Genomic DNA, 288,358 nt, shown 5'->3' on the forward strand with positions numbered 1-288,358 from the left:
ATGTAGTAACTATCACAAAGATGAAGGCCAACTATCATAAAATAGGTGCTAACTATCGTTAAAGCTAAATGCTAACTATCATAAAATAGGTGCTAACTATCATTAAAAGTGAATGCTAACAACAATAGAACAAGTGCTAATTAGCATACTAACATTAGGTAATAATTATCCTAGGTAACCAAATGACTTCAGTAGATGGACTGGGTGCTTGATGTAACTTTTTTTCCCCGGTCTCTTTCTACAAACATCCTTCTTGTTAGGGAAAACACATGACTCAGATTTCCAAAAATAGTAAATAAGTTCTTCAATGTCATTTGTTATTGTACCGCTATGTTGATTCTTCCAACATGCGGCTAATGAGAATAAGCGATTCCCATCATCCATTTGGGCTTCCACATGAAATCTTGCCTTGTATAAGGAATGCTTGGAAACCCTTGTGACCTTAGCAATGGGCATGTCTTCCCATCGCTCTTGGAAATACATCTCTATTCTCCGCCTATATCAAGGCGTAATGTCCTTTTTTTTTTTGCAAGGATAGTAAATATTTTCTTGCAAGGACAACAAACTCAGAGAAAGAAAAAGATAAAACCTTTTGACAACAGATAGGCTAGAGCAAAATGAACTTCAAAATATCCTAGAAAAGATTCCTATATAAGCAACAATGTATCCAGCGGAGCATGCTTTTCATCCTTCTTGCCAAATCATTAGAGGACTAGATGTATTCCCTCCTTCATTCCTAGAGGCAAGCACTTCTCAAAGACACCAAGACGACAAACAAGGCTCAAGTCCCAGGGTGGAGCTCAAGATGGGTAGCAACTGTTTGTCACATCCGTGTAAAGTCCCTGTTTCTGGAGAATCGTGTTATACAAAGAGCAGCAAACACCCCAAGTAGAGTAATTGTGTGTAAGCTCAGCCTTCTCATGAATCTGTAAATGAGCTTTCAGTAAGTGAAAGCTCTAGTATACATCCAGTCTCTCCGTAAGAAAGAAAGAAGGTGGTTGCTTTCAACGTGTTTATTGGAGATACTGGGAGGACTATACAAGAAGACGTGGGACGTGAGAGTAACTGAATATCCAAAAAGATTTGAATATACGTGATCCTGCCTTCAAGATAACTGTCGTGGGGACGTGGTAGTAAACTGACAAGATTTTTAATTGACACGAAAACATGTTAGTCACCTTTATGCTACCTAGCAATGTCCATGACATGCTATTTAGGAAACATTAACTTACACCCCACCGAAAAAGACATCAGCCAACCTTAGAACAAGCCTATATTCCCCAAGTTTTGTGGAAGGGGGGACCATTACACTCCATTTGGAAGAAGGGGTGAAGGTGGGGGTGAGAGAGAAAAGGGGAGGGGGGGGGAAGAGAGAGAGAGAGAGAGAGAGAGAGAGAAAGAAATAAATAAATAAAGTTTATCAAAGTCTTCGGAAGATCGATGGGTCTTTGAGACTGTGAGAAAACCTGATACAAGTAAGCTGAAAGGGTGGAACTACTATCGAGCATCAACACCCATGCAAAAAAACAAAAGATACATGCTATAGAGTCGTATCAGCAGACTAATATTCATCTCCATCATCACTATCATCATTAGATGGTCCATCACATGAATACAAAATGAAATATGCTCTAGTATCATAACTATGATCCCATCAAGGATGGGGAAGCGAGATAATAAAAACAGAGATGAAATGATGCCGACTGCCTGTAGGCATGGCCCTGCGCTGTCTCCTAGTCACAAGTCTACTGACAAGGGAAACCGCGACCCTTGTAGGTCGCTCTCCCACTCTAAACAAGGAGGGAATGTCACAAAGTAGAATCTGTGTGTCAACCCTCTGCCTGAGCTGTCGTGTCAAGGGTGCTGGATCTCGATCGCGTCTAGAGACTATAGAGTGGGGGTTTGTGTGATCCGACTGGAAGAACTCCGAGTAGAGTCTACTAGGGTATGCCCCTCCTGTCTCTGTAATCAAAGTAGGTGCTCACGAAGTCTGACTGCCTTATGAATAAACGCAGCCAAGCATCTTTGATTTGGGAAAGAGAAAACCGGGATAATAGTCTCGAGTTGTCTCTGAATAGATAATAGAAGCACCCCCAAACCTCATTGTATACTAGACACCTAAAAATAAAATGTTCCTCAGACTCAATCTCTTGTAGACCACATAATGTGCATATCCGTCTCTCCTTGGGTAAACCCTCTACTCTGCCACTCTCAATATGGAGTCTATGTGACGAAACTCAAAAGTGCCCAATAGAGATCCACAACGAATGGGATAAATGAATCTATGTATATCCCGGTGGGACAATAAAACCCTCATCTGAGATATGTAGGCAATGAACTCTGTAGAAGCTGAGTTTCAATGGAAGCTCACTCGGTTTCAATCAGGTTCGGAATGTGTATAGCTGCAGAAGTTCCTCACGTATGACCTAGTTGACCTCATGATATCGTATTGGGGAGAATGGCGCATCAATGTTGTACTGGAAGGGGGGAAGCATGTCCATGTAAAGTGCCAATCGCTCAAACCACCTCACGATGTGTGCAAACCAACACTATTGGTCACCTACATCTAATAGAACCATAGAGAAAGACAATGCTTTCCATGGCAACCTACTACATCCAGAGGTTATACCTTGACTCGATAAAGGTAAGTGATGACCTGAAATGTTGCATCGAGTTGCAATGGAGATGATCCAAACTCAACCTGGACGATCTGGTGAGGAACCGACGGCTTACTGCGAATCATCCAAGACAACATGAGTACATGTAGTCGCTCCACACAAGCCCACTCAATGTCAGACAAATCTGGCCCTCAACAAGGGCTACCACACATCCCCACTGGTTGGCCCAAGGAGTCAAAAAGTAAGCACTCGTCCGAGAAGCACTGCCTCTCTAGCATGGCCAACAAGGCATGCCCTTTGCTCAAGCGAGCTATGTCGCCGGTCTCATAGTGAAAATAGGTCCAGAGAAAATAATTCCTAAGTAGGTGTATGACAAGACAATCTCGACTAGAGACCCATCAAAGGTAAACTGCTCTTGATGCATAGCAACCCGAGATGCATTGAAGATCATAATCTTGGTTTTACTTAGGTTGACCTTCAAATCATGCAACTCACAAAATGATTGTAGCACCTCTAAGTGCCCCTACAGGCCCTCTACTGAGGACAATAAGAGCACCACATCATCTGCATATAGCAAAATCTGAATTAGAGTGCCATCAGAGAGCAACCCACCCCCCCTAGTTGTCTGCATAACTGCCTCAATCTCTTCGATGTAGAGGCCAAACAGGGTTGGTGAAAGAGGATACCCTTGTTTGACCCCAATAATACTCAAAATCTTATCCGTTCATCCAAAACTTTGTCAAAGACTCTCTCGTAAAGTGCCTTGACAACCCAAATGATCTCCTAATCATCACCCAAATCTTGTAAGCGCCTGATGAGACGGACTCTCAGAACTGTATCAAAGGTTTTGCAAAAGTCCACAAAGCAACAATAGACCATCGGGCCTCTGCTTCCATGCCCTAGCCTCCTTAATAATACACCGGAGTCTTGAGTGTGAGAATGTGATCCATGGTCCCATGATCATGACGGACCCCACCTGTCCATATGCTCTAAGCCCCTGTATCTCAGCAAATCAACTGACGCCAATGTTAAGCATTGATGCATAAAATCTTAGACATGACATGGCCAATCATGATGGTCCTGTAGTTTCCCGAACTCATGGGATCCCCTACCTTGTGTATGGGTGAAATAGTGTTAATAGTCCAAGTGTGTGGAAAGCCAAGGCAAACAGCTTCATTGAAGAGATTTGCTAGGATCGGGGCTAGGATATTGATTCTATAGGCAATGAATTAAGTGCATAGACCCTCATGATCTTTCGCTCGGCCATTATGAAGCTTCATCGGAAGAAGAGGTATGTATGGTCGGCTCCAAGGAGGAAGTGGTGCGATAGTAAAATCAGTAATACAAGAGACAAAGGCAAGGGATCCCATGATGCAATCAACAACACTAGAGCATCCTCCATCTGGGAAGCAAGTAAAGCCACCCAAGCAAGGCCATCTACCAAGACCATTATAGATAATGAGATCATGCACCCTGTCCAGATCTAATAACACATGCCCATAAGCTGTGATCAGGGCCCGCCTATCGAGAGGAGACTAAGACAGCACCACACGCAGCTCTCCATCAGGACATCATCGATTTCTAGGGTCGCAGGGAAGTCCTTCGAGTTGGAGACTTCAACGCGAGCACAGGGACACGTCGAGTACCACTTCTTGACTTCAGATTTGATTCTATTATGCTACCAGACATTGACCTAGATGATGCAGGTTTGCTGCGAAAGAGCTCAGGCAAAGTGTCAAGTCTCGAGGGGAAAGTAGCACACTAACAAATCCTGACTGTCCATGTGTCGAATCCTGATTCAGAGAAACCTAGAGTGTTCTCTACTGAGATGACCCCAGAAAAGAGGACCTATAGAGGACTGCTACTCCTCTAGACCCTCGTACTCCTCCAGTGTCTCTCGTCTCATCTCTGTAAGCAGCCTCCCGAGAGAGAGAGAGAGAGAGAGAGAGAGAGAGATAGAGAGAGAGAGAGAATTTGAAATAGGGTTAAAAAGCAGCTCTGCTCACCGTATCTGTTCAGATCTTGAGCATACAGTTCTGCATGTTACTGAGAAAGACATCAGCCACCTCAGAACAAGTCTGTACTCCCCAAGCTTTGTGGAAGTTTTTTTCTCCAGTAGGCTTGGTTTGGTAATAGTTGACTTGGGAAAGAATAGGCTCGGTTTTTTTCTCCAGTAGGCTCGTAGTCGACATACAGTGCAAGGCCACAGGTAATGTAAACAGAGAGCCAATATTCAAGCTCTGACCCACCAGCTTCTAGCCAGCATAGTTGTCAATTTATAGCTGATTTGCACAGCATGGGTTTTGGCTTTTGTTGAGGGTCCCATTGTAGCAATCCTCTCTCCTGATTTTGGTCTTTGTTGAGGATCCACTTGTAACAACTCTCTCTCTCTCTCTCTCTCTCTCTCTCTCTCTCACACACACACACAGAGGTTTTGATTTGCAGGAACAAAAGAGCAAATTGGAGTAATCATTCCTTTCTGTATGTAACACTGCAGAATGGCTTCTTCGAGGATTCTGCAATATGCCAGACCGTCAAGGTTTTCTTTTAAAAAACTTCGCCCTGGCCAAGAGCAAATCAACTCTTCAATTCAACAGAACCCGTTGCCTTATATAGGGATTATTACCATAGTTTTCACACCAAGACTTGTATCCAAGCACTAAGGATACAAACTTGCATTTCTGGTGTGATACTTAGATGTAATAAGTGTGGCCTTGTGAAGTTATTGCAATCCCCTGCTTGAATCACAATTAAAGGTGTCCCCTTGAGTGCATTCCTTAGGAAAACCAGCTTCTCACTGTGCCTGAACAGCTTTCATAATTCGTATGACTCAGGCACATATCCTCCGACCTCCCTTTTTATAGAAAATTTTCCACGACTCTTTGCATTCAGGATATCCTATTCCCACTTTTCCAAAGCCAGCTTTGTCCTGCTTCTCCCATGCCTGAACATTCATTCTCATGACGTGCGTCCTATCGCAGTCCTCCTGCATGTGAGCATCTGCATATATATTTGCCATCAAGACATATGCTAGATGAAAGTTTCTATCTAATCTCATCAGATTTTCAAAAGCATGCTTTCCAACCTCTACATTCTTCCATTTTCGACAGGCACCCAATATGCTCGACCATACAACAATATCAGGTTGGAATGGCATCTTCTCTGCCATTACCACTGCCTTCTCCACCTGGCCTGCCCGGCCCAAAAGATCAATCATGCAAGTGTAGTGCTCCATGGTTGGGGTAATGCCATAATGTTTGGTCATAGCCTGAAAGTACTTCTCGCCCTTGTCCACTAGACCCACATGACTGCATACAGTGAGAACACTCAGAAATGTGATGCCACTCGGCTGTACGCCTTCCCACCTCATTCTCTCAAAATAATGCAATGCAAATTCACTCTTTCCCTGGCGAGCATATCCTGCAATCAATGCATTCCATCGCACAACATCTTTTGTGGGCCATGTATCAAACAATTGTCGGGCATCAACCATGCTCCCGCATTTCGCATACATGTCAATAAGACTAGTTGCCACATGTGCCAAACTTTCAACACTGATCTTGCTAATTTGACAATGCACTAGCTTCCCAATTTCCAAAGCTGTTGTGTTGCCACATGCTTTTAGGATGGCAATAAACGTAAACCTATTTGGAGACAGACCTTGCTCTTGCATTTGAGCGTAAAGTCTGAAACCCTCCCTGCTTCCTTCTTGCTCAGCATACCCCAGGATCATGTTAGTCCACGTAACAATATCACGATGAGGCAAAACATCAAAGACACGCTGTGCATCCTCCATACTCCCACATTTTGCGTATATATCCACCAAGGTGTTTCCCACAAATACATCCGACTCAAAACCACTCTTCACAATTTGGAAGTGGATATCTCTACCTTTCTCCAAACATCCTCCTTTTGCGAATCTATTGTCATCTTCCAGTGCCGCCAGGCTAGTGCAGGCTCTCAATGCAGCAACGAAGGTTCGATCATTCGGTTGGACACCCTGCTGGTGCATGCTTGCATACCACTCCAAAGCCAAAGCACCCTCTTCGAGAATGGCATACCCAAGGATCATGGCAGTCCATGTAACCACATTACGATGAGGCAAATGTTCAAAGAGACAACATGCATCCGCCATGCTTCCACATTTCACATACATATCCACCAAGGTAGTACCCACATATACATCTGACTCAAAGCCACCCTTTACTACCTGGAAATGGATGGCTCTACCTTTCTCTAGGCACCCTATGTTCACGGATTTTGCAGCATCTTTCTCCTCCTCTTCTAGTGCTATAAGGCTACTGCAAGCCTTTAATGCGGCAACAAAGGTTCGATCACTCAGTTGGACTCCCTCCTGGTGCATCCGTGCATAAAATTCCAAAGCCTGTGCACCCTCTTCCTGCTTGGCATACCCCAGGATCATTATGTTCCATGACGCTGCATCGTGCTTTGGCATGCTGTCGAATACATGGCGAGCATCCACCATACTCCCACACTTCACATACATATGCATCAAATTGTTTGTCTTAAACACTGGAAGCTGATTTAAAAGTTCCACTGTATGAGCATGAATTCGTTTGACCGCATTTACCTTATGCAACTTCCTGTAGGCTGCATTTCCAGCTCTGATTGTACAAGAGCAATCGCTGCACAAAGGCAGCAAAAGGTGGGGGGGCATAACCTCAGACAGAGAGTCGCAAGCAAAAAGACGAAAAGGGTCATTGTTAAGACACTGACAAGATTGGAGCGTTGGTCAGCTTTTCTCCAACCTTTACTTTGCGTCGTCCTTCTGCGCTTCTCCTCATGCAATTGCCTTCCACCTAATATCTCGGGTGTCCTTTACTCATGTTGCACGTATGTTTAAGACTTTTGAAGCTCTTCTGATGATGATTTTCAGCGTGCATGCAAGCACGACAGTTGCGTGTGCGTTTGCCCCTGTGCTTATATTGACTTGTTTCTGCTGGGCGTCGCAAATGCCTGACCCTTGTACGTATGCTTTGCGGGTAATTCATTTGGAGGCAAGGCAAGATGTTGGAGCGTTTTTGGCCTACCTTATAGTAAACGTTTTCTTTGTTTTGAGATGATAAAGCTTCTAATTGGCTTGCCGCGTGGCCGCATTGGAGTGGTAGTTTGGTGAACTTTTGGTGGCGGCGGCGGAGTAGTAGTTTGGTGAATTTTTGGACGAGTGCAAACATGTGATTGGCTGTCCACCGTTGCTATTTTTGTCCTCTGTTTTTGCTATTTTTGTCCCCTTCTCTCTCTCTCTCTCTCTCTCTCTCTCTCTCTCTCTCTTCTTCTTCTTGCTTGCTATCTCTCTCTCTCTCTCTCTTCTTTTCTTCTTCTTCTCTCTCTCAGCTTCCAAGGCAAGCCTCATGAATGATTTTGATCATTCACCTTGTTAAGCAATTTTTGCAATCTCCTAAGGTTAAGGGTGGTTACACACAGCCAAAGGATGCCCAAGAGCTGCCCAACTTGTGGGCAGCCAAGAAAAGCTTTGGAGAATCTTCAATGGACAGGGGGATTACACACTGCCCAAGCAATATAAAAAGGGAGCATTTAATGGGAAATGATCATGTACTTGAATCTAATTGGTTGAAAAATGGGTGCCCAAACTTGGGCAGCCAAAGTCGCCTGCCCAAGAAATCTCTTATCATGGGCACGAGGTGGCAGCTGACTCAGCTTTTGGACTCCCCTAAATTTTTGATGTGTGTAAAGGGGGGCACCCATCCACACCAATGGAGCATCTTGATTGGCTCCCCCCATTTATGATGGGCAGGCACTCTTTGGTGTGTAAAGGGCCTAAGAATCTGAGTGTCCTCTAGTCTGTTTTCACCTCAATTTTTCTCGTATAGATAGTGGTGCCATTTCTTCTAACCCAAGTCCATCCTCCTTACTACTAGATTCCAATCTATGGCATGCCATTGCTCCCTCCATGCAAAATTTATAATATACCTGACCATTTTCTTCACGGCATTATTAGAGAAAGGAAAATCAGAAATCACATACACTGAGATAGACATCAACACTTGTTTAGCAACAACTACCTTGCTCACAAAAGACAGTTTGGAATTCTCTCATGTAGCAAACTTACTCAGCATCTTGGACATGCACCACTAAAACTTATCTTTCAAACTAACAGCAAATCCAACAGGGCATCCTAAATATCTGATAATTTCATTAGCTCAGATCCATCTAAAAGAAAACCTTGTATACCATTCGAATCCCACCCCAACCAAACTACAATGGTTTTTTCTTGATTGATTATGGAATTAGAGGCCACAGAGAACTCCTCAAAGACAAACAAGAAATTGCTTAAATTCTCCTCCCTTCCAACTAGAAGACTTGAGTTATCTAAAAGTGTGGGTCCTTCTAGCCACTTCTGAAACTTGCCTCCTTGTGCTCCTTGCTCTCCCTTTTGGGGAAACAAACACTATGATTTCTGCACTAGTGTGAGAAAAACAACACATGCATGTGCAAAAAATAGTCTAATAAAGATAATTTGAAATGTATTTTTGTTTCAAACACACTGGTTTAGGACAATTACATAAAACTCATGTTTGACCTGAGCCAACTTGGTGAATTCTTGCATGATGTTCCAACCACCGAGCTAGTATTAGGAAAGACATTTGAAACAAAGGTTGTACATCCAAAATGTTCCAAAAAATTCAAGAAAGATATTTGAAAAGAAATTCTAAAAGAAAGGCTTGGAAAAAGACTTAAGGAAGACCCAAAGAAAGGGTATGTGAAAAGAATGCTTAAAAATGGAGCATGGGATTTGAGAACTCTGTCAAGAGAAATAGAAGGAGAAGTTGTTTAGAATTGAAATTGGAAAAGACCATAGGAATAGAATTTAGGATCAAATGTCGGGATTGCTAAATTTTGGTATTCGAATCTTCTACTGGAGCCCTAGTGCTAATGAGGAGTCTGATATCCAAGAGCAATGACATATACATCAAGGTTGTAGCTCGTATGCATGATTGGATAAACTAGCATAAACATCATTCAGACACTCATATTAAGTCCCAGCCATCCCGGTTTGGAAATTGAATGGTACATGACCCGAACCACAAATTAATCTGAAATATGTTGACTACTAGGAAACACAACAATTTCAACCAACCACCGGGCTGGTCATTAGTTATTTCTATTTGTGAAATATATTTTTATTTCAACCATGATGGTTTAGGACAATCACATAAAACTCCTATTGGACTTGAGCCATCTCGGTGATATATTGCATGATGTTCCAACCATCGAGCTGGTTTAGGGCACTCAATTAAGACCGATTTAGAAATTAGCTAGTAGATGATCCAAAATAGCTCAAAATTTAAACTTAACTTTAACCACTAGGAAACACATCAATTTCAACCACCGGGTTGCTCATCAATCAAACAATAATAATATATTATTGTTTCTTTTTGTCACAAAATATATTACTGTTCAACCACATGGGTTTAAGACAATCACATAACTAGTGTTTGACTTGAACCAACACAGTGATATATTGCATAACATGATTTAAGCCAATCACATAACTGGTTTAGGACAATCACATAACTAGTGTTTGGCTTGAACTAACACGATGATATATTGCATGATGTTCCAATCAAACAATCATATTAAGTCCAACGCCTAGAAATTAAATAATTATATTATTCCAAAACTCATTCATAGACAACCACCACCAAGTTGGTGAAATACATTGTTGTTCAACCCCGCTGGTTTAGGACAATCACATAACTAGTGTTTGACCTAAACCAACACAATGATATATTGCTCCAACCATTGGGTTGGTTTAGGACAACCACATTCATTCCAAGCCAACCTAGTTTTGAGATTAAATTAAAAATTAAATTGTTTCTAAACTCATTCACAAACAACCACCAAGCTAGTTTAGGTAACCAGTAACCTGTGTTGTATCAAGCATGTGTATGATGTGCTCATCCCACATTGTCACTCAATCAATAACTTCCACACTTAGGTTGTCCCTCCTTTTCTTGCATTCTATTGAAGTCCACATACTTCTTGGATTGGGATGATCCTGCATTGCTTTCACTCTATGTCCAACCATTGGAGCCATGTTGGTCCTTCTGATTGACAACATCTTTGACATTGTGTGCTCAAGCCATTTCTCCTTTGTTTCACAGGATACCAACATAGCTAATGTCACCCTCTTTGCATCTAGCTAATCTAAGATGTATCGAGTAAAGCTTGTGAAGATGCAAGACTAGTATTCACTTGAATGGCTTGACATCACTGCATCAAGACTGTCCCATCGAATGTGAGACCATAGCTCATGCTCTTTGCTTCGATGGCAATGATCAAATGTGTGCATTTGTAACCACTTCCTACAACTACTCTGCAAGGAGTATTGTTTCTTCTCATTGTTTCTCCCTCCACAAACATTGCAAAAGTGTCTTCCAATTGCTGCTTTAATACCATGCCATTTCTTTCCTTGCCCTACAATCTATTCCTTATGCCTTCAGCAAGCTTTTTCAGCTTTCCTATCATGTAGCCTTTGCCTGGTTCTCTTGTAAGCCATGACAAGCTACATCTTGCCATTGATGCCATGGAGGCAATCAATGAATTGCCACTATCCACCGTGATTTCCACCCTCTAGTGGTAACGCTAGCAAAATTGGATATATCAGTTGCCCGAAAGCAAGTGCAATGTGACCCCAGTTTCTCTCCAGTTTCTTCAAAATACAAATAAGCCAAAGGGCATGCTATTGGGTATGATGATGTATATTATGAAATGCAATACCCTTTGACATGATTATGATCCATATAGCAAGTGAGTGCATGGAAAAAGAACCAATACAAGATTGTAACATATGTTGTAGATGTTGAAGGTTCATCAACATATTTCTATGGGCAATGTGATGCCTTTGCCAAGTACACTCCATGCAAATGGGGTGTGGACATACTTATACATTCATGGTTCTATGTTTTTATTATTCTTTATGATCATGTATGGATGACATTATACTTTATATGTTCCCAGCCCTAGCATGTTGCTATAACATGGTATCATTGTATATTCACAGTGCCATAATGATGATATAAACTATAGCTTAGTTTTTCTTTACTGCATAATAATTTCTCTCTTTTGAAAATTGATCGACAACTATGTCTGGGAGTAGTTTGAACCTTGGTGTTATACCAGGCTTTTCCCTTTATGTTCCATCATGGTCTTGATTAATGTGATGTTTACATCATGAAAAGGATCTACTAACTTCCATCTAATTGAGCCTAGAAACATTTTGGTGGGTTCAGGTCCATGAATTTATTTCAAATTCCTATCCATTAGGTGTCTCAATGATAATGCCATAAATATATGCCACAGAATTTGCATTGAAGTGTGTTCACTCATTCTAAAGTTGAGAGGGTCAATCCTAAAATCTCTTCACACACGAAATCTGAAGGGGTGTGGACTTTGGTGTTCTCAACTCCCTCACCTACCTCTTTGTCTTGTAGTTTTATTTATTATTGGATGGCATGTATGTTGAGACAAATAATAAAATGAATAGAGTGCAATACATTTCCATCGCCTATGTATATCTTGCAAAGTGAATATCTCTCTCTCCTCATATTCATTCTTTAAGGCTCTTTCTCTAGCCTTAACAACTAACATGATTTGAATGACTTGACCTATGGTCGTGTTGGAGCATTGCTCCATGAAGATAGATGCCCATGTCTCATAGATGAATGTGTTGTTTATAGGCCACTTAGATCCCCGTCATGTGTTGCAAGGGAGACCAATTTTGGTAGCCTACGATCTCTATAGGAGCCAGTGGTCTATCCAAAGGGAGACTCTGAGTGGCCCCACATTGAATGCATTCATGGCACATGCATGCATTATGGTCTGAAGAAGAGGCAATTTGATGTCTGTCCAAATACAATGAGGGAAGCCAACCCTAAAATGGAGGAGATTTGAATGTGTTAATGTTGAAGGTTCAGATAAAATAGCTAGCTACTATTGTATAAGAGAATTCAGCTGAGGGATCTTGTAGAGTACTCAGTTCAATTCATCCCAAAATATGTGCATGATAATTTCAATGCCAGCTGGCAAGATAAGAAGTTCAAAAATTGCCTTGCCAATTTTCCCCACGACAATATTGCCTTTGTCATAGATTGTGCAAAAAAGTACTCGTTTCAAGATCAAGATGGGCTACAAAGTGCTCACGAGTACCAAAGTAGATATCCATTCTAATGCATATCGCGTACATTCATTTGCTTGATTCTTGTACGACTAATGCCAATCTAATTATTGCTGACTTGGAGTCTAGGTCAATGCAATGCACATACCATTTCTACATTGTTGATGATAGGGAACATGACACCTTATTTGTGTAGCATGCTTTTCTATTGCATTGGGAATGGCTAAAAAATGATGATCCCTATATAGAAGAAAATAAAAACAACATTGGGTGTGGTCAGATGGTGCTTCCTCTCAATTTAAATCAGCCCATGGATTCTTCTTTGTCTCAAGGTTCAAATCTCTGACCGGGTCTAAATATGACATGGAATTTCTTTGGGTCTAGCCATGGCATGTGGTGCTATTATTAAGCAAGTTCTATTCAGATAGCAATTAATGGCAATTAACATGCCCTCAAGAAAATCACAATAATTCCCATGATGCTGTAACATGACTCACAGTAAACCTCTCCCATAGGGACGCAATCAACATATAACAAATAAAGCCTCAAGAATAGTGTTGTGCACAGAGTGTTCCATGAAGTTAAAGTGAATGAACTAAAAAGGAGAAATAGACACTATTGTGAGGCCATTAAAGGAACTCCTAGTTTGCACAGCTAACTCAAACAACCACCTGCTCAAAATAAGAAAAAAAAAATTTGTAGTATGTGCAACACAAGGGATCATGACAATTACATGGGATCATGACAATTGCAAGGACATTGAACTATAATGAGATGGGAGGCAGTTCATGTTTTCCCTCTATGTGAAGATGAAGTGACAAACAATGGAGAGAGAAATGATGACTCACCACAGTTTGGGGAGTGTTTTGATGACCTCACTGACTGTCTGGAAGATGAGGACAATTTTGTAGTTGTCGTTGACTCTAGAGAGAACAAGGAAGATGACCTATACTTTGTGTTGCAGCAGTGTTTCAAACCCAAGCATAAGGTTGAGGAAGAATTTATGGATCATTGGGTAACAAGCTATGAGAAGTGGGATGTAGTAGTTAGAGCTATTTGGTACAAAAAACATCCAAGAGAGACCACAATTACATTAAGTTCTAGTACTCTCACCTAGTAAGAACTATTAAGTTCTAGTTGTTGTAAGTTGTGCCTAGACAAAAGTGTCTTCAAAATGGATTTAGATGTGCATGAGCACATCATGGGGTGTCTTGGAGTAGTGGATGACTTCTTGAAAAAATGAAAAATGTATTTACAGTCGGCTTGTATTTAGTAAATCCCAAATCCACGGTGCTTGATTTATGTAAATACCAAATAGTAAATCCACATCATGCTTGTTTTTTATAGTAAGTTTTAAACCCACCACGCTTGGAGTAAATCCTAAATAGCCCCACAATAATGCGACTTATGTACGCCACTTATTTTGTGAAACCATTGGGGATGGGTGACCACAAATCCTAAATGAATTAACTATACGCCATTCATCTTCTAATAATTGAAGGAAATCATCGCACTACTGGCAATTAATCCTAGATGATGTATCGCATGTGCAACCAACCACCACCACACTAGTGATCCTAATATAGCTTCCATAAATGCAATTGTTGATAGGGATCCCCTTTAGGGGCAAGGTCCATATCGGCATATTGACATTCCTTTAAGGGAAAGGGCCACCAGACATATCAATAGTGGCCCTTTCCCCTAAAGGAATGTCAATATGCTGATATGGTCCTTGCCCCTAAAGGGGGCCCCTCAAGGGCCCATATATTGTATGCAACCAACCACCACTCTTGTGACCACTTATCCTATACTACCACCATGTTGATTGCGATCCTAAAATAGCTTGTATAAAGGAAACTTGTGAGATCACTTATTCTGTATTACCACCGTTATGGTACTTTCCTTCTTCTATAATTGCTTCCAAAAGAGTCAAATGGGAATTGTGCTCAAGCAAAAACTCTAATTCCACTTGTTAGGACACAATAATGGAGCAACAATGTGAGGATAAGAATGCATAAATACACTATACAAAAAGTTAACAGAATAGATGAGAAAGAAAGACACCAATATACGTGGTTCACCCATTGTGGGCTATGTCAAGGGAGAAATAGCCAGTCTTGCTTTTTTCTTATTAAGCAAGTGAGGAGATACAAGATATAACTAGTATATCCACTATTTTCGTCTTACACGAGCCACACCCTTATCTTACAATTTTGACCACACAACTCATGCACCAATTTTAGTGTATTTTTGGCTTTGGGGTTGCTACCCTTGAACCTTCACCAAGGGGGTCATAATGCATGTCTTCGACCCCCATTGGAGCCCCCTCATGACAGTTCTAGGGGGGGCGTTGGCCCTCCCTCCCCCCTTCATGGAATGGGTATAAAATTTCTTGGATCAAAAGCATAGCAGAAAAAAAAACTCTAGAAAAGGATCAGGCTCCACATACAACAATTGGCATACATTCGATGCATGATTATTTTGAGATGCCACTAGAATTTGGCTTGAATTGAGATTGATTGAAGGCAACTTGAATGTAGATTGATTGAAGGCAACTCATGATTATTTAGAGATGCCACCCAGTTGGCATGCATGATTAATTTGACTCAGCTTATGATTATTTGGACATATGCATAAAGTATCGATTGACGTATATTTCACCCACCACTATGGGTCACATGGAGTTACTACAGGGTGGTGTAGGAGCTTTCTTGTTTTGTCACTTTTGCTTTTTAGTGGCCCTTTTGCATGGTGGGGTAGCATTCTTTCAAAGTGGAGCTCTAAGAGTATGATGATTTGGATAATAAGAGAGCAAGATGATTTGGAAGTTAGACAAATCTGGAGCAGGATGGATCCATCAAAGTGGAGGTGCTTCTTTTGTCCAACCTCTTTGGGATGCACCTCAAGATGCTTTAACTCGACCATTTGTAACTTGACCAATTGTAAGGCCCAAGAGCTAAACATTCTCTTGCCAAATTTCTTCTTGGGATCAATATACTCTTGTCAAATCTTGTAAAATCAAATTTGTAATAATACAAAGATGTTTTCTCTTGCCAAATGATGAGTTTGCTTGGACTATTACAATAAAGTTTTGTAGCAGACTATGATTTTGTAGTGGAGTATGTGGCAATAAATATTGAAGTCAAAAGTAGATGGCTTGGACTAGGGTTGTAGTGTTGAGGGATTTCTAATATACCCTTGAATCCACATGATAGTCTAATTTTCAGCATAAAATATGAGTGTCTGTATGCGATAGTGTCTTTTTGCAACCATAAGCATGCTCTAAAAGTGTTAAAAAGTGTCCAAAAATGTTATTTTCTATGTGCAATCATATTCTTGTTTGATCATGAGCATGCTTTAAAAGTTCTAAAAAGTTCCCAATACATTCATTCCAACCATAGTCATGTGGTTGTGATGCTAAGGATTCCCAAGAATGCATACGACAATATAGTTTTCTATATAGTCAAGAAGTCTTCAAAAAAGATCTTACATCCTAAAATAATATTAGTGTTTTTGTGATCATGATCATGCACTAGAAGATCTCTAAATTTCTAAAACATGTATCTTGTTGTTGTTGTTGTTGTTGTTGTTGTTGTTGTGTGTGTGTGTGTGTGTGTGTGTGTGTGTGTGTGTGTGTGTGTGTGTGTGTGTGTGTGTGTGTGTGTGTGTGTGTGTGTGTGTGTGTAGATATAGAAAATAGTAATTAATTGCTTGCTCTATCCAAAATATCTACAAAAAAGCTAAAATAATGGCATGACCACTCCGTTGTATTTAAATAGCCTTAAAATTACTAATGTAGCTCTCATGTTGAGCAAGTATGATGGTCATGCATAAGAACCAGCACAATGGTCCCACTATTCCACAAACCACCACATGTCAAGTGTTGTATTTCTATCTACTCGTAAAGGTATGACGTGTTAGGCTTTGCATGGTGCTCAAAATAAATGTATGACAAGCTTGAGTGTCGAGCTCTTCACATTGTTTAGAATGACTATATACCCATGAAGTAAAGGCCGAGAGTGTCATGTACATGGTGTTCAAAACAATTATGCCAGCAAGATTTGATAGATTTGATCTCTCATTATCCCAATATGGCAATCAATACACTAGGAAGAAACCCAACCAAAGTGCAAGCCTACCCCAAATTTGAAATCTCCGCAACCAATGCATGCAATACAGTGCCATGCATCGATAGCAATGCACGAAAAATAGTTCCACGATTGGCTACATTGGATCATGAATTGACCCCTCCCATGGGTATGATACTTTGCACATTCCTCTATCTTACCCACTTTTAATCCCCATAGAAAGTATTATAACCATCAAATATTAGTTGCATGGTTTGGCATGCATATTTCCTTTTTTCTCATCAAGTGTCATGCATGATTGTTAAAATATATGCATTAGGGTCATTTTATCTATGTGTTTGTTTTTAGATGGGTATGATACTTTGTCGGTCCTTAAAATTACCAAATTGAAGACTCGTTCAAAGTATTATACCCATCATATATCATTTGCATGGTTGGGCATGCATATTTCCTTGTGTCTCACCACGTGTCATGCATGAGTGGTGTCAAAAATATGCATTGGCATGCTTCTATAATATGTGTTCTTTCAATGGTGGGTATAATAATTTGAAGGGGCCTTAAAATTACCCCACTTCAAAGGCTTATGCAAAGTTACACACCCATTGGATATCATTTGCTTACTTTCTCACCATAGGATATGCAAGTGTCAAAATGTATGCATCTTGGTGCTTTTATGCTATGTGCATGTCTTGGACCTATGTGACACTTTGTATAGTCTTACAATTTCTTGATTTAATGCCCATTAAAAGTATTATAGCCATCAAATATCATACGTGTCATTGGGCATGCATATTTTCTTAGATTCTTTTCATGCGTCATGCACTCTCAAAGATTATGCATAAGGGTGCTTCTATCCTATGTATATCTCTCCAATGGAAGTCATACTTTGAACCATTCTACAATATACCCACTTTTAAGCTTGTACAAAGTGTCATATACATTTGATATCATGCGCATGGTTGGGCATGCATATTTCCTTGCTTTGAATGACAAGTCATGCATGTTTGTTAAAAAATATGTATCATGGTGCTTCTAACCTATGTATTGATATTCGATATCTATGGTACTTTGTATGGTCCTTAATCATACCCATTTTAGCTCCCATGTAAACTATCATACCCATGAGATATCATTTGCATGCTTGGGCATGCATGTTTTCTTGTTCATCGCGAAGCGTCACACAAAAATGTCAAAAGCATGCATTGGGGTACTTTTATCCTCTATGTGTGTCTTTGATGTGTATGGTACTTTTCACATGCCTTGAAATTACCCAATTTAATTCTATGAAAAGCACCATACCCATTGGATGTCATTTGCATAGGTGGGCATTCATTCTTCCCTATTTCTCACCACGATTCATGCTTGATAGTTAATCAAAATTTGTGCATAAGGCTAATTCTATCTTATGTTCTTATCTCTAATGGCAATGATACTTTTCAATGGCATTAAAATTATTGAATCTAAATTTGGTATATAGTATCATACCCATTGGATATCATTTGTATGCTTGGAGAAGCATATTTCCATATTTGTCACCACGTATCATGCATGAGTGTTACAAAAATACGCATCTGGGTGCTTCTATCCTATGTGTGTATATTTGATAGGTATGTCACTTTACACAATACTAATTCAACCCACTTTAATTATCCTACAAAGTATCATACCCATCGGATATCATTCGCATGTTTAGGCATGCATATTTCCTTGTTTTTGACAATGCATTATGAATGAGTGTTAGAAATATACATTGGAATGCTTCTATAGTATGTGTTTACCTATGATGGGTATAATACTTTGTATGGGACTTATAATTACCCACTTTAAATACTCTAAAGAGTATCATGAAAATCAAATATCATTTGCATGCTTCGGCATGCATATTACCTTGTTTTACACCAAGTGTCATACATGTGTGTTAAAAAATATGAATTGGAATTCTTCTATTCTATAGGTTTGTCCCATATCGGTTATATACTTTAGAATGGGCTTAAAATTAACCACTTGAAGGAATTTTGAGTATCATATCCATCAAATATCATTTGCATGGATGGGCATGCCTTGTTTCTTACAACACGTCATGAATGAGTGTCAAAAAATACACATCGGCATACTTCTATTCTATATGTGTCTCCAATGGGCATAAAACTTTTCACATGCCTTAATCTTACCCTTGATAAGACTCATGCAAAGTATCATATCCATCAGATAACATTTGCATGGTGGGTATGCATATTTTCTTAGTTATTATTTAGGCTTTATCATTTAGGTTTAAGGGTATGGGGAGCCTTAATGTTTAGGATTTAAGGTGTAGGATCTAGGATTTAGAGTTTGAGATTCCGTAGTAATTTCCTTATCTCTAAGGCATTGCATCATCTATTTCTCTGTCAAAAATCCATTCAAAGGTTCAAACCTTTGAGTTTGGATTACAGGTCAATGCAAGGGATGACTCCCCATTTCCCATTGATTGGTTGGTATTTTGAAGTTCCAGCCAAAGAGAGATATTTGTAGATTGTCTTATTGATATTATGCAGTGACACCCATGTTTTGAGGCATCTCACGTTCTATTTTCACTAGCGATCATTGCCATGGGGCCGTGATTTTTGGATATACCTTATGGAAATCACTCTGGTTGCATTCTGAGCCATGTGTGCTCATTCGTGGTTTGCATTGGGTTGCATTATATGCTTATAGGCCATTTGGATGCATTGCAGTCCTTGTTGAATGGGCTGATAGACCTATATTGCCTTGTGGGATGCTTTATTGATGGACGTTTAGCAAACAGATGCTATTTTATGCTGAGGGACAACTTTGACATATTGCAGTGGATGCACATATTGTGCTATGATCTCTTGGATGAGATTTTGTTGATGCATATGCTCATGGACAACATTTATGCTTGAGGTGTTTTGGCACTTATTGGCATTGGGATTGCCATTGTTTTGCCATTGCCGTTGGCATTTTCTTTTGGGCCAAATTTGCTCATAGTATATGCACATGAGTCAGATGCATTCTAATGCTTTGAGCCTTTGAGGTTTGGTGATATTACCTTCCATTTTGGCATACACATTTGGGTGCACCGGGTATTTGATGTGATTCTTTCTTGCAGGCACTAGCATTTGGGATTTTGTTTCATTTGCATCATGGCATCCTCTTCCAAGTTTGAAAATGAGTTTTTCATCATTAAAAAGCTTGATGGGACAAAGTTTTCTTCATGGAAAGAATAGATAAGGGATGTGCTTACTCAAAAGAAGCAAATTAAACCCTTGTCAAGGATTGGAGCTAAGCCTGCAGATATGTCTGAGGATGATTGGAATGAGTTGGATGCATTGGCAAATTCTATTGTTAGACTTCATCTTGCAGAGTTAGTCTACTTCATAGTAGTAAATGAGCAGAGTACAAAAGATTTGTGAAAGAAATTATGTGCCACTTATGAGAAGGAAACTACCTCTAATAAAGTTTATCTCATGAAGAGGTTGTTTGAGCTACAGATGAAGGAAGGGGTCTCCACCATTGTTTCTCACTTGAATGAATTCAAGTAAATTCAATATTATTTTTAGCCAATTTTAGGCTCAAAAGATGAATTTTGATGCGGAGAATAAGGCAATATTCCTCTTGTGTTCATTGCCATCCTCATGGGATACCTTTCGTATAGCTAGCAAGCAACTCTGCACCTGGTGGAGTATTGAAGTTTGATGATTTTGTGGGTAGCTTGTTGGCCGAGGACATTAAACAAAAGTCTATGGATGGCAACAAGCCAGATGAATCCTTAAATATGCAAAGGGACAGACCACAATTCAGGGGGAAGTCCCACCAAGAAAGGGGGAAGTATTGTAGCAAATCCTAGGCATGGAACATTGAGTGTTACCATTGTCGCAAGAAGGGCCACATGAAAAAGGATTGCTACAAGCTGAAAAGAGAGAAAGGATAAGAAAAAGAATGCGAATTGGGGTGCAAATAAAAAGGAAGAGAGTCCACAGAAGGACAAAGAAAAAATGAAGATTGAGGAGATTAATGCATTCACTTATAATAGTGACAATGACAGTCTCTTCATGACTAGTCTACTTGCTACAAACTTACCACTTCAGATGATGCATATTCCCAGGATTGAATTTTGGATTCTGATGCTTCATTCCATGTTACTCCCCATAGAGAATGGTTCTCCACTTATGATAGTGAAAAGGTAGGTTATGTGCATCTTGGAAATAACTATGCATGTGACATAGTGGGAGCAGGTGACAAAGTTTTCTTTTGCAAATGGGTCTGCATTTGTTTTGAAAATGTGAGACATGTGCCTAAGATAACCAAGAGTCGCATTTCAGCAGGTCAGCTAGATGTTGTTGGTTTTCATACCACTTTTGGCTTTCAAAGTAAACTTCAAAAGGGCTCTATGGTTTTGGTTAGGGGTGCCAAGTGTGGGACATTGTATCCCTTACATGTATCAGGGGTGTCTGATCATGTTGTTGTAATAACCAAGAAGCCAAGTACTTCTTTGTGGCATTGTAGGTTGGGGCACATGATCCAAAATGCAATGAAACTCTATGTATCGCATTTGAGTTTCTCTAATTTTAAATTTTGTGAGCAATTCTCTATGGGAAGTAGACTAAATCATCCCATAAAAGAAGGAGAAAGAAAGAGCTTGAAAGGCTTAATTTGGTGCATTCATACATATGTGGTCCCATGCCTACACGGTCATTAGGCAGGGCTGAATACTATGACATTCATTGATGATGCAACTAGGAAAGCGTGGGCTTATATACCTCGGAAGAGCAATCTGTTCCAGGTATTTTAAAAAAATTGGCTTTGGCTGAAAATCAGTCAGGTAGAACACTTAAATGCTACAAACTGATAATGGTGGAGAGTATATCTCTCATGACTTTCAACATTTTTGTGATACATGTGGGATTAAGAGGGAGCTCATGTCTCCTCATACTCTAGAGCAGAATCCATTTGCAGAATAGATGAACCACACCATTCAGGTAAGGTTGCAATATATGCTTTCCAATGCAAGCCTTTTTGGTGGTTTTTGGGCTAAGGCAATGAAGATTGCAGTGCATGTGATCAATAGATCACCTAGTAAGAGTTTGGATGGTCGTATTCTTGAAGAGGCGTAGAGTGGCAAGAAAGCCCTCTTACTCTCATTTGCATATATTTGGGTGTGAGGCATATGCACATGTGCCAAAAGAGATTCGAAAGAAGCTAGACCCTAAGTCCAGGAAATGCATCTTTTTGAGTTACGGTGAAAGTGGAGAGATGGGCTATCTTCTCTAGGATCCAGAAGAAAAGAAAATCATACAAATCATGTAACGCTTACTAATTGCGGGGAACCTTCTAGCTATAAAGAGGCTATGATGCGCGAGGATCAGCGCAAGTGGGAGTATGCTATGCAATCAGAGATGAATTCACTCATGAAAAATAAGACTTGGGACTTGGTTCCTTTTCCACATGGAAAGAAAGCATTGCCATGTAAATGGGTCTACAAGATGAAGGTAACAGGTGATGATGTGCCTAAGTACAAGGCCCGTTTGGTTGCTAAAGGGTTCAAGCAAGAGAAGGGTGTGGGACTTTAATGAAATCTTCTCTCCAATTGTAAAGATGAACACACTTAGATGTGTACTTGAACTTGTGGCAGCAGCAGAGGATATGGAGCTTATGCAGATGGATGTCAAGATAGCTTTCTTGCATGAGGCTTTGCATGAGGAAATTTACATGGTACAACTAGAAGGTTTTGAAGAAAAGGGCAAAAAGCATTTGATTTGCAAGCTAAAAAAGAGTCTCCATGACCTTAAGCAAGTGCCTATGAAATGGTATCAAAAGTTTGATGCTTTCATTCGGTCCCAAGGTTTTAGAAGAAGTGAGATTGATCATGACCTATAGGTCATATTCTTGGTATGCACATCATCAGAGTAGGAAACTCCTTTGGCTTTCATAGAAGGAGTATGTTACAAAAGTGTCGCAGCATTTCGATATGGAAGGGGGGATGGCAATAAGTACTCCACTGCCTCCATATGTTAAGATGAGTCAAGTAGATAGTCCATAATCGGATGAGTAAAGAGGCATGATGGCTAGCGTTCCTTATGCATCGGCGGTTGGGAGTCTTATGTAAGCTAGACCAGACATTGCATTTATAGTGGGAGTTGTTAGCCGGTATATGGCTCATCCAAGAAAGAGGCATTGGTAGGCAATTAAGTGCATCATGAGGTACATGAAGGGTACTAAGGAGATGTGTATCTTCTTTGGCAGAAGAGAGATGCATGTACTTGAGTACTCAGATTCAGACTATGCAAGGCATGTGGATAGCAGGAGATCCATTTCTAGTTATGTGTTCACCTTTGTAGGTGGTGCAGTGTCTGGATGTCTCGCACACAGAAGTGCATTGCTTTGTCTACCACAGAGGTCGAGTATGTTGCAGCCACAGAGGGTTGCAAGGAGGCTATATGGCTTGATCAGCTAGTGGGAGATTTGGAAATTCATACAAGTGTACCGACATTGCATAGTGATTCCATGATTGCTATTCAGCTGGCATGGAATCCGGTCTTTCATGCAAAGACCAAACACATTGAGGTCAAGTACCATTTTATCAGGGAGGTACTTAACGATGATGAGCGCATAGAGCTTGTCAAGGTTCAGATAGATGATAACTGCAGATATGCTGACAAAGAGTCTACCTAGTCAGCAGTTTGAGTATTCATCTTTTGATAGGCATTAGATAGTGTGTCCATTGGTTGTTCTACCTTAAAGGCACATTGGCCTTTAAGTGGGAGGTTGTGGGGGTTAAAGGCCACTGTACCATAACCCTAGTTATGTACAATACTCAAAAACATATATACATGGATGACATAGAAGATTAGGGTATTTTGAACCCACCAAAACTTGTGTGGCTCTCTCTTCTGGCTCTCCCTCTCCCTCACCTTCTTCTATTCTGCTTTCGTTGTTGAGATGTCTCATGACCCTGTTCCGAACCTCTTTGGAATCAACTTCCACGACTGGAGGACACTGCCCTTGTGAGAAGGAGGGTGACTCAGGTTCAATCAAGTGCATAAGGAGTTCTAGTCTACAAAAGGTTGAGTTTGATTGAGTTTGTTGTGTGGCTTAGCCGCAAATATGTCGATCTCTTCAACCTCTTCAACCCCTTCTCTCCCTTCCTCCTCCCCCAGATTTCTTTCTTTCACCATCCTTAACTTTGGAGAGTATGGAAAACTGAATGCGACAAATTACCCGATCTAGAAGGTGAAGATCTGGAGTCATTTATTGGCTTGAAAGCTGTGGAAATTAACAATGGAATTGGAGGTAAAGCCAAAGGACATAGTGGACAAACATGGGAAGATACTCACACCAGTAGATGGAGAGGAGCTTGAAGCTTGGCAAGACAGAGATGCCCATGCCCTGGCATATATCATAGGGACTACGACGGACTCTGTGCTTCCTCACATCTAGATGGCCGAGACGTCAATAGAGGCATGGGTCATTCTAAAGGATCTATACGAGATAGACAACACATCATCAATCTTGCTTCTTCAGCATCAGCTCTACAACCTAGATATGGATATGAGGTAGATTCGGTACATGACTGACTACTTGATGAAGGTCAAGGTGGTGAGGGATTAACTAGCATCAACTGGTCAAAAGGCAGACTAGTGCCTTTTGGTCTTAATGGTACCGAGGAGGCTACCTCAGAGTTTCAAAAGCTTTGTTACCACTTTGATAGTAGAACAGAGGACTAAACCTCTGACTTTTGAGGAGTTGGGTCCGTTACTACTATAAGAAGAAGCTAGGGAGAAGCTCTACAACAATGACAAAGATGACAAGGCATTGTTGGTGATGTATTATGCTAGCAAAGGGAAGGGCAAGCCTAATGGTGGCAAGTCCAAGAAGAATGACTCTGATGGCAAGGACACTTCCAAGAGGAAGTAGAAGAAGAAGTGCGACATGCCGTGACATTTTGTGAAGGATTGCAGAAAGAAGAAGGCAGATCAAAAAAAAAAGAGGGAGTCCGACTAAGATTCAAAGGGTAACAGAAAACCAAAGCTAATGTGGTAATCGAAAAGCTATTCTTGGTGACATCTCCATGTGTTACTGAGGTCAGATATGCCGACCTAGAAACCACAATGATGATGTTTGACATTGAGATGTGGGTCAACGAGGAGTCAGAAACCTTTGTGAAGGTGAAGGACAGCATGGAGTGGTATGTGGTTGTTGATACTCACACAAGGGTGGATTCCATGGAATGCCTTGGGGTTTCATGTTCAGATGGATGCTGTACAAGCTTACACAGGCTATTGATATGTGCCTCTATAAGGTGCATGGTTACACAGATTACACAGGCTATTGGTATGTGCCTATTTAAGGTGCATGGTTTCCTCTCAAAGCAAGCACACAGGTTGTACGATGATCTGGTATGTACTTGATGTTCTTAATTTGAGCCTTTATAACATGTTGTGGAGAGAATCTACTCTTCATCTATCTCAAGTAATGTGAGAATGTAAGAAATTGGCCTTCTTTGAAGGCAAAACGGGAAGCATGGATGCTTCTTCTTCAAATCTCGGACACAGATTGTTGGAAGTGATGGACAAGGTGTACCAAAGCCAAAAGAGTACCTGCTTGAGAGCTCAATGAGAGTTCATGGTCCAAGTTATCTGGAGATATTCATTTGTTGCAAACCTTGCCAAAGGAAGGAGAGGTTGAAACAAACCCTCAAAGCATGGTGCCTGGAAGATTCCAGGTTGTTCACTCATTATGAGGGGGACAACTTGAAGATCATGGCAGCTAGATTGCTCACGTTCAAAGGCAGGAACGTGACTGAAGGTGGTGGTGCCAGGAGGTGCTACCAGAGATGGACCAGTACCAAGATGATGTGCAGAAGCGGAACCAGACTTGGTGGAGTAGGAGCCACTGTGAAAAGCCAAGAAAAGATTTTGACATCAAAGTGTTCTAGAGGAATGCAACCCATGAGTCCTTGGAGCATCGTCATTGGCATGTTGGCATTGGGCCAAGATGTGGCCAAGATGTGTCAATGAGAGGGGGTGTTGGAAAGGTCACTTCCCCATCTGTAAGCCCCCATATGAGGAGAGCATGGGGAGGTGAACCTAATGTCTAAGAGACAAGGCCACATGGGCAACACTATGGTTTGCCATGGGGGCACAGATCAGAGAAAGAGAAAAGAAAGAGAGGGGGCTATCAAACGGGCGGCACCTCGCATCAAAAGAAGAGAGGAGGGTACCTAGCTAATCTGCAAGAGCAAGCAGCAGAGCACAAGATAGTAGTAGGGACCCAAGAGTAGAGGCGCCTCATGGCGGGGTGTTACAGCAACAAAGGCACACACGTGCGGGGAAGGATTGGAGCCTGCACAAGGGCCTATGGATGCTGGAATAACTGTAGCAAAGGGAAGCCTAGCAACATCCCAAAAGGGCCTAGCTAGGTCCGTTTTATATGGTTGGTTAGACCAGCCAACCAGGTCGGACTGGTCAGCCAGTCTAGTCCGTCGATGCTGCTGGTTGGTCGGTTTTATTTTAGCCCTTTGGGGGCCTATAAAAGGAGGACCTCTAGGCCCTCATTCACCATCACTTGGAGCATTTCATGTAGCATAAGGAGCAGCAGACCAACCACCTATGGGCCTCTATCCAGAAGAAAACAAGTAGGTTGTAGAGCTACAAACCTAGATCAGAGTGATGCCCACCCAGGCTGGTGCAAAGATAGCAAGGTGGAAGGGATCTAGATGGAAAGTCTGCTTACACTCGAGGTGCAGCACACGGACTTGAGTCTAGAGATAGCCGGCAGATAGGAGAAGGAACTTGTGGTAAGATCAGAGGACCACACCATTGGTGGGACTCTGGATCTATCTCTTTTGTATTGTGTCCATAGCTTTGGACGAAAATATATTATTTTGGTGGTTTTTATATCTGGCTGGGTCATTGTCTATTCATGAGTCTTCACATCTATCTGATACACATTAAGTTAAGAAGGTTGTTATTCCACACCCCACACACGTTGTGTGAGCTACTTTAGACACCATTCTTGTTGGACACTTGAGAGCTACTTTAGCAATTCTACCACTATTTAAAACATGTACGGTGTGTCTTGGGAGCTTTTGTTATAGCAAAGATATAGATCCATCACTATTTTATCTTATGTTGTACCAAACTTCCCGTGAAAATCATTGCCCAAAGAAAGAATCTGTATGCCAATTGCATTTAAAAAAATTCTAAAAATAAAAACTACCCCAAGGGCCCCTCGCCTACAATTGGCTTAGCGGCGGATAACCGTGTGATTAGATCTCACTGACCACTCGGAGGGCTGGCAAATATGCCAACCTAGCAGCCTAAGTAGCACCCCAACTAGGGTGATGGTTGGAATAGACTTTTAGCACTAATTGAGTAGTTTTTGGGTACTTTTTAGTTGTTTTAGAGCATGCTCATGATTGCACAAAGACTAATGCAAAGGGAAGAAATGATTGCATAGAGACACTCATATTTTATCACATGTATTCAATTGTATATCAATAATCCCTTGGCTTCACAACAGTGGCATATTCTACTATAAAATCACAATCTACTATAGATATTTTATTACAACAATGTTGATGCTACTTTTCCCTATCACCCGAGTTGACTGACTATTTACCTGTGGGCAAGCTCAATGCAAGTAAACTCGTAAACAAGATGCTCTCTCTTGCATGCTAGGCAAGGTTTCCAAATCAATGTAGGGACAATTTGTAAATAGACATCGGTGTAACTCACACAATGTGACACACCATGTATGAAAACTCTTTAAAGATAGCTACAAAGTAATTGAGAAGAAGAGATAGGTACATCGCTATAACTCATGCAAGGTGAACACACCATGTAGGAAAACTATATGAAGATAGGTACAAAGTAATTGAGAAGAAAAGATAAGGACCATGTAAAGGAAAAAATACTGTTTGTATTATAGAAGAAAACTATTTGTTACAACAGCTTGTGGGTACAGAATCTTTTGACAATTCCACTTAGACTTGAACTCGGACTCTTATCTTCTTTTGTCTCGATTGGACTAGAAGATCTATCAGCCCACAAACCATTATGGACTTTCTATCTCTATGGAGTCTCTATGCTACCTCACAATCTACATAGAAATAGTCTCTACATAGTAGTATCTTTATAAACTTTGTTTCCTATCACTAAGTAGGAGCTTTTCTAACTCTAACACAGGTGAGCTCACTGCCTTCCAAATCTATTTCTATCTAACACGATGGGCTGCATTCCATCCTTGGTCGCCAATGCTGGTTCCCTCTAATCCTCCTTAATATATGGAGATTCATTGTTTCTTTTGTTAAAATTGATTGAATCCATCACTGCTTCCATGTTGGCTTCCACACGAGCTTACTAAGCAAAGTTTTCCTCTTGTTGAGTCAGTCAATCTCAGGCCTCCGATTTACTAGAGGTTAACACTCGCCTCAACTTATCTTAAACTATGTCCTCACAGCTCTCATCTTGAGTGACATTCTCTAGCCATTACTCAAAGGAGTGTGTACCACCAATTGTATGTCATTGTTTAGAGGTGTGTTGATGGAGTTTCCTTGGAGGAGCTCTTTTTTCTAGTGCTACTTGGGAGGACAATTTTTTCTCTTCAAAGTAGGTGCCTCGAGTCATCTTTAGTGCATCAACACCTCTGTCATAGTGAGATGTCTTATCCTTTAGCAATCTCTTCAAGTGGTTCGTTTGGTGGTATTGGCTATGGTGGAGTAGCCCATGGAGAAACACCAAGGATCTACCAATCAATCTTGCACTAATAGCTCAAAGACTTTGGAAGCCATGGATATATCCCTCTTATATCGACCTGTAAGATTGGTGGGGTTGCTTCCCAAGAATCGATCCATAATTGCAATAGTTCATCAAGATCAAGGTGCATTAAAAAAAATTTGTTGTATTGGAAGATTACCTTATGTTGACCCTATGGCAACGAGGACCAGAAGTGCAGTCTAGAGCAACACAACGATGAAATCATTGGGCGTGTCAAGAAGCGGCAAAGCTCCACTTGTAATATCTTGAGCCTGAAAGATGGTACGATGAATGTTAAAGGATGAGGATAGCCAAATTTCTCTCTAGGAAAAATCAAGATCTAGAGAAGAAAGACTAAGTTACCTATGTTTTTGAAGGTCTTGCAAATTTGCTCAAACCTCTCTACATCGAACACCAGATCTCCTTCTCCTAAGGAACTAAATGATGGGTTTGGATATGGTGACCAGTCTACTCCTTGAAGCAATGGTATCTCTCCCCACCAAGGCACGCTGCATGGCCCCCTTCCTAGTGCTTGTACGAGGCTTTTCATCGCCTTATTTGTAAGTACAGTTTGTAATGTGGGTGGAGGCACTGGTGGAGTTGGTGCAATACCATAGTTAGGTGGCGACCTACAGCTAGCATATGTAGTGGGCTTGGCCATACTAGTTGTAGTGGTGAGGGCCTAGGCATGTGCATATTCATGTTAGCCACCAACCTATAGCATGTAGTTGTAGGATAGGGAGTTCCTTGTCCTCCACATCAAAACTAATTGTGTCCTTTGAGCTTGAGGAGTCCATGTGTACGGGCCCTGTATTGAATGTGAGCTTAAGGATGAGATCCCAGATGGTATTGACACTACAGTATTTGATGGGCCAGGTACCAAACTTGTACCAAACCTCAAGTTCATGTGTTGATCACTCTCCTAGGCTGCTCCAGTCAAAATCAATCACTTTGCATTTTTGGCGTTAAAGCAGTAGTTGTTGCATTAGCCTTAAAGCAATGACTTCTGAATCGTTGAGTTGTCAGGTCACTGCAATGCGTTAGCCTTAATGCAGCATCCTTAACGCATCGACTTTGTATAGCAGTAACTTCTATCATAGCAACTTTAATAAAATGGCAATTGAGTTATAGCATTCACTTCATAATGGGGCAGGTCCTTAACGCAGGGGGCTTTAACTTCATATAGTAAAATACTTCTATCGCATTGACTTCAATAAAAGGAAATTGAGTTAAAGCAATGACTTCGTAATGCGACAATTCCTTAACACAATGCGGGTTAGATATAGCAGTGACTCTACATCAACTCGGTGGTCACTTTGTTAACCCTAACAAAGTGGGTTGACCTTGAATTTGATAGATGTGAGCTCATTTAATACCACATGGTAGAGTTATATGTTGATTAAGGCCTAAATCTTAGCAAGATCCTAGCCAAGAGCTAGATGAAAGGAAGTTATGAAAATTTGAACTAAGTTATGTGCCAAGCTTTAAATAAACCAAATCCTACCTTGCCACATGACAATCTCATAAGAATTGGGAACCACATGTGGATTCACATAGATACATGTGATATACGAATACCAAGGTGATAATATCTTTAGACACACAATATACGACATTACCCCAGGGAACATCAAATCATTGTGATAATAGATCTTTATATAATTTTCATTTTGCTACGTGGGAACCAAGTTCATCTAGTTTTATTACATGGGAAATAAGTTTGTTCAATTTGGTTTCAAGAATTTCATCTAGTTTGGTAACATGGGAGTTCATTTCATCGAATTTGGTTACATAGAAAATATAGTTACATGCGAATCTTGTTCCTCAAGAAAATTCTCCCACAAGCAATATGTAGCTACTTCCACAAGCCACATTTGGGCTTGTCTCTCAAGCAAGTTTCCCACTAGCTAGCACCAAGGCTTCTCAAGCCAACTTCATGTTTTGTAAAAGTAGAGCCAATCTTTATCACGCAAGGCAATTAAATGCTACTAGAAACATATCTTTTCTAGTTAACCCATCATCCTATTATGTTGACCCTCATTATGTCATTTCTATGATGTGTCGTAATCTTACTTTGCCCATAGCATCCACTTCTTGCATGCTACTTTTGTTTGTACATTTATTTTACTTCACGTAATAGCTATTAAGTATGGCATTTCTATTTGAATGGAAGGATATTGGAGGTTGGAGATATCCCATTCTACAAAGCTACCCATTTTTTGGCATGATTTTAGCCCTTCTGCATCATAAACAATGAGACCCATTGCCTTATATAGCATTTGGATGAGAACTCTTGAAATTTGCATCTCTTCCCCTATTTTTGCTACACATGTGAGATAGTTCATGCTAGATTTAGAATCTAAGAAATATGAATATGAATTTATTATGGGATTGTATGATTTTATGTCCTACCTCTTTGGTGTAGGAACTTTGAAAATGAAGAAGTATAAACCATTTATTTTCAAGATCTCATCAAAATCAAAGAGTCTGAATGAGGTGTACAAGACGCACCTAGATTATTCATCAAGATCCCTAATTGTTTGTATTTTTTGCTAGTAAATAAAGCTAGGGCATGCACATCTTCTCATTTTCGAGCATCCATAGTGTGTAATTTCCAAAAGATTGTGCATCGATACGCTTATAGGTGAATAATATTGATTTTCATGAGAATTTGCAAAGACCCTTTTATGGATAAAGCCCTTAATAATGAAAGCATCATTAATATGGTGGGACATGCACATCTTCTTGTTTTTGACCATGGATGTGCATTATTCTCCTAAAACTTGTGCATAGGTATGCTTATACCATACCTCTATGTATCTGATGGTAACCAAACTTTGTAAGAACTTTTCAATGATTAAGGACCTTATATTCACAAACCTAAGGGTACCCCCCCCCTCCCCATATTCGGGCCCTAGGTTTTGTGCCTCGTGCAATTTGATTATGTTCTTTTCCTAAAGTTGTTTCGCATGTGAAGGGAAGCTCTTGAACTTGGGAGGGAAGAGGAGGGGATGAAGGTGAAGCTAGAGGGGCTGCTCTAAGAAAGATGATGGTTTTCTCACAAAAGCTTTGCATAGGTAGAGCCTATTCTGCCATTGGTAGGTACAATGTTATCATGGGCTTATCCATCCATAGCACTGCTTAGATCATACTAACATGCAACACCCACTATGCCACTCAATCATATCCATCCTACTCACTAACTATCATTCTCATCCAATCCCAAAAACACACACCTCGCATAGACTCCTAACCTCTCACAAAGTGCTCCACCCATGCATTCCACCAAGTGAGATCACATATTCAAAACACTCTCTTGATCAAGCTTCTAGGTCTTTCTTTCCTATGACTTCTACATGTAGCCCCCATTTCCCATGGCTATAGAGGGGCCAAGCCAAATGCCTAGAGTCCTTCACCTCTCATCCAATGAAAAGACCAACCAAAGCAAGATGCTAGAGCAACAACTCATTTGACATTTTTATAGTTTGTGCCAAATGTTCTTCATTGTATGTTCCATGTGGCGATCAATATGGCTTTATCCTTATAAACTACAGGATCCAATCAGAGCTTAACTTTATAAACCCATTTGCAACCAATTGACTTCCTTTCATTATGCATTCCATGTGGCAGTCAATATGGCTTTATCCCTATCAACTAATGGATCTAGTCGGAGCTTAACTTTATAAACCCATTTGCAACCAATTGGCTCCTTTCTTTTAGAAGTCTTGTGAATGTAAATTTATTCATAATCCATAACATGTTGCTATTCTAGGATTTGCATCACTTTCAGAGATGAAGTAGGGAATTTGACATACAAATGCACAACTGGGAAAGAGAGTCACACATGTTTCGCCTAAACATTAAGAACACTAAGAGAGAGTAACATGCATAACTCGATGCTAAGATGTTGCGTAAAAGAAACACAAGAAATAAATTACTTTGTTTTGGAAACCTACTTTTTATAAGACCTTGAGTAGGATCTTTAGCTGTGGCTTTGCCTTATTTCACCCTTCCGTATCCTTGCTCAGTGCCTCTCCACACCAGCCTCTCCTCTCCTACTCCTCCTACTCTCATACTTGTCTTGTACTCCTCTCCTCCTACTACTAGTACTCTCCTACTCAACCTCTCCATCCTCTTCTCATTCTCTTGCTCTCCCTCCTCCTCCTTCCCATACTTCCCCTCCTACCCATACTCTCCCTACTCCCCATACTCCCCCCCCCCTTCATACTCTTCCTCTCATCCTCTCCATCCTTCTCCTTGAGTCCTCCTCCTCCTCATACCCTCCCTCCTTCTTGTCCTCCTTTTCCTATTCCCAACGCCTTTCCACAATGCCGAAAGATGCTTATTGGAGCTGTGTCTTGCACATCGATAGTTATGTGGGAGGTGGTGGCTCCAAGAAATGCAGATTGAACTATTGCAGCATATGAGCAAAACGGGGTCCGAGACCATCTAGCGGGTGTTGCCTCCAGCTGTGGAACTTGGCCTTTGAGAATGAAGTGTAACCACATGGTCATAAAAAATGAAGACACAGCCATTTAGATGATGCTAACACATGGGGTTCAAAGAGAAGTAGAGGGGCATTGACAACATCGAGCGTGGGTCCAAGTGCTATGACGACACCCTTGCCATATGGATCATGTAGTGTGAATGCTAGTGGAGGACAAAGAGGCTCATTACACATATGAAAAAGGAAGCAATTAAGAGGCCACTAGTGGAATCATGTAGTTCTTCATACAATATGATGTACCGTTTCATGTGGTGAAGACTCTGCGATGGAAGAAGGCCATGGGAGCTATTAGTCGAATTGGGTACGAATGGGAAGGGCCTACATAGACAAGAGAGATAAGAAGAGAGGACGTGTGTGGAAGCGTAAGTGGATCCCTTGAAAGAGACTTGGGTAAAGTATGGGCGCACACTCCTATCAATGGATCGTCGAATGTGTGTACCATTTCCAAAATGTGAGTGTTCCGACATTTACATTTTTGGGCGCTAAAACTCCTTTTCATGCAAGTAGCACATGAAGGCATAAAGGTTCCTCTATACATGAGAATTCAGCATGGAGCCCAAATTCTATTCACTAAGTAGCACATGAAGGCATAAAGGTTCCTTTGTACATGAGCATAAAAACTTTAGTGACAAAACAAAATGGAGCCCAAATTCTATTCGCTGACGTTTAAAAGTGAGGAGACCAGCATTCATAGACTAATGCCAAAATGCTTCCCAAAATGAATACAAGAAATTGATTGTAGTGCAAGGGGGGGAGAGGGTAACACATTAACTTTTTGCTAAAAGTTAATTTTCTTCCCTTACTATGCTTCTTTCAAAATACGAGGGCTTATTTGTATCACCACTCTTCTTCTATGTCTTGTCCTCTTCATTAGTTTCGTCCCTTCTACATGCAGCACCAGGTCCATCGATCTCGATTCATCAATATGAAAATTATAAGTGTCCATAGTCATCATGATTGTGTATAGCTCTCAAAGCATTTTAAATTTATCATGGCAAGTGCATTTTTACAAAAAGCTATCCATTGTAGTTGTAAGGGGCCAGCAAACGGCAAGTTGCCATATACATAATCTCACCTGAACTCCTCCCGTTCAATTTGATGCTACAGTAAAAGTAACACCTCAGGCCCAAAGGCTGCAGAAAGAGGTAGCTGTGCTCCCCTAAAAATAGGGTAAGACTGATTCTCTTAAAATTCTTTTTTTTTCATAGAATCTTTCTTTAAATTCTATTCCCTTTCTACTTCTGCGAGGCTTTTCAGACAAATTTCTGCATTTCATATATCTATAGTAAATCTAGATGAATCCAAGAACATGCCCAAACTCATCACACAGTGCAGTTTCAATCTCATGACAGTCATGAGGCTGAAAACCATAAACGTCATCACGCATTGCAGGGACTAGCTACTATGACATCCTCACTGGCAATATCAGCGCCCAACAGTGGGTATAGACCATAGTATAAACATATGCTCTCACATACAAATCCACACCCATGCATACTCAAGCAACCATTTATACAAAGGTCTTTGTACTGAGTTTTGTCGGCGCTCCTGAGGTGAAGGGAAAACTCAGCCGTATAAAAGGCTAGCACTAAAGGAGAAGGCTAATCAAAAGTAGTCCATATTCTCTTCGTTCAAGCTACAACTCCTTGAGAAGACTTTACATTTGACATGCCTCCAAAACACGTTAATACAAAATTCCATTTACCTCAACTTGCAGCTCTAAATTGGATATATGAAGAGCAAATTCGAAAGCCTCTTCATAAGTTCTGCTGCAATACTGCAGTACTTCCTCAATTCATTATCATCTCTAGCTGCAAGTTTGAACAATGTAACACAGACTGGCCATTATAATGGGGATGTATTCCACAAATTCTCACTTACAAATCCACACCCATGCATACTTGAGCACCCACTTATACAAAGGTCTTTGTACTGAGTTTTGTCGCCTCTCCTCTGGTGAAGTGAAAACTCAGCCGTATAAAAGGCTAGCACTAAAGGAGAAGGTTAATAAAATAGTCCATATTCTCCTCATTCAAGCTACAACTGCTTGTGAAGACTACATGCTTTACATGCCTCCCAAAATCTTTGATACAAGATTTCATTTACCTCACTCTAAATTGAATATGGTAAGTTATGCTGCAATATTGTAGTACTTCCTCAATTTATTATCCATCACTTGTTGCAAGTTCGAACAATGTAACACAGACTAGCCATTTTAATTGGGATGTATTCAGCAAATTCTGGCACCACCTAGAGGCTGAGAATAGCAAGCATGCACGCATGAGAGAGAGAGAGACCATTTACTGCAAAAGGAGATAACCCCATCTATTTCGATGCAGATGCCATATTTCAATGAAAATTTTAGCAAACTAATGGGCACCGCCTCATGATTTACCCGAACAGAAATTAGAGATAAGTCTATGCTAAAACACTCCTGTAAATAATATGTTCAATATTCAAAGAGGGTGGTGGAAGTACATGGATTTAGATGATGGTAGAAATTTATTGCAGGACACGTTTTTTCTTTTTCGTCAGTAGATGTGTGGGGGTGGGTTGGAGGGGCAAAAAACTGACCTCGACACCATGGATTATCTTCAAAAGGCTCCCTTCAGTAAAGACGAATTTTTCTGCCAGCTCTAATTCGAGCAGAGATACAAGGGCCATTTCCCCCTTACACTCATATAAAGACCTTATTGTTCCAAGTAACACCATTACATAGACAGTTTGATCTCACTTAATTAGGAGATCTCACTTAATTAGGAGCCCGCATCATTGAGTCCCACCTTCTCTTCCTAATACAGTGCCAAAATACAATACCTAAGGGCTGCCAATCCCTTTCATTAGTCATTGCAGAACATTCAGTACTTTTCAAACCTTGTTCTTCAAAGAAGATACTTCATGGACAGTTCAATCAATTAAAAAATATTCCTAAATATGCACACTGATAGCTCATGCCTTCAATTCCAATAGCTAGAAAAACGCAGTCGTTAACACCCAGCTCAGCAAATGGATTCTTTCTTGCCAGCCAACATTTGGAGCTCGACAAAAGAGGCCTGCAAACAATCTCTGACTGCCGCCATCCTAGCTGTAGCAATTGCACATTTGGTTCCTCATAAACTCGTTTCACAGCCTGGTTACCAAATCCTAAGAACTGTTTGGCAGGAGCAATTGCTCATCACTGCTACGCTGATTGGTGCTTGCAGACCCACACAATCATCACTAACAGTTAATGCCACACTGCTGAAGGTTCGGCCCTGTGACCCTGACAAGGAAAGGGTCGATTCTGACCCACAGCAACGAGAAGATGGAGGCAAGAAGGACGGACCAGACAATGACAATAGTGGGAGTTCTGTTCTGACGTCCCATCAGACCTTTGAGGAAAGGATAGAGATGGACAATCACCCAAAAAGCAAAGAAAAGCTTTCCAAACAACGGACCCCATGACGAGTATCCATTATTGATTGCATCAGAGATTCCTGCTACAACACCCACCAAATTGATAACCAACAACGTCGTCGGTGGAATCAACAAGGAAGTCCATTTGAACATGTAGAGCTCCCCAAACTGATCATTATCGTCCGCGCCTTTAGCAGTGACCGTGAAATTTGTGTCAATACCTGCCAATACCTTAAGAAATCCTTGGATCACGGCAAACAGATGTGCTGAAACTCCTCCAATGACCCAAAATTGCTCATTTCTCCACCACTCTTCAATGCCAACTCCAGACCACCGCATCTCCAAAATACCGGTTGCAAAAATAGATAGGAAGAGGGAAATGAACCAGAGACTTGCAAAGTTGCTTATCTGCAGCCGAGTTCAGAAACCGTCATTGAACTTCAGTTACAAGGCTCGTCGTTTGAAGCACAATCCCGTAGTTCTCTGAGAATTTACTATGAAAAGGAGGAAGAGCTCTTACCGTAGGGATAATGAATTTCCCAGTCAGCAAACATATGGCAGGCAAGGTACAGTAGATCAGAAGAGGCAATGAGGTGAACGGGTAGACGATGGTGTTCACATACGCAAACCTTTCCAGAAGCTTCAGACGACCACCATAGCCATACCAAAGTGGACAATGCCTGCTGAGGAAAATTTCAACTGAACCCAGAGCCCATCGCAGCACCTGATTCAAACGATCAGACAGATTGATGGGGGCTGACCCCTTGAAGGCAGGGCGGGGGGGCATGCAGTAGATTGATCGCCAGCCACGAGCATGCATCTTGAACCCAGTAAGAATATCCTCTGTGACTGACCCATATATCCACCCAATCTGAATGATGATACAGTGACATCTCAGTGCTTAGAGACCAGAAATCTTGATGATAAAGCCACAGAAAAAGAGTCTAATGTCTCATACACCACTCACCTCCTGTCCCCAATCCGTTTTGTCTTCATATCCACAGCTGATGACATGGATAGCTTCCTTCAATAATCCAGCAGGACTGGCAGATTGGGGTACTCCTCCGTCCTCCAGTAGAGTAGAGGCAAGGAACACTGGAGACTGTCCAAATCTCTTCTCAAAATTCTTCTTCGACATCAGAAGAGACTTGTCATCGTCATAACCTGAAGAAACAAGAAACCCAAAAAACTGTAAAACGAAGGCACCCCTTGCCCCTGCACCCTAACTTTTGCATAAAGAAGCATATAGCCTTCTTTCCATTGCTCACCTTCAAGACCCTCTTCTATATCCTCCAAATTGAATATAGGAACAGTGGAATCCGTTCGAACAGGGGGCTTCTTCTCTGACTTTTTCGGCTTGCCTGACTTGGGCCTTTTGGGACGAGGACCACACAAAAACCCCGGCAAGCAGTCACAAGCCATGGTCTTCTTCTTTTGTTGAATAGAAGGCTCGTACCCATAAAGTGCTTGCCTTCTAAAGACACAACCCGTACCCACATAAACTGGGCCCTGAATTCCATCCAGACCTTTCATGTTTATCTGCAAAAGAGTTACATATGCTCTGGTCAGCATGAATAAGTAAGAGAAGCAGCTAGTACAGTGCATATACGAGTAACAAAAGAGAACGGACAAAGCATCATTTGGTGGTAAGAAACTCATACTTACATCGAAAAACACAGTGTTGCGATTAGCATACCGATCGTGCATATCAATCCCATCAAATCTTTGAGGGAACTGCACATAGCAAACTTTGCGTCCCACAGTCGGATCCATCAAGAAGCACATTGCCTCCCTCAGAGCCTGGCTGTTGTTAATGTAATGATCACAATCCAAGTTAAGAAAGAAAGGAGCATTCGTAAGAACAGCAGAGACTCGCACCTGCAAGATTGAATTACACAGTGTTAATAAGGAAGACGGAATACTCGTGTCTTATGCAGCACATAATGGATGAAAAGTAGCAGATGTATGAATAAGCACCAGAGCATTCATGGCACCGGCTTTCTTGTGATGGTTGAATCCTGGTCTTTTCTCACGAGAAACATAGACCAGACGAGGGAGCTCATTGCCTTCTGTATCGAGGCCTCCACTATGACCCAGGAAAACCTGTGAGAATGCAGCAGAGTAGTATTACAAGCCATGAGCTCCACGTCCTGTAATTCATAAGACATTTGAGAGGGAGCTAGCCCAAGGTGTGGCTTACCTGAATCATACCAGGGTGATCTCTCGTGTTATTTCCAGGCCACGGAGTTCCATCTTGCATTGTCCAACCCTCATCAGGAACTTTTTGGGCCTTTGCAACCAAGGCATTAACACGCACTTTGAACTCTTCGTACTCCCTCTGAAAAAAAATTCATAAGCAATCATTGGCAATCAGACATTTCAGGAAACAATATAACTTAGCAAAAAGCTCCCACGCTCAATTTCATACCTTCATCGCCCTCCTCTCCTTTACAAAGTTAGGCTGCACTTTATCTTTTAGGTAGTCAATTTTCTGAGCAAAGTAGACCTCTGGCGCCCTTGGTTCAATGTTGAAGTTCTTACAAAAAGGGACCCATTTTCGAGCAAATTCTGATGTCTCAGACAGAGACTCAAATGTAAGCATGGACGCTCCATCGTCTGACACATAACATGAAACCTTGTCTATAGGATAATCAGCACCAAGGATAGACAGCACAGTATTGGCAGTGACGAGAGGCGGCTCCTTCATGGGGTCCACTGTACTCACAAAGACATCCACTGCACAAAGCTGAGACGGTTCTCCCTCTCTCTCATATCTGCAAACCACAAGAAAGACCACAATGAAACCATGCTTGCCGTTCCTGTTCAACCTGCTAGAAAGAAAAGTGGTTGATTGGATCTGCAAAGATATCAAAAACTATGCAGAGACTTTGTCATGGAAGAACTTACCGCAGAGAAAGCCTGTCCAAGTAAGTCTCCCGATTGATTGGAAACCACTTGGGAAATTGATCAAGAATCCAAGACAGCGCGAACCAGATCTCGCATATGATTGAGGTTAGCCATAGACCATAGGCGTTTGTCACAGGATTCAAAAGGCGATATCTGAAGAAGAACCCCAAGATTACAAGTCGCAGGACAATGACCATCCTGTACGGATTGATCTTGCTTGAGGGAATATTCACTTTCCTCGACAGCGGTTGCCTTGCCTCGTCCATCCTGCCATAGGACCAACGTCACAGCTTGAATAATTCTCTAAAGCACCCATGATCTCTCAAAACTACAAAGCCCTTAACATCAACGCGGAAGGAGGAGCTTATGTACATTGGCAACTCCGAGTCATCCGGGCCGTTATCGTCTGAGTTTCCGCCTTTACTTCCACCATTTGGAAGCCCACCTTCGGTCGTCGTCATTTGCAACTTCTCCTGTTTCGATTTCCAGCTTTCCACCCTTTCTTTCCAAGCCACGCTCCCGTAACCGTATGAGGAAATGTCTCTCGTAGGATCCATCGATCTGTTTTGGCCTGCGCAGAGAGGTAGACGATGAATGATGCGCACAACTATACCTCGCAAAGAACAGTGAAAGACAAAACCAAGAGTGCGCGTAAGGGCACCTGGAGTGCCTGGATCTGAGTACGGAAACGGATAGATCCTTTTGCTTCCGCCCATGCTCGCAGGTAGCGCATGCACATGATTATCTGGGGAGATAGGTAGAGAATCGCTAGGGGCCTGAAATTAGTTCGAAAGCAATGAAAGTTAGACAATGTCGATTCCAATCGGCTGGTTTATTCAGAATTCGAGGCGAACGCTTCCCTGGATCTGATAAAATTCCAACATTTACTCAAGGACGAACTGCAATGCTACAAGATAGACAGCACTGTGTAATACCTGCGGACCACTGGTGAACAAAGGAGTCTGCGGTTCGATTGTCTGAACCATGCGGGGCATGTCATGATCCTCGCCGCGGCCATAACTCATGTGTCCATGCAGCATAGCTTCCGCAATCTGCTGCTTCTCGTGGTTGTCCAAATCCATGTATTCATTATCCAGATCATCGAGCTCCTCATCGTCCTCGTCCCCAGCAACGCGAGGACTACCTGCCAGGACAAGGTCGTTAAAGTTGAACAGTTAACTACCGAGATCCTTCACGTTATCGTGTTAAGCTTGCAGATTACAACATTGCTCAAAGGAGGGGAAAAGCAAGATCATGTCGGTAAGCTGCAAATTGGGGCACACAGAAGGTAAGGCTCTCGAGCAAACACAGTAGCAGCACACAGGAGCAAAATGAAAATGTAGACAGTTTACGCAGAGACAGGTAAGGCTCTCAAACAGACAGAGTGGCAGCACACAAAAAGACGAAAATGAACGAGTCTATGGTTCCCTGCAGGGGCGCAACAGCGGACAAAACGCAAACTGAAGACACTAGGATCAGAAAACAGGCACGAGAAGAACAACTTACGCAAAGAAGCGACGATGACTGGACAGAAAGCAAAGGAAAACACCGAGATCCGGCTCGTCGCGAGCTGCGAAGCGGGAGGGGGGAGAGCAGGGAAAAACAGAAAGGGGGAAGGAAGGGAAGCGAGGCAAGAAGAGAGGGAAAGGCGACGAACCTTTGTGGCGGGGGTAGCGGTTCTTGCAATGGGGGCAGGCCTGGTTACCATCTTTACGTTCGTACTCGTAGCAAGGGCGACAGACGGGGAAGCTACAATGGAGGCAAGCGACGAAGGGGTCACCGGAGGGGAGGGAACCAACGTCGTCACCACAGATCTGGCAAGGGCGACGGGGGGGGGGGAGGGAATCCATGGGGAAGGGGGAAGGGAAAGGGGAGGGATCAAAGGGAAGAAGCCATGGAAGCTTGGACGGAGCTCTGCAGAACAGAACAGAGCAAAAAAGAGCAAAATGAACAAGATGAAGAAGAAGCTCTGCAACGTTACCAGAGCATTAAAGAGACCCAAGACCATGAAGAGAGAGGAGAGAGTATGACCCCCCTAGTCAGCACATGTCCCCTTCCTTAGAGAGAACATGCCCCCCCATCCTCCATTCTACTCTCTCTGGTTCAGTTAACTTTCACCTCGGTTTGGCTTGATCGCGATTGCTTAACCGTTGCCCTCTGCCCCCACCCTTCTTTCACCCCTGGTTAAGTTTTCCTTTCAATGTGACCCCTCGCCTAACCTCCCCGGGTCCCCTTGAAAGATCCCTTCCACCGACACCCCCATATACCTATTATATCTACATATCCCCCTCTCTACCTCTCTGTCTATGTATATATACTATGTTGTATCTATTATATTTATGCTAATGTTGTAATTATTATATATCCATTTTTACATGTATCTATATCATTTTTTGTATATTATATTTTTTTATATTATTATTTTATTCATATACATTATCATATATATTATATTTGTATGTATTATTGCTATATTTGTATATATTATTATATATATTGGATTTTTATGTATTATTATTATATTTGTAGATGTTGTTACTATATTTATATATATAATATATAAGAGATAGAGAGAATAGACGTTGTGAATTTTTTCCTTTTCTTTTCTTCTTTTCCAGCTGTCCCTTCACTATTGCTCCTTGTCCCCTTCCCTTCCAAGCTCATCAACCCCTCCCCTTTTTTCCATCTTTTGGTCCACCTCTTCTTCCCCTTGGAAGCTCCCCTTCCACATCGCCTACCACCACTTCTTCTTCCCCTCAAAAGCTGCCTTCCACATTGCCTACCCCCCACTTTTATGCTCACCACTCATCCCCAACCCTCGGTTCACGTGAACTCGGTCAAGTGTTTTCCCCCCCCCCCCCTCCCTATGCTACTTCGTCTCTCACTCTAAAGAGCTACCAACCAACCCAAAAGGAAGTGTTTTCCTTGTGAGGCTTCTCAACATCATAGCTTCTCAAACAATCATAAATATGACTACATAGCATACTTCCAAAATGCATTTGAAACCACCCACGATGGCAATGTTTTTCCTACAAGGTCGTTCAAAGGCCATCAAACAAGGTAATAGCTAAGGTACCTTCTTCATGAAACATCTCCACATTCTTGATGCATTCCACCACATGGCACAACACATCCACCTCAATGCATTCAATCCCTATTTTCTCTCATCCTTTATAGATAATGGACGTAGCTATGACTGTTGCATCAATACCATCTATTATAATGGTAAAGAAGGTACACCTTATGTGTATTGCCTATAGACAACTTAACCACATATGCAAACAAATTTGAGATTGATGGTATAGGGAAAGTGGGGGATGGCCACCCGCTCACCATATTCTGGGGGGGAAAGTGGCCCTTTCGCACCTTTCCCAGTCAAAAGCTTAGGGAGGAGGCCATGTATCACATTGCAGATTCAAGCAACAGATCCAAACGGGGCAAGATTACCATTCATAAAAACTAATGATCCAACGGTTTAGATCTTCATTTGGTTGGGGTGAGCAAATAACACACGCACGTGCACGCACACACGCACGTGCATGCACAGACACATCCACACACGTGTGCATGGTTACGCACACATAGACATGCATGTGCATGTACACACATGTATGCATGCATGCGCAAGGGTGTGCACATGTACAAGCATTAGCATGTACACACACGTCCAATGTTGCTTCTCCAAACTCCTCCTTTCACACACACACACAAATTTGCAATGCAAGCTAGCAATAGCAAAATAACTCATGTGTGCATGTATACATGTACATATGCACACACACAAGATGAACCATTGATCAAGTCAAGAAATTAGTTTGATCACTAAATCCATTAAGTCTTGAAGAAAGCTGCAAAAGGTCATCTCCCACGCTTGGCATGGGTAAATCCATCTTTTACCTCATTCAGGTAAATAGTAAATGGAAAGATTTGGGACTCCAAGTATGTAGCTAATCAAGGAAATGGCAACCTCCACTCTCTCCAACTCATAACTTTGGGTTGTTAGACCCTTCACAAAGGCAAAATCAACAAACAACAAAAGGGGTGTGGCCATTTCTACCTAGTGTTTATAAATGTACTAAACTTCATCTCCTCTAAAAACGATGAAAAAGTGTCCAGAATTGTTCAATTTAAACCCATGCCTCTAAATTTAAAAGATTTGGTATTTGAACATGTACAGATTTTCATAACTCTAAGGGAAAGAGAAAGAATGCAAAGACGCAAAAATGTTAATGTCTATCCTCATGCAAGTTATTCGAAAGTGGTAATATTTAAGACTAGTTCATGCAAAATATGCTTCATTTTTAACCTTACCCATGTCAATGTTTGAAGCTCCTTTTTAATCTCAACAAGTAGAATTATAGTATCCAAGGATATGACCAACGTAGTTTTCAAATGAAGATGCAACCAAGATTTAAAGGAGCACACCCAAAGCTCAATACAATAAATAGTCCATCAAGAAGTCTGACAACATGTTGGAATGCAAAACTAAGTCATGGAATGATAGTAAATTTTATACTCATTACGTATTTACCTCAATCATTACATATTCATCTCATTTCATGTTTTCTTTAGATATTATATGTAACATGCTTCCAAGGAACATACTTACTTGAATACTCCAAAAGGTAAATCCGAGCAAGGGCGAGATTACCATTCATAAAAACTAATGATCCAACGGTTTAGATCTTCATTTGGTTGGGGTGAGCAAATAACACATGCGCATGCACGCACACACGCATATGCATGCACAGACACATCCACACACGTGTGCATGGTTACGCACAAATAGACATGCATGTGCATGTACACACATGTATGCATGCATGCGCAACACGTGTACACACGTATAAGCATTAGCATGTACACAAACGTCCAATGTTGCTTCTCCAAACTCCTCCTTTCATACACACACACAAATTTGCAATGCAAGCTAGCAATAGCAAAATAACTCATGTGTGCATGTATACATGCACGTATGCACACACACAAGATGAACCATTGATCAAGTCAAGAAATTAGTTTGATCACTAGATCCATTAAGTCATGAAGAAAGCTGCAAAACGTCATCTCCCACACTTGGCATGGGTAAATCCATCTTTTACCACATTCAAGTGAATAGTAATTGGAAAGATTTGGGACTCCAAGTATGTAGCTAATCGAGGAAATGACAACCTCCACTCTCTCCAACTCATAACTTTGGGTTGTTAGACCCTTCACAAAGGCAAAATCAACAAACAACAAAAGGGGTGTGGCCATTTCTACCTAGTGTTTATAAATGTACTAAACTTCATCTCCTCTAAAAATGATGAAAAAGTGTCTAGAATTGTTCAATGTAAACCCATGCCTCTAAATTTAAAAGATTTGATATTTAAACATGTATAGATTTACTCTAAGGGAAAGAGCAAGAATGCAAAGACGCAAAAACGTTAATGTCGATCCTCATGCAAGTTATTCGAAAGTGGTAATATTTAAGACTACTTCATGCAAAATATGCTTCATTTTTAACCTTACCCATGTCAATGTTTGAAGCTCCTTTTTAATCTCAACAAGTAGAATTATAGTATTCAAGGATATGACCAACGTAGTTTTCAAATGAAGATGCAACCAAGATTTGAAGGAGCACACCCAAAGCTCTATGCTTCAAATGAAGATGCAACAAAGATTTGAAGGAGCACAATAAATAGTCCACCAAGAATTCTGACAACATATTTGAATGCAAAACTAAGCCATGGGATGATAGTAAATTTTATACTCATTACGTATTTACCTCAATCATTACATATTTATCTCACTCATTATATATTCATCTCATTTCATGTTTTCTTTATATATTTTATGTAACATGCTTCCAAGGAACATACTTGAATACTCCAAAAGGTAAAGAGAAACAAAAAGGGATCAAAAGTTCTACAAAGATGTGATAGCTTCTTTTCTAAAAAGATGCCTCTCAACGGAGCTCTCCCTTTTCAAAATAATGCCTCTCGATGGAGCTCGCCCTTCAAAATAATGCCAAGATGCTAACACATAGAGGAATCACAAAACCGAAGACCATTTTGAGATTGGAGAAGAGTAGGTGGACAGCTTCATAGAGACAAAATAATGGCAATCTAATCAAATACGAAAGTCTTTGCAAGCTTACCCTAGATGGCTTTTAGAGTAATTATCAAAGGCATTATTATTGAGACGTAGTATCAAATTTTCCATGACACAAAATGCAAGTAAGGATGCTTGTTTGAGAATAGTAGTATCAAGATTTCCATGACATAAAATGCAAGTAAGGGTGCTTGTTTTAGAATAGTGCCGCACTCGAATGGTGGACTAGCCTTTTCATGACATGATTAGGAGGTAGGGGTGCATGTTCCCTCTAGTCCCTATGGCTCATCATGCATGCTTTGGCTTCCTTCTCAAACATGTCAATCTACCTCTTAGTTCTCAGGGGAAATGATTTCGATTGGAAGAATAAAGCACTCATTATAATAGCATGATGATATTTTTGCTATTTTGTGGCAATTACACCTTCCTCTTGATGCATGTTCCATCTATCAACAATCATGTTACTCTCCTAGACAATCCGGAGTTCTTATTGCTCTTGTGATTGGAGCTTGAAATCCATACATTTGAAATCCATATATTGACTAATATATGATATCCCTCTTGAGGATGAACAATGTAGAAAAGCCCTCATGAGGATGCCCATATGGAGGCCAAGTTTTCTAAGTTTCTCGTAAATACCCTAAGTACTCCTATCTTGTTAATAAGATTTACTTAAATAAACATGTATGATGCTTTGAAAAGCAACAAAAATACCTAACTGTTTTTAATTTTTAAAAGAAATTAGCCTTCCTAAGCATGCAAGTTAGATTTGTAATCTCAAGACTCACAATGGCTCTCCTTTCAAATGTTTCGTAAATGGATTTCTCTAGATTTATGGCCAATTTCATACTTGAAAAAAAAAAAAGCCTTCCTAAGCATGCAAGTTAAAATTTTAATCTCAAGACTCACAATGGCTCTCCTCTTAAATGTTTCACAAATGGATTTGTCTAGACTTATGCCCAATCTCATACTTTATAAAATGAGGAACATTTTGTAAATCAAGCCTTTTTAAAAATAGCAAGAAGCATACAAAATTGCTACCACGTCAATCCATTACAAAGCAATTGAAATGATATTTCACATCATTGTAATCCTATGTCATATAGATGATTTATCACATACTTGAGAATGGAATAATGCCATCATTTACTCTCCACGGTTGAGAGAGACATAGTTTATAGAAGCTACTTTTTACTCTTAGTAATAATATTCAAAGTAGATGTATGATTTTACCAAGATTGAAATCTTGAGTGTGTCCAACACTTTAAATTTATAAGAAATTTAAAATGTCTATTGTGGGCACGTAGTATGCAATGCCAATCTCATCTTTTTAATCGATGAATTCATATCAAGGTCTTCCAAATCTATCAATTATTACAATGTTCTTATGATACTATAATTTTTTGCATGGAATCAAAGATGACGTGCAAATGCTCAATAATCATCCCATGGTGGGGATCTAGGATTGATGTACATGAAATATTTAGATTGAATTGCTACAAACCTTAGAGTTACTTACAAATCTCTATGATTTATTTTGCCAAGTTTTTTTTAATAAGTTTCCATGTCTTCTTCTAAATAAGATGTTTAAGGTAAGATGTAAAGCACCTTAGTAGGTGGTCCATATAATGGGATTGGAAGCCATTGGCTATAGCAAAAATGAGAAAAACTATTCTCACCTTTTAACATGGAAGTGATAGTAGAGAATTAAAAATATTTCATGAGTATAAGGCACATACCATTGTTTCAAATAATATTTTATAGATTAATCCTTTCTGTCCTTATAGGTTATAGAATAAAACTTATCTAGAAGTATGTGGAGGAACATAAAGCACATTTTTAGTGCCATATCAATTATCATTTTGCCAAATACTATTGCGTATTACAAGGGAACTATTGCATGTTACCCATTTTTAAAATCCCCTCCAAATAGTGCTAAATCTTACTTGATGTTTAAAACTAACCTAAAATTTGTACCTATTTAATTTTAGACATCCTTATATTTAAAAAACTATTGCTTTTATACTTTGGATCTTTTAAAATAAACATTTAATTTTATAATATTTCATTATTTAAAGGCCATGAATTTTGATAAGATGCAATTTATGATGCATATTTGTTAACAATAGATTAATATTTATGATTTTAATAGATGGCAATGATTCTTTGCTCGAGAAAACTTATTGTTGTGGGATTGGTGACCCATAATATAACCTAGGAAAAACACTTTAATGAATATAGAGTGCTAGAAGCTACATGAAGAGCCAATATATAGATACTTTCAAAGAGACTCTCTTGAGATAAGAACCATCAAATGTCCCTAGGTTGACCTTCATTAAATTTATAGTCCACTAGGATTGTATAGATCAAGGCGAGAGGTAGTTGAGTATATTACTTTTTGAATTAATTAGTTTCAATTGCATTGATAGTACACACTCAGGGGCCATATCAACGGTTGCATTTATGGAATCTATTTTAGGATCAACCTACGTAGATAAGTTGGGTGTGGCTCAACCACTATCCTCAGATCCATGTGGCAAAGCGTCATAACATATAGCGTGAACTTGTGGAAGGATGACATGCTACATCTTGATGGGCTTCATTGTCAAGGTATATGCAAGTTTGAGGTTTATGGATAATCATTGACTTGGTTTATGTAACGTTTTGTGTTAAGATTGAAGCATTGCGGCTAGGCATTGACAAGTACATATATGTTTTTATGTATACTGGCAAGCTTTGAATGTATATATCTCTACCTTAGAACATATATGGGAGCACACTTTGTAGACAAGTTGCAGGTTTTTCTTCTTCTATTGCATACTAGCACAATGACTACGCTGCAAAAGAAGGATTCTTTTACATTGTGGCTAGGAGAACATGCCCATTGTCAAGTATTTATTTTTTAAGGCAATCACTACTTAAGAATGAACACTTCCTAAATACAAAGCACTGGCTAAACAATAGTGAGGGCACATTGATCCCATAAGATGAGCGTGGTGGGGGCGTAAATCTTAGCATTGCATTTGTGCATAGAACTTCTTATTTTCTTTAGCGTACTCTATACCAAATTGTATGATGGATTTGGCGATTGAAATTGCAAAATTGTAATGAACCACGATGGTTCTTGATTGCTTGGTATAAAAATACTATTGCAAACTACATTCATAAGAGATGTTGGAACAAGCTAAGGATTCTGGCCAGTGTCAAAACTAAGGATTGAATCTTACATATAAAAGGTTGATAGATAAGGCCTATATATTTGAATAAGACTTGCTACCCATGGAGGTTGTTAGATGATATAGACTTTTATGAAGGGAATGGCCTTATCTCTACGAAATTTTTTAATAACCTTAAAGGCACATGGCCTTCATTATGTGTGGGATGGTCCAAAATGGTTTTGTATGATCACTTTGGTGGAACATGTGGCCAGTAACTCAAACACCGAAGAGCCCTAGGATGACTCTTGAATAACTTCAGGTTGTGAAAGATTCTTATGGAACATTTTGAGAGTGATGACTCAAACACTGAGTTACCACATAAAGTACCTCTTGCTAAGGCAACATATTTGATTTGCTTTGTATTTGCATTTGATATTGTGACATCGATAACAAGCGAAGTTCCTCATTGAAGCTTGCAATCCCACAATAAAATATTATTTGCTCTAATATATATTTTATGTGGATGGATGCAAGTGAGTGGAGCTCCTTCAATTTCATCTGCAACATGTTACAAGCTTATCAAATTGAGTTATCCTAACTTTTCTGTGTATATAATGTAGACCCCACATGCTAAGTCATGTTTATCTTGTAATATACTTTAAATGTCTTTGTTTGAATAAGTGAATGCAAGTGTGTCTGTCTTTAAAAGTCAACATACACACAAATTTTGATTAGTAAATGTATCTCACACACACAGACACTTATTTCTTTACACACACACACACACGTATACTTTCCCAACTATGAATTATTCTTTTATGTATGCCTCATGAAATCTCCCCTTTATACTCTCTTTTTAATCACCCCACACACCAAGCACACTAATCCTCCCATACCTCCACTAATCCCTTCTCAACCCATGCACTTATTCGCTTCTTACTCCACTTGTCAACTAAATATTTTTTAAATTATCTAAGAATCCACATGGTTGTCTATATTCCTAGGTAAAGCAATTACAAGCCGGGGAAAATAAGCTTTACTTGTTGACCTAAACGTAACTATGATGTTCTAACACCTAGTTTGTTTAAATAGTGGTAGGTAAGTGGACCCTGACCCCAAAACTTGGACTATCTGAGGATTCAACATCTTTTTTCAATATTGTGTTTGTCAAACTTAATATTATTAAACATTCTTTATTTGGGTGAAAATTTTGCAAACTCTAGTTGTAGTTTTCAACTTAAATGCCTCATGCATTTTTTTCTTATATGTTCTCCTTTTTTAAACTTTTTATCCAATTGATAGAATTAATTGTATGGCTCAATTATTGATGGGACTTTTTAATCTAAACACACACTTTTGATTTCCCAACTAGCCTTTGGTTAGGCTAGTGCCATACAATTAATTCACATCCATTGGATAGTTCTTTGGTATGGATAATCCCTAGTCATTTTGTGATCCACCTTATGTTTTACTAAGTTTTGTATCTATTTTGGAGAAGTGGTTCACGCATTTACTACTGGCATCATTTTTTCAATTTGGCACTTATCATACAGATCCATTTTTATTCACTTATTATCAGTAGGTGGGGAGTAAGTTCCACATGGTGGGTATGTGGTCTTACCCTTTGGGTTGGGGATGGGCCACACACACACACACACACACACACACACACACACAATAATCTTGATTAGTAAATGTATCTCACACACACACACACACACGCTCAAGCGCGCATATACTTTTCCAACTATGAATTATTCTTTTATGTACCCCCCATGAAATCTCTCCTTTATACTCTCTTTTTAGCCACCCCACACACAAAGCGCACTAATCCTCCCATATGTCCACCAATCTCTTCTCAACCGATGCACTCATTCACTCCTTACCCCACTTGTGAATTAAACTTCATTCTTACTAAATATTTTTTAAATTATATAAGAATCCATATTGTTGTCTATATTCCTAGGTAAAGTGATAACAAGCCAGTGAAAACAGGCATTACATGTTGACCCAAACGTAACTATGATGTTCTAACACCTAGTTTGTTTGGATGGTGGTAGGTAAATTGACCCTAACCTCAGAACCTGGACTGCTTGAGGATTCGAGAGCTTTTTTCAAAATTGTGTTGGTCAAACACAATATTATTAAAAATTCTTAATTTTGGTGGAAATTTTGCAAACTCTAGTTGCATTTTTCAACTTAGATGTCTCAAACATTTTTTCCTTATATGTTCTCATTTTTTTAACTTTTTATCCAATTGATGGAATTAACTGTATGCCTCAATTATTAATGGGACTTTTTAATCTAAAGACACACTTTAGGTTTCCCCACTAACCTTTAGTTGGGGGTTAGTGCCATATAGTTAATTCACATCCATTGGATAATTATTTAGCATGGATAATCCATAGTCATTTTGTGATCCGCCTTATTTTTTACTAACTTTTGTATCTATTTTGTAGAAGTGGTTTATGCATTTATGATTGGCATCATTTCTTTATATTGACACTTATAATATAGATCCACTTTTATTCACTTATTATTAGTAGGTGATAAGTTCCACTACCTAGTCTATACTCAATGAAAAAAACAAGAAAGAAAAACAATATTTGAATGCAAAATGAGAGATTTCTTGAAGAGGTGACTATCAACACTCAAAATAACTTTGATTTTCAACAAGCTTCCTCATTATTGGTTGTTTTTATTAGTTTTGACACCATACACTCCGTATCCATCTTCCAAACTATCTTCCTACCAACTCAAAACACTAAAAAACATCAACAACAAGCTCTAAATGATCCAAAATCCTTTCCAACAAAAAATTATAGCTTCTTCTTTTCCCTTCCAAAACCCACACTTCTTCACTCATTCCTCTCCTACAACTCCACTATCAATGATCCTAGTTAAGCTTGAAGCAATGGGCAATGGGTAGATGACGAGAGAAGGCAAGCACAATGCAAAAGCATACCTTGAATTCCTTGGCAGTGGTGCCAATGATGTGTGGTCTTGATGGTTACTCATGTGTCATGGGGATCTTGAAGGAATGTCAATGGAGCCTCCACTCCAAGGTACTCCTTGTGAGAGAAATGCAAAGCATGAGCCATCTACAAATGTCAATCAAGCATCTTCTAGATTGTTGCAATGTGTTTCCATGAGAGAAAGATGGAAAGGGGAGATGGGAGTAGAGAGGGAGAAGGGGAGGAGAATATGAGAATGAATGGGGATGGAGTAGCAAACACAAAGGCACTACAAAGGAAACAAGAGAACACCCAAAAACACTCTTGGAAGAGAAGAGGAGAATGAATGGGGATGGAGTGGCAAACACAAAGTCACTACAAAGGAAACAAGAGAACACCCAAAAACACTCTTGGAAGAGAAGAGGGAGCTTGTATTCCAAACTTGTGCATCCAACACTGAAGACCAAAGTCAACCACTTGGCCTTTTATAAATGTCACCTTTTGAAGGGAGGGCCAACTCTATTCCCTTTATACCACTCTCTTTCCTCATTCTTTTACAACCATCTTGGGCCTACTTGGATCCAAGGGAAAATCCTAGCTCTATGGACTTGCCACAATCCATCAAATGAACTCACTAACTAGTGTTAATCAGTTAGCATTTGATTAAAAGCTCCATTAATAATTGAGCCATACAATTAATTCCATCAATTGGATAAAAAGTAAATAAAAGTGGAATATATATAGGAAAAATGTTGAGACATTTAAAATGCAACAATTAGAGTTTGCAAAATTTCCTCCAAAATTAAGATTTTTTATTAATATTAAGTTTAACAAATGCAATATTGAAAAACGATCTAGAATCATTATGCAGTCCAGGTTCGAAGGTCAGGGTCCACTTACCTGCCACCATCTAAACAAACTAGGTGTTAGAACATCACAATTACATTTGGGTAAATAGGTAGTGTGTGTGTGTGTGTGTGTGTGTGTGTGTGAGGTCGACCCCCAACTGAGAGGGTAAGACCACATGGTGGGGAGGAAGCCCCTATCACAAAAAAACTTAAAAACTTAAAATCATCAAAAACTAGTCGGTGAAACTATGAGTTTCTATCCCCACAACCCATCACCATAGTTCAGTATTCTGTACCAATTGCCTTAGTCCCTATCCCACCTACTGACACATGTTAGCCACCTAACCCACCTACCAAATTTATGGTCTGACAGGAGGGTCAACCCAATGCTAAAGCTTGCTATCCCTCCGCCCGGTATCCCTCTGACCGGTGCCATATTTATAATCCTATGGACCTACTATCCCATCGGGTCGATGCTATAGCTCTATCTTGTTGGTCGATGCTATAGCTCTATCCCACCAGTCAGTGTTGTAGCTCTTTCTCACCGATCTATGCTTTAGCTATATCCCATCGATCGGTGCTTTAGCTCTACCTCGACGGTCGATGTTGTAGCTCTATTCCACTGGTCAGTGCTTTAACTCTATCCCTCTATGTCGGTGCCTTAGCTCTATCCTGCTTCTCGGAGGGATAGCTCTAGGAACACAAAAATCAGGAAAAGCAAGGAAGCCACAAGGGGCTGCCGTCCCTTGACACCATGTCGAGGCAGACTCAACCTCGAATTGGGGCCTCAAATGTGCCAATGAACACATGATATTGAGATAAGGAAGAGTTCTACAAGCTCACCCTGATCTTGAAGCCAGTGCCTCAAATACGATCTTATCATCCTCCATACCTAGCTTGGCATCCTTAGGGTTAGCAAGTTTAAAAGTTGGTTCTCACTCCTTGCAAAAACACTGCCAAGTGAATTATCTAGCTCGGAAGAGTCCATGATCCAGAATGAAGACATGGCTCAACCCTCTAATGTTAGAGTCTTAGTGGCTCTGAACTCCATCCCCAATGATCTCCACTCTCCTACCCCATCTACAGCAACAACTAGATTAAGGGAAAGCTTTTTAAATGTCATGGAAATGTTTGGATTGACAAACCTAGCATAATTGCTAAACCCAATTGTTGCTGCGTAGACTAGGGCAATGATAGAGTGTCAAATGCCAGCCAACCATTGACATCACAAGCAATACTCAGGGAGCCATGTCCCATGATACCTACTGGCACTCAAACCCCATTGTATCAATTATTTGATGATAGATAGTCCTATGGGGATGGATTTGGGCCCAGATTCTCAGAAGGGTCCCAATGCTAGAACAAAGGGGGTACACGAGTAACCTCAAAGGCCCATAATTAAGACACTCCACCTCGAAAGCCCCTATGATTCCTACTTGGCAACAAAACATGGGAGATGTTCCCTACCCAAAAATTGCCCCTTATAGGCCTATGCCTACAGGTAACATACCACTCTGACCTCCAGTCCACCAACCTATTAGGTCCAAGCCAACCCAAGTCACAATGCAAATACCTAGTGGGCTGGAATGTCATCATGAGGTTGCAAGCTAAAGCCCTTAATAAAGAGCTTTGCAAAGAATCCAAAAGGGATAAAGCTAGCACGTCACAACCTAGGGAGGCAACCGAATCAACACAAGTAAGCACCAAAGGTGCAACATTGGGAAGGGACACAATAAGGTCATCATCCAAGATGGGTCGGATGAAAACACAGCCTCCCTAGCAACATCATCTTTCTCTAGTGGTGCTTTCTCAAACGGTATCAGTAACAAGCACCTGGATGAGGCAAATGAGGGAATAATAAGGGCCTCAGCCCATGCCAAGCCACAACACCTAAGGGTAATGGCAAATATCCCAATCCATGGGTGGGGAAAAAATGTCTCACCAAGGTGCATAAATTGATATGCAAATGCCAAGAAGAATGTGAGCACGGGCTCAAGGCAAGTAAGAGTGCTCACACAATTCATCCAAGACATGAGATAACCACCCGAGCCTCAAAAGCCTTGCAAATACTTGAAAGGGTAGATGAAGAAAGTGTGTTATGCCCTTCAATAGAGGGATCCACCCTAATGCAGTGGATGTTTAAAGAAGACCCCGCCCTACAACACTTAAAAGAGGATGGTGATAGGTCCTTTTATGGTTTTAAAAAGCTAGAATCAATCGCATTGGAGCCAACCATGGGGCCATGAGACCAGTGGTTTAGCCTCTTTTTTATCCATAGAGGTGAATATGCCTATTGCGGCATTGCTTCAAGGCAACCCAACCCTTCGGAGAGGCCTTTGTGATTGGATGAATCGGAAAATAATGATACCCCAGTCCACTAATCTTGAGAATGTTGAATCTCCCAATCAAGCTCAAGACCTTCTAAGGGTGCCAGTCAACAAACTAGGCCATTGCTTGGGTCTTGAAGACTCTTGGTGTGCTCCTGTACTTGAGTTAGAAGACTCACTAAAGTAGATGCATACATTGGCCACAATAGATCTGCCGAGTATAAAGGGAACTCAATTTATGCACCTTGACAATGATAAACCTACTACATTACTCCTTTTTACACCATAAGAGCGGTACTACCTAATCAAGTTGAACCTACAATTGATAATGTTATTGATCCTAATGAGATAGAGATGACTCCATTTCAACTTTGGGTGAGCTGACATCCACCGGTGCAACCTGCTAAAATATAGGCCATGGCAGATTTGCGAGCAAGCAATAACCTCAATTCTTGTGAAACATTAAAACATCTTGGCTAGGTACTCCTTCAAGTTTGTGATTTGGATAATTACATTGTGCCTTGCAAGTTTTTTGTAACTCCTATAGGTACCTTAATGGAAGTGGCGATTCTTGGTAAAAGCTAGATGCAAGACACTTACAAAGGGTTATTTGGTGATGAGTCAACCCGACAAGATGTGCTAAGAACTACCAACCGGCCGAACATTCAAGCATCAACATCCACTTCCACTTCTCAACCTTGGCAAGCACCTCATCAACAAAGAAAACGAAGAAGAAGGGCAACCAAGCAAGTGTGGGTCCAAAAGGATCTACTATAAGCCCAAGGCTACTTTTTGAATGTGAATCATATATTTGAGTTCCAACAAAACCTCGACATCAAAAGCCACCCCATCATGCAAACAACAAACCCCGACATCGAAGAACAAAACGATGCCATCCAACAAGGAAGATACAATACCATTGGGTTTCCACAAGATTACTAGAGGCCCAAAGATATTACCTTGGAAACACTCATACTTGGATACCCAAAGTACTAGGTGTAACAAGAGCACCTCCATCATCTTCTAGCAGTAGCAATGACAATGTGCTCAATAAAGAGCAAAATAAAGAATGAGGCCCAAGCCTCTAAAATCTTCATCCTCAACAAATGAGAGGCAAATATCAACTTCAGTCTTATCAATTATGACAAAATAAGAGAGCAGAATCAAAGAACCTACCTTGAAAAATGTAGAACAACAAGAACTTGCTCACAAGGACAAGGGAAAAGCATCAATAAAGGATAATCACACACCACTGACATCCTCTATCTCCTATCAAGTAGTTACAAAAGAAACCATCTCAAAAAAAGAGATAGTAACACAAGAACCTACTTGACCACCTATGTACCGAAATGCCTTTGAATTCATTGCATCATCTTCAAGGCAAATGGCAGTTACACAAGAACCTGTCTCCAAAAAAGAGACAATAGCACAAGAACTTGACATGAAAAGAAGGGAATCTAGTTTGGGAGCAACACAAGAACCTTCCTTAGTACAAAATTCAGCATCAAGCTTTGTGACAGCTACACATGTTACACCAACCATGCTAGACACAATGGAAGTCACACAAGAACCTTCCAATGAGAATGTTGAATTATTTTCACTGGTAACTTTCTCAAAAGCAACTTGGGCTCAACAAAATAAGAATATCTATGAGACACTATGGTCCTACTCACATTTGCTCCAGAGGACATACATCACTTTATTAGGGTGAGACAATGGAAGTTGAATAGGCTAGAGAATGTAATTGACAAATGCACCAGAAAGATGGGATCAAGAAGGACTACTGCAAGCTCAAAGATCTTATGATGGCAATGTGGATCCCTAAGCATCATCAACATGGCAGCCCACCTTCTCGTGCTTGTATCATGGCTAGCTTCACCCCCCTAGAGCCACAAAAATAAGACGAGAGGTATGAAAGATTGGACTCTACAACACCAACAACAAAGTTTTCACTGGCAATAGCTACACAAGAACCTACTCCTAAAAGGGAATAGTAACACAAGAACCTACTACAAGGTCCACAAAGGGCAAAGCAATGCTAGTTCAAGGCCTTCATCAGTTTTCACATGAAGTAATGCAAACCCACTCTTTCAATATGACATTCAATCAACTCCATTGTAGTAGACCCACAAGAACCTACTCATAAAAAAGGAGATCAACAAGAACCTGCTGGCGAGAGACTGGAGCATCAGCAAAGGTATGGGGCTAGTCAAAGACACATTAACCCTCAGTATCTGAAGGCGCTCCTCCACATATAGCACAACAAGTGATCCTACATCAACAGCTCTATAAGATGAGTTTGATTGTAGGATGACACTGATGACAAAAAAAAGGGGTCTGGACGAGTTTCTTGTGATCCTCAAAGATTTGTTTTCATTTCCATGTACTAACCCGGCCCTTCATTAGCTAACTCTAACTCTCACTCCTCTTTTTATTTGTCCTTTTTTTTTTTTTTTTCATGCTTAACCCTAGTACCCACTTAACCATTTGAGCCTTCCAATGTCATATCAGTTTTAACTTAGAGGAAATTCCTAGAACCCAAAATGCAATAAACCTCTTCAGCCATAGCCCTCATTTTAGGAGTTTGTATAGTGTATTATCAGACTCCTTGCAATTTGATGACTCAAACAAAGCCCTCATTTTAGGAGTTTGTATAGTGTATTATCAGACTCCTTGCATAAATTGGATTTTGAAAGAACTTTAACGAAAAGAAGCAAGGAAATATGTCATGCAAAACTTCGGACTTACAAGCATGGCAAGTCAAAGACATAGTCTAATGAGAATCAAAGAAAAGTTCCACTCAAATAAAATATGGGACTGAAGGAGGAGCATGAGAATACACTATACTTATCCTGCTAACACGAACACCACTAGGATCTTACAACAACCTTACTAACACCTTCTTCCTAATAACTTACCCCTTAGATTTTTCTTTTTCTTCTCCTTCTTCCTTCTTTGAATGATCACAAGTACTCAACTCTACTCACTCAAACCTTGAGGTGCCAATTCTAGAAGAATCACTCATCCATACTTCCATCAACAATTCCATAGCAAGGATTCACTGCATCCCTTTGTTGCAATGCAGCAAAAGAAGATTCAACCCAATGCACAAGAAGACTACTTCGCATGATCTTCATTGACAACACTCCAACAACCATGAACTTTGCATGATCCAGAGGACTGGATTGAGATCAAGAAGGGGGGCATGTTAACCATTTGGTTAATAATATGCTCCCGCTGGTTAGCGATTTCATTTGATGGATAGTGACAAGTCCATAGAGCTAGGATTGTGCCTTGGATCCAAATAGGCCCAAGATGGTTGTAAAAGAATGAGGAAAGAGAGTGGTATAAAGGGAATAGGGTTGGCCCTCCCTTCGAAAGGTGACATGTATAAAAGGCCAAGTGGTTGACTTTGGTCTTCATTGTTAGATGCACAAGTTTGGAATACAAGCTTCCTCTTCTCTTCCAATTGTGTTTTTGGGTGTTCTCTTATTTCCTTTGTAGTGCCTTTGTGTTTGCCACTCCATCCCCATTCATTCTCCTCTTCTCCTCACCTTCTCCCTCTCTACTCCCATCTCCCCTTTTTGTCTTTTTCTCATGGAAACACATTGCAACAATACGAGAACCACTTGATTAACATTTGCGGACTTGCATTGCTCTCACAAGGAGTAGCTTGGAGTGGAGGCTCCATTGGCAATCCTTCAAGATCCCCATGACATGTGAGTCACTATCGAGACCACATCTAAACACACACTTTTGATTTTCCAACTAGCCTATGGTCAGGCTAATGCCATACAGTTAATTCATATCCTTTGGATAATTCTTTAGCATGGATAATCCCTACTCATTTTGTGACTCATCTTATTTTTACTAACTTTTGTATCTATTTTGTGGAAGTGGTTTACGCACTTACTATTGGCATCATTTTTTCATTTTGACACTTATCATACAGATCCACTTTTATTCACTTATTATCACTAGGTGGGGAGTAAGTTCTACATGGTGGGTTTACTCCCCACCATGTGATTTTTCCCTCTGGGTTGGGGATGGGCCACACACACACACAATAAATTTGATTATTAAATATATCTCACACACACACACACTTATTTCTACACACACACACACATGTATACTTTCCCAACTATGAATAATTCTTTTATGTACCCCCCGTGAAATCTCTCCTTTACACTCTCTTTTTAACTACCTCACACATCAAGCCCACTAATCCACCCATACCTCCTCTAATCCCTTCTCAACCCATACACTCATTCGCTCCTTACTCTTGTGACTTATACTTTTTTTAATTATGTAAGAATCCATATGGTTGTAAATATTCCTAGGTAAAGCGAAGATGAATTTTGGAGCTTCATTTGGTCAGTAAAGAGGCTTTAAACTATTGAAAGAATCCATATGGTTGTGAATATTCCTAGGTAAAGTGAATATGAATTTTGGAGCTTCATTTGGCTAGTAAAGGGGTCTCCACATCAAAATTCGTCTTCTGAGCCTGAAGTTGGCTGAAAATAATATTGAATTCATTCAAGTGAGAAGCAATGGTGGAGACCCCTTCCTTCATCTGCAGCTCAAACAACCTCTTCATGAGGTAATCTTTATTAATGGTAGTTTCCTTCTCATAAGTGGCACATAATTTCTTCCAGAAATCTTTTGTAGTCTACTCATTTACTACTATGAAGTAGACTGACTCTATAAGATGAAGTCTAACAATAGACTTTGTGAATGCATCCAACTCATTTCAATCATCCTTAGACATATTTGTAGGCTTAGCTCCAATCCTCGCCAAGGGTTTAATCTACTTCTTTTGAATAAACGCATCCCTTATCTGTTTTTTCCACGAAGAAAACTTTGTCCCATCAAACTTTTTTATGCTGAAAAACTCTTTTTCAAACTTAGAAGAGGATGCCATGATGCAAATGAAACAAAATCCCAAATGCTAGTGCTTGCAATGCTAGTGCCTGTAAGAATGAATCGCATCAAATACCAGGTGCACCCAAATGTGTATGCCAAAATGGAAGGTAATATCATCAAACCTCAAAGGCTCAAAGCATCAAAATGCATCTGACTCATGAATGCCAATAAGTGCCAAAATTCCTCAAGAATAAATGTTGTCCATGAGCATATGCATCAACAAAATCTCATCCAAAGATCATAGCAAATCTGTGCATCCACTGCAATATGTCAAAGCTTTCCCTCAGCATAAAATAGCATCTGTTTGGTAAACGTCCATCAATAAAGTATTATACAAGGCAATAAAGGTCTATCAACCCATACAACAAGGATTGCAATGCATCCAAATGGCCTGTAAAGCATCCAATGCGACCTAATGCAAAACATGAATGAGCACACACATCGCTCAAAATGCAGCCAAAGTGATTTGCATAAGGTATATCCAAAAGTCACAACTCCACAGCAATGATCGCTAGTGAAAATAGAACGTGAGATGCCTCAAAACATGGGTATCACTGTATAGTTAGAATCAACAAGACAATCTACAAATATGTCTCTTGGTTGGAACTCCAAAATGAGAGTGCTCTCAATGGAAGCAAGAACAAAAGAGGGAGAGAGAGAAACAGAGAGCCACACAAGTTTTGGTGGGTGCAGAACACCCTAATCTTCTTTTTCATTCATTTATATATGTGTTTTGAGTATTGTACATAACCGGGGTAAAGGCACAGTGACCTTTAACCCCCACAACCTCCCACTTAAAGGATAATGTGCATTTAAGGGAGAACAACCAGTGAGCATACTATCCAATGCCCATCAATACATGACAATACTCAAAGCGCTGACTAGGTAGACTCTTTATCAGCAGCTCTGCAGGGTTATCATCTGTATGAACCTTGACAAGCTCTATGTGCATGTTCTCAAGTACCTCCCTGATGAAATGGTACTTGACCTCAATGTGTTTGGTCTTTGCATGAAAGACCGGATTCCGTGCTAGCTGAATAGCACTCATGGAATCATTATGCAATGTCGATACACCTGTATGAATCCCCAAATCTCCCACTAGCCGATCAAGCCATATAGCCTCCTTGCAACCCTCTGTGGCTGCAACATACTCAGCCTCTATGGTAGACAAAGCAATGCACTTTTGTGTGCGAGACATCCACAACACTGCACCACCTGCAAAGGTGAACACATAACCAGAAGTGGATCTCCTACTATCCACATGCCCTACATAGTCTAAATCTATGTACCCAAGTACACGCATGTCTGCTCTACCAAAGCAAATGCACATCTCCTTGGTACCCTTCATGTACCTCATGATGCACTTAACTGCCTCCCAATGCCTCTTTCCTGGATTAGCCATATACCGGCTAACAACTCCCATTGCAAATGCAATATCTGGTCTAGTAGCTATCATAGCATACATAAGACTCCCAACTGCTGATGCATAAGGAACCTTGGCCATCATGGCCCTCTCCTCATCTGATTTGGGACTATCTGTATGACTTAGTTTCACATATGGAGGCAATGGAGTACTCACTGCCTTCCCCCCCTCCATATTGAAACACTGCAATACTTCTGTAATATACTCTTTTTGTGAAAGCCAAAGGATTTCCTACTCCGATCATGCAAGATCCACATACCAAGAATATGACCTGTAAGTCCCAAATCCTTCATATCAAAGGCCTCATGCAACTTGGCCTTTAATGCATCTAGCTCATAAGTATTCTTGCTAGCCAATAGCATATCATCCACATATAGTGCCAAGATTATCATGCTATTATTCTTAACCCTTTTAGTGTAGAGGCAGTCTTCAATTTCACTCCTAAAACCGTGGGACTGAATGAAAGCATCAAACTTCTGATACCATTCTCTAGGCGCTTGCTTAAGACCATAGAGACTCTTCTTCAACTTGCAAACTAAATGTTCTTTGCCCTTTTCTCCAAAGCCTTCCAGCTACACCATGTAAATTTCCTCATGCAAATCCCCATGCAACAAAGCTGTCTTGACATCCATCTGCATAAGCTCCATATCCTTTGCTGCCACTAGTCCAAGCATGCATCTAAGTGTGGTCATCTTCACAACCGGAGAGAATATCTCATCAAAGTTCACACCTTCTCTTGCTTGAACCCTTTAGCAACCAAATGGGCCTTGTACCTAGGCACATCATCACCTGTGACCTTCATTTTGTAGACCCATTTACATGGCAATGCTTTCTTTCCATGTAGCAAAGAAACCAAGTCCCAAGTCTTATTCTTCATAAGTGAACTCATCTCTGATTGCATAGCATACTCCCACTTGCATTGATCCTCGTGCATTATAGCCTCTCTATAGCAAGAAGGCTCCCCGCAATTAGTAAGCATCACATAGTCTACCCTTGGAACAACCCTATCAGGTGGTCTAGACACTCTAGATGATCTTCTCAAGGGCATTTCAGCTTGCTGTCCCACTTGCATATCAGCCACATTTGGCTCATCATTTCCACCAATAGATGATCCATCATCTACCCTTGATTGTACCCCTGTGGGAGTACTTGGTGGTACCATTTCTTGCACATTTGGTGCATGCACAGCTTGCTGTCTATCAACATATGCAGGTGGATTCACATCCTAGAAAGTGATTCTCCTCATTTCAACATCCCTCATGGGTTCCTTATGCATCTTCTTCTCATTGAAGACTACATCATGGCTGTGTATGATCTTCTTTGCTTCTGGATCCTAGAGACAATAGCCCATCTCTCCACTTTCAGCATAACCCAGAAAGATGCATTTCCTAGACTTAGGATCTAGCTTCTTTCGAAGCTCTTTTGGCACATGTGCATATGCCTCACACCCAAATATATGCAAATGAGAGTAAGAGGGTTCTTGCTACTCCATGCCTCTTCAGGAATACCACCATCCAAACTCTTACTATGTGATCTATTGATCACATGCACTGTAGTCTTTATTGCCTCAGCCCAAAAACCACCAGAAAGACTTGCATTGGAAAGCATGCATTGCAACCTTTCTTGAATGGTATGGTTCATCTTTTCTACAATTGGATTTTGCTCTAGAGTATGAGGGGATAGTACGAGGGGATGTGAGCTCCCTCTTAATCCCACGTGTATCACAGAAATGCTGAAAGTCATGAGAGAGATACTCTCCACCATTGTTAGTCCGTAGGCATTTAAACGTTCTACCTGACTGATTCTCAACCAAGGCCAGCCATTTCTGAAATACTTGGAACACATCACTCTTCCAAGCTATAGCATAAGCCCACACTTTCCTAGTTACATCATCAATGAATGTCACATAGTATTCAGCCCCGCCTAATGACCGTGTAGGCATGGGCCAAAAGTGGTGTGAAAACCAGCATCATCTAGTTGACCCACTGAAATAAGACTCTTGGTCAACTTAGGCACATGTCTCACATGTTTCAAAATAAATGCAGGCCCATTTGCAAAAGAAAACTTTATGTCACCTACTCCCACTATGTCACATGCATAGTCATTTCCAAGATGCACACAACTTGTCTTTCCACTGTCATAAGTGGAGAACCATTCCCTGTGGGGAGTAACATGGAATGAAGCACCAAAATCCAAAATCCAATCCTAGGAATATGCATCATCTGAAGTGGTAAGCAACTCTGCGGATAAATTAGACATGAAGAGAACGTCATTGTCACTATCATGTGTGACTGCATTGAAATCATCAATCTTCACTTTTCCTTTGTCCTCCCTTGGACTCTCTTCCTTTTGATTTGCACCCTAATTTGCATTCTTTTTCTTATCCTTTTGCTCTCTTTTCAGCTTGTAGCAATCCTTTTTCATAGGGCCCTTCTTGCATTAGCTATGAGACTTCCCTCTTTCTTGGGACTTCCCCCTGAACTGTGATCTACCCCTTTGCACATTTAAGGCTGTATCCTACTTGTTGCCATCCATAGACTTTCATCTAATCTCCTCGGCCAACAAGCTACCCACAACATCATCAAATTTTAGTACTCCACCAGGTGCAAAGTTATTGACAGCTGTACAGAAGGTATCCCATGAGGATGGCAATGAATATAAGAGAAATATTGCCTTAGTCTTCGCATCAAAATTCATCTTCTGAGCCTGAAGTTGGCTGAAAATAATATTGAATTCATTCAAGTGAGAAGCAATGGAGACCCCTTCCTTCATCTGTAGCTCAAACAACCTCTTCATGAGGTAAACTTTATTAGAGGCAGTTTCCTTTTCATAAGTGGCACACAGTTTCTTCCACAGATCTTCCGTAGTCTGCTCATTTACTACTGTGAAATAAACTGACTCTGCAAGATGAATTCTAATAGTAGATTTTGCTAATGCATCCAACTCATTCCAATCATCCTCAGACATATTTGTAGGCTTAGGTTCAATCCCTACCAAGGGTTTAATCTGCTTCTTTTGAATAAGCACATCCCTTATTTGTTCTTTCCACAAAGAAAAGTTTGTCCCATCAAACTTTTTAATGTTGAAAAACTCCTTTTCAAACATGGAAGAGGATGCCGTAATGCAAATAAAGCAAAATCCCAAATGCTAGTGCCTGTAAGAGAGAATCACACCAAATACTAGGTGCAGCTAAATGTGTATGCCACAAAAGACTGAAATATCACCAAAACTCAAAGCTCAAAGCATCAAAAGATGCATCTAACTCATGTGCATATACTATGCATCCATATGAGCAAATCTGGCCCAAAAGAAAATGCCAACTGCCAAATGACTCAAGCATAAGCACCGTCCACTGGCATATGCATCAATAATATCTCATCCAAGAGAGCATAGCACTATCAGTACATCGCCTACAATGTGTCAAAGCTATCCCTCAGCATAAAATAGCATCCATGTGCAAAGCGTCCATAAAAAATAGCATCCCACAAGGCAATTTAGGCCTATCAGCGCATCCAATGAGCTGATTTAGTGTACTTCCCATAGAGACAGTGCTCACAAAATTCAAAATCAGAGAAACTCAAATGTGGTACATAACCCAAACGGCATAAAAGTTTCATTCCATTCTGGCTCATGTGCCCAAACCTACAATGCCACAAAGAAGTGCTTGGCTGCTCGGTTATTGCAACAACATGACCAAATACCCTTGATACATGTAAGGGATACAAAGTCCCGCACTTGGCACCCTTGGCCAAAAGCATAGAGCCCTTCTGAATTTTCCAACCCTGAAAGCCAAAAGTGGTGTGAAAACCAGCATCATCTAGTTGACCCACTGAAATAAGACTCTTGGTCAACTTAGGCACATGTCTCACATGTTTCAAAATAAATGCAGGCCCATTTGCAAAAGAAAACTTTATGTCACCTACTCCCACTATGTCACATGCATAGTCATTTCCAAGATGCACACAACTTGTCTTTCCACTGTCATAAGTAGAGAACCATTCCCTGTGGGGAGTAACATGGAATGAAGCACCAAAATCCAAAATCCAATCCTAGGAATATGCATCATCTGAAGTGGTAAGCAACTCTGCGGATAAATTAGACATGAAGAGAACGTCATTGTCACTATCATGTGTGACTGCATTGATCTCCTCAATCTTCACTTTTCCTTTATCCTCCCTTGGACTCTCTTCCTTTTGATTTGCACCCTAATTTGCATTCTTTTTCTTATCCTTTTGCTCTCTTTTCAGCTTGTAGCAATCCTTTTTCATAGGGCCCTTCTTGCATTAGCTATGAGACTTCCCTCTTTCTTGGGACTTCCCCCTGAACTGTGATCTACCCCTTTGCACATTTAAGGCTGTATCCTACTTGTTGCCATCCATAGACTTTCATCTAATCTCCTCGGCCAACAAGCTACCCACAACATCATCAAATTTTAGTACTCCACCAGGTGCAAAGTTATTGACAGCTGTACAGAAGGTATCCCATGAGGATGGCAATGAATATAAGAGAAATATTGCCTTAGTCTTCGCATCAAAATTCATCTTCTGAGCCTGAAGTTGGCTGAAAATAATATTGAATTCATTCAAGTGAGAAGCAATGGAGACCCCTTCCTTCATCTGTAGCTCAAACAACCTCTTCATGAGGTAAACTTTATTAGAGGCAGTTTCCTTTTCATAAGTGGCACACAGTTTCTTCCACAGATCTTCCGTAGTCTGCTCATTTACTACTGTGAAATAAACTGACTCTGCAAGATGAATTCTAATAGTAGATTTTGCTAATGCATCCAACTCATTCCAATCATCCTCAGACATATTTGTAGGCTTAGGTTCAATCCCTACCAAGGGTTTAATCTGCTTCTTTTGAATAAGCACATCCCTTATTTGTTCTTTCCACAAAGAAAAGTTTGTCCCATCAACCTTTTCAATGTTGAAAAACTCCTTTTCAAACATGGAAGAGGATGCCGTAATGCAAATAAAGCAAAATCCCAAATGCTAGTGCCTGTAAGAGAGAATCACACCAAATACTAGGTGCAGCTAAATGTGTATGCCACAAAAGACTGAAATATCACCAAAACTCAAAGCTCAAAGCATCAAAAGATGCATCTAACTCATGTGCATATACTATGCATCCATATGAGCAAATCTGGCCCAAAAGAAAATGCCAACTGCCAAATGACTCAAGCATAAGCACCGTCCACTGGCATATGCATCAATAATATCTCATCCAAGAGAGCATAGCACTATCAGTACATCGCGTGCAATGTGTCAAAGCTATCCCTCAGCATAAAATAGCATCCATGTGCAAAGCGTCCATAAAAAATAGCATCCCACAAGGCAATTTAGGCCTATCAGCGCATCCAATGAGCTGATTTAGTGTACTTCCCATAGAGACAGTGCTCACAAAATTCAAAATCAGAGAAACTCAAATGTGGTACATAACCCAAACGGCATAAAAGTTTCATTCCATTCTGGCTCATGTGCCCAAACCTACAATGCCACAAAGAACTGCTTGGCTGCTCGGTTATTGCAACAACATGACCAAATACCCTTGATACATGTAAGGGATACAAAGTCCCGCACTTGGCACCCTTGGCCAAAAGCATAGAGCCCTTCTGAATTTTCCAACCCTGAAAGCCAAAAGTGGTGTGAAAACCAGCATCATCTAGTTGACCCACTGAAATAAGACTCTTGGTCAACTTAGGCACATGTCTCACATGTTTCAAAATAAATGCAGGCCCATTTGCAAAAGAAAACTTTATGTCACCTACTCCCACTATGTCACATGCATAGTCATTTCCAAGATGCACACAACTTGTCTTTCCACTGTCATAAGTGGAGAACCATTCCCTGTGGGGAGTAACATGGAATGAAGCACCAAAATCCAAAATCCAATCCTAGGAATATGCATCATCTGAAGTGGTAAGCAACTCTGCGGATAAATTAGACATGAAGAGAACGTCATTGTCACTATCATGTGTGACTGCATTGATCTCCTCAATCTTCACTTTTCCTTTGTCCTCCCTTGGACTCTCTTCCTTTTGATTTGCACCCTAATTTGCATTCTTTTTCTTATCCTTTTGCTCTCTTTTCAGCTTGTAGCAATCCTTTTTCATAGGGCCCTTCTTGCATTAGCTATGAGACTTCCCTCTTTCTTGGGACTTCCCCCTGAACTGTGATCTACCCCTTTGCACATTTAAGGCTGTATCCTACTTGTTGCCATCCATAGACTTTCATCTAATCTCCTCGGCCAACAAGCTACCCACAACATCATCAAATTTTAGTACTCCACCAGGTGCAAAGTTATTGACAGCTGTACAGAAGGTATCCCATGAGGATGGCAATGAATATAAGAGAAATATTGCCTTAGTCTTCGCATCAAAATTCATCTTCTGAGCCTAAAGTTGGCTGAAAATAATATTGAATTCATTCAAGTGAGAAGCAATGGAGACCCCTTCCTTCATCTGTAGCTCAAACAACCTCTTCATGAGGTAAACTTTATTAGAGGCAGTTTCCTTTTCATAAGTGGCACACAGTTTCTTCCACAGAGTTTCCGTAGTCTGCTCATTTACTACTGTGAAATAAACTGACTCTGCAAGATGAATTCTAATAGTAGATTTTGCTAATGCATCCAACTCATTCCAATCATCCTCAGACATATTTGTAGGCTTAGGTTCAATCCCTACCAAGGGTTTAATCTGCTTCTTTTGAATAAGCACATCCCTTATTTGTTCTTTCCACAAAGAAAAGTTTGTCCCATCAAACTTTTTAATGTTGAAAAACTCCTTTTCAAACATGGAAGAGGATGCCGTAATGCAAATAAAGCAAAATCCCAAATGCTAGTGCCTGTAAGAGAGAATCACACCAAATACTAGGTGCAGCTAAATGTGTATGCCACAAAAGACTGAAATATCACCAAAACTCAAAGCTCAAAGCATCAAAAGATGCATCTAACTCATGTGCATATACTATGCATCCATATGAGCAAATCTGGCCCAAAAGAAAATGCCAACTGCCAAATGACTCAAGCATAAGCACCGTCCACTGGCATATGCATCAATAATATCTCATCCAAGAGAGCATAGCACTATCAGTACATCGCCTGCAATGTGTCAAAGCTATCCCTCAGCATAAAATAGCATCCATGTGCAAAGCGTCCATAAAAAATAGCATCCCACAAGGCAATTTAGGCCTATCAGCGCATCCAATAAGGACCACAATGCATCCAAATGGCCTATAAATCATCCATTGCAACCCAATGCACACCAGGAATGAGCGCACACTACTCAAACTACAACTAGAGTGATCTGCATAAGGTATGCTCAAGAAATCATAGTCTCACGGTAATGACCGCTACTGAAAATAGAACCTAAGATGCCTCAAAACATGGGTGCCATTGCATAATCAGACTCAACAAGAAAATCTGCAAATATCTCTCTTTTGCCAGAACTCCAAAATCCCAACCAATGAGTGAGAAATGGGAGTCAACACTTATCCACTGCCATGTGGCATAAATCTAAGGTTTCAAAACCTTAGAATGAAAAATGCATAACAGAGAGACAAAATCGAATACACAGAGATCTATAACTCTGAAAATCCTCCACTGAATCACGTAAGAACTGACAGGTAGGGGTTTTTGGGTGTCCAGAACGCAATGGGATAGACGGTTTTGGAAACCGTGGTCTCAATCACTGGGTCCAACACACGGACTGAAAAACCTTTTTGGAAACAGAGCTATTTTTAAACTCCACCAGAGTGCAAATGATGAGCAACATAGAAGTTTTAGGACCTCCTAAGTCCACCGGAATTGACAGATCTACAAATGGTTGCTCCAAACTTGAGTTCCAACACCCAGGCAGAAAAACGTAGAAACTGACACACTGAGTCAAAAATCCAATGAAATGATCCCAAATTCAAGAATGAAGGTGTTTCCAAGCTCCTGAAGTGAAGTGGACACCAAAAGCAAGTAATAGTTACCTCTACAAGTCAATACGAAGTCTCTGTCATTGAACGAAATAGGAAAAAGCTCAAAAAACGACTTTTTCTTTGAAAACACTCAACAGGCTCTCAAAACCACTTCGCAAAACCAAAGTGACTTTTTTAAAGGTTCCTCCACGGTCTCTACACAATCGGATGCAAGTAAAGTCACCCGCAAAGTTTCGCACAGAGATTCTCCTTGCTCTCACAGAGCTGCTGAGCTTCAAGCATTCACGCACGCTCAGCTAGATTACCCAGGCTCTGATACCAGTTGAGAGTGCTCTCAACGGAAGCAAGAATGGAAGAAGGAGAGAGAGAAATAGAGATCCACTCAAGTTTTGGTGGGTGCAAAACACCCTAATCTTCTTTTTCATTCACTTATTTATGTGTTTGAGTATGGTAAAGGCACAATGACCTTTAACCCCCACACAAAATCCCAACCAATCAATGGGAAATGGGGAGTCAGCCCTTGCAATTGACCTATAATCCAAAACTCAAAGGTTTGAACCTTTGAATGGATTTTTGACAGAGAAACAAATGATGCAGTGCCTCAGAGATAAGGAAATTCTCCAAATCTCTACGGAATCATGCAAGGGCTAACAGGTAGGGGTTTTTGGGCCTCGAGAATGCAATGGAATATACGGTTTTGGAAATCGTGGTCCCAATCACTTGGTCCAACACATGGACCAAAAAACGTTTATGCAAATAGGTTTGTTTATAAACACCACTAGAGTGCAAATGATGAGCAACATAAAAGTTTTAGGAACTCTTGAGTCCATCGAAATTGACAAATCTATGACTGGTTATGTCAAACTTGAGTTCCAACACACTAGCAGAAAAACGTTGAAGTAGAGACAATGAGTTAGAAATCCAACAAAATGATGCCAAATTCAGAGGATTACTAGAATTTGAGTAGCTACATTCGAGCAAGGCAACAGTTCGAGCGAAGACTTTTATAAATTTTGACATTCTAGTGTGATGATTCCAAAAAGTATCATGCATTGCTTACTTTTATGGTTGTTGTCCTACCCATGATATTATGAGTAACCAATTGTCTTACATATAAACAACAATTTCTAACTCTGATAGTGTCATGTAGATTTCTAAGTTATCCAATAGTAAGTTTTATATTTGTAAAAATAAGTTAAAACAATCTCTAATAATGTCATATAGATTCAACCATTTTTAGTAAAAAGTTATTACTACTATAGGTTTGGACAAAGTTCCTCACAAGCATAGCTCAAACTCCGGGCTCGCTCGAACGCGGTCGCTCAATGTTTCGACTTACCCCCAAATTCATGAATAAAGGTGTTTTCAAACTCTCAAAGTGCAATGGATACAAAAGTAGGCACTGGTTGCCTCTATAGGTCATTCCGGATGCTCAGTCCGTCGAAAGGAATAGGGGAATCATCAAAAAACATCTTTTTTTTCTCCAAAACCAATTAGAGAACTTTCCAAAGGTTCTGTGAGGTCTCTCTACATCAAGATGCAGGTAAAGTCACCCAACAGGGCATCTCCTTCCTTTGACAGAGCTATAGAAGTAGACTTTGGGCTCCATGCATGCACTTGGGCTCAACTAGAACACTCGCACTTTGATACCAGTTGAGAGATTTCAACAACGAAAGCGGAACAAAAGAAGGTGAGAGAGAGGGAGAGCTAAAAGAGAGAGACGTACGAGTTTTGTGTAGAACACCCTAGCCTTCTATGTCATCCATATATATGTGTGTTTGAGTATTGTACATTAGGTCATCCTTTAGAAAGGTCCCTGCCTTTAGGCTCCCACACGTGTGAGCCTCCTACTTGGGCTCTAAAACCATGCTAGAAATCGACCAACAAAGGGTACGCAAAATGGAAGATTGATAGAATAGCCCAGGAGCTCACACAATGTGTGTGGGGTGTGGAATCACAAACTACTTAACTTAATGTGCATCAGATAGATGTGCAAACTCATCAATAGACAATGAACCAAGCAAATATAGAAACCACTAATATTATATATTTTCGTGCAAAGCTATGGACACAATACAAAAGAGATAGATCCAGAGTCCCACCAATGGTGTGGTCCTTTGATCTTACCACAAGGTCCTTCTCCTATCTGCCGGCTATCTCTAGACTCGAGCCCACATGCTCCACCTCAAGTGTAAGTAGACTTTCCATCTAGGTCCCTTCCACCTTGTTATCTTTGCACCAGCCTAGGTGGGTAGCACTCTTAGCTAGGTCTCTAGCTCTATAACCCACTTGTTTTCTCTTGGATAAAGGCCCATAGGTGGCTAGTATGCTGCTCATTCTATTGCTTGAAATGCTACTCCAAGTGATGGTGAATGAGGGCATGGAGGCCCTCCTTTTATAGGCCCCCAAGGGGCTGAAATAAAACCAACCATCTAGTAGCATCCAAGCTAGGCGACTAGTCTACTTGTTGGCCAACCAACCCTATAAAAGAGCCCCAGTTAGGCCCTTTTGGGTTGCTACTAGGCTACCCTTTGCTACTACTATTCCAACATCCACATGCCCTTGTGCATGCCCCAATCCTACCCCATAGGTGTGCACCTTTGCTGATGCTACAGCACCCTGCCATGAGACGCCTCTTCTCTTGGGTCCCTACTGTTGTCCTCTACTCTGCCTTATGCTCCTGCAAATTAGCCAGGTACCCTCCTCTCTTCTTTTTAAGTGAGGTGCTACCCATTTGATAGCCCCCTCTCTTTCTTTTTTCTTTCTTTGATCTCTGCCCCCATGGTAGCCATAGTGCTGTCCATGTGGCCTTCTCATAGACACTAGGTTCAAACCTCCCCATGCTCTCCTTATATGGGGACTTACAGATGTGGAGGTCACATTTCCAACATAAACTACATACATTAAGCCCTTTATCTTAATCCTAATCCCTAGATCTCAAAGTTTGAATCCTAGATCCTACACCTTAAATCCTAAACATTAAGGCTCCCCATACCGTTAAACCTAAATGATAAAGCCTAAATAATAACTAAGAAAATATGCATGCCCACCATGCAAATGTTATCTGATGGGTATGATACTTTGCATGGGTCTTATCAAGGGTAATATTAAGACATGTAAAAAGTTTCATGCCCATTGGAGACACATATAGGATAGAAGTATGCCGATGTGTACTTTTTGACACTCATTCATGATGTGTTGTAAGAAACAAGAAATGCCCATCCATGCAAATGATATTTGATGGGTATGATACTCCAAATTCCTCAAGTGGCTAATTTTAAGCCCATTTTAAAGTACATTACCAATATGGGACAAACCTATATAATAGAAGAACTCCAATTCATATTTTTAACACACATGCATGATGCGTGGTGAAAAACAAGGTAATATGCATGCCGAAGCATGCAAATGATATTTGATTTTCATGATACTGTTTAGAGTGTTTAAAGTGGATAATTATAAGTCCCATACAAAGTATTATACCCATCATATATAAACACATACTATAGAAGAATTCCGATGTATATTTCTAAATCATGCATAATGCATTGTCAAAAACAAGGAAATATGCGTGCCTAACCATGTGAATGATATTTGATGGGTATGATACTTTATAGGATAATTAAAGTGGGTTAAATTAGTATTGTGTAAAGTGACATACCTATCAAATATACACACATAGGATAGAAGCACCCAAATACGTATTTTTGTAACACTCATGCATGATACGTGGTGACAAATATGGAAATATGCTTCTCCAAGCATACAAATGATATCCAATGGGTATGATACTTTATACCAAACTTAGATTTAATAATTTTAATGCCATTGAAAAGTATCGTTGCCATAAAAGAGAATTAGCCTGATGCACATTTTTTGGATATCAAGCATTAATCATGGTGAGAAAAAGGGAAGAATGAATGCTCAACCATGCAAATGACATCCAATGGGTATGGTACTTTTCATAGACTTAAATTGGGTAATTTCAAGGCATGTGAAAAGTACCATACACATCAAAGACACACATAGAGGATAAAAATACCCCAATGCATGCTTTTGACATTTTTGCATGACGCTTCATGATGAACAAGAAAACATGCATGCCCAACGATGCAAATGATATAGTATGGATATGATAATTTTCATGGTTTGGAAATTGATAAGCTTAATATTTGTGAAAATTATCATACCCATGGAGACACACACATAGGATAGAAGCACCTCAATGCATATTTTTTGACACTCATGCATGTCGCATGTTGAAAATTTAGAAAATATGCATGCCCAAGCATGCAAATGATATCTCATGGGTATGATACTTTGCATGGGAGCTAAAATGGGTATGATTAAGGATCATACAAAGTACCATAGATATCGGATATCAATACATAGGATAGAAGCACCATGATACACATTTTTTGACACACATGCATGACTTGACATTCAAAGCAAGGAAATATGCATGCCCAACCATACAAATGATATCAGATGTATATGATACTTTGCCTGGGCTTAAAAGTGGGTAGCTTGTAAAATGGTTCAAAGTATGACTTCCATTAGAGAGATACACATAGAATAGAAGCACCTTTAGGCATAATCTTTGAGAGTGCATGACGCATGCAAAGAATCAAATAAAATATGCATGCCCAATGACATGTATGATATTTGATGACTATAATACTTTTCATGGGCATTAAATTAAGAAATTGTAAGCCTCTACAAAGTGTCACATAGATCCAAGACATGCACATAGCATAAAAGCACCAAGATGCATACATTTTGACACTCATGCATATCCTCTGGTGAGAAAGTAAGAAATGATATCCGATGGGTGTGTAACTTTGCATGGGCCTTTGAAGTGGGGTAATTTTAAGGCCCCTTCAAATTATTATACCCACCATTGAAAGAACACACATATTATAGAAGCATGCCAATGCATATTTTTAACACCAACTCATGCATGACACATGGTGAGACACAAGGAAATATGCATGCCCAACCATGCAAATGATATATGATGGATATAATACTTTGAACGAGTCTTCAATTTGGTAATTTAAGGACATACAAAGTATCAGACCCATCTAAAAACAAACACATAGATAAAATCACCCTAATGCATATATTTTAACAATCATGCATGACACTTGATGAGAAAAAAGGAAATATGCATGCCAAACCATGCAATTGATATTTGATGGTTATGATAATTTCCATGGGGATTAAAAGTGGGTAAGATAGAGGAATGTGCAAATCACCTCAATGCCCAAGAAGTAACACAGCTCTCCCAAATCCTTCATCTTAAACTTCTGCTTCAATGTAGCCAATCATGGAACTATTTTTCATGCATTGCTATCGATGCATGGCACTGTATTGCAATGCACTAGTTGAGGAGATTTTAAATTTGGGGTACGCTTGCACTCTAGTTGGGTTTCTTCCTAGTGTATTGATTGCCATATTGGCATAATGATGAGGTCAAATCTATCAGAACTTGCTGGCATAATTGTTTTGAACACCATGTACATGACACTCTCGGCCTTTACTTCATGGGTTTATAGTCATTCTAAATAATGTGAAGAGCTCGACACTCAAGCTTATCAGACATTCATTTTGAGCACCATGCAAAGCCTAACACGTCACACCTTTACGAGAGTAGATAAAAATACAGCACGTGAAATGTGGTGGTTTGTGGAATAGTGGGACCATTGTGCTGGTTCTTATGCATGACCATCATACTTGCTTAACAAGAGAGCAAAATTGGTAATTTTAAGGCTATTTAAAGACAATGGAGTGGTCATGCTATTATTTTAGCTTTTTTGTAGCTATTTTGGATAGAGCAATGAATTAATCACTATTTTCTATATCTACACACACATACACATACAACAACATACATTTTTTTAGAATTTTAGAGATCTTCTAGTGCATGATCATGATACAAAAACACTGATATTATTTTAGGATGTAAGATCTTTTTTGCAGACTTCTTGACTATTTAGAAAACTATACTGTCGTATGCATTCTTGGGAATCCTTAGCATCGCAACCACATGACTATGGTTGGAATGAACGTATTGGGAATGTTTTAGAACTTTTAGAGCATGCTCGTGATCAAACAAGGATATGATCGCACATAGAAAATAACATTTTTGGACACTTTTTAACACTTTTAGAGCATGCTTATGATCGCACAAAGACAAAATTACATAGAGACACTCATATTTCATGCTAAAAATCAGACTATCATGTGCATTCAAGTGTATATTAGAAATCCCTTAGCACCACAACCCTAGTCCAAACCATCTACTTTTGACTTCAATATTTATTGCCACATACTCCACTACAAAATCATAGTCTGCTACAAAACTTTATTGTAATAGTCTAAGCAAACTCATCATTTGGCAAGAGAAGACATGTTTGTATTATTACAAATTTCATTTTACAAGATTTGGCAAAAGTATATTGATCCCAAGAAGAAATTTGGCGAGAGAATGTTCAACTCTTGGGCCTTACAATTAGTCAAGTTACAATTGGTCGAGTTAAAGCATCTTGAGGTGCATCCCAAAGAGGTCGAACAAAAACAAGCACCTCCACTTTGATGGATCCCTCTTGCTCCAAATTTGTCTAACTCCCAAATCACCTTGCTCTCTTATTATCCAAATCATCATACTCAGCTCCATTTTGAAAGAATGCTACCCCACCATGCAAAAGGGCCACTAAGAAGCAAAAGTGACAAAACAAGAAAGCTCCTACACCACCCTGCAAAAGGGCTGCTAAGAAGAAAAAGGGAAAGAATGGGCAAACTATTACAGAAAAGTGTCAACTTCTAGATCGACATTTTAATGGGGTCATCCATATAAGACAACTAAATATAGGCCAACTCATGCATCTAGAACAAGTGTTTGATCTTGAGACCTACAAAAAACTATGGAGAACACGAAGTCTGTGCACAATGCATGGATAAAATATTCATGCAATGCAATGTGACCACCTTGTAGGAAGAAGCAAATAGAAGAGGGATGGTGTGGGTAAAAGGAGGCCTGTTTTAACAAAGTTCAAACAACATGCATGGAAAATAGGGGGAGTAGTGGAGAAATAGGTAATGAGTAGTGGTGAAATAGAATTTCTACATGGCAATAAAGGAAATGGAAAATAGCCAATTAGTAGTAGGGAAATAGATAGCTACACATAGATGGGGGTTCTCTTTTATGTTTGTGCCTATGTATTACCAGTTGGGGCAATTCCTACTCAAAAACGTGTCATTTGATCATAAGTGGCATTCAATTAATTAAAGTCAATATGGACCTTGAGAGGTCCCCTTAACATGGCCCTTGAGGGCTCCACTTTAGGGGAAAGGGTCATATCTAATGGCATCATTCACCTACCAAACCACCGTGGTGACAAGTAGCTCCATGTGACCCATAGTGGTGGGTGAAATATACCTCAACCAATCCTTTATGCATATGTCCAAATAATCATAAGCTGAGTTAAATTAATCATGCATGCCAACCGGGTGGCATCTCCAAATAATCATGAGTTGCCTTCAATCAATCTACATTCGAGTTGCCTTCAATCAATCTCAATTCAAGCCAAATTTCAGTGGCATCTCGCAATAATCATGCATCGAATGCATGCCAACTGTTGTATGTGGAGCCTAATCCTTTTCCAGAGGTTCTTTTAATGCCGTGCTTTGGATCCAATAAATTTATACCCATTCCATGAAGGGGGGGAGGGGGGGCCAATGCCCCCCCTAGAAACAGTCACGAAGGGGCTCCAATGGGGGTCGAAGACAAGCATTATGACCCCCTTGGTGAGGGTTTGGGGGTAGCATCCCCAAAGCCGAAAATACACTAAAATTGGTGCATGAGTTGTGTGGTCAAAATTGTAAGATAAGGGTGTGACTCGTATAGGACAAAAATAGTGGATATACTACTTGTATCTTGTATCTCCTCACTTGCTTAATAAGAAAAAAGCAAGACTGGCTATTTCTCCATGGACATAGCCCACAATGGGTGAACCAAGTATATTGGTGTCTTTCTTTCTCATCTATTCTGTGAACTTTTTGTATAGTGTATTATGCATTCTTCTCCTCACATTGTTGCTCCATTATTGTGTCCTAGCAAGTGGAATTATAGTGTTTTTTGAGCAATGCCCATTTGACTCTTTTGGAAGCAATAATAGAATAAGGCAAGTGCCATAACGGTGGTAATATAGAATAAGTGATCTCACAAGTTTCCTTTATACACGTTGTTTCAGGATCGCAATCAGCATGGTGGCAGTACATGATAAGTGGTCACAAGAGTGGCGGTTGGTTGCATACAATATATGGGCCCTTGAGGGGCCCCCTTTAAGGAAAAGGGCCATATCGGCATATTGACATCCCTTTAGGGGAAAGGGCCACTATTGATATGTCTAGTGGCATGTCGATATGGCCCTTGCCCCTAAAGGGGGCCCCTCAAGGGCCATATCAACAATTGCATTTATGGAAGCTATTTTAGGATCACTAGGGTGGTCCATGCTACTAGAATGACTCTCAATAATTCACCATGCCTAAATGGACCATTTTAAGCACATGTAGGCTACCTCTAAGATATATACTCATTGAGCACCTCCACTGAATTGGAATGTGGATATGCTACCTCTAAGATATATAGTCATTAAGCACCTCCACTAGATGGGAATGGGAGATTTGCACTTGAGATCTCAATTCATTTCCATGGATGCACTTCATATGCTTTAGTTTATGCTCTTTATTTGCTTGAATCATCCATTCATCATTTTCTCAAGAAATCACTTCATTTAGTGCTCTTTGTTTGATTTGTCCATTCATTTTTCACTCCATCTATTCTTCATTCTTTTCATGAATTAATGAATCTATTATTTTGCTTGTGGACATTGGTCATATGTGTTCAATATGTTTGGTTCATTGAGTCTTACTTCATCCCAGCTTCATTTTCAAGCAACAGAGGACATAACTTCTCAAAGATGAGAGGTTTTCATCATCATCCAATCATCAAGGCAGTCACCAACCCATTGGCGCTACATGGAAGATTATTGATGAATAGCATGGCAAGCTAGCTTCTATCAAAATTTTTCCCAACCATCATAAATCAATCCTTAAGGACCTTCACTTTGACTAGATGGTCATTGAGTGATCCCCCTCTCCAACCACATCATGTATAGATGACTCTAGAGAGTAACTATCCATGTTGAATTGTTAATCTCATATAAATCTTTCAAGATCATACAAGCCTCAAAAATGGTTTCTACCAATCGAATCTGTGCAAGCAATCACTTTGCAATAGTCCCAATGATAATAAATAATGCCTTAGCATCCATGAGCACCTAGCCTTTGATGTCATTTGGATCTACCCTAAAAAATATATTGTCTATTGCATCCTTGTGATCCTTGAGCTCAATCTCAATACTTCAGTGACATCCCAAAGCACTTTTCCACCACGTAATTTTGTAGCTTTGTCTTCAAGATTGGGTAACATTAGCATCCCCTCTCCAAAGTTGGGGATAGGTGTAACCATTTGCACACATTTGCACCCTTCTTGGACCAACATTCTTCTCAACACTTACCACTCTATCCACATTTCTCTAGTCTTCTTTAATGATTTCTTTGATGTTCTTGCCTACACTGTGTGAATGCTTATCCACATGTATCATTAACCAAGAGAGAGAATCATCACTGGTCATGATGTGATACATGTAACAACTGTAAGATCCCATGCATTTGGGGGCTTCTTGTAGTACTAGCAATACATGCATTTATGCATATTGTGTTTCTAAAATTAAGACTTGCTTTTTAGCAAAAGTAGTCTTAGATATGACGATAATGGCCACAACATATTCTATATAGGTAGGAAACCATCTTTGGATTTTGTTGTCCATTATTACACCTTCCATTTACCATTTACAGCCCTTTTATTTTTGTCCGTTTACATAAACAACTTTCAGAGAGCCGGATGGAGCTTAATTGTTACTAATCTACCAAAACGAGACCATGCTAAACTACTAAGCTCCAGGAGATATGGATGACACACAACTGACAATTCTTTTTTTAAGCACATCGACTGAAGGGATATTGGATTGTATTTTCATGTGACAAAAAATGAGGAGCTAAGTGATGTTAAATACGTGGGACACTTGACGAAGGGAACTATTCCACCTGGAGATACTCTAGACTGGACTTATGAGGAGTAGGTAGTCAAACTATGTGAGTGCATTCACAAGTGACTGACTATGCAATAGGGATGGAGACCCATTGATGTGAAAGAGTGGGTAGAGCATCTCTAGTGCAAACTTTGAATTGAGCTTCAAGAGTGTAGTGGAGTACAACTCTTACACCAAACTCCAAAGTTGCTTACATGCTATTTATAGGGAGCTGTTCGAGCAGTACGTGAAGAAATTTGAAGCCTTGGTATTCGACGTGCGATCCATGAAGGATGATAATGAATAACTTCAAGACAAGAGACTAGCTCTTGACCTCTATCGCAAGCTAGAGGCAAATGTGAGTAGCATTAAGGAATGCACTGTAACTCAAACAAATACCAGGGAAGTGGGCACCGCATTTTTCTCTTTGATATAAAGCGTTTCGCTTTATAATTTCTAGAAAATATACATTTTTGAAATGACAACTCCAGAAAGGGATGAAGTGATTAGGGAGGCCAAGGAAAGGGCTAGAAAGGGAAAAGCAATAATTGGAGAGGAAACACGTGAGGAGGTACAAACTGAAACTCAAGAGGATAATGTGGAAATGGAGGATATTAATTGCAGTGATTATGGATTTCCAAACTAAAACTCAAGAGGATAATGTGGAAATGGAGGATATTAATTGCAGTGATTATGGATTTCCATATACAGAATTCACTAAACTTGAAACTCGAACGCAAAATATAGAAACACAGCTAGGAGTTATCACTAAAACACTAGAAACCCTAGCTGAAGCTATAACTAAGATAGCCGATTCTCAATCGGTATCTACTACTGAAAAATCACCAATTCCTCCTAATCAAGTTGAGAGGTCCACCTCTCGACTTAGAGAAACCTCGAACATCCTTAAGAACTTAAAATTGCCAATTTTCAATGGGGAAGAAAAGGAGCATAATAAAGATGCAGTTAATACATTCTTGCAAAAGTGGCAAGACTTCCACTGACTCAGGAATACACCTCCTAAAAATCAAGTCATGGAAGCAAGTCTTTCCCTTGGAAATAAAGCCTATAAATGGTGGATGAGCCTTAGGGAGAGTGATAGAATTCCTAGGTATTAAACTAAGTTTGAACAAGCCTTCCTAAAAGAGTTTTTATAGGAAAATGAATTAGAAAGAGCATGGGAGGCTTGGGACAATTGCACTATGGGTAAAAACATTCTAGTCCAGTACATAGCAAATTCTAGGGAGGTAGTCCTTAAGCTGAAGGGAATTGATGAATTCCAAAAGATAAGGGGTTTCGTGAGAGGTCTCAAACACACTTATAAGGTTGAGGTGGAAAGAAATTCTCCTAAAACCTTCAAGGAAGCCATTAAGTATGCCCAAATATACGATGATACAATGGGGAAATTCAGAGTTGGGACTTTAGAGCAAATAGGTTTTGTTCCAAAGTTCGATAAATTTTCCAATTTGAAAAGGAAGGGGCACTTTAAGAAGGAGGTTCCTCAAGCACCACCTAAGAAACCTCAAACACAAAATTATCGTCTCTTGAATAAAGAGGATTATGAAAGGGCCATGCAAGAAAATCTTTGCTTCAAATGTTTGGGCAAAGACCATGCTGCTTGGAACTGCCCTAAAAATAAACTAGCAGGACCTAAAGCCCCATATAGACCTCCACAAACACAAGTGTGCAAGTGTTACCGCTTAATGGTACTAAAAAGTACAATGAGGTAGAGGTCTATCATGAGGATAGCACCCACATGTTGCTGTCTATCATCGACAATGTGGCAGCCCACCTTTGGTCCTCATGATTTAATGAGGATGCATAGAAAAATTAAGGGGCAAAGAGTAAGAGTGATGGTCGATGATAGTGCAACACATAATTTCTTGAACTACTCGTTAGTTAAGAAATTAAAATTGCATGAGAGTCCTAGTGCTTATAAATATGTGGTCTCTTTGGCAAAGGGTAGCGATAAAAAAGTTTGGGACACCATGATATATGGTGTAGAGGTGGATATTCAAAGCTATCAGGATGCCTTGGATTTCCAAATCATGCATCTCGACCGAACAGATGTAGTGCTTGGTCGAGAATGGCTGTATAGTCTTGGGCATAGCTTATAGAGGAGCTATCTTAATAACTCCATTATGTTTGAAAAAGAGGGTAGAGTCTTCGAGATTCAAGGAGAACATGATGTATCTAACTCTCCTCTTATTTGTTCAATGGAATTGGAACAACTACTACACCAAGAAGAATGTGAGGTGTATCTTTGTGAACTTACTTTTATTGGTGATTTTATGTCTTATGCATCGAAAAGAAGTAAAGTTGTTTTTTATAATGTTAAAAAGTATAAATCTTCTTTCAATGATTTAATGTTTGAATTTAAGATGTTTTTCTGTCTGATTTACTTGATGGTTTACCTCCTGAGAGAGAAGTAGATCATAAAATAGATTTAATTCATGGATCTACCCCTGTTTGTAAACCCTCGTATAGGCTTATTCAAACAGAGGAACGTGAGGTCGAAAGACAGTTAACGAGATCTTAGGAAGGGCCAAATCCAAACAAGTAGCTCACCTTGGTCTGCACCAGTTTTACTAGTAAAGAAAAAGGATGGTACTATGCGTTTATGCATAGATTATCGAGCACTAAATAAAATCACCATAAAAAATAAGTATCCTATGCCTCGCATTATTGAGCTCTTTGATCAATTGCAAGGGGCAAAATACTTTACTAAAATTGATTTAAGATCAAGATATCACCAAGTACGAATTAGGGAAGAGGATGTCCCTAAGACATCATTTCGTACTAGGTATGGGCATTATCAATTTAAAGTAATGCCATTTGGATTAACAAATGCTCCAACCACTTTCATGACACTTATGAATAGTGTCTTAAGGCCATATCTAGGGAAATTTGCTATAGTATTTTTAGATGATATCCTTAGTTATAGTAAAAATAGGAAAAAGCATTTTGAACATTTGTGAGAAAAGTGTTCCAGCCGCTTAGAGATAATTCACTCTTTGCTAAAGAATCCAAATGTGAATTCTTTACAAAATAAGTGAAATACTTGGGACATATAATATCCCAAGAAGGGGTTTGTATGGACCCTGACAAAGTAAGGGCCATATTGGAATGGCCACATCCTACAAATATAGAAGAATTACAAATGTTCTTAGGTTTGTCAGGATTCTATAGGAGATTCATCCAGGATTATGCTAAGATTGCTGTTCCGATGACGGACCAGCTTAAGGGGAAGGGAAGTACCTTCATATGGGATGAACCTCAAAAGAGAAGTTTTGAAAAAAATAAAGGTAGCTATAGCGGCAACTCCTATCTTAAAAGTAGTGGATCCCAATGAACCATTCATGGTTAAGACAGATGCTAGTGATTTGATGTTGGGAGTACTTATACAAAAAGGTTGACCAGTGGCTTTTGAAAGCAAAAAGTTAGATCGTGCCCAATGGAGTTACTCGGCATATGAGAATGAACTATATGCTATAGTCTATGCTTTAAAAAAGTGAAGGCACCTAGAGTCCTTGAAGGGGAAATGTGAGTTTGATCCTCACTTCTATGAAATTCGGAAAGCAATTAAAAATAGGGATCCAACTAATCGAGAGGCTTTCACTGAGGAGTCGCATGGAAATGGCGACGCACCACAGGTTGGTGATAAAGGACTCAAGTGGAAAAAATATGCTATTGAAGATGGCTACATGCTCTATAAGGGTAGAGTATGTGTCCCGGAAAATAATGACATTAGGCACCAAATTCTTTTTGAATGTCATGATAGTCCGAGTGCTGGACACCGTGGAATTCAGAAAACATATGTGCTTCTGAAAAGACAATTCTTTTGGCTCTGACATATGTGCTTCTGAAAAGACAATTCTTTTGGCCTGCCCAAGTCTTGACTGTCTGAATAGTGTAAGACTACTAAAAGTTGCACCACTGTAGCAATTCACCAACTTCCAAGTTCCAATGCTTCAGCCTTTTGTTGTGCATGATTGTCGTCTCACAGTTTTGATTCCTGAGAGTCAAACGCGTGAGAGTAGGCTGCAACGCAATAGCAAGCAATAAAGAGGACACAGTGACTCCTATGATGGCTCCTTCACATTGAAGTTCACAGCGATAAAGATGACGGCTCCTTTCCGTGACAGCCGAGACTAACACACTTACACAGTGCCTCCCACAACATAGGTGAAGGCTCCTAGAGTCCTGGTACTTTGATCTCCCTTGGGCCTTGAGGCTTGATTGAGTTTAGAATGCTCCTTGTAAAGCATGCGAACTAGATTGGACTCAACTTTAAAGCGAAATCATGGATTTCGAAGACGAGTTACTGAGTCGTTTAGTCGATTTGCGGGCTGCTGAGCAGTGAGACTCCATTGCTATTCGTCCCTTTCTCTTAACCGCTCTGGTACCAATGTAACATCCACTAGATAAGAAGGCTCTGTTTGCTTATTCCTCCCAACCACGGTTTCCAGTGATTCCTTTCACGTGAGTACCCTTTCTTTTTTAGATCACCCTGGAGATCTCTCTCTGGAAACCTCCCCCAAGACCAATGCTTGCAAAGTGGCCTCTTCTTTTGGTGCCATGTGTCCCACTCTATGCGCATAACAAGAGAACACACATACATTGTGTGTGCACATAATAAGAGAGAGCACATGATGTGCTTGACAGCACTGCCTGCATAAATTTCAATGTTTGTTGCGTTAATGGAGACAAAAGACACACATTTGTAAGGGATACATGAAGGTACCATGCGCTCTTCTTGTGCTGTTGTAACTTGTCAACTCTTTGTAATCCTTCTGTGTCTTGTGTTGTGTGTGCACATTCTGAGACTCTGTTGGGCGTTGCTGGTTGTCTTATCAAATGGCTAAGACTCCATCTCCAACAACCCATCATCCTCCACAGCATGCAGATACCTCCATCATCCTGCACCCTCTCGTGGACCTCTCAACTTCCATCCCTGCTTTTTTTGTGGACAACTTGAAGCAAGTCTTCATGCAAGGTAAGAGTGTGCATTTGTGTGTGTGTGTGAGAGAGAGAGAGAGAGAGAGAGAGCGAGAGAGACAGGGAGACAGTGAGAGAGAGAGAGATAGAGAGATCCTCTATTTGTATTTATTACCGGAACTCTTGAAGTTGAATTCAAGCATTCAGTCCCCCCTCCTGCAGCTCAAGATTCAATGCATTTTCTTGTCAGGAAAGGGCAAATCGGGCTGGAAGTTTCATGCGCTTCGCCAACAATTGATTGAATCACTGCCTACCGCACCTCCCCCTGGCCCGGCTACTTTTGTTATCAAATGTCTCGAAGCACTTCTTCTCGTAGAGCCGCCTTACAACGAGGGCCTCAGTCACTTGCTCACCTCCGCGTTCACCCAATTAGACCCATCAAACAGGGAGGATGCGGCCGTTGCGCGAGGATTGGCAGCATCGCTCTTTTTCAATGCAGTAGCGAGAAACGTACATTTGGAACCACGTATTTTGGTGAAGCTGCCTGTTCTTTTCGGACTTGATCTGAAGGACGTTGGAGGAGCCATGAGCCTTCCCGAAATTGATGACGATGAAATAATAAAGGCTGCCAAGGCATTTGTGGAACCTTTTATTCTGGACCTAATGAAGAACCGCTCATACACCGGTGCCGTCTCGTTACTGAAACAATTTAATCTGCAAAAGCGCGATTCTCAAGATTTACTGGTAACTATGGCCAATGACGGCCACGCAGACTTGGCAGGTCAGTGGGCAGCATACGTTGGTAAGGACATGCTGGAATTCCTTGTGCATCATTGTATTGAAACGGGCCAGTTCAAGATAGCCTACAGACTGGTACAATGCTACAAGCTGGAGGAGAATTTTCCTGACGCTTATTACCTGTACAGGCAGAGGTAGCCATTTTACTGTGCTGCTTCTTACGTAACATGCTTTGTCGGGGAACACGGTATATATTTGGTCATCGTGTTGTTTGTAATCTGCCTTAAACAACTCATCTTTGGATCACTCTTGCAGTTCACTTTGCAAATTAGTAAGGAAAGGGTTGTGGGACGTTGCAGAGTCCATTGCAGAAGAAGATCCTCAGCTTGTGGAGTATCTGGTAATGTTACCTCTCGTGGGAAAGCAGCGTGTCCATGTTTTTGAGGGGTTAAATAGACTTGCAAAGGGATTGACGTGTTCCCAAAAGGTTCCCTACAAAATGTAAGTTCAATTTCTTTAGGTCACAGAAGCTGGCTTCATTCGGAGATCTGGATATTTTGTGGATTCATTTGTTGCATGCATAATGGGGGCTATGCCTGATACGGGATTCCCAAGATGTGGAGACAGAGGACCTTGGATCTTTAGGTGCGGCCCCCTATTATGAGAACATAGGACGGTTCCTTTGCCTTTTGGGCTTTGTGAGGTACCCACATCTACTTGGCCCTTTTCCTTTAGGACATGAAGAGACGTAGAGACCTTTATCAAGAACTCGAAGTATTGGAAGGGCAAAGGAAAGAGGATGAGGATGGGAACAGCAGAAGACGGAACTTACAAATGCATGCTAGAGCAGGTCATTGTATCTTGATCATCTTTTAAGCATGAGCTAAAGTAAACCTTAAGGCACTTGCAGGTGAGAATCTCTTTTAGGTCCTACTCGGGGTATTCTTGGAAGTCCTTTGAAATTTTATGTTCATCTTGCCATGTGAAAACCCAGACCAACGTCAGTGTTAGGGCCCTACCTGATGACGGGATGGAGACCTTATGCCACTATTCCAGCAGGATGCAGTGTTCCCTACATAATCATCATTAAATTGTGCTTGTCAAAGATGCACTGATTAAATTTATTTCCTTGTAATGTGTTGGATCCATTCTTGATGCCTATCCCTGAGTATCTCCGTGGTACCATCATCTCCTTCATAGGAGGTCTTTCCCTTAAAGTCTCCATCCTAGTTGTGAGCTTTACTTGCTTCTTGCCAGCTTCTTTGTCAAAGCTGCACCCTCCCAGCTCATAATTCCCCTTCTGCACTCCTGCTGCCCCTTTCCTTCTGTTATGTCTTCGCTTTCCTGCTGCTCACTTTGAGGCAGCCTGTTTTGGCCTGCTGATTCTACTTCTTCTGCCTGCTTTCTGCCTGCCATCCTTACTTTTGCCTCTGCTGCAAGCCCAGCGTTCTTGAAGCCCTCTAATTCCTCAGGTTTGTGGTAATGCAGCCCCATCTGGCAGTAAATAGGCGGGTGCTTCCACCCTGTTCTTGTTTTGTTGGGCCTCAGCCCTTCTGGGACGCATTGTTGATCTCATGCTCACATGGTACTGGGTTCAAGATTTGGTTCAGATGGTCCTTGCATTAAACAAGGACTACATATAGGAGGTCGTTATCTTCAGAAGAGGGCAACTCACCTCACCAGTGACTATCTAGACCCTATTAGAGACAAGGCCATTGGGTTTCGTTCATTCCTTGGTAAGATGGTTTCATAGTGGATGACATGGACTTGATACACCATGTGCCCAGGTTTCTAGTCATTTTACACTTTCCAAGTTTGCCTAGGGAGTATGAAGTTATGCTTCCCTCCATCAGAGTGTATTTTGGCACAGCTTTGAAGGCCATGTTGGAAATATGAAGGCACTGTTAGTGTACTAATAAAGTTAAGAAGGCTGAGTTAGTAGGTTGTGTGTGCTTTCAACCTTAGATAATGGTCGAGTTAGGGTTTTGTCATTTTGACACCCCTTTTGTACCATACTCGCTATTTTCGTTCATTCTGAATCTGACAAGTTTTTTCCTCAGCTCCTTGCCTACTTGGAAACTCACCTTCATTCGCCTTCATTTGGTATCATAGCAGGCTGCACCTTGCCCTCCCATACCTGTCTGCCTTAGTTCCACTACCTGGCACCCCCAGAGCACACTTCCGTCGCAAAATTTTTTCTGTTCGGCTCAGGTTTGATTGGCTGCCACCATGTGGGACAGTTTCCTCATGAAGAACATACGTGCTTGGCTCTCTAGTGATTTTGGAGGCATTTTCCTGCTTGGTCGACTATTTTTTGAAGGAGCCGCCACTGCTTGGAGCTGCTGTGTATATTTCAGACCTGCCTCTACTGTTCTTGACCAGGCCGCCTTCAGGACAAGTGATTGGACATCATTTCGAGGCAGATTACATTTCAGTTTGACAGTTTCTGAACTGGCCGCACCTATGTTTCTCAATTGCCTCTGTTTAAAGCCTTTTTGAGGCAGACTATTTATTTGGTTGTCAAACACTAGGTTACTTTGGTAACGAGGACCAAGACTCATGTAACTAGTGTTCAAAGTCTTATAGCTCTTCATCAATGCGTTCGATTTAGTCTTTAATGTTAGTTAAGCTGAGTATCTAAGGTCCTCTAGCTTATGGCTCAATAAATTTTTTAGGACAGTACATGTGGCATGCTAAGTGTCACTGTAGGCTTTAATCTACTTAAGACCTCTTGATATGGAAGTCATTGTCAGCTTCAACCAGGAGAGGATTTTCTCTGCTTCATTTATCTTCGTGCAATGGGTCAAAGACCCTAGGAGGGCCAAGTGTTTCCCTCTTGCTATTACACATCCTGAACATGCAATGTATCCTCAAAACCGATTAATTATGCCAGTTACCAGAAATATATGCCCTTATCGTTGTGATGCATGCCACGCTGCTTGCTTCAAGCTTTACTATTTGTTAATAACAATGCAATACCTATCCTTTCTAAGAATTTTAATTGATTTTGAAAGTGGTATGGTGAAATGGATATGGGATGGACGGCTGCGAATGAAAACAATCGATTCTTGGGTTATTTCCATGGTTTGTCTACACTTTATGCCCTTCATTGTTATTCTATGTGCTCTTCATGCCTCAATCTTTGATAGAAACACCCTCTTATAGCTTGTGCATGCTCATACGTGTGCATGTATCGGTGTGGATATGTGGACACAGGTGAGCATGTATTTATGCACTGGTTTTTTTTCAGGGAAATAGACGAGTATGAATTTTCAAGAGGGAGTGGATGGAATTAATATTTTGGGTGACTGTCACAAGGTTTAAAAACGATTTGTTTATCTTTCTTTTACATAATGGGTTTAGGCACGCTTCTAATTCATCTACACACACTTGCCCCTGCTGCTCCAACTTGAATTCTTTCATCACTATTCCAAGAGTGCGTTGCTCATCTCTGATATAAACTTTTGAAGATTTATGTGGAAGGGAGAAATCAAGCAATAAAGATGGAGATATGCATATGTAGTGCTTGCAAAAGATAAGTTTGCTGTTTTGAAAGAGGAGGGTCTGTTACAATCATGTTGTGGTTGTCTGTAAGGGATCGCAAGTCCAAAATCAAGGTTTTGTATAAGGAATATTAGCATCTTGATGTACATTTGGTTGAGATTCTTGTTGCAAGAGCTCTCTTGTTGTTACATCTAGTATTGAAGCTGTTTTTGATAACTGCTTAAAGTGGGAATTAAAGCCTTTAAACTATGCTAAGGCCCTCTTCTTTGCGTATCTCTACCTCTCAAGGATTTGCAGACAGTCAACAAGTTTGTTTTCTTCTGTGGTTTGTATTATGGGCATGCATAGTCTTTTTGTACATTTGAGGGTTCTTAACAATAAGCTTTGTATGTAGTTGAATCTTGCGGTGGAAGATGGTGATGCAGCAAAGATTGCAGAAATATGTGAGCGTTTTCAGCTTGATCATGTCCCATTTTCTTTTGGTATGTGTTGCAATCGGCTGGTTTAATAACAAGGAAGATCGGAAACATCTAGCTAGTGTAATCTTTTTATGTTTTTATTTTTTTGGTTTTCTCATGAAGTTAGGAACTTATAAAATTGTTACCCACTTTCTCTTATGCATTGTAGTCAGTTTTGCATGCGAGAAGTATAATTCTCACAAAGTTCTACGTGCGTCCATCATCTTGTGTGGTAAAGGCAAATACTCCCAAAGTAAATTTATGTTGCATCAGGTCACCATATGATCTCCTGCAGGACGAGGAGATTCAGCAGGTCATGGCAAGGATTTGGGAGTAGTCAGAGTTGACACCGTGTGAGGGCTGGGCTGCGTGGGTGGCCGATGCGACTCAGAGGAGCAGTGAGGAACAGTTGGAACTTGGCCATGGATTATGCACTAGCATTGGATGCCTTTTCAGCCTCCTATTGGCTGAGTAGCAGGTCGCTTACGTCAGCCAGTGTTGAGATTCAGTTGGAGAGCGTTTGGATAGGTGCAAGGGTGTTTAGCCTTGCTGTATTTTTTGTCAATTAAATAAAGGAATAAAGAAATATGGAAAGGGGTGCAAGGTTTTGGGCCAATCGGGTGTTTGATTCCTGAGCAGGAGCAATCTAGCTGCCTGTTGTGATCTCTATGTTTTATGTGTGTTGCTGAAATTGTTCTCTAAGTGGCTGAACTAGTAGTGGTTGCTGGTTAGTATTCATTCACCCGCCCTTTAGTTTTACTGAAGGCTGGTTTCAAGGGGAGTCTTAGGCTTGAGACACCTTAGACGCCCTACATCTATGTAAGTGAGCCGTTGCTCACTTGGGGCATTCTTGGGAGTGGGGCTTCTTGAGAATACCCATCTAGGTTGAGAGCTCATCTAGGCTTGTGTCTCCCTAACGACATCTATGCGTCGATGGGGCTGTGTGGTATGGGATGCGTAGCCTTACATGGGATGGACAACGGTTGGAGGTTGCTTGACCTATAGCTCGAGGGTTATCATGAGGGATCTACGGTTGAGTGGTGATGCACTAGCTAATACATTTGCAGGTTAGCATTGAGATAGAGGAGATTCCTGGTTCCCTAGCTTAGGGGATGTTTCAGCTGAACACTTGGGGAGAGGGAAGCTAGGCTGAGAAAATAAACTTGAGTGCAACAAGGGTAAAGGGCGTTGGTCAAAGTAGAGTGCGGAGCAGGAAAGTGCACATTGCAAATACTGCTGATGACGTTAGTGGGGATGTCATAGTAGCTAGTCCCTGCTATGCGTGATGGAGTTTATGGTTTTCAACCTTATGAGTGACTATCATGAGATTGAAACTGCACTATGTTGTGGTTTTAGAGGATGAGTTTGGGAATGTTCCTGGATTCATCTAGGTATATGCTTCTACCGATTAGCGGACATGCAAATTTCATCTTGTGAAGTTTTCGTCCATGTTGCGGCTTGCTAGTATTGCGATAATTCTTTCTATCTTAAATGGTTCGTTGCCCTATTAGCTAGATTTAGATGCTTGTTTAAGATGAAATCATTTAGACTTCACAAACATTTGTAGCTTGAATGAAGAGATCTTGGACTACATTTTGATTAGCCTTCTCCTTCAGTGCTAGCCTTTGTCATGGCCGAGTCTGCCCTTCATCTCCGGAGTGCCGACAGAAACTCAGTACGAAGATTGTATAAATGGATGCGCAAGTATGTGTGGGTGCATGGATTTGTATGTGTGAGAGCATATTTTTGTACAATGGTCTACACCCACTGTTGGGTGCTGATGATGTTAGTGGGGATGTCATAGTATGTTGTGTTTTTAGAGGATGAGTTTGGGAATGTTCCTGGATTCATCTAGGTATATAACTGCTTTACTTAGATGAATGAGGGTAGGTACAAGTCACACCAAGGAGACCATATGTATCCCTCTCAAAATTTTTTTAAGACTCTGAATGAAAACTTCACGTAGTGGTACCCCTAAACCATTGACCCAAACACACTGACAACTAGGCGTAGTTTTCTCATTTATTAAAATGAGTTGAAGACTCAAATCTATTACAAGTCATGGCTGTCCAAGAGAGCAAGAGGGTGCATAAGCTGTTCACAAGGCCAATGTGATTGGCTGAACTCAGCTTGGTAACAGAGGGGTTAAATTAATGTGATGCTTTCCAGTGGCTAGGATTCTTGCTGATAGATAAGCACTTTTAGGTAATGAGGAGCATGGTTGTTAAGACACTCGTGTCTTATGATAAGACACTTAAGACACTTAAGACACGTGTCTTACCTTAAGACACTCTTGCGTTTTTTTTTTTTTTGTGGGTGGGGAGTAACAACACACATTGAGTTTGACTTAGCCATGCTATCATTGAAGGTGACTTTGGATCTAGCAGTAGCAGTGACCTCATAGATTCAGATTAGGATGAATCTTCAGAGATTTGAGTCTTGAGAGTCGAAAGCTTCCTTTCAATTATATGTATGGAGATGCAGTTTTCATTCATGTCACATGTGACAAGATTCAATTGTCAGTTTAAACCTTTAAGTACTCAAAACTTGTGAGCTCTTCAGTCGTGAGTCTTAACTTTAACTTTTAAGTCTTGAGTGACGAGTCTACATTGTACAAGTGCATTGTTTCTTCTTGCATTATTTAAGTGTAGCTTATTGTACTTCTAGAATCTAGCAGCTAGCTATGCTAGCAAGTTGTACATTTGTATACTTATACATATATTAATTAAATATTTATTATTATAACCACAATGGCGTGTCTTACGTGTCTTATCTTTAAGACACTTTAGACACTCGTGTCTGAAGCGTGTCTAACGTGTCGTGTCTTAACGTGTCTTACAACCATGATGAGGAGTATGGTGTAAGCAGGGCCTTGTTTTTGTAGCTCAAGATCTGCTTGGTGGGTAGAGGATATCATGTCCTCTCGTTGAAGTTGCCTCCTCCCTCCCCTCAGCCATCCCCTTCCCCTCCTCCCTCCCTGCCTCGTCTCCTCTCCCCCTCTCCCCCGCTCCCTTCCCCCGCACTCTCTCTCTCCCTACCTCGCCCCCACCCCACCCCCCCACCCCCTAGCCTCACCCCCTTCCCTCGCCTCTAAGCCCCCTACCCCTACCCCTACCACTACCCCTGCTCCCATCCTCCGCCTCTCAGTCCCCTACCCCTGTCCCCTATCCCGCTCCCCTCCCACTCCTCCTGCCCCCCTACTCTGCTCTCTCCTCCCCGGCCTCCCTCTTCCTCACCCTCCTCTTCCCTCTCCCTTCTACCCCCACCCTCTCCCTTCTAATCCCTACCCTCTCCCTCTCTCATTCTTCTCCTTATGGCTTCCACCAGTCTCAACAAAAGAATCAATAGGAGTGGTCTATCAGCACATTCCACTCCCTTGGCAAAGAGCTCTGGAGGCAGTATGAAAAACTCTCTATATATAACGCCAACTAGAACAAGTGCTGCAAATGATAGCAATTTCTGAGCCACCCACCATCATTTTAGATGGACAGGCAGCCCCATTCATTCCTGCACAAGGGAACATTCTAACAGCTCCATTCATGTCAGTTCAGGTGACACAGCAGACACTTTCTCTAATGAAACTGGAATCTGGACATTTTTGACAGCTTTGCAAGGCACAATGGACCGCCAACAGCAGGAGATACATCAGCTTTCACTGAAATGCCAACATCTAGAATACAAAAATGCAGATTTGGAGCAAAGGGTGGCCATGCAAGAGAGCTCCATAGCCAGCTTGGAGCAAAAGACTGTTATCCAAGAGGAGAAAGTTGCTGAAATGGAACAGATCTTGGAAAAAATGAGGGCAAATATGACGCAACAGCCTCAATTAGATTGCAAGCAAGATATAGGCACCTCGGGGACATGGGCAAGTAAGGTAGTAAATGGGCATGCTCAGACAAATGCACACATAGAAAAGGGGAAAAAAATAGAAGAAGGGATAGATGCCAATGAGTACAAAGAGAGAGAAAAAAGGTCGCAAAATATTGTCCTACGGGGTCTATCTGAAAAAGAAAAAGAAACACCTCTCTCACTTGCAAAGGACATAGAAGACTTTTTTGCTGAGCACTTTGCCATGCAAGAGGTTGTGGTCTTTGGGGCACACCGGGTAGGAAGAAAGAGGGATGAAAATTCAAGTCATCGGGCAATTGTTTGCACAATGCTTGACACACGTAAGAGAGAAATCATCCTGGACAGCAGCAGGATTTATTTAAAAGGAACACCTTTCTACGTGACAGAAGACCGCACCCCTATGCAACAAGAAGAAAGGAGACGTATGTATGAGACCCGAGTCAAAAAAAGAGAGCAAGGAGCTGAACAAGCTCAATAGGAATGCGAGGCCTATGGGACCCAGAAGAAGCTGAAAGTCATGTTTTGGAATTGTAGAGGCTTTCCTTGGCATAAAGGAGCTGGTCTGAATGAAGTGTTACATGATGCAGACATTATCTTTCTTGCAGAGACTTGGGAAAGGGATATATGCAGGATTCCTAAAATGGATGGCTATTTGGTGCACTCCGTCTGGCAAAAGCAATCAGGCCTACGAGGGTAGGGAGGGGTAGCATGCATATACAAAGACCATATACACGACAAGATCTCTATGGTCAAAGATGACATCCATAAGCGCTACATATGGGTTATGGTAAAAGGAAGCCCTTTGCCATTGTATATTGCAGGATGCTACATTCCTCATAGAGAATCCCCCTTCTACCAGAGGCATGAGATTGACCCATCCCAGCCATTTGGGGACCTATGCTTAGATATTGCTATGTTCAGCAAACAAGGAAATGTTATGCTTATTGGGGACCTAAATGCACGCATAGGAGACTCACAATTTCAATATCCCACACAGCAAGAATACATAAAGGAGCATGAGATAGACATTGACCCCAGCTGGTGTAGATGCTCGAAGGATAAAGTGGTGAATGCACATGGTACAGCATTTGATGAATGGTATGCACATGTTGGTGGTAAATGGCACAGCCCTTTTCCCAAAATCTAATTCCCCTACTTGTTTCCCTGCCAGTGGGGGGGCTAGTGTAATTGACTATGCATTGATTCATCTGGAAGCTTGCAATCTTATACACAATTTCTCACTTGGCCCGAAATCTCTTGATTCGGATCACATACCACTCTATGTAGAGCTTAATATATTGCTGGCCAAGGCAACTTTGGAGGAGCATAAAGCAGCTGAGTGTGGCTATCAGGTGAACGAGGCAAAAAAGGTGGAATATGCTGAAAGTTTAGAAGCATGTCTGCTGAGAAAACAGAAATTTGGCTGGGCACAATTGAAGAATGCCATTCTCACCACAGCTAAGACAGTTTTAGGGTGCAAAAAGAACAGTAAAGAGCGTAAGAAAGGGCTGCCATGTAATGACTGGTTTGATGCTGAATGCAAGGCAGTTAGGAGTGCACTAAAGGGGATTCCAATGGGAGATGAAAGAAGAGCAGCCGAGAAACAGTTCCATGCTCTCACACGTAAAAAGAGGCGTGTTTATATTGAGAAAAAGGAATGGTCAGATGCAATTGATTTTGTCAAGAACCCTAGAAGAGCATGGAAAGGAGTTAAACAAAGGCCAAATGACATCATGGGAGATTTTACAGAAATAGAGATGCTTGAGTATGTTCAACAACTCTACATGCATCCCAAGGCTCGGCCCATGGCGAGCATGTCTCTCAGTGGTAATACTCAAGGTATTTTCTCATTGGAAGATGTGCAAGATGGCCTAAAGAAAATGGCAAATGGGAAGGCAGCAGACACTATACACCTCACAGCACAAGCATTCGTGTATGGTTTCCCAATCGATTGGCAAGAGAACTGGATCAAGCCAATTTACAAGGGAGGTGACTGCAATCAAGTGTCAAACTACAGAATCATTATGGTATGCTCTACTCTAGCCAAGCTATATAGTACAATAGTAGAGGCAAAGCTGAGTGCTTGGGCAGAGAAAAAAAGGAAGAGGGCAATGGGACAAGCGGGTTTCAGGCCCAAACACTCCACTGTGGATCATCTAGTTACTCTCCGAGTGTTGATGGAGGACAGCCGCCTTAAGGGGAAGGCACTCTTTTGTTGCTTCATTGATTTTAAGAAGGCATTCGATACGGTGCCTAGGGATGTGCTATGGGAGAGAATGGAATGAAGTGCCTCAGGAAATAAGGTTTGCTGTCTTTAGACTTTATGAGAAAGTAAAATGTCAATTAAAATGTAAGGACGGGATGTCACAAGAATTTTATAGCAATATGGGGGTCAAACAAGGATGCCCACTCTCACCCACCTTGTTTGGTTTATGCATTGATAGACTTGAGGAACTGATGCACACAGAAGCAGGTAAAAGAGGGTTGTCCAGCCTCTACCTAGCAGATTTTGAGATTCACTTGCTTCTTTATGCGGATGATGTGGTTGTTTTCACTAATAGTGAGGGTAAGATGCAACAAATGATGGATATCCTCAGCATGTTCTGTTCGGAAAGTGGGCTGGCTGTGAATGTTTCCAAAACTAAACTCATAATAGTCAAGACTATACAGCCAAGTAATCCCCCTTCAATCTCATATATGGGTCAACTTGTTGATACAGTGCACTCATTCAAATACTAAGGCATTGAAATTCCAGCCAATAACAAATGGAGCAGCTGTGTGCAACGGAGAATTGATGCAGGATGGGGAAAGTATTATCAATTTGAAAATGACTGCAGCAATACCAACACAAGAAGGTGGCAAGTACGAAACATGATTTTTGGGGCATATGTGGTACAAACAGTGCTCTATGGGGTAGAGGTGTGGGGGGGGAGTATACCATCATCAAAATGGAATGATGTAGAAAAAATGCAGAAATCTTTCATTAGAAGACACCTTGGCATCAAGGCTACCACACCCTACTCTCTCCTACTCCTAGAGACAGGATGCATACCCATAGAGTTGCATGCCTTGAAGAGAGTACTCAGATACATCACAAAGGTCAAGCGCATGAATAATGAAAGGCTGCCAAAGAGGGCATGGGTAGAAAGTCAAAAGTCCCAAAAGACGAATAAGGGTAAGATTTTGGCATCTGGATGGGCACTAGATTTAAAAAAATGGTTCCAAAAATGGGAGGTAGAGAGGTACTTGGACTACTCTCCAGAGGAGGTAGATGAGGATGCCTTTCATCATGACCTGCTGAATGCACTACACAGGAAATGGCAAACAGCTGAAAACAGAGATAAGTTTGAGTACTACCGTACATTTATTAACCCCGAATATTGGGCTACTTATACAGGAAGAGAAACAGCCATGCAGAAGTACATTTGCACACCTATGGCAATACATAAGCGAAGAGCTTTGGCCTCACTTCGCACCCGATCACACCAGCTGTAGATTGAAATAGGAGGATGGAAAGATATGCCAAAAGAGAGCAGAATATGCCAATTATGTGACCAGGGAACGACAGAAACTGAAGAACACATGGTAATGATATGCCCTTATTATACTCACATCTGGAAAGCATTTAGCTCTCTTCTTGAGGGACATAACAGACTGGCTCATATGCTACATAGCGGGTCACCCCCAGCTTTAGGAACGTTTGTCTATAAGCTTTTCAAGCACAGGAACTCACCTAAGACATAAAGGTAGTTTCTCTTAATACCCTCCCCTCCAATGGAGGAGTCTTTGTGTATGAGGATTTTATATTGCTCAGGTCCCATAGGCCGATTTTTGGTCTTCAGAGGACGATAATATATTCTTCTTCTTCTTCTTCTCTTCGTGGGCCCTCTCCTCTCCCCTCACGCAGCAGTAGAGGTGGTCGGACGTATCTTGATTGTCATCGAATCGGCCTTTTTCGCCCATATTGACGAATGGGTTCCCATTCATCCAATCCTCTTCCACCCCACCGGCCACGAGGCAAGTTATTTTTTCTAAAGACGAGTTGCAGCAGCTCAAAACGGCCATAGAGCTTAAAAGCTTTACCTCTCTATTCGCCTGCATCTTTGGGTTCCACCTTTCTAGGTTACAGGCGAGGGATTGGATGCTTGCACCTATACTGGGAGCTCGCATCCCATCTCACTGATATTCGCTTATTGGGATGAGGTTTCTTCCAGGTGGTTTTTGATACTCTTGAGTCTGTGGCTATAGTGCTTCAGACAAATCCCTTGACGCTATGCTCCGGGAGAATCTATCTCTGGCCCTTCACCTTGGGCTTTGATCTTGTACTGGAAGACACTCAGATTACTTCTCTTTTCATCACATTCCTTGGCCTCCCACAAGGGTACCATCAACTCCTTCCTACCATTGGAGCCACTTTTGGTTTGGTTGCAGAGTTCCCCCCTCCGTGGCATGCCTTCTTTAATAGCGGAGGTAGCTAGATCGGATAGGGTGTTGAGAATTAGGGTGGTTACAAACCCTAACATCATGGATGACCACATTATGCTTCAGCATCTGGATGGATCCTTTCACCAAGGAGTTGAGATTACCGGCATACAAGATTAGTGCAAGATTTGCAGAGCCCTTGGACACTTTGCTAGAGATCGCCCAAGGAAGAAGAAAAGATTCCAGCGGTCTTCTGGTGCGGCTCCTCCTCATACTGCTCCTTCGGAATCGTCTTCTCACCTTGCACCTTCAACATGCACTACTAGACCAATACGAGGGACACATTCAGCACCGGCAGCACGTCCAAGATCTTCAGCATAGTCCACACTTGTAGCTCCCCGCCGCTGGGTACTGGTCAGGGTTATTGATCCTCCATTGTCACTACTGGAGGATTCTACCCATGCTCTCGACCTCCACAACTTCCAACGGGTGATATTTGTGTCTTGGTAGTGGAGATGCCCCTGCCCTTGTTTGATTACATGCAGTTCAGGAGGGGCCTTCAGAGGGGCTTCGAGTGACACACTCCTCACTAGAGATACTCCAGTTTCACATTTGGGCAGGACTAGTGATGATGCTTAGTTTGATTGTCAGACCCTTGGCCCTTTTCTGCTGCAGCCCCCTGCCTCTTTTGCTCCTCAGTTCACATCTATCGACAGAAGCAAGAGGGTTGCCTCTCCTTCACCCCCTTCGAGTACGGGAACTCTTTGTACTCCACTGTCAGACATGATTCATAGGAACTCATTCTTTGTCCTGATAGATATGGCAAATATTGGAGAGGAGGATTTTGTTCCCTCCACCTTTGGGAATGCTGTTCTGGGAATTCCGATCGACAGAGCAACCCCCTCCATAGGTGTCGGGGTCCTTTCTTCTGTGAATTTTCCTCCCCTTGGCAGGATGGATTCTACTCATGAGAGATTTGTTTCAGCCACTAGGTTGGGTAAGTGTGCCACATCGCCGTCCTAGGCTGCTAGTTTGTTTGCAGCTTCATTTAGGTGTTATTGGGGGTATTCTTTTCATTTAGGAGCACAAATTGGATGCAGAGATTTTGCCAATTCAGGCAAACTTCTTTTAGTTGACACTTTTTGTTCACCTAGTTGGGCACTAGGGGAGGTACATGCATTTCAGTTTCGCAGTCTTTATTCCCCCTAGTTGCTCGACACGGAGTGATCATTCCCTTTAGAGCGCAGTGGATTTTCTCTTGATTGCAAGACGTAAGTAGAGGGGACCGTGCTCTTATGTGGAAGGAGCTGCTCTCTTGGGCCCCCATTGCAGATTCTTGGGCAGCCCCTTGCTTCTTTTGCTCCTCAGTTCACATCTATCGACTGAGGCAAGAGGGTTGCCTCTCCTTCACCCCCTTCGAGTGCGGGAACTCTCCGTACTCCACTGTTAGACATGATTCATAGGAACTCATTCTTTGTCTTGACGGATATGGCAAATATTGGAAAGGAGGATTTTGTTCCCTCCACCTTTGTAAATGCTGTTCTGGGAATCCCGATCGACAGAGCATCCCCCTCCATAGGTGTCGGGGTCCTTTCTTCCGTGAATTTTCCTCCCCTTGGCAGGATGGATTCTACCCATGAGAGATTTGTTTCAGCCACTAGGTTGGGTAAGGTGTTCCATCCGACTTTCTCCCGCTGATGAGGATTGTTCATTGGAACATACAGGGCCTAGGCGGTGTGCCACATTGCCGTCCTAGGCTGCTAGTTTGTTTGCAGCTTCATTTAGGTGTTACTGGGGGTATTCTTTTCATTCAGGAGCACAAATTGGATGCAGAGATTTTGCCAATTCAGGCAAACTTCTTTTAGTTCGCACTTTTTGGTCACCTAGTTGGGCACTAGGGGAGGTACATGCATTTCAGTTTCGTAGTCTTTATTCCCCCTAGTTGCTCGACACGGAGTGATCATTCCCTCTAGAGCTCAATGGATTTTCTCTTGATTGCAAGACGTAAGAAGAGGGGACCGTGCTCTTATGTGGAAGGAGCTGCTCTCTTGGGCCCTCATTGCAGATTCTTGGGTTATTGGTGGTGACTTCAACATGGCTGAGCTGCCTTGAGATAAGAAAGGGGGCAGAGAGGGAGGCATTCACTCCCTAGAGAGAGTAGCCTAGGATGCCTTCTTATTTTGTTTCAGTGGCAGAGATGCTTGGTATTATGGTACCTTTCACACTCAGCCTCAGTCTCTCATGTTTTAGTGGTTGAACAGGAGTCCGTAGATGCCGATACATGCATGATAGATTTATGTGAATGAGTGGGCACTTGATAGAGGTTGGTCAGTATGCATTGCTACTGGGGTTCCACTTCGGATCACTTTCTTGTCACATATGCAAAGGCGGAGTGCCATCTCCTTCAGTTATGGTTGCAGCCTTGACTGATATTAGTGACTTTTACTACTCTGTCGCTAGTACTAGGAGATGAGAGATTCTTAGACATGAGATTGATATTCGTCAGCAGTTGTGTTATGCTCTAGCGGAGATAGCATGACCTCGGAAAGATCGGTGGGCATTTTCTCTTAGATGACCGACTTCTGTAATATTTCATGTGCGTAAATTAAATGGTCAAGGGGTAACTGCCAAGGTCCTAGGTGAGGGTGTATTGGCATCGACTAGGTGGTTCTGAATGCTCAGGCCTAGGTGCACCTAAATGTGTAAGAATGCCAAGGGGCAAATGTTTTAATTGTGCCCCAAGAGAGGGGTAAATGGTGTACCAAGTTAAAGGTCTAAAATGATGACATGTGGCATGAGGGAACCATCTAGGGAATTGTGGGCTTGTGGATAGGCATGAAGGAAATAAATTACGTATCTTGTGTGCATGCAATCTACAAGTGAGGCTGGGAGGATATTCGGGATGCCATCGCTTGTAATTGTACCCGGGAATCGATGCTAAGAAATCAGAGATTAGAATTTGAGCGTTTCATTTGGTATCAGAGCGTTCAGGCTGGACGAGGGGATTGCGTACAAGAGAGCGTACAAGAGAGCAGCGCCGAAGATGCGTGGAAGGTTGCACATCTGGGATGTGGTCACGTAAATAGTCCGTGAGCTGAGGCTGATTCCGAAATAGAGAGCAGGCTGGAGAAGACCAGGCTGATTCTGAAAGAGAGGGACTACGTCTGAGAGAGAAGCGAATAGCTTGGGTGAGTGCAAGAAAGAAGGGCGGCGACGGAAATCAGCGGGGTAGGCTGGCGATGGGCGGCGATGGGCATTGACGAGCTTTGACGGGCTCTTGGCGACGACAGCCTCTTGGCTGTTTTAGGTGGCTCTGTTCGTGCGGGCTTGCGTTTGGAGAGCCACCGCTTGGTGTTGATGGCATAATCGTGGCGTTGATGAAGCTTGAAGGTGTTTGCGCTAGTGGAGGCTATGGAGCTCGTTGTGCGCTTGCTTTAGGCTGGGTGAAGCTGCCGGTTTGAGGTCTGGTTGCAGGGATGTGAGCGCAGAGAGCTGCTTCTGTTGATGGAGCAGCTGAGCTGTTGATGGATTCGTTGAAGGAGAGCAGGATTGCGTACAGTCGTAGGCTTGTAATTTGGTATCACGCAAAAGAAATCAGGATAGTTGCGCTACGTGGAGCTTCCAGGGAGCATCTTTTTTTCCCTTCTATACAAATTTTCAGTTTGCAGTCTATTATTCCTGTACAGCAAAGGGGAATTTGAAGTGAAAAAAAATAAAATCTATTTTCCCTTTTGAAAGAATGGAGGCAGAGGGACAAGATTCCAGGGTAAATCCTGGTGAATCTAAAGCACGATCTACGCAACAAGTATCCCATCACACCACACCTGCTTTGGTGGGTAGGATTTCTATACTAGAAGATGCCTTACAATAGATCATGAATAAGCAGCTTCAAGTGAACGCTGGTCAAAATGAAATTAGAGAGATGGTGCAAGCCTTGTCGGCTAGACCATCTAGAAATGAAAAGGGCAAAGCTCCAGCAGAGCCAGAGCCCAGTATACACTCGTCGGAACGTGCGAAGGTCAAGGTACCTAATATTGCTAATTATAGACTGGAAAAGTACGCTGGTCGGATGACCGAGCGCAATTTTGATGTGATCGAGGTTTGGTTACACAAGTGGGAAGAAGCCTTGGCCATTTGTGAAATGAGATCTGATCTAAGGAAAATCCGCGAGACCACTCACCTGTTTATTGAGGCAGCGCATAGGTGGTGGATAAAGCAACAGAAAGATCAGGTTGCCCCTACCACGTGGGAAGGGTTTAAGGCTGAATTTAAGAAACACTTTCTTCCACCTGACGAAGAGTCCCGAGCTTGGGATGCTTACAGAAACCTTCGCCAGAGGAATTTGTCGGTGGCAAAGTACACTGACAAGTTCAGGGAATGTGTTATGAAAATAACAGACCCTCTCCCTATGTTGGTTCAGTTGAAAGACTATATCTATGGACTGAACGACAAGATTAAAATGGAAGTTTGGGCTAAATATGTGACTATATTAGATGAATCTATTGTAGTAGCCCTGAACTATGAGGATGCCAGAGGTAGATCTAGTAGATTTGTGCAGGCAGGGACTCAGCATGAGTATTTGAGAAAAGGGGGATTTCAGAGGAAATGGACTTCAAAGACAAGTGGCCAAACCAAGCAGGTGAAGCCGGTTGAGGGACTTCGCAGCCAAGTGGCCAAACCAAGCAGGTGAAGCCGGTTGAGGGACAAGCAAAGACAAGTACCACCGTTGGGGTGAAAAGAAAAGTAACTCCAATGGCAGCCCGGGCTTGGTCAAAGTCCTCGTTGACCCCTGAGCAAAAAAGAAAAAGCTAGAAAAGAAGGACCGTGCTTCGGCTGCCTTCAGCGACATCAGTGGAAAGATTATGCACTAAACAAAGACCGTCGCACGGCCAATATGATAATATCTGAATGCGACACGGAAATGCAGGAGAGTCCCAACGCGGAACATATGCAGATGCAATCGGCGGGACCTTCTCAGAGGTTAGTACCTGTGTTGTTAAGTGTGTCTGTTACTAAGTTAGTAAGCGGTGCACCTGATAACATCCTTTCAAAGCCCGCAGCAACGGGGTATACGGTTTTCGATGAGCCCAAGTTTATTAAAATGAAAGGGCAAGTAGCCAATCATGATGTGATTGTATTGTTTGACTCAGCGTCAACGCACAATGTAATTAACTCGAAGCTTATTAAGAGGCTCAAGTTGAAAACTAGTCCGTCTGACTATGCTTATATGGTCAGGATGGCGGACGGAAGTTCAACTGAAGTATGGGACCAGAGGGTTACCCAGTCGGAACTTCGAATACAGGACTATGTTGAGAAGCTGGACTTTGAGTTGACCAGGCTTGCTCACGAAGATATAGCCCTAGGCATGGCTTGGCATTTTTGGCAAAATCCAGCCATTGATTGGAAAAAGCATATTTACCAGTTCAAGATGAACAAGGTAGAATATGTTTTGCGAGGTAAAAAGGATTTACCTCGAGGACCATTGATTTCAGCCATGGAAATTCGGAAGACTTTGAAAGAGTTTCTGTGTCTATGTATAGCATCGGTAGAGTCGATTGATGATGCATTGGCTAGCACTGAGGCTACCCAAGATGGGAAAATGGCCGAGCTGGCTAAAGAGATATCGGAGAAGTACTTTGATTGTTTTAGGGATGAGTTACCTTATGGGTTACCTTGAGAGCGGAATGTTCAGCATAAAATTGAGCTTATCTCGGGGGCAGAACCTGTAAATAGACCTCCCTATAGATTAAGCTTTACAGAAGAAGCTGAGGTGCGAAGACAACTGGAAGAATACCTTAAGCTGGGGCAGATTCAACCCAGTTTTTCACCTTTTGCTTCACCAGTGATATTAAAGAAGAAGAAAGATGATACTTTTCGTCTCTGTATAGATTACAGAGCATTGAATAATATCACTATCAAGCACATGTATCTGATGGCTCGGATCGATGATTTGCTAGATGCATTACATGGGGCCATAATTTTCAGTAAGAGAGATCTTAAGTGTGGCTACCATCAGATCTGTATTAGAGCCGAGGATGTGCATAAAACCGCTTTTAGAAGCAGGTTTGGACATTATGAGTTTTTGGTAATGCCCTTTGGCCTTACCAATGCTCCAGCTACATTCGTCATGCTTATGAACGATTTACTACGTCCATATATCGGAAAGTTTGTAGTACATTTTATTGACGATTTTCTGGTATTCAGTAAAAGTATTACTGAGCATCATGAATACTTAAGAATAGTGTTCAGTACTTTGAGGAAATCAGTCTTTATGTAAATAAGAAGAAAACTATACTGCGTATGGTTAGACTTGAATATTTAGGATTCATAATTACTCCAGAGGGGGTAGAAATGGATCCAAAGAAAGTGGCTGCAATACTGACTTGGCCAATCCCTCAAAGTTTGACCGCTTTGCGATCATTCTTGGGATTTGTCCAATTTTATCGAAGGCATATGAGAGGCTATTCCGAAATAGTATTGCCATTGACTGATCTAACCTCAGATTAAGTACCTTTTATATGGGGACAGAATCAACAGGAAAGTTTTAACACCATAAAACAAGTTGTGGTCACAGGACCGGTGTTAAAAATAGTTGATCTCCAGAAACCGTTGTTCCTTGAAACCGATGCAAGTGGCATTGCGGTAGGAGCAGTTCTCCTCCAAGAGGGAAGGCCAGTAGCCTTTGAAAGCAAGAAGCTTTCTCCCTCTCAACGAAATTGGCCAACTCATGAATCAGAGTTGTATGCTGTTGTCCATGCTTTGAAAACATGAAGACATTATTTGTATGGATCAGAGTTTTATGTGGATGTTGATCATGATACTCTGAAACATTTTTGTAAACGACCTGACTTGAGAGGCCGCCAAGCTAGGTGGACAGAACTCATGCAAGAGTTTAATTTAACGATCCGGTACCGAAGAGGGAAGGATAATAAAGTTGCTGATGCGTTGTCACACATTATGCATAACATGAGTTTCACGGTGTTAGAGAGTGCTCTAATGGCCGAGATTAAAGGTGGACGAGTTTGTGTAGAGCCTATGGCCTAAGGCTCATATGTTAAAACCCGGGGAAAAGGATGAGCTGGCATCTAGAAAAGGCCAAACTTATGCAAGATATGCCATAAGGGATGGTGTGCTGAAAAGAAATGGCAAGGTAGCAGTACCTAATCAGAATGATCTCAGGCAGAGAGTCATTCAACAGTGCCATGATAGCCCATGTGCGGGACATCTAGGAGTCGAGAAGGCATATGATCTCGTGAAGCGAGATTTCTTTTGGCCAAAGATGAAAAGCATATTCATGAATATGTGACACGTTGTTTTTTGTGTCAGGTAGGTAAGGCAGAGCAGGTGAAGCCACTCGGACTTTTACAGCCCTTGGAGATACCACTAAGTAAGTGAGAGAGCATTTCCATGGACTTTATTGTAGGGCTGCCTACGACACAAGGTGGATATGATTCTATCCTTGTGGTGGTTGATCGTGTTACCAAGATGGCTCACTTCATTCCAACTAGAGAATCTGTTAGTGCCCCGCAAGTGGCGGATTTGTTTATTAGACATATATTTCGTCTGCATGGATTACCCAAATCCATAGTGTCAGACAGAGATGTCAAATTTACCGGTCATTTCTGGACTGCGGTATTTGAGACACTAAGGACTGAGTTGGGAATGAGTAGTGGGGATCATCTAGAAACGGATGGTCAGACAGAAAGAATCAACCAAATTTTAGAGGATATGCTTAGAGCATATGTGTCATTGACGCCTTTCATGCCCGGGGTCACTCTGGACTTTCTTTTTTTTGCATAGAGGAGTCATTCTGGACTTAGATGAGGGGTAGAGTCAATGAACACTTTTTCTCTACTTTTGGCCCTAGACATAGTGGAGAGAGAGTCTCACAGCTTATTGACTCAGATGTGTTTTGTAGATAGATCCTGATGCTGTATTGCGCATAGCTACATATTTTTATGCCTCCCTCCTCATAGCAGATCTTGACACACAGGCTATAGATAATGCTAGACAGGCTATTTGGCAGACCATTTCTGTGTTGGTGAAACTGGATATGCGAGTCGCATTGCATGCACCTTCACCAACACATAATTCAAGACTACACTCTTGGCCCTTCACAAGGGCAAGTGCCCATGTTCAGATGGAATTCCCCATCTCTTCTTCATTGCTTTTTGGGATATGATTGGGGATCACATTACCTCAGCCCAACATGGCGTTTGGGACTTGGGTGAGATGCCTAGCTCACTGACCGATGGTCTTATTCATCTCATCCCTTATTCATCTCATCCCAAAGGAGTCTGCAGAAATTTAGTGTGTCAGTGGAGGCCTATCACTCTCTTGGGCACTTGTTACAAAATCCTGGCCAAAGCTACATGCCTACGTTTGCAGCCCATACTTCCAGATCTCATTCATGATATGTAGAGATGTTTTGTGCATGGTAGAAGCATTTTTGATAATATCTTTTCATTTTGGGAAGCTTCAGAGTGGGCTATGCAGTGCGGCCAAAGGCTAGCCATTCTACTCTTGGATTTTAAGAAAGCTTAAGACAGAGTAGATCGCGGCTTTCTGGAAGGTACCCTTTGTTGGGGTAAAGGCACATTGCCACCCCTTTATTAAAGATAGGACACCTATGACTGTCTTAAGACAGTCATAGGGAAAAACCTAATCCTAATAAAACTAATGAGTTTGTGGTGTGGCTCATCACTTCACACCCGCACACTTGTGTCTTCTCTCTTACTCACACTCTCTCCCTCTTGCTCTTCTTCCCCCTTCAGGCCCTTCAACTGGTATCAGAGCCACCTTTCCCCTCTACCCTTAGCTATCCACCCCCTTCGACCTCTACCTAGCCAGCAAGCAGCAGCGCCGTACGGACGTACGTCGTCCGTACATCCGTACGGACGGGCGTCGAAGGCATCGCAGCGACGGCATTCCATCGCGGGCGCGGGCGCGGGCACGGATCACGACGCGGGCGCGGGCGTAGAGCAGGGCACGTCACGGGCGCGGGCGTAGAGCAGGGCAGCAGTTGCTAGCTGCTAGCCTGCGCAGGAGCAGCCTGTGCACAGCACCAGGCTGCGCGGAACCAGAGCGCGCAGCGCGCGCTCAGGTACGGACATCCGTACCTGCTGTACGGACTCCGTACAGGAGCCGTACATCCGTACGGATCTACATCCCGCAGGTACAGGGAGCTGCATCAGGGAGATCGTCGAGATTTTTTTTTTGCTCTTCTCTCTTCTGGGATTCCGTACACTGTGAAGGTACATCAAGTACAGCAGGCAGTTTTGTTTTTGTGGGAAGAAAAGAAGGAGAAAGAGCTCTCTGCTCTTGATTCAGGATCATCTTTCAGTTCACAGAACTGTGTTTTCTTGAAAGTACAGCAAGTACCTTCATTTACCTCGTGCTTGAGGAGAAGAGAACCACAGTGTGTGGTTGATTGCACAGTTATCTGTTTTTTCGTGAAGGAAATGCCTTGATTTTGCAGAGGACTTTTATGCTTTTACTGGGCTTGAATCTCAGTTTCCGGGTGAGCAGATCATAGGGCTTTTGCCTGGCAGTTGATGCTTTGTATGCCTTGAGGTAGTGTGGTGCCAGAGAGCACACATTTGCCTCGATTTCCACAGTGTCGAGGTGACATTTTCTTGCAGGTCACATTTCTTGTGCAACACTCAGAGAACCTCAGTTGAGCCACGCTTGGCCAGGGCGCATCGAGTTTACTCGGTCCCTAACTGTCCATCGTTGACAGTGCTCAAAAGGTTCCTCATTGAGTGTTTGTACGTTGGGATCTGTGTATGTCATTTCTACACAGGACAGTATATGCATTACACTGTTGGTTGATTTTGTCAGAGAGACTTTCATATTGCATACTACCTCAGTGTTGAGGTGTTTTTCACTTGGTTCAGGTGTCAGATCAAGGGGCTTCTGCCCAGATTTTGTTTGATAGCACTTGGGTCACCGACAGAGATCTTCAGATGCATTTTATCCCCTTGGCAGAAGGGTGATTGCTTGGGATTTATCCCATTTTCTGTTGCAGGTTTTGTGACAGGCTGAAGTGTCTTTTTTTTTGGGTGTTTGCCAAGTGGTTTATGCATATTAACTCAGTGCAATACCTCATCTGAGGTGGGAGAAGTGATCAGTACAGCCAGTACAGCAGTGTTTACAGCAGTGTTTGTGCCTTGTCAGCTGATTATGCACTGTTAAGCACTTGTTGAGCAGCTGCAGCATTCTGAAATTACTGTTTATGCCTCTTTGAGCACGGTACAGTGTGTCAGAAAGTACAGTATTTGCAGGGACATTTACTGTTTTGCTGCAGATTTTCTGACAGTAAAAAACAGCACTATTGTGAGTGCTCCTGGCTCTTGATAGAGCAGGTTTTTTTTTTCCTGAGAAATCAGAATTTTTATTCAGTCTTTTTTACTTCCAGTGAGTCAGATACTTTCCTTATCTGATATGGCATCAGGGGGAAGTGATTCTTCAATTCTGAACATAAAGAAACTGGAAGGAGCACACAATTATGCATTATGGGCAGAACAGTGCTTGAATGTACTTCTATTAAAGAAGATTTCTAAGCCCATAAGGGTGAAGGGTGTCAAGCCATCTGATATGGCAGCTGATGACTGGGAAGAGCTTGATTTGTCCGCAAGGGCAGCTATCATGCTCACTATTTCTGACACTCTTGTGTTCAATGTTCAGGCTGAAAAGACCTCTTATGGTCTATGGCAAAGGCTAGAAGAATTGTATGCCCAAAAGAGCTCAGCCAGTAAGGTTTATTGGTTGAAGAAGCTGGTTGATCTTCGCATGAAGGAAGGTACAGCTATGACCTCACACTTGAGTGAGTTCAATGCCATCTTTACACAGCTGATTGCACAGGGATTGAATCTTGATGAGGAGTTCAAGGCTACTTTCTTGCTGTGTACCCTCCCTGAGAGTTGGGACACTTTCAAGACCACCCTGTCAAATTCGAATGTCACTCTTATTTATGCTGATGTAGAGAGCTCTCTCCTTATGAAGGAGATGAGCAGGAAGAATAATGCGAGCAGCAAGTCTTCAAATGCCTTGCAGGTACAGGATAGAGGCAAGACTCAGCAGAAGGGGAGATCTGCTAGTAAGTCCAAATCCCGTAGTCAGTCCCGTGGCAAAAAGGATATTGAATGCTTTTATTGTGGCAAGAAGGGACATGTGAAGTCTAAGTGCTTCAAGTTCATACGGGATCAGAAAGCCAAGAAGGCTGAAACAAAGGATGCAGGCAATGGAAGCAAAGGCAAAGGCAAGGCCAAGGCAGATGACTTGGATGCAGTGAATGTTGCAGCAGAGGACAGTGACAGTGACATACATGATGTTTTATGCTCTTCTGCTGTAATAGCACATGCTTTGGTTATTGATGGCCATGACATGCACACCTGGCTCTTGGATTCATGTGCTTCTTTTCATGTTACTCCTCATAGGGAGTGGTTTACTTTCTACACAGGTACTCATGGAGTTGTTCATCTTGGGAACAACTATGCATGTCAGATTGCAGGGATTGGCAGTATACAGATAGTATTTCCTGATGGACGCATATTCATGCTTGATGGTGTCCGCCATGTGCCGCAAATCAAGAAAAATCTGATTAGCACTGGTTTATTGGATGACAGTGGTTACCACACCACATTTGGGGATTCCAAATGGGTGATTACTGATGGCCAGGCTGTAGTGGCTGACGGTTTTAAGAGTGATACCTTGTACCCTCTTTATGTTTCCAGTGTGGGTAATCATGTGTTGCCATAACCGAGCTGCCAAAGGTTTCATTGTGGCATAGCCGGTTGGGACACATGTCTGTTAAAGGAATGCAAGAACTGTCACGTTTGGGTTATCTGCCGTCTCTTTCTTTTTCAGATTTGCCTACGTGTGATCATTGCATATTTGGCAAGCATTCTGTGACTCCTCATAAGAGGAGAACTCCCCAGAATAGAGCACCACTTGATCTAGTGCACACTGATTTGTGTGAGATGCCACAGTTATCACTAGGGGGTGCAAAATATTTTATTACTTTCATTGATGATGCCACACGCAAAGTGTGGGTCTATTTCTTGAAGCATAAGGGCGATGCCTTAGATTTTTTCAAGAAGTTTGTCGCTCAGGTTGAGAATCGGACAGGTCGCAGGCTGAAATGCCTCAGATCCGATAATGGGGGTGAGTATGTGTCACATGCTTTTGTGCAGTTTTGCCAAGCTAAGGGCATCAAACAGGAACTCACAGCCCCTCATAATGCATCTCAAAATGGTGCAAGTGAGCGGATGAATCGAACTATTCAGGAGAAGGTTCGATGTATGTTGTCTTATGCTGCATTACCCCATGGCTTTTGGGCAGAAGCCGTGCAAACAGCAGTTCACATTATTAACAGGTCGCCAAACAAGGCTTTGGAGTTGAAAGTGCCAGAGGAGGTGTGGTCTGGCAAGCCACCTTCATACAAGCACTTACGTGTATTTTGCTGCGAGTGCTTTGCTCATGTACGCAAAGAACTGCGCACCAAACTGGATCCAAAGTCTATCAGATGCATCTTTATGGGTTATGGTGACGAAGGTGAAATGGGGTACAGGTTATGGGATCCCGTTAAACGGAAGATTATACGCAGCAATGATGTCATCTTTAAAGAGGATAGTGTACACAAGGAACCCGTGCAACCTGTGGAATACAGGAGGGTTATTTATGATGATGTTGGACAGCAAAGAATGCCCATTTATATGCAGCAGCAGGTTGCTGCAGATAACCCTGTTCAAGAGGGTATACAGGCTGAAAATCAGCCAGATAATTTTGCCAATGATGCACCACTGGATATGCCAGCAGATGGGGCTGTAGAACAGCCAGATATGGTGGTACAGCCACCCGTCATGCATGAAGAACAGGCTGGACAGCAGCCTAATCCGGAACATTTTGTTAGGAGGAGCACCCGTGTACAACGGCCTCCTGCCAGGTTTGTTCCAGGAGCCAATAATGTGGCTGATTTTATCATGCTGACAGATTGTGGTGAGCCTTCCAGCTTCAAGGAAGCTATGGGAAGAACAGAGAAAAAGAAGTGGGAGAAAGCCATGCAGTCAGAAATGGACTCCCTACTTCAAAATGATACATGGGACTTGGTGCAGTTACCTGCAGGCAGAAAGGTTTTGCCATGCAAGTGGGTTTACAAAGTCAAAGTGGATTCAAATGCTTTACCGAGGTATAAGGCCAGATTGGTTGCCAAGGGATTTAAGCAGGAGAAGGGCATTGACTTTGATGAGATCTTTTCCCCTGTAGTCAAGATGACTACTTTGAGAGCAGTGTTAGCTCTTGTTGCTCATGACAACATGGATTTATGTCAGATGGATGTGAAGACAGCTTTTCTTCACGGAGATCTCCATGATGAGATCTATATGAGTCAGCCAGAGGGATATGCTGTTAAAGGGAAAGAGCATCTTGTGTGTAAGCTCAAGAGGAGCTTGTATGGACTCAAGCAGGCGCCAAGAGAATGGTACAAGAAGTTTGATGCCTTCATGCAGTCCCAAGGGTATCATAGGTGTGAGACCGATCATTGCTTGTACACCAAACGGGCAAAGGATGGCAGTTTGATGCTACTCATTCTATATGTGGATGACATGCTTATTGCCAGTAAATCTCAGCATGAGATTAGTGCTTTGAAGAAACAACTGCATAAGTCTTTTGACATGAAAGACTTGGGTGATGCAAATCATATTCTTGGCATGCGGATTACTCGTGACAGGTCCAAGGGACTTTTGTTTCTGTCATAGAAAGAGTACATTGACAAAGTACTGCAGCGCTTTAAAATGGAGGGGGGGAAGTCTATTAGTACCCCGTTGCCTCCACATTTAAAACTCAGCAGTAAGGACAGCCCCAGATCAGATGATGATAAGGCTGAAATGGCCAAGGTTCCGTATGCATCTACAGTTGGATCTTTGATGTATGCCATGGTTGCCACTCGTTCGGATATTGCTTTTGCGGTGGGAGTCATCAGCAGGTATATGGCAAATCCAGGCAAGCGGCACTGGGAAGCAGTGAAAGGTGTCTTGAGGTATCTCAAGGGTACCAAAGACTTGTGCATATGCTATGGTAGGCAGGATGCATTGGTGCATGGTTTTACAGATTCAGACTATGCAAGGAATGCAGATAACCGGAAGTCTACTACCGGTTATATTTTCACATTTGCAGGAGGTGCTATATCATGGGTGTCTCGGTTGCAGAAATGCATTGCACTGTCAACTACTGAAGCTGAATATGTTGCAGCCACTGAGGCTTGCAAGGAAGCAATATGGCTTACTCGGCTGGTGGGAGATTTGGGCATTACAGGAGATATGCCAGTTTTGCATTGTGATAGTCAGAGTGCTATCATGTTGGCAAAGAATCCGGTCTTTCATCAAAAGACCAAGCACATTGATGTGAAATATCATTTCATCAGGGAGGTACTGGAAGACAAGTGACTCGAGCTTGTGAAAGTGCACACTGATGATAATCCTGCAGATTTGCTCACTAAGAGCTTGCCTACAGAGCGGTTTGCACATTGCCGCCACATCATGGGATTAGGATAAGACCATTCTTATTTTATGGTCTTGTATACAGTAACTGTATATTGCTGTAATTTTTATTCTTTTCTTCCCTTTAGGCACATTGGCCTTTAGGTGGGAGGTTGTTGGGGTAAAGGCACATTGCCACCCCTTTATTAAAGATAGGACACCTATGACTGTCTTAAGACAGTCATAGGGAAAAACCTAATCCTAATAAAACTAATGAATTTGTGGTGTGGCTCATCACTTCACACCCGCACACTCGTGTCTTCTCTCTTATTCACACTCTCTCCCTCTTGCTCTTCTTCCCCCTTCAGGCCCTTCACCCTTCTTTGCTTTGGTTCTACAGATGCATGGATAAGAGGGGTCTCTTCTCGATACAAATCAGCCCACAGCAAGGTGCTTATTGGTGTTAGAAAATACCCAACAGAGGGTACACGTAGCGGAAGACTTATAGTAATGCCCAGGAGCTCACACAGTGTGCGGTGTGGGTGTGGAATCACAGGCTTCTTTACTTATGTGCATTCAATAGGTGTGCAGACTCATTAATAGACAATGAACCAATCAGATAGAGAAACCACCAAAATATATATTTCCGTCCACAACTATGGACACAATACAAGAGAGACAGATCCAGAGTCCCACCAATGGTGTGGTCCTCTGATCTTACCACAAAAGTCCTTCTCCTATCTGCTGGCTATCTCTAGACTAGAGTCCGCGTGCTCCACCTCGAGCGTAAGTAGACTTTCCGTCTAGAATGATCCTCTCCACCTTGCTGTCTGGGAACCAGCCTAGGTGGGCAGCTTCCTGGCTAAGTCTGCAGCCCTGCTAGCACCTCTCTATCCTCCTGAAAGTAGGTCCAGAGGGTGGCTACCTGCTGCTCCTTTCTGCTCTGGATCTGCTGCTGTAAGTGATATTGAAATGAGGCCTGAATGGTCTCCTTATATAGCCCTCAAGGGCCTGGCCAGCCAACGGACTCAGTCTGTACAAAAACCGACTGAGTCTGTACAAAAAACCGACCCCACAGTTCCCCATTTATGGGACTGTGGGCTGCCCTTTTGGGGCACACATAACAAGGGCCCTTGGCCCATCTTTCAAGGGCAGATGCCCTATAAATATAGGGTCCAGTCCAGCCTCTGATCCCCCTCTTTGCTGCGTGACCCTGCGCCACTGTCTGCCTCCATGTGAGGCCTGTTCCAGCCTGCTGTGCTGGCCTGCCAGGTTTGTATCCAGGCCCCAAAGTACTGCTATTCCTGCTGCTGTTAATGCGCCTTGTTCAGGGCTTGCTGCAGGTCGGGATCCTGCCCGCAACCCTTGCCATCCAGGTCGCTTCTTCCGTGACTGCATCCTGCCATGAAGACGCCTTGATCTGCCTCTGCCAGTCCCTTCACTAGCACCTGGGTGCCACGCTTTTGTGCTTAGGTTCACCCCCCCCATGCTCTCCTCATATGGGGGCTTACAGATGGGGCGGTGACCTCTCCAACAATTGGTGGGGTAAGGGGAGAGAGTTTTCAGACTTCCAGAACAGTCCGCTAGGGATGGCCACTCACCCCCTTGTTCTTTTTGTTTGTGGCTGAAGCTATGAGTATCTACATTAGATCTCGAGCTGATATTTTGAACTGAGGCTTCCATTGAGACGGGAAACAAAGCTGCTAGATAGTGAGCTGGTAGATGATACAGCTATTTTCTTGGATGCAACTCCACAGACACTCATATCTTTCATGACAGCCTTGTATTTATTTTGCAGTGCTGTAGGGACTCACATCAATTTGCGTAAATCCAATTGCTTTTGGATCAATAATGCTGATACTCCGGATTGGAGAAATGAGATAGGGTTCAGAGGAGGGTCTCTGTCAGTTATTTGGGATTCGAGTTTGGTTATGGCATCTCTCCCATACAACAATTTGCTCCTGTGTAGGGGAGTATAAGAAAAAAGCTTCTTTTCTAGGGCTCTATCACGGAGTTCTTTTAGCCAGATCTCCTGGATCCCCTCCGAGATGAGATCTGGATATGATCGGGACTCAGAGCGAGTGACTCAACAGCTCAGACAGAGGGTAGACGCACATATTACACTCGGGGATATCGCCTCCATGTTCACCATCGGAGCCCGTCCAACATGGGTTATTGTAGCCCTTGTTAGGCATAGAGCTATGACCAGGAGACGTCATAGGACCGCACCCTCGAGTGGCCAACATCACTCTATTACCGATTTCCTGCCTCCAGTGCCTCATCCACCTCTGATGTCCTGATGATGATGATGATGATGAGGTGACTGATTTGTAGTTTGATCACCGACATGACTATGTTGTACTTAGTACTTAGAACTATCATTCTGCATTATTTTTGCATTATGCATTGGTGTGGATGCTCGTTTAGTAGCTCCACCCTCACAGCTTGATTGTACCAGGGTTTCACAATCTCATAGACCCATCAGTCTTCCGAAGACTTTAATAAACTTTCTTTCTTTCTTTCTTTCTGCCAAGCTTGACCTCGCCTCAAGAGTAGTGGTGGTTAACCAGGTCCTATTAACCATGGCTTGGTTTATTTGCTCTTGCTAATGCCGTTCTAGGGATTGCGTCACGCAGATAAGGAGACCAATAAGGGATTTTTTATGGAGTGGACTTGATGGCACATAAGATGTTACAGTCAGGGTGGCTTGGAAGACTTTGATTCTCCCTACTAGGGAAGGGGGTCTTAATATCATAGATCCCATGCGTTCTAGATTGATGCCTGCATACCCTAGTTGTGAGGAGATTGGATGGATAGTATCATATGGATCTTTACTTCAGCCCACCTCAGACCTCCTTCTTCCCCTCTTATGGCTGCCATTCTAAAAGCCTGGACCAGCTTCAGGAGTACTCTTCAGAGGATTCCCCCTTCCTTTCGTGAATAGATCGATAGGTAGCCTGTCATGTGGAATAACAACGTACTAGATGAGCATGGCAGACCATTGGGTGCATCTCATTGCATGCAGTGGTCTAGCTAGAGAAGGAACCTGCTTGTAGTGTGGGACCCTGGAAAGCTTGTAAAAGGCTTCCAGAAGAAATGAGATTTTATTTGGTTATTTATCTTAGAGGAAGTGCAAGGAGAATTGAGCAGATTGATGCAGCCTTTGCCAGTGGATTGGGTGGATAGAGAGGACATGCCTATTATTTGCTCCACTTGTATGGCTGCGTTTACTGGTACATGCATTCCACTCCACATCATTGCAGTTTCGATATGTGCATGAGGATGGATGCCTTGGTTTTTGATGTGCTTTCGGGAGGTATGCTCTCCAGATCTACGAATGGCATCTTGCTAGAGATTGCATTTCAGCCTGTCAGGATCTGTGATTCACACTGATACCTGGATCCTGACCCCCTTCTCATCTCCCTAGGCTCATGGAGGTTATGGCTTTATGGACGGTGTCCCCATAAGAGTGGGAGTGGGTCAACGAAGGGCACCGAGAAAAGAGCCTCTCCTTCTTTCGTTATACTATAAGTAATGCTAGGAGATTTCAGCTCAGCTGTAGTAGTTGGAGGCCTTCCAAACCTCTTCATTGGGATACTTTTCAGATTTCTGCTGATCTGTAGAAAACCTTTTGGAAGAGATTCTGGAAATCCCACAGGATATCACTCTCTTCTTCTGGCTTTCTATTCATGATGGGATCGCAGTGAACCTGTGGAGATCTTTCAGGTTCGGGGCCGACCCTACCTGTCTTGTACAGTGGACTCTATTCAGCATTGCTTATGGGATTGTAGATAGGCAAGAATTGTTTGAAAGGGGGTTGCTAGGACTTTCAGCCCTTCTTCACAACCTGGGGCTCATACTTAATGGAAGTCTACTTTTGCCAAAAATAAAATAAAATCAACAAGAAGTAATGTCCCAAATAATTGCCAACAAAGCTAGCGTGGCGGCCAAAATCAGACCAGCCAAAGAAAAATAGATGAGTAGTTGTTGAAAAGAGAAGTTTCATGTGGATACTAACCATGAGTGGTGTGAACTGCTAAACATAAGAAATGTTGACCCAGCCATTGATTCTACCCGCAAGGAATCTATTGAAATCTAGAGGCCGATTCGTACGTGTGGGATTTTGTATGCTCACCAAAAGCGAACAAATACAGAGAAATGAATTTTTTACCATGATCTAGACAAGATGTGGCAGTCCTTTGGTATTGGAATGCAAAGGCCACACAAGCTAGTTCCTAGTGCATGAATGAAGTTTTGGGCCACAAAAATCATGTACCAAATGAAGAATGAAAATAATCCGAGCTCCTCCAACAATGGCATCGCTGCAGCCAAGAGTAAAGAGCAAGATGGTACGAATTTAAGACTCCCAGAGTTCATATAATGGAGGGTACCTTCTGCAAAGCCCCACTCAACATGGTCATATGCTTGCTTAAAGTGCACTATGTTGTCACTAGATAGCACTTTTTTGTTGATTAAATGCTTTTTGACATCAATGTGCTTTGTCCTTTAATGGAAGCAAAATGGTGAGATCTTGGTGAATCTCCTGCTTCCATACATGAAAATTTTGTCCAAGATGCTACAATCTTGGACAAACCCATATCAGTCTTGTGAATGGATGGGCAAGAAACGTTTTGAAGATGAAGACTGGTTGCCTTTGCTAGGAATTGCTAGGCAATCCTCGAGGTGGCTCTGCAAAGTACAATAATCACACCCTTTTGGGAGAGCATCGTAGAAGTTCACCTTTCCATGTCATGCCACCAGTAATACTTGATTAAGACAATTTTTAGAATTTCAGAAGAACCTTTTTCAATAAGGGAATAAATGGCCATGCAATCACGTATAACATAAAGGAAAATGGGATTAGGGTTGAGAGAAGAGCTTTGCGTACAAATTGAGGTACATCCTACAACTAGATTGATACCTGGTGCATTTTCTTATTACGGTTAGGAGAAACAAAAGCAATGTCTAGATCTTAGATGATAATTTCATAGGATTCCCATGTGCTTATAGCACATTTAAAAAGGAATATACAATTTGTCCTAGGTGGGAATTTAAAAAAATTTAAATAGTTCAAAATCTGATTGGAGGGAAGAATCCCACGTCGAATCCTCACAATCATGTAACCACGTGCTCCACCAAGCGACTAGAAAGTGAACTTTAAATATGAGAATCAACAGTCAGTCAACAACATTGATACCAGAACATGTCTTGCTTCTATGGGAGACTTAAATAGCAATTGGAATTTTGCAAGTGAAAATTTGTAGGCAGGGCTTGTACAATTGGCAATTTGTAGGTTAGGCTCCTAGGTTCTTGCGATTTGGCTAAAAGAGAGCTCTAGGGATGTAGAGGAGCACATACAAACACTGGCAAGCAAACAAGGGCTGGCAGGAGGTGTAGAAGTGAACAACGTCAACTGAAGGTGAGCACATAGAGCAAATATTGGTTCCAGGTGCAACGATCTCAGCAAGAGTAAGGAGGATGATAGTGATTTCTCTTGCATGAGGTCATAGGAAGATAGCTTTGGTGCTGATTGCCTGGCATGGTCTTACCAGAATGAAGAGCATTCCTTGATTTCATCATGGAGGACGCTGATGCTTGAAGAGGGAATGAATGTTATGTTTCAGTTAGAATGTAGCATGACCTTGGATGGGTCGGTGAGAGAAAGTCCTTTGAGAGACCAATGTTAATCGATATAAATGTAAATCGTTGCGAGAAAGTCCTTAGAGAGACCAATGTTAATGTATATAAATGTAAATTGTTGATTGCTATGTGTGTTGTAAGGATTGGTCAAGGATTTAATTGTTGAGGTCTTTGATGATCAGGATCCAAGGCAACTAGGAGATTCTGAGACTCCCATGCACATTAGATGTGTCTCATTTGCCATGGTCCTAGGGGTGAGTACTAGGGGCAAAAAAAGGTCAACGATTTAGAAAAGAACTAGACGGGCAAAATGATTAATGCAAAAAGTTTGTTGCACCTGAACGGTTTAGCTGGGTGGAGAGATCACCTTAAACACTTGTGAGGTTATGGAATAGATGAAGAATTTGATCGTAACAGAAAATGTTGCAGAAAGGGGGGAAAGAGTGAGGCAAGGGATAGGCAGAATCAGACATGCATGGGTCTGTTAGAGGTAGCATCTCCTGTATCATAGAGTGAGGTCCTTGGTTGTGGGTCTTCCCGCCCATGTGAGGTACAGTGAGGGCCTTGGTTGCGGGTCTACGTGCCCAGGAGAGGTAGAGGGGGTCGGACTTATGGTCACTCTGGAGGCTGCGCAGCCATACACATGTAGGGAGGGGTGCGGGGGGCTGTTTTCAACAGGCCCGAGTTAAGCTGCCACAATGGCACGGTTGCTGCGGATGGTGCAGGGCTGCATTTGCCCGCTCCCATGCTCTGTTTCGGGGCTGCCACTAGGCTGCCTTGCAATATGAGCCCCTCTTTAGCCAGAATCAAGGATTTCGTGGTTTTGGGGGAGATATCTGCATTGGCGACAATTCTATCATCAAAGTTTGTGGAGAAGGCAGTCTCGACATTATTCCCGATGATAGAGGGAGGATGCACTCCTCGATGGTGCTGTTTGTTCCCTCACTTGGTTTCAATTTGCTGTCAGTTCATGAGCCTTGCAAGCTTGGCACAACTGTTCTGTTCGATGAACACTTTGTGGAGGCAAGGGATAAAGCAACCGGTCAGCTAATTCATAGTGGTACGGTGGATCATGGTATTTATACTTTGTCAACTCTTTCCTCAATCACGCCATCCCCTCAAGGTGAGGATTACCAAAAAGCGAGCCAAGCGGAAAATGGAGTGATGAAGCCAAGCGGAAAATGGAGTGATGAAATATGAGGAAGTCAATTGCTCGAATGTCTATGCAAAAGACCTCCCCAAAACATGTAACGAAAAATTGGTGCAGAATTTGTGAATTTTGATGCCACCAATGCGTCCGGAATGCTCGAAAACCCCCTAAATGACTTTTGAATCACCAGAATTGGACTCTGGATGAGAGAGAAATGACATGCTTAAAGATGCCTAAACATCCACAAATGGAGTGTGTGTTAACACGCGGTCCTTTTGTGGACCTTTAAGAATGTTTTAAGCATGATTTGGCATGCTCATCCTCCACTTCAAATAATGGCTTAAACATGCCACAAAAGGACCGTGTGTTAACAAAAGGACCACGTGTTAACACGCAGTCCTTTTGTGGACCTTTAGGCATCTTTTAAGCATGTCATCTCTCGCTCATCCGGAGTCCAGGTTTGGTGATTCAAAAGTCGTTTTGGGGGTTTTGGGGCACTCCAAACGCATTGGTGATGTAAAAATATATAAAATATACACCAACTTTTTGTTAAATATTTTGGGGGGTTTTGGGGCAGTCCGAATGCATTTGTGGCCTGATTTAAGAAAAAACATCGCCCAAAACTACATCATCATTGACATGGCAAGTCAAATGGAGAAGTACAATGGAAGGATAAATTTCAATTATAGATCATCCCCCACAGCACAGTTGCTTCATCCTCTTGCACTCCCATGTGCCATAAGATCCTCCTCAGCCACACTGCTTCACAAGCGGCAAAACATGCTGTCTTGTACTCAACCTCGGTAGAAGACAATGCCACTATTGGTTGTTTCTTACTGATCCAAGAGAAGATACCTGAACCTAAAGAGAAACAGATGTGATTGATATTTGTTATGTGTGAATGAATGTAGTCGCTATATGTGACCATGTTGTTTAAGGAAACTTTGAACACTTACAGCTTTCAAGTGCACACACACACTCTTTTTTAAAGTGAAATCTTATATTTTTGTGTGGGAAACCTCAAAAGAGGTAAAAACCCACCAATAAGTACAAGAGAAAAATTTACAAGTAAAGCCTCAGAGCAAAAGTCATGAGGCAGCCAAGTAAAAAGTTACATATCAAGCTAGAGGAGGATCAAACACAGCATCCTCTAGCTTCAAATTATTGCTCCTTAAAAATTGATGCAGTGATGAAACCACACCATCAATAAAAACAAGCTGTTTTTTGCCCTTGTGATTCTTCTTGATATATGCTGGTCTCCGAAATTTCTGAATCACAGGGTCAAAAACCCTTTGTAACATGGGATGAAAAGATTCCAGTAAAAAAGGCACTTCTGCATCGCGAACAGAAGAAGACTCTGGCACAAGCATCAGAGGCAAAGGAGCTAGATCAACATCTGTATCCTACGACGAAAGAGCTGCATCTGATAAAGCAGGACTCAGCATTTCAGCTTCACTTCGAGGATCAACCTGAGAAAGAGCATGTGCAGCATCCTATATGATCCCCTCTGCAAGGGGCACATCTATATCTAGACGAGGAGGCTGATGATGCTCAACGGGAGTCGGATCCTGAACTTCTTCAGCAAGAGAAAGTTTAACCTGTGATTTTTCTACCTTCCTCCAGCAATGCTTCGGAGCAGTAAAAGAAGGCTTATCCAGTAAAGCCTTAGCAGAAATCGGAGGAGAAGGAAGAGTAAACTTTACAGTTGAAAGAGTAGGAGGAGTGGTCATGGAAGCCGAAGGGCAAGCACGTGCAAAATGACCAACTTGCCTGCACCGATAACATGTTGTAGGAAAAGAGGAAAAATGCAGCCTGATGCGCATCAGATGAGCAAATCCCAAATTAAGATCCAGAGTAGAGGGCACGGGCTGCATCATATCCCATAAAATACAAAGGCGAACATCCCGAGTAGCCTGCAAAAACTCTTGTCTCGGAACATGTAGAGGCCTCCTCAAAAAAGCTGCAAGAGTAGGAAGGTACTGAAGAAGAGGAAGAGGCAACGCTTTGAGGGTAATCCAAACCGGATAGTGAGTCAGAAGAGATAAGCGGATCCCAGGGCATCACATAAGCAAAGAAACCAGCCCCATGTATACTAGCACGACGGAAGCAGGGCATCACATAAGGGGATCTGAGGGCGGGCTGTGCAGGCTGCTGCGTAGATGGTATGGGCAGCAGCGGGTCTGGGACATGTGCGGACGGAAGATGTACGGGGGCTAACAGAAGGGGTATGGATGCAGGCGCAGTAGCAGTAGCAGGCTGCGGGCAAGGTAGAGGGACGGGTGAGAGAGGGGCTGAGCTCACCATCGCTCCTCACCACTCACACACACACTTTTTTTTTTGTAAATCCATGATTATATTATGAGCAAAATTTACATGAGGGTCTCAAAATAACAGAGAGCCTCAACAGGAAATCAAAAGCAAAGAGAAACTATTTCTAGGCATGACTGAGGAAGATCTCCTTGATGGCAAGCATCATAGATAGATTGCCGTAGGGAGAGTCTGAAATATTCATAAGATTGCAAGAACGGATTCCCAAAATATCTCACCACTCACACACACACACACACACACACACACACTCTTTTTTTTTGGTGAAATCTTATATTTCTGTGTGGGAAACCCCAAAAAGGGGTAAAAACCCACCAATAAGTACAAAGTAAAAATTACAAATAAAGCCTCAGAGCAAAAGTCATGAGGTAGCCAAGTAGAAAGTTACAAGATTCAAACTGGAGAAGGATCAAAGACAACATCCTCAAGTTTCAGATTGTTGCTTTCTAAAAATTGATGCAGTGAAGAAACTGCACCATCAATTAAAACCACCTGTTTTTTGCCCTTGTGATTCTTCTTTATATAAGCTGGGAGCCTGAATTTCTGAATGACAGGGTCAAAAACCTGTTGCAACATAGGATGAAAAGACTCCAGAGAAAAAGAGACATTTGCATCCTGAGAAAGAGACTCTGGCATAGTCATCACATGCAAAGGAACTGGAGCAATGTTTGCACTCTCTGACGAAGGAGCTGCATCGGATAAATCAGGGCTGATCATATCAGCTTCACTTCGAGTATCAACCGTAGAAATACCAAGCACGTCATCTTGTATAATGCCTTCATCAAGGGGCACATCCATATCCTGAGGAGAAGGAGGTTGGTGATGCTCAATAGAAGCCTGATCCTGAACTTCCGTCTCCAATAGTGCTTCGGAACAGTAAGAGAAGGCTTCTTTAGTGAAGCCATAGAAACTGGAGGAGAAGGGAGAGTAATCTTGACAGCTAAGGAAGGAGCAGGAGGAGTGGTCTTGGAAGCAGAAGAGCAATCACGTGCAAAGTGACCAACCTGGCGGCATCGATAACATGCTATAGGAAAAGAGGCGAAATGCAGCTTGATTCGCATCGGATATGCAAATCCCAAATCAAGATCCAAAGTAGAAGGCACGGGCTGCATCATATCCCACAGAACACAAAGTCGAACATCCCGAGTAGCCTGCAGGAACTCCTGTCTCGGAATATGCAGAGGCCTCCCCAAAAAAGCTGCAAGGGTAGGAAGATGCTGAAGAAGAGGCACAAGCAACGCTTTGAGGGTAATCCAAACTGGACAATATGTCAAAAGGGAAGCAGCCGGATCAAAAAGTGGATCCCAAGGCATCACATAGGCAAAGAAACCTGCCCCAGGAACCCCAGCACGGCTAACAAGACTCTCCACCACCTCAGTCGTAGGACACTGGGTTTAATAAAACCCTTTGCCCATAAAGACAATGGAAGAAATAATATTCGGGCCCACTGTAGCTTCAATCCATTGACGGAGTTGTGCTGGAGAAAGAATCCTACCCATAAAAAAGAGACACCCCAAACTGTTGAGCCTGTCGAAAATCAGAGACCAAAAGGGTAGAATCCAAAGATCGAACAAGAGGTGAACCCGAGGAGGGAACTTCTGCAATAGAAGTAGCACATAGCTGACGAAGAAGTTCCAACTGAAAGGGAGAAGAGGGACCATTCGCAATATCCAGTTTTGCTGACTTGAGCAAGCGCGAAGAAGCCAAACCACCATGTTTCTGCCGAGTGAAGACACGCGCAGGAGAGGATAGGGCAGAAGGAGGGGCTAAAACTGTGAAGACAAAGGAACCATCAGACGAAGCAGTAGGAGGCTGCTGTTGCAAATTAGATACAGGCTGTTGCAGATCTGAAGTAGAAGACCGAGGTTGTATATAATGTCGTAGAGCAGGAGCAGTCGGCTGCTGGAGAGAAGGGATAGGCAGGGAAGAATGTACGGACAGAGAGGGCAAGGGTACGGACAAAGGTACGGTAGAGGCTGAGGCAGGGAAAGGCAACTGTACAGAAGCACATAGAGGCTGTACGAAAAGGACCGTGGGTTGGACAGCAGGGTATGGTTTTTGTACGGAATTGTACGGGAGTTGTACAGAGGCGCACAAAGCCTGCAAGGTCTATACGGACGTAGAGGCTGAGGAGGGTATAGAAGGGGACGAGGGCAGTACAGGCATGCACGGGCAGGGTACGGAGGTCGACAAGGGTATAGGCGAGGGAGGAGGAGCAGCAGAGCTCTCCATCGCACTCTCCTGTCTACACACTTTTTTTTTGGGGTGAAATCTTTGATTGATTATATTATATGAGTAGCAACCTCAAAATAAGGTGCTACAATTACATCAATTGAAAATTTCAGTATATGCCAAAAAGACCTCATGATCTATGCAGCAGGTCTGCAAGCAATCAAAGAAAGATTGCTGCAGAGAACACCTAAAAAAGCCAAACAGAGAGAAAGTAGGATCACCAAAGACTTTACAATTCCTATATGTCCATAAAGTCCATAGTGCCCAGTAGCGAACCCAAACGAAGAAAAGATGAAACTCTAGTCTGGATGAACAACAAAATTTCTAAATTTGTATGATTGGACTTATTCTAGTCTTACAAAGGTATATCTAGTGTGGATGGATGAAACCCAAATAGCCAGAAGAACTTCCCAAATGGAAGAGATGGGAATCTTGCTCGCAAGCGCTGTTGAAGTTGACCAAAAAACTCACGAGAGCACGTACAATGCCAAAACAAGTGAGGCACAATCTCCAAAGAAGCAGAACATCTGTGGCAAAGTGCATGAGCAATGTGTCGATGAGCTAATAGCTGTCTAGATGGTAACACTCCCAAAAGAACTTGCTAAAAGAAAACCTGTTGCCGAAGCGGTACTTTATAGGCCCAAAGTTGTTGTAATCTTCTCCTCCACCACTTGGCTGGGCGATGCATTCGCCAAACAGAATCCCCTCTCTCTGAAACCCAAGGTTGAGGCATATACAATGCAGGTACAGCAACCTGAGATAGCCTCAAAGGATGAGAAGAGGACCCTTGAGAAATCAAAGTCCAATCTTCTAGCTGGTTCTGGAGTTCCAAAGGAGGAATCAGAACAAAAGGCGACAGCATAGAAGTAATTTGTCGCCACAAAGGACGATAATGAGAGCCCAATCCAGTAGTGGCTGCTAGAGAAAAGGGGAGCACAGTACCAGCATCATCTATAACATCAGCAACTGAGGTGATGCCTTTAAACGAGACAAAGTAGGAACGTCGAGGTTCTTGTAAAGCCAAGGGAGGTTGAAAGACTTTCGACCAGTGAATGCTTTCAGCTCTCAAAGAATTCCCAAGCAAAGATTGCCGTCCATTCCATTCCAGATGAGAAAGAACATGCTTCCAGTCAAGAAGCAAGCGGGAGACAAAAGGGCAGCTAGGCAAAGTGCCATTAGTGCAGCCAAAAAAGAAATCCCAGTGATCGAGTTGCCAATGACCAAACGCAGAAATACTGATATGAGTGACCAGAGTCCTAATCATAAGAGCCCAAGGCTGACCACCTTGCAGAAATTGCAGCAACACACACACACACACACACACACACATTTTCTCTCTCTCTCTCTCTCTCTCTCACACACACACACACACACACACTCTCTTATAACTTTGAACACTTATATGTGGTCACATGTGAATGAATGTAGTCAGGGGGATGCTTTTGCAAAGTAGGCCTCATGGTGGGCTTCTATACCTCGGAAGTTGGTTCACGTAGATCTTTGTGGACCTATGATAGTTCCAAGTCTTGGAGGTGCGCTCTATTTTATGCTGCTGGTTAATTTTAGCCGGTTTATGTGGATCTTTTTTCTGGCTTAGAAAGCTTTGGCTTATTCCCGGTTCAGGGAATGGTGTGCTCTTATGGAAAATGAGTCTGGGCTGCATGTCAAAACCCTAAGGTTTGATAAAGGTGAAGAATTTTGTTCCCATGTCTTTGAGGAATTCTGTGTGACAAAAGGCATTCGACAAGAATTTGCCAATCACGAAACTGGCTTTGAAGTAGGGGTAGATGGGCGGAGCAAGACCGTGGTGGAAATGTCCAAAACCATGCTAGTACACTATCAGGTTTCTCGGTTCCTTTGGGTAGAGCCTACAGCTATGGCATTACATAGCCTTAACCGTTCTCCGACCATTGCTATTCTGAAGGTAACTCCCTGTGAGGCTTTTTTTGGGAGGAAACCTGATGTATCCTATTTTTGTGTATTCGGATGTGATGCCTTTGTCCACATTCCCAAGAAACAGAGGGAGTCCACTCAGATGATCTTTTTGGGCTACAATTCTAATTTCTTAGTCGACATGTTACAGGTTGTATGACTCTTCGAGGCGGGAGATTGTCCTCAGGAGGGATGTTGTTTTAGTTGAACAAAGAGCTACCCCTTAGTACGGAGCCACCCCTTATTGCAGAGCTAGCTAATGATGATGATGATAGTGTTGATGCTCCTGTGCCTGCGCTCCCTCACATACCAGCAGTTGTTTCAGATGATTGACCCGAGAGTGACCCGGATGATGCCCCATTTCAAGGTCTAGTTCTCAAAAACTCTCCATGACTTAGGAGTAATAAATATTTCTTCTTCATGGCTTAGGGAAGATGGAGGTCCATGTATATCCCAACGTAACAAGGAGAAGTTTGTGACCCCCGATCAAAATTTGCTTTGACAACTTAGCTTCTCAATGCCACAAGTTTAATGGGACAATGTTGTGTAATGGAGAACTTAGTTCGCATGCCCTTGCGTCACATCTTAGGGAAAGGTCGTGGACGAGCACTTTTAGTTTTTGCGAAGGACAATCGCTAGGAATTTGGTGTGAGTTGCTAGAAGCTACAAGTAAGACTTTGAGCACTTTTCGATTAGAAAAATATGATACCCATCTCTCCTAGATGTGAAAGTTTGGAGGTAGGAAGATAGGAAAGCTACTACGAAGCACGACTTATATAGGCTCAACAACTAGCAACCACCATAGGGGCAAGCCTGCTTCAGGTAAATTACTCCTTGATGTCTCGTATTCTAACAGACAAAGAACCCTCGTTAGTACAGAAGTGTTTTCTCAGGAGCATTGGAAGAAAGCAATGGAATTGGAGCTAGAATCCATAGAAAAGACTTGGGAGTTGCTTCCAACATGAAAGCACCAATCGGTAATTGGTGTCACATGGGTTTATAAGACCACGTATTCATCCGATGTTATTGTGGGTAATGCAGGCAGAGGCGGATCAAAGGAGCTATGTATGCTCGCACACACATATGGTTTGTAAGCTTGGGGCTATAGATGAACAGACTGCCACGTTTCAGTGTAGCCTTGAGGCTCCACCCATTTTGCTCACCTACCACAAGGTGAACCGGGTAATCAAAGATGATTTCTTGCAACTCCACACGTACAGACGTACAGGACTTGGCTAGCACATCAGAAGCGGTTTTAGCCCACTCAGAGCTCTTGGCACACCCAAATTATCAACACATGGCCATTTTTCTCCTTAAGGCCCAAAGACACATAGATTGGTTCATGAGAAGCAGATAAGAGCACAAGAGGGACCGTCAAAGCCCAAGCAGAGAACGATCCTAACTTTCTCTTTGGTAACTTGAGCCTAGGGGCAGTAGGGGACTAGACATAGTAGTGGCGTAGAGTGCATGCCTCGACAATACCTCTGGAGACGCTCACATGAGGACTGCAAAGATCTCTCTACTCTTTGATGTGGGGAGACAAACCGCAAGAGTCACGGTAGCACTTGTTAGATGACGAGCTTCCTCTCGAAGGCTACAAAAGAGGGAGGGACCTGGACAGTCTGTTCATGCTAGGCAGCAACAGCGATCCATCACTGATTTTCTTCCTTGACCATGCCAACCATCACCAGATCCAGAGCCATTGTCGTATGAGCCCTTCTTGCTATGCTTAGCCTGACACGATGGAGTTGGTCCGACAAACAGCATACACAAGCCCAGTCGGATAGCTGATCTATTGGATGATGGCCAGAGACCTCCCCTCATTGTCCTTTACCTTAGGGTTCTCTCTCTTGCCACTGACAAAGTGATGTATTCATCTTCTCGTCTCAAACACACAGCCTTGGGTATGGGTGCCTGTTTTTTATTGCCCTTAGATTGTATCTTGCTACTCTGTTGGGCTACTGAGTTCATTTATGTAGACGCCATAGAAGACTCATTGGGATGATGGTATGAGGATCCTTAGGTACTTCTAGGGTACTCGTAATCAAGGGTTAATCTATTAGCCAGGGCAGCAGTCTAGGATCTAGCTACTCAGTTGGAGTGATTCCGAGTGGGGAGGAGAGTCAAGACACTTGTTGTTCGACCAACTGCTCTTGCTTTACCCTCGGCTCAGCAGCAGTAGTTAAAGGCAACCCACCGTCTTTGACTGAGGCTAAGTACCGGGTTGCTTGTTTGCTGCTATTTGTGAGGCAGTTTGGGTTCGCTGGTTGAAAACAGATCCAATACTCCCAGGCACCCTTCTGGCATCAAATCGCAGCTGCTTCAGGGCTTTAGGGCAGATCACAGCAGAGAAAACGCCTCCTAGAGCGATTCGCAGCAAGGCTAGGGCTTAGTGGAGGGCTGAAATTCCAAATCTTAGCAGCTATAGTGTTCTAGGTGGCTGGAAAACAATTCGTAGCAGGATCTCGCCCTCAAAACAGGTCATGCATGCCAAGGACTAGTACATATAACGCAGGAATCAGCCGTACAGCACCTCAGGAAGCGTGCGGGAGTAGAGGAAGTGATTTGCAGCAAGAGAAAGGGATCTGGGAGAGGAGGGAAAGAGACAATACACCACACTAGGTGTCAGAACTAAGGGCTGCCCCCCCCCCCCCTTCACCAAAAGGTCTTTATTGCAATAGAAATAACTTGGTACAACTGGCTGTAAGAAGAGCATGAAGCTGAGTACAATCTTGAATGAATCTAGGAGCTCTGAGGCCCCTTCTTTTATAGACTTGGCCTAGCTAAAAGATAGACCTGCTTTTCTAAAGCTACTTTTACAAAAGCTAAGCTTTCCTACTTTTAGCCCACCTTGGGGCAGCTTTTATGCTCTTTTTAGAACATCGTGGGTGCTTCTGTAATGGCGCCATCTCCCGGGTGCTTTTTGCCTTGTGCGACCTGCTTTTTGCCACTTGCTCCATCTTTTTGAGCCTTTTAGCACTCTTCCAAGTCCTACACACACTACAACACTTTAACCCATTAAAGGTTAGCGAATTGCATGCATTCCTAGTTCTTGGACTAATCCTAGTCCCTTGTGGGCATCCCCACAGATCTCTTTTACCAATGCAAAGCAAAAGTAAAACAATAAAACTTATTCATAGTACCAAAGTCAACATTCTTTGACAGAAGTCAATTCTAATAAAGATTATACTTTATATCTTGAGAGAAGTACCAAATGGTGACACTGGTTACTACAGACGTCCCCGACCGTTATCCACCGCGACAATCACAGTTCTATAGCACTTGCTCAAAATCTGGTATTCCATGCACGGACAAAGCATATTGAGATCCAATACCACTATGTCTGGGAGAAGGTGCTCGTTGACGTGATCTAGCTCATCTATTGTAAGACGAAGGACAACAAGGCGGTCCTCTTCACCACGCCCTTGGCACGACAATTGCTTGGAGATCATTCTAGCTCCTTGGGGTTGATCCATGATCCGGGAGCTGAGAGGGGTTGTAAGAGGTAGCATCTCTTGTATCATAGAAAGAAAGAAAGAAAGAAAGTTTATTAAAGTCTTCGGAAGACCGATGGGTCTATGAGACTATGAAAATTCGGATACAACAAGCTATGGTAGTGGAGCTACTAAACAAGCATCTATACCAATGCAAAATGCAAAAATGCAGAATGGCAGTACTAAGTCCTAAGTACAACATAGTCATGTCGATGGTCGACTATATATCAATCTCAGCATCATCATCAATATCATCATCATCATCGGTAGTAGCAAGATATCAGGATGGATGAGGCAGTGGAGGCATGAAGTCGGCAATAGAGTGCTGTCGGCCACTCAGAGGTGCGGTCCTGGCACGTCTCCTGGTCGTAGCTCTGCGTCTGACCAAGGCTATCGTGACCCCCGTCAGTTGGGCTCCGACTCTAAACAAGGAGGGGATGTCCCAAAGTGTGATCTGTGTATCGACCCTCTGTCTGAGCTGTCGGGTCACAGGCTCTGAGTCACGGTCATGTTGAGGCCTCGTCTCGTGGGGGTCCATGTGATCTACTTGAAAGAACTCCGTGATAGAGCTCTAAGAGGGATTAGCTAAGGAAGAAGTCTGCTATTGTCTCCGTGCTCGGAGTATCCTCTCGCGGTGTCTAAGTGCCTCATGAATGAAACTTGCCAAACACGGCTGGTCTGGGTAGGAGAGGAAACGGGCCAAAATCCCATAACTATCCCTGAAGAGGCAGTGGAAACGCCCTCGGATCTCATAGTACACAGGACACCTGAAGATGAAATTCTCCTCTGTTACAACCTCCTGCATGCCACATAGTATGCATATGCGCCTCTCCCTAGGTAGTTGCTCCGCTCTGCCGCTTTCGATGCGAAGTTTGTGTGAAGAGATCCAGAACTGCCCAAGAGAGATCCTCAACGAGTGGGGTAGGTGAATCTGCGTGTATCCTGGTGGGTCAATGAAACCCTTCGCTGTGATATGTAAGAAGTGATCATTGTAGAAGCTAAGCTTCACCGGGAGTTCACTCGGTCCCAACCACAACCAGGTCCGAAATGTGTGTAGCTGTAGTAGATCCTCACGGATAACCTGGTTGACCTCATGTGATAGGAGGGGAGAAAACGGAGCATCCATGCTGTACTGGAAGGGAGGTACTCTATCATGTGGAGCCCCAGTCGCTCAAACCATCTCTCTGTCTGTGCATACCAGTACCTTTGGTCTCCACCTGCTGTAAGTGCCATAGAAGAGGATAGAGCTATCCATGGTAGCTTGCTATGCCCCAAGGTGTAATCCCCATATTCCATAACTCGGTATAGATACGTGATGACCTGAAATGCAATATCTAGCTGTAAAGGGGGTGACCCAAACTCAGCCTAAATGAACTGGTGAGGAACGGATGGCTTACCACGAATCATCCGTGATAACATGAGAACCTGTAGCCGCCCCACATAGGCCCACTTTGTATCCGACAAGTTTGGCTCCCAACAAGGGCTGCTGTACATCCCCGCTGGGCAAACCAAGGAGTCAAAAAGCAACCCCTTGGTGCGTGGATCCTGAAAGTGCGAGCGGAAGCACTGTCTCTCTAGTCTGGCCAATGAAGCATACCCTCTGCTCAAGCGTGCTTGCATCGCAGGTCTCATAGTGAAGCTGGATCCGGAGAAGATAACCCCAAGATAAGTGTATGATGAAACTATCTCAACAGGGGACCCCTCAAATGTGAATTGCTTCTGGCATAGAGTGAGGGTCATAGAGTGAGAGCCTTGGTTATATGCTTGTTTGGGAGAAACTAAAATGAAATCGTTTAGACTTCACAAGCAGTTGTAGCTTGAATGAAGAGATTTTGGACTACTTTGATTAGCCTTCTCCTTTAGTGCTAGCCTTCGTCATGGCTGAGTCTGCCCTTCACCTCCGAAGTGCCGACAGAAACTTAGTACGAAGACTCTGTATAAATGGATGCTCAAGTCTGTGTGGGTGTGTGGATTTGTATGTGTGAGAGCATATTTTTATACTATGGTCTACACCCATTGTTGGGTGCTGGTGATGTTAGTGGGGATGTCATAGGAGCTAGTCCTTGCTATACGTGATGAAGTTTATGGTTTCAATCTTATGAGTGACTATCATGAGATTGAAACTGCACTATGTTGTGTTTTTAGAGGATGAGTTTGGGAATGTTCCTGGATTCATCTAGGTATATATATTGGTTGTGGGTCTGCCTGCTTGGAGAGTTAGAGGGGGTCAGACTCATGGTCAGCCTAGAGGCTATGCAGCCATACACATGTACGGAGGGATGCGGGGTTTTTTTTCACCTGCCCCTAGGCCCATGATAGGCTGCCATGATGGCACGGTTGCTGCTGAGATGGTGCAGTGGGGTGCAGGGCTGCGTCTTCCCGCCCCCATGGTCTGTTTCGGGGCTGCCACTAGGCCGCCTTGGTTGGGGGGTCAACCTGGCCCAAAACCCTGGTCAAGACACCCGACCAACAGGTCGGTTATAGCCCAACCCATGGTCGGACCTGGTCGGCCATACCGCCCCATTTCCCCGAGTTCGTATGCATTCCTCTCTCGTTCTCTCTTGCTTTCGAGTTCGTAGTGTGTGTCGGAGAAGTTTTTTTCTTGTTTCTGAGTTGCTTTAATTTCAAGGTCCTAGGTGTAATTAAAGCTTTCTTTTTGTATTCCAGTGATCTCGATTGCTTATTTCCTTTCCATAATTACTTGGATTGTCTTGTGCCAACAGAGATTGAAAACAGGGACAAGGGCAGCCGTTACATTCAATTGGAAAGTTTGGTGTCAGAGGAGAATGTGCATTGGGTTGACACTTCCGAAGGATTAACTTTCGCCCTAAGACATTTGAGCGGGGTCACGTTGGTAGGCATTGACTGTGAGTGGAAAGCAGTCAAAGTTAAAGGAGCAGGGCAAAGCAAGGTCAGTGTGAGTGCAATTGAGTATGATGAAGTTGCATGCATTTGCGAGTGTACCTGATAATTTGTTCGGTTAGATATGCTGCAGCTTCATAATTGAACTAGATCAAAATGCTTCCGAGGCAAACATTTTCATTGCACTCAGTGCTTGCACATCTTATTTGGTTGTCATCCTTGGCAATGATTCACTTTCCTATTATTACTCATCAGCCGGTGGACATACATTTCCAATTCCAAACTGCCTTTTTCTAGTCAGAGTCCCTTGAGTTTTGGCATGTTACTGGGTTTTGCCCAAGAGACTCCATGGGTCTTTACCCAGTATAGCTGCTCATGCTTGGGCACTGATGATGACATTAGTGTTGCTTTGCTTGCTAAGTCTGTCTTCCTTTTGTTTTCCATAAAAGGTTTTGTTTACCTTTTTTTCCTTCTCTTTCATTCTCTCTTTTATTTTCTGTGTAGATTTTTGGTATTTAGAACAGCAAAAAATCTAAAATTTGTATGATTGGACTTATTCTAGTCTTACAAATATATTTTCCTGATGTCAGTGTATGCACACATTTCATGTTTGGGCCTGTTTGTTCATGGCTTGCCAATATGTGACGATGTCCTCTGTAGTCTTAGCAGTGTGTTGTGCTATCTCAATGTCCTAGGTTTGTTTTTTGGTAGAGACTACAATCAATTAGACTGGTCTTCATGAGAAGTAAAGGGATTGTGGACTAGTTTCTTTGGTTCTCCTTGACTGTGGTTTCATCTTTGGAGTGTTAATAGAAGCTTATGGCAAGGACCTCTGGATATGTATGTGTTCATATGTGTGGATACATGTGTGTATGTACTTGTGTGTGGGGACATTTGTGCATGCATGAGAACAGATATTTATAGAATAACGTGTCCACATGTTTGATGTTGCCTGCTTAGCAGAGATCTAAATTTTACCATATGAAAATCATATCCAATTTATGGCTTCTTGACATTTTGAGGCTCTTTCTTTTTCTATTAGTGTGTGGGCCTATCACCTGTGTTTTTAAAAGGTACATTGCTGCAATTGTTTGGATGAAGTGTTTATAATCATACCTTGGATAAAGAGAACATGGTTACTCTCCTTCTTTAAGTGCTTGCCCTAAAGACCAATTATCCGTGGACTTAAAGACCTCTGGCAAAATCTAATAATTTGCTTGCTGTAATTAAGAACAAAAGAGCTATAAGAATTTAGTATAAGATTAATTAATGAAAATCTCAAAAAAGTTGAGGCTTTCAAGCTAATGGGTTCTTTCTTGGAAGAGCACGAGCAACATCAAGAAGAGTAGTGAAATCTTCCACTCACATGTTATCACATTATAGAGTTTTGGACTTTAGAACAACAAAAATCTGAATTTGTACGATTGGATATATTCTAGTGTTACAAAGGTATATATACATTTGCAAAACTTCACCATGGTTTGTGAAGGCATCCACCACTATCAGCGCTGAGTTAGGAGAGTAGAATGACAGGGTAGCAGTACGACTCATGTTTGTAAGGTCAGACCTCTTCAACCTTATAACATGAAGTTTGTGTTGCAACTTCACGAACTCGGTGTGGAAAAGCATAGTGGCAGGAAAAGACCCCTCTCACTAACATAATGACTCATGTTTTAAAGATGAGGCCTTAGTAAGGACAAGAAGATACAATCAAGGAACTCCTGTACATACAGTGTGAATAATGAACATGTGTAGGTGACAATGAACATGGAAAACAAGGAATTCATGTATGTACAGTGTGGATTATGCCACACCTATGTTTCCAGATGTTCACTAGGCTGGTTAAATTAGATTTGCCTCAGCATTTTTCAAAAGCAAGAATGGTCGGGTGCGTTGACTCTTGAAGCACAAATTGCCCCGTATGAAGGAGTAGCTAAAATAATATCCATAGAAGAAGGCTTGTTGTCGAGCAAGGCTTTTTTTTTTTTCCAGAGAAAAAAACTTCTATTGATGCTTGTAAAAAACGATCATACGAGTTGGCAAATACCATAAAGGTGCCAACCATGAAAATCACCAAAAAATTAAATGCTGGCTGTCAGAAAAGACACTCCTGCTGCCAGAGATCCCAGCTCCCTGCCTAGGGATTCTCTGTAACAGGGGCTAACAATCAGGGTAACGGACTATACAACCATCTGATCTCTGTCAAGGTGATGTTGTAGAAAACACCTGCAGGCCAAGCCTTGCATAAACGTTCCCGTCGTGCGACGGTAGCTTGAGAACTTGGAGAGCCTCGCTCCGAAATGGCACGAAGCGTGAAGATGATGTCCTGCTAGATGGCTACCAAGGTGGCCGACGGTGGAACATGGTGCTGGCCCATAACCCAAATGGCGCGAAGCGTGAAGATGATGTCCTGCTAGATGGCTACCAAGGTGGCCGACGGTGGAACATGGTGCTGGCCCATAACCCAGCTGCAGTGAGCAACCCAGATGTTCCATGCCGTAATGCTGGGTACTGTCTCCCACACGCTGTCCTCCGATGAAGGAAGAGGTCGATGGCTATTGGGAGGGGTCGCCTCATGAAACTCAATGCTGTGAATTCATAGGCCCTGTATCCTGTATGCTGGAGAGACCAGTCAATGGGAAAGGCATGGCCACCCTCTGACAACCAAGCAGCCATGCCCCACGTGAAGTCCCTCTGCGTGTCCTGAAGCCTCGCTACGATCCGAAGCGCTCCTCGCCATATCCTCTGTGCTGTTGGGCAGCTTTAAAGGCAGTGGGGGACCGTCTCCAAAGTCCCAATCGTGCATCTAATGGCAGCTGCCATCCACCTGCATTTGCTCCAACCAAGGGCCAACGGGAAGACCTCCATGGGCTATCATCCAGAAAAAGTAGGAGATCTTCCGCGGTCGGAGACTGGATTAGAGGCGTGTCCAGAGCCTGGATCTCACCTCTCGAGGTATGTGCTGTGCTGCCCAATGCCTCTCTCTCGACAGAGTCCAGGCTACCGTCTCCAACTGCAAGCGGCATCCTATGCGTGTAGTATAAGAGAAGAAGGGCGCCTCCTCCACTCTCTCTGAGTGGCCTACTTTGGACGGCCATAACCACTCGCGTGGGTCCCACTGTACCTCACTGGACGACCCTCCCATAACCATAGCGCCAATGAGTTGCATCCAGATCTGAGATGCAAGAGGGGTCAATCGACTACTGCTGGCCCAGACGGCCCACTAATCTGACCCTCTGCCACCCTAACTTATCCAAGGCTCCAATTATCTCTGGATCTCCATTTGTCAGAGAGTGCAAGAGTCCACCTGGACCCACACTGTAGAACCGGGGCTCGACTGAGAATGGGAGGGAGGGGGCGTAGTTGAATCCGAAGAGGTACCCCTATCCCTGAGAATTGGCCCAACCACTGTGCTGGTGTGAAATTCTTAAGGTCCGGCCACCAAGACTTTGGGATAGCTGCCTCAATCTTTGCCATCCTCGGGCCGTGCTCGGAAGATGTGAGAGGGTCTCTAATTGTACCTCTGTGTCAGCCGGGAGTCTCGTCCATGTCCTGAAAGATCGATTTGGGTCGCTGTCCCACTGTGCCCAACCAATATGTAACCTCTGTCCTAGCATGTGACCATCTTGATCCTGGACCTTCGGGTGCGAGATCAGAGGCTGTTGTGCAAACTCCTAAAAAAGTAGAGGACTAGCCCGGATAAGTTCCCTTGCCAAATGCTGCCAAACTCTGAAGAGACTCCGCATCAAGGGAGAGCCCTTTTGTGTAAGGGGGGCCTCCAAGAAGAGTCATCTGTGTGACTGCTGCCACTGACCACCCGTGCGGGGGGTGTTCTGAAGGAGACCGCGTTGCAGAAGAAGCTTCCAAGGCTCTGTACTTGGAGTGAGGCCTCTCACTACCAACTTGCCCAACAAGGCTCTGCTCTGCATCTTCAGATCAATGATGCCCAATCCTCCTTGGGCCTGGGGCAGGATCATTGTCTATCAGGCTCGCTCGGGTGTTACGTGTGCCACCCGATCCTGCCCAGAGGAAATTGTGCACCAAGCGCCTCAGTTGTCCCATGCATCCCCTGTGAAAACACCAGCAGGAGGCTATGTGCCAAGCGGTAGCAAGGAGGATGCCAACCTGGCAGCCAAGGTATCTTGCTGTCTGCCCCCTCGAAATCGAGCGGAAGTCTAGTGTTGTGCCCCAATCTTGGATCTCTTGTACCGCCTCTGTCGTTGCGAGAAAGCCGACTGATTTGGTCTAGTTGTTCTTGGAGCCTGAGGCTAGACAATACACTGCCAAGGCCTCCCTAATTGGTTCCAAGCTCCGAGCTGAGCCCTCTACAAAAAGGGCTGTGTCATCTGCAAACTCTGAGTCCAAAAGCATCTCCTCTTGTCAAATTGGTAGCCTCATCCCTGTGAGTCCCGCCGACTGAGACCTCTAAAAATACCCTAGGGCCTCGGCCACAAAGAGGAATAAGAAAGGGGCAAGTGGGCATCCCTGCGAAGCGAGCGGGAAAGAAAAAAGGCCTCCCCTGTGTAGCCACCAATAAGTATCTGGCTCGAACTACCTGCATAAAGGGCCGAGACACCCCTGATCCAGCGATTTGAAAAGCCAAGCCTCTGGATGGTGCCCTCCAAGAAAGACCATTCCACTCTGTCATAGGCCTTCTCAAAATCCAAAAGCAAAATTGCGAGAGGCTGAGACTCCTCTCTGGCCCAATCCAGTTCCTCCCAGAAAGTAAAGGTGTTGTCCAAGATGCTATGCTCCTAGACAAAACGTGTCTACGTGTCATGGATGATGTCTCCTCTTGTCGAATTGGGAGCCTCATCCCTGTGAGTCCCGCCGACTGAGACCTCTAAAAATACCCTAGGGCCTCGGCCACAAAGAGGAATAAGAAAGGGGCAAGTGGGCATCCCTGCGAAGCGAGCGGGAAAGAAAAAAGGCCTCCCCCGTGTAGCCACCAATAAGTATCTGGCTCGAACTACCTGCATAAAGGGCTGAGACACCCCTGATCCAGCGATCTGAAAAGCCAAGCCTCTGGATGGTGCCCTCCAAGAAAGACCATTCCACTCTGTCATAGGCCTTCTCAAAATCCAAAAGCAAAATTGCAAAGGCTGAGACTCCTCTCTGGCCCAATCCAGTTCCTCCCAGAAAGTAAAGGTGTTGTCCAAGATGCTATGCTCCTAGACAAAACGTGTCTACGTGTCATGGATGATGTCTCCTCTTGTCGAATTGGGAGCCTCATCCCTGTGAGTCCCGCCGACTGAGACCTCTAAAAATACCCTAGGGCCTCGGCCACAAAGAGGAATAAGAAAGGGGCAAGTGGGCATCCCTGCGAAGCGAGCGGGAAAGAAAAAAGGCCTCCCTCGTGTAGCCACCAATAAGTATCTGGCTCGAACTACCTGCATAAAGGGCTGAGACACCCCTGATCCAGCGATCTGAAAAGCCAAGCCTCTGGATGGTGCCCTCCAAGAAAGACCATTCCACTCTGTCATAGGCCTTCTCAAAATCCAAAAGCAAAATTGCGAGAGGTTGAGACTCCTCTCTGGCCCAATCCAGTTCCTCCCAGAAAGTAAAGGTGTTGTCCAAGATGCTATGCTCCTAGACAAAACGTGTCTACGTGTCATGGATGATGTCCACTAGTTGAGGGCGAAGCTGCAAGCTTAAGACCTTGGCCAAGATCTTGTACGCAGTGTCAAGGAGAGTGATCGATCTCCACTGTCTCAGGTTCGAGCGATCCCTCCCCTTTGGGATCAGGCATATCCAGCCATGACTCAGGGTCGAAGGAAGAGAGCCCGAGTGAAAAGCCAAGCGGAGGGGGGTATGAATGCACTCCTAGAAGCACCTAAAGAAAGCCGGGGACAACCCATCCTCCCTGGGGCACTTCGGGGATGGAAGAGACCGAAGGGCCTCCCAAAGTTCCGCATCCGAAAAAGGCGCATCTAATTGGCTGCTCACACTCCGGGAGACCACCTTCGGAACGTGTGTCCAAATTGAATTTTGGGCTGCTAAAACCTGCGGTGACCCCTCCTCGGCCTAAAACAAGCGCTGATAGAAATTTGAGGTCAACTCCAAGATCTCCTGCGGATCCGAGTGCATCTGCGCACTAGAGTCTCTCAATCTCTACAACTGTGCGCTAGCTAATCTAGGGCCAGTGGTCTGAAAGACTGCCTGGTTGTCATGTCACCCTCCTGCTGTACCCACCGAGATCTAGAGTAGTGGTAGGAGTACTCAGCCCCTGTCTCACCTCAGTATCCTGAAGCTCCAAGCAAGCACACTCATACTGGTCTGCTGACCAATGTGACTCTAAATCCTGCTTTCGAAGACTTTCAATGGAGGCCAAGTCCTGCTGCAAAGCCCTCTCTCTCTCTTGAAGGGTATGACGGCGGTGCAGAGCATGGGTGCGAAGCTCCTCACTGCGGGGGGACTTAGGTTGCTGCCAAATAGCTGTAATACACTGTTGTACCTCCTCCAGGAGCAAAGCATCTGGAATGCGGACCCCTCTACGGTAGGCCACGACGGGGATGCTCTAGGTGAAGAACGATAGGAGCGTGGTCTGAGAGGGTAGTCCCTGCTAGAATATTGGTGGCTCCACCCCTATGCATGGCCCAATCTCCAACATAGAATCTGTCTAGTCTCTCAAGTAGACCATCGTACCGTCGTTGCCCAAAGGAGAAACTGAGACTGCCAGGAGACCTAGAGAATTCCGGTTTCCTCCGGGGGTCCCGACCGCAGATTGAGAAAATGAACTACTACCAGGTGCTTCTTTTTGAAGCAGCATCTCGGATTAAGAAGCACCCCTGCGCTTATTCTCAAACTCGAGATTGTTGAAGTCACCTCCAACAATCCATGAGTCCATATCCGAGAGGAACTCCGTCAACTGCCTCCAAAAGGCGGGTCGCTGCTGTCTACAAGCTGGGGCATACACGTTGAGAACCCCAATCTTGGAGTCTCCAACCCTCAAACCCATCCATATTGCTCTGCCTAGGATGAGCAAAGCTTGCCTATGAGTGGGAGCCTGTACTGAAACTTGAGACCTTTGGGACTTTGGTGCGGGTTTAGATGGGGAGTAATCTATGTCAGTGCGGCGTCGTACCAAGGGCATAACTGGCTCGATGCCTACCTTGGTGACCCACTTCCTCAGAAATGAGGAATCAACCACTAATTTGTGTGCACAAAGCTGTAGAGTCCTGCTTAAGCTAAACCTCGGGTCCGAGGCGAAGCACACAGACTGCAACACCTAGCTCCCAACGGTCAGCTAAGAAGCCAAGCTGAAAAGTGGCGGTGTGACCATGGGTGACCCACATCTCCCTCCCCTGGGGGGAAAGCCATTCCTCCATCATGTCAAACATTTGCTGCTGCATCATAAGGTCGAACATGTTGGGATATCTCAAGGTGTATGCCCCAGGCACACCTTGGGTTCTATGTGTGTGTGCTAGAGGCACAGTTAGGTGCCCATAAGCACTATTAGGTGGTGGTAGATGCCACATAGGCTGATTGAGAGATTCTAGGAGCTGATTGAGGAGATGATTGTGGAGCTTGGTGGCTCATGTAGAGGTGCCTACATATGGACCTCACCCTTCTTCATTCTATAAGCATTCTCTTGTTTTGTGTTCAGCTCCATGCTTTCCTTTCACTTCTCCAACATGGTATCAGAGCGTTATGATCCTCCTTGAGCCCATTTATGCCATGTCATCATCATCATCTTCTTCTTTCCCACCTTCCTCTCCATTTTGCCCCTTTCTGGCCAACCACTTGGAAGGCTGAAGTCTCCATCTATAGGCAACTTCTCCCAGAGTCCTTTTGGCTAGAGAGACCCTTCATATAGGCGACCTCCCACGTTAGAGCAATTAAGGAATGGTGCCCTCAGAGCCGCGCAACAACTGCTTTCTTTCTGATGCCATTTCGTGCAATACGACTTGTTGGAGCAACCATTTCAAAATTCCTCTGAGCCACGCTTGCACAACAACATGAGCTAGCCCCTGTCCAAAGTGGTCCACCAAGGAGGGAGCAAACGCGAAAAAACCAGTCGACAATCAAGCTCTTGGCTATGGTGACGTGACGCGGCATTTTGACTTTCCTCTTCAGTGGCTCTTCTTTGGTATACCAGCTTTATTTCTACCTAAAAAGCCCTCTTTTCTTTGTCTTGAAGAGTGAGATACAAGCCCTCCAAGATCAGGCCCTTGTTTTGGACAGTTTTGACAGTGTTGTGAATTTGGTGCTACATTAGATGCTACTTTGGCATTTCTGATATTTTAAAGTGTTGAATAGCATCAGTACAATTGTGGCTACAACTTTCTTTTAGGTTTCTATACTTGGATTTGCTCGGAATACTTTCATTTAGCCACCTCTATGAAGCATGCAAGTTGAAGTATCATTTCCACTATGATTTTTATTATGGAATTTGGTTACAAATCTTTGCTACACCAAATGCTTGTACTTTGAAGCTTTTCAGTTTTTTCTAGCCTTGTAAGAGAGTAGATGTTAGAATTATTGTTATAATTTAGCAGTGACCAATGTAACGTAATAAGTAGGTTAGGGGCACTTTTCCCTCACTTAGAGGTTTTTCCCCCTAACCACAGTTAGTTCACTAACTACGGTTAGTGAAGGATAAGGTTTTGTCACTTAGACAAAACCTATCACTCTATTCAGTTGTACGACACTCATCTATTGCAACTATCGTTTTAAGCTCTCTCTCTTTCCTGTTCCTGCTCTCTCACTTTGCTCTCTCCCTTGTTCTCACATTTGGTATCAGAGCAGTGTTCCTTCCCGGACATGCTCCCAGCTCCTCCTGCATCATCGCCGTACAGCCCCAGCCCGTGCAGCTTCGGTACCATTTCGCATCAGTCTGTACAGCCATTCTAGGCTGTTCCGTACGTCCGTACCAGGCTGCCAGTACAGAACGTCATTAGCTATATAGCCCGTCGCCATCCGTACAGTTCGTTGCCAGAATGTATAGTTCGTCATCGCCGTACCGTATAGCGCTTGTACCGTTAGCCGTACAGCTCGTCGCTCACGTACAATTGCAGTGCATGTTCAGTACTGTTCAGGTACACTGCAGGCAGTTCGTACATCATACAAACTTCCGTACCTACAAGCAACGTTCGTACATCGTACTACTCTGTCGTATGTCGACCGTACACTTGCCAGCTGCGCAGCTCATGTTTTGTGTCGTATACATCTCCCTACAGCAGTCCGTACAACTAGTACGGGACTGCTTCGTTTGCAGGTGTTGTGTTGGAGAAAACTCTCTGTGCAGGTTATTTTCTTTGTAGGTACATTTTGTAGGGAGCCATTGTTTGACAGAGTAGATTTTTGGGCAGATTTGAGCATATTCTTTGAATTGGGCATTTTGCAAAATTTGGGGCTTTTCGTGGATTTGCCCCAATTTCAACTCATTTTCACCTCAACATTTGGGGCTTTTGCAATTACACTACAATTTTGCAGTGAAATTTGGGACTTTTGCAGGCAGAGAGCAATTTGTGCAACATTTGGGGCTTTCAGACCATTTGCCCCTTTCCGGTTGCAATTTCAAGCCACAAATTGGGGCTTTTGTGTTGGGAGAGCAATTTTGCAGGTTTTAGTTCACACTGCCTTCGTGTGAGTGTTTTGAAGCACTTTTGGCAGGTTTTGGGAGAGATTGAATGCTTTGGCAGATTTCTGACAGAGACATTACAAAGATTTGAGTTGCATTTTTAGCCAGTGTTTGGCTGTATTTTTTGGGATTTGTGCACTCCATTCCCAGAAAGGGAATTCAGATTTGCATTTGCTGTATTTTCTTTCTCAGACATGGCCCAACAAAATCAGAAAGATTTCGGTTTCAGTGGTCTCTCACAAGAGGATAAGCTGGATGGTACCAACTACTCCCTCTGGAGTTTTATGGTACGCAATATTCTGATTTCCCGTAATTTGTGGGACTATGTAAATGGGGATGAGTTCCGGCCAGCAAATGTGGCACCTAATACCCCTCCCCAACAAGGAGGAGGCAGAGGTCTCGTGCACAGGGTACAGCTGTAGCACAAGTTATTGGTGCAGTTATACCTACCACTCTAGAGCAGAAGAGATGGGATTCATGTGATGCTTTAGCTTTGTCATGTATTTCTCTTTCAGTGAAAAGATTCATCATTCCATATATCCGGTCGTGTAAGACCTCAAAGGCAGCATGGGATATATTGGAGAGCATGTATGCAGCTCGGAATGATGCCAGGGTGTCTTTTTTGAAAAGAGAATCATACACATATGGAAGAGGGTGACTCCATGTCAGTGCACCTCACAAAGCTACAAGATTTACGAGAGCAGTTGCTCAATATTGATGAGATCATTCCTGATTCAGAGATGATTACCACTACTCTGAATTCTCTTCCTGAGTCTTATCTCAGCTTTCATACCTCGCTGAATCTGTCATTGAGGGGGGGTGCAAATACTCTCAATTTTCACGAGTTGATAGGACTTTTGCTGCAGGAAGAGCAGACTCTAGGAAAAACATGGCTTCACGAGTAGGTGAACATGCCATGCTTTTAAAATTCAAGTCTAAAGTAAAGGGACAGGCAAAGACTTCAGCAAATCAGCCTTCGAGTGGTTCAGGACAGCCTTCTCAAAAGGCTAAGGGTGATGCAGGTAAACCCAGGAAGAAGGGAATATGTAATTACTGCAAAAAGCCAGGTCACTACATTGGAGAATGCAAGAAAAGGCTTGCAAAAGAAAAGAAAAACAGCTCCGGTATGGCTGTTTCAGATTCAGCTCCTCATGCATCTGACAATGAGCAAGCTACAGCCAACTTTGTGGAGCACGACTATGCCTTCTTGTCTTGCATTTCAGACTCTCAGTTGGCTGCTCCGGATAGTACAGCCACTTGTAATCATGACTCTTATGCTTTTCTGACATGCAGTTATGATTCTTCCAAGGATGCATCAGCTTTCAGTGTCAATGAGACACAGAATACATGGTATTTTGACAGCGGTGCCTCAAAGCATATCACTTTCAGGAAGTGTCTTTTCACATCTCTACATCCACCACCCGTTGGTAAAAAGGTCACATGTGCCAACAACTACTCCTATTCAGTTCGTGGTACAGGAGAAGTTGAACTTACAGCCATTGATGGCTCAATATTCAAAATTTCTGATGTCTTGTATGTGCTTGGTATCACAAAAAATCTACTTTCAGTGTCCACTCTTAACAGAGCTGGATTTCAGGTCATTTTTGAAGATGACAAGTGTGCAGTCCATGACAGAGAGCATGACTATGCCTTGAGATTGTATGGCACTTTGTTACGTGGTCTTTTTCAGCTTGACATGTATGAGAAAAGACCAGCACATGCTCTTGCAGTGTCCACTCCTACTGCTGCTATGCAGAATGTGGAGTTATGGCATGCCAGATATGGACACATGCATTATGGCAGCTTGATGACGCTTCAAAAACATGCCATGGTTGATGCATTGCCTCCTCTTGAAACACCTCCTCCACATGTCTGTGAAGGGTGCATTCTTGGTAAAATGCACAGATCTCCTTTTAAGAAGGATGGATCAGTAAAAGCTGTGCGAAAATTACAGCTTATCCATAGTGATGTCTGTGGTCCCATGAGGACTCCATCATTGGGTGGTCATCTTTACTTTGTCACTTTTATAGATGACTACTCCAACTACACTTGGGTTTATGGGCTGAAACGCAAATCAGAAGTGTTTATGGTTTTCAAACACTTTGCAGCCATGGTTGAGAATGAATCCGGACTCAAGATACACACATTACGCACAGATAGAGGAGGGGAGTATTTGTCTGCAGATTTTGATGCTTTTTTGAAAGACAAGGGGATAGTACATCAGCTTACAGTGAGGCTAACTCCTCAGCAAAATGGCAAAGCTGAAAGAAAAAATCGTACTCTTATGGAGATGGATAGATGCATGCTAAAAAGCAAAAAACTGCCTCACAAATTTTGGCTTGAAGGTCTCATGTGTGCCAATTATGTTTTGAATCGGGCACCCACAAAAGCTTTGAAGACCAAGACTTCCTATGAAGTTTGGCAAGGGAGAAAGCCTTCTGTGGATCATTTCCGTGTCTTTGGATGCCTTGCACATGCTCATGTGCCCATTGAGTTTCGGCATAAGTTGTCAGATAAGGCAATCAAATGCATTTTTGTTGGGTACAGTGCAGAGAGCAAGGGCTACCGTCTCTACAATCCTATCACACGCAAGATTATTGTCAGTAGAGATGTTATATTTTCAGAAAATTCAGCTCACACTCAAGCTGAATTTGATTTGCCTTCTTCTTCCGATGATGTCTTTGAGGGGTTACTACCCATTGCCTTGGGTTCCCCTGCTGATATATCTGATGCAAATCAGAAATTTCAGATACCTCCACATGCTCTGATTCAGCCACAGGATGTCTTACCACCTCCACAAGCAGTGGAAGAGGTTGTTCAGCAAGAAATTGCAGATATACATGCAGCAAAAACAGTCCCAAATTGGCTGTTACAAACTCTCAGGGAGAGTAAAATTGATGCTCCATTACCTGGCAGAACTCGGAGTGCAGTAAGGCATGGGGGAGGTGCTCTTTCAGTTGAATTAGCTTATGCAGGTACTCTTCTTGATGAGGAGGAACTTGAGACATTTGAAGAGGCATTGGATGAATGCCATGCACGATGAGTTGCAGTCCATTCAGAAAAATCAGACATGGGAAGTTGTTGATTTGCCACCACGTAAACATGCCATAGGTACACGGTGGGTTTTCAAAGATAAAAGAAAGCCAGATGGCACCATTGATAGGTATAAGGCAAGGCTGGTCGCAAAAGGATATGCTCGGAAAAAGGGCATAGACTATGAGGAGACTTTTGCTCCTACATCCAGAATGACAACCATCCGGTCAGTTATTGCCATGGCTGCCAATTTTCAATGGAATGTTCATCAGTTGGACATAAAAACAGTCTTCCTTAATGGAGATTTGTTGGAAGAGGTTTATGTCAAACAACCTCCAGGCTTTGAAATTTCAGGAAACGCACTTCAGGTATGCAAGCTAAATAAAACTTTGTATGGCCTGAAACTTTGTATGGGCTGAAACAAGCCCCACGTGCATGGTATGCCAAAATTCATGCCTTTTTGACCAGCAAGAGGCTGCATAATAGTCCAACTGAAAGCACCCTCTACATCAAGAAGGATGGGGGGGATATTTTGATCATCATTCTTTATGTAGATGACTTACTGCTCACAGGGTCAAATGAAGGGGGCTTGTCAAACTTGCTTCAACTTCTTCCTCAACAGCCTCTAATGCTGGAGACCTCTGGGGGCTTGTCAAACTTGCTTCAACTTCTTCCTCAACAGCCTCTAATGCTGGAGAATCCTCAGCTCCTACACGCCCGGCACGAGATCCATCATCTTGCTAAAGAGGAGAAAGCCTATGGCATTATTGCTCTTGGCTTAGGAGATGACTATATTCATCACATTTCCGATATGGAGTCTCCTTCTGAAGCTTGGCAAAAGCTTGATATTCTTTTTGGTGCTAGCTCTCACATCTCAAAATTGTCACTTAAGATTGTTTTCTTTGAATTGAAGATGGCTAGTGGCACTCCCTTGGTTGCCTATGTCAATCACATGCGGAGTCTCATGACTCAACTTGCTTCTATCAACTCTGCAATCACTACGGATGATGCAATGGCAGTATTGCTAAAAAATATGCCTGAAGATTATGATCATGTTGTCACCACATTAAAAAATCTTCCTAATCCTACTCTTGAAGGTCTTATTACTGCCCCTCAAGAAGAAGAAAGGCACAAGGAACTCCGGAGAGGCAATGACACAGTCTATGCCATAAAACTCAAATGGGCAAGTTTCCACCTTGTAAACATTGTGGGAAGACCAATCACCTCTCAAAAGATTGCTTCAAGATCAATCCTTGCAAATATTGTGGCAAAATCAATCACCATGAAAAGTTTTGTATTGCCAAGAAGGAAGCAACTACAAAACCAGAAACTGCCAATTTACTTTCGGTTGATGTGCCTGTTAGAATAAAAGGAAGAACTAGAAACTAGAAAACTAGAACAATAAGAACAAGATTGAAAGATAGACAAAGAGTTACCTTGTAAATGAGTGTAGACAAGACACAAGCTAGATAGATAGATTGCAATGATGTGACCCACGGTGCCACATGGCACACACTCAAGACACAAAGACTAGACTAGACTTAGACAAATGTAGACTAGGGAAATAGTACACTTAGTGTGCACTTATCTCCAACACCCTCCTTAAGTGGACACTAGGAGTAAGACAGAAAGACAAGACTAGAAGACAGACATAAAGACTGATAGATTGAGAGACAAGATAGAAGACATGACAGACAAGGATCCTGAGACACCCCTCCTCAAGTGATATCCTCATATGGGTCCACAAGGGTAGGGACAAAATGGATCTAAAACAAAACACAGTCAGATTGATAGACAAATAGACAGACAGACAAGACTAGATAGACAGAAGACTGACTGTAGACAAACAGAAACAATCAATTGCACCGATGGGGCTCCATCGTTTGATAGTATTGAAGCTGTTGTGATTGGTGTCTTGAATACAATGCCAACTGTGATAGAGGACCAAATTGATTTATATTCCTTGGGGAGGTCAGGGAAGCACAGCGTAAAAGGATATCTCGGTACATGATGTGTGGTCTCCATTTCATCCATTGTAAAAGTGGGCTACCGAGGAACATAAAAAACCAAATGAGGTCCAAGGTAAACTTGGCTTTGCTCAACCAAGGGATGAGTGGTATCGAAGGAGCTAAGGTGGACTAGAAAAGCGCCCTTCCCATTGATGGTGACATCTTAGATGTGGTCACCTTGAGGTAAGGCCAACAATGTGCCCCACCAGGATATTGCCATGTGAGCCCCTCTTGGCATGCTATGATAAATGGCAACAACATGATCATGTGTTGTTGAAAGCCTCTCATTGACTCATAAATTTTTTATATGGCTAAGTATGGAGTGATTACTATACTTGTCCTAGTACAAGTACGAGTGCTTTCATCCCTCAAATGTTATTTAATAATCTTACTATGCAAAAGGGCTGAATGAAATCTGTTTGCAGTCACTGTATCTTTGGAATTTTGGATTTAGTTATCTTTAAGATTCTTGAACCTAGAATCAAAATCCAAAGTGGGAGCTTCAAAGCCGATTTGCTTTATCGTCTTTAGGTTTGTACTATTTTTGGATGTCATTTGGCCTTAGATAGTGTTTGCTTTGATATACCTTCCCTTTGTCTCATTTATTTTGTGCGAGAGAGAGACTTTAATTATGTCGGATTATTTTTTCCTATAAAAGAAACACCGATGCAAACACAAGGAAACAGACGGAATACCTATCTCTCTTGTATATCTTCTTAGTTTCTCCTTCTCCTTTATTAGCTTGCTGTTCATTCTCTGCACCACATCAGTTGGGATCATAGTTTGACTCTTAGGTGACCTTAAAGGACCTTGATGATATAATGTCAGGAGAAAAGGGTCAGCAAGCTGGGTTATTTGTGGCAATGGAAAAACCATGTAGATACAAAAGGAAACATAAAGCCTTGCGAAGTGGGGTTTTTATCTGTATATTCTCCTCATTTGCCAGCTCCAAATGTTGGTTGCATGCAGTTACATAAAGGCTAAGCAAGCTGAGTAGCTTATAGCAGTGGCAAAACTGCATAGAGCCAAAGGTATAAAAGAAAGTTGACACGATGGTTGTGAAGCCATAGAATCTCTTTGTTGGTTTCTAGCTCACTCAATGCTTCTTTTATGCCATTTGCTTCTGCATAAAGGGGAAGATAATAGCTAGGTAGAAAATCTCTGCATTCTCCTCCCCATGCACATTGTTTGTACATGTAATGCCAGACACGAATCAATCTGAACAAACACAGGACCTGAGGCCACAAGCTGCAGAGGAAGGCTGATACCTTAATTTTTGTATGGCAAGTGGGGCATTTATTACATAATCTGCTTCCTCAGGTGCAAGGCTCCCTTAGATGGCCACTGGTTTTCTCCTGCCCCGTGGCATACCAGGGTGACAGGAATAGGTGGGATGCCATAACGGTTAGCAGTCTGTTGAACATACTGGAGAAGCTGGGGGAAGGAGGAAGAAGGAACATGCAAGAGGTGGAATAGACTGAGGGGGAAGGGAGAGAGAATGGGGGCCTGCTGGTGGTGACCTAAGCTGCATCTAGGGCTGTACTTGAGTCAGGGAGGGGCATGGGGATGTATGCTTGCATTGTTTTGTGTCCAAGAACACAACTCTTAGTGGCTTCCTTGACTGCAGTCTACAACATTAATTGTCTAACTATGTTCTCAGCTTGTGAAAATGTCCATATTAGGTTACACAATAGTTCATGAGGGAGTATCATATTGGGGGGCAAGATTGGATTTAGACCAACATAAAGAGTCCAATGAAGCTTTTAAATTTTCGATGCACTGGTTTTGCAGGTTTCTATCTTGCAGGTAGCATCTTCAGAGCTAGTATTTATTTTTGATCTTATCACCCTCGCCAAAAAGGACCAAATTGCATTGAATAATTTTATTAAAGCTGTATTTCATACTCCAATCATTTTGAAACTGGGTATGCAGCTTCCCATCTCTAAGCAATTGCATCAGTATGTTGAACTAAGTAGCTATTAAGGCACGTTGGATTGAGGGGGCTTCTGATTAATGCCTTGGAATGTGTTTATGTAGGGTATTCTGTGCATAATGACTTGAAACGACTTCTACATTCTTACCAAGATATTGAGGGCTTTCAAATATGTGACTCTGTATTGGATTTGCAATCAGTGGTTGGAAAACAAGAAAAGGGTGGTCTTTCTGGTCTTGCAAAGGTATGATTGGAGTATGGTTCAGCCCCCTGAAACATACGTGACCCTAATTTTACCCAAAAACATTTAGAAAAATATACATTGTACACATAAGATTGACATAGAGCTACAAAACTTTCAACTTCAAACTTCAAACTTCAAACTTGTATTAATATTAAAGTCATGAATCATGATTTCATGAAAGCTCAAAGAGTCCAGCCTCCAGAGACCAGGGTCATATGGAATCTGGATTCTGATACATAGTGTCAATGATAGATCAATACTACACCAAACATCATGATCAAAGGTCGTAGGTAGTAGAAACTTGTAAGTAGGTACTACACCAAAACATCAGAGGCAAAACATCATATAAGAAAAGGCTGCCACAGCCCGGAAATAAAGCTGAAAATTGAAATGCATCATGATTCACAACCGATGAGGCTCAAGCCTCAAGCTGCATCCTCATCCTCATCCTCATCATCATCTGCATCAGTGCCATCCTCCTCCTCCTCCTCCTCCTTGAGACCATCCTTTAGGCCATCCAACCACAGCCATAGTCGGCCAACAGTGTATGGAGTACGGATTAGAAGCATACGGATTAGAATAGTGCTAAAAAATGCATTTTCCAAGGTTTTGGCTAGGCACAAAATCGATACCCCCCCAAAAAAAAACCCACCCAAAAAAAAAAAGGGAAGTACGGAAGGCCGTACGTACGGAAGGCTGTGCGTACAAATGTACAGACGTATGGATGGAGTGCGGAAAAAATGTTTGTACGCATATGGACCTAACTATGCAAGAACATCACATTGCATGTTCCCCTCTTAGTTTCTCTCTTACATTTTTATTTCAGTTATAACTTCTAACCGTTAAGACTTTTGACCATTCCGACACTAGAGTCGGGTTACTTATTTTACCCCTTATCACCTGGCACTCCCGGTGGATAGGAATTTGGACTAAATTCTTCACGTGAATCCACCTCAAATTTCAGATTTTAACTTTCGAAAGTAGTGAACTCTTGTATTTGATGTAACATCCATCAGAACAAGACTACAGTTTTACTATAAACCATGGGCAGACTAGAAAACTAACAAAATGAAATACTAACAATAAATTCAGAAGTTTCTCAAAGACTAGTAGTTGTTTTTGTAGACTGTGCTGCCTTCATATCATCATTCTGGGTAATTACATGTCGTAGACTGTGCTGCCTTCAGATCATCATTTTGGGTAATTACATGTCCTTGTTCAACTTCATCACTTTTCAAGTCGGAATCTGCATAGTCCACCAGTTTGAAAGCTGGTGTCGCCAAAGTTATGTCAGTAGGGTGTCCGTCATCCATAGTCCAGTTGTCATTTGCAAGTGATGAAATTTTTTGAATTAAAATGTCAAGGGACTTACCAATTTGTGTGAGATTAAACTCTGTATTGTCATCTTCAATATCTTGAATTTCCACATCGTTGTCTTTGATTTTCTCTGTTTTTGTCATCAGTAAAGTATGAGCTACTTTCCTATTTGTTAAAGATTCTGCTCCTGTATTCTGTTTTGTTGGGGCCACTGGTTCTTCACAAACAATTGTTGCAAGGGCAGAAAAGGCTTAACAGGGGACAACAACTGTGCTGATGAAGTCCCAAATTCCTCTCTGACCAACTCTAAGGAACCCATTGGTTCAGACTCCTCTGTCTTAGCCAACTTGATCTTCAATGCATAGATTTCTTTTCTCAATTCCTGCACCTTTTTGTTAAGTAATAATTTAGATAAATTCTGAATGTGATCATCCCAATGTTGAACTGGCTGTTGCTGCAATTGGAGCAATCTATTTCCCACTTGTGCCCATAACTGAACCATATGCTGTGTCAGTTTGTCTTGCATTTTAGACAATTTTATAAGAGGCATAAATGTACCTGCAATTTCCAACTCCTCTTCATCTTGCATATTCTTCAATTGATCTTCAACTCAGGCAAGTGCTGTAATTTTATCTTTTAATAAATTTTCAGAAAATAATTTACTGTGTTCTTTTGTCAAATCTCTCATTTCTCTGAGCCATCTGTTTGTTGGTTCTCAATCAGTTTAGATTCAAGCTGATCTACGTCTTGCTGTAGTTGCATTTTTTCCTTTTCATATTGTTCTGCTAACAGTTTCTGTTCTTCAACCTTGTACTGTAAATCCCGTTTTAGACAGTGGTTCTGTTCAAGCAAGACATCATTTTCTTCTTTCAATTGTTGCCATTCCAAATAAACATTCTGCATTCCTCTGTATTGTTCTCTTTGTTGGACCTGAAATCTCTGTAAAAGATTGCTGGCTTCATCTGCATCAGTAAATGTTATTTGATCTTCATGATTGTCCTCAGACTTTGTTCTCTGTTCTTTGGATTCACGTATGCCAGTGGTGATTGTGGTGGTGACTGCCTTTGCTGTGGTGAGTTCCAATGCTCTTTCTGCACTGTGGTTGTTCCCTCATTATGTTTCCGCCTCTGGCTTTCTGGATTCTCTTGAATGGCTGTTTTTAGCATAGTTTCTTGACCTTGCTGTGCTTCCTGTCTCTTAGCTTCCTGCTCATCTCTGTTGCATGGTCTCATATGGGTAGTCTTGCATCTGATTTTTAACTTGGCTTTTTAGCTGATTCTGGGTTGCTCTGTTGTTGAGTGATTTCCAGTGGGGATTGAAGATCTTTTTGGCCTCCCATTGCTGCCTCAATTTCCGACTGTTCATAGCCAGCCTTCTTTAGCAGTTTGATTGTTTCCTGTCTTTGAATTTCTTCCCCGATGTGCTGGTTATCTGGTTCGTTTTCGTCATCCGAAAATGGTAAACACTGATGCTTCTTTGGACCATCCCAAATTCAAATAAACAGAGCGTACAATATCGATCGGAGCTTGCTATGAGTGGTACATTGGGTCGTAGGAAAGGACCTGGTGGCAGCATCCTGTATGACTGTGACAAGGGCGGCTGAGGCGTGGGCGAGGTCTAAATCAGCCTCCAATAAGGCCGGAAGATCTCTGGCTAAGTGACACACATACATTGGATCAAGGGCACGGTCAAAGTGGATCTGGGTACGGGTAGCTGTAGGAACTCTCCTTGTGCCTGGTGTAGTAGCAAGAACATCGAAGGCTAGATATGAGTGGTCGGATCCAAGTGGGGGAGGGGTATGGTGAGGTCATGTATCCGTGAGACAAAAGCCAATGGGCCCAGTAGGTAGTCCACTGTGCTAATCCTGCCACCATGTGGGAAGCTTGTGAATCTCTCAGATGATGGCCATTTCTGAAGGCCATTGTAGATGATGAGGTCGTGGACAGCTCCCAAGTCAAGCAAGTGTCGCCTGTATGCTGCCACATGTGAAGTATCTGCAGAAAGTCTCAAAATCCCAAGTTCTGCTGCATCTAACTCTGCCATCATGTGGGGGTCTCTCTCATATGTGAAGTCAAGTAAGCCCACTTGCCTATCCCTCGTCCTTGCATTGAAATCCCCCAGAAGGAGGGTGTCTCCCTGTCTAGAGAACTCTATGATATCATCATGTATCGTCTCATAAGGACTGTGCCCCTCTGTAGTGACATCATGGGCATATGATGACGTGTGTGGAGGGAAATAGCTTTTTGCAATGAAGATCGGTCGGGCATCTAGTAGCTGCTAGAGAGAGAGAGAGAGAGAGAGAGAGAGAGAGTAGCCCTAGTACTTGGGTTGCGATGTTCCGAAACCTCTTTCAAGTAGCTTCCTAGATTTTTGGCTGGCTGCTCCAGCAGATTTTTTACGTTATCTATGCTGCCCTCATATTTTCTCTAATGTGTGTGTAAGCTCTGCATCTTAGGAGTACATGCTACTCATCTTCTACCTCCCCTGTGGGGCAGATTTTGCAGATTCTTTCTTCTCTGAGGTCCCTGGGTCTTGCCCACCTACCTCCCTCTACCGAGAGAGAGAGAGAGAGAGAGAGAGAGAGAGAGAGAGAGAGAGAGAGAGACATCAGTATCATCTTCATCATCAGGTCATCAAGGTGGATGAGACAACGGAAGCATGAAGTTGGAGATAGAGTGCTGTCTGCTGCTCGCGGGCGTGGTTCTGTGTCGTCTCATGGTCATAGCTCTACGCCTAACAAGGGCTACAATAACCCTTGTCGGTCGAGCCCCGACTCTAAACAAAGAGGGGATATCCCCAAGTGTAATCTGTGCGTCAGCCGTGTGTCTGAGTTGTTGTGTCACTGGCTTTGGATAGCAATCATGTCGGGGCCGCGTAGTATGGGGTCCACATGCTCTAGCTGGAAGAACTCCATGATCGAGCTCTGAGAAGAGTCTACCAAGGACGAGGCCTGCTCTTGTCTCCGTGATGTAAGTAGATGCTCGCGGTGCCTGACTGCCTCATGGAGGAAAGCCGCCAAGCATCTCTGGTTTGGATAGGAGAGAAATCGGGACAACATCCCAAAACTGTCTCTGAAGAGGCAGTAGAAGCGTCCTCGGATCTCATAGTAAACTGGGCACTTGAAAATTAAATGCTCCTCCTACTCGACCTCCTATATGTCACACAGTGTGCATATGCACCTCTCCTCGGGTAGACCCTCTGACCTGCCTCTCTCAATGCACAGTCTATGTGAAGAGACCCGGAACTGCCCAATAGAGATCCTTAGTGAATGGAGTAAGTAGATCTGTGTATATCCTGGTGGGTCAATGAAACCCTTCTATGTGATACGTAAAGAATGATCCCTATAGAAGCTGAGCTTCACTGGAAGCTCGCTCGGTGCCAACCAGGTCGGGAATGTGTGTAACTGTAAAAGATCCTCGCGGATGACCTGGTTGACCTCGTGTGACAGGAGAGGAGAAAATGACGGTTCAATGCTATACTGGAAGGGAGTGACAAGTCGCTCAGACCATCTCTCAGTATCTCTGGTCACCTGCAACTGATATTGCCATAGAAGAGGACAATGCTAGCCATGGTAATGTGCTGCGCCCAGAAGTGCAATCCCTGTACCCTTGACTTGGTATAAGTAGATGATAATCTGAAACATTGCATCCAACTGTAGTGGAGATGACCCAAACTCACAGTTGTAGTCAAGATGATCTGGTGAGGGATGGACGGCTTACCACGGATTATTTGCGATAGCACGAGAACCTGTAGCCGCTCCACTCGAGCCCACTCTATATGTCCCGTAAGATTGACCTACGCCGTAGAGCTGAAAGTCGTGCCTGAGCGTCATGGAATCGTATGATAAGGGGCTGCTCTCGGTTGGGGTCTCTCCCACCCGCCATGCCCTCTCGATCTTGTGCTCAGCTACCCCCAGATTAGTGGCCACAAATATGGCGCAGAGAGAGAGAGAGAAGAAGAAGAAGAAGAAGAATATATTATCGTCCTCTGAAGACCAAAACCGGCCTATGGGACAAATATGGCGCAGAGAGAGAGAGAGAGAGAGAGAGAGAGAGAGAGAGAGAGAGAGAGGAAGAAGAAGAAGAAGAAGAAGAATGTATAACTGGGGGCCGAGAAACCAACCCATGGGACCCATAAGCACAACAATACAAGTGTCTCCTTCCTTTTGTGGAAAGGAATAAGAGGGCAATTATTCTGAGACAGATTGTGTGATACAATATTCACAATATTTGAGAGTCTTGGCAATAAAATTACCGAGAGTGGCTAGGTGGGTATGTGAAAGCAAGCTTCCAAGGGTATTGTGCTCCTTTGTAATATTGTTAAAGTGCTTCCTTATGTGGGCATACCATGGGCATGTAAGGAGGACATGTGCCTCTGTCTCTACTTGATCTTGGTCACACAACTTACAAAATCTTTGTTCCCTTGAGACATCCCCCCAAGCTCCTTTCTCTACCTCTAGAGTGTGTGATCGGGTAGGGATGAGTGCAATGCTTCTCCTTGCATTTGCAGGTATGGGCATAGTTATGTATTTTTGTGCATTTTCTTCTTTCTGAGAGTAAGTGTCCCAATAAATGGGATTGATATGTGTACAGTAGTACTCATACTCAGCCCTTTTTTCAGCTGATTGCCATTTTTTCTGCAATACACCCAACAAAGCTTTATGGAATGCCTTCTCATCCATTTCCCCGGATGACATCTCAAGGTAGGATGTTACTTTCCATCTTTGGAACCATCCCTTGATGTCTTGCCACCAACCAAATGCTAGCATCTTACTTTTGTTTATTTTTTGAGGTCTTTTACTTGCTTCCCATGCTTTCATAGGTAGTCTCTGTGGCTTCATGGTCTTGACCTTCTTTATGTATTTGAATACCCTTTCCAATGCTCTCAGCTCAATGGGCCTTGTATCGGTCTCAATACGCATGATTGAGTATGGTGTGGTAATTTTGACTCCCAAATGTCTTCTTAGAAATGATTTCTGCATTCTTTTAATATCATTCCGAGAGAGAGAGAGAGAGAGAGAGAGAGAGAGAGAGAGAGAGAGAGAGTTTATTAAAGTCTTCGTAAGACCGATGGGTCTATGAGACTGTGAAAATCCTGATACAACAAGTTGTGGTAGTGGAGCTACTAAAGAAGCGTCCATACCAATGCAAAATGCAAAAATGCAGAAAAGCAGTACTAAGTCCTAAGTACAACATAGTCATGTCGATGGTCGACTATATATCAATCTCAGCATCATCATCAATATCATCATCATCATCGGCAACAGCAAGATATCAGGATGGATGAGATAGTGGAGGCATGAAGTTGGCCACAGAGTGCTGTCGGCCACTCAGAGGTGCGGTCCTGGCATGTCTCCTGGTCGTAGCTTTGCATCTTACCAGGGCTACTGTGACCCCCGTCGGTCGGGCTCCGACTCTAAACAAGGAGGGGATGTCCCCAAGTGTGACCAACCCTCTGTCTGAGCTATCGGGTCATAGGCTCCGGATCATGGTCATGTCGAGGCCTCGTCTCGTGGGGGTCCATATGATCTAGCTGAAAGAACTCCATGATAGAGCTCTGAGAGGGATCAGCCGAGGAAGAAGTCTGCTCCTGTCTCCGTGCTCGGAGTAACCTCTCACGGTGTCTAAGTGCCTCATGAATGAAACTTACCAAACACCGTTGGTCTGGGTAGGAGAGGAAACAGACCAAAATCCCATAACTATCCCTGAAGAGGCAGTGGAAACGCCCTCGGATCTCATAGTACACAGGACACGTGAAGATGAAATGCTCCTCTGTTACAATCTTCTACATGTCACACAGTGTGCATATGCGCCTCTCCTTGGGTAGTCACTCTGCTCTGCCGCTCTTGATGCGAAGTCTGTGTGAAGAGACCCGGAATTGCCGAAGAGAGATCCTCAGCGAGTGGGGTAGGTGAATCTGTGTGTACCCTGGTGGGTCAATGAAATCCTTTGTTGTGATATGTAAGAAGTGATCTCTGTAGAAGCTAAGCTTCACTGGGAGTTCACTTGGTCCCAACCAGGTCCAAAATGTGTGTAGCTATAGTAGATCCTCACGGATAACCTGGTTGACCTCGTGTGATAAGAGGGGATAAAACGGACCATCCATGCTGTACTGGAAGGGAGGTAGTCTATCCATGTGGAGCCCCAATCGCTCAAACCATCTCTCTGTACGTGTGTACCGGCGAATGCCAAAGGTAAGCCCAATGCGATACATGCTTTTAGCTTTTATTGAGGCGAAACACAGAGCTACCCAAATTTACCCGATGTGGATGCTATTGAGAAAGCTGCATAGGTAAATATATAACCTACGGAGAAGTGGGCTAGTCCCACTAATCGTGCTTGAACGATAGAAAGAGCGACTGGTTTGTCTTTCCAGCGAATCAGATTGGCCAAAGGTGTGCGTTCATGAGCCCGAGCCACCGGTCTCCTCCTGTTGCAAGTGCCATAGAAGAGGATAGAGCTATCCATGGTAGCCTGCTACGCCCTGAGGTATAGTCCCCATATTCCCTAACTCGGTACAGATAGGTGATGACATGAAATGCAGCATCTAGCTGTAAAGGGGGTGACCCAAACTTAGCCTGAATGATCTGGTGAGGAACAGATGACTTACCACGAATCATCCGTGATAACATGAGAACCTGTAGCCGCTCCACACGGGCCCACTCTGTATCCGACAAGTCTGGCCCCCAACAAGGGCTGTTGTACATCCTGCTGGGCGAACCAAGGAGTCAATAAGCAACCCCTTGGTACGTGGATCCTGAAAGTGCAAGCGGAAGCACTGCCTCTCTAGTCTGGCCAATGAAGCATACCCTCTACTCAAGCGTGCCTGCATCGCGGGTCTCATAGTGAAACTGGGTCCGGAGAAGATAACCCCAAGATAAGTGTATGATGAAACTATCTCAACAGATGACCGTGCAAGTGTGAACTGCTCCTGACGCATGATGGGTTGAGATGTATTGAAGATCATGACCTTGGTTTCACCCAGGTTGACCTTCAAATCATGAGACTCACGAAAGGATTGTAATGCGTCTAGGTGTCTCTGAAGCCCCTCTGCTGAGGAAGACAAGAGAGCCACGTCATCTACGTAGAGCAAAATCTGGATGAGTGTGCCTGCAAGAGAGCAACCTACACTCCCCTGTGTCTGCATCACTGTCTCAAGCTCATCAATGTAGAGGCCAAACAAGGTAGGTGACAAAGGACACCCTTGTTTGACCCTGATGGTGCTTATGATCTCGTCTGTCCACTCGGATCTTGCCAGAACTCTCCCTAAAACTCTCTCATAAAGTGCCATGACAGCCCAAATGCTCTCTTGGTCATAACCCAAGTCCTATAGGCGCCGTATGAGGCGGGCTCTTGGAACCGTGTCAAATGCCTGCGGAAATGCACAAAGCAACAATAAATCCTCTGCTTTCGTGACCTCGCCTCCTCGATGATACATCTGAGCGTGAGAATGTGGTCCATGGTTCCATGATCACGCCAGAATCTGGCCTGTCTTGCTGCTCTAAGTCCTTGACATGCTGCAAGTCTGCTAACCTCGGAGTCAAGTACTGATGCATAAATCTTGGACATGACATGTCCAATCATAATGGTCTTGTAGCTCTCTGGGCTCATGGGATCCCCTACCTTGTGGATGGGTGAGATAGTGTTAATGGTCCAAGTGTGTGGGAATCCCAAACAAACAGCTTCATTAAAAAGCTTTGCTAAGATCGGGGCTAGGAGGTTAATCCCATATGCAATGAACTCAGTGCATAGCCCCTCGTGATCCTTCGCTCGACCATTATGAAGTTTTATTACGGCATCCTTTACCCCTCTTCTAGTGAAGAGGGTGCAGGATGTGGGACGAGGCATGTGTGAGAGGTTAGGGACTGGCTGATTTGGTGCGTGCATAATCAAACCAGATTTGAGTGTCAGTGAGTGGCGGAGGGGACCGTCCTTCTAGAAACTAGAGCGAATTATTGCCCTAACCACTCTTACGCGCCCCCACACAACCAATCACATCAACAACCCAAGTGTGGGAAGTTATAGGTTAGAAACAATCCATCCTCATATCTCTTGCTGAAAGCATCAAGTCTTCTCATCGCCTACCCTTCTCAGGGAATCACGATTTCCAAACACGTAGCAACCGAGAGAGAGCACACAGCTTATGGACTTCTATTTCTTCCACAACTCTCCCAATCATGAGCGCACATCATCAGCCAACGATTCAGCCCATACATGAGCGGAAATTCAGATTTGCAAGAGCAATCTGAAAAAATGCTTGGTTTAATGCCATTAGTATGTGCCTTTGCGTGTGCTCGTTGGTCCGCTTTTTGGCTGATGTTTCGAACATGGTCTTTGGGTTACCACTTATGTCACGTTTTTTCTCCCTGCTATGTGCATAGGCTCGACACTGTAGTAGCATGGGCTGCTCATTTTCTCTCTGCCCTGCGGGGCAGATTTTACAGATTCTTACCTTTCTTGGGATCCTTGGCCTTGGCCACTTGCCTCTCTCCACCTCTGGGTGGGGCACAAAGAGAGAGAGAGAGAGAGAGAGAGAGAGAGAGAGAAAGAGAGAGAGATAGAGAGAGTCTATTAATGTCCATGGGAGACCAACAGGTGTGTGGGACAGCAAAAAAACCATCTAGTACATCTGCTCTAGGGAGGGCACATGGCAGCTCCCAAGGGAATGCAAAAGCAACCCCAATTATGTAGAGTACCTACATAATAGTTTGAAAGAGTCTCAGCCATACATCAGTTTAAGACCGAGAGTCTTTTGGTTTGGATTTAAACTCTTTGATTAGTGCTATGCCTTCATGGTCAACTGCCCATTTTCCATCGTTCGTAGCAGCCCTGACTTTAGCTAATTCTATTGCCTTATTCTTCAATGGAGCTCGTGTAAGTTCCTCAGCTATCCACATCTTGGTCCCTTTCAGATTGAAAGATTGTCTAAGAAGCTTGATCCGTAAATCTCGTGACTTAAGTGTAAGGATAGCATATCCTCTGGAGTGCCGGATATTAGTTGCTCCGTCGTCATCATCATCATCATCATCATCTTCATCATCATCATCATCATCTTCATCATCAACCTTCCATTCAATACTTTGTTAGAATTATAGATATAATTCAGCAGTGACCAATGTAACATAATAAGCTAGTTAGGGGCACTTTTCCCTCTTTAAGAGGTTTTTCCCCCTAACCGCAGTTAGTTCACTAACTATGGTTAGTGACTACTAAGGTTTTGTCACTAGGACAAAACCTTATCTCTCACTCATTGAGTTGTACTCTTTACACTCTTCTATTGCAACTCAGCTTTCAGCTTCCAAGCTTCCAGCTCTCACTCTCTCTTGCTCTCTCTCACTCACCATTCTCTCACATTTGGTATCAGAGCATTAGATCCAGCTCCCTACGACTTCCCCGTTGAGCTCCAGCTGCAAACCCACGCTTAGCTGCTACACATCGTCCGTACAGTCCGTACGACTGTACGGAATCTTGCTGTACCAAACTGTACTTGCGTTGCAGATCTGCATCGAACGTTGTGTCCGTACCAGCTTTCATACCTCACTGAACTTATCATTGAGGGGGGGTGCAAATCCTCTCACTTTTCATGAGTTGATAGGACTTCTGCTTCAGGAAGAGCAGACCAGGAAAAATTTGGCTTCACATGCAAGTGAACAAGCCATGCTCTCAAAGTTTAAATAAAAAACAAAGGGACAGGCAAAGACATCAGTAAATCAGCCTTCCAGTGGGTCAGGACAGCCTTCCCAAAAGGCTAAAAATGATGCAAGTAAGCCCAAGAAGAAGGGTTTTTGTCACTACTGCAAAAAGCCAGGTCATCACATAGCAGAATGCAGGAAAAGGCTTGCAAAAGAAAAGAAAAACAGCTCAGGTATGGTTGTTTCAGATTCAGCTCCTCATGCATCTGACAGTGGGGATGCTGCAGCCAACTTTGTTGGACAGGATTATGCCTTTTTATCTTGCATTTTAGATTCTAGTTTGGCTGTTCCAGATGCTCGGGATAGTACAGCCACTTGCAGTGATGATACATATGCATTTTTTACTTGCAGTTATGACTCTTCTACAGATGCATCTGCTTTCAGTGTCAATGAAACACTGAACACTTGGTATTTTGACAGCGGTGCATCCAAGCACATCACTTCTAGGAAGTGTCTTTTTACTTCCTTACATCCACCTCCCGTTGGTAAGAAAGTCACTTGTGCCAACAACTCATCATATTCAGTACGTGGCACAGGAGATGTTGAGCTCACTGCCATTGATGGCTCAATTTTCAGACTTTCAGATGTCTTATATGTGCCTGGCATAGCCAAAAATCTTCTTTCAGTGTCCACTCTTAACAGAGGTGGATTTCAGGTCATCTTTGAGGATGATAAATGTGCTGTCCGAGACAGGGAAGATGACTATGCCTTAAGGTTATCTGGTACTCTGCTGCGTGGGCTTTTTCAGCTTGATATTTTTGAGAAAAGAGCAGCCCATGCTCTTGCAGTTTCTACCCCTACAGCTGCCATGCAAAATGCAGAATTATGGCATGCCCGATATGGCCACATGCATTACAACAGCTTGATGACACTTCAGAAGTATTCCATGGTTGATGCATTGCCACCTCTTGAGATACCTCCTCCACATGCCTGTGAAGGGTGCATTTTAGGCAAGATGCATAGATTCCCCTTCAAGAAGGATGGTTCAGTTAAAGCTGTCCGCAAATTACAGCTTATACACAGTGATGTCTGTGGTCCCATGAGGACTCCATCATTGGGTGGTCATCTTTACTTCGTTACATTTATTGATGATTACTCCAATTTTACTTGGATTTATGGACTGAAACACAAATCTGAAGTGTTCACGGTGTTTAAACACTTTTCAGCCATGGTTGAAAATGAAACTGGACTCAAGATACAGACATTGCGCACAGATAGAGGTGGGGAATACTTGTCTACAGAATTTGATGCTTTTCTGAAAGGCAAGGGTATTGTGCATCAGCTCACAGTCAGGCTGACCCCTCAGCAAAATGGCAAAGCTGAGAGGAAAAATAGAACTCTCATGGAGATGGACAGATGTATGCTGAAAAGCAAACACATGCCTCACAAATTCTGGCTTGAGGATTTGATGTGTGCCAATTACATTCTGAATCGGGCTCCCACTAAGGCTTTAAAAACAAAAACTCCTTATGAGGTCTGGAATGACAGGAAGCCTTCAGTGGATCACTTCCGAGTCTTTAGATGCCTTGCTTATGCTCATGTGCCAGTTGAATTTAGGCACAAATTGTCTGATAAAGCTATTAAGTGCATATTTGTTGGGTACAGTGCAGAGAGCAAGGGGTACCGTCTCTACAATCCTGCTACACGCAAGATCATAGTAAGTAGAGATGTGATATTTTCTGAAAATTCAGCTCACACTCATGCTGAATTTCAAATGCCTTCGTCTTCAGAGGATGTCTTTGAGGGGTTGCTACCCATTGCCTTGGGTTCCCCTGTTGATTTTTCTGATGCAAATCAGAATTTACAGCAACCTCCAGATGCTTTAGTTCCGCCACAGGATGTCTTGCCCCCTCCACAGGCAGTGGAACAGGTGGTGCAGCAAGAAATTGCAGACATACATGCAGCAAAAACAGTCCCAAACTGGCTGTTACAGACTCTCAGGGAGAGTAAAATTGATGCTCCCTTACTTGGCAGGACTCGCAGTGCAGCAAGGCACATGGAAGGTGCTAATTCAGTGGAATTAGCATATGCAGGTACTCTTCTTGATGAGGAGGAGCCCGCCACATTCGAAGAGGCAAAGGATAATGTGCATTGGATGAATGCCATGCACGATGAGTTGCAGTCCATTGCAAAAAATCAGACTTGGGATGTTGTAGACTTGCCACCGGGTAAACATGCCATTGGCACACGATGGGTTTTCAAGGTCAAACGGAAGCCAGATGGCTCCATTGACAGATATAAGGCAAGGTTGGTTGCTAAAGGCTATGCTCTGAAAAAGGGCATAGATTATGAGGAGACATTCGCTCCTACATCCCGGATGACTACCATTCGATCAGTTATTGCAATGGCTGCACATTTTGAGTGGAATGTTCATCAGTTGGACATAAAAACAGCCTTCTTAAATGGGGACTTGCTGGAAGAGGTGTATGTCAAACAACCTCCGGGCTTTGAAATTACAGCAAATGCACTTCAAGTATGCAAGCTCAACAAAGCTTTATATGAGCTGAAACAGGCCCCTCGTGCATGGTATGCCAAGATCCATGCCTTTTTGACCAGCAAGGGGCTGCACAATAGTCCTACTGAGAGCACCCTCTACATCAAGATGGATGGGGGGGAAATTTTAGTCATCCTTCTTTATGTCGATGACTTATTGCTCACAGGGTCCAATGAAGACAAAATTGCAGATTTCAAAGCTGATTTGCAGACCAACTTTGACATGTCAAATTTGGGGCTGCTTCACTTTTATTTGGGGATCCAGTTCTCTCATGAGAGACGTGGCACTGTTATGTCTCAGTCCAAGTATGTTCAGAAACTCTTGGACAGATTTAACATGCATGAGTGTAAGCCCATAGCCACTCCCATGGAGCCGGCGCTGAAACTCACAATGCATGATGCAGGAGAATTAGTTGATGCCACACTTTACAGTCGGGCTGTTGGATGCCTCATATATCTCTGCAACACTAGACCTGATATTCAGTTTGTAGTATCTCAGGTGAGCAGGTACATGCACAGCCCAAAAACTATGCGTTGGCAGGCAGTTAAGCGCATCTTCTGTTATTTGCAGGGCACGAAGTCTTTTGGCTTGCTATTTCCCAGGGGGGGTGACTCGCAGATGCATGCCTACAGTGATTCAGATTGGGCTGGTGATTATGACACTAGGCAGTCCACTAGTGGCAATTGTTTCTTTTTGGGTAAATCTTGCATTTCCTGGCTGAGCAAGAAACAATCTACAGTGGCTACCTCATCATGTGAAGCTGAGTACAGGGCAGCTTTCACAGCAACAGTTGAATGTGTCTGGCTGCGACGTCTATTTGCTGATCTTCATCTGTCTTTGGAGGGTCCTTCTCCAATTCTCACTGATAGTCAGAGTGCCATTGCAGTGGCAAAGAATTCAGTGTTTTCATGCTCGCACGAAGCACATTGAGGTTCACTATCACTACGTCAGAGAGAAGTTGCATGCAGGAGAGATCAGTATGATCTTTGTGTCCACACATGACAACGTTGCAAATATTTTCACCAAAGCACTACCACGTGAAAAGTTTGAGGCATTTCGCAGTGCCCTGAACTTATATCCATTTGGTGATTGATCAGCCTTGTACATGACATTGGCATTGCAGGGGGGTGTTAGAATTATAGATATAATTCAGCAGTGACCAATGTAATATAATAAGCTAGCTAGGGGCACTTTTCCCTCTTTAAGAGGTTTTTCCCCCTAACCGCAGTTAGTTCACTAACTATGGTTAGTGACTACTAAGGTTTTGTCACTAGGACAAAACCTTATCTCTCACTCATTGAGTTGTGCTCTTTACACTCTTCTATTGCAACTCAGCTTTCAGCTTCCAAGCTTCCAGCTCTCACTCTTTCTTGCTCTCTCTTCACCATTCTCTCACATACATGTTGTGTTAAAGTCTCATTGAAAGAGTCATCATCTTTGAACCATCCTTCAGGGAGCCCCCCCACTCTAATCTTCAATGCATTATCACATCTGGCTTCGTGTTCATTGTACTTCAGTGTGAACCATATCTTTGACTGTAGAGACTACTAGAGGAGTAGGAGGAGAATTCTTACATGAGTTCACAACCTCAGCAATTACTGCCTGCATACGGAGAGCGTGTCATGGCTGCAATTGTAGAGTACCAAGTCCTGATAGTTGAGGCGGCTGATGGAGTTGAGGGGGATTTGGAGGAGAGGGTAGGCCATTCCATATTGGCTATTTCTGTAGGACCCCCTAGTTGAACCTAACCCTTGGGTTGGGCCCCAACTCGAGCTTAGAGAACCTAGGATCTTGCTGCGAGGTGAGCAGGGAGAACAAGTGATCAATGAGGGGGCTGTCAGAGATGTAAGGTGAAGGAGCTGCTGTTGACGGCGGCGCTGCTGGTCGTGGTTCTACTGCTGGCGGTGCTGTTGGCTGGCTGTTAGCGGTGCAGCTAGCTAGCTAGCTGCAGCTAAGGCAAAAGGGCAGTCGAGTAGATGACGAGTGTAACGGACAAGCGCAGCAGGTAGAGCAGGTGGAGCGATGGGCAACAGGTGGGCACAGAGAGAGAGAGAGAGAGAGAGAGAGAGAGAGAGAGAGAGAGAGAGAGAGATGATATGATGTATTAACGTCCTCGTGAGACCCTTCAGGATCTATGGGATAGTGATCACTATCAACAAGTAGTGATTGTTTACATCCATTGAAAGAAAATAGCATAAATAAAAGCATAAATGTGCTATGCAGTGAGTACTTGTGCTCCTAGCCTGTGTGCTAGACCAAGTACTTTGTTGCGATATTTGAAAATTTCCTTTATGTAGTTGCCTAGCTCTTTCGCTGGCCACTCCATTAGGGATTTCAGGTTGCTTCTATTGCCCCTATAACATTCTCTGATTTGCGCATATGCTTGACATGTTAGGAGTACATGTTGCTCATTTTCTACTTCTCCTGCGGGGCAGATTTTACATACTCTTTCCCCTCTTGGTACCCTGGGTCTTGGCCCATCTTCCCCTCTCCACCTCGAGATCATGTGAGCTGGTTCTGATTTTGCAGATTAAATGTCTTTTGAATATTGATGTCTTCCCCGAGGTATTTCTGCATTCCATAGCTGTCCATCGGATTGATTTCCTGCTTATAAAACTGCATTTTTGCCCCCGATTCTTGCCATAGCTTCTGTAGCATTCTCTGCGTCACTAGCTCCTTGATTTCCCATGCATCTTCGGGGATATCAGCAGCGGCTATACCCCATAATTCCATCCATTTCAGCCCCTCTTTGTGCCTTCCAGCAATTCGCGTAGCTTCCATTGCTTTGTGTGGTATCCTATTGGTGTCCATCTTTCCAACTTTGCTGAGGTATGCCATGAATTGGCACAATGCCTCTCCTTCGAGAGGTATCATACCTGTCTCAGGCAACAAGATGGGGTATAGTGTTTGTGCCTTCGCCCTTAACTCCCCTATGAGAAATCTTTTATGCAACGTCTTTATTCGGTTCCAGTAGGCCCTAGACAGCCCAGGTGCCCAGGCTGGGCACCCGTAAAGGATCATTGTTTGTACGAGCATGGTATACAAAAACTTTCTCATTTCCCAGTTCCATAAGTGTGCCTTGTTGTGGAAGCTACATAAAGCTTTGATGCATTCCACTTGTAATTGTCTACAAATTCCAGTCCCAAATATTTGTATGTAGTGACACTGTCTAGAGGCTCCCCCTCAAAAGTGAAATCAACTTGTTTATTCAGAGTACGAATCACCATCACTTTTGTCTTGGATATGTTGACTTGCATTCTTGAGTGTTTGCAGAATTTTCCCAATGTATCCAAATGTGTTTGCATCTCTTTCTTCTTTTTGCGAAGAAGACTACATCATCTATGTAAATAAGCAATAAGAGGGCATAGCCTGCAATCTGGACACCTTCGCCACTGTGTATTCTCATCCACTCTTCCAATTCATCGATGAACAGACCAAAGAGAGTTGGTAAGAGGGGGCAGCTTTGCTTGACTGCTATGTCATTGCTTATGATGACTTTCCTTCAGAGTATGCGCCATCTACAAGTGGTTGTGCTAATTCAGCTAATACTCTCTCATATAACCTGTATGTGGCTTCTCTGATCTCCTGAGGGACTTCGAGCTTTTCCAGTCTTTCCCATAGCTTTTTTGCGTGGAACTATGTCAAATGCTTTCTTAAAGTCTACAAAGCAACAGTAGACTACTTTCTTATTCTTGACCCCCTCCGTTGCAGCCCGTATGGCAACCAAGTGGTCTATTGTCGAATGTTTAGGACGAAACCCTGCTTGGGATGGTGCCCTGACTGCTTGCTCTTCCGCCCATTTGCTGAGTTTTTACTCAATTATTGTGCCTGAGAGAGAGAGAGAGAGAGAGAGAGAGAGAGAGAGATTAACGTCTGCAGGAGGCCTCGCGGGCCTATTGGACAAAGTACGGAATCAAGTAACTCATACAGACCACTATGGGCCAGGGCAAAGGGCTCACTAAGGCCCTCACTGAGTACTAAAATGCTATACTAGTACAAAATAGCAAAAAGGTAGCAAAATAGCATGAGGGTGGCATGAAAATATCAAGTGCTCAGAGCTAGAGTCCCAAGTGCATGAACCGGCTCTACGTATCCAGGCTCCATGGTGGCTCTCTGATGAGATGCAAAGAGCTCATGTATCTGCATCTGTGGGGCTGTCTCCCGTGGTGGTGGAGGGCGTGGTCTCCTCGATCGCTGAATCCGATGGGCTATGTTAAGGGTGGCACCTTGCCTCGGTCGATCTCCCCTAAGGAGAGCTGAAATAGGTCAAACCTCAATCGCGTGTGCTCTGGTTGCCTATCGCACCGTGTACGGTCTTTGTGTCCCTCGCCTAGCAGTGCTATGTCAACTCTCTCCACCGATCCATATATCTCTCATGTCGGTTAGCTCCTCCTCCTCTACCCCAAAGTGCCCTAGAGCTGAGTCAAATGCATAGAAATCCATGACCTGTCTTTGCGGTGGTCCCATCATGCTGCTCTCTGATATGTCGTAGTAGTGTCTCCCTTTGTCGTCGCATCTCCATCAAGTAGAGCCCAATACAAACCTAGTCTTGGAAGTGGATCAGTCGTGAGAGTGGGCCAAAGCTGTGCCCCTCCTGAAAAAGGCAGTGGTAGCACCCTCGGATCTCATAGTAGGTTGGGTAGACACAGAGAAAGGGCTCCTCTGTCTCGACTGCCCCCGCCCCCATCGTGCACAACCTGCAAGTCTGCTACTCTCTGGGTATGCATGCAGCTCTCCTTGCCTCGATCCTCAGCTGATGGAACGAGACCCACATCTGTCCTCAGTGCGTGTGAGACTCCTCTGTACTCGAGATATTGAGGTCTGATGATGAGCCCATCCTTCGATACTCTCAAAAAATGGTCATAGTAGAGCTGGGTCTTGGTGGGGAACTCCTGGTCCCCCAAGTGTGAGATATGTGGAGCTAGAGGAGATCTAACCGTATGATGCAGTTAATCTCATCGCGTGGGATCAACTCGGGCGGTGCATCCATGCTATATTGAAACGGGGGAAGCCGATCCATCTGAATGTCGTGACTAGCAAACCATGCGGTGATGCATGCAAACCATGTTTTGTACCTACCCCACTCTTTGCTAGTCGTATGGAGGACTCTAGTGCCAGTCTTGGAAGTCTCTCGCAAGGTAGGTCCCAAACTCTGTGGAGGAAAGTCACAGTCTGAAAATTGGCATCAACCTGGAGAGGGGTCATGGCAAACTCTGCATGTACTATCTGATGGGGGACCGAGGGCTTACTCCAAATCATCCTAGAGCCCATAATCACTTGTAGCCGCTCAAATCTCCTCCATTCTGCTGCTGAAAGATCACACCCTCAAAAAGGTGCCGCATACATGGCAGTCGGCCTCACTAGAGTGTCGAAAAGCCAACAGTTTGTCGGTGGATCGTGGAAGTACGCTTGGAAGCACTGTTGCTCTAGACGGGGGCCAGAGCACCGTGCCCTCATGTGAGTCATGCTCTGGCTGCGTGGGTCATCGTTGAATGGGAGCAAGTCTCGTTCCCTAATGCTTGGTATGATCCTGGATTGAGTTGTGTACGCATGCGTGCATCTTAGCGTAGCTCCCATACGTGTCATGGTTGGGTGGTGAGCAGCCTGCTCATGTTTGGTGTGTTCTTGTGTTTGCTTGCAGGTCAGAGGTTTCAGGAGTGCTGGGGTCGTGTCAGGCTGGCCTCCCATCCCGACTGCATCAAGCGACCCCGACGTTCCAGGCAGTGATGCTGGAAACTCTCTCCCACACACCATCCTTCGATAGAGGTGGTGGGTGTGAGCGGGAGGGCTGAACTTCATCATGGATCTCAATCTGGAAGACCTGTTGTCCATGTATCGTGTACGCTGGAGAGACAGGGTCAATCGCAAAGGCGTGTCCCCAAGTATGTGTAGGACTGCACAATCTCCACTGGCTGACTCTGGTATGTAAAGTTATGTCGGTGAAGCATTGTGTAAGAGGTGTTGAAGGTCATGACCTTGGTCTTCCCAAGGTTAACCATCAGGTCTCTCTCTCTGCAAAACACCTCTAGGGCATCTAGATGTCTCTGTAGTCCCTCTGTCGAAGATGACAAGAGACTATGTCATCCGCGTATAGTAGAATCTGTATAATCAAGTCTGCTAGTGGTGCTCCCTCGCCTCCTAGATGATTTATGAAAGATATAATCTCATGAATGTAGAGTCCACAGAGAGTTGGTGAGAGGGCATCCCTGCTTTACTTTGATCGTGCTCTCAACCCAGAACCTCTGGAATCTGCATATCCTGTAGTCTCTTGATCATGCGGGATGGCAGGACAGTGTCAAAGGCCTTCCGAAAGTCTACAAAACAAGCATAGACTTTCTGGCGTCTCGACCTCGCCTCCTCAATGATAGTCCTCAAGGTGAAGATGTGGTCTAGTGTGGAGTGCTGTCTCCGGAAACCTGCCTGTCCTAGAGCATGCTGCCCATGTGCCTCTGTATGGCTGCTGATCTCCCTCTCTAGTATTGATCCATAGATCTTGGCCAGCGTGTGGCCAATCATGAGAGTGTGATAGTTCCCAGTATTTATGGGGTCACCTGCCTTGTGTATCGGTACTATGGTGGTGGTACTCCATGAGGTGGAAAGCCGTGACATATGGTGTGGTTGAACATCTGTGCTAGTACAGGTTCCAAAACCTCCTGTCCATGATCGAAATGCTCAGTCTGTAGCCCCTCATGGTCCTATGCTCTTCGGTTATGAAGCAGGTTGAGTGCAGCCTACACATTCTGTGCAGTGAATAAGTGGCAAGTGGTGGGCCTGGGCATAGTGGACATATCAGGTGGTGCCTGCATCGGGACATCATAAAGAGAGCATGCGTAAGTGTGCCAAACACCTGGGTCTGTGATGGGTATAGGTTGCTTCCCCTCTAATAGAAGCCCCCAGCCAATAATCTGGATGACATCCTCCGCAAGAGTGCAGCCTGCACCTCTGAGTGTCCTAATGGTGGTCTTGAGCTCGTCGATGTAGAGGCCACATAGAGTCGGTGACAAGGGACATACTTCATTGACCCCTATAGTGCTCGTGATCTCTGTGGTCCAGCTGGTACCAATCCTGATCCGGCCCGTCACCCTCTCATAGAGAGCTACTACCGCCCATATAACCTCCGAGTCGTAACCTAACTCCTGCAAGCGTCTGACAAGGCTGGCCCGAGGAATAGTGTCGAATGCCTTGCGGAAATCCACAAAGCAACAATATACCCTCATGATAGGTGGTGTAGTGCGGAGTGTGGCTGGAAGGGGCTCGAGGCGTAAGGAGATGAAAGAAAAGGTAAGTGTGGTCGGCTCCTGGGGGTAAGGGTGCGGTACGGAAGTTAGTGATCTGTGAGGCTAAAGCAGGAGATCCCAAAATGTAGTCGACGACACTGGCTCCTCTGCCATGTGGGAAACATGTGAAACCAGAGGAGGCGGGCCACCGATCTAGTCCATTGTAGATGACCAGATCATGTATATGTCCAAGATCTAAAAGAGCGTGCCCATATGCAGTAACGGGGGCTCGACTGTCGGCCGAGGAGCGGGGGAAGCCCGAGTCCTCTATGTCCATCTCAGGTAATAGGACCGGATCTGAGTGGAAATCCAGGAGGGATGTCTGATGTGTGCCTATCCGTGCGTTGAAATCCCCAACTAGGAGGATCTCTCCGCGTTTGGAAAACTCCACAATGTTTGGGTGGAGATCTAAATAGGGGGATACCCCCGTATCCTCGCGTAGCACCCGTGCGAAGTGTGATGTCTCAGGGAGGAAGTAGCAGACTGCAATAAAAAGGTCGCGTGTGGAAGGGCGTCATAAGCGGAGCCATAGGTAATGGGCGTGAACATCCCGTCTGACCAGGGATATCAGACTAATGAGTGCTTAATGGAAGAGTACTGCAACTCTGCCTGAGCCTCGGACCCCCCAGTATCTCTGGTCTCCTCACGGAATACTGACTCCCAGGTATAGCCACTGACCGAGGGGAGAGGGCGCTCGGGGCTCTGGTGTGTCTCTGTATAGAAAACTATGTCACGTCCAATGTATGACTCTGAGAAATTCCCAGGGTCAGACCATAGGGTACCGTTACAGTTCCATATGGTGCATGCCAAGGGTACTGTGTGTTGAGTTCGAATCTCATAGACCATGTCTCCCTATTTGGGGGGGGAGCCTGCTACCGTGTCTTGAGTACCTAGTGGGGCTCGGCGGCGGGGGCCAACTAGCAGGCGGCCATCTTGGACGACAGCCCACTTCCCGTCCTGACGGGCTGCATCTCGCTGCTGAAGTAGGGTGCGCCGCTCCTCTACCTGCATAGGTGTGAGATCCTCATCCATGAAAATGGTAGGGTGGTCCCGCAGTGTAGCGCGCTGCCTGAGTGCTACAAGTCGAGCCTGAGTGTCCCTGAATCGGATGATAAGTGGCTGTGGGCGTGTGGGATCCCGTCCTGTGCGCCATGCATGCTCGATCCCATGCTCGGCGAGGCCGAGGGTAGAGGTCACGTAAGCAGTCGTGTCCATGAGGGGGGTAAGTGAATCTGCTCGGGGGATACCTCGAACTCGGATGTTGAGAGCCTTACTGGCCCTCTGTTCCTGCTCGGCGATGGTGGCTGAAACTGCTGCTTTGGGTGCCCGTCTCGCAACATCTACCCATCTGGTAGTCTCCTCAATAGCGGTCTGGATGGTGGCGATCCGCTCCTCCACCTCTGGTGTGGTGCGCAGGACCGCTGTGACTGTAGCGGTGAGGGAGACCACCTCCTGACGGAGGTGAGTGATCTCCTGGCTCATGCTCTGGATAAGTTGGTCCTGTGCTACGGTACGATCCCGTAGCCGATGCAGCTCCATGAAGATGTAATCAAGCGTCTCAGGTGGGATCTAGGTGGATGCGAATTGGGACATGTCGTATGGCTGGGGGGGCGTGGGGGATATGCTGGCTGTATAGGGCAGGGGAGTAGAGAAAGGTTGCTGAGTGAGAGGTAGAGGGGACATAAGAGTGGTGGAGAAAAAAGGGAGTTGTGTGGGGAGTGAGGAAGTGTGACCCTCTCCTATGGGGGGCAGGCTGAGGGTGGTGGTAACGGGGGTAGTGGGTACACTGGTAGGGGAAGCAGTGATCGGAGTCGAGCTTATAGCTGCGGTAGGAAGAATTGCATTGGTGCCGATGGCACCTGATGTTTTCAGGACTTGCTGGCTATCAATTGCTAGTCCACTCCTGGAAATACGCTTTGCGAGGTCTCCCACAATTGGCTTCGGAGACTGTTTGGGTTTGTGGGCCATGGTGGGGGCCTGTTTAGGTGCACGATAGGTTCCTGCAGAGGCAGGGTTCGTTTTTCATTGCTGTAGGGTGCGCAGGTCTGCACAGGGCTAGTGGCAAGCCAAAGCTTGCAGCTCGCTGTGGCCTAGAGATCAGATTAGAGTGGAAGAGGCAAAAAGCGGCCAGGGGGGAAAGTAGCAGGTACACGAGGGTCGAGCAGCAGATGGTGCAAGAGAGGTTGAGCAGATGGTGGCGCAGGTGGCGAGGTAGGTCGGTGACGGGCTGATGGCGGGTAGGGCGATGGCAGGCTGATAGCGAGCAGGGTGAGTGGCGGGTTGATGGAGCAGGGCGAGGGCGGACTGGTGGAGCAGGTCGATGGCGGGATTGATGGCGAGCAGGCTGACGGCGGGGGTGGCGTCGAGGTTGATGGCGGGCGAGAGAGGTCGAGGGCGATGGCAGGCGAGAGAGGTATGGCGCAGGTGGCGTCGAGGGCGATGGCGGGCTGATGGCGAGGGCGATGGCGAGGGGGCTGGAGAGAGAGAGAGAGAGAGAGAGAGAGAGAGAGAGAGAGAGAGAGATTTACGTCTTTGGGAGCCCTCGTGGGCTAATGGACAAAGTACAATCAAAGAGTAACTCTTACAAGCCACTGTGGGTTGAGGGAAAGAGCTCGCTAAGGCCCTTGTTGAGAGCTATAATAATAAGCTTAAAACTCAAAACTCAAAAGTAGTACTAGTCCTCAAGTAATCAAAATTCAGAGCTAGGTGCCATGGTGGCTCTTTGGTGGGATGCAAAGATATCACATAGTTGTATCTGTCGATTCTTCTCTCGTTATGGCGGGTGGTGTGGTCTTTGTGAGCTGTGTATCCGGTGAGCCATATTAAGAGTGACATTGTCTCAGACGGTGATGGGCCTTTTTTGTGAAGCAGATAACTTTTCTAAAATGATAAATATGCTATGTATTCTACGTATACGAGCACTAATAGCAGGGTAGTAGTAGCACCACTAGGCACAAAGTTGTGAATGATAAATATGCTATGTATTCCATGTATACGAGCACTATTTAGCATAGCACCACTAGGCACAGATGAGCTAGAAGATAGAAACTAGGAGGTAACAATAATGAACTTTTAAAACTCTTGATGCTTTGTTTTGTAATCATTTTGTTTTTCTAAAATAAGATTTTGAGAACCTGATCACTGGAGATGATGAGTAGAAGTTTGAAGCCAATCACGGACAATGGATGCCCATAGAAACTTTGGGTGCGGACTCGGTTAGGCACATACGTGTATGGAGAAGAGCCATGGACACTAGAAGAAATACCTACTCGGAGTTCTTCTTGCAAAAGGAACAGTGACACTAGAAGCAAAGGATAAATTGATTGGATAAGGATGAAAAAATAAAGTAGATATTCCAGTGGAGGCGTGGAAAAAAGTAGGCAGATATGGAAAAATCAGGTCGCATCTTTCAAAAAAAATAGCTGTCACTATTTTTGCCATAACTTTTGATTTGCAACTCGGATTTAGGTAGATGACTCCAGTGCCACCGTGTATAATCTCCCTCTAGGTAAGGCCCAAACCCCATGGAGATAAGTGACCGTCTTGAATATGGCATCAATCTCAAGTGCTGTCATAGCAAACCCTACCTGCATGATGCGGTGGGGACTGAAGGGTTACGTCGAATCATCTTGGAACCATAGTCATATGTAGCCTCTCGAAACATTGCCACTCAGTTTTGCTGACAGGTCACCCCCTAGAAGGGTGCTGCGTATATGGTTGTCAGCCTAACCAGCGTATCAAATAGCCATCTCTTCGTCGGGGGGTCTTGGAGATATGGCTGGAAGCACTATCGCTCTAGCCGGGCTAGAGCTCTGCCCTCGTGTAAGTTGTGCGTTGGTAGCATGGGCCATCATGAAGATTGGGCCTGTGAAGACTTCCTGTAGATCTCCACTGGCTCCCCTTGGTAAGATAAGATGTGTCAGTGAAGTATAGCCCATAAGATGTTGAAGATCATAACCTTGGTTTTGCCAAGGTTGACTGTCAAGGTTGTCTCTCTACCAAATCATAGGGAGATTGAAATATGATTTGTTAAGATTAGGCTTTTGTTTTCAAGATTTAATGTTCATCTTTGTCCACAAAAGCATTGATCCTCCCTGCCCCCATTTTGTTCCTCAATGGAAATAACAATTGATTAGTATGATGGTGATTGCGGATGAGGAATGATTAGCTTGAAATTTCATTAGTCCAACAACTATGCTACCTCTGTATGATTGTGTTCCCATACATAAATGTCACTTATTTTTTAAGCTGATCTGGAGTCATCAAAAACCTAGCTAGCCTTTTTGATAGCATGGTAAGTACAATACAATGGCTCTTCTTTTGGGGTTTGTTTCACGGCTGTAGTGCCACTTGGTGATGTTAAGTGCACATATGTGGAGTGTTTGTAAACTTGGTGAGTGTTTGCTTTTCTTGTAGTTTATACTGGGAATATTCTTATTGATAATTGTTTTCCAGTTTCAGCTTTTGTTAAAGCCTAGGCACACCTTGTCATGGTTTGGATGTCATTGCAAAAAGGTTTAACTTTTTACCTTACAAAGGAGGTTGTTTGTGGAAACTCTAAGCAATGATTGATATTTATATTGACCAGTGGGGTCTGATTGTCAAATTGAGGGTTATGTTTTGGGTAGGTTATTTTCGACCGCTTTGTTCATCCTCACTGTTGCTTTTTTAATCCTTTATAGGTTGTGTTAGGAGGCCACCTTGATAAGCAGACACGATTCAGTGATTGGGAATGTCGTCCATTAAGTCAAAGACAGGTCAGACGTTCTTCTTTGACATGTTATGAATTATTGTTTTGTCCTTGAATGCTGTGAATGTTGCTCATTGAAGGATGTGACATTTTTTCACATCGCAGTTGCATTATGCGGCTTTAGATGCTATGGTTCTTTTGCCAATATATCATCACATATGCTCAGTACCATCATCGCCAATGCAAAAAGCACCTGATTGGAAGTCACATTTGGTAAGTGTAAGATTTGTAATACCTTTTGTGTTCTTGTCTTGGAACGGGATTCTTATCCATCAATAAGTGAAACAAAGCATCTTGGATCAACACGAAATCCTTCAAGTTAGAGGTTTTCACTTTCTTTGTAAATATATGATTTTTGAAACTATTTGCTGGATTACTGTATGGATATTGACATGTGTCTTTGAAATTGTTGCATGTGTTAGATGACATTTAGGGCTCCATCAAGAAAGCAAAATAAAAAAGCAACAAGAGATTCCATCAAGCAACAAGAGGTTCGATCAAGCAACAACTGTGAAAATTCTGTTAGCGATGAAAGTACAATGATATTACCAGCTGTGGTCCATGCTTCACATGAAGATCTTGTAAGGGTTTTTTCAGAAACAGACCAATGATATGTATTTGACTTTCCGATTACGCTTACTACTATATTAGCATGTTAATGATACATCTTTTCAAACTTTAGTTCCATAAGGTGTATCTTTGATGACTTGCGGCTTTATTCTTGACATTGTATGTAATGTGAGTTCTATGACACAAAGACATCTTTTGAGTTACCATTAATGTTTTAAGTTTATGGAAGATAAAATCATTATGTATCCATAGTGTTTCTGTATTCACATTTTGTAAATCTTTCCTTGTGGATGTGTATGTAGACGTAGGGGCTGTGTGATGAATCCAGGAACATGCCCAAACTCATCCTCAAAAAATAACACATAGTGAAGTGTCAATCTCACGATAGTCACTCATAAGATTGAAAATCATAAACTCCATCACGCCTACCAGGGACTAGCTACTACGACATCCCCAGTGTCATCAGTGCCCAACAGTGGGTGTAGACCATAGGCACTAAAGAAGAAGGCTAATCAAAAAGTAGTCCACATTCTCTTCATTCAAGCTACAACTGCTTGTGAAGACTATATGATTTCATTTTAGTCTCTCCCAAACGAGCATCCAAGCAAAAAATGCTTAGACCATCTAGCTGATAGGGCAACGCGCCACTTAAAAGAATTCATCGCAATATCAGGAAGCCGCAACTCACAAGGTGACATGTGCATGTCTACTAATACAACAGAAGCATATATCTAGATGAATCCAGGAACATGCCCAAACTCATCCTCTAAGAATTACACACAATGCGGTTTCAATCTCACGATAGTCACTCATAGGATTAAAAACCATAACCTATCAATCTCATCAGGAAAATATGTCAAATGCATGGGGATATGTGTGTGTATTGAGAATGATAGTCATATTGTGTATGGTGGAATTTACTTAATCAAATCATTCAAGTTGCGATAAAGGCGATGTGTCACTTAAACAAGAAATGCCTACAAATGATGCACAAATTGTACCAAACATTTTGTAATTGAATTCTTAACGTGTATTTCGCAACAGGACAGCAGGTTTCTATCTTAGCTCAGGCTGAAACTCATGTTTTGTATCCCAGCATTTACACATTGAGGAATGCAATTGAGCGTTCTTCCATTTCAACTTTTGTTCTATTGACCTAGGATCTTAAAAAAAAGCTCTGTATCAACCAGCTGGAATCTCTATATGGAAGTCTTTGATGACGTGCTCTACATGATAGAGTTTCATGATGATCATGCGTGCAAATTTGATAGACATTGCATGGTCTTTGTCATCCCTATCATTCCACTCCCGAGACACAACCGTGCGTAGCAAGCCTTGGCGCACTCGCACAAGCCTCTCCACCACTATGAACATGTAAGCAAACCTCATGGTTGAAGGTTTCAATAGCGTGAGGTCACTGTAGGCCCGATAGATGCTGAGGATTTTGGATCTCTTCATGACAAACTTCACGATACTGCGGGTAGTGGAGAAAATGGCACCAATCCAAGCTATCTTTCCTAGGTCCTCACTCATAAGATCAAGGCAATGTGAGGCACATGGTCCCCACACAATCTTTGGGAACTCATCTTCCAACATCTCACCCATAGGCACACAATTGCTGCCATTATGTGTCACTACTTACACCACATTCTCCACACCTATCTCCAAGATGGTGCACGCATGTGGTTCCAAATTTACAATCCTATAATCATTGTACGTGCAGCAGAGGCATCTATGGCTCTCAAGAACACGGTCCCCTTGCAAGAAGACACCAAAATAATGTACACTCTCCTCTTGCGTACCTCCGACCATCCATCACATAAGAGTGTGCACCCATACTTTACCCAAGCCTCTTTCAAGGGCTGCATTTGTGCTTCCACATGTGTCCCGTCTCTTCTTAGCTCTCGTGTCCTCAAGGCTTCAAATGTAGGCCCTTCCCATTCATACCCAATGTGACTGACAGCTCTTATGGCCCTCTTCCATCGCAAAGTCTTTACCATATGAAAGGGTATTGCACATTGTATAAAGAGCTTTGTGAGCTCACTAGTGGCCTCCTTGACTGCCTGCTTTTGCATGCGTGCTTGAATGCGAGACCTTTGTGATGAGCCTCTTTTTCCAGCACTAGCATCCACACTACCTGATCCATGTGGCAAGGGCATCCTCTTAGCATTAGGACCCCCGCTCGATGTTGCAGATGCCCCTCTGCTTCTCTTTGAACCCAATGTGCTAGGCTCTGGCAATAGCATCATGCAATGGCTCCATGGCCTTAGTCTCTTCTTGGTCTTGATTTGTTGCAGCCATGCGCTTACAAGTTACGCTTCCATTATTCAAAGCCATCTCTCACATCAAGAGGCACAAACTTACGAGGTTTTGTATCCTTGTTGGAAACACCCGCTAGATGGTCTTACAACCGTGTGATGGACCCCGTTTTTCTTATGCCCGATAGTTGCATTTCCACTTCTTAGAGCCACCACCTCTCACATACCTGTCAATGTAGGTGGCAGGTTCCAATATGGATCTTTTGGCATTGTGGAGAGGAGGAGGTAATTGGGAAAGGAGGAGGAGGAGGAGGAGGGAGCGTATGAGGAGTAGGAGGAGGAGGGCTCAAGGAAGGGATAGAGGAGGAGAGTGAGAGGGTAGAGAAGAGTGAGAGGAGCGTGAGAGGGTAGAGGAGAGTATGAGAGGGTAGAGGAGAGTGAGAGGGTAGAGGACGAGGACTCAAGGAGGGAGTATGAGGAGGAGGAGGAGGAGGAGAGTGGAGAGGGTAAGGGGAGTGGATGGTAGAGGAGAGTGGATAGTAGGATAGTGGAGGGTAGAGACAGGCTGCAGCAGGCGGGTAGAGGGTAGAGGCAGCAAGCAGTAGGTGGCAAAAAAACCCGAAATAAGGTTTCCCAAAAAAACAAGGAAACAGACATTTTGCCCATTTTTGTTTCCCTGCCGTTTCTGATTCGCATGAGTGAAACGGCATTTTGTGCCACTAAGCACCTATAAGAGAATCGATCTTTAGTCATCGTCCATTTCGTTACTCAATAACGGTTAACTTAGATCATAAATTGGACAAGTTTAATGGAGAGGTGCTTCCAACACAATGAGAAAGAAAGAAAGAAAGAAAGTTTATTAAAGTCTTTAGAAGACCGATGGGTCTATGAGCCTTGATCCTGTTAATTTGGTCTTCTGTTGCATTTTGTGGGGCATTGCTGGGTTTTCTATAGGGCCCTGGAACTGTGAATACAGAACCCTGTCCTACGGCTCAACCCTTTCCTTTTTACAGGCAAAGCAAGGGACTCGAAGAAATGAGTATTGTCTTTGGAAGAAGCTGTACCTTGTATAAGGAGAAACTTTGACTACTTTTTGATTTATGTTCTTCTAAGATAGCCATCATTAGGAGTGAGTATGCTTCTAGTCTTTGCACTGACAGAAGCTCAGTACAATACGGTTTTGGGAAGGTGTTCTTTTATACAATTGAGTGCTTTAACTTTTAAGGAGGAGGGACACACAGCATTGGGTGCTGAATCCTGATGTTGAAGTAAGTGAAGATTGTAATAGCTACCCCTTGTTGTTTAGAATGGATCTATATGTAGGTGACTGTCATTAAGGATAGAGAGTGCATATTTCTTTTTCTTTCTAGTGTGTAGTGACATCTTAAAGGCCATGACTGTAGTCTCACTATTTTTCCAATTGGATAATTTAATTGGGGTGTTGAATGTAGTCCTTTTGTTAAGTGCTTAATTAATGCTTCTTGAGCATTGTTGCGATAGTTTTTTTTAAGCCTGAAAAATTGAGTTGCATCTAGGTTTCTGCAACTTGTGAACTCTTGGGCCTTCCTATACCAGGACTCTGGAAGAGTGAGCTGCTGATCTTTACCCAAGCTGCAAGATTTCCACCTCCTGTCTATAGACATGTTTGCATGGGGCCACAGAATGCTACTGTTTACCACTGTACTGTCAAGGTGGCTGGGGCAACGTTTGCTGGACGCCCAGCTACTAGGAAGAAAGATGCAGAGTTTTGGGCAGCACAAGTAGCATTGAAAAATTTAGATGGAGGTAAAGTATCATTCTATAAAACTTGAAATTCCTGTGTCTTATGATATTTTTTTCTCTGGGAGGCTTCTTCTGTTACAATAGGCAAAAGAAAAAGGAAAAACACTCTTTTTGGGCGCTCATCCACTCTCATTTTTATCGTCAATCTCACAAAAAGTAAGGGTTTAGAGAAATGCCTTTTAAAGAAATTGACTTTGCAAATTCAAGGAGTGCTAAGTAGTTTGCTGTATATCAAGATCTCTCAACCTACGACCACTCATGACCAGATTTCTCTCCCAAAAGTTGCTGGAACGAGTGCAATTTAGCTTGTTAAAAAAATTACATGGCCTTTGATGTTTTAATTTTCCTCCTTGCCTGTGTATCGAACTGATGATTGCTGTTACTTGCTGCCAACTATTATTTCTTGTGACAAAAAGTCCCCTTTTGTTGTTACATGAAAAGAAGCATGGTAGGGAAAGCTTTCATATGTGAAATTACGGCAGTGAAAAGAAAACTGTTGGGCAACATAGAGAGATCGGACACTAACTGATGAGTCCTATTCAAAATATACAAAGTCAAGCTACCTGGCTAATAACCAGCTCAAACGATGCTACTTTGTAATGTCTCTCTAGGAAATATAAAATTTGCTGTGTGTGTCCTTATGAAACATTGCATTTGCACAACACTTCTACATGCATGTCAAGTGCATTTATTTTTTCTGCTGTGTTGGGAAAAAGCTTAGTGTGAAATTTTTCCAAAACAGAAAATAACCTTGTACATTGGTCGCACAGTTCTTGACAGTAGAGGTCATAGCAATGTAGGGGAGGTGTATGACATAGAAGTCATGGACAAAGCTCCTAATAAGAATGAGCCTTAAAATGACACTGCTTACCTACTGGAGTGGTGTGCCCCTCCATCAGCTGGGAGTACCATCGTTTAGAACCCAGATGGCAGCTTATGCTTGGGTACTGATGAGAACATAAGTGTAGCTTTGCTCACTAAGTTATTTTTATTTCTCTCATGTACTCATAATTTTGTTTACAGTCGCTGACAATCTCCCCTTTTTTTGTTTTTTTTTTTGCTTGTTTTATAAAATCTTAATTTGTAAGATTGGATATATTCTAGACTCATGAAGGTATATATATAGCATCCCTTGTCACATGTGCCAAGCTGCCAAGCTGTTGACAATATCTCATTGCTCTTTAAGGCTTGAATTGTGATAAGTATGTGTTCTCCATCCATGGCTGGTGAAGCAAAACCTCTATAGATTCATCATTCCATGCCGGCTTGGGACCTTCAAAATGGGGTCCATCCTAAGCCAACCATGCTATCAATTTTTTAGAATAGGTAGAACATGTGAAAAATGGACTGCTATAAAAAGCCTGCTGACATCAGGCTATATATCCTGATTCCTGTCCACTGATAGTTGCATAAATAGTGCCTCGAATTGTTTACTTGGTGTTTGCAGTTACAGCAGCCTGCCTATTGCAACCCATTGTTCTTGTAGCAATCCATCATCAGCCGACAGCTATTTAAAGAGGAAGATCCTGTCAGGATGTCTATTGTCCCATGAGCAGTACTAAACTGGGCTCTCGAAGTCCTCTGAGATCTCATGAATTTGCCGTTGAGGTATCGTTCTTGGGCACCATACATTGCTACAAGACTGTATCCTCCAATTTATTTGCATTGTATTTTCAAAGATGAGGAGGGGATTATAAGTCCTGGATGCTGCTTCAGCCAAGTTCACACTGTACAGTCCGCAAAATATTTGCAATGGTCTCTGCTCCCAAAGCATAAACTTGAAGATGTTAAGGAAAGTTTTGTCTAGTCTTATATTTATCACCCATTTACAGTCTTGTGGCCTTGATGATTGCCCGATACTTGAACAGTGTATGACAGAATACCGATAAAAGTAACAGGGTGCGGTTCAATAAGTTCTCTTGAAAGGATTCTATTATTTCTCGCCAGCTGCCATTAAGGGGCTGCTTGGTGCAGTGCCTAAGGTGAGAGAAGAGTGTGAGGGAGAGATAGAGTAGGGAGTAGAGAGACACACTCACAATAGTGGGGATAATCACAATGAGTGGTACCTCCCCAAGTACACACAAGTATATATATATGGATAAGACTAGGGTCACTAAGTACCTAAGTACAATGTGTACTTAGTGTACTTAGTAGTACTAGATTAATACTGTTACAAGGGTGGCCAGTGCCTTTACCCCAACAACCTCCCACTTAAAGGCAGTGTGCCCATAAGAGAGAGTAAAAGAAAAAAACAGCAATATACATCATCATGTACAGGACCAGTTGGTCTGCTTATCCAATACCCATAAGCCGTCTGCAGTGTGCAAACCGCTCAGCAGCCAATCCTTTTGTCAACAGATCTGCTGGATTGTCATCAGTGTGAACTTTCACAAGCTGAAGTTGCTTGTTCTCAAGCACCTCCCTGATAAAATGATACTTCACGTCGATGTGCTTCGTCTTTGCATGAAAAACAGGATTTCGTGCCAACTGTATGGCACTCTGACTGTCACAATGCAACAATGGAGTATCACTAGAGTAGCCCAAATCTGCCACTAGCCGAGATAGCCATATAGCTTCCTTGCACGCCTCAGTGGCTGCAATATATTCAGCTTCTGTAGTAGACAAAGCAACGCATTGCTGCATTCTAGATACCCACGACACTGCACCTCCAGTGAAAGTGAAAACATAGCCGGTAGTAGACTTCCGGGTATCAGGGTGACCGGCATAATCAGAGTCTGTATAACCCTGCACTTTTGCATCTTGACTGCCGAAACATATACACAAGTCCTGTGTACCCTTTAGGTATCTCATGACACCTTTCACTGCATTCCAATGCTTCTTGCCAGGTTTAGCCATGTATCTGCTAACCACTCCCACTGCAAACGCAATGTCGGGCCTGGTTGCAACCATAGCATACATGAGACTGCCACAAGCTGATGCATACGGAATCTTTGACATCTCAGCTCTCTCAGCATCTGTCTGAGGGCTGTCCAAAGCGCTGATTTTCACATAAGGAGGTAATGGAGTACCAATACTCTTCCCCCCCTCCATGTGAAATCTCTGCAAGACCTTGCCAATGTATTCCTTCTGAGACAAGTATAGCAATTGCTTTTCCCTATCCCGAAGTATGCGCATACCCAATATATGGTTGGCATCACCAAGATCCTTCATATCAAAGGTTTGGTGCAATCTCTTTTTCAAGGCATTCATCTCCTTATGAGATTTTCCAGCAATTAACATGTCATCCACATACAAAATGAGGATAAGTAAACTGCCATCTGAAGCTTTCTTGGTATATAAGCAGTGATCAATGTCACTTCTCCTGTAACCCTGGGTTCGCATGAATGTATCAAACTTATGATACCATGCCCTGGGTGCCTGCTTTAGACCATAAAGACTTTTCTTCAGTCTGCATACAAGCTTCTCTTTGCCCTTCACTGTAAAACCCTCTGGCTGCTGCATAAAAATTTCCTCATGTAAATCACCATGAAGAGATGCTGTTTTGACATCCATTTGGACCAAATCCATATCTGCATGTGCAACCAATGCTAATACAGTTCTGAGTGTTGTCATCTTGACAACGGGAGAGAATATCTCCTCAAAGTCAACACCATATTCCTGCTTGAACCCTTTGGCAACCAGTCTGGCTTTATGCCTTGGCTTTTCACCAGGTGTGACTTTAAGTCTATAAACCCATTTGCATGGCAGTACCTTCTTACCAGTAGGCAAGGGTACCAATTCCCAAGTGCCATTCTTGTGAAGACTGTCCATTTCAGACTTCATAGCAAGATCCCATTGAACCTTGTCTGCCCTCTGCCTAGCCTCTTTGTAGCATGAAGGCTCTCCACAATCAGTGAGCATCAAATAATCAATGCCTGGAACAAATCTATCTGGCTGCCGCGTCTGTCTGGTTGACCTTCTAACCCAAAGACCATCATCTTGAGCTGGCTGTCCAGCCTGTTCATCACCCAGATAAGGTGGCTGTTCCATGATTCCTGGCTGCATTTGCATGTCAGGAAGATCACCTAACTGTGCCTCATCCATTGGGATGTTTTCTGCCATAACTGGCTGTCCATTAGGATCTGCTGCAGCATCATTTAATGGCTGATTATGCTGCTGTTGTGGCTGATTTACAGCCTGTCTGTGTTGCCCATGATGCCTGTCATCATCAATAGTTACTTTTAAAGGTTCCTGCTGTACAACAGGTTCCTTGAACATGATGGTTTCATCAAACACGACATCATTGCTGCGTATAAGTTTTCTGTTCTTGGGATCCCAAATCCTGTAGCCCATCTCACCTTTGTCACCATAACCTAGGAATATGCATTTAAGAGACTTTGGATCCAGTTTAGTTCTGTCCTCCCTGCGTACATGCACATACGCGACACAACCAAAGACCCGTAGGTGTTTGTAAGACGGAGGCTTGCCCGTCCATGCTTGTTCAGGCACACCACCACATAGTCTCTTGTTTGGTGACCTGTTAATAAGGTGCACAGCTGTCTTTACAGCTTCAGCCCAAAATGTGTGGGGCAATGCAGCATGTGACAACATGGATCTGACTTTCTCTTGAATGGTCCTGAACATTTTTTCAGCTGTACCATTCTGTGGAGGATCATATGGTGCAGACAAAACCCTTTGGATACCCTTTGCCTCACAGAATTCTTGAAATTCTTTGGACAAGTACTCTCCACCATTGTCAGATCGTAAGGCTTTCAGTTTTTTGCCTGTTTCATTTTCAACTAGTGCAACAAACTTAGTGAAAGCCTTGAACGTATCACTCTTCTTTCTGAGAGTGTAAACCCACACTTTGCGGGTGGCGTCATCTATGAATGACAGTATGTACTTTGAACCTCCTAAAGAGAATGTAGGCATCTCACACACATCTGTATGTACTAGCTCCAAGAGCTGTAATTTCTGATTTGACCTTCTCTTATGAGGTATTTGTACTTGACGACCGTAGAGACAAAATTCACATTTCTGCAAATCTGAATATTTTAGACTCGGCAAGTAACCAAAATGAGCCAATTGCTCCATTCCCTTAATACTCATATGGCCAAGCCGGCTATGCCACAATGAAATCTTTGGCAGCTCGGTGGCATTTACATCAGAATGCGGACAATGTCCAGCATGAAGTGAGTACAAAGTATCAACCTTAGGACCCCTGGCAATAGCCATTGCCCCTTTGCTGATTTTCCATTTCTGATTACCAAAGGTGGTAAGATAACCATCATCATCCAACAACCCTGTGGAAATCAAGTTCTTCTTCACCTCAGGAACATGCCTGACCCCTTTAAGCATTAACTGCTGGCCATTTTCAAGAACAAGCCTGACATCACCTATACCAATGATAGAACATGCATGGTTATCACCAAGAAAGACAACTCCCTTCTGCCCTCCTGCATATCTGACAAACAGATCTCTGTAGGATGTCACATGAAAGGAAGCACCTGAATCTATAATCCAGGAAAACATATCTGATCCATCACCAGCATGAAGTGTATGAGCCTCCAGTGAAGAGGTGAAACATATCTCATGTCCACTGTCACTGTCACTAACATAAGTAACATTCAGCTCCTCTTTTTCTTTGCCTTTAGACTTGCCTTGAGCCTTGCCTTCTTTGGCTCTCTGGTCATTCTTCTTTTGAAAACACTTTTTCTCAATATGTCCCTTCTTGCCACAATAGTTGCATACAAGATCACTCTTAGAGCGGGACTTGCTCCTGTCTCTTTCTTTGTCTTTTCCACGTGTTTTGGACCTGCTGCGTGCATTCAAAGCATTTGACTTCCCAATAGCATTGTTCTTTCTGTTCATCTCTTCCTGTAGAAGAGCACTCTCCACATCTGCAAATAACAGAATGGTTTTTGAGTTGCTGGTAGAAGTCCTGAATGTGTCCCATGACTCAGGTAGAGAACATAGGATGAGTGTAGCTTTCAGCTCATCATCGAGCTTCAACCCCTGGTTGATCACCTGGCTGAATATGCTGTTAAACTCAATAATATGAGTGGACATAGCTGTCCCCTCCTTCATTTGAAGACCAACAAGCTTTTTTAGCCAGTAAGCTTTTCCCGTGGCACTTTTCTTGGCATAAGTATCCTCAAGACGTTGCCACATCTCCCACGCAGTAGGTTCATCCCTGATGCCTACAACCAGTGAATCAACAACTGTAAGCATAATGGTCGACCTGGCCAAGCCGTCCATCTTCTCCCACTGCTCATCAGTAATGTTGGAGGGCTTAACACCCTTCTCCTTTATAGGTTTGTACTGGTCCTTCTGCATCAACACATTGTAGCACTGTGTCCTCCATATGTCGTAATTTTTAGCTCCTTCGAGCTTCTTTATCTGGAACAAGGACGACACGTCGCTGCTGGAACTCATGGTAAAGAAAATAGAGTTTGACTCCCTGTAGTCGTGCAATTAAGCACTAGTTACTCCAAGAAAATTCCCCCCGCAGCGGAAGTACGATCAGAAAATGAAATTGGTACTGTTTCAGTGGCATAAAACCAACTGAAAGTCTTTCTCCCACTTGCTGCAGAAACAGTACAGCAAGCTGTTGTTGTCTTGTCAGCTGGCGAAAGTGCGGTACAGCTGCTTTAAAGTGCTCCAGAAAAATCCCAGAACTGATTTCTTAAAAGATAGCAGTACTTTTTTGACTTTTTGACAGTCAAATCTGGTCAAACTTGCTGTTTGACAGTCCCGGACTGTCAAAAAAACAGTGAATCTCTGATTGTGGATGAAAATCTCTGATTTTAGACCTCCATATGCTCCAGAAACTTCCCCCCCAACTGAAAGTCACAGTTTGGAAGTGAGATTGCTCAAAAGCCCTTTGAATGCATGAAGAAAATCAGAGATTTGACTTCCAATTGAAAAAGATTGACCTGTAGAGTGCTCCCACGTGACAGATTGCCGGTCAGGCTACAAAAGCCCCAAATTTGACTAAAGTCAAACTTGGTCAAAATCGACCAAATCTGTACCAAAAGTGATTGTACTTTCAGCAACAAGCTAAAGCATTTGTCCCAAGCAGAATAGCATCAAAAGCCCCTTGAATTGACTGCACATTCCGTGTATTAACACAGTAAATGGCATCAACTACAGCTGCTCACAAGGCATGTGACCTGCATCCAATAGCATACACTGAATGTGTCTGAACAGATCTGACCGATGCATAGACCCAGTGCCAACACTGTGTACAATCACTGGCCAAGTGATAAGACCTGTCTCAACACTGTTTGCGGCATAATGCCTCAGTGCGAGTGTAAGCCCTGCCTCAAGTAGAACACCTGCAATTTTGCAGATCTAGCACTGCAACCTTGCAGCCTCGCCCGTCCGTACGGCTGTACGGACAATGTACGGCCGTACGGATATGTCCGTACGGCACCCGCGCCCTCGACTTGCAGCCTGTGCGCTGCGCCCTTGTAGCTCGATCTTGCCCTTGCTGCTCGTTGCAGCTTGCACACACGCGCCCACACCTTGCAGCCGCCTTCGCCCTGCAGCCCGCGCCCGCGCGCCCTGGCCTTACAGCCCCGCTTGCGCCTTTGCGCGCTGCAGCCCTACCTTGCAGCTTGCGCCGCCTGCTGCTTGCAGCCCGCGCCGTGCAGCAGCGCCGCCCGCGCCTGCACCCTTTGAAGCTTGGCCTTGCAGCTGCGCCTTTGCAGCAGCACCTTCGAGCCTTGAAGCCGTGGCCTTGCAGTTCGCCTTGCGCCTGCGTCTTGCAGCTGCTTTGCAGCCGCCTTGCAGCTGCACCGCCCGCACACTCGCCTTGCAGCAGCGCCGCCCGCGCCCTCGCACTTGAAGCCTGCGCCGCCCTTGCACCCTTGCGCCTGCGCCTGCGACCTGCAGCCCGCACCCACTCACGCTGCTCGCTGAAGCGTCGCCCGTCCGTACGGATGTACGGACGCCGTACGTCCGTACGGTGCTGATGTCCGTACAGATGTACGGATGACGTGCGTCCGTACGGTGCTACTGCAGGTTGGCTAGGTAGAGGTCGAAGGGGGGTTGATAGGCAGGGAGTGGAAGAGAAGGGAGAGAGAGCCCGTTGGCTCTGATACCAGTTGAGAGAAGAGTGTGAGGGAGAGATAGAGTAGGGAGTAGAGAGACACACTCACAATAGTGGGGATAATCACAATGAGTGGTACCTCCCCAAGTACACACAAGTATATATATATGGATAAGACTAGGGTCACTAAGTACCTAAGTACAATGTGTACTTAGTGTACTTAGTAGTACTAGATTAATACTGTTACAAGGGTGGCCAGTGCCTTTACCCCAACATAAGGTAATGCTTCCAAATTCGACTTGCCCCGCATGTTTCCCCTTAGCATCAAGGCACATAGTCTATCTTGAAGTTGTCATGTGATATATCTGGAAGCCATGCTGCTATGAGGCTCTGGAAGATCACATTGTCTCCACCATGGAGCATATCCAAAGAACATTTAGATGGCCTGTCAGACATGTGCAAAGAGAAGGTACCTCTTCGTTCCTCTCCCATACCCACCCTTTAGAGCTCATACGAGCTCTAGCAATCATTATAATGCAAGGCTTGAAGCTTCTGTACTAATGATAGAGTTTAAACTATAGATGCAAAATAAGGCCTTTGGGCGGCCTGGCTGATTCCCAGCTAACCTTAAGATGCTAAAAAAGAGATTGGATTCCGGAACAAAAGTCTCCAAACATCTAGAATAACGTCTAGAGCCTTGTCAATAATCAAGTTGCTTTTCCTGATTCCTTGCCTTGCTAGCCCACTTGCCTCCCTGTCTTTCTTTATCCATGCTCCTTCTGCCTCAGCCTTCCTCTTCCGTTTCCCCCCTTCTTTCACCTTTGGTCTGGGGGAGGCTCCTTACTGCACCATCCCTTTCTTTTGCACTCCTTCTAGCACTGTGAACTTTTATTAGCATCCGAGCTGCCCTCTGGCAGCTCATTTTGTGGCTTCGCTGCCTCTTTGGCAGCTCAAAGAGGCAGGGGGGTGCTCACAGCCCCAAGCCGGGTAGTGTCGTCTTTTCTCCCCCTCATTCTCCCTATGCGCTTTTCTTTTTCACCCATCCCCCATCCTCCTTACCTCCTGCACCTCTTTTCGTTTTCCCTTCCCCTTTGTTTTCCTTCCTTTTCTTCCCTTCACACTTCCTCACTCCCCACTTCCTGTTCAAACCTTTCACCTTGCAAGCAGATTATTAGGCATTGTTGGAAAACTGAAAGGAAAGCATGGAGTGAACAAAAACTGAGAATTCTTGCTTATGGAATGAAGAAAGGTGAGGTCCTTAAGTAGGCACCTCTTACATGATCACTGACATCACTGATGACCTCTGAGCTTCACAATCATCTCCTCAATCTGCTCCTAGATTCTCTCAATCATCCTATGTGGCTTCTACCACCACCTAACAGTGCTTATGGGCACCTAACTGTGCCTCTAGCACACACACATAGAAACCAAGGTGTACGTGGGGCATACACCTTGAGATATCCCATCATACCTCAAGGGAATGCCTGAGGCTATGTCAAGGATACATCTAGTCTCATAGTTTCTCATGCCATCTCATGGTGGTCAAGGATAAATCTATGGCTAGGTTCTCATGCTAGCAAGGGGTTCCCAAGGGAGTGAAGTAAACAAAAGGGATACAAAAGACCTTATAATGGTTATCTCCCCTGCATGTACATGCACACAATGTTTGCAGGAGGTACCATGGAGCAAAAACACATACACATGGCCTACATCATATGGTGACTAGAGGTGTTTACAAAACACACAATAGTTTATTTCATTCACTTTGGAGGACTATCCAGGATGAGTACCTTGACTCAAAAAAAGAGAGATCTGGAGCATACATGGAGATGATTCAAAAAGCATAATCTTCATAGGATGCCTCATCTTGTAGAGGCACATCAACTGAAAGTAGATTGGCAGTTTCTGACTTTGAAGTTGCTTCCTTTTTGGCTCTACAAAACTTTTCATGATGATTGTTTTTGCCACAGCGTTTGCATGGATTGATCTTGAAGCAGTCTTTTGAGAGGTGATTAGTCTTCCCACAATGATTGCAAGGTGAAAACTTGCCCTTCTAGATTTTTATGGCATAGGCTGTGTCATTGCCTTTCCGGAGTTCCATGTGCCTTTCTTCTTCTTGAAGAGCAGAGATAAGACCTTCAAGATTAGGATTAGGAAGATTTTTCAAAGTGGTAACAATAGGATCATAATCTTCAGGCATACTCTCGAGCAACACTGCCATTGCATCATCTGTAGTGATAGGAGAGTTGATAGAAGCAAGTTGAGTCATGAGACTCCGCATGTAATTGACATGGGCAGCCAAAGGAGTGCCACTAACCATCTTCAATTCAAAGAAAGCAATCTTAAGTGACAATTTTGAGATGTGAGAGCTAGCACCAAAAATAATGTCAAGCTTCTACCAAGCTTCTGAAGGAGACTCTAAGTCAGAGATGTGATGAATATAGTCATCTCCTAAGGCAAGAGCAATGATGCCATATGCTTTCTCCTCTCTAGCAGGATCTCTTGCCGGGTGTGTCGGAGCTGAGGATTCTCCAGCATTGGAGGCTGTTGAAGAAGAAGTTGAAGCCGGTTTGACAAGCCCCCAGAGATTTTCCCTCATCAATGCAAACTTAACCTTCATCTGCCATGTGTGAAAGCCCTTACCATTGAACTTATCCATATTCAAGATGGTAGCCATGAGAGGGTCTAACCCAGAATGGGCAGTGTCTACTCTCTTACAAGGCTAGAAAGAGTTGAAGAGCTTCAAAATACAAGCATTTAGAGTAGCAAAGGCTTGCAACAAAAATCCATACTACAAATCAATGATGTTTTGACTTGCATGCTTCATAGAGGTGACTAAATGAAAGTATTCCAAGCAAATCCAGGTATAGCAACTTAAAAGAAAGTTGTAGCTACAGTTGTACTGATGCTTTTCAAAACTTTAAAACCTCAGAAATGCTAAAGTAGCATCTAATGTAGCATCACACTCACAACCTTGTCAAAACTGTCCAAAACAGAGGCCTGAACTTGGAGGGCTTGTATCTCACTCTTCAAAGCAAAGAAAAGAGGGCTTTCTGAAGCAAAAGAACGCTTATATACCAGAGAAGATCCAGCACAGAGGTTGGGCGAAACGGCGCGCTGTTTTGCCCGTGGGAGTTGCTGCAGGCTGAACCTGAGTTTTGACGATTTCTCCTTTGTTATTGAACCAAATGAGCTGAAAAGTGACTCAAAATGTTCGTCTTGAGGTCGCCCATCTACTCCTAAGAGGGCTCGGGCAATGGTGTAGCAGGCAGGGAGTATTTTGCAACAGAAGAATGACGAAAAAATGTGCTGTTTGGAGAATGGCAGCCAGCAGAGAGGTTTTTTTTTCAATTGCTTGCAGGTGGAAGTTCGCCCAAACGAGGGGTATCTCCAGCAGGAAGGGCTTGGAGAATGGCGGAGAACTGAGGGAGAACAAGCTTTAGCAAGATTTGGGAAGAAATGGTTAAGATGAAGAAGAAGAAGATGGAGAAGAAAAAGATGATGTGGCACAAGTAGGCTCAAGGAGGATCAAAGTGCTCTGATACCATGTTGGAAAACTGAAAGGAAAGCATGGCGTGAACACAAACTGAGAATTCTTGCTTATGGAATGAAGAAAGGTGAGGTCCTTAAGTAGGCACCTCTTACATGATCACTGACATCACTGATGACCTCTGAGCTTCACAATCATCTCCTCAATCTGCTCCTAGATTCTCTCAATCATCCTATGTGGCTTCTACCACCACCTAACAGTGCTTATGGGCACCTAACTGTGCCTCTAGCACACACACATAGAAACCAAGGTGTGCCTGGGGCATACACCTTGAGATATCCCATCAGGCATTTCGTTTTGTCTATAGAAAGGAATTTAAAAGGCAACCGTTTGGTCTGACTACGGGAGCTCCATGGCAGCATCCACAACTCCCACTGCCATCAGGTTTTCCTTTCTCTTGAGGACAAGCAAAAAAGTAGAGTATGCTGTACAAGAGCTTCAGGACTGTGTGCTCAAATATACTCAAATCTATGTGCTTTTAAAGAACATCAGAAACTTGTAGTACAAGTTACTAACCTAGATAGGGAGGGAATGGCTTAGCTTTGACTGATGTAATCTGCCTCCATCCTCTTTATGTACAAATAATCCTAGAGGTTGAGCAATTGTGTTATTGTTTCTCTCAAATATGTCCTTGAAGAAATTCCAGGCTTTGTAGGCTTTCTTTGCACGCTGAATAGGAGAAGGCAAAAATCTTATGACGTGTGTCTCGGTGTGAATTGATAATATGCTCTAATTCCTCCTAAAGGCTGGATATGTATAAACCTGAGACATGATTTTGAAAGCAAGGCACCTCAAGTGCGGTGCTCCGTCATGTTTTTTAAGTCAATATGCTTCAATTGTTCCTCTTGGTGGGCTGCATGTGCTGTTGCAATTGTTCCAACGACCTTCTGAAATTAAGGAAATGATCCTCAAGCTTATTTTGCAAAATTGGACCTTTCTGAATCTGTTTGTTCACCCCCTAGTAAGTCCGTCTCATCCATCTCATCTTCTCCGCCAAATGGATGACCTATGTTTCCAACCTTGTTACTAACTGCATAGCTCAGCCTCATGGTTCTTTCCTCTTTGCTAGCGAGGTTAGGACAATGGGACTGTCGAGCTAGGCTTGTGCTCCCACAGTTTTGTCAGATCCTTGTGTGGCGTGGTGTTGATCTAGGCACTCCGGATCTACTATTCATCTCTTATGCAGTCTTCATGGGCCTGCTTCATGGCTAACATTAAGCTCTTTGATCCCAAATGAAGACACCATGCTAAGAGGGAATGCTCAACATGTAAACTATGGGTACATCCCTAAATCAAGTAGATATAGCGCAATCACAAACTAGAGAAAACCAGTCTTCATCTAAATAAGAAAGCTTGTTAGTATCTCATTGAAGCATTTTCATCTATCGAGACATTTGCATACATACTTTTAAGAGGCTCAAGATACATCATAGCATATTGCCATTTCCCTTTTAACTGCTCAATCAAATCCATAGATCATTCTAAGAGGGAATGCTCAACATGTAAACTATGGGTACATCCCTAAATCAAGTAGATGTATCGCAATCACAAACTAGGGAAGACCAGTCTTCATCTAAATAAGAAAGCTTGTTAGTATCTCATTGAAGCATTTTAGTATATACAAGTGTTTTCTACAAAAGAAAGTCGATAACTTCATCTATCGAGACATTTGCATACATACATTTAAGAGGCTCAAGATACATCATAGCATATTGCCATTTCCCTTTTAACTGCTCAATCAAATCCATAGATCATTCTAACATCTTCATTTATGAAGACATTTTCATACATACTAAGAGGCTCAATATACATCATAGCAGATCGCAATTTGCCTCTTTAAACTGCTCAATCAAATCCATAGATCATTCTTACATTTGCATAGGAGATTCAAGATACATCATAGCAGATCACCCTTGACCTTTTAAGTGGTCAATGAAAATTATTGATCATTCTTATATCCTTTGTCACTAAATAACATCCGTTACCACCTTGCCTTTTAACTGCTCAATCAACACCATAGATCCTGCTTACCTCTTGAACTCATGTTGTCACTAAATAACATCTATTATCACCTTCGGGACAACGATCGATTGATTTACCCTATAGACAGGCATATCATGGTGGCTTATCCTTCCTGCACACAATGACACCAATGATTTGTGACCTGATGGCTGCCTATCATATGATTTAAACTATACTCTCTCTTTGATACAACAAGTTTTGGCATGTATCTGCATTCAGTTAGCTTCAGCCTATTTGTGGGGATGATTTTGAATCCAGACTTTTTACTGTAGAAAGACTTTCGTTGAAAGCTGGGGATGATTTTGAATCCAGACCTTTTACTGTAAAATGACTTTCATTGACTCTAGATTAAGCTGGAGTGGTTTGAGAAAACTAGCTTTTGAATCTGTACAATGAAAATGTGTTTGAATTTTTTTAGTTTTGCAATGGTTTTGTTGGTTGGTAAGACACTATCTCAAATAAGCCTGCTTTAAGTATTGGAATGTGCCAAACTGCAATAATCCAATACTCTGTAATGGATTGTCTTCAGAAATGCCAACTGATTTTTTGATCTGAAATGGTTCTGGGGATAGTCTTATGCAATAATCTAACACTAGCTAGAGTCAGGCTCTTTGCTAATGATCCCATATCTTACTTTTTGTTGTAAAATGGTAAAAGTGAGAAATTCCTCACGAAGTATATGGTGCTATATTCTTACATATGGTCTGTTTTCTGCAGGGCGATTTCTGCATAAAAGGGATTATCACAGGAATATTAGAGACTTTGCTAATTTCAAATCAAAGGCTGGGATGCAATGGTTTGCTGTGCGAGCTGTACAAATTTCCTTGTCTGGCATAAGGATTAGAACTGCATTAAGCATTTTTTGCAAGCAAGCCCCAATGATGTGGTCACTATCTCATCTACAGCAAAAGCATCATGCGGTAGGGCATGAGAGAGAGAGAGAGAGAGAGAGAGACTTTACTAAAGTATTTGAAAGAACGAAGGGTCTATCAGACTGAAAAAGCCAGATAAAATGAGCTAAATGGTTGTAGCCACAAAGCAGGCATCTGAAACACAAACACAAACATGGATACTAAACATCTGAACCCATGGTGTAAACCTGTGCTGGGACTGCCCAGTCCGGACGCCAACTAACGCTTTGGGTCTCCTCCAATGTCTAAGTTAGGACCTACCAAGCATCCACGCTGCTCAATGCCTTCTCCTCATAAAGAGGCTCTTACAAAATTAGAGCTAGCTGGTACCTGGATAGTTACATTGAGAGTGAGCATTGATTTCTAACAAGGACTCAGACTATAGCATGAACTATGTACAAGACATGAAAATGAAGCTCAAGGCTGAGCAGTAAGTCTATATACATAAATAGTGTCTCCAAAGATAGCCTAGCTAGGGTGCTTAAGGCTCCAAGGGCACTCATGTGGAGGGAAGATGCCTGGACAGTTACCACTGCTCAAAGATAGCCGAGCTAGGGTGCTCAAGGCTTCAAGGGCACTCATGCGGAGGGAAGATGCCTGGACATAAATAGTCTCCAAAGATAGCCTAGCTAGGGTGCTCAAGGCTCCAAGGGCACTCATGCGGAGGGAAGATGCCTGGACAATTACCACTTCTACGACGCATTAGTAACACTCAGCCAATGGTTTGAAAAGGAAATTCTGATTTAGCATAATTGGGTGCTTCTAGCTCCCTGATGCAGCCCCGAAAGATATCCACGCTGCTCAATGCCTTCTCCTCATAAAGAGGCTCTTACAAAATTAGAGTTAACCGGTACTAGCGTAGTTACATTGAGAGTGAGCATTGATTTTTAACAAGGACTCAGACTATAGCATGAACTATGTACATGTCATGAAAATGAAGCTCAAGGCTGAGCAGTAAGTCTATATACATAAATAGTGGCTCCAAAGGGTGCTCAAGGCTCCAAGGGCACTCGTGCGGAGGGAAGATGCCTAGACAATTACTTACTGCTTCAACACATTAGTAGCATTGCATAACGGGAAGTTGCAACAACAAGAGGGAGCATAGTTGCATAGAGAGAAGTGCTGCTGTAGGATTGTGGAGAAGGAGCTTGCAGGAGGAGCTGCTTCAGTAGGAGGGCTGCTGAAGCAGGGCTACTGCTGGAAGAGAAGCTGCTGCAGGAGGGCTAGCGCATGAAGAACTGCTGCAGGAGGCTGCTGCTGTGGAAGAGCTTTGCAGGATGCTGTTGCTGCTGAAGAAGAGCTGCTTCTGTAGATCAACTGCTGCAGGAGGCTGCTGTTGTGAAGGACCTGCTGCAGGAGGAGAGTGTGCACCAATAAGAGGGAGAAAGAAAAGAAAGATAGATATATTAACATCCTCAGGAGGCCTCACAGGCCTATGGGACAAAACACACACCAAATAGGTAAGCACAAACATCAGTTATAGACTGAGAGTCTTTTAGGAGTGTGTAGAGCACTCACAAAGTTATTATAGGTTAACTACGGTCTACTACAAAAGATGATCGGCCTGCATTACAAGACTCAGAGTCTTTAGGTTTGGATTTGAAATCTCTGATTAGTACTTTTCCATCTCTATAAACAGCCCATTTTTCTTCCTTTTGAGCATCATTCACTTTAATCAATTCAGTGGTCTTCAGTTTGAGCTGAGTTGGAGTGAGCTCCTCCACTGTCTATATTTTAGTACCTTTCAACTTATTGGTTTGCTTGAGAATCTTTCTTCTTTTCATCTTGTTCTGGAAGCATACTTTGGCTTGTGTCCGCTCCTGTAAGACAACTATTACATCTTCAGCTTCCCACTCTATTTGTGGGATTCTTTCCATAATATTTTCCAGCTTTTTTCTTTTAACTTCCTTCAAACCGGCCCTCAGGTAGTCCCCCTATGCATATGAGTCGTGCATTAGCCACCCTCTTTTCCTGTTCTTGTACTTCTTCATATACGTCCAATGTGTTTACTTTAGTGTCCAATGTTGCTGTAATTTCCTGTTTCACTGATTGGAGCTGAGTTGTAACCAAGTCCTGGGGAAGGGTTTTTTGCAAACATGTAGGGGAGGGGCAAAGGGAGGGCTGCGATGGAGGAATATGAAGCTTTGGTCAGAGTCGGGATAAAGGTCTTGACCTTGGGGAAAGCCATTGGAGTCTTAGCATCCCCATCCATAGTGGCCTGCATGTATTTTTTGGCATCCCCCGCTATGACTAACCGGTTGGGTTAGGGTTCAGCCCAAACCCTGGAGTGAGGTATGCCTTGTTGCTGCCTACCTGCGCTGGCAACGGCCTTCAAAACGAGTGAGCTGTTGGGCAACGACGTGCTGGACAAGGAATGACGACCTGTTGGGTGATGGGCTGTAGAATGACGTGCTGCTGCTGCTGAGTGACGGACGATGGGCTGCTGCTGGCCTATTGGGCTGCTGAGTGACGACCTGCTGGTCTACAACCTAGAGCTTCACGGGAGAGTGAGCGAGAGAGCTACAAGAGAGCAGGCGGAGAAGCTACGGGAGAGCTACGGAGGAGGTATGGAGAGAGAGAGAGAGAGAGAGAGAGAGAGAGAGGGAACAGAGCTAAGTAGAGAAGGAGAGAACGACACAACAAAGAGAAGCAGTATTGTATGCACAATGAAGGGGTGGGGCTCCTTTACTAATGCAGCAGGAGGGGCTGCTGCCTCAAGCATAGGAATTCGGGTCCAGATTGGCATGGATGTATGGAAATGCCTCAAATAGAATAAGACTATTTTCTCCCCTCTAGAAGGTGATGGTGGCATTCCTTGGAATGCAGGAGACTGAGGCCATGCTGTGCAATTGGTGCCATGGGTCATGGATGCCTTGTTGCATGTCCTATGCCATCTCACAAGCTGCAATGTCTCCTCTGCCACCTCATAAGCTGCCATGTAACAAATTCCACATGTCATGGTTGCTACATCAGCCTGCACGGGTCGCATGCTATAGTTATGGACTGAGGCTATTTCAACCGTTCTTTTCTTGACTGATAAATTCAGTTTGGGTGGTCAACACTAGTCTGGTTTTACTTCAGTTTTCATGGTTTTTGGCAGTTAGCTCTATTTGAAAGGCTAGTTTGAATTTTGTTCGCCTTCTTACATAACCTATTAGGCCCATTTAGTTTGTTGCCTTGTCTTGTATCTGTTTGACTCTTTCCTTTTCAGAGGCCCATCCCAAGGCTACTGCAAACATTCTCTTTAATAGTTGTTGGGTTGGTATGCATTCTATGCATTTTTGATTGGGGCTGTGTTTGGGTGGGGCGTGGTATTTACGTTTCTCATTCAGAGATACATCTCGACTTGTGGGACAGTAATATCCGTAACCCGTTCGATGGGGGTCCACCCTCAAATGCTAGGCACTAGCCAACTAGTACCTAACTGAACAGTAGGAAAACATATCCACTCTTTCGGTAGACATATTTCATAAAATAAAGATATGTAATAAATGAATTACCAAGCAAGTGGATATGTGTTTTGTGAAGAGAAGTGACATTCGCTCTGTCTTTTATTCTGTTGATTTCAACTGAAGTGCTTCCTTATAAGCATCAAGATTGTCATGAAACTTACGAACTTTGCTCTTTCCATCCATTTAGCATAACAAGATACTCTTGGTTCCAAAATAGATTTGGTAGATCTTCATAGACTTGGTTATGAGGAATATCCCCAACATAGGGTTTGATTAGACTGACATGCAAGACATTGTGTGTCTTCCAAAATGGTGGGAGATCCAGTGTACTGAAACCTTGCTAATAATTGCCAATGCTTTGAAAGGGCCATAATACTTGAAGAATAGTCTTAAATTTGTCCCACCTCGTTTTCTGCCTTCCTTTATCTTAGAGGCCTTTGCCTTTTATTTTGGTTCTACGGAATCTGGCATAAGTGGAGTCGTAATCCTTTATAAATTGATGAGCGGGAAAGATCTTATCGTCAGTTACATTAATGGAGTTGTAGAGATCTACCATAGATGATTTGAAATTGACTTTTTCTTGTAGAAGGGTGTATGGTATTATTGTAAGCAAACTCAATTGTGGGGATATACTTTTCCCACGTTTGCTGGTCATGTACATTAATTTTTATAAGATAGTAGGGTCCTATTAGTGCAAACTAATAGCTTTGGCCATAATTCAATATTTTATAAAGGGTGCCCTTATGGAGGATCATGAGGAACTATGCAGTGAGGACCATTAACACTATCTCACCCATTCACAAGGCAGGGGATCCCATGAGCCCGGAGAACTACAGGACTATTATGATTGGACATGTCATCTCCAAGATTTATGCATCAGTACTTGATTCTGAGGTTAACAGATTTGCGGAGTGTCGAGGACTTAGAGTAGTAGGACAGGCCGGTTGCAAGCGGGATCATGGGACCATGGACCACATTCTTGCGCTCAGATGTATCATCGAGGAGGCGAGGGCACGAAAGCAGAGGGTTTATTGTTGCTTTGTGGATTTTTGCAAGGCATTGACACGGTTCTGAGAACCTGCCTCATATCACGCCTACAAAATTTGGGTTACGACCAGGAGATCGTTTGGGCTGTCATGGCACTTTATGAGCGAGTTTCAGGTAGAGTCCGGACAGTATCTGGATGGACAGACGAGATCATGAGCACTATCGGGGTCAAACAAGGGTGTCCATTATCACCTACCTTATTTGGCATCTATATTGATGAGCTCGAGACAGTGATGCAGACACAAGGGGGGTAGGTTGCTCTCTCGCGGGAATGCTGATCCAGATATTGCTTTATGGAGATGACGTGGCTCTCTTGTCTTTCTCAGCAGAGGGGCTTCAGAGACACCTTGACGCACTGCAGTCCTTTTGTGAGTCTCATGATTTGAAGGTCAACTTGGGTAGAACCAAGGTTATGATCTTCAATACGTCTCGAGCCGTCATGCGCCAAGAGCAGTTTGCATTTGATGGGTCCCCTGTTGAGGTAGTTTCATCATACACTTATCTAGGGGTCGTCTTTTTCGGACCCATCTTCACTATGAGACCCGTGATGCATACACGTCTGAGCAGAGGATATGCTTCATTGGCTAGACTAGAGAGGCAATGCTTCCGCTCTCACTTTCAGGATCCACAGACCAAAGGGTTGCTTTCTGACTCCTTGGTCTGCCTAGAAGGGATGTATGGTAGTCCATGCTGGGGGCCAGAATTGTCGGATACAGAGTGGGTCAGGGTGGAGCGGCTACAGGTTCTCATGTTATCACGGATGATCCGTGGCAAGTCATCCATTCCTCACCAGATCATGCAGGCGGAGTTTGGGTCACCCGCATTACAGCTAGATGTTGCATTTCAGATCATGTATCTGTACCGAATCAGGGAGTATGGGGATTACACCTCTGGGCGTAGCAGGATACCATGGCTAGCATTGTCCTCTTCTATGGCATTAGCAGCAAGGGGAGACCAGAGGTGCTGGTATGCACGCAGAGATGGTTTGAGGGACTAGGGCTCCACATGGATAGACTACCTCCATTCCAGTACAGCACGGATGCTCCGTTCTATCCGCTAGCAAATTGGATGCCCAGATAGTAGTGCAAAAGACCAAGATCAGACATAGCAAATGTCTTCTGCAAATCAAGCTTAAAATCTGCAATTTGCTTAGCATGTGTCCTAGTCACAAGCATGCCATCCACATAATGTCCTCTGTGGGGCTGTTCTGAAAGCTAAGCGTGAGCAAATGAGTATGTATCCTTGAATACCAAGCCCGAGTTGCTTGCTTCAATCCATAGAGGGCTTTCTTTAAGCGGCATACCTTGCTATCATAACCTTCAACCTCAAAGCCAGGAGGTTGGGAAACATAGACCTCTTCGTGCAAATGCCCGTGAAGGAAAGCTGTCTTGATATCAAGCTGATGTACTTCCAATGAAAATGGGCAGCAAAGGCAATAACAATGCGAATAGTAGTGATCCTGGAAGTGGGAGCAATAGTCTCCTCAAAGTCAATGCCTTATTGCTGAGCATAGCCTTTAGCAACAAGACGGGCTTTGTAACGGTCCACTAAACCATTAGCTTTCCATTTAATCTTATAAACTCACTTAGTTCCAATGGCATTCTTGCCAGGATGCAAGTCATGCAACTCCCAATTGTTATTCTGATAGATAGAATCCAATTCATCGTACATGGCCTTCAACCAACTATCATTCTGAAAGGCATCTTGATGGCATAATGGCTCTTCATTGCATGTTGTAGCAACCAATGCATAAGCAACAAAACTAGTTTGCTCTTTGCGGACAGCTGCTCTTGTACGGGCTGGCAGAGGAGTATCTTGTTTGCTGTCTTTTAATGTGTCAAGGAGCCAACGGGGGACCTTTTTGGATTTCAGATCTTTCCTGGTCAATAGCCCTATGCACATTGTCTTGATCAATCGGAGGCATGTCAGGCTGAATATCATGCTGAATATCTGGCTGCACATGTAGCTGCAAATGACCAACAGATGGAGGAGGTACAACCTTAGATGGAACATCATCATGAGCATCTGACAGAAACAAAGGCATCAAGCTGTCAAAGATATTTGAGGCATCAATAACGGGCTGTTTTTGATAGTCCAGCAAAGGCATAGTGGAAGATGCATCAAACACAACATCCCAACTAACAAAACACTTGCCCGTGCGGGGCTGGTAGAGCTTATAGCCCTTGCTCTCTGAGCTTTACACAACAAAAATGCACTTGACAGCTTTATCATTCAACTTGGTGCGTGTTTGAGAAGGCACGTGGGCCTAGGCCAAGCATCCAAATGTCCTCATGTGAGAAATGCGGGGCTTACGACCTATCCAAGCCTCATAAGGTGTGATAGTCTACAATGCCTTTGTGGGACATCTGTTCAAAATATAATTAGCACACATGACGGCATCCAACCACAACTTGTTAGGCAAATGCTTGCCTTTCAACATTCACCATGCCATCTCCATCACTGATCTATTCTTCGGCTCAGCCACGGGAATCTATTGGGGAGTATAAGGCACCGTGCATCGATGATGTATGCCACGTGAAGCCAAAAAAACAGCAAACTCCTTTGACATATCACTGTGAGACTTTAGATTGGCTTATCAAGAAAAAGTAGAGCAGGTTCCATTGACAGGTATTTAGTTGGGCAATGGTAGAAAAATGATATGCCAACAGTTTGCAGACGACAACAACTTAATAGTCCGCAGTGACCTTGGCCAGTCTCAGCTACCCTACAATGTCTAGATACCTTTTGTATTCCTTTTGGTTCTAGGATCAATCATAAAAACGCGGGAGTTATGGACATAGGTGTAACCCTCTAGGTTGCTTAATTCAACAAGGACAATGCTTTTCCCTTGAACTGGATTTGGTGTGTTATCTACCATGTAGATAACATTCTTCTGTCTGCAAGGTCCTACAGGAGGGTATACATATGGGTTTTCATTGTTCCTTAAAAGCGAGATGCTCCAAAAGATGAAGGGGAAGCTTAAAAACTGACAAGGGTCTCCAACCCTTATTATTGAGAAGAGAATTTGTACTCAACCACTTGGTTTACCGATCCCTGATATAGTTCATTCTTGCTGGCATTCTCCAAATGGGGGTAACAATAGCTGAATTCTTTGCTAAGAACCTTTTTGTGGGGAGGGGAGGTTGGTCAAGGAAAAATGTCAAGCATTAGATGGACTTTTTGTACGACGACTAAGCATGGATTGGGAGTCATTAATGTGGAGAAGGAAGCTGACCATTTTATGGGAAAATGGTTCGTGGCACTATTTAAAGAAGATACAAACTGGTCCTTTCTTCTTAGAAGGAACATATCTTAAGTCATGCTGCTGAGGTGTATAATTTGTTGACATAGCAGCCATGTTCAATAAAGGACCGTGCTCAACCAAAGGGTCATATTTATGGAAGAACTTGTGGAGAGCATGGGAAAATTTGAAACCCTTCATTGAATGGAAAGGCTTCAGATTTCTCGACCCATGACATCGTGGTTTTCAATGATCAAGGGAGCACACACCCTCAAAGATCACGATATTTAGGGTGCTTCAAGGCTTAACAAAGAAGGGATTAGGACATGGGGGTCTAGGATCAAAGAGGTCGGGCTTGGAAATCTGATGCGATGCTGGTAGACACATATATACTTGATAGGTCTAGTTTGTTGCTAGTCCATGAGAAGATAGGCCAGTGGGAAATAGACCAATTATGTTGGCTAGAGGGATGTAAAAAAGATAGAATTTTGTAAAGTTTTTTGACTATGAATACATAGGACTAAAGAATGTAAACCCATCACCTCCTCAATATGAAGCTCTACAACCAAGCAATTATGACCTCCCAATAATGTGGGTTTCCAACGGAACCTTTTTCAGCCAATATTATTCCTTTGAAAGGATCATTGTCATCATGGACTGTTGCCAGGCTATTGCACCCTACTAGTTGTAGAGACACCATGCATTCAAACCTAGTCCGATTCCAAATGAGAGAGCCCATAAAGCTTCATGTGTCAAGGTGGTGATGGCATTCTCAAAATGACAACCCAACCATCCACAATCATCTGTTGCCAATTGACATTTGTGATGAATCCCATCATGTCCCCAACATCAGGACCTCTAGCTACAATGGCTAGGCTTCGAGGTTTCTTGTTTGGAGAGGGTTGAATAGGTAAATAGATTTTTACTCCCCTCTTGAAAAGTTAAGTTAGCTTTAAATCGCATATATACCCTCCCCCCCCCCCCCCGCCCTCGCGGGCCTCTTCCTAAATTTCCCTTCTTCGTTGCATCGACATCCTCCTTAACCCCACTTTACCCCCTGCAAAATTGTGTCTAGACACTTACCGGCTAGCAAATGGGGGTCTAGGGATTTAAAGTTGCCTCTTGGAAAAGCATCCTCATACTACCACTCTTGGTCAAAATATGAGATTTTGAAAAACAAATTTAGGAGAATTTGCTGAAGAAAGTATTTGCGTGTTGAATATTGCTCAGAGAGTGGTCTACCTCCTAGCTAATGTGAGCACAACACATTTTAATGTGGACACATACTAGTACGGGCATGGTGGAATCCTTATTTATCTCAACCACATCATTGAGACTAGTTTATGTTAGAACATGAAGCCAAAGTGAGTGTTCTAGTGTGTTTTATTGAGTCCTAGAAGTAGTACTAGACTACTTTATATCCTAGAGTGCCACATGTCACTATGGGACTTATCCCATGTACATGTGAACCTAGAGTGTGTGTGCCTATTCTATAAAGGCATTGTACTTTCTAGTCTTGTCATATCGGTCAACATCAAACTCTTTTGGTATCATGTGAGTACTTGTCCATTGCTTTCATTTTCTTTCAATTTCATTTCCATTATGCTTGTTATCTTTCCTTTCCATGCCTAGTGTTAGCTTGCTTCTCTTCCTACCACTATGATCTTTCATGTGGTATCAGAGCCATGTTCCTAGCCCTGCTCTCTCTTTCCCTTTCCCTTCTAAGAGGTTGAGGTGAGGGAGGCAAATGAAGCTACTCTACCTCCTCCTCCTTGGAAGGCTGCCCTCTTCTCTCCTTCCTTGAGCTCTCTTCTCCACGCCATGATCTGCCACCTCTCTTCTCCTTCCTTCAGCTACATCTTTCTGTGACCTGCAGGCGATTTTCTGCTTCTATCCAGATCTAGAAGCAGAATCACGGTTTTGTGTCTTCAGCAAAGTTGTAGAGGACATTGAGTACTACAAATTTCGTCTTTACATCATTGCAATCCGAGTTTTCTGTGAAAAGTTACAGCCCTTGCAAGAAGTGACGAAAATTGTTTCTGCGCGCAAATTTTGTTTTAGAGCTCAATGATTTGACAGCCCAAGCATGATGCGGCCAGCTCAACGTGGAGCTCTCCATCCTCTTCATCGTTGACCTCTGCTCCAATCATTGCGCCTTCAACAAATTCATTCAGCTTCAACTTCAAGCTCTTTCCCATGCTTCAATTGTTTGTGTGCTGAAGCTACCCAAAGTCAGTTTGCTGCCATGGATTTCTCCAAGTACAACATCGAGAAGCTCAATGGTAGGAATTTTCCTATTTGGCAAACCAAGCTGAGATTTGCTCTTATGAGAGAGGGAGCATGGTCTGTGGTCAATGGAAAACTCAAGGAGTCACTCTTCGATGATACCAAGATCCAACAGTGGGAGACCCTCAACACAAAGCTCTTTCCCTTATTGGATTAGGTCTTGGTGATGAAGTGAGTAATCACTTTGATTTTGACCTCATGACCTGAACTTTGGGACAAGATCAAGCATTTATTTGGCAACAAGATAGTCAATTCCAAAGTCTTTCTCAGGCAGGAGTTCTTTAAACTCCAAATGGAGCACGATGTGTCGCTCATGGCACATTTGAATCACATGAAGTCTCTCGTCACCCAGCTCGCAGCCCTCAAGGCCCCCGTTGGGGAAAATGATCAGGTAGTAGTACTTCTCTCCAGCATTGAAGAAATGCCCAAGTATCGTGAGATTATTCCAGCACTTCGTGTCGCACAGGGCATGACTTTTCACGCTATGGTCGCCATGCTACTGGATCATGATAGGAGGAATATCGACACTCCTGACTCCAATGTCCTCTTCTCCAAGGGTAAAGGTAGTTCTGCCTCACATGCTCCATTTTCCAAAGGTAAAGGGAAGTTCACTCCTCCAGAGTGCACGTACTGCGGGAGACTTGGACACACCAAAGACTGGTGCTACAAGAAGATTGCCCAGCAACAACACAAGGACCATGTCCACCTGGTTGCAGAAGGAGACAATGATGCAGAGGAACTAGATGATGATCCAATTCATGCTCTCACAGCTCAAGTGGAAGAATTCTCTATTCATTAGGAGGTTTATGAGCCTAATGATCGTGACTATGCTTTCTGAAATCTGAAATCATCTTGATGTAATTGGGTACTCTGCCTTGGGTAGTCCCCCTATAATGATTATCATAAAGTGTCAGTGTGTCAATAAGGTCCTCAACCTTGGATTGTCCTCCTAAATTGATGTATTGATTTTATTTGTGTTTGGCTTTCTACCACTTCATGTTATGAAGCCATGGGGGGATGTTTGGAAGGAGTCCTTCCATTTATGGGTACTGCATTGTTGAGCCTCTGAGCCATGCTTGGTAGAGCCTCTAAGCCTGTTGTGCCATGCTCTCCAGCCTCTGAGCCATGCTCTTAGTCTTTTGCATTCATGCATGTTGGGCCTCTGAGCCATGCTAGATGAGCCTCTGAGTCTGTTGTACCATGCTCACTAGCCTCTGAGCCATGCACACTTGCCTCTGAGATTGGATGCTATCATGGGTGTAGATTCTCTCTATTCTCTCACCTTGCCTTCATGGGGGGGTGTTAGAACATGAAGCCAAAGTGAGTGTTCTAGTGTGTTTTATTGAGTCCTAGAGTGCCACATGTCACTATGGGACTTATCCCATATACATGTGAACCTAGAGTGTGTGTGCCTATTCTATAAAGGCATTGTACTTTCTAGTCTTGTCATATCAGTCAACATCAAACTCTTTTGGTATCATGTGAGTGCTTGTCCATTGCTTTCATTTTCTTTCAATTTCATTTCCATTATGCTTGTTATCTTTCCTTTCCATTCCTAGTGTTAGCTTGCTTCTCTTCCTACCACTATGATCTTTCAGTTCATACACCACGGGTCACAAGAGAAAGAGGAGACCTTTTGACATGTGAGGTAGAGAAATCCTCTTGTTGAATCTTATCCTTAGGCAACTTAGTACACACGTCATTTCCTCTTGTTGGGACTTACCCTTAAGTAACTTAAAAAAAGCGCACTTTTGACAATCATATTGAGCTTGGTGGTTTCCATGTTTCTCATCCTACAAGTAGAGCTTCGTGTAGCTTGCCTTCATGATAAAGCATTTATTAGCCCGACACCTACCATGAATATCGTGCCACAGTAGAGGTGACTACCTACTTCTTCACGCGAGAGGAGCCTACCTCGAGTTAATGCTGAAGAGCACAGTATCTTGAGCCCACCCTAAAGACGCTAGGTCAACAGGAGACTTGCCACATGAACAAACAAACGTTCCATACAAGGTGCTATCATAGCGTCATAGCATGAGGGCACCTCATGACATTCACAAGGTCACCATATGGAGCACAATAGAGGACATCCAAGAGTGATTTGCAACATACATTAGAGACACCACACTGAAACGGAGTGTATGGTCAAGGAATGAGTACTGCAGCAATAGGTGGTCAAGGAATGAGTATTGCAGCACCTATTGAAGTGGAGATCTCCTAGCAAGATGAATGATTGTATCAACAAGCACGAAATACAAAAAAGCTCTCACCCTTGGTAGGATGGTGAGGACCTTGGCAGGTTTCAAGGAACTATCCTTGAATGTCTTTTTGCACCTCATCAAGGAGCTTGGAAGATGCTTGAGGGGATCGAACCTTTGAGTCCCTTCTCACTTTTAACTACCTCGAGCAAGATACTGCGCAAATCACACAGCTAGCAGATTGAGGTGGTCGTATTTTAGAGGGATCCTCAATATTCGATCTCAGGCATCTTCATTTAGTGCATGTTCGGTATTGATAAGCATACCCTTATAGTGGGGAAGTGTTGCTCGAAGTTGCACACGACCAGGACATCAAATGCAAAGAACATCTCAATAAGGTCGCATCTCATGGAAATATTCAGATATCTGAATATGGTCAATCTTGTGGTCTAGAGAGGTCTCTCTGAGGAGATGTTCAGGACTCTCGAACAAACTGTTGATTTTCTCCTAGAGCATAGAGTCCAGAGGAGCAACAGCCCAAAGAGTGACCGCCAGAGGTCGTGAAGGATAATAAAATGTAGGAGGATGTATTGCTTGATCTAGAAGAATATGAGGAGCAGCCCTTCTAGCTCAAATGTAGGTGCGTAAATTGGAGGAAGAGCTCCTGTGGGAGCACGTCTTTGACTCCAGCTATGGCCAATTTAGTAAAAAGTGGTTCCTCAAGGTGTCTACCTTACTATTACTTGGAAATGATGAAAAGGGAAAGGCAATAATCAAGTTTTCAGATCTTGTTGAGTCTAAGATGTTAAAATATATGTAGTAGGTCTCTTGCCCTCATCTATAGCAAGAAGTGGGCATGTACACATTCCAGATTGATGAGGTCTCTCTAGCTTATCGGATATAGGGTCAGACTATTCAGAAGATAGAGCTCCATGACGCGGTCCCTCCTAATAGCCCAGATCCTCATCCCCCTCCGGAGGATAGCGTGTGGGAGGTAGTAGCCAGTATCATGGCATGGAACATTTGAGTGATGGGTGAGCATCCGGCTCCACCCTCGGCTACCTTGGTCGTCATTTGGCAGGATATCTTCTACACCCTGCGCTCCATTGGAAGCGTGGGACCCCGGGCTCTAGGGCGACTGTTGTGAGGCGCGCGCGTTTCTGCAAGCCTTGGCCTGCAGGATTTTCTACATATTCACCTGCGAGGGATTTGCTGGCTATATAGCCTCCCCACCTGGCTGTTAGCCCCTGTATGAGAGATTCCCTAAACAGTGAGCTGGGTTTCTTTGGAACATGTTGGTTTTTCTTCTTTAAGCCTTGATCCGGTTTTTTTCTCCATACTCAGCAGCATCGTGGCTGTTGTTTTGAATGAAGCTTTTCAAGCATTAATAGAAGGTTCCTTTCTTTGCAAAAAAAAGAGAAGAAAGAAAGAAGTGGACATGTGGATTACAAAGAGCCTCAATGAGGTCTACCTCATGGGAGAAAGTTTGAAAGAAAAGTCTCCAACAAGCATGACGGCTCCAACAAGCACTTCAATCCAAAGTCAATTGACAAAGGCTCATGTAAGGAGGGTAGCAGTAGCAAAAGCTCATAGGGTGAAGCAACGTTGATCACATTGTGAAAAGAACGTGGTTGATTTCCACAGTACGTATCTCTTGGGATGGACTATGCCAACTGGTTGGGCCTCAGCTGCTGTTGCCATAGCTCTCCTAGCCTTTGCCATTATACCCCTAAGCTCATGATGTGATGTTCGATGTACTTGGAAAATGTATCATTCTCTTCAATGAAGTCTTGATCTACAAGTTCATGGATTCTTTTGTCAGTTTGGACATATGAATTTCAATTTCGCCCTATTTATGCTCAACCATTGGAGCTTTACCTATAATAGACTGGTGAGTTTGTGAATAATATTTTCAGTTTGGGCATATGGTTTTCGATTTTTCCCCTTGTATGCTAAAGTATTGGAGCTATAGCTATAGTAGACTCACTACCGTCGAGCTCTGCTATCACAAGTAGACACATCATGTTACTACAGGGGACCATTTTGGTGTCCACATCTCGTCCAAAGCAAGATGGATGATTGCTTTTGCAGTGGGCTCAAATCCTCTGTCTGCTGTCATGGGGACGTGAATTTCATTTTGCAACTAAACCCGTGGACATCTTGGCCGCGAGGGATTGGCCTAGAGGAAGCGCCAACTTCCTGTCCCTAGTCTAGTTCGAAGCGGTGCCCACTAGGCCCAAATGCTAGGTCAAGGTAAGGCTAAGAGGGGTCTAAATGTTGGGCCCAAGGAAAACCAATGTTTTTGCAGTGGGCTCAAATCCTCTGGCTACTGTCATGGGGATGCGAATTTCATTTTGCAACTAAACCCATGGACATCTTGGCCGCGAGGGACTGGCCTAGAGGAAGTGCCAACTTCCTAGAAGTCCCTAGTCTAGTTCGAAGTGGCACCCACTAGGCCCAAATGCTAGGTCAAGGCAAGGCTAAGAGGGGTCTAAATGTTCGGCCCAAGGAAAACCAATGTTTCATTGGTAAAGAGGGTTAGAGCTTTAATGTGGGGGCAAACCAAAAGTGTCATTGGTAAGGAGGGTTAAGGGCTTTAATGAGCCACGTGACAATTTGCCATGCACCTTTCTCTCGAAAGGCCCTACATCCAACGTTTGACTCTTATCCTTCATTTTGTACGGGATTTTCCACGCTACTCTTTTTCTCTCTATGGCACACCTCCCTATGCTCTTCATTTAATGCAATATGGACAATACGGATGCATTTAATGATGGTACAAACTTCATTAGCTGGCTGTATGGATGCTTTTAATGCTGTATGGATCTGATTTCTCCAATTGGCACGCACCACGAGGTTGTTTTGGAAGCTGTATGGGCTGTTGGTGGACCTGTCGAGGCCCTGTTGTTGATGTTCTAGCCTTTTTCTCTTGTTTCTGGCCTTTGCACTCGTTAGCCTTGCTCTTCTTTCTATTGTCAACTCCCAAAATCTGTCTCTCTCTCATTCTCTCTCTTTTCCCTTGGCTGGGAGTCATTTCTATACCCCTGGGGGCCTAGACAGAGGATAGGTGTAGGAAAGAGCTTGCCCCTCTTCCATGGACAGCGGGTATGGATATTTTGACTTCCTTTTAGATTGCTTTTGTTTTGCTTCGGGGCTCTCTCTAGGCCATACAGGTTGTAAATAGACACCCAGCCAGAGGGTGTGCTTGGAAAGGTGCTAGAGGGACAGTGTATCGCAATTCTTATGCCTTGAGGCTATTTGAGCACTTTTGGGGACTTGCATTGATTCCTTGTCACACTCAGTTGGCACAGTCAGTGTGGAATGCCATAGCTTTGTCTGGTATTCGGGTACTAGTGTATGCACTTGTGCAGACTAGAGGCCAAGCATTGGCTCTGACAGGGGAATTGCCAGTGAAGCAAAGTACAAGGGTGAGCCCTTGTGGGATGAATTATTTCTGTCATGCTGCAAGTTGGTTGCTAGGTCTAGGGCCGTGTGTCAGCTTTGGACAACAAGGTTTCAGTGTATGGAGCTGTGTGGCTGAGGCTAGTTGTTGGAAACAGCTCCGGGTTGTGTGTAAACTTTCTGTGCCAGAGCGATTGATGCTGGACAGTGCCTAGTTTGTTTATGTGGATTCCTAGAGCAGCTTCTCAGAGAATATTTGCTGATTTGGATGTCAGCTTGCGAGAGAATTTGTTTTGCGTATGGTTGCCAGTTTGGCCATGGATTATGCACTTGGATATGTGCTGGATTTTGGATGCCTTGTGCTATGGAATTATGCATTGAGGCTGGATGACTTCGTAAGCCAGGGATTGGCTTGTGTTGCAAGGTGTTGAATGCCTGCCAGGATAAGATTCAGTTGGCTGGTGCTGGATAAGTGCAAGTGACCTTGTTGTATTGTTTGCCTTTTGAATAAATTAAAGAAATACCGAAAGGGCGCCAACGATTTTGGGGCCAATCTGGCGTTGCACTGAGGGGCAATCCAACTCCTGAATATTGTTTCAGTATGTGCTTGGCTTTGCTGGATCTATTTCTGAGTGGCTGTACTAAGTATTGAAGTGGCTGTAATTGATGACTAATGGCTGTAATTGAAATGTATGCAAGTTAGTTATGGTTACTGCGCTTTAGGAAACTAAAGGCCGGTTTCGGTGGTTCCACTGCCGGGATATCACCAACTTTCTCAAGAGGGTGAGCCTGTGGTTGTTACTAGGGCAGCTAGATCAGGAATGATATAGCCTGAGTTGTGTCTAGATGATGTTGGGATGACAGACAGCACCATCTTTCCCAATAAGTGAGCATGTGATTATGCTAGGAAGCAAGTCCTGTTTGCTGGAATGAAGATGGAATATTTACAGCCATTAGTCGTCAATTACAGCCACTGCAATAGATCAAGCAAAGCTGGGCACATACTGAAACAATATTCGGTAGCTAGATTGCCCCCAAGTGCAACACCAAAGTGGCCCCAAAATCATTGGCGCCCCTTTCGATATTTCTTTAATTTATTTAGAAGGCAAACAATACAACAAGGTCACTTGCACTTATCCAGAACCAGCCAACTGAATCTTATCCTGGCAAGCATTCAACAACCTGCAATGCAAGCTAATCCCTAGCTTACAAATTCATCCAGCCTCAATGCATAATTCCATAGCACAAAGCATCCAAAATCCAGCACACATCCAAGTGCATAATCCATGGCCAAACTGGCAACCATAAGCAAAACAAATTGTCTGGCAAGCTGACATCCAAATCAGCAAATATTCTCTGACAAGCTGCTCTAGGAATCCACACAAACAAACTAGGCACTGTCCAGCATCAATCCCTCTGGCACATAAAGTTTGCACACAACCCAGAGCTGTTTCCAACAACTAGCCTCAGACTCACAGCTCGACCCATTACCTGTGCCAATCCTTTGCTGTCCAGCTGTGGATATTACAGCTAACCGGAATACAGAAGGAGATCCTCCATGTACAAACTGGTAGTGAATCCCATACACTGAAACCTTGCTGTCCAAAGCTGACACACAGCCCTAGACCTAGCAACCAACTTGCAGCAGGTTCAGGGAAAAACATGAGAGAGAGATTCCATCCCACAAGGGCTCACCCTTCTACTTTGCCTCACTGGCAATTCCCCTGTCAGAGCCAATGCTTGGCCTCAATCTGCACAAGTGCATATACTAGTACCCAAATATAAAACTTGATAAATATTTTTTAAAATTTTACAGAAGGGCTGATGTGTTTTGGAGCAATCTTTTGGGGCTTTGTGCTTGAAGCACATTTGCCCGGCTTTGTGCCTTGATTTACATAGAATGCTTAAAATCATTCCATTTTAGAGAGTTTGGGAATGTTCCTGGATTCATCTTGGTTACATACATAGAATGCTGAAAATCATCCCATTTTGTGGATTTGACTGTTGTAATAGTGTGTGCGATTGTAGGGTTTTACAACTGCATGTATGTGCTTGGATAGTCTGTACTTAGAGACAAATCTGTAAAAAATATTTGCTGCATGCTGCCCGCATTCCTATGACCACATATTCTTCACATAGAATAGGCTCACTGACGTAGCGAGTGGTTGCGCAGCAAAATTGCACCTCCTTTCGACATCAACTAATCACAATAAGATGACAAGAATGAGTCTGTTGCATGGCATTCCCTCTACTTCCTTGGACACTTACGGCTTTCTTATTTGCAAGCACGTGAGATCTGTCCGGCAAGAGCACTACTGGTGTTATATTTATGCTTATGTTTGGTGAGATCTTTACACAAGTCTGTACTTGAAAATCTGTGATTGAATGTGTTGAGAAATGTTGATTTCTTCTCCTCTGCACATCTAAAACAGTTGGGTGCGATAGTCCATGTTGGATGTCCACTGACAGTAAAGCAAAATCAAATGACGAATCTCTCTCTCTCTCTCTCTCTCTCTCTCTCTCTCTCTCTCTCTCTCTCTCAGAGTATGTGAATGCACGCGAGTATTTCACAGTAATGCAGACATGGCTTGACATTTGTGTTTTGTGAACCGATGATCTGAGTAGGATCCCGAATGACATACTCGTTGGCATGATTTAACTGATGAGTGGCATGCCAAATGGCATAGTTGTCATTATGATGGAATAGCTGATTGAAGCTGTGAGTGTAAATGCACGGTACTACGTGTAACAACATATATCTGAAGTGATGTGCTTCATGTTTGCAGAGCTACCTTCGTTCACAGCAGCGTCCATTTGTCTGTGCATCGCTATCACTGATGTCCCTAAATTTTCTCACTACTAAGTCATACTGTACAATATAATTGATGATGTAATTTGACAATCTGTACAGTGAAGTGTCCAGAAGGATAGTGTAGTCAAAGGAAATGTAAATATATTTGTAAAGCCAGAATTTCATTTCATAAAAATGTCATCTCTTTTTTGAAACTGAACTTTTTGTGTAAAACAGATGTTGCTAACCTGTTTTGACACTGAGAAGTGCAATGCAAAGCATGCATGCTGAACCTTTTGTGTAAAACAGATGTTGCAGACCTGTTTTAACACAGAGAAGTGCAATGCAAAGCATTTTTGCATTGCTTTAAATGGGTTTCTTCGTAGTTTTTTGAACTGTGGAACCTTTTTGCGACTTACTAGAACGTATGTGGTGTGAGCATGCTTTTGTGGCTTGTAGCAAGTCTCCATTTCTCTGATTCTGCAAGTTGGCTTGTCTAGAATGACTCAGTTCATAGTCATTGTGTGTCCGAAGATGCCTTAAATGTTTTTCTACCTCGTTTCTCCTAGCTTCAAAGCTAATGTTGCAAACTCACAAAATATCTGATTATTTTTGTAAAATTCAAGGCTCAAGCATGGCTTCTCCTTAAGAATCTTTTCAGTAATATTTTGTGAGCTTGCAATTCTAACAAAATGTGCATCTTCCTTTGTATTTGTTGTTCTTTCTTTCTTTTGCATGCAATGCATGCCATCCAAGTAAGCATGTTAATGCCATTAGGGTTGAGCATGATTTTGATATTGTTTATGTAAGGGATTTTGGTTCTTATTCTCAATAATCATTTGCTTGAATTTACCCACCCCACTTGTTATTGATGTTGAGAAGCCAACTAAATGAAGAAATGGAATGGCAAGTTCAGCAATCAATTCTTTTGGCATATCGAAAGCCTATTCTGAGAATAAACTCATCATCAAGATTAGGCTTAGGACGGCAAAGCGTAAGACACATTGTGCACATATTATCTGGCAAGACTATGGGAAGTGACACAGAAAGTATCCAATATTCACAGGTATCTATAGAATAGTGGAAGGTATAGTGGGAAAATGACATCCTTCTTCAAGCTAGAAGTTTGGAAGTAGTTCTTGATCCATGTCTTGATAGCCAACAACTGCTGATTGTAGATTGCCATCAACCAGATCATTGTTGATGGTAGATTGCCATCAACATGCAAGAGCTTAGAGGATCGAAAAGATAAATTTGATTTCCATGGGCTATTATAGGCTGCCCATGATGTAGATGCCAATTATTATGTAGTTGATAATTGTAAAAGAAGTGCATTACACTTTGAATTCAAAGGTAAGGAAGATAGTTGGGAAGGTGACAGAAAATGAGACCAACATTCTTAGAATATTAATATGAATAGATTCGTATCATATAATGCTCAGACTTCTTACTTGAATAGGATATCTCACCCCCATATGGCCAGATGCCGATCAATACAATGTTTGACATAAGATAGTATAACGTTTCAAGTACAATGCTTCGGATCATTATACATTATATATGAATAGACTTAGACCATAGGATCTAACCAATACCTCAATAGTCGCAACATTAGTGTTACATCATCTACTAAATATCTCATTTGGATTGGAATGGAGGATCATGTGGATCCATGGATTGGAGGGTGAAGGGCGTTTGTCCATGCTTTCATTGCTGAAGCTAGAAGGCGCCCACAAAGAAGACATCATCGATGAGTACCTAAAAGTGCTAATATTGCCCCTCATATAGAACAATCCATGCATACGTGGTGAAATTTTGCTTGCTAAGAGAAGCAAATAATTGTTTAACATAGGTATTTTGCACTAGAATCATTAGAAGTGAAATTTTGCTTGCCAAGAGTGAAGCAAATAATTCTTTGACATGAGGTATTTTGCTTTAGAATCATTAAAAGTAGAATTGACATCGAAGATCTACTAGATCTAGAGCCTCTAGTTGTACTTGTTTGATTGCATGCCCCACTCACTTGGATGGAGACTCCAAGATATTGAAATACAATCAATGTGCAATTGGTGCATTGCAAGGGCAAGGGATAAGAAGACCCAAATATCCACATAATTGAGTTTGGTTTGTCCATATGATGTGTGAGTGGTCTCTAGGTTAATCAAGGATGGATCAATTTGTTTGCCTTTATGTTGAAGGGAATAACCATGCAGTGGTATGTTCATATAATACTTCATGGAGAGGGAATGATTGAAGGTGTCTTTCCAAGAAAGATTTCAAAAAGATAAAATGGGTGTGCAACTCCTTAGAAGCTATACTTGATCTATCAAGGAAAGGAGTCGTTAGTAGCAAGTGTTGTAGAAAGACTTTGAACGTTATCCCAATAGATTGATAAAGAGGCATCATTAGGTTGTAGAGAGAGTTCAAACCCATCATAGCCATGGTGAATATAGACCAAAGAGAGTGGATGAAAGCTCCTAAATTGAAAACAGGTAAAGAAAGAGACGAAAATTGAAGATATGTTTGGAAGTTTGTGTAGAAGAACTTGACTTGGACATGAAATAGAATCATCCCATCAAAATAGGAAAATAAACCAAAGAGAATGGATATAAAAAATTAGTTGAAAAAATGTTGGCTATGCAAGAGAAGATGGCACTATAAGAAGGAAGTTTGGGTATTTGGAAGGGTGTGAGGTGTAATGCAACAATCATGGCCATACCCAAGAGGAGTTTTAGTTGCAAACAAAGCATTGTGCCATCTACATGACCACTCAAAATAAAACTATAGAGGAGTTTCCTACAATGATAACAACCAATGGGTATAGACTAAGGAGCGGCTTGCCAGGGGGCATAGACTAACGAGGCTTGTTGAACATAGGGAAGAGGCTAGGGAGGTAATTTAGAGTAGAAAATGGTGAATTTGACTTTTAGTGAGGGGCAGATGTTGGAAGGAATGAGGAAAAGGTGGGAGGGTGAGAAGCATCTACCATGTAGCCATCCATGAATGAGTATGCATGATTACCAAGATAAAACCTGCGAGTACCATTTATAAGAAGATTACCACAAACATATTTCTCAAAGAAATACCAATTCTAGATCTTAATAGATATTCCAACCAAGGAGGTTGTGCCTCTAGCAATCTCTTAGAGGCAATGGGAGAGGGAATTTCTCTATGTAGAAGTCCAAATTACGTGGTCTTTTGTGTGGACTCCCTTTCCTTTTTCCCCCAGAAAATAGGGGTTGACTCATGATTAAATTTAACCTTTCAATTCATCATTGGAGACAACATGAGAAATTGAGCATTTTTTTCTTTTTGCAGCTCATCAATTCAAGGTACGTTTTGCAAGTTACAATGCCTTTTATGTCATCTATCCTCCCTATTTTGCTAGAAAATTAGGGGTTGAGGACTGATCAAATTTTAATTTTTCATTCATCATTGTGATAGATTGAGTATTTTCCTTTTTGTAGCTCATCGCCTATGAGGTACTATTTGCAAGTTATGACTTTTTTTGTATCGATTCCTCTCCCTATTTCACCAGCAGCATTGAGGGATGAAAATTTTTCAAATCTCAATTCATCATTGGATAGGTCATGGAAAATCTATTTTTTTAATACATCTCATCAATGAGATGTACAATTTGCGAGTTATGTCTTTTATATGAACTCCCCTCCCTATTTGGCCACCATTAAAAGAGGAGTTAAGGGATGATCAAATTTTCAAATTTCAATTCATTGTTGGATAGAGTAACAGAAATTGAACTATTTTGTTTTTACAACCTCATCCTAGTCTTTTTGTTTTGGACCATTCAAATTCCCTAGTACCTTTTTGTTTAGGCTAGATAAATTTGGGCTTATGAGATGGCTTTTTTTCTAGTACATGTTTCAATGTGGCCATTTTGACAAGTATGGTGATATGAAACTTTGACTTATTTTGTGGTTGTATTTGATGGTTTGTTTCATTTTCTTCGGTGTCAAGAATGGACTAGGGTGTTTTGGGTGGTGTGCTTGGATCAAAGGGACAAAACATTAATATTTTTGCTTATTTTTAGAAAAGTATTATCAAACTAGTGTGTAAAATCTTGCATAAAAACCAACATGTATAGCCTTAAGACCTTTATAAAGCTTAAAAGATTAGGTATTTTAGTTCAAAAAATGGTGAATCCCTCTATTAAGGGGGTGCTCCATGTTTCTAGTTCAATTTGTATCTTCCACATACCCTAGAGGTAATAACAATCACTCGATGGCTAGGGCATTCACAAAAAGAATGGTACTTCTTGTTTGGACACTCCTGGTTGAATGACACACAGATGTGCAAGAGGAGCACCAAGTTTCACCATTCTTGGCCTTCTTTAATTCATCTTGCTTGAATTGAGACACTTCATTGCACTTTGCTCTCTGTTGGCATAGCTCTTTCATCTCTTTCTTGAACTAAGTGAGCTCATTGTTGCAAGTGTATGTAATTAGGGTCAACCCAAAGAGACTCTCATTCTAGCACGATACATATCCAAATCATAACAACTCATAACTAAGACATACTCACCTCTCATGAAATAATCTCTTACTCATTGATACATTCCATACCTTATCTCATTGGTAGAAATAGTCCTCTCAAGTAGTGCTTATCGTCATTCATCATCACTCATGCGAAATCCCAATGCCCTTTTTGCTCTCAATGGCAAACATATACTAATTAGCAATTGATAAGTATATCTCCAATGAGACAAGTGCCTTAGTGTGCAAATACAATAATTGTATGCCATATGTGCTGGTTAATCATCACATCAAATGAATAAATAGAATTCAAACACAAAGTGATAAGACAATTGTAGTGCATGTGCTAAATGTAGTGAGCAGCCCTTCCCATGAGTGCACAACCATGCAAGCCCCTTAGAGGTGGAATTAGGACCCTCATGGCCTGTGTAACCTATGGAAATAACAAGCATACAAACATTTCCAACCCCTCATCAAGACCTTATTCATCATTTGCAATTGAGAACTCCACTCAACTACAAACTTTGCCAAAAACTTGAGACATTCACCACCCTCTTACACTCCTTATTGAGATGTTCACTGGAGATTCTTAAAGAAAACTCAAAGACATAGATAAACACAACCACAAGGGATAGAAACATATAAATTAAATGAATTTCTATTAAAATCCAACCTAGTGGTAGCATGATCTACTAAACCTTTGCTCGTTCACATAATCTATCTTTAAGAATGATAGATAAGAGCCACAATGATGGGAAATAGACTCTCATCTTTTATTGGTAATGACCCTCACCCCTATCTTTAATAATGACTCTATCTGTAATAATGATTAATAAGAGCCGCAATGATGGAAATACAATCTAATCTTTTATTGGTAATGACCCTCACCCCTACATGTAAGACATTTCTTATCCTAGGCAATGACATTCTCATGTTCATCATGCTCTCTATGCTCCCACTTTGACTCGATCTCGGGAATAGGTCTAACCATAGGAAAAGATAGAAAAGATCTCTAAAAGCTTTGAGGCTACGAAAGACGGCCAAATATACCTCTACCTTCCAATCAAACTAGTCTTGCAAAATCGAGGAAATAATCTAATAAATGTTACAGGAGGAATGGTTACTGATCACCCGAAATCGTACAACCATACCAAGCATCCCAATATAAGACAAATGATAATAAAAGCCACAATATAGCCTCAAAATATCAAGAAAGATACAAAAAATGCACACATAAGTTGGAAAAAACTAAAATCAAGGAGTAGCTGAGCAATCCCTAACGTGTGGGGGTGAATGTGTCCATGCATGCACACGTGCGTTCGCGCGCGCAGACACACACACACATACTATCCCTTTCTCCTTTTGACCATACTAATTACTTTTCTTCCCTATATAATCCTTCGAAAACCCTTTTAAACTACCTTTCCCCCTTTCTCTCTCTCTCTCTCTCTCTCTCCAGAATATTTGCCTCTCTCTCTCTCTACTCTTCTCTCCCCTCTCTATCTCCTAAATTCCCTGTTTACCAACTTTTTCCTTGTTTATACTCATTTTCCTAAATTTTCCTTAATTCCCTAAATTTTTCCTTATATCCCTCCCCCTAAGTTCCCTTATTTTCTCCCTCCTATTTTTCCCTACTTTTATCGATTTCCCCTTAATTTTTTCCTATTTTTTGCCTAATTTTCTCATTATTTTTCCTACCTTATTTCTAAATTTCTTCTTACATGTTCTTATCATTTCCTTATTTGCCTTAATTTTTTTTCCTTATTATTTCATATTTTTCTTAAATTTTTCTTAAATTCCTTATTTTGTCTTATTTCTTATTTTCCATTTAAAAAAATCCCCCCCCTTTTTTTCTTTTTTATGTTCCTTAATTTCTCCTCATTTTTTATTGTTTTTCGTATTTTTTATACTCCTCATTTTATCCCTCATTAAACTCTCTCTCCCTACTTTTCCCTTCTTTTCCTAAATGATTAAATTTATTCACAATTTTAAATACTTTAATATTTCTTTATATTTTTATGCCTTTTATATGTATTTCCTTTTTCCTTAGTTTCCTAAGATTTCCTTTTTTCTTTTCTTTTTGCCTTTTTAAAAAATTCCCTTAATTATCCTAATTATTTACAACTATCCCTAACCTAACCCTTCCAAACCCCCCTAGCTTCACCCCCCAAACCAACCCCCAACCCCTTCAACTTCTAATACCTCCAAACTCTCCCATGACCTTTCCACTCGCAACTACTCTTCTCCTCCCCAACTATATGCCCTATTTAAACCCCCTTACGCTCCTCCATATTCATCGTCTACTCCTAAGTTCTCACCACTATCGCCCCTCCCTCAAACCCCAAGTCCTCACTGGCTCGTAGTTCCTCTCTACTCCCTTTTCACTCAAACTGCCCACATCATACTCTTCCTTGGCCTACCTTAGTTGTATACACCTCCCCCTCTAGCCGCCTGTGCTTCTTCCTGGGTCCCGATTCTTCTCTCCTTGCAGAGCTGCCTCCGCTCGACACTATGTGTTGATCCCTTTTGTTGTTATGCTGCCGCCTACGCCCTACCATCCGTGTGCATTAATTCTTCTCTCTTGCACTTCACGGCCTCACCTAGGTCTTGCTGGTCTAAGGTACCTTGTCGCCACACTCCAGATCATATACTCCCTGCTATAAATACTCTGTCGCACGGTCTTGATGATTGCGCCCTCATGCTTGCCTACAGTAGTACACCCGCAACCAATGGTCCTACCCTCGTTGAAATGGACTTGCAGGTCCTTTTTAATGATTCCCCCCCTCTCTCCTTTTATTTTTCATTTATTTCTCTCTATCTCAAATTATCATTAACCCCGTCCCCCCTTTTTGTACTCTTTATTTCCATAACCCTCCCCTTATACCTACTCTTCCTTTACAATATTTCCCTTCAAAACCTCTTAATTATGTTTTACCTTTTTAAACCTTTCATCTATCAATGTAAACCTCTTTATCATAGTAATTTCTTGACCTTTTTTAAAACCTTCTTTCTCCTTCCCCTCTCTATTCCTAAATTTTACCTGTATATATTTTCCCTCTTATTTATTTCTCTCTTCTTCTTGTTTTTCCTTGTTTATAATCTCCCTTTACAACATCCCCTTATCATTTCCCCCCCCAAAAAAAAATTTCCCTTTGTAATCCACCCTGCTATATTCACATTCCCTTACCTTGCCTTGTTATTCTATCTTTCCTTTTCACTTTTTCATTTAACTTTTGTCCCCCCCCCCCCTTCCTCCTTTTCTTCTTTCTTATTAGTCTTATCTTTCCCCCCAAGCCTAGTTATCCCAAAAATAGTTCATTCTGTCCTAATTAAAATAAAGATTTATTTTCGAACCCTCCATGTTCTTGCTACTTAGGTTAATTAAATTTTTTTACACCTTCCCTTCCCCTCCATGTAAAACTCAAATTGGTGCACTCCATTCCACCATTTATAAACCCATCTTCTTGCACTTATAATGTTGCATTGAGGTGTTTAAGTTTTTGCTCAAGCTTCTATTTTATTATGACCCCGATAACAAGGGAGGGGTGTTTATGACACATGTCTTCCCAACCAAAGTTAAGCTAGTGCTTACCATGTTTTCTTGTTAGATGGTGGTAGGTATGCTCTTCAATAAAAGTGATGCTGGCTAGGACTTATCCAAGCTCTACTTTTTTGCAATTGTGCAAAATAATTTTTACAAAATTGCCCACCACTTGGCAACTTTTAGGGGTTCACCTACTTGTTCAAATTCCTTTCCTTTAATGCAATAAGTTTCTCTTTCTTTTCCATTCTCCAACTTCACTCTTTGGTCATTTCACTATGCAAAGGGGTGTTGTCAAGTCTTCCACACAAACACACACACACACACACACACACACACACACACACACACTCACATACACACACATACACACACACACACACACACACACACACACACACACACACACACACACACACACACACACACACACACACACACACACACACACACACACACACACGTGCGCATGCATGCACACACACCTACATTCATGCATACACACAATCATGAATAGCTCTAGTACGTTTCAAAAAAAAGGGTACAGGAATGTGTTGGTCCACCTAGTCCAGGATTGTACAGTCGAACAGCTAGTTCAGAGTCCATTTGGATAGATTCTAATGGGTTATCATTTTGAAGGTTCAATCATACCATTTGGATAGTTAGGTCACTTAGCTCATACAATATGCCTATTCAGAGTTGTTTTAGTTAAACAATGCATGTGCACACCAAAGCCAAGGTGTGATGTGGTCCATTGTTAAAGTTGGAGATCTATGAAGGTAGTCATCAATTTGAGATCAACTCGGAGTTGGAAATGATCGATGAGTCCACATTCAATTCATTATCCATGTATTTGTGGATCCATTTAGTCAATTTGGGTAGCTCAATGAGAGTTTGATAGCAAAGTATAAGGAATTCCACATCCAAAGAATCAATTGTGGTATTTTTTGGTACACTACAGAAAGGGTAACCCCCTAGTAGTTTATGCTTGAATCAGACCTAAGATAGCCTCCATATAATCTCATAGCCGAGTAACCCATGAAATGTGGTGTTTTAGGGTCTACACATGTAAATACCCTTAGCTACTCCTATATTTTCAAGCTCATAACTTTCAATCCATACATAGAATTAGTTGGCCAAAAAGGAGAACATACAAAAAGTTTTCTTATTGTTTGTGTGTTTTGATCTATGTTTTGGGAGATCTAAAAGGTCATTATCAAATCAAAAGTTTCAAGTGCATACATGGTCATGATGCATTTATGCATGGGTATAGAAAAAGGGGATTCCAAGCATAGAGCGGTTATGTGTTCATTATAATTTAAACATTGGAAAGAAATTAACTGGGTTAAATAATAGGGCATCATCCTATTGGAAGAAAATATGAATGTGTCGAATAAGCATAAGGCTGTTTGTGTTGTATTGGTAAACATGGATGATGAGATATTCATTGTCCCCCCTCCCTTGATGATTTAATTCTATTTATTGGAAAAATTAACTATTATAAAATGTTTATCCCAAACTTCCAAATGCTCATGAAACCTTTAAAAACCTTGAAATCCACACCAAGTGCTCTTCTTGTTTTAGATTAGGCCTTTAGAATGCACACCAAGTCCTCTTCTATACAAATCTACAATAACTATCTCATGGAGAATCCTTTGATGATGTAGGATGCACTCCTCAAATCCATCGCTTGTATGATGAAAAAAAAAATGTTCCTACTTATGTCATAGCATAGGCTCAAAATCATAATATAGTTGATAACAAGGTAGGTGAGGCATGTACTGACCTTCCTTAGTATGTCACATTCACTTGATTATTGTTGTATATTAAAGGTTTTTGTAATTTAAATTTTTAAAAATCATGATCAAATGTAGAAAAAATCCACGTATGGAGAAGTCTAGGAGATCTTTGAGTGTATCAAAGGACTCATGGAGTATTTTTCAAAATAAAATAAGCTCTAAACACTTAATTTAAATCACATTACGATGCCTTTGGATGCTAATCTAATCTTTGGGATCCAATTTCCTTACAACTTCAAAGAGATCGATTCTTAAACGAATTTCATGTTGTCTCTACTCAATAGTTATAGCTATTATCTTTCCTCTCCCTCCACTTTCACATCTTGCGTTTATATCATAGATGTTCAATTTAAATATAATTACTAAATAATTATCTTTAGTGAAGTGATGATAGACATCACCATTCTAGTTATATTCAAGAATTCTTGATTGAGTAAAAAATAGACATTACCATTCTAGTATTCAAGCATGATAAATCAAATGCTAGTTCTTCAAAAGGACATTATAAGAGAAACTAACTCATATAAAGCAATGTATAGAACCTGGGGGGTTTCACTATTTGTAAACTCCTTTGTATTACGTATGTTCAAGGACTAATTTAAAGTCCCTTATGTGTGATTTTTTCATAAAATAAAACACGCCCTTTCTCTATTCAATATGTGTCCCATTTAAATGGTATCCTTTCGTAGGTAAAAAATGTGCCAAAAAAATATTTCAACTTCTATTGTACCCACATGCTATGCTTACATATTTATGAGTGAACCCTGCACCCCGCCCCCCAGCATATAGAACCAAAGCATGAAATTTGGGATAATATTAAAGCAAGGCTACTTTAGATTGTAGAACGCCATATAAAGTCTACGCAATAGAAGAAGTTGGTGAATGGAAATGCAGATTGAAATCAAAGATTAAGGAATTAGAGGATGCAATTCAATAGATTACACATACATTCTTGGTTTCTTAGACAACTAGTTAGATACAATAGCTGAAGGATACTAACATGATATCAGAGACACTAGAAGAGCTACAAATAGTGGCATTGATGGTGAAAATCTAGAAATATAAAATGGATAATTCCTAAAGTATACATTGATGGGGGGGAATCTACAAGTATACTATGGGTAATTATTAATGAAAGACATGAACATTGTCATTGATAAGTGGGACTTTTTTGACATCACGTTACAAAGACCAAGTCAATTTTGAAAATGGTGGGGGATGAGCAGCTAGATGTTGGGGAATGAGCAACTAGATGTCCTTATATCTTTTATGATCGTGTATCCTATGATGTAGAATACTTTACTCCATCATACCTTAGACATGCTAGCACTTCTTTTGGGTTGGTGTCTCTTGTTTGCCACCACCTTCTAGATTTCTTCTTCATAGCTACAATGATCATCTTTATATCATATGCTTTGATATAAAGTAGCTTCAGTATTTACGGTCTACATTGACTCATGACATGTTCAACTTTGACACGTTCAGCCATAGCTTAACCATCAGTAATATGCAGCCATACATGTAGTTATACATACTATCAGTGATCGATCATCCAATTTTGATCTAGGTGGAATTCATCTCTTTTGGCATTCTTTCTCTTCCCTTTGGCCTATTTTCTAGGTTTTGTTCCTAGGATAATATAAAACTTAAGAGGGAAAATGCATGTTATGTACAAGGTCTACTAAGTTGTACTCATTGTATAGACTTTGACTACATAATCATCATTATGATCTCACATGCGCATACTACTTTAATTTCCTCAATTTTATTTTTCAATTATGGTTGCTATCATATACACACAAAAAATTTAAAGAAATGTCTTGTACTTCATCCTTTACTTACCTAGGAGGGAGTGTTAAGGTGGTGTAACTTGCACCATGCCATAAGAGCATAGGTTCAAACCATAATCCTATGGGTTTCATGTATATATTCATGCTTACCTTCAATACAAAGTATAGCTATCTTGTGTGCCACTCTCTTCCCTTGATCCTCCAATAGTACTCGAACTATGTAAAGGTATTTCTAATGTCAAAGGAACTAGTTTTAACTTCATAATCTATGTTTTTCCTTGTTCTTAGTAGTTTACTAGTTTTGAATTCATGATCTATGTTTTTCCTTGTCCTTGGTAATCTATTTATATGCAGTAACGTAAATTGTTTCAAAAGTTTTCCATTTTAATAAGTGTGTCCCTTGGCAAAATAAGCATTTGATGTCTCCCAAAGCCTTGGCACATAATAAGGGTAGCATTAAAAATAACTTCTTCTCTAGCCCTTGGCTTAGTAGCCTTCATGACCATATAGGCCTACTAGATACCATGCATGCAATATGGCATCTAATTCTAGTTGTTAGATTGCCATGACCTCTTTTAATTTTGGGTAGAAAAAAAGATTTGGATTACAAGCATGCAAGAGAAAAAATGAAAATGTTCTAGAAATGTATGGAAGTTTATAGAGGAATAATCAAATAAGGACGACAACCACACATTCAATGTGTCACTCTACACTCAAAGTACATGGAGAAGATACACCAACACTAAGAAACAAGTGAGGCCTCTATGTTTTCATGTATATTTGTACACAGCTTGGATCCTACTTGAAGCTTGCTCTCTTGTCCTTTTAGTACCTATGCATCTGTTTCTCATCTCTATACTTATAGCTTTTCAAACAAAAAGCCTAGAAGCATAAAAACACATGAGTACAATGATCTCTTTAGATACAATTAGCACCTCACACACAAATATAAAGGCATGGTGCACTAGAATTCCAATCCAAAAAATGGTTAAAATTCTCAAAAATCTTATTATTTCACATAATTTCCTTTGCATTGTGGGCTTGTAGTTGTGGTAAGGCCTTACCCTAATACACTACATATTGAGTAGTTGAGCACTTCCACAACCATAACGAACACTCTCTCCCTCCCCCTCATTATGTTATGACTCGATTGTGGTCCACCTTTACAACAACATGCTAGGTGTGGGAGCTATGGAATACAATCTTGTCGAATGAAGAGCATTTACAACTCTTGCAAGCTCTTTGTAAGCCAAAACCTAGTGGGAAACCCAGTCAAAATTACCATCAATAAATGCTAGGGTTTTTCATGTCATGACCACATGGTGATGTGATCATGTGATCACAGGTAGAAATCAAGTTTCAAAAATCTATATTTACATTAATATTCAACATGACCTAGTAACCATTGACTAGATGACTTGCTTGGCTTATTGACAATAACCATAATATACCACTGATATAACCCTTTGTATGTGGTACAATTTATCCCTTATATCAGTGATAAATTTAGATTTTCTATATGTATCAAATAATTTAGTTGACAAAAATGCCAATACAATAGCATATCATCTTTTTAGGATTCTAAGATCTTTATGCTAGTTATGCATTGGTGCTTGGATCAGTAATAAGAGGTTCACTATCTACAAAAGTATCAATGGTGGATTGATGTTAAACTCATTAGAGCTTGAAGTTGAAGCAAAATGAGATTGTTAATGACAATGTACGTACAAATTTAGAGCCTATTGATCCTTGAGCCTCAATGTTTGAAGGCAATCCAATTTGGGAATGAGGCACCGAGTCCTACTTCATAAAACATAAGTAAGCTTACTATGCTCTCCAACTGTTTGTAGCTGAGAGGCCTTAACTTGAAATTTGGCCATTGCACATACACAAGCACTTACATCCAATATGAAGTAAAGTAATCAACAGGAAAGATTTCATTCTTTGCAACACAAATCATGTCCTTGCAATTGTTTCTTGATAATGCTAAAAAAATTAATGGACTACTCTCCTCAACTATTAATGACAAATAAACAATTGAATGAAATTGAGGTTTTAACATAATAAAGGGATGAATTTTTTACTTCAAAGTTCGAGCTTGGGAACAAATGCTCACTCAAGAATGTGTGGTGGTTTTATAGATTAATAGATTGTATAGATCAATCCTTTCACTACACTCTACAACCTACTTTGTAGGAACTTGTCTCTTGCACATGAACCATATTTTTTTCCTTTTAGCATTTGCTCTTATTTAGCTAATCAAGGTAGTGCAATATATGAGCCTATGGCTATGCTTCCATATCATATTCTTCTCAACTTTTCATTGGGACCCAATGGCTTCTTTTCTCCCCCTTGCAATATGCAATTTGGCATCTCCTTCTAATTAGTCATATCTTTCCAGGTCAGCTTAGAGCATGGGAAAGCGAGCAAGGGACCTTGAGCACAACACTAATTTCCAAAAAAAAAGCAACTCTTGATTTATGCAGTCATCACCAGCACCACCTACGAACACTGCAATAGGCAGAATCCCTCCACAATCCTACTACTAACTATATTGAAAAGATACCAGTGGCAATTATGATGTGACCACTTGGCTACATGATACGATGCCATTCTAATGAGGTAAGTGTTTTGCATATGCCGTTCTATTTATGCTCTTCAATTCTCTCCATAAAATCAATAGACCTTGAAACATCTAGCTGACAAACAAAGATGAGCACAAACATGGAAACCCATTGCGTGCAAAAAGCATCAAATTAGAGGTTTTCTTGTAGCATCAACCTCAAGCTTGCTGAAGTGTAAGTGCATAGTTGGCCTCCATCATTTACTTATGACTATCTAACCTCTCACATCCCTTCAATCTTATGCATGAAGGGAACATTGCCATGAATTTCAGCTATAGTTCTGAGAATCCAGTGTTTATGGTGTTGAGAAAATCGATATGCCCACAATATGCATATGCAACAAACCCAACACCGAAGGCAAATGTCTTCAACTATGGAGGCCAACAAACGCCAGGATGCAAGCATTAATGGGTACTGGCAAGATGTAGGGGTGGGTTGAGGAAGTGTGGAGACAAGAGACTACAATGAGAAGGTTGGAGATGATAGTGGATCCGACACTAAGCAGTTCATTGGAAGAATACTTAAGGGAGTGATGAGGGTGGTGGAGGTTGCTATGGAGTGCACCAGAGAGAACCCTGCTCAATGCCAAAGTATGAGACAGGTCAGTCCCAACCCAAGTTATTTGCACGTTAGCTTAGGTTCACATTGTCTAACTCACCTAACACAAGTTGTTTTCATGTTAGCTTAGGCTAGGTTTGCACCTTGAAGACCTTTAAGTGAAGGACTACCTTTGTGCCCAAACCTTCAGATGTAGTAGACGACTTAGTGCAAAAATGGCTACTTATTGGTGCTGAAGCTCTGTGATTGGTATACATGCAAATGGCCATTGCTTTTTTTGGGGGGGGAAGGGGGGGAGGGGGGGCAGTTGTGTCTGAGGAACTTAGCGTGTGCCCACACGAACACCTATTTTTAAGCCATGACATCCAATTGGTTTGAACCCGCTCTTAGCTATGACCCTAGTGCTAAGATACCTTGGGTATCACTTGCCAACATGAGCCTGATGACTCCTCCATGCCTTGATAAAGCTTTCTTTCTTTGAATATTTTCTTGACTTCAATACAAATTTATGTTTTTTTTATTGGGGGGGAAACACACAAACATAAATGAAAAATAGAAAATGGGTAAATTCTTTTTCCTTTTCTATACACACACAGCCTTCTCTCTCTCTCTCTCTCTCTCTCTCTCTCTCTCTCTCTCTCTCTCTCTCTCTCTCTCTCTCTCTCTCTCTCTCTCTCTCTCTCTCTCTCTCTCTCTCTCTCTCTATCTATCTATCTATCTATCTATCTATCTATCTATGTGCGTGCATGCGCGCGCGCGCGCGTGTGTGTGTGTGTGTGTATTATTAACTGGAAAAGAATTCGAGGCATGATGCTAGATGCAAGGCATGGTGACGCTCAAGGGCCATAGAGGAAAAGGGAATGTGAGGGAAGAAGCATTAACATAGGTGGGGAAAAAGGATTAAGAGGGGTGGGAATGAAGAGAGGGACTATGCCACAAGGGGGAAGGGAGAGGGGGAAGAGGAGCATGTACATGATGGGAGGTAGAATGTAGAGATGGAGACATCAAGCAAAGAGAGTCATGCTTTATTTGAAAGGAAGGATGGGGGGGGAGAAATCAAAGTACTAGCTAGGTGGCTTTACAAGAATGAGCGTGTTCCATCGAGGAATAGCCCCCTCCTTTTATAGCCAATAGAGAGGGTCTCTCCCAATAAATGCATCCTCCCACATCCATGGTGCGTGTGGAAAAGTCATGTGGGCTAGGTGGGTACACACTCTCAATTGTGTGCGACAACCCTTTACCTCATTTTTCCACATAAATCAAACCCCATATCCCAAGTCTAAGATACTCCCTTGGTCTCTTCCCAATTTTATAATACGTTCAAACATCTAGGAGGACAAGTGGAGGGTTGGCACAAGGAGTCTTGCCTCCTCATCCTACTTTCCCCATTATTTAGCTTGCATACTTTAACTATCTACACCCCCCCCACATGGGCCTATCCTACATGGAGGGAATAATCCAATATAATATCCATCTCCACCTATTTTATATTACTTCTCCCATGGTCCTTGGGCCATGTCTCACTAAATGCAGGCATGGGACCGGCATGGGACCACCTAGGTGGAGGGGTGGCACATGGAGGAACCATGCCACCTTTCCATTTTATAATATAACTACCATGGATTATGTACAACCCAACTTATGGGTCCTCTTACATGGAAGGGTGGCACATGGTCATGCCCTGCCACCTCAATTCTAGGCCCTATGCACACCATATTTTATTATACTATTTCCACACATACAAGCATGCACATATATTTATGCCTTTTACCTTGGTCAAATTTATCCACAACAGTCCCCCCCCCAGGCAGGGAATGCACAGCATTTCCATGCCTGGGACCATCACGAACAAAGAAGGGCTTGAGATAATGCTTGTTGATCACCTTCTTGCCATATGGCTCATGTAGCTCCTGAACGTGTATAGACCCATTACTACGTTCCTTAATGACTTTGTATGGACCGGTCCACAGTGGAAGGAACTTTTTATCCATCTGGTGGTCCAATCTATTATCAAAGTATAGCACAACATCCCCCTCAGCAAAGTGTCGTTCTCATCCCTTGCGAATCTTAGCATCCATGTGGCCTTTTGTCGGTTCTTTTGGATCTCTGTTTGATGGAGTGCAAGGCGTTGAGTTTCATCTAGCTTCTCAAGTTGTACCAACCTAGCCTCTACATGTTCGTCTTTTGTCATCCTCTGTTCTCGTGCGACCCAGAATCTCTATCTCTAGTGGTAAAATTGCCTTAGTACCGTACACCAACTCAAAAGGAGTGTGACCTGTAGATGTTTAATGGGTGACGTTGTAAGCCCACACGCTTTGGTGACCTTCTGATCCCACTAGCTCTTGCTCCCTGTGGCCATTTTCCCCATGGTTTTACAAAGGAGGCCGTTAGTCCGCTCCATTTGTCCCATGGACGCTGGATGATAGATGCTAGAAGTGCGGTGATCAATACCCATGTGATCCATGAGCAAGTCCACTACATTTGTAGCGGGGAGGGCGATAGCTTCAGCCCACTTAGTGACATAGTGAGTGGCTACCAGAAGATACTTCTTTTTGCGGGCAATCATGGGTAGGGGCCCAACAAAATCTATTCCCCACTTATGAAACAGATGGATGGACATCATTGGGTGATGTTGCCCAAGATGCAAATCCTTTTTACCAAAGAATTGGCATGGTTCACAAGTTTTGCAATACATAGTGACATCCTTGAACAAGGTTGGCTAATAGTACCCAGCATGTAAAATCTTCTTAGCTATATAGTCACTGGCATAGTAGTCTCCACAAATGCTTCAATACCTTAGGTACATCTACATCAATGGCCCATCTTAGTACCCCATCCAGGCCTTGATGGTACAACACCCCATCAAAGAGAGTGTAGCGCCTACTATCTCTACAGGTTTTCTTTCTCTCATAGCTAGTACTTTCTGGAGGAAAGGAGAAAGCGGCCAGAAACCTGTAGATACCACCATACCATGGATCCCCAACTTCTATAGCCACTACAAGGGTTACATTGAGGCACTCCTCTAAATCAATCAAAGCATTCTTCAAGTTGGAACAACCCCCTTTTACAATTTTGAAAGAAAAATCATATTCTTGTAAAACTGCCAACCATTTGGCCAACCGGCCCATGGGATTTGGTGATTGAAGAACCTGCTTTGCAAGACCATTGCTATAGATTATAATGAAGGACTTTCTAGCCACATAATGCTTAAATTTCTCAATGCAGAACACTGAAGACAAAGCATGCTTGTCAGCCTCAAAGTAGCGTTGTTCAATTTCTAGCAATTGTCGAGAAGCAACTTGAACAGGATACATGAACCAATCCTCCCCTTGCTACCGCTAGAGTGTGCTCACCAAACCCAGGATTGATATAGAAAGTCTTTGACAAATCAGGATTGCGTAGAATGGGTTCTGAAGCCAGAGCACTCTTGATTTGTACAAACCCATGCTCACAATGCTCATTTGAAGAGAAATCAACCCCATCTCTTAATAGCATAGTCATGGGTCGCATCAAAGAAGCATATTGATCAATGAAGCGGTGATAGTATCCTGCTAGATTGACAAATGAGCATACCTAACATTTGGTTTTTGGTAGGGAGAGCTTAAGGATAGCTTCTACCTTCTCAGGGTCAAGCTTGACGCCCTCAGATGAGACACTATGTCCCAGTAACCTCCCTTGAGTGACTCCAATGGTGCATTTATCAGGGTTGAGACTGCCATTCGCATCATTGACCCTTTGGAAGGCTAACCTAACCTTCATGGCGTGCTCCTTACAAGCCGATAATATACAAAAATCATCTAAAAACACCTCCAAGAAAACCCCCAAATAAGGAGCAAACACCATCTGCATGAATCTTTGAAAGGTAGCAGGAGCATTGGTGAGGCCAAATGGCATTACTTTGAATGCAAACATCCCCCAGGGTGTGGCAAATGTGGTTTTAAGCACATCCTCCTCAGCAATTCTGATTCGATAAAACCCAAAGTAACCATCACAGAAAGTATACATCTCATGACCACTTACCTTCTCGAGAATGAGGTCTTGAAAGGGAAGAGGATGATGGTCCCTCTTGGTGGCCGCATTGAGTTTCTTATAGTCGATGCAGACCTACCACTTGTTGTTTTTCTTTGGGGTGACTACCACTGGTGAAACCCATTCAGTATTGTGAATCGAAACAATAAACCCAGCTTCTACAAGTTTTTGCAACTCTAAGTGCAAAGCATCGGTCTGTAGGGGCCCTAATCTCCAATGCTTCTGAGACACAGGCTTGCATCAGACTTCAGCTCTATCTTGTGCTCTATAGCAGTCACATTGAAGGTGGTGGTAGCTAGTTGCGAAGAGGTCAGGGAAATCTTTGAACATTTCTAGGAACTTGTCTTTCTCACTTGGAATGAGGTCTGGGAAAAGCATAGATTCAAATTGTTGAGGACTAGCTGTTACCTTTTTTGCAGGTGGCGGGACCAAAGACACCCCCATCATGTAAACTTCCTCCTTTGAGAACTCCTCCCCCCCCGTATGATTCTTCCATTGATTCAGACACCGAGGATGAGAGAGTATCACTATCTTGCTCCTCTTCTTCTTCTGGTTCAATGCTTGTTCAATGGCATCTGGTTGCACCGGGATCTTCTCCTTAGAACACCAAAAGACATGTGTCCTATCTTCCAATAGCTGATTGCATCACTCTTTCTCAACCATGGTCTCCCGAGTATGGCTGGGTAACTCCTGCCAATATCTTCAATGTCCACTACATAGAAATTGATGGTGGTGGTCAACCCATTGATAGTGATGGGCAAATCCTCAATGACTCCCAGGGTGGCAAGTCGTCAACCATCTGCTACCTTGATTCGAGTGGAGGAACACCTTGTATAATTCAAATTCAATTTCTTCATGATGTGCGGCACCATGATATTACATGCAGCTCCCCCATCGACACACACTTTTGACATGACAATTATCTATGATGACATCTACTGTATGTGAGTGCCGATCAATTTCTTTAGAGATAGAAGAAACCTCTCATACCTTTCCCTTTTTCTTGCTCCTCCTTGTTGAGAGCCCTTGCTGCAACTCACGTCTCACCTTAGGGTTTAATGCTATTATTTGAGAAAGCGTGATGCTCAAAGATCGATCAGCAAGGTCCTGAACGACCGAATAGTCCTCTTGCCTCGAGCCGATGGGAAAATCCGAGGGTGACCACTTACTCTTGCGAGATCTTTTAGTCTTCTTTGTTGGTGGGTCTGCCATCTCCACATATGAGGACTCTGAGAAGGACACCTTCTTCCTGGGGCACGGTTTGGAGAGGAGTTCGAGGTGGTATGACTTCTTTTCCTGAGGTCAAGGATCTCTACGTTAGAATCCTCGATGCTTGATTCACTTAGAATATTCACCCTTGGAATATTGGGACATTCCGTGCAATAATGACCCTTCTGGTGGCACTCGTAGCACACAACATTGGCACATTCTCTTGGAGGGTGATTAGCTTGATTTCTAATGCCCACCATCTCAAGCCGAAGATCATTCAAGGCCTTGGCTAGGTCATTGACTCTGAGTTCTTTAGTAGGAGGGGCTAAGGAGGGGCACTCGTGGGTGAGGCTGGGGAAATCTTCTAGGTGGAGGGTGAGGATATACACCTTGTTGAGGGTAAGCACCTAAGGGAGGACCATACATTTGAGGTGGAGGCGGTGGATACATCCCTAATGGGGGGTGGGGCTTTGCCCCTCTGAGTTGGACCCCCCAGGTTGTTGTTGCAAGAATTGAGGGGGTTGCAGAGGGACAATCGTCTTCTTTGAAGCAGGGTCAGACTGAACTTTATCAAACTTTTGAACAATCTCATGTGCTAGCACCATGGTTTCTGGATTCTCCCATTTAAGCTTGAGGCGGAATTCATCACTTGCTCTTGCTAAAAGGTAGCCCAGCACATGCTAAGTCAGTGCAGCTCGAAATCCAGCATTTTCCTCCTGTGTAGCAATTAAATGGTCTAGGAGCGCAGTCGCTCAATCCACATATCAACGCACCGTCTCACCTTCTGACTACTTCAAGTTTGCCACCTGTAGGTACACATTCTTCGGCTCCTCTTCTTTGCCAAAATACTGAATCATCACTACTGTCAACCTTAGCCAGCTTTAGCGAACGTCTTCAACCTGCTTCTCGTACCACACTTGAGCCAAACCCTCTAGAAATGTGGGAAGAACCAACAGCCATCTATCTTCATTAAGAAAGTTGAGAGAAACACAACGGCGCTTGAAGGCCACAAGATACTCATTTGGATTTTCTTCAACCCGACCATAGAACACGAGAATGTCAGCCATGCTTGGAAGATGGAAAAGAGAGAGGCGAAATGAGGCTTATCTATTGGAAAACAATGGAAAGAGGTAGCTTGAATTGAAAATCAGGTGAAGATACATCTACAAAGCACACATAGGCAGGTGAGGGTGTGACTGGTGTATTGTAAAATATTATATAGGAAGAATCTTTAGCATAGAATAGCTCATAGACAATCTTAAAAGGACCAACCCTCATGATATTGCATCCATCTGTACAAGAAAGGGTTAGAGACATGGTGTTGCATGAGGTTGTTTATCAAGGCAAACAAGAATGCCATGACCAATGTCAACAATTGGAGAGCTTGCACATCACCTTCAGCTTCTTCCAGTTCTTGTAGTCACCATGCTATTTCTTCAAGGGTGTGTGGTTTGGCATCCTTCTTTCGAGCAATGTCCTTGAGGACCTTTTTGATGATCTTCCGAAGTCAGTAAACTCGTATCAAATATACCCAACACTTAATTTCATGATGACCACAACCTTTGCATTCCTTACAAATGATCACCCTTATTCATGGCTTGCGACTTTGTTGGGATGGTGCTTCCACTCGCTTCATGTGTGATTGAAGTACAAGCTTCTCGTGCCAAGAAATTAGCAACTAAATTTTGAGCCGAGGGATATGCTAAATTTTTACCTCTTCAAATTTTTAGCAAAGTTCCAATGCTTGTTGATGTCGTGGAACCAAGCCTTCGCTCCGCACCTTTCGCCTTCCACTAACTTGTTCACATGAGTTGAGAATCTCCTTGCACCTCAAGTTTCTTGATGCGATGTTCTTGCGCCTTTTGTAGCCCAAGAATGAGTGCCGAGTACTCAGCTTGGTTGCAAGTACTTGCTGGTGTAGACTTGTTATAACAATACACCTCACCCCCTAGTGAAGTGAGCTTCACACCCATACCAGCAGCCTTGGTCAAAGGTTTGTATGCACCGTCAAATTGGAGGAGCCAAGATGTCATCACACCAAGACTAAAATCCAGACATCCCAAGTTTCTCGGTAGTCCAAGATAGGTAGAAGGAGAGGGTGGGGAGAATTCAATACTTGAGCAAGGCGCTTAGCACCAAATAAACTTGCAATCCTTTGTTGATAGTTTATCTTTAGACCAAAAAGAATTACAACTTGAAGCTCAAAATGAGGCACAAAGGGTTGATTAAGTACAAAGGGATTCGTGATCATGAGTGAGGTTTTGAGAATTGGAGTCTTTAAAGGGTGAAATTTGGATTTTTTTTAGGGAAAGTGAAAGTAAAAAAAGGGGCCACAGGTGATGACCACGAACTTAGAGTAATAAAGTAGTGGGGTAAAGTGGAAATGGATGGGAATAACAAGGTGAGGGAAGGTTGCTAGCATATAAGGATAATAGGTGGGGAGGAAGGAGGGAATGTAGAGTGTAATATTGTAGAGAGGGGAATCTTAAGACTAAATAGGTAAAAGGAGGGGGAAGTTTTTATTAGTAAATTAGTGACTTTAAGGAGGGTAGAGGGGAAGAAATAAAGTTCAAGGAGGAAAGAGAAAGAAAATTAGTAATGTATCCAAAAAGAGTAAAAAAAGGTTGTAAGTTACAATAAAGAGATTGACGAAAAGAAATGCTTATAGTAATGAAAAATAATAGTAATAGGTTAGTAAAGGTAGTAAATAAGATTTAAGAAGTTAGATACTAGGTTAGAAAAAAAGGGGGGAGGGGGGTGTAAAAGTGAGTTGGAAATACAAAAAGAGGATTATGCGGGTTAGAAAACAAAGGATTTTGGGGGTAGGGGGGGTGGGGGGGGGGGTGAGTTAGGAACTAATCAAAGAATTAAACCACCATCAAAGGTCTAAAGTACCTGTAATAAAGAGTAGGGTAATTTGAGAAGTAATATGCAGAGAAGCCATGGGCATTGCAGGCATCACGAAATCAATATGCAGAGAAGTCGGGGAGAGTGAGCTAGGAAGCAGGGCGGTTGGGAGTGACTAAGAGGGAATGTTTAGAGGTGAGGTAATTTATAGGCAAGGAAGTTATATTAGGGAGACAGGTTAGGTTAGGAGGTTAATGCAGTTGTGTTAGGGAGACAAGTTAGGTTAGGAGGTTTTTATAAAAGAGGAAAAAATCAGAAGGAAAAGATTAGGCATAACATATGAATAAATTAAAAATTTACCAAAAAAAGAGGAAAAGGTATGGGCAAGAGTTTAATGAGGGAGAAACTAAGAAAGCATTAAGGATGAAAATGAAGAAATAAGGAAAAATTACAGTGAAAAACAAAAAGGAAGAAAAGATAGAGATTTAAGGAAAATTTAAGGAAAACAAGGAAAATTAAAAAATAAGGAAAATTTAAGAAAAGTTAAGGAAAATGAGAAAAAATTTAAGGAAGGAATAAGGAGAAAAAAAAAAAGAGACAATTAAGGAAAACAAGAACTAATTAGGGAAAATAAGGAAAAATAAAGGGGGATTAAGGGGAGAAGGTAATGATTAAAAATAAGAAAAAATAAAAAAGGAAAAATATTAGGGAAAAATAAAAGGGGAGAAATTAGGGAGAAATTAAGGGGAGAATAAGGGAGTTTGAGGGAGAAGAAACTAGGGAAATTAAAGGGGGTTGTCGAGGGAACTCTAATGAGCAAATGGCAAACCAAATGGAGGAAGGGATAGTAAGTGTGTGTGTGTTTGTGTGTGTGTGTGTGTGTGTGTGTCTATGTGTGTGCGCATGTATACTTACTACTTAAGGATTATATAGTTTTGGCCAATGAGAAACCCATGACCATGATCGGTTTTCATTGTCGTATGAAATTTTATCCCTACTCCTGGTGACCCAAGCATTAGTTTCTGTGGATGGATCACGAGGGCCAAATTTTGCATATACAAGCCTCAACATGTTACTTGATGATGGGGATCTTCCTATTGTCACTGGAGAAGATTGAAACTATCATTGTGGGTTTGTGGAGGACTCATACATAAATCCTCTTATATTCTCAAGATACACATGTTGGCTCTTGCATATGAGCTAGCCACATGCTTGTGTTACCAAAAGGAAGGAGAAGATTGAAGGCCTCGGAGCCTACACCCATGGCAAGGAGTTCCAATGTGAACAAAGAAACCCCACAAATTCTATGTACAATGAAACCTCAAATTTTCAAATTGACCTCTGGTTTTAATTTATCATTTTAAAAACCCATAAATTTTAGCTTTAATTTGGCCTTTAAAAATCTAGGTCAAACATGTGAGGTGGAAAGTTCAAGGTTTTCTAGATTGTGCATACATACATATATGCATGCACACACACACACACACACACACACATATATATAAAGAAAGGGAGAGAGAGAGAGAGAGAGATGGATGGATGGATGGATGGATGGAAGGATGTATTACAAAATTGTAAGTAGATCAATATTTTATATTATTCAAAGTGTAGCATACTACTCTATACATGGCAAAACAAGACACATATCTTGTGGTAATACTAATAGCCATCCTCCCAAACAAATGACTACATAAAGGGCACGGGACTCTCCTTTCTTTCCTCTCAATACACATGATATAGATAATTTGATCATTGGTATAGAGGCGAGATAGAGGCCCTAATTTATCAAAAAAGCATCCTAGGAATCCATGTCCTTAGTTCCATTCCCTACATCCCAATTTTATATGTTCCATTGTGTGGTCCCTGGAAGCATCAAGAGTTCAAGCTTGTGATGTTTTTCCAATTTGCATAGGATCAAGGTACCTCTTATAGAGTGTCTTGCCTCTTCTCAATTTGACATACCCATGCTATTCTAGCCTTAGGCAACAATGCTTGACACCAGGATGAGAGTGGAAGGGTGTCTATAGCTATTGTTTATAGCTCAAAACCAAATTAGCATGTATGCATCCATATCAAATCCGACACATGTTGATTCCAATTCCATATCCCTTCCTCTTTTTGTTGAGGATCATCAATCCTTGCTTTTGACCCCACCAACACTTGCTTCATTATATCCTTTTGGACCACTTGCTTTATCATGGCCTTCTCCTTCTCTACATCCTCCTTTTTCTCTACATGTAGTCCCAATAGTAGAGTGATATGGCTCAAAGTCATAGGCTATGAAAAGTTCATTTAGGTACATATATTCATGAGCAACTTTTCTTAGCAAGGGAATAATTCCTTCGGCATCCTGTTGTTTGTGGCCTAGCAATAGCTACCTCCGTCCCCTATGTTTGTTCCACCCCCTCTTCATATAGATTTGTTGCAAGGAAATATTGAGGTCCATCGAGAGATTTTGTTGTTGTTTTCACTGTGGTGCTTCCTCTTAATTTAAATCAGCTTGTGGATTCTACTTTGTCTCAAGGTTCAAATCCTTAACCGGTCTAGACATGATGTGGAATTTCTTTGGGTCTAGCCATGGCAAAGGTGAACATGATGGATGTGGTGTTGTTATTAAGCAAGCTCTATTTAAACACCAATTAACATGCCCTCAAGGAAAAATCAATGATGCCCATGATGCTGTAACATGGGTTACAACCAACCTCTCCACAGGCATGAATTCAACATACAGTAAACAAAGCCTTAATAATAGTGTAGTACATAGAGTGTTCCATGAAATAAAGTGGATGAAGTGCAAAGGAGAAGCCAACACAATTATGAGAAAATTAAAGGAGTTCGTGGTCTGTTGCTTAGCATATGGGGCTTTTCAAACAACCAACTGATTAAAACAAGGAAACTTTATTGTTTCTACAGTGCCTGCATCATAGGGGATCATGACGATTGTGAGAACATTGCAACTATGAAGACATGGGAGCGAGCTCAAGTTTTCCTCAACATTGAGATGGAGTGACAAACAATGGAGAGACAAACAACTCTCCATACTTTGTGACATCACTGACTATTTGGAAGAGGGGGATAACTTTGTAGTTGTCGTTCCCTCTAGGGAGAACAAGGAAGATGCACCATAATTTATGTTGTAGTGCACAAAACCTAAGCACAAGGTTGAGGAAGCATTTAAGGATAATTGGGAACAACCTATCAAAAGTATGTAGTAGTCGGAGCATTTTGGTACAAAAAAACATCCAAGAGAGGCCACAATTATGAACCTGCTACATAAGAGTCCACAAACATTTGTGTACTCTCATCTAGTAAGAGCTATTAAGTTTTAGATGCAACCTGTGCCACAACAAAAGAAGAGAAACATTGTCTTCAAATTGGATTTAGACAAGCATGAGCACATCTTGGGGTGTCTTGGAGCAGTGGAGAGGATGGCTGAGATAGTACTGAGAAAATGTAAGTCTCATTGCAAGGAAACAATATTCCACTTATCTTAGAAAATGGAAAATGTATTTGAGACTATGCTTCTTTGAGTAAATCCCAAACTAACCACTGCACTTGTTTTTGTAAATCCTAAATAATAAATCACATGCTTTTTAGTATATCCCAAACAACCACCATGCTGGTTTTATTAAATTGTTTTTATAAATCCCAAACAATGAATCCATGCTTGTTTTTAGTATATCCCAACAATCACTACAGTGGTTTGATTAAATCCCATAATAAATCCACACATCCACAAATCCATTAATCTTGTAATAATAGAAGCAAACCATCATGTTGGTGGCTGTTAATATCCTAGTGCAGCCAACCACCGCACTGGTGGCTATTAATATCCTAGTGCAACCAACCACCACACTGGTGATCTCTTATCCTATACTACTACCATGCTATCCCTGCACTACTATCATGCTATCCTAAAATTTGTTGCATAGCGCTATACTAAAACAGTTCCCTTTAGACTGGTTATCTTTAACTGTCAGTTTTCAACCATCAGGCTACTTTAAAATTTTAAGCACTAACATGGAAGCAGGTCGACACAAAATCAAGTATTATAAGCAACATAGATCATGGATGATGGCATGCATATGAGAAAGTCCACAAGTCCAAGAAATGCCTGCAAGATTTTTACTTTTTCAAAATACAACAAAATTTTGCGGCTCAAGGAAATCTTATCAACCTCTCTATAGCAAGCGTCTCCCAACTCTTTAGGCCATCTAATGGACTATTGCAGACCTCTTCACACACTTGGATCACTTGCTTGTCTCTGCCGACTTGTATGTCCATAGTAACTCCTCTTTTCACTTGGGGTCCTCTTCATCCTAGTATTTGCACTATATACAACTTTGTGCCTCCATCGTGTCTTGCCAAAAGAAACCTACATCATGAGATTGACAAGTACCTTAAAGGAGCGAGAAAAACAATAGCCAAGGAAATTAATATTCACCGTCTTTGCTGACTCCAAGTAATACACCCACCATCAAAGCATGTCCTCCTTGTAGCTATTTTCCTCCTCCTTTTTCGGGTCTGTTTCTACAAGGAGGTCATCCCAACATCATTTTTAGATAGAGCAAAAGCATTCCAAAGTCTTTTGGGTATGCCATAGATTCGCACTAGGTGGATCCGTGTATAGAGTTTTGGGGCTAGATTTCATAGGGTGTGATTTTTTGGTGAGCTTTTTGTCATGAGCTTTTTTTCAATTTTCATGAATATTGCGAGCTTTTCATTCACCTGAGAGAGAGAGAGGGGGGGGGTCATGGAGTGGGGTGGGTTGAAAGTTTGGGTTGTGGTTGCAGTTAAGAGGAGAGAGGGGGGGGAGGGGAGATAAAGGAAAGGGGGAGGGACGGGCGCATGGGTAAGGTGGCATGGAGAAGGGAGGGGAGGGGAGTTGGAACATATATTCATTATCATAGTGGAGAACGTAGAGGGGGAACTTATAAGGTATGCAAAGAGGAGTGCAAGGAGGAGAGAGAGGATGAGGAATGTGAAAGTTATGTTCATCTACTAAATGTAAAGGGGAAGGGAGAGCATGTGGGAAATTTGTTTATTTTCAAAGTGTATAATTTGAAACTTTTGACCTCATATTTGGATTCCTCGTCGAATTCCGGTCATTTTGAGTACCAACATGACCATATTCTGATCAAAATTGAAAAAATGGTGTTTTTGTCATTTTGGCCTGTTTGGGGCCTGTTTTTGTCATTTTGGCCTGTTTGGGGCCTGTTTAGCGCAGACTCAAAACAGGCCCCAAACAGGCCAAAATGACAAAAACACCATTTTTTCAATTTTGATCAGAATATGGTCATGTTGGTACTCAAAATGACCGGAATTCGACGAGGAATCCAAATATGAGGTCAAAAGTTTCAAATTATACACTTTTAAAATGTACATATCTCCCATAATTCCTCCCTTCTACTTTGAATATGGACATATCTTCCATAATTTTTTGCCTCCTACTGCCACTCATATCCTCCCCCCCCTTGTGCATAGTATACACTCTTCCACCCCTCCCACATGCTATGAAAATGAACATATCCTATATTCTCTCCCCCTCTTTCTAACCTCCCCATCTTTCTTATAACAAAAACATGTATGGATTTCTAAAAAAAGCTCGCAAAAACAAAGGAAATGGTAAAAAAGCTCACATTAAAAAGCTCGCCAAAAGATTTTCCCCGATTTCATAATGGGCTCTTAGTTGTGTCTGCACTGCATTTAAATAGGAAGAGAGTTCATTGAGCCTGACCTTCTCATTCTTTAGTCTCACATTAGTTGTCTAATCAAAAATTTTTGTCTCACATTTATTTTCTAATCAAAATTTTCATCTCATATTAGTTGTCTAATTGAAATGTTTCATCTCACATTAGTTGTCTAATTGAAATCTTTCATCTCAGACTATGGTCCTTGGCATGTCACTATCTAGTCGCATAGCTAAGAAAACGTTTCCCAAGTAAACTCTGGAGAAGATTAACAATTCATTAGATTACACAAATTACATCTCAAAGACTCCTTTCCTTCATATTACATCTCAAGGGCTCCTTTCCTTCAGGGGGCTAGTTCCACATTGCTTTGAGTAGGTTGCCTTTTTTGAGCTCCCTGATTGTAGGCTCGGACCTCCTTGCTCCTTTCTAGAAGGGGGCTGGTTCCTTCCTTCAAGGGCCCGGTCCCTCCCTTCATATTGCTTCCTCTTTCCTTGATTTGAGATTCTAGGTTGCAGGCTCACCCCTTCTTGCTCATTTCCTAAAGGGGGCTAGTTGCTCCCTTTAGGATCCTTTTCCTCGCAGTCTAGGATTGTTCTTGGCCTTCCTCAATTTGAGCTCCTTGTCTTTTGCAGTTTTTGCCCAAATGGCAAATTGAGCTACATCATCTACTTTCTCATTGTAGATAGCTATAGCAGGCAAGCACATTTGATCTGTCCATGACCTGGGCAATGAAAATGGCATTCTCTACATAGTGATCTTGCATGCACAAACACCCCAAAGTAAAAAATGCACATAGGGTGGTAGCACGCAAGCCATCAGATCATGTAGTCATCTATGATGGGGGTATGGCATGCCATGCATTTTGGACCCTGCTACATAGCAGGATAGGCATCCAATTTAACTATTGTAGTAGTCAATACCATACTCTTGCTCTGTACATGATGAAGTTACTTCTTGATTCCTTCCTCCCTCATCCCAAGGCTGCAAATGTTCTCCTTCATCTCCTCCACTCTTTGCTCACTCTGTGCAATAGCTTCATCTGAATCCCTCAGCATCTATTAAAGCTGCTTAAATTGCTCAAAAACATCAACATAGGCCATTCCCAAGACCTCCAGTCACAACCCTATCCTAATATTTTTGCAAGGTCTTGTAGCTTACTCTTTGAACTTCCAACAATGTTTCAAAAAAGCAACCCTCACAGTGGCTACTACAACTTGCTCCACCGTGGTTGCTCTCTGATCATTCCTGGCCTGGAGAGCTGCCTCATTGTCTTCTCCACTCTGCCTGCTCTCTACCCCATCCTTCCTGGCCTTGAAACTCTATCACAGTTCTTGCATCACCTTTTTGGTTTCTGTATTCTTCCTTTTAGCTCCTCCATCATCTAGTCTTTTTCAATGTTCAATGCATTTTGCATGTTGCAGAGCCATTTGTAAAGACCCTCCTTTTTGGCTCTCTGATCTTTAAGCTCCTTTCACATCATTGCTAGCTCCTTGTCCATGATGTCCACATCACTTCTCACTTCTTCAAGCCTATCTCAGAGCTCATTGATGCACTTCTCTACTTCTTCTCTTCTATGCCTTTCCATGTCAACCATTTTTGTAGTGGCCTCAGCTTGCTCTTGTGCCTGCAAGACCCTCACTTGTGCCTCCTCTACCTTGGCTTTTGCACCTTCCCTGAGAATTTTCTCAAGTTGTGCTGCCTTTACTGCATTGGTGGCTTTCTCTTGTAGAAAAGTCACCTTCTGAGACATCTTCTTATCGTATTGCTCAAAAATCCCTTTGAGGGTAGATGCCATTAGGTGCATTGCAACTCCAGCAGACTGAGATGACAATTGGTATTTGCCATCCATGCAATTCTTCAAGTTGGTTATCACGCTCTTGGAGATCACCCTTGAGGAAGATATATCACATCGTTTTAGTTGCTCTACTACTGCTTGAACTGCCAAAACTTCATGGTTCCTCTCGTATCAGTAGGAAAGAAGTGAATCGTCTTCTTCATCACATCTTGGAGGTCTATTAGCAAGCTAGAAAGCTTGACTCCACCATCTTTACTAATTTGAGCATTGGGGTATACATCTAGAATATCATGTCTCTTCCACTGCTTCTCAAAGAAGTGTTCTTGCAAAGTGGCTCCAGGAATGCCTAGCACATTTCCAATCATGCTTTCAATAATGGTAATCTTTTGACCTTGACAGGCTAGTTGCCCTTCCTTCACGTTCACCTCCTGTACCAACCTGGTGAAGTTTTTTGAGAGCATCCAAATTAGGCTTTTGAAGATCGAGAGAGGAGCTCCCATATGTCACGATTTTAAGATCAGGGGAGGAGAGGCTCTCGCACTGTGCTGCAGAGGGGGAGGAAAGAATGTGTGAGGAGCTCCCAAACTATGCATAGTCCATTACAAGAGGGGATAGAAGTTGCAAGAAGAGTGCAAGGGAGATAAAAATGGTCAAGAGGGATAGAAGATGAAACAGTAAAGGAAATGGAATAGTGGAGGCTTGAGTTTGCAGTCCAAGTGTAAGGGAGAAAGAAATGATCGAGAGGGATAGAAGACAAAATAGTTAAGGGAATGGAATAGTGGAGGCTTAAGTTTGTAGCCCGACTACACTATCAAGGTGACCCACCACGGTGGTTGGCCCAAATTTTTATTAATTCAAGAAGGCAGTACTACCTTGCATGGTAATGAGTGATTAGAGGTGGTGGCATCTAAGATTCCCAACCATGTCTATGGTGGCGGCTAAGATCCACCGGGCTAGTAGTTAATTACTAGCCACCACAGTGGCCCACAATTACTCACCTTCTAGTTACTAGTCACCGGGATTGCATACATGATTACTACGAGTGTAGTAAATTACCAGTCACACTGGGCTTGCATGCTCAGGAGAGTACTAGAGTGCATGGTAATGAGTGACATTAAGAAAAAAGGGAGCTCTTTTTGGGGCCCTTTGGCCAAAATGAAAATTATCTCTCAACCAATGGCAAGAGGGCCAACGTAACATGGTGGAAATTAGAAAAAAGAAAAAAGAATCCAAACTGTTAGACCAAGAGCTAATATTTTATGTATAAACAATTGTCAAGTACAAATAAAAAAGTCTTTTTCGAGATATAGAATAAATTCTCAGCCTAACAATGTCTTATTCAAAAAAGATCACATATTGAAATGTGGTTTCATGCTCCCTCCATCCCCCCCCCCCCCGCTCTTTCTCTCTCTCCCCCCACTCTCCCTCTCCCACTCAGTCCATTCTCTCTCATTGGCTCTGTTACCCAACGTTCTCTCTGTTCCTCTACATTTCTTCAAACTAGTATTTTTGTTTGCCTCCTCTCTCTCTCTCTCTCTCTCTCTCTCTCTCTCTCTCTCTCTCTCTCTCTCTCTGTGGCATGTATTGTCATGCTTTCTCACCTATAGCTTCATTCTTAGACTTCTTCTCTCTGATTACACCCATTGTTGTCCTTCAAAGATTCAAATATTTAAGCTTCTCATTGATTGTTTTTGGCACTTGGTCGCGATTGATTAAAGAGAATTAGGATTGTGCGAGAGAACTTTTTGGCACTTGGTCGCGAGACTAATACAAAATTTTACATTGATTTATCTATTGAGGAACAAGGTTGCACTCTCTTTCCTGTATATTTTGATTCTTCCACTTTACAAATGCTTCAAAAGGTTGCCTTCTCTGAGTTTACAAGTGCTTTTGTTTTGGGTTGGATTGTATTTAACAGGCTAGGAGGAAGCGGGTGGTTACGACACTAGAGATGACATGAAAACCGTGGTATCTCTTAATTTTACTCTTGGTTTTTTATCTTGGTCTATTAATGTTACTCTTAGTCTTTATCTTTCATTATTCATGTCAAATTGAGTGCTGATCATAGGTTTGTAGTTTAAGTGCTCGATATTCTTTTCTTATGTTTTAGGTGCTCAACTTCCAAGAGTTTAAAAACCTCTTTAAGTTTAGAATGTCACATTATCAAACTTGTAAAAAATATTGCGTTGATCAAAATGGCGAGGGAGGAAAAAAATTTGAGATCCCGTTACCTTGTCGACCTAAGTCTTCTATTTCTTCTATAGAAATCACCAACAAAATCACAGTTGAAGGTGACTGGCAAACATTGAGTATAGCAAAGGGATGTTGGGTGCTACTACAACCTGATAGGAGAAGGAAAAAAAGGCTTGGCAATGAATTCTTAACATCTTGGAAAGGAAGAGTGAAAGATTTCAAAACAACAAATGGGAAAAAATCCAAACAGGAAATATTGATTCAGTATGTGTACATGCATAAAGGGCTTGTCTTGTTGGGTCATCCAAAGTACCTTTCATTGCATAGACCAAATTGTAAGTGACCTCTTTGAATGTTTGTAGAACATAACTTGAAATGTTCTTAAATCAATCTCACACTTCATCTTTTTTGTTCAGATGTTTACCCTTCATCTTAGGAGCCAAAGAGCATAGTAAGTGTGAGCAAGAGCAAGAAAGATATGTAAAATGGTGAATAATCCATTTATGTAATGTGCAGGATGCTAGAATGCAATATGCTTCTTGGAGGGAGGAAGCTATTTCACATGTCAATAACTCCATGTGCATCACCATTGATGGTATGGACCAGGCGATAACACAACCAACAGAATGTATTTTAGGGTTCATGGATGTGATGCATGGATGTATATGAGAATTGCAACATGCAGACAAATCTGTAATGCATCTTGCCCAATCAAGTATCTTCTTCTATGATCATTATTACCAATTATTGGACAAGGCCTCTCTCTCTCTCTCTCTCTCTCTCTCTCTCTCTCTCTCTCTCTCTCTCTCTCTCTCTCGCACGCGCGCGCTCTCTCTTTCTCTCTCGGCCCCCCCTCTTCACCCCTAACATTTTCAAGTTGTATAATAGAACACGATTTGGGGGTTTGGGGGATGCCCTAAGCCCCAAATCGCGTTCTATTAGAGAGAGAGAGAGAGAGAGAGAGAGAGAGAGTACTCGAGATGGACAAGGGATTGAGATGAAACTATCAGGGGTGAGGAGGGGGGAGATAGAGAGAGTACCCGAGTTGGACAAGGGGTTGGCCAATGGTACACACGATGAGGGAGGACAAGGGATTGAGATGAAACTGACTCGACTGGGGCACTTGAAGAACACATGGGCACGCTTATCGATGTGCACATGTGGGCCATAAATGTGTATGTGTGTCATTTAATGCACACGTGTGTGATCATTCAATGCCGATGTGGGACCATTTAATCCGCACGTGTGGCCTATTACTATGCACGATACCCGAGAATAATCTGTCTTTTGAAATGCAATGACATTCTCTCCCTCTCTCTCTCTCTCTCTCTCTCTCTCTCTCTCTCTCTCTCTCTCTCTCTCCCTCTCTATCTTGCATGTGCTACCAGCCCCCACCAAACTCTCTTTCTTTTGTGCACACTTTATTTTGTTTGTGTGTGTGTGTGTGTGTGTGTGTGTGTGTGTGTGTGTGTGTGTACACAATAGAATGCGATTTGGGGCTTTGGGCATCCCCCAAACCCCCGAATTGCTTTCATTTGTACACCTCTCTCTCTCTCTCTCTGCCCCACCTCCTCACCCCTAACATTTTCAAGTTGTACAATAGAACACGATTTGGGGGTTTGGGGGATGGCCTAAGCCCCAAATTGCATTCTATTATAGAGAGAGAGAGAGTACCCGAGATGGACAAGGGATTGAGATGAAACTATCAGGGGTGAGGAGGGGGGAGACAAAGAGAGTACTCGAGTTGAACAAGGGATTGGCCAATGGCGTACACGATGAGGGAGGACAAGGGATTGAGATGAAACTGACTCGACCGAGGCACTTGAAGAACACATGGACACGCTTATCGATGTGCACATGTGGGCCATAAATGTGCATGTGTGTCATTTAATGCGCACATGTGTGATCATAGCACATGTGGCCTATTACTATGCACGATACCTGAGAACAATCTGTCTTTTGAAATGCAATGACATTCTCTCCCTCTCTCTCTCTCTCTCTCTCTCTCTCTCTCTCTCTCACCGCACTACCAACCCCCACCAAACTCTCTCTCCACCACCCCCCACTGAACTCTCTCTCTCTCTCTCTCTCTCGTTGTACAATAGAACATGATGTGGGGCTTTGGGCATCCCCCAAACACCCAAATTGCTTTCATTTGTACATAGTTCACATAAAGCCCCAAATCGTGCTCTATTGTACAACTTGAAAAAACAAGGGTGAGGAGGGGGAGAGAGAGAGAGAGAGACAATGAGAGAGATAGAGAGTACCCAAGATGGAGCAAGAAAGATTGGGTGGAGTTCCAGCAATTGTTTACGTGAGGCGAACACGACAACGGAGCACACGACGGGGAAGAACACATGGGCACACTTATGGATGCACATATGTTGGCCATAATTGGGCAAGTGTGTCATTTAATGCCCACGTGGGACCATCCAATCCAAACGTGTGGGCATCTCTAGAACCCAAGAACAACTTCTCTCTCTCTCTCTCTCTCTCTCTCTCTCTCTCTCTCCTCCCTCCCTCCCTCCCTCCCTCCCTCCCTCTCTCTCTCTCTCTCTCTCTCTCTCTCTCTCTCTCTCTCTCTCTCCCTCCCTCCCTCCCTCCCTCCCCCCCCTCTCTCTCTCTCTCTCTCTCTCTCTCTCTCTCTCTCTCTCTCTCTCCTCCCTCCCTCACTCCCTCCCTCCCTCTCTCTCTCTCTCTCTCTCTCTCTCTCTCTCTCTCTCTATTTGCTCTTTCCGACGGCTTCCGTAGGAGAGCAAGGTATTCTCAGTATGTAGGGTTCCGGGGCTTTATGTTACCTACAGATATTTTGGTGGTCATTTGTAGTATAAGTCTAGCTTAAGACCTCCGGTCGTATTTTCTCTCTCTCTCTCTCTCTATTTGCTCTTTCCGACGGCTTCTGTAGGAGAGCAAGGTATTCTCAGTATGTAGGGTTCCGGGGCTTTATGTTACCTACAGATATTTTGGTGGTCATTTGTAGTATAAGTCTAGCTTAAGACCTCCGGTCGTATTTTGGTGAGAGACGTAGGCTTAAGTGTGGTAAGCAAACATAGTCAATGCATGTATGATCATGATTGGGGTAATGAAGGTTTTCACCTTCATTGGGGGTTGAAGGGTTTAGGAGGAGTTTGAGGGTTAGAGGGAGGTTCAAGGTTTAGAAGGAGGTTCAAGGTTTAGAAGGAGGTTCCAGGGTTAAGAAGAGGTTTAAGGGTTAGAAGGAGGATCCAAGATTCAAGGTAGAGTACATGGTGGAGAACTCGTCTCCCTTGTAGATCATGGAGGTCAAGGGTTGAGGGACTAAGTGTTTAGGGGGAGCATAGGAGTGAGAGGGGAAGAAGGTGTAAGAGCATGGGGGTGAAGGAGAGAGAGGAGAAGGGAGGAGAAGAAGGAGGAGGAGGGAGGAGGAGGGAGGAGGAGAGGGGACGAGGAGGAGGAGTTGCAAGGTTAGGACATGCTTTTAGACATGGAGTGCAAGGAAGCATGGACACTTGGAGACAATTGCTTGGAATACCAAAGTAGAACTCAACACAATGCCCCAAAGAGCATGGGCTTTATTCCATTATGGGGTATTTATACAAGTTGGAGAGCTTCTCTCTCTGCATGTAGGAATTGCAAGACATTCTCTCTCTACATGTAGAACTTGCATGTAGAACATGCATGTAGGAGTTGCAACAAGTAGAACTTGCATGTTGAGGATTCCTAAGAGAGATTATTCCTAGCCTTATGCAAGTACAAGCGGAGCTTTGCTACTATACACACACATTTTGTGCTACCTAATTCCATGTTGGCACAGAGATAACTCTCTCTCTCTCTCTCTCTCTCTCTCTCGCATGCGCTATCATCCCCCCACCGAACTCTCTCTCCATCGGCCCCCCACCGAACTCTCTCTCCACCGGCCCTCACCAAACTCTCTCTCTCTCTCTCTCTCTCTCTCTCTCTCTCTCTCTCTCTCTCTCTCTCTCTCTCTCTCAGCCAATCATTATGCACGTGTGGAAATGTCTCCTTGTATGGCTCATTATGGCTATTTAAAGCCCACACGTGTTATCTCAGTATACGTGCCCGCTCACATCAAGTCATCCTGATAAACGTGCCCCCTCACAACACATGCCCCTCACTCCCACACACGCTCCTCACTGCCACAGCTCCTCTACTCCATCTTCGTTGCTCTCCGAAGGTCTTCGTTTCCCTTTCACTCTGTTGGTCGGCTGCACCAGCCCTGCTCGTCCATGGCAATCCTACTTGTCCACATTAGTGCCACACGTTCGTGCCCACGCTCGTCCATGCCAACCCCGCTCAATGGACGCTCTCTCTTACCCTCTCTCTCTCTCTCTCTCTCTCTCTCTCTCTCTCTCTCTCTCAAGCATCTGTCTCTCTTTCCCCCTTCTCTCCCTGACCCCAACTTGTACATAAGAAGGCGATTTGGGGGTTTGGGCATTTTCACGTGTACAAATGAAAATGATTTGGGGATCTGGGAAATGCCCTAACCCCCAAATCGCCTTCTTATGTATAAGTTGAGGTTAGGGAGTGAGAGTGGGAGAGGGAGCAGAAGAGTGGGGGGTTGGGGGAGAGAGAGAGAGAGAGAGAGAGAGCTCTTTCTTTTATAAGCAATCCTTCAAAGAAAAAATCCTAGTTGTAGATCTTTTAATAGGATTTAGAGTATACTCCTAACTACAATAACAACTAGTCATGGTTCATGACACTTGAAGTCCCACACTATAGGTTGTATATATTATAACATAACCATGTGCATGGATTGATGCAAGTAACAGGCTTTGACATTGAAGTATACTTCTGATCTATTATTTAAAGATCAATCTCTAACTGTATCACCCCAATTTAGTATCACCCCTACTAAATTGGCTATACATTTTTTTACTCCTATAACAACCTCATTTAAGGATTATCTTACAATGTTTTAATAGAACAACCTCTATGTATTTTCACTTCTATAGCAAGATCACCATCTGTTTGTAGCAGTGGGTCCTAGAGCTTGAAATCGACATATATGTGCACGTGCATGCGCACACCCCACACACACACACACACTTTTTTTTTGTGTGTGATAAAAAAACACACACACATGCATGCATGCACGCATGCATGCATGCATGTGCACACCCGCACATACTCATGTGCGCACACATGCACATGTGTGTGCATGCATGCACACACACACACACACACACACACACACACACACTATCTTGACCAAGTGAAACTCATACACACATTTGGTGGAAGATAGTGTGTTCCTTATTTCTTTTTGTATGCATATTGATTAAGTATTCCCCTTTTATCTATACACATAAATTGTTGTAAACCCAAACTATGGTAACGCCAGTAAAGTTCTATATCACCATGGGTCCCTAGTAAGATTAACATATGAAATATTATGTACACTGACAGTACTCCACCTAAGCATAGTATACCCTTGTCTAAGCTCATATAGGACAAAAGAGACATGAAATTTCAGCCAAAATTACTTTATTACCTCAAGAAGAGAAAGAGGTTTCTTAGTCCACCTTGACAAATAATCACAAACAGTGATATAGCTAGTCATCATATATTAATGGTAAAAATCTCATGTAAGTTCTTGCTTGCACCCATAATACTCTAACGCACTACACCCAAAAGTTATTATAGCCCCATATGACAAATGGGATTGGAGAGGTTTGGTAACATAATGCCAAAAGTCCTTTACTATTTTTACCATGTGATCTTGGTGCTTATCTAAATGCATGCCAACAAGGCTAGTCCACTCCTTTATCGAGGTCTAATTTATACTTTCATTTGCATGCCTTGAATGTGTTTGCTTAAATCACATGCTTCCCATGATTGTTTCCTCTCCCTTTGTGCTAGTGTGTTATGATTTTATAACCACTTCATGTATGGGTGGTATATGGGCGGTGATCACTTATTATCTGCCCTAATCCCACCAAACACATGGTGCTAACTACAATTGATGGCCTATCTTGAGGAAGTTTTGTTTTGCATTCCTTTCGACTTCCTTCATAGTCTATCTAGGGTAATTACATTTGCGCTCTCAATGAGTATGATCAATAGTACATTTAGTTCAATAATCTATCAATATCACTGGCTCACTCTATGTTCATAGCAAGGCTATGGTGACTTTTGCCTCTCATACCTAATTAGTCATTAAAATAGTCCATAGGCTTATCTCCCCTAAACCTATGGAGCTATTACTGTCTTCTATTTATGGTCATTCTCTTATCGACCATTCTCCTAATTTTCAGGGGTGGTGGATAAAATAAAAAGGACTCTAATAGTTAAAATTGTGCGAATACTCCTTTCCCTTCCAGGACATCATTGAAGTTCCTCACCTTATTGATTGGCATCATCAATGCTTACCATTCTCTAATTGACCATTCCTTTATTTATTTTTATATGTAATGGTCCTTCCTTGTACTAACATAGAGGTTTGGTATGATATCCCATAGTGATCATTCTTTTTGTGATCTAGTAGCTTTGAAAATAATCTTTTTTGTGCAATGGCTAACCCATCACTTTGCTTTAGCATTGGTTCCTTAGTCTTTGCTTTAGTAAGCTCCTTGTAATTGTAAGATAGTTTTTATTGGGTTTCCCTTCGCATCAGTTTACTCATGTATGCCGTATCAATGACTCTTGTACCCACAGCATGGTCTGATCGGATAGACCTTTGAGAAAGTTCTATTCAACATGGTTGTAGAATACTCATGTAGGTAGACTATCTATGGGTGAGAATGCATATGATGATGTCATACTTGCTTTTGGTTTAAGGATGTGTCAGTCTTACTGGTTTAATATAAAAATGTGTGTCTCAAGCTGAATGTTGAAGTGATACTATCTAAACTTGATCATGCCTAATGATACTAGTTATAGCTTAGTTGTGAAAGTTTTTTATATACTAGCTTAGTTCTGCATGCTAAAAAGTAGATGGGAGTACCTATAAATCCTTGGCCCCAAATAATAGTTCTTGCTTTCCACAAAGAAGAGCATACCCTTTGAGCCATTTATATATTTTGCATAGATTTGAACTAAGAGCAAGCTCATAAACTAGTTTCTAAGTATAAGAGCATAGTTGGACAAATGGCTCTATTACCAATGCTTGGGTGACACGAAATATGTGGGACTAACCTACCATGCTAGAAAGCATACAGTAAAATGCCCATAATACATTATATTCATGAAGATCACTTATGCCCCACCTTTTATGTGTTTTTTCTCCTTTTCTTTCTTTCATACCCCCTCCTAGACATATGGCACAATCTAGGTACGCATGGTCCTTGTTATGTCTACTCTTATATACAAGTTTGAACACAACACTGACAAATGATGATATGTGCATAATAGCCTACTCCACATATGGGTGTTCTTCATTCTCTTTCTTTTATAAGCAATCCTTCAGAGAAAAAATACTCACCGTAGATCTTTTAATATCATTTAGAGTATACTCCTAACTACAATAACAACCAGTCAGGGTTCATGACACTTGAAGTCCCACACTATGAGTTGTATATGTTATAGCATAACCTTGTGCATGGATTGATGCAAGTAAGAGGCTCTGACATTGAAGTATACTACTAAAAGATCAATCTCTAACTATATCACCCCTACAGAATTGGCTATACATTTTTTTACTGCTATAACAACCTCACTTCTATAGCAAGATCACCACCTATTTGTAGGAGTGGGTCTCTAGAGCTTGAAATAAACATATATGTGTGTGTGCACGCGTGCGCGTGCCACACACACACTTCCTACCCCTTCCTCCCTTTTAAAACCCTGGCTTCCTTATATTCCCACCTTACCCCCCTTGCTTCTTTAATTTTTATTTTATTTAATTACTAAATTTTATTTAATTTTTATTTTGTATTTTTTGCTTTCATTAAACTCTCCTCACTTTCATTTTTTAATACTTATTTCCTTATCCCTTATTTTGTTATTCTTTTTACTGTTCAATTTTATGTCTCTATTTATAAATTAAATTTACCTTCCTATTAAATTCCCCCTATTTTTTGTTAATTTTTGTAAAAAATATATACACATTATTTTTCTTCTTATCCCTTATTTTCTCCTTTATATATTAATCTTTTTAATTTTTTAATTTATTATTTCCCCCCCCTTTTTTTTAATGCCCTTTTAAACATATTGCTTTTTCAATCTCCAAATTTTCCCCTAAAATAAACCCCCTTTTTTTTAATTTACTATTTATTAATTGATTTTTTACTTCGTCCTGGTTTCTGCTAATTATTAATTTTTTTCCTAAAACCTTCTTATTTATCAATTGCCTAACGTATTGGCCTACCTTCAATAAAGCCCCCCCCCCCTCCTCTCCCCACATTTCCCCCCCCCCTCCCCTCCCCCTCTCCCCGCATTTTTTCCCACCCATTATTTTCCGCACTGGCATGCATACACATGCGCCTAGCCGTCCTCCCAACGCACCTTCCCAAATCTACTTACTCTCTAGTTAGATGCTTTCTCCCGACTACCTATATGCCCGTGGCCCACTACCCCTACCTTCTCCTATATATTATCCCATCCTAATGCTCCCATGAAGTTCACTTGCTACCTCGTACTCCGTGCTTGTGCTCTCTCATCCTCTGCAGTCCACGTCTTTACTCTAGTTTGTGCCACCAGTGTTTATACTACCCACCCAGCACTGCACGTTTGTGCTGCCCACTGCCTAGTGCCCATCTTTGATGCCTAAGGGCTTACGGCACACGTACCGATCGAAGGTCTGCGACTGTTAAGACGCCTCTGACATGCTCCTCGAGTTCTGTTCTTCACGACAACCATGGACTCCTATCTCATAGGTTAAATGCACACACACCTTTCTTTATTTTACGTCCCCACCGCATCTCTAAATTATTCCATCCTCGCCCCTATCTACGTGCACATTTTCCTTAATATATATATTCCCCCCTATCCTCCTCTCTAAATTTATTCTTCATCCCCACCCCCCTCTCTAAGTATTTATCGTCTTTAAAAGACCCCCCCTCTAATTTTATATATATTCTTCCCTCCCCAACCCCCCTCTCCAATTATATCTAAAACCCCTCTTCCCCCCCCCCCTTATTTTTTACTTCAATTACCCCCTCTTATTTCCTTATTAATCTACCCAACTACTCTAGATTCCCCCCTCTTGCCTGAAAAAATAAAGTGCGTATAAATTTTTGTTCCCTCCTCACCCTTCTTTTTTACTCTAGTTTCGTTTATTAAAAATAGTTCTACCTATTGTCTTACTAAACTATCTGGTTTTCCTTACTTTCCCAAATTTTAAAACCCCCCCACCTACCATCTCTTTACTCTTCTAACTATTTCCTTCCAATCACTCTCTTCGCCCTTTCTTTATAACTACCAAAATAAAGTCCCCTCTTAATTTTTAATTTTTATTTTTTTCTTTTATATGTCCTCATTTATTCTTTCCCTTACAAGTTCCCCCAAGTAATTTTTCCATACACCCCTTGTTTTGTTTATAACTAAAATATTTCCTATACTGTTCCTCCCCTAAATACGCAACTAACCCTTTACTTGATTTTACTCTACCAGATCCACACTCGAATATACCCATCCTTTTACACTTGGGTACTCTTTGCTAGTTAAAGTTTTGGCTAAGTTTCTAATTTATTGTGACCCCAATAACAAGGGAGGAGGATCTATGACACTTGTCTTCCCAACTTAAGTTAAGATGGTTATTATCATGTTTTCTTGTTGGATGGTGGCAAGTATGCAGATTCTCCTCTTCAATAAATGAGATGCTTGTTAGGACTTCACCAATTGTACTTTTTGCAAATAGTTTTTTGCTTAAAACATTATTGGCATTCCTTGCCAAATAAACTTTTATATTCTTGTAAGTGGACCATGACCCCAAAGCTTAGACTACCTAAAGGATTCAACACTTTTGTACCAACATTTGTTTTATGAACACCCATGTAATAAATAATTTTTTATCCACCTTTATCTGAGCTTCATGTGCCATGTTATTAAAAGGTTTTTTATTTTAAACACACACACCCAAACCTTGTTAATAACCCTTAGCCAAGTTAACCATGTGCCGAGGGTGCCCTTGGTCGGATTAGCCACATGGCACATGCCACGTGCCACGTTGCTCATCGCTAAACCCTTATTAGGTTGGATGAGGTTCATGTACAACTCTTCTTGAGGTAAGACTTATCCCTTTTAGGTTTTACTTTTTTGTGGAATTGTCATAACTACGCAATTGTTGTGCTTGGTGCGTGATTGTTTCAAGATAGTTATGGTAATTTCAGTATGTGCCAAATAACATTGAACAACTTGATGATTACAAAAGAAATAACCACTTGGAAACACTTACGATATAATCCCTTTTGCAAATACTTATAAAGAGGCTTCCTCTTTTTGGATGCGGGGTAGGACACCACTTGATGGGCATCCTTCCCCCATTTTGTGGTGTCCCCTCGGGTAAGGGTGGGTACACACACACACACACTTCCTACCCCTTCCTCCCTTTTTAAACCCTGGCTCCCTTATATTCCCACCTTACCCCCCTCACTTCTTTAATTTTTATTTAAATTCTTACTTTTTTAATTTTATTTAATTATTTAATTATTTAATTATTATTTTATATTTTTTGCTTTCATTAAGCTCCCCTCACTTTCCTTTTTTAATAATTGTTTCCTTATCCCTTATTTTCTTATTCTTTTTACTATTTAATTTTATGTTTCTATTTATAAATTAATTTTACCTTCCTATTAAATTCCCTCCCTATTTTTTGTTAATTTCCCTATTTCCTTTTTCTCCCATCTTCCCCTAAATCCCCCTATTTTTTCCTCAATTTATTAGTTTTTGGGCTACCCTTAAACCCCCTTATTTCGTAAAAAATATATACATATATTAATTTTCTTCTTATCCCTTATTTTCTCCTTTATATATTAATCTTTTTAATTTTTTAATTTATTTTTTTCCCCCCTTTTTTCTATGCCCTTTTAAACATATTGCTTATTCAATCTCCAAATTTTCCCCTAAAAAAAAAACCCTTTTTTTCTATTTACTATTTATTAATTGATTTTTCACTTTGTTCCGGTTTCTCCTAATTAATTTTTCCCCTAAAACCTTCTTATTTTCTCTCTTCTAATGTTTCCTACCTTCCAAACCTATTATGGTCTATTTTATCCTAGTTACCAAACACGCCTATTATCAATTGCCTAACATATTGGCCTACCTTTAATAAAGCCCCCCCCCTCCCCTCCCCCCTCTCCCCGCATTTTTTCCCACCTATTATTTTCCGCATTGGCATGCATACACACGTGCCTAGCCGCCCTCCCGACCCACCTTCCCAAATCTACGTACTCTCTAGCTAGATGCTTTCTCCCGACTCCCTATATGCCTATGGCCCGTCCAACTACCCCTACCTTCTCCTATATATTACCCCATCCTAATGCTCCCATGAAGTCCACCCGCTACCCCGTACTCTGTGCTTGTGCGCTCTCATCCTTTGTAGTATGTCCAGAGCTCCAGGTCTTTACTCCAATTCATGCCGTTGGCGTTTGTACTACCCACCTAGCACTGCGCGTTTGTGCTGCTCACTGCCTAGTGCCCATCTTTACTACCTAAGGGCTTACAGCGCACCTACTGATCAAAGGTTTGCAACTCTTAAGAAGCCTTTGACACACTCCTTGAGTTTCGTTCCACACGGTGACCATGGACTCCTGTCTCACAGGTTAAATGCACATACAATATATTCTTCCCTCCCTAACCCCCCTCTCCAATTATATCTAAACCCCCTGCTTCTCCCCCCCCCCCCTTATTTTTTACTTCAATTACCCCCTCTTATTTCCTTATTAATCTACCCAACTACTCTAGGTTCCCCCCTCTTGCCCGAAAAAATAAAGTGCGTATAAATGTTCGCTCCCTCCTCACCCTTATTTTTTACTCTAGTTTCGTTTATAAAAAACAATTCTACCTATTGTCTTACTAAACTATTTGGTTTTCCTTACTTTCCGAAATTTTAAAACCCCTCCACCTACTCTCTTTACTCTTCTAACTATTTCCTTCCAATCACTCTCTCTGCCCTTTCTTTATAACTACCATAAATAAAGTCCCCTCTTAATTTTTAATTTTTATTTTTTCCTTTTGATATGTCCTCATTTATTCTTTCCCTTACAAGTTCCCCCAAGTAATTTTTCCATACACCCCTTGTTTTGTTTATAACTAAAATATTTCCTATATTTTCCCTCCCCTAAATACGCAACCTAACCCTTTACTGGATTTACTCTACTAGATCCACACTCGAATATACCCATCCTTTTACACTTGGGTACTTTTTGCTGGTTAAAATTTTGGCTAAGTTTCTAATTTATTGTGACCCCGATAACAAGGGAGGAGGGTCTATGACACCTATCTTCCCAACTTAAGTTAATTTGGTTCTTATCATGTTTTCTTATTGGATGGTGGCAGGTATGCAATTCTCCTCTTCAATAAATGAGATGCTTGTCAGGACTTCACCAGCTGTACTTTTTGCAAATAGTTTTTTGCTTAAAACATTATTGGCATTCCTTGCCAAATAAACTCTTACATTCTCATAAGTGGACCCTGACCCTGAAGCTGGAACTACCTAAAGGATTCAACACTTTTGTACCAACGCTTGTTTTATGAACACCCATGTAATAAATAATTTTTTATCCACCCTTATCTGAGCTTTGTCTGCCGTGTTGTTAAAAGGTTTTATATTTTAAACACACACACACACATACATGCATTCATGCATGCGTGCATGTATGTGCACATACGACTATCCACCTTGCACACATCTGCTCTCATGCACATACATGTGCACATGCATTGCCTACATACACACACACATGCAGATAGACAACTAAATCAAAAACCACATATAAGTGATAGAAAGCTCCTCAGATATGCCCTTTTTGTTACTACTACTATTAACAAGTTTTGAAGAATACTCTTGAGAATGTATTCTCTATTGACAATTACTATATGCTTATTCCGTATTGGCTTCCTTTCTCTAAGAAAAAAATGGGGCTCAAGACATTCCAGTTCTTTGTGTATCACCACCTTCTTGAATCTCCCAATTTGACATAATATCATGATAAAGTAAAGTATTTGGATGTTTGCGGCACATCTTCAACATTGAACAAAGTTGCCATGTTATAGGTGATGATTGGTGATACTTAACTTAGAAAAATAATTATCATTATTTGCAAAGTCACCTACATGAACTTCCATCAAGCAAAGCCCAGAACAAACTACACTCCTTTAATTGCTATATGCAGTATTAGTAAGTTGTAAGGATATTGAAGAAAATGCCTTGTAAAATTTTAATTGGGGATAATTTACACAAGCAAAAGCCCTTTGTGATATCCCATGTGACAAGCAAAGACTCGATGTGACATCGACAAAAACAAAAACATATATTGTACCAATGTTACTCTATGATGCGACATCGTAGCCCCTTCCTCCACAATCGATCAGTCCCATTAACCCATAAGAGCAAAAACATATATTGTACCAAATGCTACTCTATGAATGTGAACTTTAGGCCTATGGAGATCATGCATGACCTTCATTCAAATTAGATTGTTTACAAACTAGAGCCACCCATGTGTGCCCACAGTAACTGTGAGCCAGGGTGCCCATGGTGTGCTAGTCTGTAAAATCATCCGTGTAGATTTGCAGGTGATGGAAGTGATGCACACAAAGGATTTTGAGTATGTTTAACCCATGACGAGGTGTGTCGTGGACTCTTGATCGAAATGGAAGAAGTCCACCTAGTGATTTAGATCAATAATTTAGATAAAGGAGTTCACTTAGTCATTTAGATCAATAATGTATTCCAATCTGTGGAGTACATCTGAAACGTCTTCAGAAGTCAGCAATGAGAACCGGAACCTTTGTCAGTGCCATTTCCGGCAGACTTACATCTATGGTGGCATTCGTGATTTTGATAGCCATTCTTCGGCACGGGGCAGAGGGCCCCCGGGTTTTGCTGGAAGTTATAGAGAGGAAGATGGATACTGTGGAGGAAACTCACAGACGACAGGCTGTTTCGGTGAAAGGAGAGAATCCGTCATTTATCAGCGCTTGTACAAGAGCAGAATTGAGTCAATGTGGTACGGGGTTTCACTGGTGGTGGGCCTCCTTCTGCACTGACAGCGTTGAGGCCAGTAGCTCGGTAAGTATTTATACTACTAGTGAGGCATTTTTTACAATCAAGGATTAAATTAAAATAAAGGGTATGATTTCCGGTTAGAGAATGGCAAACGGTAGCTACCGACATAGAACTACCTATTATACGACTTCTGAGAGTTTTAACCAGAAGTCTCCATATTTGTTAGCACTGCTCCTTTGGGAGAGTGTTATTGAAACTCTCTTGTAATTTTTAAGAACAAGGTGAATGATAATAAATCATTCATAAGGCCTGCCCAAAATCTAAAATACCAAAAAAGAAGACGAATTGGATTGCAGCTCGGAAAAGAGGGTCGAGAGATGATGAAAGAGAGAGAGAGAGAGAGAGAGAGGGGGGGGGCGGGAGGGAGGGGCTAAAAATATGGAGGATTTTCTGAAAATTGGAAAATGACAATTTTTCTCTTCTTGGGAATCGTCTTCACTAAGACCTACCTCACGGCAGGCCAAAAAATAATTAAGTGGTGTGTTTCAAATTGCCATTTATGGCGATCATCCTACAAAAATGACCTTTTTAATAGCCCAACGCCCTTTCAAAAATAGTTTGCTTTCTCTTTTGCTTCTAAAAATGCTTGCCCTATCACTATACCAGGTTGCAGTGCCCATGCGCACTTGTGCAGTCTTGTTGTGATCGTTGATTGTGATAACGAGGATATGATATATAGAATATATTTGTCAACTTTCTGCCTGGGAGCTTCAGTGCCAACTGTAACAAAATATTGAGCACTTACCATTCAATAACAAGAATGGTCCTCCAAGTACTCTGCTTGGTAGAGGGCATCGCCAAGGAGGAGGCTCGACCCTGCTTATCCTCCTCAAACTCTTGATTTTTGAAGTCTGCTCCAACAATCCACGAGTCTACATTTCTATAACCCGCCTCGAGAAAGAGGGACGTTGTTGTCAACAAGCAGGGGCATAAAAGCTTAGGATCCTAGTCTTGGAGTCTCCCACACCCCAAGGCCCATCCAGACCACATGCCCTCCAATAGCCTCTCCCTGATCTAACATGTCCGAGGCGGGCTACTAAAATGCACCTCCCCCCTCCTATCCACTGTTAGGATGAGTGAAAGGGCCTCAACATCTGTATTCCCACTCCTCTACGTTATTCGAATCTGCGAGTCTCCTCCCTACAATGACTACGCCAGTGGTGACCTTCAAGATCTTCCTTGCACCCATATGAAGTGCGTAACTCTCTGCAGCGGGAGGCAATGCCTATGGTAGTTTACAGTTTCCATATTTTCTCTCTTGCTATGGCTTCTCATTTGCTTATCTCCAACTTTGATGAAGGGAGGAAGCTGGATGGCACCAACTATCACCTTTGGAAGGTGAAAGAGTCTCCCTTTTTCAAGCGATTGGGCTCCCTTCTTCACTAGTTGATGGACCTCACAAGGGTTTTGAAGTGTCAAAATAAATAACAACCTAGTGCTAGACCTGTAGTGGAACATGGATCGTGAAGGAATGACATAGCTCTCTCCAATCTCTTGCTGACTTTGTGCACAAAGAGATGAACTTGGATCTAGAAAAATACAGCAAGAAAACCTCAGTTAGAGTACTTTAGCTCCAGACTTCAGACTTAAGTACAAAGCACAGCCTCGAAACTAACAGCCAAGTGTGGGAAAATTGAAGGCGATTGTGCCTCTGAAACTGCTGCCTCCTGCACCCTTGGAAGAGGCTTCTGTACGAGGAGCAAGTGGCCAAGAGCCACTAAAAAGGGCAGTCTGCCTCAAAGCCCCCACCCTTCCTTTCCTCTGTCTTTCCTGAAGTGGCATATCAGCCGTTCAAAGCAGGACTACCTCCCTACAACAACTGACCTTCTGGTCAGCTGTTAGATGACATGGTCAGCTCCAGGGTTGGCCCAAAGCAGCCCACAAGCTGACTATAAAGTTGTTCGGTCAGTCAGTAGATAAAGGGCACCAAATCTACCTTGCAACGGGCAGATCTACACAGCTCAATGTGGGCATGTGCAGCCTCCTCAAAATCCTATCTTATTATCCTATCATCGGTGCAATCAGACTAGGATGATGAGTTCAGGTCTAAGGTAGGCTTCCTTAGAAAGGACATTTGGTTTGTTCTAGCTAGGACCTGTTGTAGGGTTCCTCTAAATAGATCATAGGGTGTGTAATATAAGTAAAGTTTAACCTACAGTTGGGCATCTCGGATAACTTACTGTCTGTGCAGCAGAATATGCGAACAGAGAAGAGAGAGCAGATATGCGAACTGAGACAGCAAGAAATGCGAATGCAAAAGAGATGGAACTGTGCAGCAAATGTCAGGAAAAACTCTACCTTTTGACTGAGAAAACCTCCACAAACTTAGTTCAACTCCAGGGCAGAACTGCGCCACTGTTGGACTGGAGTATGTGGTAGAACTGCACCTCAAGACTGCTAGTACAACTCCCAAAACAGCTGCAGAACCAGGGCCCCAAATGACCCTATTTATAGGGGGGACTGGCAGAGAACTGACTGACCAGGTCTGCGATTGACCTGACCAGGTCCGGTTGGGTTAACCTGACCTGGTCAGGTCAGTTAACCTTACCCTGGTCAGGGTCCCAACTGGCCTGAAACTGGGTTCCCTTCCAGAATGGCCTCAAACTCTCCTCAAACCTGGTCCAAACCGACCTCAAACCAGGCGCTGCTCACCCAGCAGTTGGCCCTGGCAATGTGCCCTGGCCAAACCCCCAATGAACCTACAGAAATACAGTGAGAAAGGATGAATCTACTATTGCTCTCTCTGGCAGGTCACACCCACATAGAAGCCCTCACACTCTAGTATACAGATAGGAGATGACACTCTCTAACACCCCCTCCAAGCTCTTGGATGTTGAATCAAACCTAGGGAGCTGGAATGTTTTATGGAATTGCTGTTGAGGAGGGTTCCTTGTCTTCATCAATGGCTTCTGAGACATCAAAGCATAATTCACTTGCAGGGGTTCCTCCTTCAGGGCATTGTCTTTACTTCAATGCGATGTGCATGGTCCCTCGTTGAGCCTTTCAAAGGGAAGTCAGTCACTCTAGAATCTCGAAATGTCTCTATCAACCACTTAGGAGCACGACCAGAACCGTGAGCCTCCACCTGCTTTTGGGGCTCATCATCAACTTTTGGATCATCTTCTAGTACCTGCTCTGGCTCAGAGGCAGGAACAATAGCTCGGCCCTCATAATCACCACACTCTCCAAGAACCTGTGGCTTCTCAATTGTGGAAACTGGAATCTGTTCCTCGAAGATCATGTCCCTAATAACCGCAATCTCTCTCCTGACGGGTCATATGATCTGTAGCGTGCTGAGAGAGAGTTGTATCCAACAAAGACAAATTTTTGGGATTTGGAGTCTCTGCTTCTTAGGAATATGAACATAGGCATCGCACATGGAAGTAAGACACATCTGGCTTGTTACCAAAGTATGCAAGGGGTTATCTCTGGGACAATAGTCGTTGGAGAACATTTAAGGATGTGGACTGCCATTGCCACTGCCTCTTCCCAAAGAGAAAGGGAAGGCTGCTATGCTCCAGCATCGTCCTTGCCATCTCCACGACGGTCTTGTTCTTCCTCTCACCCAGTCCATTCTCGAACGGAGTCCCTATGTTTGCACCTGACAACAAAATCTTTCAAAAGCATGGGAGCAGAATTCACCTCCTTTGTCAGCCGGAAAAGCTTTTATGGGCAATGCAGAGTCCTTCTCTATTCGAGCACATCATTCTAGGAACCATGTAAACGCTAGATCCTTCTGGGCCGATAAATACACCCAAGCAAATCTGCTGAAGTCATCAATCGGCAGCATAAAGTAGAGAGCTGCTCCTTTAGTCTGGATCTGTATAGGTCCACAAAGATCCATGTGAACCATGACGATAGCTTCGGTTGTGGCAGATGATGGTGTCCCCCTGCTTAGGATGGTTGTAGAGGACCTAGAGTCTCTTCCGGAGGTGATTCTTCTTGAGACCCTTGAGGCGGGGACGTTCCGGTAGAGGCTGGAGGTATCTGGATTACTAGGACAGCGTCTTCGTTGCAGACAGATGGGCCACCTGGCTAGGGATTGCACCAGAGGACAGAGTCGGGCCCCTCCCCCCCTCAGTAGGATGAACAGAGACAGCAGAGGGAGCCCTGGCCGACAGGACCCAATGACCCCACAGGGAGCAGCAGCAGGATTCCTGAACCCCCTGGGTGGAGCCCTTAAAGGGAAGGTGTACTAAAGTGGAGAAAAAGGAAACTAGACAAAGTAGGCCAACCAAGAAGAGAGCCCAGGCAGCCTCTCATTCCCAGGAGGAACAGTTAGGAGCCCCCCTTGCAGGCTGCCCATCTATTTGGAGGACGTGGCTCCCGTTCCTCCAGCCGCCCCCCCCCCTGGCCGCGGAGACAGGTCCCCTTGTAGCATCCGCAGGTTACAAGAGTGATGGAGAACTTGGAGGTTGCTGCTCCTCCTGCCCGCCCCTCTACCATAGGAGAGGAGGAGGCCCAGAGTTCTCAGGTACTCGTGCAACAGCCAGCCTCCTCTTCGCTAGTGATTGATGGACATTTTCCTTGCCCCCCGGACCCCTCTCCCACACCTGTGGAGGCAAACTAATGAACCCAAAAAGGGTGCAGGAGCCAACCACACTGATCGAGCCTCCTTTTCAGAGTTGCAGTATGAAGACTGTCAAGTCTAGAGGCATAGGACACAGGCTCAGAATCTCAAGATAGTTGGCCTGAGCCTCCAGAAATCCCTTGGCAGAGGGAGCCCACCACCTAGTCTCGGAGAGGAAAGCTGGGAGGGTGAACCGCCTCCCCCTGGCACCCATGAAGGGGATGAGTCCTGCAAAGGTGGTGAAGAGGGCTGCTGAAGCAAGGGAGAGGGAGCGGCCTTGCCCTTACCAAGGATCGGAGGTTAGGGCTGGGTCAAGAGGGAGCGCGGGAGGAGCAGGTGGACCTACTACCAATGGGAGGGGTAGGGGTTGAGGGGGAAGGGGGGGGGACAGGTGACTATGGTGATAACAGTAGAGGGGGAGGGGGGGGGCGAGTTGGGACGAGGAGGAGGGGGTAGAGTGGAGAAGTGGACACTGACATGTTTCGATGCCATGATGGAGGACCAGTTGTACGGGTTTATGGATGAGTGGATGGGCCCGTAGTGGTTGGATTTGTGGCTCACTCATGATGCTTCTGCTCATTTCCAGCTTGGATTTACCCCAAAAGCCCAGCGCAAGTTTGGCAGTAGGAGTGATTCGCCTGCCACCTCAGGTAGTGTTCACGCACTGACACTACTGGACGCTTCAGCAGTGCACTGAGCTATTTGGGGTAGATATCTCTTTCATGCTACAGTGGGCACGGAAGGTTGGTATCGAGCCAGCGGCGACCTTGGTACGCAGGTGCACAGACACATATTACTCTCCCACCAAACCCTCGAAGACAAGCCTTGTTCTCTGCCACTCCCTCCCCATGAGTTGGACTGTGGTGAGTTGGAACATGCATGGGTTCCATGACGTGCATGTAGTCAACCAAAATCCTTGATACTTCGACAGGACGGGTGGTAGATTTCCTTTCGATTCAGCACATGTTCTCAGTAGCTGATATTGGACGGCGCCACCACCAGGGGCCGAGAGGTTTGGTCCCCAGCAGTAGGCTGGAATGGAGGGGTCTGCATCTTCGTCTCCCAGGAAGTAGCCCTGAAGGTCTTTGATCAGGGTGAGCTCATCGTAAGCCGTGCATTTTGGATGGGCCTCCATGCTGGCGAGTCCAAGATTGGGATCCCGAATGTGTATGCACTCACTTGCAAGCAGCACTACCCTGCTTTTTGGAGGCAAATACTCAAATAGTCAAATTCTCAAAAATATTCGTTAGTATTCTGTAGATGTTATCCAAATGATTGAATTAACTATATGGTTCAATTATGATTGGATTATTAAATCTAAACATCAGAAGTTTCCACGTGACACAAGAGCAATTGTATATATTTGCACCAAGCATGGAATCGGTACAGGGACGGCCAATATTGAGAATGCCACCACAACCACATTCAGAAAATTTCTTAGAACACAAGTAAGGTCGTGAGCACATTTCCTCAATCCAGTAACGATGTTGCCCTAGGCATCTTACTCACGTCTTTACTCATACAATATTGTTTCATAGTATAAATGGGCATAAGCATGTGGATCAATGAACTGTGAGTCTTAGTCGATTGATTGAGGAGTAGGTGTGGTTTTCATTTGGATTGAGAATCAATGCACTACCTGTACCTTGGAAGATAAGTTGGTATAGATGTAACAACTACACTCTTGTGGTCATGCTTCTTCATTGGAGTTCCATGAAGCTTGATGGAGCCTTCATGGTAGCCTCAACCAGTCAAGACTAGATGGCAGATTCCCGAGTAAGATTGGGGATTGACCCAATGACCCAATGCCAAGCATTGCTTGACAGTTGGTGTTAAAGGCTGGGGAAGGACTCCCTGAGAGAAGTGATGATTTGAGGCATACTATTCTTTGAGGCAAAGTACTAGGCTGCAGCCTCTCCATGGGGTAGTATGCAGATTATCTTACAACATAGGCCCCGAAGGTTAATAGATGAGGCTGATAGGCATCATTTAACAATCACCTTGATTGTTCTTTAGCAGATAATTCTTTCCCTTCATTAAGCAATTGATTGTAGCTCCTTCTTATCCTTGTACAGAATCATCGTATTACTTTCTCAAGGGATATGTGCTCCTTCATAACCTTTCTTGTGGTCAACCATATTTCATCAACACACCATTTTTGTAAAGATCCCGGTCAGTCCTTTTGAAGGTGCCATTTTCTCATAGGATTCTAGGTTTCCCTTGCGTTGTGCATGGACACTCTCTTTGCCTCATCTTACTACGTGGAAACTAGATAAGACAACCATCCAAGTCGAACTAATCATACTTGGTTCCCGAATTTCTACTTATTCACACGACCCTCATCATGGTCGTGTATCGGGATTTATCTGGCGGGCACACCCACATAGAAGCTCTCACTCCATAGTATACAGACATGAATGACTAACTCTAGCACTTCCACTAATGGATCAGACTTGTTATACAGCAAAGAGGCTTTTCGTGAAGAAAATGGAAGTTTGATAGAGTAGGGTAGCATGGAATGTCATATCTGAGATCCCTGGCTGAGTCAGTCTTGACCTCGGATTGGGGGGTGGGTTCAAGTATCAAGCATATACAAGTTTGCTAGCTCTCAAGATGGTTGATGGTTCGTGGTGCTGATTGTTTAGGACAATTTGCTACATGTATAAGAATGAAGTTTGGCCAACTTGTTTTAGAAGTATAGAGCTAGGGGGTTAGTTTCAAGTCTTACGAAGAATATGGCTGGGTGTGGAGTTTGTTGGTTCTGTTAAGATGGTTCATGGTGCTGATTTTTCAGGACAATTGGTTACATGCGGAAGGATAATCAATTGCCTGGGCCTTTTTCCTGAAAGAATGGGCACGGAGTCCTACCTCCAAGTTCCACCCTTTTTTTAATGGAGTTTAAGGTGTGATGCACTAACATGATCTCAATTATCAGGATAATTGATGCTTTGTTCCATCAATTTATACGCTCATTTTTTAAACAATTAATCATTTTCTGTGGTGTTATGTTGAGGAGTTTTGTTTTGGTTTATGCATCTCCTAAGCCATATTATGATGTGATTCTTTGATCATGTTGGTGCTAATATGGATGGTAGATTTGGTCTGAAGTGTTTCTTCATGTTGCTTCATTGTGGCTTGTAGGTGCATTACATATTCTAAGAAAAAAAACCTCTGTTTACATTGATACAGTCAAGATTGCATGCATTGTGTGCATGATTCTAGAGTTGGAATTTCTTACAAACTGTTGCACTCAACAAAACTGATCCAACATAGTGCTTATTTTTTAGTCTTCCTATGTATGTCTATTTCATGACAGTGCAAGACAGAGAAGCAATTTTGCTGGGTCCCATGGAGCCACCTTTTTTTGTTTTTAATTTTGGGAAGAAAGGAGGGGAGTATGCAGGGCCCTCGAATTTTGATTGAGTTATTAAGAATCCTACTGATGATCAAAGATTGTACTGGGAACAGGATACTGGGGTGGATCAGAGATGATTTACTGTTACAAACTAGATCATTGCATCGTGTTGACTTGTTTCTTTCAGATGAGCAGCTGCATAGTTAAGAGCAATAGGGAGATGAGGACACTGAGTAAAGAGGGATGCTTGAAAGAAGCACTCCATATCTTGTCCCATATGGACACTCAAGACTACTTCGATAACTATATATGCCTGTTGCAGGGATGTATGAAGATGAAAACTCTGAATGTGGGGAAACAGGTCCATGATCATATCATACGAAACGGGTTTAAGGCAGACAGGTTTCTTTGGAACACCATTGTAAACATGTATATTAAATGTGGGAGTGTGGTTGATGCACGGCAGACGTTTAACTGGTTAACTGCACGAAATTTGGTTACATGGAATGCTATGATATCAGGATATGCCCAGCATGGACTGCCTGAGGATGCCCTTCAACTCTTTTGGAACATGAACGAGGAAGGAGTGAGGCCTGATGAAGTCACTTTCTTGAGTTCCCTGAAGGCGTGCGCTAGCGTTGGAGCCCTTGAACAGGGCAAGAGGATCCATGGTCAGATGGTTGAAAGTTGCCTCAAGCCAAATGGTTTTATTGGAAACACTCTCGTTGACATGTATGCCAAGTGTGGGAGCTTAGCAGATGCATCTCACATTTTTAAGAGTATGTTGGAACGGACTGTTGTTTCGTGGAATGTCATGATTTCTGGATTTGCCCAGCATGGACATTATCATGAGGCTTTCAAACTTTTTAGGCAAATGAATTCTGAGGTTGTAAAGCCAGATGATGTCACTTTTGCTGTCCTCATTTCGGCATGTGTGAATTTGGAATGGGGCCGGCAGATTCATGGTCACATCATCAAAAATGAATTTAAGCCAAATCTATACGTTGGAAACAGTCTTATCGACATGTATGCAAAGTGTGGGAGTACCGAGGATGCACGCCACATATTTGAGGAAATGCCAAGACGAGATGTTATCTCATGGAATGCAATGATTGCTGGATATACTCTGCATGGACATGGCAAGCAGGCTTTGGATCTATTTCGACAATTAGAACAGGAAGGCCTGTTGCCAGATGAGGCCACGTTTGTGAGTAGCCTCAAGGCATGCACCAGCTTAGGTGCCCTTGATTTGGGTAAGCAAATTCATGAGCACCTTGTTAAGCGTGGAATTAGGCCCAACATCTTGGTTTTGAGCACCCTTGTTGACATGTATGCAAAGTGTGGCAGTGTGGAGGATGCACGCAATGTCTTTGACAAAATGCCAAAACAGAATGTGGTTGCATGGAATGCCGTGATATCTGGTTATTCTCAAAATGGACATAGTACGGAAGCTTTCAAACTCTTTAGGCAGATGAAGCAGGAGGGTTCAATGCCTGATGAAGTTACCTTTTTGAGCATTCTCAAGGCATGTGCTAACCTGCTAGATTTAAACTGTTGCAAGTACGCCCATAGCTTTATTGCTGAATGTGGATTTGAGTCAGACTTATTTGTGGGAAGCACCCTAGTTGATGTATATGCTAAATGTGGAAGTATGGAAGATGCTCGAAGAGTGTTCAACAGCATGCCAAAGCGAAATGTGGTCTCATGGAATGCCATGATCGGAGGATGTGCTCAGCAAGGGCATGGCCAAGAGGGTTTGGAACTTCTTCAGCAAATGGAAGATGGAGGTGTGCAGCCAGATGAGGTCACTTTTGTAAATATTGTCAATGCCTGTGCCAGCATAGCAGCCTTGGAACAGGGGAAGCAAATTCATGGACGCATTACAAATTTTGGAAAGAAGCCAAATATTTTCATTGGAAATGCTCTTGTTGATATGTATGCCAAGTGTGGAAGCTTAGATGACGCTCTTCAAGCATTTCGCAGAATGCCTGAACGGGATGTTGTGTCTTGGAATGCACTCATCTTAGGATATGCCCAACATGGTCATGGTGAGCAATCTTTACAATTTGTTGAAGAAATGCAGAGGGAAGGTGTGAAAATGAACCACATCACTTTTGTTGGTATTCTCACTGCATGCAGTCATACAGGCTTAGTAGGTACAGGCCAAGAGTACTTTGATTCTATGCATGAAGTGCATTGCATCACACCAACAGCAGAGCATTATGCTTGCATGGTGGATGTCTTTGGCCGTGCTGGACTTTTGGATGAAGCAGCCAGCTTTATTAGGAAAATGCCTTTTAGACCTACTGCTGTGGTTTGGATGGCCTTGCTTGGTGCCTGTAGGATATATGGTAATATAGAGTTAGCCTTATCTGCAGCAGAGCACATTCTAGCTTTGGATCCAGACAACTCTGCAGCTTTTGTGCTAGTATCAAATATATATGCAGCCACTGGCCGGAGGGAGGACAGGAGCAGGGTGAGAAAATTGATGCAAGATCAAGGAGTGAAGGGGCAAGAATATTCTAGCATTGAAATCAACAAGCGAGTGCATGTATATAATGCTCAAGATGTGTGGCTTCCATGGATGAAAGACATCCATGAAGAGTTGGAACATTTGTCTGGGCAGATGGGGGTTGCTGGCTACTTGTCTGCTGACTCAGGCTTTGTACTGCATGATGTTTTAGGATGAACAGAAGGCATGCTTTCTTGGCCACCACAGTGAAAGGTAACCACTGCTCTGGAATATTGGTCACACCTTCTGTAACACCGTGAGGTGACTGCCACATGGCTATTAAATTTATTTCCAAGATTGTTGTTGAAGACATGTTGTCAGAGATGCTAGGGATTTGCTGTTGTGGCATTAATGATGACTCTTAGCATAAAGAAGGATACAGAAGTTTCTTGCGAGATTACTGTGATCAATGAATGGCATTGTATGCTTCAAACCTTTAAAAGAACACCTGGAATGTTGGAATACAATGTGATGGTAACAATTGACTATTTGACTTCATACCCATATCTAAAGGCAGGACTTCTTGATTATAGTTCCACCCAGCATGGTTGGTGTACTGTGGACCCCAGGCCACAGCACAGGACTTAGGATCATTTATGGAAGCAACTTCCATGTCATTGCTTGGCACACTGCATTCCATGATTATAGGTGGCAGCAGTTGGGCTTCTCATGGTATTTAACATCTGCCGAGCTCAGGCAGCCTTCTTGCAGTCACATTGATTGGTCTCTTAAGGGTCTAAGCGTCGAATTCGTGGAGAACCATGTGGGCAGATGAGGTCAATAGACAGCTGGGTATATGGTGTGTGCATACAACTTAAACAAAATTGGGCAGATGGGATGTGATTTAGACACAGACAATAGTGAGAGACCATACAGATGAGGAGCTAGCCTTGTGAGTGAGTCCTTGTGCAAGATGGACAAGATACTTGATCGTAATAGTACACAGTAGTGGAAACGGTCTCCCCACAGGGTACTACTCTCAGACAGGGCAGTGATAGGCAGTGGGGCTTCCGAGGTCCCAACCCAGAGCTGGTAGAGGAGCTTTTTAGTGTATCTTTGAGATTATGGCCTTTAGAAGGCTGTTATCAAGGCACAGGGGGTTCAGAGGTACAGTATCGAAGCCATGGTGTATATTTTTTAGCATAAAAGATTGGCAAAAATGAAGTTGGCTTCTGCCAGTATTAGGTGTAAAATAACCTACGACTCTTTGAGGCAACTCCCTGCATGTATGTAAAAATTTGCAATGGTAACCCAATAAATTATGATGCTTGAGCGGATGATAATGAGTAGATTTTTGCAGGGTAGGATCGGTAAGTTTCTGATGTTGTATATCCAAACAAAAGGCAGTAGTGTAGATTATTACTACAAGTGAATGTTTGTTAAGCTGTATATCCAAACAAAGGCGCTTGAGTAGATTATTACTCCCAGGACCCCACTTGCCAGATGTAGAGGCAAGAAAATGTTCTTAAAGCCTCGTGGCTCATTTGAAATTTATACCTACTTCAAATGTGGGAGATGCTCGGGGGGGCACCCGCTAGTGGCTCCTTTGTTAAGTTATATGTAGGCCGGGGGCCTTCGAGTTGGTCAAAATGGAAGGGCTGCAACAAGAAAGCTAAAGCCTCTGCCTATAAGAGAGCTTGAGCCAGTCCTTGACTCACCCAAAACTCCAGCGGGGGTTTACAAATAACAAATGCTTGACGGGCAACTTTGAGAAACCTTGAAGAGAAATCATTGGATTTCACAGCCATTTGACGTTCATTTTATTACAAAAGACTTTCTAAGTGCTGCTTCTTTCGTTACTAGTGCCTTATAATACAGCAATTGGAGGTTCAGAATGCATGGCTTACTTGATTTGAAAAAGAAAAGAAGTTGAATGGGATTAACAAGTAAGATTAGCAGTAAAGATAATGCCGCACTGGCAAGCACATGGGATTAATAAGTAAGATTAGCACTAAACATGATGCCGCACTGGCAAGCACATGGGATTAATAAGTAAGATTAGCACTAAACATGATGCCGCACTGGCCAGCACATGGGATTAATAAGTCCGCACCGGCAAGGCATAAATTTATTCTATGCAGGAGCCAGTTCATGGCTAAGTCGTACGTGCACCATTGCAATTGGGTAATGAGGATTCTGGAATCTTTTGAAACCCAGATGGCACTTATGCTTAGCTTTTCTTACTAAGTTATTTTAAATCTTTTTATTTTTCTCATTTACTCATCATTTTATTTAAAGTCATTGACAACTCCCTTCTTTTCTTTGTTCTTTCACGTGTTTTATTAAAATTCCAATTTTGTAAGATTATATATATTCTAGTCTTCTGAGGGTATACATAATGAGGATGTCTAAATGTGTTAATAGGCATCTCATTATAGGTTGTCGTACTTGGAGGGGTAGCTAGGCCTTGGATCCATAGCTAGTAGGTGTTTGTGATGCAAATTGTAGAGTTGGGTCGAGGAGAAAAATTTGTTTAGGATATACCTAGTGCTCATGTGTTGGGTTAGCCAAAAGCTAGCAACATTGGCATTGTCTATAGTGAGGTCAGATTTTAGCTGCACAGCGCACCTATGGAATTGTGTGGATGAGATGGATGCTACAAGATCTTAAAGCAATCCAAAGGATCCCACAATGATATGTTGTGACAATCAAAGCAACATTGCATTGGCAAAGAGAGAGGGGGGGGGGATTAAATGGAAGGCTAGATGGCTTGAAGGGTAGATGGCCTACTCAGTAGTGGGATCCAGGAGAGTGGTTTGGGCAAAGGAGAGAACAGAGGAGAGGTGGAGGGCACTTTGCGAGGGAGAGGTCGAGGGTGGTCGAGAGGGCAGTAAGTAGAGTAGCATCTCAATGGTAAATCATAAATTAATAAACGACACAAGAAGACAATATGTCAAAACATGCATGCTCAATCTTACTATACGAGAATGTAGGTATCATGAAATATTAAAGCAAACAGATATCCATCATCAAGTCATTTGTCGTTAGTTGAATTGGGGATTGTTCAGCCAATCCACTGTTTCTCTGAGGTTCAAGTAAGATATTTGTTCATGAAAGTGTGCCTTGAGAGAATTTTGAGGAGTCCATATTTTGTCTTTCACTTTTGATGTAGAGGCCATCCATTGACATGCGATTGTTGATGTATAGGTCATTGCTTGGTCATTGATATGTATATATCATGTCACAAATGTTGTATAGTTGGGGGTTAGCAGGATATTCTCGTGGGGCTTAGTTAATGGTGTGAAATTAGTCCTTATGAACTAAGGCCAAATTTCGGAGTTATGTATATTTCATCTTTTCATTGTGAATAGTACAGAAAGTTTACGTGTTGTATAGCATCTTGGTGTCTCCTTCTCCCATGTGTGTATCCTGTCTACTTTAATTTAACGTAGGCTAGGTGGCATGGTTTATAAAAGGGCTCCATTGTTGCTTCATTGCTTGCTTTGAAGGCTTGTTGCTTGGTTGGATTACATTGGAAAGCTAAAAGGGAGCCACTGTAACCACTAGCATGAGGAAGAGCCTTAAGGAAGATGCATGAGTCAATGCCTAAATTGCGACAGCTTGGGGTATTTCAGCTTCTATAGCTTTACTTGGGGGTTTTAATATAGAAAAAGATGAATATCAAAATAAATTATTTATGAAAGATGGTAAAAATAAAGCAAGAAAGGCATCAAAAGTTTTGTCACACATAGAAGATTCAATATTGAGTCAATCTAGCTTTTGTTGATAAGTACTGCTATAATATTTTTATATTTTCCACAAGGATACATTGCACTCAGGTATTGAGGTGCCTTCCCAAATGTGTTGAATACTTAATTTTCAGTAGCTTCAAAATAGCTTCTTTGCTAGGAATTGCTTAGCTTGATCATAAAACTAGGATTTTCTATTAGTAGTGAGAATACACACGTAACTTATACTTCCAATTGTAATTCTTAACATCCATCATCTCATTCAAAGGTCAACCAACCTTAACAACTTCTAGCACATCAATGCTTTGTGCTCTAGAGAAATCCCCTATACCAAATCAAAATGTGATCTCTGGCCCTAGCTCTACTATTCCCCTCTATTAAGCTCCCAAACGTGGGATTAGCTTAGATTACATGAATGTTCTACTTCTTAGTCTTGGTATCATTAGTAGGATCAAAGAATGAAGCATGCAAATCATCCTGGGAGGATTTCCATTTGATGAGCTTATGGTTGCCTTATGATATCACAATTTTATACGTTCTATGCAATTGATGACAAGATTCCATTTTTTTGTACATACAAGGCATAACAAATGTAGTATTATTTTTGCAAGGATAAAGCTCCACAACTTCAATAATTATTATTGGCCCACATATGCAATGTGTACAATTTACAATTTTATAGAGGGTATAACCATTTGCAAGTGTCCTAAAACAATGTAAATATTTAAACATCATATGAATCAACATTATGTCAAGTGTAAAAGTAGTTGGAGATTGCCTTTTGCATACACGTCATACAATGCTATGATGCTTTGCAAATACCTCATATAGGCAAAGAGTGTCACTTAGACAAGATGGCATCCATAGTATAATAGTATTTTGTTCTTGTCCTCTTCAAAATGCATGCCATGTCCTTCAAAAGCTTGACATTGCGATTGTTTAAATGTGTTGTATACAAAGAGAAATAATGAAATCTACGATGAAGCTACACTTCTCTTAGAATAACCAACCCACAACACAGCCCCAAACATAGCAATAAAAAAGCAACTTGTCATGTGCAAACTACAAGGGCATCATATGGATTATATTATAGATTATCTTATGGATTATATGGTCATTTTCTTTGCCTCTAATACAAGGACCTGCATTAGGAAAAAAGGAATATAATTTTGGGGCCTTTTAGCATAGAAGGAAAATAGCCCTCCACCAATCAAAGGAGGGCCAACGTAACATTGAAAAAATACAAAAAAGGAAGAAAAAAGAAATATTGTAAGTTTGCATTCAATGAAGATACTTGAGCTACTTTATTATATCTGATGCACTATGCAGAATTCATCACCGGTGCGTCCAGAGCAAGCCAAAAACCTCGGAACCCCTAGAACCCTCAGAATGACATTTAAAGCACTGAAAACGGGCACCCAGAGGCCCGTAAAAGGCCAAAAAGGCCCCGGAAAAAAGGTGTACTAAAGAAGGCGATTTGTTAGGTTGGCCAAAAAAGTGTACTAACGAAGGCAATTTGATAGGTTGGCCCTTGTTGTGGGGCCTTTTTGGCCTTTTATGGGCCTGTGGGTGCCCGTTTTCAGTGTTTCAAATGTCGTTCCGAGGGTTTTTGCCCACTTCGGACGCATGAGTGATGTTAGATGTACCGAATTTTGCACCGTGTGTTAGTGGAGTTATGTCATATTTTAGTGTTTTAGAGGAAAGAAAAATGAAGAAATTGTGAATTTCTCTCTGGGCCCCAAAATGAGCTCCCTTTTTTCCTAGTGCCCCAATCAAATAGTTGTGGGCCATTTAGATTGATCTTACAATATACTTGTCAATGTCCATTTTTCTTGTGTAAACTAGCTTTATATATGACTCTCTCAGAACCTTTGCTAATGGATATAAAATATAGGGTTGCAAAATTCTTCTAAAATGGTTTAGCAGAAACAAAGTACAAGAAGAGAGACATTTAATCATTTTTTTGCTTCAAACCATTTAACTATGTTAGCCTTGCAAGAGGTAGTAGAACCCTTGACTAGAGATTAAGATGAATAGATAGAAGAAGGTAATGGTATTATACAAAGCTTAAGGATGCAAGAGAAGGTGTAGCTAGTGGAGTACTCTCTTATTATTAGGAAGTAATCATCAAGCAACTAGAAGATGAGGAAGCCAAATGGATAGCCTATTATGCTGTATGAAAGAGGTTTTTCCATCTGATCCCTTCCCCCACGTCACACTAGTGATGGATCGAGAGCACGTATCTTACCAATGACAACCATTCGTCGTCATGTCAATAGGATAATAGAGTCTTTCTTTGTTGATCTTACTCATGCTTCTCAGTCTACTCTTTTCACTTGCTTGATTGATCATCCTAAGTTGGTAGAGTGTAGAAAGCTTGCTGGGATTGGTGCATGTAGAGACAGGACAGCATGTAGTGAGGTCCTTAGTAGTGTCTTTGTTGATCTTACTCGTGCTTCTCAGTCTACTCTTCTCACTTGCTTAATTGATCATCCTAAGTTGGTAGAGTGTAGAAAGCTTGCTGGGATTGGTGCATGTAGAGACAAGATAGCATGTAGTGAGGTCCTTAGTAGTGTTCATCATTCTTATGCATCTATCACGAAGAGGAACACTGCAAATGCCTTGGCAGCATGTCATGCTATTGTGGCTGCTATTACTCGACCCCGTGTGGCAGGTCATGTTCATGCTACATCTTGATTACTCCACATTCCACCATGTACAGTGAGAGTGGGCATGATCAAGAGGGAGAGTTTGGATGCCAACGACATTGAAATGATGGGTGATTTCAACATGATGGAAAACTTAGGAGGCATATAGCTAAATAAAGGCTCAGTTTTGAGGGGAACAAATTACAACCCTGGAATGAGCTCAAAGATAAACTCTAGCTCATTGACACTAGATGGTTCCTACATTTAGTGTCATAGACAAATTGGAGATAATAGAAGGGAGGCCAGGATTGATAGATTCTACTTCTCTCAAGCAATCCTAGATAAGACAATCAATCAATCTTCATAGGTTTTTCTTTCTCTTAGATCGTAAACCTCTGCTCAATGTATGTGACTTTGGTAATGGTAAGAGGACACCTTCATGGTTCAAGGCTAATCTATCTCTCTTTAATTGAGGATTGTATATGATGAAATAAAAGCCATCTGAACCTCTTCTTTTTTTAATGCTAGGTTTGCATCTGCATCGTGAATGGAGGAAGAAAGTTTGGACAGAATAAATGTAAACATTGAGGATCTAGAAGTCACAGCAAGAGAAGGGGCAGTACTTGCATAGAAGAACATAAGAGAGCCAAAATGAGTTCCAAAGATAAGAACAAATCACATTGAATGAATCAAAATTTTATTTCAAAGAATGGTGGGATGGGAAAATGGATAGACCAACTCAAGAGTGTTTCATGCTCTTCAGAAAAAAGAAAGCCAAACAGGAGGATCCTCTCTTTTAAAAAAGGGATAACTCTCTTATAGCTTCCACTTAAGAAAACATACAACTAGTTTTTTCAACACTACTAGAGGCTGCTCTCTATGTTTGTAGATACAAATAAAGTAGCTTGAAGGCAAGCTAAGTTTAAGCAAGTTAGAAATAAGTTTGTTTAGAATTTTGAAAACATGCATATGGAAAAGCCCCTTACTCAAGAGGAATTGATAGAGGCGGTGGAGGCAATGGTTGAAAGAAAAACTCTAGTGGAAGATGGGCTTCCCATAGAGTTTTATAAAATGCTATGGGGTGTGGTTGGTCCTTACTTGTTGAAGTTCTAGCAAGAGAGCCTTAACCAGTAAGAGTTGCCTGAACACATAAATGGGGGAATGATTTGATGCATTCCTAAAGCTGGAAGCATAAATGAGCCAAAATTTGGAGAGCACTAACAATGTTGACCTGTAGCTACGAAATTTTTGGGTAGCGAGGATATAGAAGGGTATAGGATCTTGGATCTTGCAAGGAAAAAAAGGATTTATTAAAGGATGGCACCTACTAGAAGCCATTAGTAACATTTGGGAAGGTTGTGAATATGCCAAAGAAATAGGGCAAGACATCTGTTTTATCAAGGTGGACTTTGATAAAGCCTATGAAAGGTTGGGATGGGGATTTCTATTGCAATCATTGCAAGACATGGGGATGGGACCAACTTATGTATCATATCTGAAACTACTCTAGAGTAATGCCTTAGTAGAGGTGTGCCAAAATGGTGCAACCTTTCCCTCTCAAAAGATCCATTAGACAAGTATGCCCTCTTGATCCTCTTTTGTATGCTATTGTAGCTGATTCTCTTAGATGGTTACTCCAAAACCAAGTGAGTAGAGGAAACATTAAAGGAATTGAGCTCCCCTCTGGCAAATAGTTGCTCTCCCAAAAATTTATAGATGACACTAACTTAATGCCAAGGAACACACCTCAAGATATAAAGGGGGGTCTTGAGTGCCTTAACATTTTTTGCACATCTTCAAGGTTAATCATAAATCATGCCAAAATAGGCTATTCATCATTATAAGAGAATGAACATGAGACCTTAGAGCAACTAGGCTCCCATAAAATACCCAAAGGATATTTTGTAAGGCTTTTTAATATGCCAATGTGGTTTGAGGTATCTATATAAGATAGATGGGGTAGGTTTATTCATAGGTTCAAAGAGAAAATTGAAAAGTGGAGGGGATATCAAACCAACTTGGTTGGGAGGAGAATGGTCTTAAATCAATGTATCTATCCTGTGGTTATATTTTACCTTTCTTGCTAGTCCCCCACTAAAAGAGGATTGGACAAATTCATCAAACTTTACAAATCTTTTCTGTAGGGTGGTAATAGCACAAAAAGAAGAATTTCTAACTTAGGTGGTCCTTTTGCACTAGACCTACGGGTGAAAGGGGATTGGGTGTGGTGGACATACAAGACTTAGCCTACAGGTTGGTAGCCAGATGAATTTTAAAGACAATTTTAAATCTTGAAATGGCCTATTCTCTTGTACTACTTAGGAACTTCTCTTCATTCAGACCAATAAGAGACCCTAAATGGAAACATTATCCTAGACTCTCAATTGAAGAGAATTTTATTAGGGAAGCAGTTCATTACATCAATCAATATTAAGTCAAAGGATCATTCTATCTAGTAGTTTATCAAAAGAATCAACTAATTGATTTAAACATCATCGAATGATGTTCAAAAGTACTACTGAGATGACTTGCTCTTAGGAAGCACATGCTTTTAATAGTTGAAGAAATTATAATGTTTTCTACATCTAGCAATATCCGATAAAGAATGCGAGATAATAAATGGTCGTTTTGATAATAAATTGACAATCATGAATTAATGGACATTTTGATAATAAATTGACATAAGCTTTTTGAAATGGGATTACTTTTAAGCAGGAAGATTTTGTAGATTCACCATGCAAGCATCACATGTGCAAGTAAGCCCTTCTTTCATATTCAAAGATTATCTTTTCTTGCAAAGGATAATCCTTATCGAGTGCTAGTAGATGTCTCTTCATGGGTAATAGTCAAATAAGTTTTTGATAGGCCTTGATTAGAGAGAACCATTAGTCTCAACTTGTTCTAGCCTCCAATCATGTGAGTACCACCTTAGTCAAGGTAAGACTTTAGATGTGAGCACCTCTAGTAGAAGAATGGGTTGTAAGAAAATAATACAACGTCTGTGCTCAATAGATAGGATCTCATACGCAAGAGAGAAAACCAAATAGTATGGAGAATCAAAAATTTGATTACTGTAGAACTGATACAATAGATGGCGCTGCACCCCTCGAAAATGCTTGCCTTCACACCATATAGCATTGAACATAGTGCACTACACCAAGAAAAAATCAATTAAATAAGCAATCTAAATTATTGAAAGCTCCTAACTTATGCATGACATTCTATATACCAACCTTGCTCATGCATCCCCTAGCATACTCCCATTCTTCCATTGTGATATGCATCCCCTCGTCTTTCTCTGCTTTCTCCATTTCATCAAGTAGCCAATCCACATGAATATCCTTTGGAAGTCTCTTAGATACTGAGGGTATGGCACAGAGATCCGTGGTGTGTACGAAAGAGGGCCCTTTCTTCTTGTCTTCTTTCCTTTGCATCCTCGTATCTTGTCACCCATCTTTTCATCACATCACTATTAAGCATGCAATAGAGGTTGATACTATTATGCAACTCCGTGTCTATTACTTTGTTGCGTCCTTTCCCTTGAGGCACAATAGAGGTCATCCTTAGGTCTTCATCATCTCTCCATAGTCGTGGGACAGAGCTAGCATCATTGCCGACTGCTACCATGATGTCATTCCCTACCGGCTGTAGAGAGGTATACCAATCCTTCCGACTGGTCATGTGGCGCAATGCACCACTGTCAATGATCCACGATTCATCTGCAGGTACATGAACTGTCTCCATGCAAATCTCCTCAATTGCGATGAAAGCTCTACTGGTACTGCCTGCGTGCTGTTGCTGGACTCTTTCTTTACTCCGTTCTTCTCATCTGCAATCTTCTTTCGCCACTCATTCTACTTGTGCCCTGCCTTGTTGCAATAGAAGCACTTGATCTTCTTCTTTCTCTTTTTATCATCAGAAGAAGATGGGTTACCAGAGTCCTTACCCTTACCTTTCTTTGATCCAGTCCAGAAAGCTGAATCTTCTCTAGTCCTCGTCTTTTGACGCATCTCCTCCTCCAGAAGCATCACGCTAAAATCCTCAAAGTTGAGGGGTGGATTTCTATTCTGCACATTCAGCATCATAACAAGACCATCATACTTTGGTGGGAGAATCCGTATGCACCTTCGTGCTAGATTCTTGCTGGTGATGGTGATGCCAATCGTAGTCATCTGATCGTGCAGATTCTTCACCCTGGTGATGAACTTCTCTGCCGCTTCAGACTCAAACAACTTCTCATTCCCGAGTTGAGTCTCTAGATTTTGAATCAGCGTCTGATTCATGGTCTCGTACTAATTTTTCAAGATCGTCCATGCCTCCTCCGCTATGGTGACATGTTGAATTAACGCCATGATGGAAACACTTACACTACAGATAATAGAACACAGCGCATCTTCATTTCTTCTTGTCCATGCGAGAATCTCATCCACAGTTGGTACTATCAATTGTTTTGCATTGGCTGGATCCGGTCTCGCAACCGGCCTCACGTCCACCCCAGTAGTAGTGTCCCAAAGCTCGTATGCGCTTAGGATGGTCTTCATCTTGAACTTCCAGAGTGGATAGTTAGAGCCATCCAACTTTCTGCTTTCACCGAACGGTGGGATTCGCAGTCTTGCGGGTTGGGCCATCTCTCACAATCTGCTCGCAAACAGAAACACATTACCAAATCTTCTTACTAGAGTCCAGGCTCTGATACCATGTAAGAAAATAATACAACGTCTCTGCTCAATAGATAACAGGATCTCATACGCAAGAGAGAAAACCAGATAGTATGGAGAATCAAAAATTTGATTACTGTAGAACTGATACAATAGATGGTGCTGCCTCCCAACCGTGCGCTCCTATGAAAGAAGCTTCGATGGCATGCTGGAAATAGTAGAAGATGGAGGCTGGATGCTAAGGAATCAGGGTTGCTGTAGCCAGTGATGAAATGGACTTCATGGGCTTGCTCTTATATAGCCCCCAGTCGTAGTCGGTTAGGCTCAATTGGGTGACCAACCCAGTCCGCCCAAAATGATCGACTGGGGGTCGGTCCCAAAATAGGCCACCGACCATATGATAGAACCGGTGCGCAAAACAGAGCAACTCCCCTACAGACACCGTTCGGCCCAGAGCCATCCAGGATCATCTGAGGCTCCAAATGGGCCCCGCAATCTGAGAGTGGGCTACCCTGGGAAATGCTCTATCTACCCTCAGTGCAGTCAGTCAAGGGATGCCTTCCTGCACTTGCATGTAGCCTAGTTGGCGGTGTGCCAACTCTATCTAAAGCCGTCCAGCCATCAAGCCACACATGGCCCCCATCTGATGTCCAAACCAGGACCTACTGGATAACCGAGCTACTCAAATGCCTTCTCCTCATATGGGGGGCTTACAAGTAGAGTTAGCTAGTTCCCGCGTAGTTACACGAGAGTGAAGCATTGATATCTAACATGCGTGAGCCTCCATAAGTGAGCACCATTTCCATTTATATTTTGGATAGTACTTGAACAACAAGCACCACTAGGTCATGAAAGCCTCTTGCAAAGAATGTTACAGTTAACAATTGGGGATTATGGATAGATGATATTCTAGTTCAAAACTAGGAACATGAGAAATATCCCCACCAACATTAGCAACATTTTATATAGAATAACAAGAATTCCTAGTTCAATCAAGAATCAAAGTTTGATATCATATATGAAGATTATTTAGAAGAAACAAAAATACTATTACTCTAGTTCATGTGGAGAAATTATAGCTTAGATCTAAATAATGTGGAACAAGTCACCAACATTGCATTAGTATGCAATATGCAATTAGAAGTGTCTATTTTAGGTCATAAATACTTAATGTCATAGATGATACATTGTCAAATATGCTTAGTCTCATAAAGACTCTCTAGATAATGAAAAATTTGAGGCACAATATTGTTTAGAACACTCTTGCTATAGACATTGAAACTTTTTGCAAATCATCGCATTCCTAGAAAGTAGCAAATCAATCAATGCAAAAGAACCATCCAAACTTATGTTTCACCATAGTTGGTAGTGCAATCATTATTCCATAATGGAATATTATAATGAATATTCAAAGACATTGACAATGCATAGAATATATTAACATGTTAGCAAATGTGGTAGACATTCTTTCTATTGTGAAACCAAGTCATATGCAACTCGATGCCTCAAATGATTTAGCTAGCAATGCTATGTGCAAGAATGAATACGATGCATTTTATTTCATGGATGCTAATATAAATGAATTTTGGGAATGTTAGAGAATGCAAATATCAAAGCTTTTATAGATTATACTAATCCATCTTATTAGGATAATTCAAATTTGAAAAATGGCACCATTTCATTTGGTTATACCACATTGTCTTCATATCATGCCAACATTTTCTTAGGTTATTGAAATTTTTCATGAGCTGCTGCTGACTCTTTACATCAGTTTATGAGAATGCAATCTATGCAAAAGATAAAATAAGCTTTAATAAATTGCAATAAAAGAACATTTCCATCATCATGATACAATTCTTGTAATGGAATTGGACATCAAACAAGTTTATCACATCAAATTTTAGTAGCATGTTGGAAGACATTTCTTTGGTTATATCCCACATTCTATGTAGTTTCATTTACATAATGCAACACAAAGCAACCATGAGTCTCATTTGCAAAGATGTCAATATGTCATCATCTTCTCATGGTGCCCATATTCATGTTAAGAAAGTTAGAAGTCATCTCTTCCTCAACTTGAACCTTAACACGATTGGCATCCTCCTCAAAGACATGCAAACTATGTTGTGCATGATAGAGCTCAAGATTTAGACTAAATATGAAAATAATGTGTTAGTAATAGAGTCTAATTCCATATGAACATGCCCTCTTTTTATTAAATTTGGTGTATGTAGAAATTTCATTTGAAAAGAGTTCCATTCACCCATGGAAATACAACTTGGTTGTTTGGAGAACTTCATAAGCTTGAGGATGCAATTGTACTTTTTGATGGAACTATGATGAATGTAGTAACGTACTTTCCTATAAGGATTTGTTTTTTCCCCAAGGTTTCCTAAAAATTAAAGGAATTGAGTTCTTTGATACCATTAAACTTGTAGCTTAAATTGCTTCTATTCACATTGGTAGCTATGCACTCTTGGTTTGATGATTAGATGGATGTGTGGCAAATGCATTTTTGCATGGAGATCTTGATGAGAAAGTTTATGTATGACAACCAAAGTTCTTTTCATGGTAGGCAAGAGCACCTTGTATGTAGGATGCATAAGGCGATTTATATATTTAAGTATTCATTCCATGCTTTATACCATGTCAATACTGACCAACTCCTTACATAGGAACTAGTTCCAAAATATCTACATCTTATTGCCAATGTTTTGGATGGAATTTTGGTTATAGTTATCTCTGTGGATGACTTGCCTTTACTCGTAGAATACTTTTAAAATGAAGGTTTTGGGCTGTCACTAGACATTCACATCACTACATGGTGGTATGATGGTCAAAAGATACACTTGTCTTGATAGCTCACCTTTGTAACTTTTTGATATAATGCCTCACACTAGAGACTTAGTGGAACAGAATAGTTAACATGTCACACTATCCTATCAAGAAGTTAAAGGGGGGGAGAGGCCAGGTGCAACTAATGTACATAATTACATCCATTAGGTTAGAATTAGGCTACACTATTTAAAACGAATCATGCATTCTACAAAAAGCACTTTGAATTAAAAACTCACATATAATGTTATATGGATGGAATTGGTCAAAGATCCTTAAAAATGTAGATCCACATTTGAATATGCCTTTTCTCCTTGTCAATGGTGTGATTAGATGCTCTTTCAAGTAGCAAGATTGCATTATTCTATCCTTAACTGAGGCTAACGATACATCCTTGAGACATGAAGCTTGAAAAGAAATATAAATACATCATATTTATTAGGATGCTTATTATTTCAACCAATAGAAGAGTTTGTTAGCTAGCAGAGCTCCTAATATTATGATAGCTCATGCAAGGGTTTGTTATCTAGGAGAAGAAATCTAGATACATCATATTTATTATGATGCTTATCAGTTCAACCACTACAAGAGTGTGTTAGCTAGGAGAACTCACGATGTTATGACAACTAATGCAAGACTTTGTTAACTCGGAGAACTCCAAATACTAGTAGATGCATAATCAAATAGATGACTATCAATTGTAATATACACAAATGAGCAAGGTGACCTTTATTTATCTAGGATGGCACACTTCACAAAAGGACAAAGCACATTGCCATGCATTACTACTTTAGGAGACAAGCTATTTAAGTTCAAGAAATTTAACCGAGATACTATTCCAGTGATTAAAATATGATTAATCTCTTATTAAGGACCCTCCCTTTTACTATTCTTGACCCTCACACATGTTAGAGCTTGTAAATTACACCATGGTGTAGGTGTTCTACATGAAGCTAATGTACAAAGTGAACCTAACATATGTGCATCAAAAGAACTAAATGTTATTCACTCAATTTCATAAACATCCCAACCTTATCATCATTCTAATCCAGTGGAGAGCTAGCCATGTTTTGTGCTTATTTGTTGTGCACTCACCTTCTTTCTTACACTCTCTCCTTCTCCTTCAACATGGTATTGAAGGTGTGCTAGCTCCTTCTTGGTTGTAACTTTTCCTAGGTTGTTGGTTGCATCGACCTCTATTTTTTTAACTGTTCTAGCCTTTGAAGTAGAGTTCTAGAGAGTGTGTACTTTTTGTTAAAGCTTTAGAATGTTCAACCAATGATTTTGCCTCATGGAGAGGTCTAGGAAAGGGCTTGTGGAGAGGTCTAGGAGAAGAAGGAATATACATCTCCATGTTGTGGCTAACAAGAACTTGGTTTGTTTATGGGTTGAAACAAGTTGTTACAATTTCTTTTTTACAGATTTATGCCATCTTGCACTTTGTAGCCTTTTGAGAACTATTTGTAGTTCTCATAACATCCCCAAATGCCTTTAGTATCTTGCTTTTAAGCTTAGTACATGATTATTCATCATAGAATTTTACCTTCTTCATATTGGTTTATTGGTTTGGGCACTTTGTTCCATAAAATATTTCCTACAATATCATATTTAGATCTTCATAATATTTCTTTTCAATCATATGATTGATTACAATGTTTTAATGTGTTTAGAATGTGAGAAAATTGTTAAGTACCATTTCCTTATTTTTAACCACCAATATAGCTCCTTGTATTTCTTGTAAGGCCTTGCCTAAGTTTTCTTGGAAATTATTATTATTATTATTATTATTAGGGCAAAAAAAAAGTGTATGTATATTATATCATTAGATCAAAAGATTTACATAATATGTTTTTGTGTAGAGTCTTTTGAGAGCATCACATCTTTCTGACGTGGACCTCCTGAGTAGCTCTAAGTAAACACAAGTGATAATAGCAAACTAACTGCATTGTCGTATGTTCTCTTTGACTTGGAAAAGAACATGAGACTTTAGAGTTTGAAGAGCCTTTTGCATCACCTTACAAGTGCCAAAGAGTTTAACATGAGAAACAGTTTCATTTTGGATCTAAGCAAGGGCATCATTGTGATTGAAAATCTACTAATCAACAAAATTCTGAGCCTGTTGTTGCAAGTCCATTACAGAAACAAATGTTTTTTGGCAAAGATATCAAACAAGAACTTCACAGATTTAGAATAGCCATGTTTGTACAAAAACATTTTGTGAATTCCTCTTCAGAGTTGCTAAGATCATCATTAAATTTCAAACTATTTCTAGAAACCTAGATACATGACAAGGCAGGTGCTCTTAGTTCAATCCACACTATAGCTTTGACTTTAGCAACATCTTCTAATAGTATGGCCTTCTAGTTCACTAGGTCTCTCACTTGAACCTAAGCATATCTTACACATACCATCACCTTTGCCCACAACCTCACCCCTGCAATTAGTCCAAATGGACTTATGCAAAATTAACCACTAGAGAGTAGACATTTTCTCAAGAATAGATTGATCCTAGATCTGAAGAAATCTATTTTTCCACACATATTTACTATCAAATATTTTTCATCTTGTATTTAGAAATTTTTAGACTTCCTCTAAGTCATTCATGGAAGTTGAGATGGGGAAATATTTGGCACATTTGTTGTCTCTTTCTTACCCAAGTGCAGGTTCTGAGGGTGTTAGTCACCTACAGTCATGTTGTTGCTCATTGTAGCATAGGCGTTCACAAGTGTAGCATAGGTCCTCGGGTCGTGTTCTGGTGAGAGGTGTAGGCTAAAGCATGGAAAGCAGATCTCATGCACATGGGAATGAGAAAGAGAGCTTGATCATAACGATTGATGGAGGCTCTCACCTCCACAGGAGTTCAAGTGTTTAGAAGGGGATTTCACAGTTCGAAAGGGGGACAGGGTTGAGAGAGCTTACTAGGAGTTCCAGGGTTCAGAGGGGGTTGTAGGGTTTAGGAGTCATCTAAGGTTGAGGAGTGGAGAGCTAGTCTCCTTCGCAAATTCGAGGGGTAAGGGTTGAGGAGGAGGGACAAGAAAGGAGGAGGAAGAGAGATAAGAATGGAGGAAGAGGGAGGGAGGAGGAGGGAGGGAGGAGGAGGGGGGAAGGAGGAGGAGGAGAAGGGAGGGAGGAGGAGGGAGGAGGAGGAGAGAGGAGGAGGGAGGAGGAGGAGGAGGGATGGAGGAAGGAGGAGGAGGAGGAGGGAGGAGGAGGGATGGAGGAAGGAGGAGGAGGAGGGAGTACAAGGGTAGAGAGTGCAAGGGTAAGGGCATGTTAGAACACGATAGTGTAAGAGAGCATCGATGCAATGGAGATCAATTGCATGAACACAATAGTGAGCTTGAACACTGAACCCTAAGGAGTGGGAGCTTCATTCCATTGAGAGATATTTATACATGTTGGTCTCTACACAATCTATAGGTACCTTTGTGGTGGGACCTCTTTTGTAGGAGACCTTTTGGACAAGAGTCCCTTCACTTTTGAGGGGGACCTTTTGGGTCTCTACACAAAGTGGGGGGACCTTTTGGATCTCTACACAAAGTGGGGGGACCTTTTGCGTCTCAACACAAAGTGGAGGGACTTTTTGGGTCTCTATACAAAGTGGAGGGACCTCCGAAAGTGTAGGCTTTTAGTATTTCTCTCTCTAGATCCTGATTTTGCAAGTATGATTGGATCTTTTCTAGAGAGGATTTTGGCTATCCTCATCCTTTAAGATTTATCATACCATCATTCAAGCTCAAGATATTACAAGCGGAGCTTTGCCGTCGCAGAATGTTCTCATAGTTGTTGTCCTAAACTGCACTTCTGGCCCTTGTTGCCCCACAGGGTTAACAACTCCCCTGGACTGATTTGATTACCCATCCTCAGGTTATGGTTGGGTCTATAGACAATGTTGTGATGCGGTTGTCTTTACCCAATGAGTATGGTAAAGATGGCGGTGGTGATAGATGGAGCAAGCTTCTTGTCGATCTTTTCCTTGTAATCCACGAACACCGTAGATTGCTTGCTCTCAATTTTTAAGAAGTGTCAACCATTTCTTCAAACAAACACACAACACGTCCTTGAAGATATATGGCCCTTTGCAAGAGGCGACTTGTTGTTTGAGCATCTATCTGTTGATTTGGATTGAAGCTAAGGTTGGGCAAATGGTCGTCCATGGTGAGGGACACCTCCAGGATGACTACTAAGGCTTCACTGAATGGTGTTTTGGCAGAGGAGCTCATTGAGCAAGCTGCTTATGGAGCTTTGCTTCTCTGTTGGCCTAGGCTGAGAGGTTGGCCGTGGAGGTGAGGAGTTGGCAAAGGAGTCTAGCATTGGAGGATGTTGCATGAGTTGCTAGGCTATTTCAGAGGAGCTTTGCATTGTGGAGCCTTACTAGTTGGAGTCGTCAATTGGAGCTCGTTGCCGTGGCGTCAGAGCATGCACATTTTTTATGTAGATGTACACTACCCGTTACTTGAAGCTGTGTGGGTGGAGTTGTTTGAGTTGCCAATTGTTGAGGTTGCCTTATAGAGTTGAGCTAAGGACTAGGGCATAGATCTGGCATTCGTTGAAGCTTGTGTAGAGCTGCTAGAGCAGGCTGGTTGTTGAGGGTGTGGGCCAGCGATGTGAAGCGAAGAAGTGAAAGTGGTGAAGATTTGGCTATTGAATTTACAGTAATCGTTGGGGCTATTGTACTTGTTATGTTTACAAAGAGGAAGGGCATCTCGGGCATTGTTTTGAGCAATTTTTTGCTGATTTTTGGAGTGCAAAAGTGTTGCATTTCGAGCCCCCATTTGATGCATTTTTTGGATGCAATTTGATGTCGTTTTGGGCCGGTTTTGGATGTTGTATGCATTGATCATGCATTGTAGTGGATTGCAAGGCTAATGCATTTGTTTTCAGATGCTTTTGGCACTAGTTATACTATGGAATTGGTGGTTTTGGACAGCAAGTGGTCTTCATCGACACTCTTCTTTTCGAGCACCCTGCATTCATACCATACAATCATCTCCCAGGCCTCTTTCATTCCCCCGTCATAGAGCTCGGCTCTCTTTGTCTAGTCAGTGGGTTGCATATCTTTCTTGCAGGTACATCACTTTGGTAGTGGTAGTGACACATGCTTTGACAGTGGTGTATGCCTGGTTGAGATGCACTGACAGTTCGTTGGATGCATGGTTATTTGCCTATGTTGGATACATACGGTGGTACGGTGATGTATTGAGATCCTGTCATATTAGCATTGTTTGGAGCCGTTTCACGGCTGGTTTGTCAGCATTTTGGGGCTGATTTGTTACCGTATTCGGGGCTGATTTTATGGCATTGTGTTTGCCATTGGTCAGGACATTTTACAATTGCTGCTGTTGCTATTTTTATGACAAAATAGTCATTTTCAGGATTGAATATCTCTTTCCTAGTGCAAAATTGCACTTTGTGCCGAGCTGGAAAGTTGTAGTTCACAGAACATACTACAACTTTGCTTTTGGAAGCAAGTTGATCTGGTATAAGCTGCAGGAGTTACAGCCTCTGCAACACCACAAAAAGTTGCAGTCTACTATCTATTTGTGACCAATGTGCAGGAAGCTGTTTTTCAGGTGAGAATATATGAGAATCCACAAGGATTTGGCTCTTGAGGTCAACTGATAAGTTGTAGATCTTTTTACCAACTTTGCTGTTTACAGCTTTGGCATCCGGTCTTTCAGTGAAAAGATATCGATGTTTAAAGACAGGGACAGCATGTTACTTTGCCCAAAGTGGCTGTGAGATATTGTTGTAGGAATTTCTCTTGCACAACAATGAATTGGGAACTCACAGTAAATTATAGAAAGTGATTGGGATCTCACTTCAGTCCAAGGGAATTATTGGCATTTTGGCAAGTCACTTTGGCACATTTGGCAAGTGGTGAATGCTTGATTTTGTTGCCAAAGGATTGCACACTTGAGGTGATGCATTGATGATGCAGTAAATGCCATTTCGATGCATTACGGATTTCCATTGGTGGATGCCGCACTGATTTTTATGGATAGTTGAGCTGGGCTCCTATTGCCATTGGTTGAGTAGGCATTGCTCATTTGGTTCAGTGCATTTCTTACTTGGATTGCCAGGCATTGGCAGGTTACTGGGCTGCATATATTCTTGTTCTACATAGGGTTAGACATATACCAGGACTTGTCACGAGCAAGATCAATACTGGACATTTTAGGCAGGTTATCATGTCTCTTTGGGTGATCATGCATGGAAGATTGCTAGAGGCAATCTGGTTATGGCTAGGGGATCATGG

At 42.4% G+C, this 288,358-nt stretch overlaps 4 protein-coding genes across 12 annotated transcripts; 2 read left to right on the plus strand and 2 right to left on the minus strand.

Annotated features, from left to right (window-relative positions):
- Positions 1-5,448: 5,448 nt before the first annotated feature.
- On the minus strand, positions 5,449-7,296 carry LOC147895398 (pentatricopeptide repeat-containing protein At3g02330, mitochondrial-like). Its single transcript, XM_087383466.1, has one exon. The coding sequence runs from the start codon at positions 7,294-7,296 to the stop codon at positions 5,449-5,451; it is 1,848 nt and encodes a 615-aa protein (XP_087239592.1).
- A 28,269-nt stretch (positions 7,297-35,565) lies between these two features.
- Positions 35,566-41,391, minus strand: LOC147895399 (putative cellulose synthase A catalytic subunit 5 [UDP-forming]). Its single transcript, XM_087384026.1, has 13 exons — positions 41,089-41,391; positions 40,367-40,575; positions 40,093-40,207; positions 39,804-40,002; positions 39,432-39,698; positions 38,953-39,298; positions 38,725-38,862; positions 38,502-38,627; positions 38,190-38,402; positions 37,793-38,063; positions 37,492-37,688; positions 37,045-37,395; positions 35,566-36,932 (listed from the first exon to the last, which is right to left on the minus strand). The coding sequence occupies exons 1-13, from the start codon at positions 41,279-41,281 to the stop codon at positions 36,348-36,350; spliced, it is 3,210 nt and encodes a 1,069-aa protein (XP_087240152.1). The 5' UTR covers positions 41,282-41,391; the 3' UTR covers positions 35,566-36,347.
- A 42,516-nt stretch (positions 41,392-83,907) lies between these two features.
- LOC147895400 (uncharacterized) lies at positions 83,908-211,333 on the plus strand. Of its 6 annotated transcripts, none has more exons than XM_087384181.1 (14): positions 83,908-83,979; positions 84,106-84,235; positions 84,428-85,109; positions 85,231-85,315; positions 88,814-88,901; positions 131,125-131,312; positions 147,680-147,812; positions 147,926-148,065; positions 173,527-173,601; positions 173,700-173,807; positions 174,017-174,175; positions 177,958-178,207; positions 192,487-192,689; positions 211,093-211,333. In XM_087384181.1, the coding sequence occupies exons 1-14, from the start codon at positions 83,974-83,976 to the stop codon at positions 211,186-211,188; spliced, it is 2,343 nt and encodes a 780-aa protein (XP_087240307.1). In that variant the 5' UTR covers positions 83,908-83,973; the 3' UTR covers positions 211,189-211,333. The 6 variants fall into 6 exon arrangements, 4 of the variants coding, with proteins under 4 accessions (XP_087240307.1, XP_087240308.1, XP_087240306.1 ...); XM_087384182.1 differs by having other exon boundaries at positions 83,915-83,979; positions 84,139-84,235; XR_015542032.1 differs by lacking the exon at positions 83,908-83,979 and adding an exon at positions 210,480-210,648 and having other exon boundaries at positions 84,016-84,235; positions 211,093-211,181.
- Positions 211,334-257,499: 46,166 nt separating this feature from the next.
- Positions 257,500-269,571, plus strand: LOC147895401 (pentatricopeptide repeat-containing protein At3g09040, mitochondrial-like). Of its 4 annotated transcripts, XM_087383762.1 has the most exons (3): positions 257,500-257,835; positions 265,197-265,305; positions 266,080-269,571. In XM_087383762.1, exons 2-3 carry the CDS (start codon positions 265,294-265,296, stop codon positions 268,444-268,446), a joined length of 2,379 nt encoding a protein of 792 aa, XP_087239888.1. In that variant the 5' UTR covers positions 257,500-257,835; positions 265,197-265,293; the 3' UTR covers positions 268,447-269,571. The 4 variants fall into 4 exon arrangements, with proteins under 4 accessions (XP_087239888.1, XP_087239884.1, XP_087239886.1 ...); XM_087383758.1 differs by lacking the exon at positions 265,197-265,305 and having other exon boundaries at positions 265,690-269,571; XM_087383760.1 differs by lacking the exon at positions 265,197-265,305 and having other exon boundaries at positions 265,719-269,571.
- The last annotated feature ends 18,787 nt before the right edge of the window (positions 269,572-288,358 follow it).

Source organism: Dipteris shenzhenensis, chromosome 13, assembly GCF_047967505.1.
Source record: "Dipteris shenzhenensis isolate YYH24624 ecotype China chromosome 13, Dip_SZ_1.0, whole genome shotgun sequence".
NCBI classification, from domain to species: domain Eukaryota; kingdom Viridiplantae; phylum Streptophyta; class Polypodiopsida; order Gleicheniales; family Dipteridaceae; genus Dipteris; species Dipteris shenzhenensis.

Excerpts from the sequence above, each read along its gene's own strand:
- LOC147895399 (XM_087384026.1), bottom strand. The coding sequence starts at position 41,281 with ATGGATTCCCTCCCCCCCCCCCGTCGCCCTTGCCAGATCTGTGGTGAC. Across the intron at positions 40,208-40,366 it reads TGTTCACCAGTGGTCCGCAG|GCCCCTAGCGATTCTCTACC; the intron begins GTATTACACAGT and ends AACTAATTTCAG. Across the intron at positions 39,699-39,803 it reads GATGACTCGGAGTTGCCAAT|GATGGACGAGGCAAGGCAAC; the intron begins GTACATAAGCTC and ends GTCCTATGGCAG.
- LOC147895401 (XM_087383758.1), top strand. The coding sequence starts at position 265,891 with ATGATTTACTGTTACAAACTAGATCATTGCATCGTGTTGACTTGTTTC.
- LOC147895398 (XM_087383466.1), bottom strand. The coding sequence starts at position 7,296 with ATGCCCCCCCACCTTTTGCTGCCTTTGTGCAGCGATTGCTCTTGTACA.
- LOC147895400 (XM_087384180.1), top strand. The coding sequence starts at position 84,097 with ATGGCTAAGACTCCATCTCCAACAACCCATCATCCTCCACAGCATGCA. Across the intron at positions 85,316-88,813 it reads CTCAGCTTGTGGAGTATCTG|TTGAATCTTGCGGTGGAAGA; the intron begins GTAATGTTACCT and ends CTTTGTATGTAG. Across the intron at positions 88,902-131,124 it reads TCATGTCCCATTTTCTTTTG|AGATTGAAAACAGGGACAAG; the intron begins GTATGTGTTGCA and ends TTGTGCCAACAG.